Source organism: Alternaria arbusti (genome assembly GCF_024043155.1).
Source record: "Alternaria arbusti strain BMP 1465 chromosome Unknown scaffold_4, whole genome shotgun sequence".
Classification (NCBI taxonomy): domain Eukaryota; kingdom Fungi; phylum Ascomycota; class Dothideomycetes; order Pleosporales; family Pleosporaceae; genus Alternaria; species Alternaria arbusti.
Window position 1 is genome coordinate 2,216,524 of NW_026249944.1, and position 268,555 is coordinate 2,485,078.

At 52.9% G+C, this 268,555-nt stretch overlaps 89 protein-coding genes and 4 non-coding genes across 93 annotated transcripts; 53 read left to right on the forward strand and 40 right to left on the reverse strand.

Annotated features, from left to right (window-relative positions):
- Positions 1-224: 224 nt before the first annotated feature.
- Positions 225-3,581, reverse strand: J4E86_004381 (uncharacterized protein; the record flags this gene model as incomplete). The annotated part of the gene is made up of 3 exons (XM_051444923.1): positions 225-468; positions 529-3,062; positions 3,120-3,581. 3 exons carry the CDS (start codon positions 3,579-3,581, stop codon positions 225-227), a joined length of 3,240 nt encoding a protein of 1,079 aa, XP_051304548.1.
- Positions 3,582-4,398: 817 nt separating this feature from the next.
- Positions 4,399-10,022, reverse strand: J4E86_004382 (uncharacterized protein; the record flags this gene model as incomplete). The annotated part of the gene is made up of 3 exons (XM_051444924.1): positions 4,399-4,480; positions 4,530-9,695; positions 9,742-10,022. 3 exons carry the CDS (start codon positions 10,020-10,022, stop codon positions 4,399-4,401), a joined length of 5,529 nt encoding a protein of 1,842 aa, XP_051304549.1.
- A 1,792-nt stretch (positions 10,023-11,814) lies between these two features.
- Positions 11,815-17,226, forward strand: J4E86_004383 (uncharacterized protein; the record flags this gene model as incomplete). Its single annotated transcript, XM_051444925.1, has 3 exons — positions 11,815-12,113; positions 12,163-15,801; positions 15,849-17,226. The coding sequence occupies 3 exons, from the start codon at positions 11,815-11,817 to the stop codon at positions 17,224-17,226; spliced, it is 5,316 nt and encodes a 1,771-aa protein (XP_051304550.1).
- Positions 17,227-17,699: 473 nt separating this feature from the next.
- Positions 17,700-18,964, forward strand: END3 (endocytosis defective- protein; the record flags this gene model as incomplete). The annotated part of the gene is made up of 2 exons (XM_051444926.1): positions 17,700-17,939; positions 17,996-18,964. The coding sequence occupies 2 exons, from the start codon at positions 17,700-17,702 to the stop codon at positions 18,962-18,964; spliced, it is 1,209 nt and encodes a 402-aa protein (XP_051304551.1).
- Positions 18,965-19,165: 201 nt separating this feature from the next.
- J4E86_004385 (uncharacterized protein) lies at positions 19,166-20,389 on the reverse strand (the record flags this gene model as incomplete). Its single annotated transcript, XM_051444927.1, has 1 exon — positions 19,166-20,389. One exon carries the CDS (start codon positions 20,387-20,389, stop codon positions 19,166-19,168), a length of 1,224 nt encoding a protein of 407 aa, XP_051304552.1.
- Positions 20,390-20,823: 434 nt separating this feature from the next.
- On the forward strand, positions 20,824-21,600 carry J4E86_004386 (uncharacterized protein; the record flags this gene model as incomplete). Its single annotated transcript, XM_051444928.1, has 1 exon — positions 20,824-21,600. One exon carries the CDS (start codon positions 20,824-20,826, stop codon positions 21,598-21,600), a length of 777 nt encoding a protein of 258 aa, XP_051304553.1.
- A 702-nt stretch (positions 21,601-22,302) lies between these two features.
- On the reverse strand, positions 22,303-24,975 carry J4E86_004387 (uncharacterized protein; the record flags this gene model as incomplete). The annotated part of the gene is made up of 3 exons (XM_051444929.1): positions 22,303-24,607; positions 24,659-24,825; positions 24,874-24,975. 3 exons carry the CDS (start codon positions 24,973-24,975, stop codon positions 22,303-22,305), a joined length of 2,574 nt encoding a protein of 857 aa, XP_051304554.1.
- Positions 24,976-27,734: 2,759 nt separating this feature from the next.
- On the forward strand, positions 27,735-31,442 carry J4E86_004388 (uncharacterized protein; the record flags this gene model as incomplete). Its single annotated transcript, XM_051444930.1, has 3 exons — positions 27,735-27,753; positions 27,801-27,845; positions 27,901-31,442. The coding sequence occupies 3 exons, from the start codon at positions 27,735-27,737 to the stop codon at positions 31,440-31,442; spliced, it is 3,606 nt and encodes a 1,201-aa protein (XP_051304555.1).
- A 957-nt stretch (positions 31,443-32,399) lies between these two features.
- Positions 32,400-33,853, forward strand: J4E86_004389 (uncharacterized protein; the record flags this gene model as incomplete). The annotated part of the gene is made up of 2 exons (XM_051444931.1): positions 32,400-32,574; positions 32,628-33,853. 2 exons carry the CDS (start codon positions 32,400-32,402, stop codon positions 33,851-33,853), a joined length of 1,401 nt encoding a protein of 466 aa, XP_051304556.1.
- A 749-nt stretch (positions 33,854-34,602) lies between these two features.
- J4E86_004390 (uncharacterized protein) lies at positions 34,603-36,948 on the reverse strand (the record flags this gene model as incomplete). The annotated part of the gene is made up of 1 exon (XM_051444932.1): positions 34,603-36,948. One exon carries the CDS (start codon positions 36,946-36,948, stop codon positions 34,603-34,605), a length of 2,346 nt encoding a protein of 781 aa, XP_051304557.1.
- Positions 36,949-37,872: 924 nt separating this feature from the next.
- Positions 37,873-38,703, reverse strand: J4E86_004391 (uncharacterized protein; the record flags this gene model as incomplete). The annotated part of the gene is made up of 2 exons (XM_051444933.1): positions 37,873-38,418; positions 38,470-38,703. The coding sequence occupies 2 exons, from the start codon at positions 38,701-38,703 to the stop codon at positions 37,873-37,875; spliced, it is 780 nt and encodes a 259-aa protein (XP_051304558.1).
- Positions 38,704-39,349: 646 nt separating this feature from the next.
- Positions 39,350-39,863, forward strand: J4E86_004392 (uncharacterized protein; the record flags this gene model as incomplete). Its single annotated transcript, XM_051444934.1, has 2 exons — positions 39,350-39,795; positions 39,845-39,863. The coding sequence occupies 2 exons, from the start codon at positions 39,350-39,352 to the stop codon at positions 39,861-39,863; spliced, it is 465 nt and encodes a 154-aa protein (XP_051304559.1).
- A 7,431-nt stretch (positions 39,864-47,294) lies between these two features.
- On the reverse strand, positions 47,295-48,335 carry J4E86_004393 (uncharacterized protein; the record flags this gene model as incomplete). The annotated part of the gene is made up of 1 exon (XM_051444935.1): positions 47,295-48,335. The coding sequence occupies one exon, from the start codon at positions 48,333-48,335 to the stop codon at positions 47,295-47,297; it is 1,041 nt and encodes a 346-aa protein (XP_051304560.1).
- Positions 48,336-49,313: 978 nt separating this feature from the next.
- On the forward strand, positions 49,314-50,108 carry J4E86_004394 (uncharacterized protein; the record flags this gene model as incomplete). Its single annotated transcript, XM_051444936.1, has 2 exons — positions 49,314-49,374; positions 49,426-50,108. 2 exons carry the CDS (start codon positions 49,314-49,316, stop codon positions 50,106-50,108), a joined length of 744 nt encoding a protein of 247 aa, XP_051304561.1.
- Positions 50,109-51,300: 1,192 nt separating this feature from the next.
- J4E86_004395 (uncharacterized protein) lies at positions 51,301-52,091 on the reverse strand (the record flags this gene model as incomplete). The annotated part of the gene is made up of 2 exons (XM_051444937.1): positions 51,301-51,817; positions 51,868-52,091. 2 exons carry the CDS (start codon positions 52,089-52,091, stop codon positions 51,301-51,303), a joined length of 741 nt encoding a protein of 246 aa, XP_051304562.1.
- A 3,364-nt stretch (positions 52,092-55,455) lies between these two features.
- On the reverse strand, positions 55,456-58,203 carry J4E86_004396 (uncharacterized protein; the record flags this gene model as incomplete). The annotated part of the gene is made up of 3 exons (XM_051444938.1): positions 55,456-56,354; positions 57,057-57,763; positions 57,821-58,203. 3 exons carry the CDS (start codon positions 58,201-58,203, stop codon positions 55,456-55,458), a joined length of 1,989 nt encoding a protein of 662 aa, XP_051304563.1.
- A 1,259-nt stretch (positions 58,204-59,462) lies between these two features.
- J4E86_004397 (uncharacterized protein) lies at positions 59,463-60,332 on the forward strand (the record flags this gene model as incomplete). The annotated part of the gene is made up of 2 exons (XM_051444939.1): positions 59,463-59,878; positions 59,930-60,332. The coding sequence occupies 2 exons, from the start codon at positions 59,463-59,465 to the stop codon at positions 60,330-60,332; spliced, it is 819 nt and encodes a 272-aa protein (XP_051304564.1).
- Positions 60,333-60,905: 573 nt separating this feature from the next.
- Positions 60,906-61,356, forward strand: J4E86_004398 (uncharacterized protein; the record flags this gene model as incomplete). The annotated part of the gene is given in 2 exon segments (XM_051444940.1): positions 60,906-61,253; positions 61,270-61,356. 2 exon segments carry the CDS (start codon positions 60,906-60,908, stop codon positions 61,354-61,356), a joined length of 435 nt encoding a protein of 144 aa, XP_051304565.1.
- Positions 61,357-62,157: 801 nt separating this feature from the next.
- Positions 62,158-64,413, reverse strand: J4E86_004399 (uncharacterized protein; the record flags this gene model as incomplete). Its single annotated transcript, XM_051444941.1, has 2 exons — positions 62,158-64,020; positions 64,069-64,413. The coding sequence occupies 2 exons, from the start codon at positions 64,411-64,413 to the stop codon at positions 62,158-62,160; spliced, it is 2,208 nt and encodes a 735-aa protein (XP_051304566.1).
- A 345-nt stretch (positions 64,414-64,758) lies between these two features.
- On the forward strand, positions 64,759-68,735 carry J4E86_004400 (uncharacterized protein; the record flags this gene model as incomplete). The annotated part of the gene is made up of 6 exons (XM_051444942.1): positions 64,759-64,899; positions 64,947-65,319; positions 65,366-66,168; positions 66,216-66,250; positions 66,700-67,552; positions 67,605-68,735. The coding sequence occupies 6 exons, from the start codon at positions 64,759-64,761 to the stop codon at positions 68,733-68,735; spliced, it is 3,336 nt and encodes a 1,111-aa protein (XP_051304567.1).
- Positions 68,736-69,680: 945 nt separating this feature from the next.
- Positions 69,681-71,272, forward strand: J4E86_004401 (uncharacterized protein; the record flags this gene model as incomplete). Its single annotated transcript, XM_051444943.1, has 2 exons — positions 69,681-70,571; positions 70,625-71,272. 2 exons carry the CDS (start codon positions 69,681-69,683, stop codon positions 71,270-71,272), a joined length of 1,539 nt encoding a protein of 512 aa, XP_051304568.1.
- A 1,150-nt stretch (positions 71,273-72,422) lies between these two features.
- J4E86_004402 (uncharacterized protein) lies at positions 72,423-72,947 on the forward strand (the record flags this gene model as incomplete). Its single annotated transcript, XM_051444944.1, has 1 exon — positions 72,423-72,947. One exon carries the CDS (start codon positions 72,423-72,425, stop codon positions 72,945-72,947), a length of 525 nt encoding a protein of 174 aa, XP_051304569.1.
- A 184-nt stretch (positions 72,948-73,131) lies between these two features.
- J4E86_004403 (uncharacterized protein) lies at positions 73,132-74,046 on the reverse strand (the record flags this gene model as incomplete). The annotated part of the gene is made up of 1 exon (XM_051444945.1): positions 73,132-74,046. The coding sequence occupies one exon, from the start codon at positions 74,044-74,046 to the stop codon at positions 73,132-73,134; it is 915 nt and encodes a 304-aa protein (XP_051304570.1).
- Positions 74,047-78,697: 4,651 nt separating this feature from the next.
- J4E86_004404 (uncharacterized protein) lies at positions 78,698-79,885 on the reverse strand (the record flags this gene model as incomplete). Its single annotated transcript, XM_051444946.1, has 3 exons — positions 78,698-79,350; positions 79,404-79,646; positions 79,696-79,885. 3 exons carry the CDS (start codon positions 79,883-79,885, stop codon positions 78,698-78,700), a joined length of 1,086 nt encoding a protein of 361 aa, XP_051304571.1.
- A 560-nt stretch (positions 79,886-80,445) lies between these two features.
- Positions 80,446-81,871, reverse strand: J4E86_004405 (uncharacterized protein; the record flags this gene model as incomplete). Its single annotated transcript, XM_051444947.1, has 3 exons — positions 80,446-81,294; positions 81,357-81,626; positions 81,788-81,871. 3 exons carry the CDS (start codon positions 81,869-81,871, stop codon positions 80,446-80,448), a joined length of 1,203 nt encoding a protein of 400 aa, XP_051304572.1.
- A 356-nt stretch (positions 81,872-82,227) lies between these two features.
- Positions 82,228-82,536, reverse strand: J4E86_004406 (uncharacterized protein; the record flags this gene model as incomplete). The annotated part of the gene is made up of 2 exons (XM_051444948.1): positions 82,228-82,398; positions 82,447-82,536. The coding sequence occupies 2 exons, from the start codon at positions 82,534-82,536 to the stop codon at positions 82,228-82,230; spliced, it is 261 nt and encodes an 86-aa protein (XP_051304573.1).
- A 448-nt stretch (positions 82,537-82,984) lies between these two features.
- On the forward strand, positions 82,985-83,983 carry J4E86_004407 (uncharacterized protein; the record flags this gene model as incomplete). The annotated part of the gene is made up of 1 exon (XM_051444949.1): positions 82,985-83,983. One exon carries the CDS (start codon positions 82,985-82,987, stop codon positions 83,981-83,983), a length of 999 nt encoding a protein of 332 aa, XP_051304574.1.
- Positions 83,984-84,522: 539 nt separating this feature from the next.
- On the reverse strand, positions 84,523-84,616 carry J4E86_004408. The gene has a single exon. It is a non-coding gene; the product is annotated as a tRNA-Leu (tRNA).
- A 441-nt stretch (positions 84,617-85,057) lies between these two features.
- J4E86_004409 (uncharacterized protein) lies at positions 85,058-85,888 on the reverse strand (the record flags this gene model as incomplete). The annotated part of the gene is made up of 2 exons (XM_051444950.1): positions 85,058-85,770; positions 85,831-85,888. The coding sequence occupies 2 exons, from the start codon at positions 85,886-85,888 to the stop codon at positions 85,058-85,060; spliced, it is 771 nt and encodes a 256-aa protein (XP_051304575.1).
- A 1,598-nt stretch (positions 85,889-87,486) lies between these two features.
- On the reverse strand, positions 87,487-87,975 carry J4E86_004410 (uncharacterized protein; the record flags this gene model as incomplete). The annotated part of the gene is made up of 2 exons (XM_051444951.1): positions 87,487-87,824; positions 87,912-87,975. The coding sequence occupies 2 exons, from the start codon at positions 87,973-87,975 to the stop codon at positions 87,487-87,489; spliced, it is 402 nt and encodes a 133-aa protein (XP_051304576.1).
- A 1,325-nt stretch (positions 87,976-89,300) lies between these two features.
- On the reverse strand, positions 89,301-90,424 carry J4E86_004411 (uncharacterized protein; the record flags this gene model as incomplete). The annotated part of the gene is made up of 3 exons (XM_051444952.1): positions 89,301-89,897; positions 89,943-90,131; positions 90,338-90,424. 3 exons carry the CDS (start codon positions 90,422-90,424, stop codon positions 89,301-89,303), a joined length of 873 nt encoding a protein of 290 aa, XP_051304577.1.
- A 1,584-nt stretch (positions 90,425-92,008) lies between these two features.
- Positions 92,009-93,982, reverse strand: J4E86_004412 (uncharacterized protein; the record flags this gene model as incomplete). Its single annotated transcript, XM_051444953.1, has 3 exons — positions 92,009-93,120; positions 93,167-93,744; positions 93,792-93,982. 3 exons carry the CDS (start codon positions 93,980-93,982, stop codon positions 92,009-92,011), a joined length of 1,881 nt encoding a protein of 626 aa, XP_051304578.1.
- A 485-nt stretch (positions 93,983-94,467) lies between these two features.
- J4E86_004413 (uncharacterized protein) lies at positions 94,468-97,819 on the forward strand (the record flags this gene model as incomplete). Its single annotated transcript, XM_051444954.1, is given in 2 exon segments — positions 94,468-94,514; positions 94,531-97,819. 2 exon segments carry the CDS (start codon positions 94,468-94,470, stop codon positions 97,817-97,819), a joined length of 3,336 nt encoding a protein of 1,111 aa, XP_051304579.1.
- Positions 97,820-98,138: 319 nt separating this feature from the next.
- J4E86_004414 (uncharacterized protein) lies at positions 98,139-98,870 on the reverse strand (the record flags this gene model as incomplete). The annotated part of the gene is made up of 1 exon (XM_051444955.1): positions 98,139-98,870. One exon carries the CDS (start codon positions 98,868-98,870, stop codon positions 98,139-98,141), a length of 732 nt encoding a protein of 243 aa, XP_051304580.1.
- Positions 98,871-100,580: 1,710 nt separating this feature from the next.
- J4E86_004415 (uncharacterized protein) lies at positions 100,581-101,482 on the forward strand (the record flags this gene model as incomplete). The annotated part of the gene is made up of 2 exons (XM_051444956.1): positions 100,581-100,675; positions 100,708-101,482. The coding sequence occupies 2 exons, from the start codon at positions 100,581-100,583 to the stop codon at positions 101,480-101,482; spliced, it is 870 nt and encodes a 289-aa protein (XP_051304581.1).
- A 2,970-nt stretch (positions 101,483-104,452) lies between these two features.
- On the reverse strand, positions 104,453-106,773 carry J4E86_004416 (uncharacterized protein; the record flags this gene model as incomplete). Its single annotated transcript, XM_051444957.1, has 2 exons — positions 104,453-104,483; positions 104,546-106,773. The coding sequence occupies 2 exons, from the start codon at positions 106,771-106,773 to the stop codon at positions 104,453-104,455; spliced, it is 2,259 nt and encodes a 752-aa protein (XP_051304582.1).
- A 1,018-nt stretch (positions 106,774-107,791) lies between these two features.
- Positions 107,792-110,716, reverse strand: J4E86_004417 (uncharacterized protein; the record flags this gene model as incomplete). The annotated part of the gene is made up of 2 exons (XM_051444958.1): positions 107,792-109,283; positions 109,332-110,716. 2 exons carry the CDS (start codon positions 110,714-110,716, stop codon positions 107,792-107,794), a joined length of 2,877 nt encoding a protein of 958 aa, XP_051304583.1.
- A 315-nt stretch (positions 110,717-111,031) lies between these two features.
- On the forward strand, positions 111,032-111,628 carry J4E86_004418 (uncharacterized protein; the record flags this gene model as incomplete). The annotated part of the gene is made up of 1 exon (XM_051444959.1): positions 111,032-111,628. One exon carries the CDS (start codon positions 111,032-111,034, stop codon positions 111,626-111,628), a length of 597 nt encoding a protein of 198 aa, XP_051304584.1.
- A 565-nt stretch (positions 111,629-112,193) lies between these two features.
- Positions 112,194-119,290, forward strand: J4E86_004419 (uncharacterized protein; the record flags this gene model as incomplete). The annotated part of the gene is made up of 4 exons (XM_051444960.1): positions 112,194-114,556; positions 114,943-115,061; positions 115,111-119,192; positions 119,243-119,290. The coding sequence occupies 4 exons, from the start codon at positions 112,194-112,196 to the stop codon at positions 119,288-119,290; spliced, it is 6,612 nt and encodes a 2,203-aa protein (XP_051304585.1).
- A 4,009-nt stretch (positions 119,291-123,299) lies between these two features.
- J4E86_004420 (uncharacterized protein) lies at positions 123,300-124,259 on the forward strand (the record flags this gene model as incomplete). Its single annotated transcript, XM_051444961.1, has 3 exons — positions 123,300-123,422; positions 123,486-123,577; positions 124,232-124,259. 3 exons carry the CDS (start codon positions 123,300-123,302, stop codon positions 124,257-124,259), a joined length of 243 nt encoding a protein of 80 aa, XP_051304586.1.
- Positions 124,260-125,674: 1,415 nt separating this feature from the next.
- Positions 125,675-125,902, forward strand: J4E86_004421 (uncharacterized protein; the record flags this gene model as incomplete). Its single annotated transcript, XM_051444962.1, has 2 exons — positions 125,675-125,851; positions 125,897-125,902. 2 exons carry the CDS (start codon positions 125,675-125,677, stop codon positions 125,900-125,902), a joined length of 183 nt encoding a protein of 60 aa, XP_051304587.1.
- Positions 125,903-126,839: 937 nt separating this feature from the next.
- On the forward strand, positions 126,840-127,676 carry J4E86_004422 (uncharacterized protein; the record flags this gene model as incomplete). The annotated part of the gene is made up of 2 exons (XM_051444963.1): positions 126,840-127,496; positions 127,545-127,676. 2 exons carry the CDS (start codon positions 126,840-126,842, stop codon positions 127,674-127,676), a joined length of 789 nt encoding a protein of 262 aa, XP_051304588.1.
- A 769-nt stretch (positions 127,677-128,445) lies between these two features.
- Positions 128,446-129,690, forward strand: J4E86_004423 (uncharacterized protein; the record flags this gene model as incomplete). The annotated part of the gene is made up of 2 exons (XM_051444964.1): positions 128,446-128,561; positions 128,637-129,690. 2 exons carry the CDS (start codon positions 128,446-128,448, stop codon positions 129,688-129,690), a joined length of 1,170 nt encoding a protein of 389 aa, XP_051304589.1.
- A 135-nt stretch (positions 129,691-129,825) lies between these two features.
- J4E86_004424 (uncharacterized protein) lies at positions 129,826-131,070 on the reverse strand (the record flags this gene model as incomplete). Its single annotated transcript, XM_051444965.1, has 2 exons — positions 129,826-130,921; positions 131,048-131,070. 2 exons carry the CDS (start codon positions 131,068-131,070, stop codon positions 129,826-129,828), a joined length of 1,119 nt encoding a protein of 372 aa, XP_051304590.1.
- Positions 131,071-133,856: 2,786 nt separating this feature from the next.
- J4E86_004425 (uncharacterized protein) lies at positions 133,857-135,837 on the forward strand (the record flags this gene model as incomplete). The annotated part of the gene is made up of 3 exons (XM_051444966.1): positions 133,857-135,524; positions 135,586-135,757; positions 135,812-135,837. 3 exons carry the CDS (start codon positions 133,857-133,859, stop codon positions 135,835-135,837), a joined length of 1,866 nt encoding a protein of 621 aa, XP_051304591.1.
- A 4-nt stretch (positions 135,838-135,841) lies between these two features.
- J4E86_004426 (uncharacterized protein) lies at positions 135,842-137,385 on the reverse strand (the record flags this gene model as incomplete). Its single annotated transcript, XM_051444967.1, has 3 exons — positions 135,842-136,828; positions 136,881-137,249; positions 137,299-137,385. The coding sequence occupies 3 exons, from the start codon at positions 137,383-137,385 to the stop codon at positions 135,842-135,844; spliced, it is 1,443 nt and encodes a 480-aa protein (XP_051304592.1).
- A 2,304-nt stretch (positions 137,386-139,689) lies between these two features.
- J4E86_004427 (uncharacterized protein) lies at positions 139,690-140,917 on the forward strand (the record flags this gene model as incomplete). The annotated part of the gene is made up of 2 exons (XM_051444968.1): positions 139,690-139,692; positions 139,898-140,917. The coding sequence occupies 2 exons, from the start codon at positions 139,690-139,692 to the stop codon at positions 140,915-140,917; spliced, it is 1,023 nt and encodes a 340-aa protein (XP_051304593.1).
- A 266-nt stretch (positions 140,918-141,183) lies between these two features.
- J4E86_004428 (uncharacterized protein) lies at positions 141,184-142,549 on the reverse strand (the record flags this gene model as incomplete). Its single annotated transcript, XM_051444969.1, has 2 exons — positions 141,184-142,360; positions 142,419-142,549. The coding sequence occupies 2 exons, from the start codon at positions 142,547-142,549 to the stop codon at positions 141,184-141,186; spliced, it is 1,308 nt and encodes a 435-aa protein (XP_051304594.1).
- Positions 142,550-143,189: 640 nt separating this feature from the next.
- Positions 143,190-145,184, forward strand: J4E86_004429 (uncharacterized protein; the record flags this gene model as incomplete). Its single annotated transcript, XM_051444970.1, has 6 exons — positions 143,190-143,338; positions 143,387-143,486; positions 143,539-143,822; positions 143,878-144,206; positions 144,257-144,517; positions 144,568-145,184. 6 exons carry the CDS (start codon positions 143,190-143,192, stop codon positions 145,182-145,184), a joined length of 1,740 nt encoding a protein of 579 aa, XP_051304595.1.
- A 1,561-nt stretch (positions 145,185-146,745) lies between these two features.
- Positions 146,746-147,418, reverse strand: J4E86_004430 (uncharacterized protein; the record flags this gene model as incomplete). The annotated part of the gene is made up of 2 exons (XM_051444971.1): positions 146,746-146,795; positions 146,848-147,418. The coding sequence occupies 2 exons, from the start codon at positions 147,416-147,418 to the stop codon at positions 146,746-146,748; spliced, it is 621 nt and encodes a 206-aa protein (XP_051304596.1).
- Positions 147,419-147,798: 380 nt separating this feature from the next.
- On the forward strand, positions 147,799-149,580 carry J4E86_004431 (uncharacterized protein; the record flags this gene model as incomplete). Its single annotated transcript, XM_051444972.1, has 1 exon — positions 147,799-149,580. One exon carries the CDS (start codon positions 147,799-147,801, stop codon positions 149,578-149,580), a length of 1,782 nt encoding a protein of 593 aa, XP_051304597.1.
- A 163-nt stretch (positions 149,581-149,743) lies between these two features.
- Positions 149,744-151,100, reverse strand: J4E86_004432 (uncharacterized protein; the record flags this gene model as incomplete). Its single annotated transcript, XM_051444973.1, has 6 exons — positions 149,744-149,784; positions 149,838-149,978; positions 150,027-150,495; positions 150,545-150,725; positions 150,776-150,858; positions 150,912-151,100. The coding sequence occupies 6 exons, from the start codon at positions 151,098-151,100 to the stop codon at positions 149,744-149,746; spliced, it is 1,104 nt and encodes a 367-aa protein (XP_051304598.1).
- Positions 151,101-152,305: 1,205 nt separating this feature from the next.
- J4E86_004433 (uncharacterized protein) lies at positions 152,306-153,942 on the forward strand (the record flags this gene model as incomplete). Its single annotated transcript, XM_051444974.1, has 2 exons — positions 152,306-153,631; positions 153,694-153,942. The coding sequence occupies 2 exons, from the start codon at positions 152,306-152,308 to the stop codon at positions 153,940-153,942; spliced, it is 1,575 nt and encodes a 524-aa protein (XP_051304599.1).
- A 542-nt stretch (positions 153,943-154,484) lies between these two features.
- J4E86_004434 (uncharacterized protein) lies at positions 154,485-155,684 on the forward strand (the record flags this gene model as incomplete). The annotated part of the gene is made up of 1 exon (XM_051444975.1): positions 154,485-155,684. The coding sequence occupies one exon, from the start codon at positions 154,485-154,487 to the stop codon at positions 155,682-155,684; it is 1,200 nt and encodes a 399-aa protein (XP_051304600.1).
- Positions 155,685-155,838: 154 nt separating this feature from the next.
- On the forward strand, positions 155,839-155,921 carry J4E86_004435. Its single transcript has one exon. It is a non-coding gene; the product is annotated as a tRNA-Thr (tRNA).
- A 2,452-nt stretch (positions 155,922-158,373) lies between these two features.
- Positions 158,374-160,113, forward strand: J4E86_004436 (uncharacterized protein; the record flags this gene model as incomplete). The annotated part of the gene is made up of 4 exons (XM_051444976.1): positions 158,374-158,517; positions 158,639-158,675; positions 158,885-159,618; positions 159,670-160,113. The coding sequence occupies 4 exons, from the start codon at positions 158,374-158,376 to the stop codon at positions 160,111-160,113; spliced, it is 1,359 nt and encodes a 452-aa protein (XP_051304601.1).
- Positions 160,114-160,266: 153 nt separating this feature from the next.
- Positions 160,267-161,145, reverse strand: J4E86_004437 (uncharacterized protein; the record flags this gene model as incomplete). Its single annotated transcript, XM_051444977.1, has 1 exon — positions 160,267-161,145. The coding sequence occupies one exon, from the start codon at positions 161,143-161,145 to the stop codon at positions 160,267-160,269; it is 879 nt and encodes a 292-aa protein (XP_051304602.1).
- A 1,380-nt stretch (positions 161,146-162,525) lies between these two features.
- On the reverse strand, positions 162,526-163,209 carry J4E86_004438 (uncharacterized protein; the record flags this gene model as incomplete). The annotated part of the gene is made up of 1 exon (XM_051444978.1): positions 162,526-163,209. One exon carries the CDS (start codon positions 163,207-163,209, stop codon positions 162,526-162,528), a length of 684 nt encoding a protein of 227 aa, XP_051304603.1.
- A 1,042-nt stretch (positions 163,210-164,251) lies between these two features.
- Positions 164,252-165,559, reverse strand: J4E86_004439 (uncharacterized protein; the record flags this gene model as incomplete). Its single annotated transcript, XM_051444979.1, has 2 exons — positions 164,252-164,930; positions 164,988-165,559. 2 exons carry the CDS (start codon positions 165,557-165,559, stop codon positions 164,252-164,254), a joined length of 1,251 nt encoding a protein of 416 aa, XP_051304604.1.
- A 753-nt stretch (positions 165,560-166,312) lies between these two features.
- J4E86_004440 (uncharacterized protein) lies at positions 166,313-166,840 on the forward strand (the record flags this gene model as incomplete). The annotated part of the gene is made up of 3 exons (XM_051444980.1): positions 166,313-166,321; positions 166,374-166,629; positions 166,692-166,840. The coding sequence occupies 3 exons, from the start codon at positions 166,313-166,315 to the stop codon at positions 166,838-166,840; spliced, it is 414 nt and encodes a 137-aa protein (XP_051304605.1).
- A 1,090-nt stretch (positions 166,841-167,930) lies between these two features.
- J4E86_004441 (uncharacterized protein) lies at positions 167,931-170,099 on the forward strand (the record flags this gene model as incomplete). The annotated part of the gene is made up of 1 exon (XM_051444981.1): positions 167,931-170,099. One exon carries the CDS (start codon positions 167,931-167,933, stop codon positions 170,097-170,099), a length of 2,169 nt encoding a protein of 722 aa, XP_051304606.1.
- A 4,747-nt stretch (positions 170,100-174,846) lies between these two features.
- On the forward strand, positions 174,847-175,786 carry J4E86_004442 (uncharacterized protein; the record flags this gene model as incomplete). Its single annotated transcript, XM_051444982.1, has 3 exons — positions 174,847-175,446; positions 175,492-175,508; positions 175,558-175,786. 3 exons carry the CDS (start codon positions 174,847-174,849, stop codon positions 175,784-175,786), a joined length of 846 nt encoding a protein of 281 aa, XP_051304607.1.
- Positions 175,787-177,243: 1,457 nt separating this feature from the next.
- J4E86_004443 (uncharacterized protein) lies at positions 177,244-181,879 on the reverse strand (the record flags this gene model as incomplete). The annotated part of the gene is made up of 3 exons (XM_051444983.1): positions 177,244-180,525; positions 180,578-181,656; positions 181,714-181,879. The coding sequence occupies 3 exons, from the start codon at positions 181,877-181,879 to the stop codon at positions 177,244-177,246; spliced, it is 4,527 nt and encodes a 1,508-aa protein (XP_051304608.1).
- Positions 181,880-182,563: 684 nt separating this feature from the next.
- J4E86_004444 (uncharacterized protein) lies at positions 182,564-187,687 on the forward strand (the record flags this gene model as incomplete). The annotated part of the gene is made up of 1 exon (XM_051444984.1): positions 182,564-187,687. One exon carries the CDS (start codon positions 182,564-182,566, stop codon positions 187,685-187,687), a length of 5,124 nt encoding a protein of 1,707 aa, XP_051304609.1.
- A 559-nt stretch (positions 187,688-188,246) lies between these two features.
- Positions 188,247-188,671, forward strand: J4E86_004445 (uncharacterized protein; the record flags this gene model as incomplete). The annotated part of the gene is made up of 2 exons (XM_051444985.1): positions 188,247-188,586; positions 188,643-188,671. The coding sequence occupies 2 exons, from the start codon at positions 188,247-188,249 to the stop codon at positions 188,669-188,671; spliced, it is 369 nt and encodes a 122-aa protein (XP_051304610.1).
- A 451-nt stretch (positions 188,672-189,122) lies between these two features.
- On the forward strand, positions 189,123-189,930 carry J4E86_004446 (uncharacterized protein; the record flags this gene model as incomplete). Its single annotated transcript, XM_051444986.1, has 2 exons — positions 189,123-189,739; positions 189,876-189,930. 2 exons carry the CDS (start codon positions 189,123-189,125, stop codon positions 189,928-189,930), a joined length of 672 nt encoding a protein of 223 aa, XP_051304611.1.
- A 133-nt stretch (positions 189,931-190,063) lies between these two features.
- On the reverse strand, positions 190,064-191,606 carry J4E86_004447 (uncharacterized protein; the record flags this gene model as incomplete). The annotated part of the gene is made up of 2 exons (XM_051444987.1): positions 190,064-191,378; positions 191,443-191,606. The coding sequence occupies 2 exons, from the start codon at positions 191,604-191,606 to the stop codon at positions 190,064-190,066; spliced, it is 1,479 nt and encodes a 492-aa protein (XP_051304612.1).
- Positions 191,607-192,789: 1,183 nt separating this feature from the next.
- On the forward strand, positions 192,790-194,133 carry J4E86_004448 (uncharacterized protein; the record flags this gene model as incomplete). The annotated part of the gene is made up of 2 exons (XM_051444988.1): positions 192,790-192,809; positions 192,864-194,133. 2 exons carry the CDS (start codon positions 192,790-192,792, stop codon positions 194,131-194,133), a joined length of 1,290 nt encoding a protein of 429 aa, XP_051304613.1.
- A 386-nt stretch (positions 194,134-194,519) lies between these two features.
- J4E86_004449 (uncharacterized protein) lies at positions 194,520-195,666 on the forward strand (the record flags this gene model as incomplete). Its single annotated transcript, XM_051444989.1, has 4 exons — positions 194,520-194,662; positions 194,710-194,882; positions 194,932-195,495; positions 195,548-195,666. 4 exons carry the CDS (start codon positions 194,520-194,522, stop codon positions 195,664-195,666), a joined length of 999 nt encoding a protein of 332 aa, XP_051304614.1.
- A 548-nt stretch (positions 195,667-196,214) lies between these two features.
- Positions 196,215-196,834, forward strand: J4E86_004450 (uncharacterized protein; the record flags this gene model as incomplete). The annotated part of the gene is made up of 3 exons (XM_051444990.1): positions 196,215-196,254; positions 196,375-196,727; positions 196,823-196,834. The coding sequence occupies 3 exons, from the start codon at positions 196,215-196,217 to the stop codon at positions 196,832-196,834; spliced, it is 405 nt and encodes a 134-aa protein (XP_051304615.1).
- A 790-nt stretch (positions 196,835-197,624) lies between these two features.
- On the reverse strand, positions 197,625-198,136 carry J4E86_004451 (uncharacterized protein; the record flags this gene model as incomplete). Its single annotated transcript, XM_051444991.1, has 2 exons — positions 197,625-198,008; positions 198,059-198,136. 2 exons carry the CDS (start codon positions 198,134-198,136, stop codon positions 197,625-197,627), a joined length of 462 nt encoding a protein of 153 aa, XP_051304616.1.
- A 1,963-nt stretch (positions 198,137-200,099) lies between these two features.
- Positions 200,100-200,934, forward strand: J4E86_004452 (uncharacterized protein; the record flags this gene model as incomplete). Its single annotated transcript, XM_051444992.1, has 3 exons — positions 200,100-200,154; positions 200,293-200,612; positions 200,905-200,934. The coding sequence occupies 3 exons, from the start codon at positions 200,100-200,102 to the stop codon at positions 200,932-200,934; spliced, it is 405 nt and encodes a 134-aa protein (XP_051304617.1).
- Positions 200,935-201,135: 201 nt separating this feature from the next.
- J4E86_004453 (uncharacterized protein) lies at positions 201,136-201,831 on the forward strand (the record flags this gene model as incomplete). The annotated part of the gene is made up of 1 exon (XM_051444993.1): positions 201,136-201,831. The coding sequence occupies one exon, from the start codon at positions 201,136-201,138 to the stop codon at positions 201,829-201,831; it is 696 nt and encodes a 231-aa protein (XP_051304618.1).
- A 2,891-nt stretch (positions 201,832-204,722) lies between these two features.
- Positions 204,723-206,434, reverse strand: J4E86_004454 (uncharacterized protein; the record flags this gene model as incomplete). The annotated part of the gene is made up of 3 exons (XM_051444994.1): positions 204,723-204,780; positions 204,835-205,100; positions 205,163-206,434. 3 exons carry the CDS (start codon positions 206,432-206,434, stop codon positions 204,723-204,725), a joined length of 1,596 nt encoding a protein of 531 aa, XP_051304619.1.
- A 981-nt stretch (positions 206,435-207,415) lies between these two features.
- On the forward strand, positions 207,416-210,400 carry J4E86_004455 (uncharacterized protein; the record flags this gene model as incomplete). The annotated part of the gene is made up of 2 exons (XM_051444995.1): positions 207,416-208,123; positions 208,478-210,400. 2 exons carry the CDS (start codon positions 207,416-207,418, stop codon positions 210,398-210,400), a joined length of 2,631 nt encoding a protein of 876 aa, XP_051304620.1.
- Positions 210,401-211,661: 1,261 nt separating this feature from the next.
- On the reverse strand, positions 211,662-212,332 carry J4E86_004456 (uncharacterized protein; the record flags this gene model as incomplete). Its single annotated transcript, XM_051444996.1, has 2 exons — positions 211,662-212,061; positions 212,163-212,332. The coding sequence occupies 2 exons, from the start codon at positions 212,330-212,332 to the stop codon at positions 211,662-211,664; spliced, it is 570 nt and encodes a 189-aa protein (XP_051304621.1).
- A 398-nt stretch (positions 212,333-212,730) lies between these two features.
- J4E86_004457 (uncharacterized protein) lies at positions 212,731-214,747 on the forward strand (the record flags this gene model as incomplete). The annotated part of the gene is made up of 4 exons (XM_051444997.1): positions 212,731-212,747; positions 212,803-212,838; positions 212,891-213,122; positions 213,314-214,747. 4 exons carry the CDS (start codon positions 212,731-212,733, stop codon positions 214,745-214,747), a joined length of 1,719 nt encoding a protein of 572 aa, XP_051304622.1.
- A 754-nt stretch (positions 214,748-215,501) lies between these two features.
- On the forward strand, positions 215,502-216,710 carry J4E86_004458 (uncharacterized protein; the record flags this gene model as incomplete). The annotated part of the gene is made up of 1 exon (XM_051444998.1): positions 215,502-216,710. The coding sequence occupies one exon, from the start codon at positions 215,502-215,504 to the stop codon at positions 216,708-216,710; it is 1,209 nt and encodes a 402-aa protein (XP_051304623.1).
- A 4,400-nt stretch (positions 216,711-221,110) lies between these two features.
- On the forward strand, positions 221,111-222,991 carry J4E86_004459 (uncharacterized protein; the record flags this gene model as incomplete). Its single annotated transcript, XM_051444999.1, has 5 exons — positions 221,111-221,234; positions 221,299-221,802; positions 221,852-222,040; positions 222,108-222,425; positions 222,471-222,991. 5 exons carry the CDS (start codon positions 221,111-221,113, stop codon positions 222,989-222,991), a joined length of 1,656 nt encoding a protein of 551 aa, XP_051304624.1.
- Positions 222,992-227,176: 4,185 nt separating this feature from the next.
- J4E86_004460 lies at positions 227,177-227,275 on the forward strand. The gene has a single exon. It is a non-coding gene; the product is annotated as a tRNA-Asp (tRNA).
- Positions 227,276-227,766: 491 nt separating this feature from the next.
- On the forward strand, positions 227,767-229,453 carry J4E86_004461 (uncharacterized protein; the record flags this gene model as incomplete). Its single annotated transcript, XM_051445000.1, has 2 exons — positions 227,767-228,122; positions 228,187-229,453. The coding sequence occupies 2 exons, from the start codon at positions 227,767-227,769 to the stop codon at positions 229,451-229,453; spliced, it is 1,623 nt and encodes a 540-aa protein (XP_051304625.1).
- A 1,367-nt stretch (positions 229,454-230,820) lies between these two features.
- Positions 230,821-231,459, forward strand: J4E86_004462 (uncharacterized protein; the record flags this gene model as incomplete). The annotated part of the gene is made up of 1 exon (XM_051445001.1): positions 230,821-231,459. One exon carries the CDS (start codon positions 230,821-230,823, stop codon positions 231,457-231,459), a length of 639 nt encoding a protein of 212 aa, XP_051304626.1.
- Positions 231,460-234,351: 2,892 nt separating this feature from the next.
- J4E86_004463 (uncharacterized protein) lies at positions 234,352-235,831 on the reverse strand (the record flags this gene model as incomplete). The annotated part of the gene is made up of 2 exons (XM_051445002.1): positions 234,352-235,465; positions 235,605-235,831. The coding sequence occupies 2 exons, from the start codon at positions 235,829-235,831 to the stop codon at positions 234,352-234,354; spliced, it is 1,341 nt and encodes a 446-aa protein (XP_051304627.1).
- A 6,332-nt stretch (positions 235,832-242,163) lies between these two features.
- On the forward strand, positions 242,164-243,196 carry J4E86_004464 (uncharacterized protein; the record flags this gene model as incomplete). The annotated part of the gene is made up of 2 exons (XM_051445003.1): positions 242,164-242,195; positions 242,311-243,196. The coding sequence occupies 2 exons, from the start codon at positions 242,164-242,166 to the stop codon at positions 243,194-243,196; spliced, it is 918 nt and encodes a 305-aa protein (XP_051304628.1).
- A 1,054-nt stretch (positions 243,197-244,250) lies between these two features.
- On the forward strand, positions 244,251-244,664 carry J4E86_004465 (uncharacterized protein; the record flags this gene model as incomplete). The annotated part of the gene is made up of 2 exons (XM_051445004.1): positions 244,251-244,417; positions 244,520-244,664. The coding sequence occupies 2 exons, from the start codon at positions 244,251-244,253 to the stop codon at positions 244,662-244,664; spliced, it is 312 nt and encodes a 103-aa protein (XP_051304629.1).
- Positions 244,665-245,890: 1,226 nt separating this feature from the next.
- Positions 245,891-247,035, reverse strand: RRP36 (rRNA biogenesis protein rrp36; the record flags this gene model as incomplete). Its single annotated transcript, XM_051445005.1, has 3 exons — positions 245,891-246,033; positions 246,089-246,803; positions 246,856-247,035. The coding sequence occupies 3 exons, from the start codon at positions 247,033-247,035 to the stop codon at positions 245,891-245,893; spliced, it is 1,038 nt and encodes a 345-aa protein (XP_051304630.1).
- A 438-nt stretch (positions 247,036-247,473) lies between these two features.
- On the forward strand, positions 247,474-249,225 carry J4E86_004467 (uncharacterized protein; the record flags this gene model as incomplete). The annotated part of the gene is made up of 1 exon (XM_051445006.1): positions 247,474-249,225. The coding sequence occupies one exon, from the start codon at positions 247,474-247,476 to the stop codon at positions 249,223-249,225; it is 1,752 nt and encodes a 583-aa protein (XP_051304631.1).
- Positions 249,226-249,597: 372 nt separating this feature from the next.
- J4E86_004468 lies at positions 249,598-249,671 on the reverse strand. Its single transcript has one exon. It is a non-coding gene; the product is annotated as a tRNA-Ile (tRNA).
- Positions 249,672-250,326: 655 nt separating this feature from the next.
- J4E86_004469 (uncharacterized protein) lies at positions 250,327-252,617 on the reverse strand (the record flags this gene model as incomplete). Its single annotated transcript, XM_051445007.1, has 2 exons — positions 250,327-251,925; positions 251,973-252,617. The coding sequence occupies 2 exons, from the start codon at positions 252,615-252,617 to the stop codon at positions 250,327-250,329; spliced, it is 2,244 nt and encodes a 747-aa protein (XP_051304632.1).
- Positions 252,618-254,287: 1,670 nt separating this feature from the next.
- Positions 254,288-255,184, forward strand: J4E86_004470 (uncharacterized protein; the record flags this gene model as incomplete). The annotated part of the gene is made up of 1 exon (XM_051445008.1): positions 254,288-255,184. The coding sequence occupies one exon, from the start codon at positions 254,288-254,290 to the stop codon at positions 255,182-255,184; it is 897 nt and encodes a 298-aa protein (XP_051304633.1).
- A 1,953-nt stretch (positions 255,185-257,137) lies between these two features.
- Positions 257,138-258,029, forward strand: J4E86_004471 (uncharacterized protein; the record flags this gene model as incomplete). Its single annotated transcript, XM_051445009.1, has 2 exons — positions 257,138-257,593; positions 257,652-258,029. The coding sequence occupies 2 exons, from the start codon at positions 257,138-257,140 to the stop codon at positions 258,027-258,029; spliced, it is 834 nt and encodes a 277-aa protein (XP_051304634.1).
- Positions 258,030-258,986: 957 nt separating this feature from the next.
- J4E86_004472 (uncharacterized protein) lies at positions 258,987-260,662 on the forward strand (the record flags this gene model as incomplete). Its single annotated transcript, XM_051445010.1, has 2 exons — positions 258,987-259,076; positions 259,139-260,662. The coding sequence occupies 2 exons, from the start codon at positions 258,987-258,989 to the stop codon at positions 260,660-260,662; spliced, it is 1,614 nt and encodes a 537-aa protein (XP_051304635.1).
- Positions 260,663-265,299: 4,637 nt separating this feature from the next.
- J4E86_004473 (uncharacterized protein) lies at positions 265,300-268,193 on the reverse strand (the record flags this gene model as incomplete). Its single annotated transcript, XM_051445011.1, has 4 exons — positions 265,300-265,512; positions 265,570-266,235; positions 266,284-268,128; positions 268,182-268,193. The coding sequence occupies 4 exons, from the start codon at positions 268,191-268,193 to the stop codon at positions 265,300-265,302; spliced, it is 2,736 nt and encodes a 911-aa protein (XP_051304636.1).
- Between the last annotated feature and the right edge of the window lie 362 nt (positions 268,194-268,555).

Consider the following 268,555-nt stretch of genomic DNA (forward strand, 5'->3'; position numbering starts at 1 on the left):
AAAGTCCAGTTGCGAAAAGCAGAGTTTAGATGAATATGTTGCACTACAACGCCAAACAAATGCTATTGCCTCGTGCCTGGAAAGGCAAGAAAAAAAGAAACCACAAGACAGTGGTCAAACACACACTAAATAAACTTTAAAATCATACACTACCACCATCTAACCACCACCACCTCTGCACACTATCACATCCCCCTAAGCTCCCTTCCATGCCTGCCCACCTTTTACTGCACATCAAGCACATTCTTCAACTGCACAATCAACTTCCACTCATCCTGACTAACATCGCTCCTAAAGTACTCCTTGAGCGTATCGATACTCTTTCTGCTAATAGCAGAGTACAGGATATCGTCTTCTTCCAAGTGGCGACCGTACATGGGCTGGTTGGAGCCTTCGATCTTGACGGCGACGGAGGGCTGGCCTCGCTTGCAGATTTGCATGGGTTTGTGGTCGCGCTCGATGGACGTGCTGTTGAAAGGATTAGTAAGGTGATGTGGGGAGGGAGGGGAAAGGTATGGGACAACTTACACTCTTCCTAGATGGACGAGTTCTTTGGCACCGGTGGTGGCGTTCTTCTTGACCGCGCAGATGGGCGTCGTCATTCGGAGTGCGCCTTCTGTGACATCCACACCAATGATGATGGGATCCTTCTTGTTGAAGACAGCAACGGGCTTGAGTACGCAGGGGAAGACGGCCAACATCTTTGAGTCTTCCTTCCGCTGCTCCTCGAGCTGCTTCATGTGCGCTGTGAACTTGTCGAACAAGTGGTAGATGATGTCGGCTTCGAAGATCTTGACACCGATTTCCTCTGCGTATGCCTTGGCGTCCTTGTCGACTTTAACGTCAAAACACAGCATGACGGCGTATTCCTTGGCCTTTTCTAACATGATACCTGCTCGAAGAACGTCCTTTCTGAAGACAGGTCCGATAGAGATGGTGGCGACGGGGATCTTCGATACACGCAGGAACTCAAGCAGAGCTTCGAGCGAACCAAGGGTAGACGCTTGTACGGAGACACCACGACCAGTCTTGGAGACCTTGCTGAGCAAATGGGCTAGATCACCCATGACCTCGTCCATGAGATCCTCCTCATCGTCATTCGGACCGACGACAAGCAGACGCGAACCTGCGATGGCTTGGTCGAGACCGTCGGCGGCGATCTTGATACCCATGGCAGCCTTGACTTCCTTGTTGTGCACGTATTGCGACTTGACACGCAACTCCTTCATCTCAGCCGGTGTCAACAGCGCTCGAATGTTCGTCACTATAGGCTCTGGGTTACCGCATAGCACTATCCGGTCACCTTCGTGGAGGACACCGTTGGACAAGATGACATCGATAGTGGTACCGAGACCTTCGATGACCTTGACTTCAAGCACAGTACACTCAACCTCTGAAAGGTACATGAGGTTGTTAGTCAGACGCTCTTGCGTGAGTCTGACGATGAGCTTGATCATGTCTGGAATACCTTCTCCGGTATGCGCTGATGTTGGGCACACGGAGACGAACTTGGACATGCTCTTGTTTCGGTTGAAGATCTCCGAGTTGAAACCTTGTTCTTGGAGTTGGGTGCGAACAAAGGTCCATCGCTCCTCAAACTCGGACTGAACGGAGGCCTTTTGGAGGCTCAAACTATCTTCGAAACCGTTGTTATCGATCTTCTTCCAGCCGAACAGACGATCGATCTTGTTGAGAGCGACGATGAAAGGTGTGCGCCTGTCTCGGAGTAGCTTCATCGATTCGATAGTTTGAGGTTCAAGACCGTGCATAATATCAATGACGAGGATGGCAATGTTGCAAAGTGAGGAACCACGGGACCGGAGGTTGGTGAAAGACTCGTGACCGGGTGTATCGATGACTAGGAGACCGGGGACATTGAAGACGAATTCGTTGTCCTTGTTAACGACAGCAACCTTCTTCTGAAGTGCCTCGACGGGGAAGTAGGTGGCACCAATTTGTTGTGTGATACCTCCGGCCTCGCCTTCTTGCACGTTGGTCTGACGGATCTTGTCGAGCAGCTTCGTTTTACCAGTATCGACGTGACCAAGAATACAGCAAATGGGAGATCGCAGGTTGTCTTTTGACCGCGCGGCAAGAGCCTCCTCGTGAGCCTGCTTCCGTCTTTCGGCGGCGGCAGCTTTACGAGCGGCTTCGGCCCGCTGAGTAGCAGTGCCTTCCTCGTCTTCGGATGAATCGTCTTCGCTGTCGTCTTCGGAATCAGAGTCTGAGCTGGTATCCTTGGACTTGGAGGCGTCGTCTGCTGTAGACTTCTCCGCTGCCGCCTTCTCTTCCTTGGCCTTCTTCTCGCTTGCTTTGCGCTCTTCTTCCTCGTCGGTATCGACATCCCAGCTGTCTTTGACTCCCTCCAACTCGTCAGCTTGGGCTTCCCAGTCGTCGGCAGAGTCACCGTCCTCGCCCTTCTTCGCTTCGGCGTCAAGTTTAGCCTTCTCTGCGGCCTCAGATGCAGCGGCGGCTTGCTCCTCGGCCAGTTTGAGTTCCTCCAGCTTCTTGGCGGCCTCCTCAGCTTCGCGAGCCTCCTTCTCCTGTTGGGTCTCGGCTTGCTTCTTCTTCTTTTTTTTGCGGTCATCGTACACTGGCTTCTTCTTCTTGTCAGCCTCGTCGGCAAGTCCAGCAACCTTTGTGCCACCTTGCTCAAGCAGCTGCTGCAGACGGAGTTCGTTCTTTGCCTTGGCCTCTTTCTGAGCCTTTGTCATGTACTTGCCCTCTTTCTTCAGCTGCTCGATCTTTTCCTTCTCGCGCTGCTTCTTCAGAGCCTTAGCCTCCTCTTTCTTCTTCTGTTCCTCGGCCTCTTGTGCCTCAAGCGCCTCCAGCCTAGCTCTCTCTTCGGCTTCTGCGCGCGCAATCTCTTCCTCCCTCCTCTTGCGCTCTTCCTGTTGTTTTTGAAGGGCAGCTAGCGCAGGGTTGAGCTTCTTCTTCTTGCCACCAGCAGCGGGGGTGGTGTCGGCGGTAGCAGCTGAGGGTGCAGCAGCGGCTTCTGGCTTGGCTTCGGCAGCCTTCGCGGGCTCGGCTTTGGCAGGGCCAGTGGCCTTCTTCTTCGCAGCCTAGCATGCGGTCAGTACACACTCATGCAATGGACATGGCAGATGCTGCGAACATACCAATTCCTTCTTTCGCTGCTTCTCCTTCTCCTTCTTTTCTTTCTCCTTCTCTGCCTTGGTCTTTACACGAGGAGCATCGTCCGTCTTCTCCTCGACAGGCTCCTCTGCTTTCGCAGCAGCGCCACCCTTGCCCTTCTTCTTGCCGTAGTTTCCAGCAAAGACATCATCGTCATCGTCGTCGAAGGTTCCTTCTTGGGGTGCCTTGGCGTCGAAGTCTCCATTCGCGCCGTCAACAGGCGGGTCTTCGCCTTCCACTTCGGTGTTGGCGCCCTTCTTGTTCTTCTTCTTGCCGCGCTTCGCAAGAGCCGCCATTAGGCCGCCACCCGCAGCATCGTCTTCGGCGGCAGCATCCTCAGGCGCGGCATCAGCTGCAGCGGCATCCTGGGGCGCGACAGACTCGCCGAGCTCGGCTTCCCAGTCGTCGTCCTGCGCCTTCTTGTTGTTCTTCTTCTTGGGCGGCATTGTGTGTGCGGTGTATTACTTGGGGTGTGGGGTGCACTCGACGGGTGGCACTTGTGGTTGTGGGAATGCACCGTAGAAATCGCAAGTGCTCAAGCAGGCAGGCGCGCCACACAGTGCAGGCAGGAGCAGGTAAAAGCGGAGCCGAAGGAGAAGGGGTCCCGAGTAAACCAACAAAGGCCTGGACCGCAAAAGAGTGACAGGAAAATGCAAACGCACACGGGCTGCTGCGAAATTCCGTTCGAGTTATCGATTGTTCTGTGTGGCGGCGGGCGGCGAACGGCTAGCTGTGGAGGGGTAGGAGGCGCTCGGACCAATCACTGCCATGGACGCCTGCACTGAATCATCTTCAGACGTTCTTCATGCTCGATTTTGGTAGCATGACGACTCTTGACTCATCTGTTCTTTTAAGCTTTACTCGTGACCGATGAAACATGTGATCAGAAGGACAAGCGCATGAATGGATGAGTCATGGGAAATGTGTGATGTGTATCTGTATGCGATTCTTCATAGCTATTCTCTCATGCTACAACCCAAATCTACACCCATGTTTTCCCTTCCGACGCAAATAACACTCAAATGACGACAAAACACAAAACGTGTTGCTCCATTTAATCCCAATACATTCAACGCCGTACCAGGGTCTGTAACTCCGACCCAATGAGAGAATGCAATGTCGATATTACAATAGTAGCGATAAAAGCCAAGCGCTGAGGCCTGACATGGCTGTATGAGTGACTGGCAACGAAACGGTATCTTTTGGCAACACGTAGAGTCATAAAGCATCAACGAAGCCGTGACAAACTAAAGGCACAACGGCTTAGTAGAGCTGGCCGCTGATGAGCAGTGACTCGACAGCTGAGCCGATGAATTGCTTCTTGAGCGTGAGATCGCATCCGAATCTGTGATGATGTTAGTGTTGGTTGTGCAAACAAATGGGGATTGACATACCTTTGCTCTAGTTCGCCCTTGATCTGTTTCTTCGTGACGTTCATGAGATCAGACTTGGATAGAATGTCCTTGATCTCCATCAAGATGGCATCGTCACTTGGCAGGTTCGACATTTCCATGCTGTCCGCACCGTATCCGCTCTGCGCAAGACTCAATCGTGAGTGGTTGTCGTAGCGTGGGAGACCAAGGTGAGACGCGGAGCGAGATGGTGTCATGCCTCCATACTCTGAGCCAGCGACAGACCCGCCTCCGAAAGGCTTCCTGGTGGCGTACGTGTATCCTGACACCTCGGAGCGGTCATCCCGGATGGTGTGCTGCTCCCACATCTCCGCCTGGTACTCCTCCCACCTCTTCTTGGGGATGCTGGCAGGATCAAACTTGCCTTCATCTGTGACAAGAACCTTCTGACCCTTTTCACCAACAACGACACGAGTGTTACCCCACGAGAAGTCGTCCATGTACCAGAACGAGTACAAAGGCAGGCCGAAGGCGAAGACAGGTGTTGCGAAGATGTAGATAATCATCCAACCAATCATTTCCCACTTGCGTCGGATGATGAAGATGATAGCCTGCAGACCATAGATGGCACCAAGAAGAATAAACGCAGTGACAGGGACGATGTCGGGGGACCACACCAGCGTGTAGATGAGATAGCCGATGTAGACAACAATGACGGGTTGTACAACCGTGGAAAGAAGATCCATGAAGACGATGAAGCGCATACTGAAGCAGCAGAAACCACAAAGCTGCGTGAGCGGAATCAGTTCAATCAAGTTGTGCACAGTGGAGTTGATCCAGCGACGACGTTGAGACATGAAGACGGACCAGCTGTCAGGTGCGACAGTCCAGGCGTGTGCTCGCATCGTGTACTTGGTCTTGTACTTGGGATGGAACTTGAGAAGTAGCGTGGTCAAGAAGCGATCTTCTCCTAGATGCAACAGGTTCTTCGTGTGTAGAGTGTCGACACGAATCTCTTGGTAGGCTTCGACGACCTCCTTGCTAACGAACAGTGGCTTTCCAGACTCGGCAGCGCGAATGCGGTACATGGTGAAACAACCAGGAAGACAAGTGACGGAACCGAACAAGCTCTCGAAAGCCTTGGTCAGGTTGTGGGAGATGAAGTATTCGTAAACTTGCATCATGGTAACGAACGAAGACTTGGCGTTGGTAAGAGCGGTTTCACCACAAATAGCAAGGAGGCGGGTGTCGTGGAGGAAGGCTGCGACGAATCGAGTGGCGGCGTCAGGTGCGACTTCGGTATCGGCATCAATTTGGAGGAGGAACTCGTAGAAGGTAGGGTTGACTCCAATAATGTTCCGAATCTGATGGTGCATTTCGAGCTCAAGCGGTGTCATGGGGAGGTTGTAGTGCACACGGTTCAGGAATCGCATGAGGATGATCTGCGAGTCACGCTTTCCGCGGTTACCAGGCTTGGAGACTTCTGAAGGCTTGCCAATCTTGACGACGACCAAGAAAGGCACAATGTGACCCTGTACCTCATAGAGACCCGAGTAACATTTGCCCATGTTGTGCTGCTTTTGACCTTCACCCAAACTCTCAAAGCTGAGAGGCTCGGGATCGGTAGCCTCGGGAACACCAAGAATGTCGAGAACGATGCGAGGAGTGGGCTTGTCGTTGCCTTGACCGATAATCATACCATCGCAGACAATGACAAGTAGTTTGCGCTTGTCATCATACTTCATCCTGGCGGCGGAATCGATTGCGCGACGGAGAGATTCTTCGTCTTCGGTGTAGGCAGGCACAGTACAGATGATGAACTTGTCGATGTTCTCTGGGTCGGTCTTCCGGCTGAACTGAAGGGCCGCAAGGAACTTGAATCCGATGACACTGACCAAGAGAATGGAGATTGCGAGGAGGAAGTACTTGGCGAACAGACATTTGGCCGAGTTTCTGGTGTCCAGATCACCGACGTAAAACAGGTTGTTCATGCAGGTCTCCATGTTCGCCTTTGTTTGCGCGTTCAACTGGAGGTTCTGCCAGTATTTGGTGATGTCTTTGCCGGCTTGAACTCGGAAGATGTCCACAACGCTTGGGTCCATGAAATCAGTATCAATGTTCTTGTCATCAGGCTCTTCGCCGACCTTGAACTTGACCTCACGACCACCAGGGATGTAATCCGTGAAATCGTATACACGACCATTCATGTAAGCGATCGAGTTGCCTTTGTTTCCAAGTGTCTTCAGGTATTCGGGGCTGTATCCAACACGACCCTTCATGTAGTTGGCCTTGAGGAACATCTGTTGCTCGAACCACCAATCCCCACGACTGTCGTTTGTGAAGGATCGGAAGTCGTGGTATTGCGCGTTGATGTCGGTGGTACTGATGAGGTTGTTCACGGCGGAGTCGGTGTAGTTGGAGTTCTTGTAGTTCAGCTGAACGGCTGGGTTGATTCCCTTTCCTTCCTTGCCCAAGCACAGAGAAGAGACTTGTACGGGGAACAGATTGGTAGCATCCTTTCCAGCATACTTCTCCAGGTTCTTCTGTGGAACGATGCTCGGATAGTGGTGAGGGATGAACTCTCCCAAGTCATAGACGATACCGCGAATGGCAACGTAGGCCTCGTTTCCATCCTTGCCGTTGAAGGATGTCAGTTCGGCAGAAGAGTAGACGTGTTGTTTCGGGCAGATGACCGCGGGGAAGCCTATCATGAGGAAGATGACGAAGGCACAACTCCACCAAATGATCATGTTAATAGCCAACTTCTCTCGCCACGCCATGCGTACGTCTTTGCGTTTGATACGTCCGATGTACCGAATAGCAAAGTCGGGAATGAGCCATGTCAAGAGGTAGACAATGAACACCCATCTCTTTCGACTGCTTGAGGTGGGAATGGTCTCGACCTCTTGTAGCTTGGCTTCAGCAGCCTTCTCGTCGTCGATAGCCTTGGGCTGTTCCAAGCCGTGGAACATGTCGCCATTTGTGATGCCCGATGGCGCCTCTGAGCGAGCATCGATATCCCTCTGGCCAAAGTAGTTACCGCTCTTGTCGTCGTAAAAAGCACCAGGCGAGGGTGAGAGGAGACCAGCGCGCACGTCACCGTACGATCGGTTTGCATCAGGTGTAAGCAGATTGTCGTTGGAATCAGTCGGCCCACGAGCGTAAGGAGCGAGGTTTGAAACGTTGGCGATTTCGAGCCAGCACTTCTCGCTCAGGAAGACACCAGTGGCACCCACACGAACTTCGTTCTCCCGCCACGGCTTGTGATCGAGAACCATCTCAGCCTTCTCCTTGTCGCTTCCAACAATGGCAAGGTCAGTTTGTGCAAGCCCAAGGAACTCGGCGAAAGGCATGAAAATGCTGAAGTCAGCGACCCGAAGACGTTGGCTGATCTCGGCAATGCCCAGAGCCTGAACTTGTTGACGGACGCATTTGCTGTCAAACTGGTTCGCGATCCTTCGGTCATTTGGTTTCAAGCAGAAGACGAAGTAGGCGTTGGCTTTGCGCATTGTCGATTCAATGGTCCTCAATGAGCTGATGAATTGGCCTGCGGCACCAGTCTGCTTCTGAGCTTCACCGGGCTTCTTCGTGCCCGAGATGTTGCTCTCTGCATCACTAATGGCATCCTCGTCGAATACGTTCAATTGACGTCCGAATCGACCAGTCTTGTCGGCCTTCCGCTTCGCCATGCTGGGCTGGCGTGTAGGTTTGGAGCTGACAGTAGCCTGGACGATGGCTGACTTCTCCTTGGGGTGCGTCATCTTCTGAAGAGCCTCTTGTCCAAAGAGCTGTTGAACGAAGGGAGCCTGGGCGGACTTGAGCAGGTGCATCATGTCGCCAGAGATGAGCTCAGCGTTTTCCTCCAGAAGACCCTCTACACTGTAGTCGATGTCACCAGTGAAGTGGCGAATGGTAAAGGTGGGCGAAGTGTTGGGGGTGGGGAAGTTGCTGCCGGGTTGCACGACTGTCAAGCTTCCAGGAACAATGGCCTGGTGCTTGCCGTCGAAACGCTTGCGAATGGCCTCGAGGAACTGCATGTCAGTCTTGCCACGGCGCATCTGGTCGTCTAGGATGCTCAGAAGACCGTTGCCGGGCTTCATAAGGCCGGTCTTGACGGCTGTGTTGTCGTAGAAGGCCATGGGCGGCAGAGATATCTCCTCGGCTTCCAGCTCTTGGATTTGCCGTTGGAAAAAGCTCTCTTGGCAGAACGAGATGAGGGACTCGTTGGCAGTGTTATTGAGGAGCTGGTCCAGTGATGATCCAGTGGCGGCGAAGTTGGCGAAACCTGGGAAGTCGACCATGGAAACAGTGTTTGAGATTTGCTCGGATGGCATTGAGATCCTTGAGTTCATCTGCTCCATGACCCAAGTGACGAGGAGCGAGTACAGAGAACGGGCAAGCTCATCTGCATTGGCTCGGGCACCCTTGGGGTCCAACATGACGGTAACGCGCTCGCGGTATAGAGTCTTGGACTTGTACCGTAAGCTCTGCTCCAGATCGGATATGGCAACGCCCAGGAACTGGGCAATGGGTACTAGGGACTCCTGGTTCTTGACAACCGTAATGGACTCTCCACCTTCGTGAGAGTATCCACCGCTCTCATCAGGCGCAGGAGTTGTGTTTTGGCCCATCTCGAACTCAAGCTGACCAATGTGCATGATGGTAGCCATGATCTCGCAGATGCCTGCAATGCTCTCTTTGCCGAATTCTAGCCTCCGGAGGGCGGCCTTGAAATCGGCAAAGCCCTTGGAGTCATCAATGCCGACCTTGAGCTGTGTGGGGTGTCCGAGATAGCGCCATCTCTTGTTGGAGCCGAGCGAGGTGCGGTTGCCTGCACCCTCTCCACCTACTGCGTCGAGGAACAGGTGCTTCTTCTCGTTGACACTGGTGCCAGCGAGAAGATAGTAGAGAACATGGTAGGTGCGCTCTCCTGTCGGCACGGAAGCGATGCGGCTGCGCTCGAGGCGGTGGGCGAGGAATTGGGCGCCAAGCAGGGTGGCGTTGTTCGCGGTGGTGGTATTATACTGGAGCTCTAATAAGAGACCAGATTTGGAGGCTTGCGGGGTCGTGAGGGACTTGGTTGTGGTGAAGGCATCGAAGACAAAGTTGGCATGTTCAATCTTCTTGGAGAGCGGTGTCTGGGAGAAGGACATGAAGGACCTCAGCATGTGTCCGCGGATGGTCGTCTTTCCGGAGCCAGACTCGCCACTGGAACATGTTAGCGATGTCAGAGAGATGCAGTTGGGGTACTCACAGGAAGACAATGGCTTGGTCCTCGGAGCGGTGTCCCAGGCGCGTGTAGGCCCTGTGCGAGAGGTCCTCGGCGGCCTGATGGGCGCTTCCCTCTTTACCACCATCTACACCGAGACTCGCGTCTGTGCATGTGTTGATGGCGACAATGCCCTGGGAGGAGAGGGCCGCAATGGGGAGGTGTGCGTGGTACCGGCTGGCGAGGGCCGAAGTCAAGCCCGTGTCGTTCTGCTGGTGCTGGGGCAGCGAGGGCAGCGAGGGGTTCTGCAGCGGGTTGGAAGCCATGGTGGGCAGCCGCGTCCCCGTGGGAGCGAGTGAGAGACCGAGGGGTCAGGCAGGCGCGGTCGGCGGTCGGATGGCAACTGCGCGTCGTGGAGACTCTTCAATGTTGTTGGTGTTGCGTCCGCAGGGCTGCTGGCAGGACTGGCGGAACAAGAAAAACACGCGGCGGGAATAATTACAATCAGCGAATGTGGAAAGGGTGTACAAACGAAGGTAAAGGATGCCAAAGCCAAAGCCGTTGAGTTGCGTTGCAAAGGGGCCGGCACGGTATGCTGTCTAACTCTACTCTGGACCAGACGGAGCGCTGGAGAGCATGGGGCTACGATGCTTCTAGCTCAGCTTCGCCCGCCGCCGCACCAGCCGCCTTTTGGCGTGTGTTGACTGGGAGACCCAGCGATCACGAAAAGGGGGCGCAAAAATAGAATAGAATACGCTGAACAGCCCTATTGCCTCGCATCCCCGTTGCGGCTCCACTCGCCTGCTTATTGATGCGACGAAAAGGTCGTGAGAGATGGTGAACATCGCAGCACGTCGGATGGCACCACGACACGGCGTGACCCCGAGAAGCACGTCTGCACGATACTGCCCTCACGTTGCACCTGTTTCTCCAGGCGAAGACGTGCATCTGGGACCCGGAGACGCATGGCAGAGAACCACTACCAGACATGCGTGCTAGCGGTCGCGCGCCCCCCGGGAACGATCATCGCTGCACGCTTCAATGCACTAACCGTCGAAACCGTATCGATTGCGCGGCGACGGAGCATGCCCATGCCGCCAACTGCTCTCGATAATTTTTTTGTCGCTCGACAGCCGTCAGCCGACGTTTCTTTTGCTCGCCCGAAGACGTTGGGCCAGCCGGCGTGGAGGCCCACTGCTCTAGACAGCGGGAGGCTGTGTACGTGACTTCACGATAAAGTAGACCCTTGGGTAGCGCCCGCGATGGAGAAACAAGGATTGATTTTGTCGGTCCCAACGAGGGGCGCGCTTTGACGTCAGGTCGAGATCTGAAATTGTCCCGGCGTGATTCGGTCGTGTTGAAACCATGGAGCCAAAGACAAATGAGAGCTAGATGAAAGGGCGTGAGGTGGATATTGGGATGTGCCTGCAGTGCGCGCCATGTTACAAGCTTCAGACGTCGGGCGCCATCTCCGCAGACACAGATGCGCCGTCGATTTTGCTCTTATCGATTAGATGGCGATGGCCGTCATGGAGTGAGGAATTCTCCGACTATTGCTTGTTCACACCATATGGTGCCAGGAAATATCGACGACATGAGTAAACCGGGCTAAAAATAGGGGCTGGCATCGCATCCACGCCACCCGCTCGTATCACAGGCCCATGGGACGGTGCCGCAGCTGGTAGTGGCCACGAAAACCAAGACTCGCCATCCATGTCCGGCTGGTGTTGATGCATTGAGCTGCCTCGCCCCGGCCTTAGTCACGCTGCTAACCCTGTCTAACCATACGCCGCCATGCCCCATGCAGCTGGCCGGGAATGCGTCTCGCCCTGAGCCAACAAACATCACTGCTGCTCGGTCTGCGTTCCACGAGGCCTCTCTTGCTGTCTGCATTTTGTTCTTCTCCATACAATCGTTTAATCCGTCCACTCGCTTGGCCCTTTGCTCCGTCGCCGTGTAATAGTTGCATCTACACGCGACCCGTACCGCTCTCGCCCAGACACTTACCTCTGGGAAGACAAGACAGCTGCAGTCAACACGCGGTTACCCTCCACCTACCCTCGCTATTGTAACGGTACTCGCATCCACGGAAGGGGCGACCCGCCTCAGCCCGCAACCATGAGTTTCGTCAACAACTCCCGCATGTCCGTCTACTCGACGGCGTCCGCCTCGGCATCGCGCCCAGGCAATTCGCCCTCGCAGACATCCACCACGACGCTGCTTAACACGCTCAATTCCGCCTACAAGAACGGCCGCTCGTACAACCTCGAGGCCAGCACCAGTCTGGTCGTCAACACATGGGTCAATGCCAAGAGCATCATCGACGACCGCATTGGTGGCACCGTCGACCTCGAGCTGGGGCGAAAGGCATGGGAACATGCCCGCCGGAGAGCTGAGGACGGCTGCATAGTCCTTGCGTATGTATCCAACGTCCCTGCATCCACCATCATTCACTGACCCGCGCAGTTCGCTGCACGACTCGAGCCCCTCGCTCTTCTCGCCCTTCGTCTCCAGCCTGCCTCTGTCCCTCCCGGGCAACTTCTACACTGCACTCGAAGCCCTCAAGGCCTTTACACACTGCGTAACTCCGGAGAACCCCTCCACCCCCCGCTACTCGGCCCTGGCTGCCGTCTTCACCATCAACCTTGCTGGCGGTGTCGTCGGAGCTGAGATCAAGTTATCTACCTCCGGCCTGGACGTCCAGCGCGGCTTGCTCCAAGTCCCTGGCAAGAGTGGCACACGCGCTTTCGATGTCTTCTACTACCTCAACTCAAGTTCTGCTTCCAGGCAAGAGAGGGAGTACTTGGACATCCAGTCTCTCGATCACTACGCCCTTCTCCGACGATCCGGAACATACGACCCTCCCAGTTACCTTCCCGATGCTGACGATGCCGCTGCTGCCGAAGACTTCCGCGCCAACCTCAAGGCGATTGGCATCAAGGGCCAAAAGCTGACCAGACTTATCAGTTGTCTGACTGGGCTGTTGAAGCTCGGCAACACACTCGACTACTTCATGGATGAAGAATCTCTCGCTTCCGTGTGCGAAGATGTAGAGAACCTCTTGGACCTGCCTGAAGACACTCTCCGCCAGAAGCTCGGCTCCAACGAGCGCGAGGTCGCCATCGGTGGTATCTACGAAGCCATCGTCGACTTCGTCATCTCCCACGCCAACAACTCAATCAAGGAGGACATCCAACGCGCCAAGGCTGGCTATGCCATGGACGACAGTGAGGGCAGCGGTATGATGACACCCAACGAATCGGAGGATGGAGACATTGTCAACATTACTGTTGTCGAAATCCCCAGCCGTACTCTGGGAAAAGCGATTGCGCTGCGTACTGTCTTCGACGACAGCGAGGGCATCAACGCCGAGATGCGCGATGATGGTGTTCAGGTGCCGCCTGTCAGCAATTCTGTCCTTGAGGGCATGCGCGAGGCCATGCAGAGCTGCGCAGCAGACCTCGGCATCAACGGGGCCGCTCTTCGCGAGAAGGAAGCTGACCTAGAAAAGCGCGAGGCTGTGTTGGAAAAGCTCGCTCTTGAGATACCCGATGAGGACAATTTTGTGAAGAAGGTCCTGAACCCGGTACCCAGCAGCGGCATCGTTCTGGGCAAGTATGGCCGTTTCGACCTGGCCATGACAGTAGCCAGTAGCAGAGTCTGGTTCCAACTGGCAATCCACCCCACCGATGTCATCCCCACCTCGCTGAACCAGGACCTCAATTCCACCTGGCAGGCTGGTGTAGTCTCTCGACAACTTCGCGAGTGGCGACTGCCCGAGTGGGCCAACCGTCGTAACCGCAACCTCGACTTCACTGCCGATTTCGATCACCATGAATTCTACGACCGATACGCTCCGTTGGGCTGCATGGACGGTCAAGAAGGCATCCAAAACTGGACCTTGCAGCGCGGCTGGAGTAACGGCGAAGTCATGGTCGGCAAAGAACGTGTATGGGTCAAGGAGGGCACATGGTGGGAGGCAGAGTCGCAGCTCGACCTGAAGACGCACGAGATGGGTGGTTCTCCGAATATGATGGGTGGCATGATGGGAGCTGGTGGCATGGATAACGGATACTCCACCCCGCTCCCGCCTACAGCAAGCGCATTCTTCCCGCCTCTTCCGGATATGTCTGCGGCCCCTCAGAACCCTTTCCAGAGTTCCACAAGTCTGGCCGTGCCAGGTGCAGCAGATGCAAAATCAATCGCCCCTACTACGCGCACCCTCCCCACAGCGGGACCTGGCGATTACGGCCTAGGAGGCAAGGGCGACGAGAACAAAGGTGTTAGTTACTACGACATGGAGTCTGGTGGCAACGCCGTCGTCACGGAAACCCCGCTCACTGGTACTCGTAGGATGTGGGTTGGCTTCGTTTGGGCCCTCACGTTCTGGATCCCTTCACCGCTCCTCAAGTGGATTGGCCGTATGAAGCGACCTGATGTTCGCATGGCATGGCGAGAGAAGTTCGTCTTGGTCCTACTCATCGTGTTGCTCAACGCCGCCATCGTCTTCTACATTGTCGCTTTCGGTAAACTCTTGTGCCCAAACAAGGACAAGGTCTGGAATCAGAAAGAAGTGTCACAGCATCAAGGCGAGGACGACTACTTTGTCAGCCATCGTGGTGTCGTATACGACTTAACCTCCTTCTGGAAAAAGCAGCACAGTGACTCTAACACCGAGGCTACCCGGGATCGAATGATGGAAATGGCTGGTGCCAACATGGATCCATACGTCGTTCCTCCGCTATACATCGCTTGCCCCAATCTGATCAAAGACACGCCTCAAAACCGGGTGTTGCAGCTCACACTCAACCAATCCACCGCTGAGAATCTCAACGCAATCGCTGTCCATGGATCTGGCTCAAGGACAAACATGCCAGACAGCGCCGCTCTGAAGAGCGAGACCTGGTACCCTGACGTCTTTCTCCCGGCTATGAAGGAATTCAAAAAGGGACCCCTCGTCTGGGAGGAGAAGACGATCAAAGATGAAGGTGAAGATCTGAATCACATGTGGTTCAGGCTTGACAACAGGGTTTACGACTTGACTGACTACTTCGCCACGATCGACTACATGCGGGACCAGGACCAATACAACTTCCTCGATGCTAAGCTGATTGACATGGTAAAGAGCAACGCCGGTTCCAACCTCAAGGAGGACTTCAGCAACAACCTCAACAATAATGCGCAACAATTCAACAAGCAATGTCTTGACAACTTGTTCTACGTTGGCGAAGTCGACTTCCGTAAGACAGCCAAGTGCCAGGTCAACGACTATATCCTACTCGCTGTCACGATCATCCTCTGCTCGGTTATTGTCATCAAGTTCTTGGCTGCACTTCAACTAGGCTCTCGCAAACGCCCGGCAAACCAAGATAAGTTTGTCATCTGTCAGGTGCCAGCCTATACGGAGGGTGAGGATTCGATCCGAAAGAGTTTGGACTCTTTGACTGCCCTCTCATACGACAATAAGCGAAAACTCATCTGTGTCATTTGCGACGGAATGATTGTTGGTGGTGGTAACGATCGTCCTACGCCCAAGATTGTACTCGACATCCTCGGTGTTGACCCCAAGGTCGACCCTCCTGCCCTTCCATTCTGGTCGGTCGGCGAGGGAAGCCAGCAGCTCAACTACGGAAAGGTCTATTCTGGTCTGTACGAATTCGAAGGCAATGTTGTACCATACCTTGTCGTCGTCAAGATGGGTAAGGAGTCGGAACAGCACAAGTCTAAGCCAGGTAACCGAGGAAAGCGCGACTCCCAAATTCTGCTCATGAGCTTCCTCAACCGCGTCCACCACCGCTCGGCCATGAACCCCTTGGAGCTGGAAATGTTTCACCAGGTCAACAACATCATTGGTGTTGACCCGGAACTATACGAGTATTTGCTTATGATCGACGCCGACACCATGGTCAAGCCCGATGCTCTTAACCGTCTCGTAGCAGCGTGTGCCCACGACTCGAAGATTGCCGGTATCTGCGGTGAGACGAGCTTGGAAAACGAAGACAGGTCATGGTGGACTATGATCCAGGTCTACGAGTACTACATTTCGCATCATCTGTCCAAGGCCTTTGAGAGTTTGTTCGGCAGTGTTACCTGTTTGCCCGGATGGTAAGTACCCAACCCTACCTGCATTATATGGTGCTAATTCGTACTAGTTTCACCATGTACCGCCTACGCACAGCCGACAAGGGCAAGCCTCTCATCATCTCGGACAAGATTATCAAGGACTACGCCGACTGTGTTGTTGACACTCTTCACAAGAAGAATCTCCTCTCGCTCGGCGAGGATCGTTACCTGACGACTCTGATGACGAAGCATTTCCCCGCCATGTCGTACAAGTTCATTCCCGATGCGTACGCTCTCACAGCCGCCCCCGACACGTGGAGCATTCTGCTCTCTCAGAGACGTCGATGGATCAACTCAACCATCCACAACTTGGCCGAACTCGTCTTCCTGAAGGATCTCTGTGGTTTCTGTTGTTTCTCGATGCGATTCGTCGTTTTCATCGATCTCTTCGGTACTCTCGTCCTGCCATCCATCTGCGCATACCTGGTATACCTCGTCTACACCGTCTCGACTGGCAAAGGTCAATTCCCCATGTTCTCCATCATCATGTTGGCGGCAGTGTACGGTCTTCAGGCGTTCATCTTCATCATCAAGCGACAATGGCAGCATGTGGGATGGATGATCATCTACCTCCTGGCCTTCCCTATCTACTCACTCGCACTTCCGATGTATTCTTTCTGGTACATGGACGACTTCTCGTGGGGTAACACGCGTGTCGTCATCGGCGAGCAAGGCACGAAGCAGGTTCTCACCACGGATGATGAGGGCTTTGACCCCAAGTCGATTCCTATGATGCGCTGGGACGAGTACGCCGAGCGCAATGAGCTTCCCGGTCGTCGCGGTCTCCCAGGCATGGCCACTGAGAAGGGTGGCTTTAATGCGTACGAAGACGAAGCATACGAGATGAACGACATGCAATCCGTCTACTCGTCTGTCAAGCCTGCCTCGACCGTCATGTCCAACATGCAGCACATTTCGCACATGCCGCCGCAATCGCCTGGGCCATACCAAGGTATGCAAACCCGTCAATCGACATACTCGAACATGTCGCGGTACCAAGACAACCCACACCAAAGTCGCGTCATGTCGATGAGCAACATGAGCGACATGTACAATGGCAACAACACTTCACCGTACGGTCAACGCCAGAGCATGGGTGGCTTCCAGAGCTCAGACAACCTGATGGCCTCGTCCACACCACCGATCCGTGGACGCAGCCCTCTCAGCTATGGCGCCAGCATGTCACGGCCTGGCAGCACAACCAACTTCCAGAGCATGATGAACGGCCCAACCGATGGCCAAATCATCGAGACGGTTCAAGCCTGCCTCAAGGACGCGGACCTGGACAAGGTCACGCGCAAGCAAATCATCGCACTTGCTGAACAAAGACTACAAATGCAGCTCACTGGCGAGAGGAAGATCTTCCTCACGCAAGCCATTGACCACGAGCTTGCCAACATGATGTAAGAAGGAGAAGATTGAGAATTGATTGCATTTAGCGGTGTTGTTTGTACATGTCTGCACGGCAGTAACGCCATTTCGTCTTTCCTTTGGAGACACATGTATCTTTTGCATCTGGCGCAGGACTAAATGGGAAAACTCGGGTGTCTGGAAATCTGGGTTGTACTTACATCGCTCTTTTGAAGTGGTGGTAATACGGAGTTGTTGCATATATCTAGCTGAATTGAAGATCATAACATGAAGCTTGTTCTTTTGCCTTTGCAGTGATGTTGAATGCATTCATGTGAGGCATGGGAGTGGCAGGCGGTGGATGCACGACTAGCGTCAGGTAGCTACGTACCCCAGCCCAGCAGGCGCGGCCAGAGCTCCGCCATCCCGACATTCCCCAACCAGCACCCCCGAATCTCACACGACGTACACGACCCTCCCCTTCTTCGCCTCTCCGAACCGATATAGACAAGCCAATTCCGACCGCAAACATGGCGCCGAACCGCATCGAGCAAGACGAAATCGAAAAGTACTGGGAGATATTCAGTTCGCTCAGCGGCGGCGGCACCCACCTCGACGGCGCGCAAGCCGCACCCGTGCTCAAGAACTCACATTTGCGCGATGACCAGCTGGAGAGAGTGTGGGATCTGGCCGATGTGGACAATGACGGCAAGCTCGACTTTGAGGAGTTCTGTGTCGCCATGCGACTGATCTTTGACCTGATCAACGGGGTACGTCTGTCTGCATGGGCGATGAAGGAGACACAGGACTGACCAACATTCCGTAGATATCCATGGATGTACCAAAAGCGCTGCCCGACTGGCTCGTCCCCGAATCGAAAGCCCACCTCGTCCAAGCCGGCCGCGCCCTCTCCGGCTCGCAACCCGCCTACGAAACCGTCGAAGACGATGACGACACGCCCGGCCTGCGCGACGGCTTCGACTGGTACATGTCGCCCTCTGACAAAGCGAAATACGAAGAAATATACACAGCCAACCGCGACGGCCACGGCAACATAACCTTCGACAGCCTGTCCGGCCTCTTCGACAGCCTAGACAACGTGCCCGACTCAGACGTGCGCTTCGCCTGGAACCTCGTCAACCCCAAAGCGCGAGAAAGCGTCGGCAAAGACGCCTCCCTCGCTTTCCTCCACATCCTCAACCAACGCAGCGAAGGCTTCCGCGTCCCCCGCAGCGTACCCCCGAGCCTGCGCGCCAGTTTCGAAAAAGCGCACATAGACTACGACATTGAATCAAACGCAAACTCGCGCTGGGCCGCGACACGTGACGAAAACACCGCCACAGGCCGCAAAGCCAAATTCGGCGACGCATACCTCACGCGCCTGGGCGTCGGCGACCGCGCAGCCAACTACGGCGCGCGCGGCGGCAAAGGCACAGATTTCGGGGGCCGCACAACAGAAGACTGGGAGGAAGTGCGCTTGAAAAAGCAGTTGCGCGAGCTGGAACAGAAGATTGCGGATGTGGAGAAGGAGGCGGAGAATCGGCGGCATGGGCGCAGTAAGGATAGTAAGCCGGCGCTTGTGAAGCGCGAGTTGGAGCTTCTGCTTGACTATAAGAGGAATGTGCTCAAGGAGTTGGATAATGATGAGGGGGGTGCGGTTAAGGGGTTGGGCGGCATTAGAGAGGAGATTGAGACGGTGAGGGAACAGGTTGAGGGGCTGCAGGGGCATTTGGAGAGTAGGAAGGGGGTGTTGGAGGATTTGAGGAGGCAGATTGATGATGAGAAGGCGGGGTAGGGGTATTTGATTGAGGGTGGGGATGTATATAGATATTGTGGGTATTGTTTAGAGCTGGTTAATCAGCAATGAGATTTTGGAACATGATATTGAAGCTATTCGAATGCTTCAAATTGGCGACATGGTACTCTGTGAGACAACAAACACTCAACCGAAAAATATACTCATGCACCATCTCGTACACAACCTCTCCAACCCCCCCTACCCATACAACAACCCCTCCACCTCCTCCGCAACAGCCAAACTACTAGTCAGTCCCGGAGATTCCATTGCCAACAGATTCACAAACCCCTCGTATCCCTCCTCCTTACATATCACAAAATCCTGGAAATCCTTCCCGCTCGTCGCCGCCAATTTTCCCAATTTAGGTCGTATCCCTACGTAATCTGGTTGAATAGCATTTCTATCCACACCGGGGAGATACGTCTGGATATCATCGATGGCTTGCTTCACGTTTTTGGTGTTGGGGGTGTAGTCAGTGGGTGAGTCTGTCCACTCGACGTCAGGGCCGAAACGAATCCGGCCGGCCATGTCGAGCGTGAGATGGGTTCCTAGACCGCCGTGACCGGGGACTGGGGCGGGGTAGACGAGTGTGGACGGTTTAGGCCGCGAGACGGCGTAGGAGAAGTAGGATCCTTTTGCGTAGAAAGCTTTTCTGTGCCGTTCTTTAGGCAAAATCATGTTTTGGATGTCGACGGCGAAGAGACCCGCGGAGTTTACCAACGTGTCGGCTGTTATGCTGCTTTCCTCGCCATCCGCTCCCGTCGTTGTTATTTCCCACCCACTGCGCCCGGAATCGAGGGGGGTGATGGATGTGACTGTTGATTTGAAGGCGCAGATTCCACCGGTGTTTTCGAAATCGCCTTGCAGGTATTGCATCAAGCTGTGCGAATCTACGATGCCGGTGCTGGGGCTTTCCAAGACGCCGGCTTCGGCTCGGACATCTGGTTCGCGGCGGTGGGCTTCGTCTTTGCTGAGGAAGTGGATGGGTACGTTTATGCTTTTGGCGAAGTCGTGGACCTTTTGTAATGCGTCCATTTGTGCGGCGTCTTGGGCGACGATCCATTTTCCTGTGTTGCGGTGCGGGATGTCGTGTTGTTTGCATAGCGAGTATAACATGTCCTTTCCTTGTAGACAGAGTTTGGTCTTGAGAGATGTGGGTCCGTAGTAGAGGCCTGCGTGTATGACTTCGCTGTTTCGCGAACTTGTTTCTGTGCCGACGTGGCCGTGCTTTTCTATTAGGACAGTGGAGGCGGAGTCGCGTTGTTGGAGTTTGCGGGCTATGGCTAGGCCGATTACGCCGCCGCCTATGACGGCGTGGGTGAAGTCTGCATTGAGGGATGTGCTTGAAGAGAAGTTTCTTGATCTTGAGATGGTTGGTTTGAATTGGAGAGGTGATCGAGAAAGGGCGCGCAATGAAGTCATGGTGTATTTGGGGAAGACCTCGGGAATTAATGATGAAAATCTACACAACGTGCTCCAGCAACGACAACGACCAGGAAAACAACACGAAGCAGGACTAGATCGCGACGGAAAATAAACTCGGGGTTAATGACAGTCTTGACAAGTGATGCTTATCAGCGGCTTGGATGCATTTTGGATGACGTTACGTGAAATGCCGTTCCTGACGCTAAACAGAGTGGGGTCTCTCATTTACTACTTCAATTGGCATTACAAGATACGACGATTGCATACAGCTATTCCAGACGCTGAGTTTGACTACTCCAGGTACAAGAGATATATAATCATCGGGTTTGTGATTTCTCTCTGCATCGGGCATCTCGGGGTACCTCTTTCCTCCACATAGATAACGTCATCGGCACCCCAACCTCCAAACCCCCGACATCGCAACCAGGCCAATGTTCACAACCCTCACGAGACGAGCATTATCACGTCAACCAGCCACCATCATCTCCAAAAAACTGTTCCACAGCACAAGCCCCATCTCTGCCTCACCGCTCGTCGACCGCGTAAACGCCGTCACAAAAATGGCGTCCTCAACCGGCACCCCCAAAGTAACCTCCCTAGTCGACCTCCCCTCCTCAGACGCCAAATGGGTCAAGTTACAAAAAGCCACCTACATCGACGCCAAAGGCAAAGAACGCATCTGGGAAATCGCGTCGAGGAAAACAACCGGCACCGCCGGCGTCGACGCCGTCGCAATGGGAAACATCATCTACCACCCCTCCAAACCCCCCTCCACAATCGTCGTCATCCAATTCAGGCCGCCCGTCAGCGGCTTCACCGTCGAATGGCCCGCCGGCCTCATCGACGCGTCTGAAACCCCAGAGGAAGCCGCTGTCCGTGAACTCTACGAGGAAACAGGCTACAAAGGCAAAGTCATCAGCACGTCGCCGGCTGTAGCGGCGGACCCGGGCATGACGAGTGCGAATCTGTGTTTGTGCATGGTGGAAATTCATCTTAATGAGGGGGATCCGGAGCCGGAACAGCATCTTGATGAGGGGGAGGATATTCAGAGGGTTAATATTCCGATTAGTGAGTTGTATGATAGGTTGGAGGAGTTTGCCAGGGAGGGGTATGTTATTGCGGCGAAGCTGTATCATTGGGCGGCGGGCGCGCAGTATGCGATTGATCATCCGGAATTGTTTGCGAAGAGTCACTCGAAGAAGGAGTGATATCGTGCGTGTGTTGGGATATGTCAGGATGGGGGATCATCGCATGTGAAAGCTGGTTATGAGAAGCCATGAACAACGGATAGCATTAAGATAGAGGCTGAAGTAGCGAAATTGGTCAATTACTGGTATGCTTTCAACTAGTAACGCATGGGTTATGCTGACCTTGCATGCGATATTAGCAATATATTTGGTTTACCAGGCGGTCAAATGTGTAAGCCAATATCAAGCCGAAACCTTCTATTGCAAATTGACAATAACATCACATCGCAAGTAAGATCAAGTGTGGCAGTAAAGACCATTTCATTCAACGTCCCAGACAGCGACGTTACTTCTAGACATTAAGCAAGAAAAAGGGTGATGTTTGTATGATCCATCACATAGCTCCTACAACATATATACCCCAAGGCCATCCGAAGGAGCGAACCGAGTCATGAACGCGTAGTTTTTTATCCAAAAGCCACACACACCCCGCCCGTCATGTAATGATGTAATATATGTACAGTAAGGAAATGAGTTTTTGCGAGAAGAAGGAATCACTCGCGTTGTGTTGCGGTGCTCGCTGAAAACGCCGGGGACATCCAATGCGCACACAAGTAGTTTGATGATAAAAGAAAAGGTTAATGCTGGTATGTCGTTCGATGCAGCCTTCTAGGCGGAAGATGGAAGAAAGATCAAGATGCTAGATCATGCGGAAAGAGGCGTTTACTTGCGGGGCTGCTTGCTGAGGCGCTTCCGCTTCTTGGAGTCGCTTGAGTCGCTGCGTCCGTGGTTTGATGCGGGCATCGTGGGTTGACCTAGCGGCGCAGGTGATACATCGCGCATCAGGCTGCTTTGCTGTGGGGCCTGTAGCTCATAATCCTCACCAGGTGCGGTGTGAACGTATTGCTGAGCAAGAGGGCTGCGTCCCTGGCGCTGGTCTGAGCTGTTGGTCCTGCTGTAGGAAGGCTTAGGCGACTCGAGACCATGGCCCTTCTGCTCGTTAGACAGCGGCGATGTGCGGGCTGGGGCGTGGGCAAGGTCGCTGTTGGTACGCATCTGAGCAGGTCGTTGCGGACCCTTGGACTGGTATACCGAGTCGTCGTCGATGGAGTCAACAGATTCGCTGTACATGCCCTTGCTAGCACCCTGGCCGACCTCGTAGGGTCCTCCTCGTGGCTCTTCGTAGAAGGCTCCTCCGGCAGGCTTTTGTGTTTGCTGGGTCTTGTGGTAGATACGCGCATCCTCGGGATCCATGAAACTCTCGACACGACGGGGCATGTAGATGGAGTTGGCGGCGGAGGTCTCTTGCGAAGCGAAGGAGTCCATGGAAGAACGGGGGTGGAGAGGTACGTGAGGGACGTTGGGGTTGCGGGGCATTGTGTTGGGAAGCGTAAGACCAGAGTCGTTGCCTTGCTGGTACCATCCGTTGGGCAGGCGTTCTGCGGCGGCGAAGCGTCCGTCGATGTTGTCGCCGGGCTGGAGGGGAATAGCGGCTGGGCGGTGCTTCTGCGCCTCGGCAGCAGCCTTAAAAGTCTCGGGAACAACGTTCAGATCGTCACCAGTAGCCTCGGCGGCCTCGATAGCCTCCTGGGGAGTGGTCTTGGTGTCGGCGCTACCAGCATCGGCACGAGGTCCACCCCATGTACGCTGACCGGCAGTGAAGATACCGTAAACCATGTAGACCCAGTTGAAGAAGGGGTTGACGATGAACATGAGGGGGTACAGCATGATCTTGTAGCGACCGAGCTTGGCGCCAAAGTACAACATGAGAAGCCAGTTAAGCCCCAGAGAGATGGCGATGAAACCAACGGGAAGGTTGGCAACCTTTTGCGAGGTAGTGATCAAAGAGATACACAGGATGAAGAAAAGGAGGGCGGTGGTTCGGATGGTGTTCTGCATGAAGCGGACGATGAGGAGGATCGGGTAGCGCTTCCAGAGACGGATATCAGTCAACATGCAAACTTCGTTGGTGATAAAACCCAAGAACCAGCGGCGACGTTGCTTGAGCAGAGATTGGTAGGTTTGCACAGCTTCGGTCTTGCAGAATGCTCCGGTGTTCATCTGGATCTGGTAACGTTCCTTGGCGCCAATCATGAACAAGTGAGTGAGCCAACGGTCCTCACCAAGATGGCACTTGCCGTAGTCGAAGAGGTCGTCGCATTGCTCGGCCTTGTCAGCGAAGTAGTACTTGGCCATCCTGCGGAAAGCGGAGAATCGAAGCATAGTAAGGGCACCGGGCAAGCAAGTGACGGCACCGCAGCCGGATTCGACTGAACGCTCGAAGAGTTGACCGTGAACGTATTCCATGTCCTGAAGAAGGGTGATGAGCGAGTTCTTCTCGGTTGTGGAGGTAATGACACCAGTCTGAGCCAACATGTTCTTCTTGCTGCCGGGCTTGAGTTCCATCTCGTACATGAAGTTCTGAATGCAGGTCTTGTCGAGAATGCAGTCGGAGTCGATGAAGAGGACGAAGAGGTTATCGTTGCGCTTGAGGTACTCGGAGTAGATCTTGTCGATGAGCTTGAAGGTCCTCTTCTGGCAGTGACGCTTACCACCGTGGGGGAAGCGGGAGATGGTAATGCGGCAGCTACGGTAGATGACATCGATGGACTTGGGGTAGGTGTCGAGCGTGAGCGGGACACCGAGTTTCTCAATGGTGTTGAGGTAGAGCTCGTCCTCCTGGTCTCCGTCAAAGGAGAGGAAGATGTGCAGGCAGGAGGGCGGGTATTCGCAGTCGACCAGGGAGTCGCAAGTTCGGAGAAGAATCTCGGGAATCTCCTTGTAGCAGGGCATGATGATGACGACCTTGGGGGCGGATGCCTCGTCGAGGACGGATTTAATCCTGCGGCTGCGGCCAACGGAGTGGGTGACGAGCTGGTAGACACAGAACAACCACGGGACGGTCAAGAGACCGGCAAACGACCAGAAGGCGAACCACTGGAGGAAGCCAACCATCTCCTGGGGGAAGTACTTGGTAACTTGCGACGGGAGGGGGAGGGTTACGACCATGATAGGCAAGAAGATGGCACTGTTTCTGTTAGAGTTGGGTCGCATGTTGGAGCGGAGTTCAAATGCTTACCGGAGAGCGAAGAAGAGGATACCGAAGAAGATGGACAGAATGCGGACACTGATCGTCTCGGCCTTCTGGAAGACCTTGACAATGCAGTACAGGAAAGCAGCGACCCAGAGGAACCACTCAAGCAGGGCAGCCAACATGAGACCACCGATGATGGCAACGTAGGCAATCTACTGCAGTCAGTTTCTGTAGCCAAAGTCGGCAATCGCTGTACTTACATCCTTAGCTGGCCAAGGGTCGTCAATGTCTGGGGTAGAGTGGTCGATTTCGCGGGCAAAGACCGCGCGGGCGGCGAGGCCCATCATGTCTTGCCAAACCATGGCGGAGTATTAAGTATGTATATTCGTTGTTGTCGTTAAGCGGATAGCGAGCGATGCTGTCTGGGTTTCGGACAGCCGTCGACCCTATATGTAAGGCGACCAAATTGGTGACGCAGACGCGGTGAGTTGGAGAAGCACGGCCCGTCGCTGAGGTATGGGAGGGGCCCTGAGTAACAAAGGCTCGTAACCCAACAGTGGCACGGGGCTAGACAATTGACGTAGAGGCGAATTGCTGATCCAGGACTGTCGCAGAGCTGAGAAAACTACTAGGATACAGGTATTGGTGTTTGGCGGTAGTAGTTGTAGTGGTGTAAGCGGATGGTAAGTCTTCGCGGCCCAATAAACGAGTGTAAGGGTGGGAAGGACAAGAAGGGCTTAGACCAAGGTCATTAACAAGATACCGCTCGCAAGGGCAGTCCGGAGTGGTATGGGAGGAGCGCCTTGAGGAGGAAGGAAGTCTCTACGAGGGGATCGAGCTGGTTTACAAGCACGAAAAGCGGGCGCGCTCGGTCCACATGGCCTTCACCCGAAGAGTGCTGGATCCTCTGGGCAGCAGTCGAGATGCACGATCGTCACAGGGGCACTCCAACTAGATTTGGCAAGCTGCCCGCGCTTGGAGCTCGAAAACGAGTTGCGTGCAGGCCTACGCCTGGTCTCAGTGGCCCCGACCCGTGCCAAACCACGCGCCGGCGGCCCTATGCCTGCAGCCTCGCAGTTATTTTGGGCGCCTCCATGCGCCGTCTACCGTTAGCTGTCTGAAGCTTGCAGGCAAAGTGTTCCTCTCTGTTTCGCATCCTCATCACACACAGAGGCACATCCTACCTGTTTGGGGCCGTGTGTTTGGGGCCCTCGAGAGCCGTGGTCTGCACGCTGGGCATGCAGTGGTGTAGTAATTTTGTAGTCATGGTAGCTTGTACCTCATTCCGCCGGTCGTGTCCATCGTCGCATGAGGTGGCATCGTCGCTCTTGGAAATTCGCCTGTAATGCACCGCTGCTGGTCGCCTTCTATTGCCAAGAGATCCTCCAGCTTCGCGTGGATTCCGGGCGTTCAGGGGTCGGCATCGCTCGCTGTTCTAAAGCCATCTCCGACCAATTATGGCACCACGCGCCTCATGCCGTCTCGTAATCCCCAGCGTCGGCCCCAGAGCCTCGCGGTAGAGGCTGTCTGTCACACTGTGCTATGGCTGGTAGCTGTCGTAAAAGAAAGCCATGTCGCCGTATCCCTATTCCCATGCCCTATCCGACGCTACGCCGAGTCGCTGCACCCTCTCCTCCCGCATTTCGTTGAGTCGCGAGCGCTAGGGAAATACCTGATGAAAAATACGAGGGCTGTGGATATGCCAGGCCGACCCGCTGCAAAAAGCACGAAACGGCGACGGCGGCCCCAACATGCATGGAGACTGACAGGAGGAAACCTGTGCCGCTTCCGCTCGTACCGGTAATGATGATTTTTTCCATGTTCCACAGCGTGGTGGACCGCCCGCTCGTCATAACGCATATAGCAACATCGACGTTGCAGCACGGGGACCTGTCTTTGCCCTGATTCCCGAATAGATCTCGCCTACCCACATTGGCAGAGGCTGAGGGCGGCTCGCAATCGATAAAGTCGCGCGCACCGGCGACCCGTAGTTTCGGATCCTGCTTTTCCTGCCCCGAGCGATGACAAGGCGCTGATCGCACTCGCTACGATGCTCATCAATCTTGTTTGCTGCCGGCCCAACGGTGACGGATCGCCAGTGCGCTCAGCCTGCACACACAGCATTGCTGACTGTTTACACCGACTCCAGCGTGCAACGTGTTCGGCCTTCCTTCTGGAATGGCCAGGATCTCGCCCTCGTATAGTATACATCTTACACGTCCGTGTCACTCATGAATCGCTGCTGTTGAGATGAGTGCGCTTGCCGTCAACCGCAATAGCGCCGCGGCACATAGTCTCTATGAATTTGGTCATGGACCCCTGAGCTACAATTGAACTCTACAATATTCGACTCTCTAGTCTATATCACAGCCAGTCAAGGGTGGAAGAATGCGCCATGTGGCGGCCCTCAGGGGTGAATTGTTAGAGTTTGAGGCTAGGTAACCGTTTTCGCTCCCAGCTTCCAGTCCCGCACTGCAAATGCGCCACAGGGCTGAACGTCGGGTAAAGCTCAGAATGAGACGTCTTCGCCTAAGGCCTAAGTGTGTGTGACATTGAATGTGATATGGGATTCGATAATGTGCATGAGAGTTATTCCTGCCGTACTTAGTGTTGGACCTGACTACATTAGGAAGTCTGCTCGCTTGAACGCTGAGTGATGACTGATCCCCATCGTCGAGCTGTTTCAAGCGCCTTTTGGGAAATGTATTGTCACTGTTCCCGTTCGATGTGATACACGATATGTACTCGAGTTTATTCTCGTGTATGAATTAGGTAGTGGTGTTCATTCTCAGCACCCTGGTTTGAGTACCCAGGACTGCTTAGTCATGGCTCTCTCATGTGAACCGCGGGACATTTGGTGACGCACGGATACCTGGATACGTGAGCGAACTCGCTGCAGGTACCGCTCACAAATTCACCCGCAACGTCGACCCAAGGCCCCGCGATCGCGACATTGCTACAGTCGCAAACAGCCTCGCTCTCACCCGAGCTTGTCTCCGAGCCCGAACCAATGCAAGCCGCGCCTGCGCCTGATATATTTCCCACCTTCCATGTGCGCGTATAACCGATCCGTGCTATCTACCGCCGCCCCTCCACCACTGCGGCAATCGCCTCCTCCACCATGGACCGGCCTCGGAAGCGTACGTGCTCGCCATGTAGTTGACAGAGTTATACTAATTGTGTACAGGCGAATTGCGCGAACTGAACATCCGCGCCTGGGATGGCGAACAAGGTACTTGGTCTTAGAATAGTTGCACCTGCAGCCCGCGTGCTGACGACATGTCCAGACGTCTTCGCCGTGCAAGGCTCCCTCGACTCGTCTATGAAAAAGAACACGGCCTTTATCAAGCGCCTGCGAACCGCCGTAAACGCCGCCGCCCAAGCGCAGTTCCTCCAGGAAATCCGCGCCCTATCTCTCCACAAATACCTTTCCGAGATTATCTCAGCCTGCTACGAGGGCCTGTGCAGGCTCAAGACGCCCGGCGAGATTGCTGCCGGTGTGGAAATTGTCAGCGCTCTCCATCAACGCTTCGGCCCGACCGAGTTCACGGGATACATTGCCTGGTATATTGGGAGGGGCTTAGCAACGCCGGACAAGTCACACCTCAAGACACTGGCCCCCGAAGTGCGCGAGCGCGAGGAGAAGGAGCGCCTGGCACGTCAGCGCGTACTGCTGCGAGTCGCTACCGAACTCTGGCTTGTGGGTGTTCTGCGCAGCCTGGATGACGTAGCTCGACCTGAAGAGGCGAGCAAGACCAAGGACAATGGCAAGCTCGTCGAGGGCGCCGCAAAGGCAAAGTCCCGCGCGGAGAGCGCCGACGCCGAGCCCTTTCCTCTCGAGGTGCTGAAGGACATGCTGGGACACGACCGCGAACATGTCAACTTGCCCCTCGTCGTCATCTTCGTCAAAGCCTTCGCCTGGGATATTCTGGGGTCCAAGCCTCCTTCGGCAGAGGGCCGTAAAACAGTCAATGAGGACGGCACTACAACAGCAGAGAAGAATGGAGACACTTCCGGCGCTGAAGACGAGGACCACGACCCACCCATCATCTCCCCCGACTTGCAACAGCGGTTCAGGAACATTCTCACCCGCTACTTTGAAGACGTCAAGACGCACCTCCTCCGCGACCAGAAACACATCCTCAGTCAGGGTCGGAAGAACGCCGAAGCATACGTCAAGTCGGGCGAGGTCTTCGAGGACCGTCAGAACAACTACGAGAAGCAGATGAAGTCCCAAGAGCGCTTGGTGACAAATGCACAGGTGCTGGCCGACGCATTGGGTGTGGAAATGCCAGACTTGAAAGAGAAGGACAACTCCGCAAACACGGGTGATGGTGCTATTGGCCTCATCAAGGCGGGCGAATATCTGCGTGGCCAAAGCGACGGCGCTGGCATCTGGGAAGACGAGGATGAGCGCCGTTTCTACGAGAACCTGATCGACCTGAAGGACCGCGTCCCGGGTATTCTGCTAGAGGAAGTCAAGAAGAAGAAGGCAGATGGTGATGACCAGGTGGGGAAGAAAATCGAGGCAAAGACCGAGACCATCGAGAAGGAGACACCGGACACTGCCAATGACGCAAAACCGACCGATGGAGAAGACCAATCGACTGCTATCGCGAACAAGTCCGTCGGAGCACAGGTCGATGCCCTATTGGCGCGTCTGCCGGAACTCGCAACCAAGGACGCCGTCGATCAGACTGCCATGGATTTCTGCTTCCTGAACTCCAAGGCCTCGCGCAACCGTCTGATTAAAGCTGTGCAGGAGATTCCCAAGGGCCGATCCGATCTACTCCCCCTGTACTCTAGACTCATCGCAACCCTCGGCAAGTACATGCCAGATGTGGCCCAGGGACTGGTATCCTACCTGGACGAGGAGTTCAGAAGCTTGCAGCGTCGAAAGTCCAAAGACTTTCTCGGACAGGTGCGAACGCAGAATGTACGCTACCTTGCAGAGTTGACCAAGTTCGGTGTCGTCCCTGAGCACGTCATCTTCCACTGTCTCAAAGTCAGCCTAGACGACTTCTCACGGATGAACATTGAGATCATCTGCAACCTCTTGGAAAACTGCGGACGCTATCTGCTTCGCAATCCCGAAACGTCTCCTCGTATGCATTCCTTCCTCGAAACTCTTCAGCGAAAGAAGGGCGCTCAGGTGATTGGCCAACAAGAGCGCATGTTGATCGAGAACGCTGTCTACTATGTGAACCCACCAGAACGCGCTGCAATCGAACAGAAAGAGCGGACGCCTATCGAGCTCTTCCTACGCAAGATCATGTACCAGGACCTGACTCGTCGCACGCTGGACAAAACCATCAAGCAGGTACGCAAGATGCACTGGGAGGAAGAGGAAGTAGTAAATCTTCTCCACAAGGTCTTTGCAAAACCGGGGAAGATCAAGTACAGCAACATCCACTTGCTAGCCGTCATGCTCGGAACAATCCACCGATTTCACCAAGACTTCGCCATCTCCGTCATTGACGACCTTCTCGAGTCCATCACATTCGGGCTAGAGTTGAACGACTTCAAGTTCAACCAACGCCGGATCTCTGAAGTCAAGTATCTCGGTGAACTTTACATCTACCGATTGGTTGACTCGCCTCTTGTTTTCGACACTCTATACAAGCTCCTGAACTACGGGTGGGAGGGTGGCTATGCACGACCTGGGGGATACAATCCGCTGGATCAACCGGACGACTACTTCCGCATTCGTCTCGTCTGCAACCTTCTCGAAACCTGCGGCATGTACTACGACAAAGGTGCAGCGAAGAAGAAGCTTGACTTCTTCCTCACGTATCTGCAGTACTATGTCTGCATCAAGGAGGCATTGCCGATGGACGTGGAGTTTATCGTGCAAGACGCATTCAATCTCGTCAGACCGCAGTGGAAAATCATCACCAACCCAGAGGAAGCTTCACGTGCCTTTGCCGAAGCCGTCAAACAGAACTACCAAACATCTTCAGCCGACAAGCCTGTTGAGCCCGACGAAGACGACCTCTCTGCATCAGACGACGAGATGGATGGCCCCGAAGACGAGGACGTCGTCCTACCCGATGGAGAAGGAGACAAGTCATCTGGTGAAGAAGACGATGAATCTGACGATGAGGAGCCTGTGAAGCAGACATCTTCAGACGAAGAGGAAGAACAGATTGTGGTAACACGGCAAGAAGACGAACGCGATCCAGAAGCCGATGCTGAGTTCGATCGCGAGCTTGCTAAGCTCATGTCAGAGAGTGCAGAATCGCGTAAGCATGACCGAAAGCCTGTGTTCGACGTGCCGCTACCCATGCGCCGTGCTCGAGAGGCTCCGGTCAATGCTGAAGACGTCGGAAACGAAGTGCCCATTCCGGAGGCTCCAGTTCCTTCGCAGACGATGAAATTCTCCCTGCTCAGCAAGCGTGGCAACAGAACGCAGACCCGATCTATTGACCTCCCTTCAGATTCGACCTTTGCTGTCGCCATGCGTAACAAACAGCAAGCAGACACAGAAGAACGACAGCGAATCAAGAGCCTCGTCCTGAACTACAACGAAGCTCGCGACGATGCTGACGACACGACTGGTGATGCGCCTTTTCATTACACCCTTCAACCTAATACCAACAGAATACGTATTGACTCCCCTCAAGGTCTGGATAAGACTCCGAATCCGTATGCGCAGCCGCGCCTCGACAAAGCTGGTGCAAACCGTAGCAATCAGCGTGCAAGGAAGCTACAGCTGTCAGATGTCAATTGGTATGACTCCCAATCCTCTCTTCGGCAGAGTCGCCCTGGGACTGGTGCAACGTCTGCTTCAATGCCTAAACCGCTTTCGGTGGTCGGATCAAAGCGTTGAGACGAAGCGCGAGCCCAGGCTTCTCGCAAGCGTTCAAATACTTGCAGTCGACATTGATCTTTGGCGTTACTTTCGAAGCGCTTTTCACCATCACGAGGCTAACCGCGAGGCCCTGTGTGGGCGACTGATTGTTTAGGACATGATTCCTGTCTACGATGCTGCAGCTAGCATCCACTATGAACGCCGCAAAAGCTTCCTATGCTTACCATTGCCATTCCTGCAGAGCATGCCATACGCGGTATGTATCACCTAAGGATAAGCAACCGTTCCGGTGTCGAGACTCCGTGCTCCAAGCGAAGAGAAAGCTTTCGCCAGTGAGAAACATCCTACCTTGCGCAAGAGCGTCCCCGAGGCAGGTGAGTATGCTACGCAGACGTATGGATATTGCGACATGGCGTTTGCGACAAGCAACGCTTGAGCCGGAGGATGAGCGAAGACGGATTTGCGTCTGCCAACGCGTTATTAAATGACATGCGCCGTCTTACGGACGCCATATGAAGGGGAAGGAACGCGATGGCTCTGGGTAGCAGACGTGAGCGTATTACTGGCAGTGTATTGCTTCCCACATCAACGTTCGTATCTAAAATTGAAACTGTCGTTACCTCCGATATGTGCTTGCTCCATTGAGGTTTGCGGTCTGGCATTCCATCCGCACATTCATCTCCGCTTGCCTGCATTGACTGGGCAGTGTGCCGGATTGCCGCGTGCATGCAGCCAGATAGCGAGATAACAGTGAAGAAAGTGACGACGTCCAAGGCCTAGGCACGCGCTACCAGGGCGGCGCGCTCGCGCTAGTGAAGCGCGTACCTTGCAGAAACATGTACGTCACGAGAAAACAGAAAGTCAAAACCGCGCGCATGCCCCAATTAAATCCCCATCCCAGGTCATTCGACCTGAATCATATTCCCGACGCGACAATACCTTAGAACGGCTTTTATAGCAAGACTAATGTCTAATATGCTGTCCCTCGCGCTCGCGTTCGCAGGCTCAGCCTCGGCTCTGACCTTGCCGACCTTCCTCCAAAGCCAGGGTCAAGCTCAATCACCACTCCAGCCTCTGGACCACTCGCAGAACTACCAATTTGATCCCCTGCTGCATCTCCCTGGTATCTCGCCATACTTTGACGCAGTCGGTCCGTACCATCCTCCCCATGTCACGGGAATAGCCCATACTAACTCCATCCAGGCTTTGGTCTCGAGCACAAACCTCCCGTCGGCTGCAATGTCACGGCCGCATCGTACATCATCCGCCACGGCGCCATCTACTCCAACGACGACGAATATGAGGAATACATCAAGCCTTTCCTGTGGAAGCTCGAGACACACCGTCAAGGATGGACCGGCCCACTATCCTTCATGGAAAAGTGGCAGTCCCCAATCTTGGAAGATAGACTGGAGGAATTGACACCTTCCGGCGCCGTCGATGCACAAGCAGTAGGCAAGCACCTCCTACAACGCTACCACCACCTCGTCCCAAACACAACCCGCATCCTCGCGGACAAAAAGAGCAGAACCTACGACACGGCCGCCAACTTCGTCAAAGCCTTCCCCCAAGCCTCCGACATCGAGATAGTCCGGATAACAGAAAACACAAACGGCAGCATGGAATCCCTCATCCCCCACAAATCCTGCAAGAACTTCTCCAAGAAACCCGGGTCCAAGCAACAAAAGAAAGTCATCGACCTCTACGGCGCTTCCGTCGCACACCGCCTCTCCCCCTACACACCTTTCAAACTGACTCCTAGTGATGTTGTTGGCTTCCAGATGCTGTGCGGCTACGAATCCGCCATCAAGGGCGAGCGCAGCCCCATCTGCGCGCTGTTCACAGACTCGGAGTGGATGGCGTATGAGTACGCGTGGGATCTGAAGTACGCGTACATGGTCGGTCCGCTGAACCCGCTGAGTCCTTACCTCGGTTTCCCGTGGCTGCAAGCACAGTCTGAGCTCTTTGCGCATATCGAGAAGCACGATACGCCTGGTGACGGCTGGCCGGATAAACAGCGTTTCTTCCTCGGTTTCACGCATAGAGAAGTCCCGCCTTTTATCGCTACTGCGCTCGGTCTTTTCAACTCGTCTTCCGACGCCGCGGAACAGTTTCCTACTGACCACATCAACTGGACGCGCGCGTGGAAGATGAGCGATCTCATCCCTTTTCTGGGTCATGTTGGTATGGAGAAGATGATTTGTGAGAGGGGTGGTGTGCATGGCGATGAGCCTGGCACGTATGTTAGGTTCATTGCGAATTCGGCGCCGAGACCCATTCCGGATTGCCAGGATGGGCCGGGTGCGAGCTGCGAGTTTAAGTCGTTCAAGAAGCTTATTGGGAAGGGCGCGAAGGCGCATAAGGACTTTCATAAGGTTTGTGATGTAAAGGATTGTCAGGATGCTAGCTGTATGGAGCGAGAGGAGTAGGAGGGTAGTGGTGAGGTGGAGTGTTTTGTAGTTGTATATATACTTAGCGAATGCATTACACAACAGATCGCACCACCTCTCCAACACCAAGATTGAAGCCTCTCGCAGAACACTCTTGCATGTATCGATGGTTAAGCAAGTTTTTGTGTGCAGGCATCATCTCATGCATCCTCTAGCTGGTCAGTGGCACATACCCGACGCACTACATGACAAATTCACACAGAACTGAAACCATGCAAGTTCTCGTCCAAAGTTATGGCTACGCTATGCTACTTATACATATACACCAACAAATGCAAAAATGCCATGATGCCGCTCGAAATCGATATAACCTTCCCCATATGCAAGGAGACGACACATGTAGCTCAAACATGGCCAAGACCCATCCTCCGCTCTCATGCCCTTGCCCGAAATGCTTTCCTTCCTATGTGTGTTTGTGTTGCCTTCACCGAAACGCTTCCCCTCATGTGTGTATCTGTACAATAGCGACATGTTTGTTCCTGAAATGTAATGTACAGCTCGAGTGCCATGTTCCGTAAACGATCGTAGTCGGTCGTATAGCTGCAATGTACGTAGAGGAAGAGGCTCGAAGCGATCTTTTAGGAACGTTCGCGCTCGTGGTAACTCGTCAATCGTAAACGTGATTGTAATCGTACTCGCTGTCGTGAGAGGGCGTCTCGGGTCAACAATCGCTGTTGAGCTTGTGCTTCGGCCAGTCATAACCGGTTTGATCCCATAACTGCTTTGCGTTAGTTGGGTGCTTGTATGATAAGCAAGGCAGGGGCATGTACTGTATAGTTAGGGTTCTGGTAAGCTTTCGGATGCTTCTTGATGTATTCTGTAGTCTCGAAGCCCGGGGGATCGCACGTAACCATCTCCTCGCCTTTCTTCTGATACCACCGCACGTAGTCGAATCGCATGGTGGCAGGAAAGACTAGGTTCTTCCAGTCGATCCAGGTCCAGGAGTTACTGATGCCAAGGTTGAGAATGAGTGACAGGGGTTCTTCTGCGATTTGTCGAGCTTGAATGTTGCCGTTGGGTCCTACAGCACGGCCGTCCATGATGAACATGGTCTGGTCACCAACCTTCCAGGAGATGTATGCGTCCTTGCCTTCTCCGGGAGCATATTCGAAAGAGTACCGCTGATACTGCTTGTTGTCGAACCAGTCCCTGTTTAGTATTGTGCTGGCAGAGATGGCCTCTTGGAAGGCACCGCCGGCGTAGGTGTTGAGCCCACTGTAACGAAGGTCTGGGAACGCCGTGAAGTTGTAATTCGGATGGTACCAGATGTCGAAGGGGGCAACCTGGAAGCTCTGTGTTGCTATTGGCAGACCTGCTGGACCTGGGTATCCTGATGTGGCACCCACCTCGATGACGTCAATTTCTGGTGCTCCCCTTCCTTTACCTGGCGATGGGTGGTCTTCACCCGGGCAGGTGCATGAGTTGAGTCGTTGTCCAGGTAGGTGAGATAAGCCGTCAGGACTAGACTGATTAGGCGTGATACCAGCATCGCAAGCTTGGTAGGTGTAGGGCCACAGCCCGTCGGTTGTACTGAGATAGCCTGGGCGACCGAGATTGCCCATTGTCCAGGCGCCAGGCCAGAGTCCCTGTACACCGGCTGGTCCTGGTAGCGACACTGAAACTTCGAAGATACCGCCCTTGAAGCACAGCTGGTTCCAACTGTTCAGCATACCGGATCGGAACTTGAGACCATGGTTGAAGAATTCTTCCAGGCGCAGCTGAAGCGTGCCATCTTTGGTAGTGACAGCATCTGGATCATACCATTCAACGTCCTGAGTCGCGCCATACCAGACGTTGGGTGCAAAGAAGTAAGGGTCGTCTCCTTCATAGAACGTGCGGCCATTGTCATTAAACTCATCGCTGAAGACGAGCACATACTCATCGCCAAACTCTCCGGCCCTTGTCTTGACAGAGTCAGGTGTGTCGGGGTCGATCAAGCCTGTCCGTATGTTCTCCAGGAGTGGATACCTTTTGTTGTTGACTATAGCCCAGATTTGAGGCCTCCAGGGATTGGGAAACATGCTCAGTGGCATACCGTAGGCTGAGTTATAGTCGATGACGCCTACCGCAGAGAGTACTGGAAGGCCGATGAAAATGAATAAGAGTCCTGATATCATGAAGGCTAGGCCAATAGTGGAAACGATGCTGTCTCTTGTAAAGTGATCGCGTATCCTCGGTTTGAACTTGATGTCATCGTCGTCGCGAGGCATGTGCATTTCATCGTCCGCTTCCTCTAAGTCGCAAACCAGTGGCCAGGACAGTATCCCTTTCTCCTCGTAAGGCGCCGTTAATCTGTCGTCGATGAAAGACACATTCTTCTTGTCATCGTACAGCTCAATCACGCTATCGTTGAGACCCGTTACAGACGCATTGGGGGTAAGGAACGGGTTGATTGGTGGAATGCCAGGCGGCGGAGTGGTTGTGCGCGAGCGGGCGGCCAGTCTGGCATAGGACTGCCGTTCTGACAAGGAGGTCCTCCGACTGCGGCTATGGCTACTGGCGGAATCTGAGAAAGGGTTGAAGTAGCGAGTATAGTCGGTTCCCAAGTCTTGTAATGTGAGAGGGGTGCCCGGAGAGCGGGCTCCATGACCTGTCAAGTCTGTTGTACTCCTCGCTTTTGGTGTCCTCAAGTGAGGCCGGGGCGGAATGCGCAAGTGAAGACGGCCTGTCGTGGTGCGCGGCCGATGCTTGGTCGACTGGGTATCATCGCTCGACTGCGGCTCGTGCCCGTCTGAGCTTCCATCGCTCGCTGATCTGGAGTTTGCGAGCGGCGAAGGGACGATGGGCGCAAAGGGCAACGGCGAGGATTCGCGCTCTGCCGTTGGCGGGATGCCGAAGTCGAAGCCATGGTCAGAAGCTGGGCTCTGACTGCCGCTCGGCTGGCCAATCAGCGGCTCTTCGGCTGCCCCTGCTGGCTCGGATGCTCCTTCTGTGCTGGTGTCGCGGGGAGACGCAGCTTCCCTCTCGACAGTTGAGCTCGACGACGACGATCGCCTGAGCTGCTCATCTCGCTTTTGAGGTGATTCCGAGTACTCGGACGACGTGGACGAGGCGACTCTTCGTATGGACGCCATGGCGATTAGCGACCGATTGGCGTTCGCGCCGGCGTTTTGCCCCACAGCGCGCGCTATGTCGTGCAGCTCACGCCAATTGTGATGCTGCGTGTAGTAGCTTTGTCGACAGAATGCTCAGATATATTTTGAGTTTGAAAAGAGACAGTGGGGAGTAGCGGGAGACGAGGGTCTGCGAACGTGTTGTGCCTGACGTCGCGAGGCAAGGTGCTGGTCGGAGAGCTTTGACGCGGTGGGACGTGGGAGGGTCGGGGTGGATATGGCACCTGTATGTGAGCAACACAGAAAGCGGGGAGGCTCGCAGAAGACAAGAGCTGCGTATGCGAGTGAATAAACTTCCAAAAGGCGCGTAGTAGCGACAGTGAGTAGCGATGTTGGCCTGGCAAGCGCGGTGATTGTTTGAGCGGGAGAACTGGTCTGATAGTAGCATTGATGGTGAAGGCGAGTTGCCCACGACTCGGCCAATCACAGCTTCCCATTAGGGTTCACCAAACAACAGGAGCGGTTCCGAAGACGGGCAGGAGCGGTTGCCTGCACCTGCGCCTGTGCTGCGTCGCGCTTCGGACTCTCCTCATGCTTTCACCACAGCCGAACGGTTACTGGCACAACACGACTCGACAGGTACCCTCACCACTGTGGCCAGAGTCGTCTCCCATCTTCATGATGTATGTGAGGTCGTCGCCTCGCAGGCCGCACCTTCTTCCGATTGCTCGAACCGTGGAAAGCACCATGGGCTCAACGACGCACGCGCTTACCTCATGATGGCCCTGATCCACTGTCTCCCATGCAGACAGCATCGGCGAGGCCAATGAATGTTACACAACAACAGCGTGCTGGAACATGTAGCACGAGGATACCGTTACGTGTCAATTCCCATGAGTCGCGAGTATGTCAAGTCCATATCTAGCACGACACTTCCCTAACCTCTCACAAAGGCGCTCTTTCTATCGTGAACAATATCGGCACGTCCGTTCCAACCCTCACATCGTTGGCTTTGACGTGGTTGCTCGTACTGAGCTGACCGCCGTTCATCTGCGTAGGCCACTCCTTGACATCCCATTCCAGACCTTCGGTAGAGATGATCGCCGGTCCGTATATGGGAAGAAACCCTACATTCTCAGTAAAGACACCATCTTCCTGTAGCCCTCTCAGCAGAGTCTCCCTACTCCGAAGTATGAAGCTCAGGCTGCACTCGGAGAACAGCCATAGGCGAAGGTCGGCATGTCGATTCTCTTCTCTGTATATCTCGTTCAGGAGCCCAAGGCCCTGATCAACCCTCCCACCGAGGGTACCAAGGACTATCACATCCCGAACCATTGAGGAAGTAAGACGCGACGAGATTTTCTTCATGCATTTCCCAAAGTCTGTGCTGTATTGGTCACCATCGCGTAGCACAGGAACACCTCGTGCTTCGTAGTAGTCACGCACATCATCGCGTAACGAGTCCAAGTCTCCATGAATCATGTCGGGTAGCTATGCCTGTCAGCGACCTGTGTTGACGCTATATATCACATACTTACTCACGTATTGTTCGCGTTGCGCTATCAAGTCACCTTTCAGCATGTCGTAAAGTCTATTCGCCCCGCCATCGGCACATATGCGGTACCCAGTGTGCTTCCAAAGGCGTGAAAAGGCAGTGAAATGGGCTATTGGTTGATTCAAAATGAGGAGATCGGGAGGATTTGGTGTCTTCTCCGGATGGGCGCTTTCCGCAAGAAACTTCGCAGGGTACAGTTCGCTGTCTTCACGTTGCGCCATATTTCTAACTTTCTCTAGGGTATCCAAAAATGAGTGTGGTGATATAGATAATGATGCAGTCAATGCGACTGTCGAAAATGGTTCAGATCGAGAATTCCGGATGACGTGCGCGATGAAGCGGCAAGTGCGATGCAGATATGGCGAACGCACTAAGCCATAGAAGGACTAGCTCATGCCTCCCGCGTCTCTTTCTCCACGGATCACTGATACGCAGATATGCATGCCTACCACGGTTTCAACCTTTATTTATAACACTTCGCATGTACAGTTCCTTCCTCATGATGTATGAGGTTCCCCTCCCGGCTCCTCGATGCTTGCTCTCGGGTTTATTCTCATGCAGGGCGGAGTGGGTCGGTTGAAGGTTTTCGTTGCCAAGTTAATCTACGTATCCTGGGATGCCGCGCCGGCTGCATTGCCAAAGGAGTAGGTCTGTATGCAGGTTCTGTGATGCCAAGTGGCGGCCTGATGAGGCTAGCGCTCGTTTGCTATACCTAGGTATACATCACCCTGGTCAGACCTCGGGAATCCCGCAAGCTTTCTGGTCGCACGTATACCCACTATCGTACGTGCTTCAGTCTCACATCGCCAACCCGTCTTTCGCGCTTGCACTTGCAAATTACCTGACGCTACGACCTTCACCGCCACCATGCCACCATCGGTCCAGAAGTTTCTAGACAGTCTTAAGCGACATCCCGTGACCGTGCCCTTCGTCGACGTTCCGAATGACATGGTTTATTGGGGCTTCACTATCTACCGGACATACTACGGCCCTGGATCGGATCAGCGGTGGAGCGAATTGCTCCAGCGAATGACTACTGAGACTAAGCTCGACCTCGAGAGCCAAGACGGGGCTGAAGACGACACGACTAGCACTGCAAAAGCTTGGTCTCTATTCAAACTCGACGCTCGATCAGACTCTACAGTGTTAGATGGCTTGACGCTGGAGCAGGTTCGACAGCTGTGCGTGGAGGGAGTTGGAGGCCGGCCGATGAACGCAGACGACAACCCGTTTCGAGTCTTCTTCTTGGCTGACGCTGAGGCGCTAGTGGGCTCCGATTTTGATAGTGCTCTGATCAAGGTCGTGGCAGCAGAGTACGATGCCGCTGCTTGTGTACCTGTGAACTCGAGATATGGTCCGCAGCGTTATTTTGGATGGATGAGGATGCCAGTGCGGTGTGTACTGGCTCTATGGTTCACGCTAGAGCATAAATTTCTTCAAGAAATTGTCGAGTCCACTGCCGGTGGCCCGGGCGCATTATGGGACTGCCCGCTGTGATGAGGCGGAAGAATACAGGGCTACACATTCATAGGGAGGAATCAGTTCGGAAACAGTTCAAAATCGACTGTATGCTAGTATTTCACGATGTTATATTCTGCAATACAATGACTATGTCAAGATTCTGTCTTGGTGTTGGCATTCCTACTTGGTACGTTGAGAAGGACAAACGTGACGATATTCACATTCCCGCAGCAGTCATGCGACCGCCTAGAACATCAGCCCAGTCTCAATATTCAAAGTCGGCAATGCTGCCTGCAAGCTGCTCAGAGCGTCAAGTATCTGCTGAGCCTCTGCACCCGTTCTGACTCCCCAATGATTCCGCAACTTGGTGATAGTAACCATGCACCAGTTCTCGGTATGGCTGACGAGCTTCTCGAAGAAATCTATAATCCACTCCGACCAATAATCACCAATCGTTGTCAGATCGTTCGGATTGTTTGCGTTGTGAATTTGCTGGGAGTGTCGCCATTGAGCGCCCGCGTTGTTGACAACTTGCGTCAGGCGGTAGTTGACATTCGGGTCACCCCCGTAGTTGAGATAGCGGATCGTCGCTATTGCTGCCTTGATTCTCCTCAAGATTTTCTGGGCGCCGACCACGCCGTCATCTAATTCAGTCTTCACATTGGTATCACTCATGGCATTGTTGAGCTGCATCAGCTGTTGACACACGAATAAGTCAGCTTTCGTGCAGGAAGATCGACAACAACTCGCCATCAAGACAGTAAGGCTGACTCCACTTACTTTGGTTTTCACATGATGGATCTCTTCGGACAGCAACACAAAATACGCCCGATTCTCTTTGCTTCCAATACATTCCATGACGCGAGCGTACGTATGCTGAAAATAGGGGTCCGTGGAAGAGCCAGCGTCTCCTGGTAGGGGCGGTGCACCTAGTAGGACGGGTGCTGTCGATTGATACGTGATAGCGACTACGGCCCACGAAGATTTATGGATGGTTTGATGAGGCTTCCAAACAGAAGACCTTAGCACGACGCACGCATTTCAAGCTTCGTCGTTTCAATATAATTACACTCGAGGTCGATGGCCAAAGCGAAGCAGGTCTCAAACACAAGCTCTGCTTACGCACAACGGCCCCACGTTAGTAAACCTCGGCCTATGTTTCGGACCTGCGTTAAATTGTCGTTCGTGATGGTTGTTACTATCAACACATCTATATCCGTAACTATACTTCATGGTCGTATTCTGGCCTTGATAGATTGTCGGATGTCGATCGTTCCGTATCTATCTATCTTTACGCATAGCAACGCTGACGATGCCTTGCTAAAGATGGAGCAAGGGAGAGGCACTGGCCACCAAAGCCGCGGATGCGAAGGGGTCGCTGTGCGATTCTGGGAATGCTATGTTTCAAGGAAGGGTCTATACCTAAGTACAAGTCAGTCGGACATGCGCTTGAGCTCGTGACCTCGAGCAGGCACCACGCAAATTGACTTCATGAGCCTTTACGAGCTCTCACGACGATGTAAATTTCAATCAGATACGATCGCGGGTCTAGCAATTGAGAGTGTGTATGGATAAGTTGTTTCTCGATGGCTCTTGCCTGCCTGGCGAGGGAGGCTTTCAAGATTAAGGCCATAGATGGCGGCGGACCGTGCGCCGCTCGGAAATGACGTCTGGCGCAATGCCCACCAACCTCTCGGCCACCGCCATCATCTGTGGGATGAAGCACCCACGTCCCGTATAACACATACATCGTCGCCGATATCGCACTTCCACCCAAGAGCGTAGCTTGCGGAAGCTTTCGACACTAAGCATCGTCAGCCCGCCATGGCCCCGCTCTTCCACCTGGGCAGCTGCGGAACAGGGGTCCCACTGTCTAACTTCACCACCAGACGCCACTCCCCAGAGTCCGTCCACATCATCACCATGAATCTACAACAATAGCCTTGTGCCAGGGACTACAGCGCCTCATCACCGGTGACCCGGACCCGGTCTGGAACCACCCTCTGGGTGCAGACCCCATCAAGACCCCGTGGTATCTGGATGATCATGTCATCAACGAAATCCTTGATACTCTACCGAAAGCATTCAATGGTATACAGAAACTTCTTCTGCTGACACCTAGAGCTCGTCTCTGCAAACCAAATCTACTTGGAACCTTAAGACGTCAAGTCGCACTTGCATGTCGCTCGAACTGAGGTACGCAACCAGCCAAGCAATGGCACTGGTGAGGCTTCAGCCACACCACGATTCGTGTGCGACCTGTCATCATGGACATACCGAATTCCACCAGCGCGGGTCCTGTCAGCGCGCATGACACCCCTTGTCATCATCCACGCGCTCAGGCGCATTCTACCATGAACGTGCATTCAGCATACGGGCATGGTGGCGTACCATGCTAACTATCCTCAGCAGCGGCATTTCGTCAGCTCATACACGATGCCTTGACTTGGCTTCCAGCCCTGCGAAGGCGCCTCATCGGTGCTAGAACAATACCTTGCTATGTAGGGCCCTACACGGAAGACATGTATCTCGGCCCTAAACTTAGCATCATGCAAGCTTGATGCCGTATATGATCAGCCGTTGGACGGAACTATCGGTTCTGGTCAAGCTCAAGTCTGCTCGGAATAGACGAGTATATCACAGCTCAATCCCTAACACTTCGAGCAAGCACTCGCTTTTGTCCAGAGAGGCTCGACATTATCTGATGCAACGGTCATTGCCTGACTGCAGTCGACTCTCAAGACACGGTGGTTCTACAGCCAGCTTGGAACAACACGCATTGATTCGTATCACTTGTTAAGCCAAACATACGATCGCAATGGATGAGACGACCATTCATACTCCACGAGACCTGTCGGATCACTTTACTACGCAAGCAGTTCAGCACAACCCATATGCTAGAATGCCATCGAAAAGAGCAATCGCGTGCGTGACATGCGCTAAGGCAAAGACGAAGTGTAACAAAGCTGTATGTACCAAGGCACATCTTGTATAGTCCAAGTTCCTGCGCTGACACTACATAGCTACCTTCATGCTCTCGGTGTATCACCAAGGGTATCGTATGCGAACCAAGATCCACTCGCCGTACTTCAGATAGCAACCACCGATCAAGCGTCAAGAAACCATCTAGACCACCGAAAAGGCAATTCTCGGCCAGTGTGATATCACGCCTCGATTCACATATTCCCTCGACGAGCTTGCATTCTCAAGAATTTCGAGGCTCATACGCCGCAACATACATCGATACCGAAGCCACCGCGAAAGCCAGCCGTCAAAACCCAGGGCTTTCTGGCTATCCAATGCTCACTCCGCTTTCACCAAGAGATTCGCAAACCCTCAACGGCAGTTACGCTTATATAGATACTTCTGAACAGGATCCGGATTTCTTCACTCAGTCTGTGAGTGCAAACAGCTACCTTAACCTGGGCACTATGTCACCGCAAACACCAAGCCCGACACATCCTTATCAGCCCGTATCCGTGGTGCACGAGGCTGATCTCTGCTTGTATCCACGATTATGGTCCGATGAAGTATCGATGCCTATCGAATGTGGGTTTGACTTCAATGTCAATGATGTTCTACCACAAACTTGGGCTGCGCCACACGTCACAACCGAAATTTCAATCGCGCAGACACCCTGGGGTTTGTCTGATTTCTTAGACGCATCCCAACAAACCCTAGTTGAGCCAGTATCACACGCTGCCGGAATCGCTTCCCCATTCCAGTACCAGTTCAGAGATAGATCGAGTCCATATCATCCTGACTGGACCTTCTACGAACATGTTGTCCCCGACCTGAACGTTGCCACTTCGGCAACGTCCGTTCATGACTTCAATTTTGCAACAAGTCGTCCGCCAATCTGTGAAGCTTCTTTGATATCGTAGCGGTACTGGCGGTTCTCGGCTGAGCCCGCTTGGCGACGCGCATCTAAGGTACATTGGCACCTGTTATATTTAGACTACGCAATACACGGCGCTCCTGTTCACAGCGTTCGACATTTTCAACCAAACTTCTCCCTTTGTGCTATGCGGCTCTCAAAGATCTTTGCACTCCAAACAGTGGATGACTCCCGAAGCCTACGAACAAGGTTTCCATACTAAAGTCCGCCTCTCCCACGTCTGACCAACGTCTCCATTGATAATACGGCTATGCGATGCAGCGACGGTACATCAGAACTCTGTTCGAAAACTCCGCATTCGTCAAAAGGCGTGCTGCTGCAGTCTCCTCGGGGTTCCTGCATATGCACTGCTCCAAGCAAGATAGCCAACCCGCCGCGCTCCGACGTGTAGTCGCCTACTCCTGCCGTTTGAGCGGCTCAAACGGCTAAAGTCATCCTTCGCATGGTATTGGTTCTTACACCTTCGCTCACCACCGCCTCAGTGAGCCAAAGCAAACTTGTGCCTTATAGCAAGCCTACTATGACAACGCTACTGCCCACTATTCCCACGTGAAATCATACTGCCTCCGCCACCCTGGTCTTATCAGAACCAAGGCATGTCTAGTATGATCTTCAACCTTGCAGCCGAGGTCACACGAGCGTTGATCATATGACAACGACCGAGTGTTGTAGTCATGGTGTTCGTTTTCGTCGGAGTTCACAGCCTTCTTGCCACCCTGCATTCGTGGCGAGAACACCCCACTGTCATCCTTCCATTGCTTACTCGCATAACCTACCGATAGGTGGCAGTTCCTTCAGAACCCTCAAGGCAAGGTACCACAGCGCGCATGCGTCTTCGAGCATACACACCTCATGGCCATCATGCATTGTGCCTGAACCTGGCGTTCGATTCGCACGTGTGAAGAAGGTCAGCGTGAGGGTGAACCCGGTACATGATGCTGCGTTGCATTCAGAAAGATACTGTATGAGTGAGTGGGCCCTGCATCCATTGGACGACGCAGGGGACAGGTCTGGAGCAGCGATTCAGGATTTCGCGCGCTTTCAGCAGTGGCTTATCGGCTACTTCGAACACCTACACTGCGAACCTTGCTCTCGGAGCGAATGGGTCGTATGGTAATTCTCTAAATATCGTAACATCTATGAAGAGCTGCGAGCTGGTGGATTGGATGCGCATCTCCTACAGCTGATTTCTTTCCTAATCTCAGAACAGTGTCGGCCCGCTGCGGAAACATGGTCTCTACACATCGACGGACCGTCCCATCACTTGCGCGTGACGGCACGCCCTTTGCGAGAAAACAGCGACCATGGCGCCACAGCGCTTGTCAGACGCATGCACGGCTCACCCATGGAGGGCGCATATGGTTAGCTCGGCAGATCCTGCGGCCGAAGCCCACCTCTAGCGGGCTGTACCGATGCGAATGTAGCGGCCTGCGGCATCGTATCTAGGTCTTCTTCGAACGTCAATTCTACGAGTCCCACACCACCAGATTGACCTACAGTCAGCCTCTTGAATGATTCAAGAAAAAGGCGCCGCGCCCACCTGGTAGCTTGCTGCTTATCGATAGCGTCAAGTCCAATCGTAGGTACCGTGATCCTTCATCGTTCGTGTCATCATCGTGTGGGATCAGGCGTGTTGCCTGGATGCAGGAACGATGATCACTCGAAGGCTTGGCAAAATGGGACTCAGGTTTCCCATGGTGTCTTCCTGATCCAAAACCTGGCGTATAGCATATGCTACCGGAGTACTGGGTTCTGCAACCACCAGCCCGGTAGTGGTTGGTCGTATTCGAGGCCTTCCGGGACACACACCCGTTCCTCCGATGACCATGTACCGCAGAATCTACGGCGCAAGCACTACCGGAGCGCATGAAGGTTAGATTACACGCGGAATACCCTTGCTTTTTATCGATTTACAGGTCTCGGATGACCAACACCACCTACATCCGTCCTGTGGCGTGCTTCCCTGGTCATGATTATCCCGACAATGTCTACAGTTTCTTACTGTTCCGATGCTTGTTTGTCTATTTTATTGGCTGATGCTATACCCAAATGCACTCCTGCCGTTGCCTAGTCTCGCAGGCCTTCTCGGTTACGACACGGACACTGAGTTCGCAGCTGGGAAACCTCCAGTCGAAGTGCATGGCCATTCTTTGTCCATATCAGCTTTCAGCGTGTCACTCTATCGAAAGCCAAGTTATCGTCTCCACCATTTCGTCAGGCAATAGAGCCTCGCATCCATCCATCCAGAGCCAGTGAACCAGCCACATGGGAGACTAGGATGATATGCCCAGGCCGAGAATCCACCGCCATGGAACGGACCCCACTTGCAGCGAGTATGATGAGGGTGGGTGTATCATGTGAGACATGAGTCTGGTAAGAGTTCAGTCTATCCCTAAGCGCAATCGGGCCGAACCATGGAATACGGAAACGGATATCCAGACTGGACAGTGTGGACGCTCTTCCCGTGCACGCCTCGTGCTTCATCGCGATCGAGCCACGATAATAGAAAAGGTACCGAGCCTATCAAATGGCACGCGAAATGTACTCTTCGATCGAGTGACCCGTGAATGATGCTCTAATGGCGGATATCGACAACTTCCAGCAGCGGAACAAGGGCCTGGATGACATGACCGCGTTGACCGGTAAGGCTGACCTTACCAAAGACTCCTTCTGCGAACATGGCAAGGGTAAAGCTTCACCCGAGTAGTGAGGATGGATCGCAGACGAAGGTTGGTCAGCTCCCTCCCGGCCGTCTTTCCCTGCTGGGACACACATCGCAAGGTGCCACTTGTCTTCTCAACACCAACCCGTCTTGAAGATCTCAATCCTTCCCGTGTCGTCCCGACCCTTCCTTCCCGCCGCAAGCGCTCCCCACGTACAGTATTTCCACTCAGCACTAGCTCGAACAAGGTGACCGGCGTACTTCCACTATTGAAAAGCAACGTTGGTGTGAACGGATGCCACCCGGTCCACCATGGACGCGTATCCCACCTGGCATGCTGACGCCGTGGGCTTGGTTCTGGGACCTACTCCACACTCCTTCGCTTCGAAAAGCGAATACGGTATTCAGCCGGTCGAGGAGGTTCTGAGGGACGGTTAAGATACCACGTTGTTATCACCACCCGGCTCTGAGAGTGGTGGCGACATGGATTTCCGCCATGGCCTGAAAGCGACGCGTGGATGTGCCAGCCGATCTTGGAACGAAGAAAGGTGTTTGAGGGTCTGGGTGCAATCGGCAATGCATAGCGGCCCCTAGTGTTCAACCCAGCCGTCGGCGTGCGCGCAAAGCCTTCCTCCTCGGAAGATGGCGGAGTAGTGCTCCTTCTGATCGAGCTACGGGAACGTAGTCAGGTGACTGGGACGTCTTCGGTGATCAGCATATCAGTAACCAGCATGGCTATTAGCCACGACGGCCTTCGCGTGCGAATCAGAGTAGCTTTGCGTCGTCTCTTCTCATCCTCGGTTACTTACCGCACACGTGGCACGTATACGCTCCACGTGTGGTTGAAGAACATGTTCCTCGTCTCCTAACACAGGAAACAAGGTGTTGAGATTATCGACCTCTCGCCTCAAAGCGTCGTCATTCATATCTCGCAGCGGAGTGACGTACAAACACTCGGCTCGCCGAGCCAGAATGACCTGAGCATGATTCTCCTGGCCTGAAGTCAGCATCTGCCGGTTCTGAATATTGCCTAGAACCCCAATCTCCTCCTGACAGCACCCCCTCCGACCCAAGAGACGAATCAAACATACCTCAAGAACCATCTCACAAACCTCCACATAAGCCTCCGCCTCCCAAAAGCTAAACCCAACAACAACATCCACGCCCCTCCCCTTCTCCCCACCACCCCACTCCTCAAATCTCAGTCTTCCATGCTCAAGATCCGATCGCACCTTCCACCTTTTCGACACCTGCAGCGGTGTAAAGTTCTGCAACATGTTATACAGCAGGGAAAGCGAAAGGAACGGCTGCGCCCCATCGTGCACGATGCAAATTTTCCGTAGTCGCTTGATATCTCTTTCCCACATGATGCGCCAGAGGATCTGCACGATTAGTTCGCGGCCGGGTCCGCCGATGCCTTTTTCTGTGTGCTCGGGTCGGTACCGGATGTAGAGTTCTTCGAGGTTGGTGAGGCCGGCGCGGGCGAAGTTGAAGGGTTTTACGCGGCGGCGGTTTATGTCTGGGGTGTAGAGTGAGGTGAGATCTGATGGTAGTCTAATTTGAAGTTTTGTGATGCGGGATACGGATGTTGAGGGTAGTAGACTGGTTTTTCGTATGAGGTCTTCTGCTGATGACCATGGAAGGGTGAAGATCGTTGCGGTCCAGGCGAGGGTGTGGTATTCTTCATGTAACTGGCGGCATGTTGAAGATAGTGATAATGGAGAATGTTGTAGCGGAGGTGGTGCGGTGCCGGGGTCGCGGGTGAGGATGTAATCAATAATTTGGTTCTTCAATTCACCCGGTAGGAGGAGGAGCGGGGATTGCTGTGCCATTGTCATTGGAGTAAGACATCAGGATCGTTATATATGTGCAAATACGCGTAGAAGAAATGCGCGCTAATGCTTTCTGTGATGGCGAATATGATGAGTTTGTTGTTCATCGTCGCCGCTGCGGAACGCGTGTCATGCTTTGTGGGGCTGGTTCCGAAGCTTAGTCAGGGGTCCAAGTTTGACCTTGATGCTGTCATCGTTCCTGCGCATGCAGATGCTCATCGCACTCGAGTTGTGACGACGATTCCTTTGACATGCAAGCGCCAATCTGTTTGTTAGGTCCAGTGTTTCGAAGGCTACTAATGCATATGCTTGACGCGAGGGGAAGGATGCGACACGCTCTTGAGCGTCATCTTCACGCGTACGCGACGCGTCCCTTCTAGACTGCTTTCCCCGCCTGCAGCGTCTGACTGCAACCTCGACAAAATTTACAAAGCAAAGTATCAAGTCATCGTACCGCTACGAAGGAACTCACTCGCAGTACAAACAAGCTTTGCGCGCAACGGCATGGCTGCCGCCAACGCTTTCACCTAAACCCAGGTACCCAGAACAGCACGTCCGATCTCATTCTACCCGGCACGCTGCACCTTGTTACCCGGACTGAAACATGTCCAGTACGAATTGTACTACCCATATCCACTATATGAGTACTCTAGAGATGCCGCCTACCCCGCTTGGGCTTGGGTCGACATAGCCCATCCGGCAATCTGGAGTTCATCTAAAAACTACCACATCGGGACCAGGTACTATCGGCAGCAACCGAACCGATGCCATTGGCACTAGACAGCTGCACCATCAGCAAGAAGGATTTGCGCATGTAGTAGCATGGTCATGAGGACTCTCATCTCGAGCGCTGTGCTTCCAGCAGAGCCCTCGTCAAGGCAGGATCGGTGATGGTCGGGCTCAGACTGAGCGGTGGTATAAGACAGGCTGAGATGGCTAAGTTTCAGCAAAATTATTAGTTGGAAAGCAGCAGCAGTCATGAAGTCCGTCGTCCTTCCATGGCTAGCAACGGCCTTTGCGCAGCAGGCTAGCGCCCATTGTTTGTACTTTCATCTCTGTCTTCCGGACTAGTTGTTAACGATCCTTTTAGATGTATTCAACCGCCTCATAGTGAACAACACCATCTCTCGAGAGTTCCAATACGTCCGCGACGTCTCTGGCAACGCCGGTACCTACAATGACCTCTGGCTCAAGACCTTTCCCATCTACGGGCCCGAAAACGCGAACGTCACATGCGGCCGCGGCTCCTTCCCCGTACACAACGCCGATACTATACAGACAGCGACCATTGTTGCTGGGAGCGATGTTGGACTCATGGTGTCTGGACCCTACTACGAAGGTGATGTCCAAGGATACATCTTCCACGAAGGGCCTGGGCAAGTGTTTCTTTCTAAACTGCCGGATGGAACAAAGAGTCTGATGGAATACGACGGGAAGGGAGATTTCTTCAAGATCGCATACGCAGGGCCGACGGACAAGACTACGTGGTCGACTATGGATACACTCGCTATCAACTTCACTATTCCTGCTGCCACGCCCTCGGGCCAATACCTTCTGCGCATCGAGCACTTCATGCCGTCCATGACTCTTGGACAAAGTCAATGGTTTGTAAACTGTGCGCATTTGGACATTGTCGGGGGTGGCAATGGGAGTCCCGGGCCAATGGTCAGGTTCCCGAATGCGTATGCTGAGGATGACCCAAGTATCTGGTTTCCTACGCCGAACGATCTGAGTTTGTATAAAGAGCCGACGCCCGCAGTGTGGAAGGGCTGATGGCGTTCTTATTTTGATAAGAGAGATACATTGGTGCATGTGGAAACATGTAGAGTCGCATTCTTTTATGAGCTATTTCTATCCTGTATCCGACTACAATGTCCCATGTTCTCTCCGTAACTACGCCCTGTTTACATCCATCTTTCCCTTCATGAGCCTGAACCCCCAAACTCCGTCAACCACAATGATCGTGAAGAACGAGAAAACCAGACTTCCACCAAATACCAAGCTGTGGTATGTCCAAGCATCTCCAGCATTCAGGTCAACCACTTGACACGCAATCGCCCATGGTAAGACGTAGAGAATGTTCGATGCGAGAGACTGGTAGAGATACCATGTTGGGCGCGTCGATACCAGAATCGCAGCTAGTTGTGTCGACACACCATACATGATGTAGCACCAGTCAATGGTGCGCCACATGCGCGCCGCTATATACGAGACCTCTTCGGATCCTGAGAGGTACCGTGCGAAAGGCTTAGCACCGGCGAAGGACATGATGAGACAGAGTGGGATCTCCACCATCAAGACTATGATGACAGAGTAGAGTGCCCAGCGTACCACGCCCCACAATTGTCGGCGTGTAATTTGGAGCTTCGCAGCCGGTGAAATTCCCACGATAGTGGAGCGCAATGCTCCCCATGAGTGCCCCACGAAAGTCAGTGTGGTCGCCTCGAGTGCCATGACGGGTACCATTATCAGCCCCCATCGGATGGTTGAGAAGACACCCCAAGCAGTTGCGTAGTCGCTACCTAGTCCGACGATGCCATGGACTAACCACAGGTATAGTGCGTTTCGGATGGCAGATTCTGAGAAGAAGATCGCACCCGGCTTCGCGAGTGTGACGAGAGCTGGTACGGAAGGGGCTATACCGCGGCTGGATGTGTCGCCATGGACCGGCGACTTGGGACTAACACTCGTTGTGTAGACAAAGTATGCCAGCCCCGCAAAGGCAGAAGTCAGGTTACAAGCAAGTGAAATACCAGCCTGCATGTTCACTGTGGGTGTGATGCTGCCGCCGTGAAACGTCGAAGCTCTTGTGTTGACGATACTTCTCTTTTTCGAGAGGACCTGATTGTATGGGTGCATATGGATTTCGGAAGTTGTGAGTCGCTCGTTGCGATGGGTCATCAAGTGTACCATGGGATGGAGGTGACGGTTCCAGGGTACGACTTCGCGCACACAGCGATGTGAGTCAGTGAAACGTCGAGATGATGATCAAGTCGAGAACGATATTGACAGCGAACTTAACGGAACTGATAACAAGTGGGACATCAGGCTTATCCAGCGCGCGAGTTGACGTTGAAATCGCATACTCTACTGCCGAACTGAATGCAGAGAACGCAGAGATGCGAATATACGTGACGCTCACATCTCTAACCTCGACTGGAACAAAACCTTGCGCGAAAGTAGAGGCGCCTGCGACGAATCCGATACTCATGATAAGCCCGAGGAGTGATTGGAAGAGGATAAGAGTGTGAGTGAGCTGCAAGCGCTCACGGAAACCACGACTGGACTTGTCGCCGATGACGAGGTAGGAAGCACGCGGTAGACCTTCGTTCAAGACTTCTGCGACAACGCCGATGTATGTGTACGTGTCTGTAGTGACTACCATGGATGAATCGATGTTCGCAACCCATAGCTTCGACAAGGTGCTATAGAGAGCTGGCAAGATGAAGGCGCAGGTGTTAAACAAAAGCGCTCCAATGTATCTGTATACAGTCAGTACGTCTTTCATAATATCTGTGCAGTGCGTCCATACGTATCGCGATGTAGTGAAGGCTTTAGATCGACAACCGCCTGCTTCTCCCACGATAAGCGCTCGCGATCTTGTGCTCCATCGAACGCTTCGTAGCGCTCATCTACCACAGAGCCGGTAGGCGAGCTGGTAGCGACTATGTTGCCGTTCTTGGATGGAATCATCTGGTATCGATGTCGGGGACGTGATTGCTGTCGATACTGCAAAGCGTGAGTGAGAGTGGGCATGTTATCTTATAACCGTGTGGGGTAAAGCCAAACCAAGCAAGCGTGATGATAAACAACCAAGCCGCACGCACATGCACGACGCCGTGCACTGCATGTTCAATGAGTACAGTCAATGGGTGGTGGGGTATGAAGGTGAAGGAAAAGGCTATGCGGGACGGATAGTGGGGGACAACAGGGCTTTGCCGCGGACCGTGATCCTTACCGACGTACAGGATGGTCCGCGGAAGTACAAGCCGCAATGTGATGGAGTGTTTGATTGGACGGGTAGAAGGCAGGTTGCAATAAATGCTGTGCGAAGTAAGTGCATTGGCTCGCTTCGAGAGAGATATCACTGTTAACCCTGCTCATACCTGAGAATGTATGCGTTCGCGACTGACAGTGAAATGATATTGAAGATGGGCGGAACTCGCACTTGTACACTTTGTATCGGGTCAAGATTTTCATTTGTCTCAGCAGAGTACGAAATACTCGCTGAGCAGTGTTTCTTTCGGATACGAGAAGTCCGTGCTGGTTTCCGCGTCAGCTGCTGCAAGGTATTGGTCGACATCGTCCAACACTTCGTGACCATAGTAGCTGCCGTCCATCCAGCCATCCACATGACATTCCCCGACTAACTTCCATTGTCCATCAATGTCACCATATGCCTTTCGCAGCACGAATGGCACGTCGCCTCCGTCAAAGATAACCACTAGGTCATCAACCTTGGCGTTTCTTGACGCCTTGCCAATATACCCTTTAACGGTGGTGAATAGATGAGAATATGAAGGATCATCGATATAATCCCGCGGTACATGGCGAAAATCCTTTGGAATATCTGATGGCGCATGATGCCTGTGCAACGTAATCATCCGCCAAAATCGGTCTCGAATTCTGTCAGGAATCATCTCTTTTCTCATCTGGTTTCGGCCAATGATTTGCTCAGCACATAACTGAGTGTATCGATAGACATCCAGTAGGTTTCTTGCCTCAATTTGGGCTGGCTTCTTAGTATCGAAAGTGTAGAACCGGTTTGTTGGACTTGCAAAACGTTCATCAGAGGATGACACAACCTCAGCGGAAAGGAGGAAATCTTCTAAGCTCCAAGTTGTGCCACGCATAATTCTTGTCAGGTCTTCCGTCTCGAAGCCTGACGCACGTAGTAGCTTCCAACAACCACTGATCCGATCTACAATTACACCTCGGATCTGAATAGATGCAGGTCTAATTGCTTCAGCAACGGCCGCTCGACTTGCGCCAGCACCCTTCGGAGTTGAGTGACCTCCTGTAGGTCTAGAGCTCTGACCTGGTCGATAGAGAAACGATGGGTATAGGTCGCCGTTTCCCAGGAACTCTGCGTCACGCAGTATGTCTATATTTCCATTTGCGATTTCCAGCCATGTAAATTCCAGAAAAACGTTTGTAACGGTGAGGCTGTAGTCGGGGACGACCATGGTTGGATGTTTGGCCAGCCCAATGAGAGCATATATCAAATCTCGCTCGTCCGTACATTTAGGGGGGTGCTGGTGGAAAATTCGACAACAGTCGTACAGTGATATACGTCCTGAGCTAGGATGTGACTGGTCGCGCCACATGGTACGAAATCCGATGAGATTCTCTGCTAGGACGTAGTTCTCGAGGGCGCCCAGAAATGATCCTGAATGCTCCCGTGGAGGACCTTTGAGTAGACCCATGCTCAACCGCAAGTATTCATCTCTGCGCTTTGCCATGGCACTCTCCAATGTTTTGTAATTGATATGTTGGTCACCGGCCCAGATCTGTACATCTCGAGCAAGGACGAACTCCTGTATGATCCATAATCTAGTAAACCATTGCGTTCCAACAATCCTGAGAACAGCTACCATAACATTATCGAGAAGGCCGTTAGGCTCGACCTTAGCAATAGTTATATCGCTATCTGATGCTCTCGGAGGTCTTTCCAATGACTTGAAAGATTCGCTGAAGTCTACATTACCCAGCCAAACGACGACCATGCTGGCCGTCTCGTAGATGGAGCCCATGTTGCCGACTTGGTGGCTTTTTTCATCGTTGTCCGACTGGTTGATGCAGATGGCGTCTGCCCAGATGATCCTGTTCCGGTCCGCGTAGCGTAGCGCCTTAAGCGCAAGATATAAGTTCCTGGTGATGCGCAACCAGCTATTGCTTTCCACCTCGCATAGATAGCATGCGGGAACAGAGCTGCCCCAAACATATGAGATAGCCTCAAATTCAATATCGGCATGCGTTCGAGGTATCGCGAATATTCGACACAACAAGGCTGAGTCAGGCGTACCTGGTAGAAGTTCGAGAACGCGAATCGAATCAGGCGTCTGCAGCGGTACGTGAATATAACGCTTGACATAAGGGTAGATCAGAGTGAGTCCATCCCCTGGATTCGATATGTCCATGACGTGAGGGTTATCGGAAGACATCATCCGCGGTTTCGACCAAAGACACGCCGAAGGATATTTCGATTGCGACGTACTGTGTTCCTAAAGAATACCGGCAGGGTTTTGGGCGTGCGGGTCTCGGTCTGCTCATCTGTAGATCGGAAGGGACAAACACGTCAGGCTAGGGTGAGTTGATGACGAAGAGTACGAAAGGCTGAAGGCTGAGGCCGCTTCCTACATACCTCCGTGTACTAGGCCTTGCGCAGCCACGCGGGAGGGTCGCGCATACACATATCACAGCTCGCCATACCGCACTTCTATGATCCCTGTTGGCGAGGCAACGCAAAGCGTGATACGCTACGGAAACAGACCTTACGTCCATGTATTTGGGCATCGCAGTCAGGTGCATAAGGTGGGCGATTTGTGTGTGTTGAGCGACGACGCGACGCAACCGAGATGCGGCAGCCCAAAGGTGTCAGACACCAACCTCGGCACACCCCGCAGACTACCTAGGTATGCCTAAAGCTGACATCGTGCCCCTGCCCAACGTTGGGAATTACCTACCTAGGTACGCCCTTCCAGAACTATATCACAGTGCCGTCAGAAAAGTCTTTACATGAAATGGTGTTGACTAGACAGTGCGAAAGCAACACAAGATGAATACTGTGCGATCTGAGTGCAGAACACCCGTGGACAGCTCGCTTCGGAAGAGATCTTACTATCGGCTTTCCATACCCCCTAAAACATTCGATGCCGATATAGTAGGTGCCCTGGGTACCTAGGTAAGACCTCGGACTATTATTACATCCCCAGCTCGGCGTCACCAGGCCGTGTTGTCACCAAGTCTAATGTATCCAAAATGTGATATCGGGGTTGTCGTTCGTCCGTTTACGCGTAGCCTGGCCGTCCATGTAGCCATCGACATAGCTGTTGCACATGTCAGCAGACTGTCAACTGCAAAATGGAAACAAGGTGCTCAATCCATGACAGCACGAGACCTACCATTCTCCAATCAAAGTGAACCCATCATCAGGCCGCAGCACATAGGGAACCTCGCCACCATGGAAGATTGCAATGACATCTCCTACCGCTGTGTGCGCTGGCACGTTCGCCAACAATTTTGAATCTGTCTTTGCAAAGCATCTTCTGGCCCTAGATCCCCGAGATTCGAGCTCAGACAGTAGCCGCGATGCGTTCGGAAGCTCTGTGAACCAGTCCCGCGATTGTTTGGTCATGCGTTGAAACGCGCAGAGTTGGTTTTCTCGACAGCGGTCCTCTAGCGCGACGCGGACTAGTGACTCTCGTTCGAACTCTATTATCCTGCTGTTGCGCATGATGTCGGGGATCTTGGCTACGTGAGCTATGTTGCCAATGAGCCATCCTTCAACGCAGAGTGCTTCTCCGTTCACCACGTATCTCCGAATCGCCGCGCTGGCCCCATACAGCTTAGGCTGCTTTGTAATAGCATCACCAGGTGCTAGTGGATGGTCCTCGATATCAGTCCACGTAGGCACCCATGAAGGCATCATGAGCCCGGACTCTATTCGTCCGTTGCTGACCATGGAGAGGACATGATAGCCTTGAGAACGCTCTAACAAGTCATATGCCAAGTATGTCATTGTAGCATGAAATGGTGCAATATAGTCGATTTCTAAGCCACGTGTTTCTTCCATGCTCAGGAGGGGTAGTATGGAATATAGTGTGTCCGAAGGTATACTGCAAACGTGATTGCGAAACGTGTACAGAAGCTCTTCCAGTTTGGGTAAGGGTTTATTGAGTCGCAAGGACTCCCGTAGCTCCTGTATGAATGAGAAGTAGCTGATCGCAGAAAGCGTTTCGTGGCCGGGACGGGTTTCATTGAGATTACGCGCGTGCTCTCGGACAAGGTGCATCAGATCTGTCCAAGTCAATCTAGCCTGCGCCCACTGAATACGAATATCTTGCGCCAATATAAGCTCTTGTTGAATCCAGCGGCGGTGCCAGTATGCTTGGGAATATAGATTTTCCAGACATTTCGTTGGGTGTTTGTCGTTGCGGCATGTTTCCGGTAGCCAGACTTGTGTGTTACTGGCGTATCGTACGACATCTCCCATCTGCGCCACCTGAATGTTTCGCTCAACATCGCTGCTCTGATCGATACATATGGCATCCACCCAGAGTAATATGGGATTCTCCTTGTTTCTCAGCCCAGGTAATGCATTCGATAGGTTCAACATTGTCCGAAAAGCTTGACGATTTACTTGAATTAGTCTCTCAGCCCCTGATCTTCCCCAGACATATGATAGATAGTCGTAGCTTGCTCGATTTTCGAGATAGTCCACTATTAGCGAACATCGAACATGATCTCCAGGGTTCGCTGCTGGGTGTAAAATGAGCAATCTTATGCAACCGGGATCGAGGGGATAATATAAGCGCATCCGGTATTTCCGGGAAGTTTGAATGCAGGGCTCTGCGCCATTGTAGCCCGGGTACAGACACTCTTGATCCTTAGAGATTCTTGACAATGCATCGAACAACCTCTCATAGCGGTGGTGGTCAAGACAGCTGTGTGCAATGCTTGCCACGCATTCTCGCAAAGTACCGGAGTCATCATATATACTCAGGTTGGAGAACTCGACGGAGTTACGAATCTTCGACGCTAGTGCTGCGGTCGTGGCTTGCTTCCCGTATGGAGTATCATTCGATGACTGGAGATAAGCGGCCACATGTGATGGCCAGGCTCGATCTGCGTATTCTTTCATGGTAGTGTGGATTGCACTGCTTAGTGAGTGCTCTGAGGTTTCCACGAGGTAGATGAGACATGCTTGAGACATGTATTCACTGGCAGAATGTCGCTCGAAGAAGTGTGTGTCGATTCGGTAATGAGCAGTATCCAGACGCTGCAGGTATTCACTGACAGAGAAGTGTGCTAGCGCAATGGTGTGGGTGCGGGGTTCAATGACCATCTCTTCGTCTTCCGAGAGAATTGGCTGGATACGCACTAGACCACTCAGATATTCCATAACATCGAGATAGGGAAGGTGTTGCCGTGTTTCAACGTCGAACAGCTCTCCTGAAGGCGGATATATGGCACAAGCTTCGACCAGGTCCTCAACCCAGAATGACCTAGCTGCGAACATGATCCAACGCAGTGCTCTGAAAACGACTTCCTGCATGCGATCCCTTGGTATTTGGTCGAGGATCTGGTCGTAGAAAGGATAAAGGCCCGTCGGGAGTCCGTTGAGGAGATGTTCTAATTCAGAAGGCATGAAGCTCCTTCGTCTAGACTTGACAAGCTCGTCGACGTAAAGACTGGCTAGTCGGAACCTAGGTTCGACGTAAGTTGTTTACATGTTAACGAAGGAATGCTCAGCTTTAACTCACATGCCTGCGGCCTTATCAACAACTCGATCGGCCAGCTTCTCTCTATCGGCTTTGATCAATCTTGTGCCCTTTTCGAGTCGCACACCTACTGCAGTCCTAATATCCTCATCAACCCTAGAGCGAGGTATAACCGTTCTATGCCAGCCTGATCGCGAGTGACAGAGCGGCTGCAACCGATTATCGTGGCGCGTGAAAAGCGCTACTCGCACGCGCAATCCACAACCAGTTTTGATTGCAGCCGTCAATCTGTTAAGGAGCTCCATGTTCGTGATCTGCGACTCAAGCGGGATCTCATCCAGGGCATCGATAGCCAGAACTACAGATGTCGTTGAGTCGGTTGAGCCAGCTGCGTTGGTTTCTCCCAGAGAAACCAGTACATTCATGATGAGATCATTGATCTCCGCAATTTCCGATGGCGACACATGGGCTTTTCGCGCTTTTACTATGGCTTCAGGGATCGGCTCAGCTGAACACAAGTACGCCAGGATGGTGTACGTCAGGAACGTAACGTTATGCGTGTAGTCGTTGTTGTAGGAAAATATCAATGGAACTACTATCTGTCTGCTGTCGTCATGTCGTCGAGCCCTGGTCAAATGTTGTATGACCAAAGCACACAGGATGCTTTTGCCACATCCAACTAGAGAGATGTCAGTGAAAGCCTTCTTGAGGTATGATCTACAGGGTGCCTTCATAACATCTAGATCGGTGGATTGTGACCACCACAGCGTTTCAGATGAAGTGAGTCCAACAGGAAACGCGACAAAAGGATCCGGTACGACGACATAAACCAGGACTAACACTGACCTTCACCAGTCAACCAGAGACTGTCTTTAGAAGACGCTAACCATATTGGAATAACTTCATCGAGAAGCCATGATCCGCAGCCTGGTACGCCAACGAAGCTGTTCAGAATTTTCGGTTGGCTTCTTCCTTCGGTCCACTCCATGAACAACCACGGTGCGAACCATCTCTGGATGGCTTCGCGTTCGCCACCTACTGCCGGTCAATTTCCACAGCTATGGCAGGAGTGATGGGTTGTCTTGCCAGAATCGCCAAGATTGAGCTGGATATTAGACCCGATCTGCGTGATGCCGTGCTCCTTCGTCACGACATTTCCGACTTCCTGTTGGAATGCCATTATGTTGAAGAAGAATCAGTGCTATTCAATACGAAGATGTTTCCATCGCAAACCGTTTGACCATTGTCCTCGGACAAACATAAGTTCAAAAGTCAGCGCAGCGCTGTGTTCAGCCTGTCTGTCAGCCGCTTGAGCTAACCAAGGTGACGTGTTCAGATTCATCCAGAAGCAGCCACAGCTGCGGCTTCGCCTCAGCTCTCATGGTTCTCTGACTGTTGGTGCGTTAGCGTACGCCCACATGCAGCCACATGCGGGGCTGTGTGCATCGCAGCGACAACTAATGATCCAATAGGCCCAAGGGACTGTTCACCGGACACCACTCCTCACCATTGTGCGAGGCAGACATTCAGCTCATCTCTGTTGCCACGGCGTTACGGAGAGCTTCAATTGCGCCGCACTGATCTGCGTACGGGAGGGCGGTACATGACTTGGTATAAGATATGCGCCGCCCTCTGGCGGAGCAGTTTCAACTTCTCAAATACAAACCGTACAGTCCCTCAGAGTATGTCTGTTATCGGAGAAGCAGCCGCCATCATTGGCATCACTGATGTTGCTATTAAGAGCATCAAAGGCCTCTACGACTTTCTCCGAGCAATCGACGATGCCCCCGAAGAAATTGCACTTATTCGCGTCGATGTAAAAGACTTACATGCCAAACTTTCAAGCTTAGAGTTCTTATCCAAAGCCGACGCTAGAACGGTCGATGAAGTCAAAGAGACCGGCATTGCGAAGGTGATCAACGACTGTGGGACGCAATGCGACGAGTTCGAGAAGCTGGTGGTGAAGTGGATCAAACACGATGACAAGAGCTGGCGAGATAAAATCCGAGTAGCCTTGAACCAGTCTAGGATACAAAAGTACAAAGGGGTGTTATGGTCAGCGGCAAGAGACCTCGACTCGGCGGTAGGCATTTTGACGCTGTAAGTTCCTATCGCATCCAAAACCATGATGGAAGCTGATATCTCTGGTAGAAAAATCAATGTGTCGAACCGATCGCCGGAACAGCAGGCTGCCTCGATAAACCAGCTGAAGGAAGCAATGGTATCGTGGGCAGTGGAGGCCGATGCAAGGCGCAATGACGTGCCGCCGCGTTTGGTTGCAATCGCCGAATCCGACGAAGACGAGGCAGAGTACGTACAACAAGAGTTAAAAGCGGGCGATACTGCTCTGGAGAAATTCATACAACGCTGCAAGGCTACGACGGCTCATCTTCAAGCGGTCAAGTTAGAACAGCAGATCGGGGATATTCATACCGGAGAAGAAGCCTATGCTCAGGTAGGGATGCCAAAGGAATCGGTGGAAAAGGTGAGCCGGCAGCACATCGGGAGTGTTACGACGGAGAAGAAAGGCAAATCTCAGATTGCGATCTGGTAGACCAGGTCTCGATGTTCGTAGTTGAGATGGGAATGGAGGAAGGCGCAAGAAACGACCTCGGGACGGCTGGGGACAAGTTCTCGGATGCGCGCTGCGCGTGTCTCCCCGCACTAGGCCCAATCAACGACGCGCGCCTTCCACGTGGGCATCTCATCGTATACATGTCCCTGAATCAGCAAGGCATTCTTTCCCAATCAATGCGAATGGACTCTCGAGCCGGGTGTGAAGCAATGCGGTCTGCGAAACAATCTTTGCAGTCCTTAGCAACCTACGCGGACACTGTCGTCATGTCGTGAGCATCCCCTGACCCAACGCGGTTGCCTGCGAATACTGATACCCACCGCCACAGCACCAGGAAACAATTGTGGTATGATCAATACAAAATGACCTGAGAACTCAAGAAGCGCTCTCCTCAGACCGAAACATTGAGTTTCTTCCAACTTTGACACAGCTTGTTCAAACTTCGAGGGCGAGCCGTCAGGTTGATCAAGCAAGCAAATCTTGGAAACGCTTGATTCTTACCAGGACAGCACTACTGTCCAAAACCCGCTCACATCGCTTCAAAGTTTCAAGATGTTGAACGTCCCATCACTGTATCGAAGACGACCAGACCCACCATCCACTGCTCCAGCAACTCACGACACGAATTCTACAAACTCGATCCCCTCCCCGGACCCCAACCTCAACCTCAACCACAAAACCCACACCCTCCCCTCCGGCACAACCTTCCACATCTGGACGCCCACCTCCCCCTCCGTCGCAACAATCGTCCTCCAACACGGCTACGCAGAATACTCCCTCCGCTACCTAACCTCCCACTCCACGCTAATCACCCACCTCCTCGCCGCTTCCTACACAATCTACGCGCTCGACCTCCACGGCCACGGCACCTCCCCCGGCCACCCCCGCGCCGTCGTCCACGTAGGAAAAGCCGTAGCCGACCACCTCGCACTACGGCGTTATGCTGTTGAACAAGGAGGGGGAAGACCGGTCGTGTTATTTGGGCATTCACTCGGTGGATTGATTACGGCGGGGAGTGTGATAGAGAATCCAGAGGGAGTTAATGGAGTAGTCCTAACCAGTCCCGCCCTCCCCGGCCCCTTCCCCCCCTTCGCTCGCCTAGCCATCGGCGTCTTAGCACGCACCATACCCACAGTCTCCATCCCAGGCCGCTCCGTCCCCATCTCCAGCCTCACACGCCGCCAATCAGAAATCGAGAAATATCTGTCCGATCCCCTGTATTCCAAGAAACCGATATGTTTTTTAACGGCTGCGACAGCCGTGGATGTCGCAGACAGTGTTAGAGCGAAGCTGGCAGAGTGGAGAGTGGCGACGTTGGTGGTGCATGGGGACGAGGATGCGTATTGTGATTGGAGGGGGAGTGAGAGGTTTGTGGATGGGATAGGGAGTTTGCGGAAGGATTTTGAGGTGGTTGAGGGCGGGAGGCATGAGTTGTTGAATGATGAGTGTGGGGAGGAGGTTTTGGAGAGGGTTTTGGGGTGGATTGGGGGACGGGTGGCACCTAGAGATGGATAGGTGTTGACTGTGTAAGAGTGTGTGATTGATATGCTATAAACGCCGCCCAATGCAATATCATCGCAAGCCATAGCAATGCATAGCAATGCAGGCCGAACCAGTGATAATACAAGATGTTGATATCCGTGTCTTATTCTACATGATTGTGGATGAGCGCGGAATTAAAGTGGTATCGTCCTTGAGCTCAGAAGTGGGGTTATCTTACGAGAAAATGTGCAAGTTGAAATCAGAGCCATCGCCCAAGCTGCTTGCGCTGATGATCTCCTTCTTGAGAGAATACTGAACATAACTAGGCAGTGCTTCCACTGCTGAACACCTTGCCGAAAGCATCTCCCTCTTCCATACTCAGCCCCTCGTCTAAGATGTCGTGCGCCATATTCACAACCTCATCTTCGATCCCTGCTTCTAGCACTAAGCCCTCGCTGAAGGCCAACCGCGTCAGTGCAACGAGATAGGCATGATGGCCACCTAGCGTGTTGACCAGCTTACTCTTGATGTCGAAATCGGCATTGGTTGTAGCGACGTGGTATATGAGCTTCATAGTGGCGTTGATGGAATCAACCTTCCGGTCTTGAGTTGGTGCGATGGGATGTCGATAAAGACTCGTCACGCAGTGATCGAGGTACTTGATCAGTCGGCCGATGCAGAGGCCGTTCTGGGCTAGACGACTAGAGCCGTATTCTGGGATAGAGAACTGCGTCAGGACCGAGATGACGAGCAGGCGAAGGTCCCAGAGATCTGCTTCGGAGATAGCTGTATCTGAAGCTTCATCGGAAGACGCCAAAGGATCTGGGACGGGCTTGGGCAGCTCGGTGAAGAGGTTGGTGAGACGATGGACCAGGGCGTCTTCGTTACTTGCTTGGTTGTCTTGGGCGGAGTCTGCGAATGTTATGGGCCCTATTGAGGTGGAAAGTGCAGAGGTGCCAAGTATGCGCAACATGAGCGTGATTTGGGCATGTGGCTGCTCTTTGACGAGGAGCATGATGGCGAAGCTCGAAGGAATCGCTTGCCATAGACGAGCTATTGCTGTGGAATCTACTGAGGACACGCAGCTGCTCGCGATCAGGTACAGCAACTCAAGACAGTCTTCAACATCGATGTGAGATGCAATCTCTCGCTGCTTCGGGGAGTAGAGATCGGCAACGGCCTTCTCACCTCCTTTGGCTGCTTTCGAAATGGGGTCCGCCACGAGATCAACAAAAGCTATGATGAGCGGCACTACGCGCTCGGTGATCTTGACAGCGGTCTCGATCGGCTCGCATGCGAGGATGAAGTGCAGCGCATCGAGTATCAGAGATGTCGGAGCATAGTACTTCTCTGACTGACATCGCTTCCACAGGTCGAGGAAGATGTGACATATCTGTAGTGCTAGCTCGTGCACATCGGACGTATTGATCTTGGCCAGAGCATCATACACGATCGAAGATAGTTTCTTGGATGGCTTGGACGGAAAGGCATGCGACGTAAGTGCTTCGAGGACGCGATCGGTGCCATTTGATGATGGATGTGACAGCAGGCGGTGCAGGAGGGTGAATCGGCGGTCGTCGCGTCGAAAGTGCTCGAGCAGTGCGGCGTCTATGACAGGACCCACGGCTGGTGCTGGCTCTGTCTCTCTGGGCCGAGTTCGCGGTTCGCTCAGCTGCAGCGCAGGCAGTGGTATGGGGCTCTGGTCGATAGCCTGCCGCTTCCGCTTGCCGGCTTGCTTTGGCGTCGCCGTCTTCTGCCTCTCGCGGTACTTTGACGGTGATGCCATGACAACGTCGTCGTCGTCAAAGCCATCGCCCAGTGGACCTCTCGTCTTCTGCCCCCTTTTAGGTGTGCCAGCTGGGCTGATTGCCTGCGCACCTGACTTTGGTCGTGAGGGCATAATTCTGCCAGGCCGTCGCGCCATGACAGACTCTCGCGCCTCGTGCTGATTGAACATGTTGTCCGTCTGCACCGACTCCTTCTCGCGCCGCAGCTTCTCCATCTCGGCACGCAGCTTGGCCAGTTCGGTGCTGTGCGACTGCTGCTGGTCCGCCAGCTGGCGCTCGTGTTTGCGATTTTCGGCATCGTAGCGCCTTCGAAGGGTATCGGCCTCGCCCGCCTTGGTCTGCAGCTTCCCCTTCAGCTCCTCGGCTTCTCGCTTCTCGCGCGCCTTGTCTTGCTCTAACTGCGATGATCAGCGGGGCGTCTACAGACTGAGGTGGACGTGTCGCACCTTCTTGATGCGTTGAAGCAGCGCATTGGGGTCAGCCTGAGACCTGCGTGGCTGCTCTTCCACTTCCATCTGGTCGTAGTGGCAGTGTTCGATAATGTCGTTGATGTTGTCATCGATGTGACTGTCATAGCCTTCCTCGTCCAGCGCATACAGAGGCGGCGGACTATGCGCATCGTCCAGATTGACTACCTCGTCGCCATCGTCGGGGCCGTAGTCCGACTCTGGCTCAGTGTCGGGCTGGTGCTGTGTCGCGCGGATGGCGCTCGCCTCGAGATGCTGCAGAGCGTCGGCGGGGAGGTCGTCGAGGTCATCGTCGGAGAAGTCGTCGAAGTCGTCGTCAGCCATTGTCGGTCCATCTGCCAGCGGGCCTGCGCGTGAGCATGTCCCAAAGCGGTCGCGATGCGGGGCGCATGGACGCGTTGTTGGCGTGTTGGCGGCTGGCGTGTTTGGGTGCTAGGGAAATTCACATGCAGGCTGCAGGGTCGCTAAGCTAAGCGGCGGTGCCATGACGCAAGCTGCCCGTGGTTACTTGTCCGTCAATTTCACTACTTGGCCCAGTCGAGCCTGCCGCCAACACCACCTCCTTCACCCACCCCGCCCTCATCCATCGCGCCTTCCCCTCCGGCCTCGCCCCGGCTGCCCCTATACCGCTGCAGGATACCAGGCGCAACCGCCCTCTCCTCCTTCACCATGGCGCGCCCGAGAAAGGACGTCAAGTTCAACCACCAGGTCCGCAGCGCCAGCAACGGCAGGGCGCGGAGACCCTCGCAGAGCATGTCCGAGTACAGCGACCCGGGCAGTCCGACTATCAAAGAAGAGACGGCCCCTCCCGTACGTTGGCAGCCCTCTGCCCACGTCTCCCCAGCTGACAGCGCCAGGCCACCGAACAGCCCCCCCAGACCGAGTACGAGAAGAAGAAGGCCAACTTCATAACGCGCACAACATGGACCCTCGTCATGATTGCCGGCTTCTTCTGGGCCCTCGGCGCGGGTCATCTCTTCATAATCATCATCGTCACGGCAGTCCAGGTCATATCCTTTAAGGAGGTCATCGCAATCGCAAATGTGCCCAGCAAGGCCCGCAGCCTGCGCTTCACCAAGTCGCTGAATTGGTACTTCCTCGGCACCGCCATGTACTTCCTTTATGGCGAGAGTGTCATATACTACTTCAAGCACGTCCTGATGGTCGACCGTCTGCTGCTACCCCTGGCTACCCACCACCGGTTCATCTCTTTCATGCTTTACATTATTGGTATTTCCACAAACCCCATGGTTCGTAGCTGTGCTAACTCCTCCAGGCTTCGTCTTCTTCGTCTTCTCGCTCCAGAAGGGCCACTACAAGTTCCAGTTCACCCAGTTTGCTTGGACGCATATGGCCCTCTTCCTCATCGTTGGACAGGCGCACTTTGTCATCAACAACATCTTCGAGGGATTTATCTGGTTCATTCTCCCCGTCTCCATGGTCATTACCAACGACATCTTCGCTTACCTTTGCGGTATTACGTTTGGACGGACACCCCTCATTCAGATCTCGCCCAAGAAGACATGGGAGGGCTTCCTCGGCGCCTGGTTCTTCACTGTTATCTGGGGTATGCTCGTTGTCCACTTCCTCGGCGACTACAAGTACTTCATCTGCCCTGTCAACGATCTGGGCGCAAACATCTGGTCCGGCCTCGAATGCAGGCCAAACCCGGTCTTCATCGCGCGCGACTACACCGTTCCATTCCTTCCAGAGGGTCTCCCCATTCCGCGAACTTTCAACATCATGCCAGTACAGTTCCACGTCATCATGCTCGGAACCTTTGCGTCTCTTATCGCGCCCTTCGGCGGCTTCTTCGCTTCTGGTCTGAAGCGCACCTTCAAGATCAAGGACTTTGGCGACTCTATTCCCGGTCACGGCGGCATGACTGACCGCATGGACTGCCAGTTCATCATGGGCTCCATTGCTTTCTTCTACTACTCAAGCTTCATCGCCGTGCACCACACCACAGTCGGTGGGGTGATTGAAGCAGCCATCACCGGACTCACCTACGAGGAGCAAATGGAGGTTGTCAAGATCATGAGCAAGCACTTGGTAAACCAGGAAGTGATATCACCAAAGGTATGTCGTACATTTCTTTTGTCGTGAGCACAGACTAACTTCTACAGGTACTAGAACTTCTTTCAGAGCAAGTGGTGAGGAGGTGAGCACGTGTTAGTGCGGATTACGACGGACTTTAGGTATTTAGGGATGGGAAGAAACGCAACGCCTGACGCTGTTTCGATATAATACGGTACGGAAGGGCATGGGCTTTGCATCAGACGTGTTGGTATTTGGGCGCATATACCCTTTTTGCGGCTTGACACGGGATAGGAAAAGCATCTGGAAAGTGCATATGTGAATATAATTACAAACTAAGCTCTTACCCATGTTTCGCTCATGGTGATGCACAAGTCGCAAGTAGACATGTCGAACCGAGGCGCGCGCACGGACGCATCATGTTACGCTGCGCGCATTGAAACTTTGGCAAGGCACATCACCCACGCCAATGCCACCCCGCCCTTTCGTGAACGACGGCCTGTGGCGATGCCTGTGTCCGGGGTTTCCGTCGAATACTGGAACGACACCGTGCGTTGCAAGAGGAGGAGCTAGACTGCTACAGCGCAATGCATCGCGAAAAGAGGCCATAGCCCACTGCGCCCGCCAACTGCGTACCTACCACGGCTCCAGCGCACCCTCCGCAGCAAACGACACCTTCTTCTCGCAGCCTGGGGCCGCTCTGAACGGCTTCCGGTCCTTTGCAGAAAAGCCTCGCACTCTCCCGTCGCACACATCACGAGATAGACCTCCGCTCGCCCAGCTCCCGACCTACATCCTATACGAACATGTGCGGGCCGAGGGCGCCAAGGGAAACTTCGACGAAGTCATGAACATCTGCAGGGTGTTGATCAAAGACAGAGGGGAGCTGCCGAACCGGGAGATGTACACGGCCGTATTACACAGCTTTGTCGACTCTGTCAATGGCACGGCGGGGAAGGTCCGCAAGGTGTTGGAAGAGATGGGCTTCTGGGACGAGACCGATGGATCTCTGACAGGAAAGCCAAGAATCTTGCTGGATGCGCGGGGCTGTGAATGCGTGCTTGAGGTGCTCGCAGTGCACCCAGATTACCTCCTCCGCACCGACATCCTCGAATACATGAAGTCGCGATGGTTCATGCCATCCGACCGTGCGCGCAACTTCATCATCGCCGGGATGCTGCGCGAGCGACATTTCGAACACGCACTCGAGTTGCTGGAGGAGATGGTCAGGAACAAAGCACGGGTGGAGAGCTGGTTGTTTGACAAGGCTATATGGATGTTGCTGGAGTTTGGCGAAGTCGAGGAAGCATTCTACGTGCTGAGTCTCAAGGAGGGCGTGCACAGCAAGAGTAGCGGAACCGGTACCGTCCAGCTCAGTATCGCTCTCTGGGGAGCGTTGCTAGATGCCGCGGCGCACAAGCAGCTTGTAAGTGGAGCTTGTGTTGTACGCATTATGGGAAACTGCTGACACCATAAAGTACGCAGAGACGAGCCTTGTATGGATCGCGCAAGTTCAGCCGGGCTATCTGAAGCCTGGCACCGGCGCCTGCCTGCACGTACTCACTCTCGCCGCACGACACGGAGACATCCAGCTCGCTACCGATGTGTTTCGCGTCCTGACCGAACGAGGTACAACGTTTACCTCGCAACACTATGAACTGCTCATATCCACATACCTCAACGCCAACGACCTCCAAGCAGCTCTGTCTGTCATCCTCATCATGGTTGATTCGAACCTGAAGGTCAACGCTGGGACCTGTGATCCTCTCTATTGGTATCTGTCCGCTAAAAATCACGACGATGACAGCAGACCGATGCAAGCCTTCAGACATCTGCAAGACTTTGAGACTTCTGGTCGTAAAGTCCCGGCCGCTGCTGTCAACGCATGCATCAAAGCCAGTATCGCAAACAAGCGCCTGGAAGAAGGCATCGAGATTTACAAAGCCTTGCACACGGTATCTCATGCTGGCCCAAACACAGAGACGTTCAACATCCTGTTTCAAGGCTGCCATAGGTCCGCCCGCAAGGAGCTTGCCATGTTCTTTGCGAACGAGATGGTCAAGCTGGGTCTCAAACCTGACCGCATTACGTACGATCGTCTGATCCTGGTGTGCCTAGAATCGGGTGACCTGGAAGATGCTCTGCTCTACTATGAGGAGATGCGGTCAACGGGCGCGACAACTGGCAAAAAGGGCCCATTGAAGCCAAGAAGGAAAACGTGGGAGACGTTGATCCATAGGTGTGTCTTGAAGGGCGACGAGAGGGCTGTTGCGCTGTTGAAGGATTACAAAGCTAGTGTGGAGGAACCGCGAATCGCAGTGGAGCGAGCTGTCATCGATCGCTTCGAGTATGGCATCATACCGACCCATCTAGCGGAGATCGGACGAGCGACACCCGAACAGACAGCCGACGCTGTCAAAGACCGACATGGCAAGCCGGAGGCTGGTCAAACCCCAGACGCTGACTCGGAACTGTCGGAGGGACGAAGTGGGGCGGGGCCTGAAGGAACAAGCTCGAGTGCGAACACCGAGACGGGGACACAGAGAGCCGAAACTGTTGACGGGCTTTCACAGCTTATGAGAGTTAGCAAAAGCACCAAGCAGTACTAGAGTTTGAGCGTTTATGCAAAGCCATCAGCAGGTCAGACATCGACTGAGGTCTGGCCAAGCAATAACAAGCTACGATCGTCTCGCGCGAAGTCTTATCTCGCCGCATGCGCAGGTACATACTTTCAAACTTACCGGCGGTTTCTTACTGTCTTCTAGCCGACCCCACGGGTGTGGAGCAATCAGGCAGATTCCCTGGTTAACCGCCTGTCGTTTCATCATCAAATCTGGGCCGACGCACTACCCACGCACCTTGAGCAAATTGCGTCTCTCGCCCGAGCAGCGTGCCATCTTCCGAAGTTACGGAGCGCGCACGGCGATGGTGGAGATAGAACAACTACCGAGGCCGTAATGCGAACCAATCGCGCCGCACGCGTATCAAGGTTTTTAAGCACCTAACGTCTTCTTGGAAAAGCTTAAATCCTGCCGCAGAGCCTCAGTACAAATTCGGCCCACATGAAGCCTCAACCGTCATGATAGCGCTGCGACAAGGGCGTAAGGATTTTTCCTCCCCAGCCGCTCGCTTTGAGGCGAGCGACGCCGAACTATGGCCGCGGACGCAGACGCGCCCTGCTTTGTGGTCATGCTGCGAGTCAATTCCCGCAAGCACGGACTGCAGACCGGTCAACAAAGTCGAGGCCGTTTGTGGAGGGTTACCTGCTAGTGTTGCGGTGTATGGGGTCGGTGCTAAATCGAGGCATCCGGTGCAGCTCGCTGGCTGGCTATACCTGTATCTCCGGGTCAGGGTGTTTACCCCCCAAAGGCGGAGCACTAAAGCCGCTCAATAATGCACTGACTGGAGTTTGTCTCCATGGTAGTGTGCCCACATTGCAGGATATTGTGGGGTGCGCTTCTGGAGTACAAGTACTGAGCTGCTGTCCATCCCGTCTCCTTCTGTAGTCCCCTCCTCTCCCCCTCTGAATCTTCCTCCCTTCGTCAATCTTCACCATGGGACTCACCGGAAAGACTTTGCAGACGGCACAGCTGCTGCTCGTCGTTCTGCCAGCTTTTGTGCTGTTTGGATACAACCAGTCTGGTGTGGGTGGACTGTTGTCTCTCCGTGACTGGAACGACCACTTCCCGGAGATCAACACCATCGACACTACCGGCGCGGAGAAGAGCAGCAACTCGACCAAGCAAGGTGCCGTCGTCGCTACCTTCACCATTGGCGCTCTCTTCGGTGCTCTGTCTTGCTCCTGGATCGGCGACATCCTCGGACGACGAAAGCTCATCTTCGGTGCCGCATTCCTGACTCTCGTCGGCGAGATCCTGCAATGCACTAGCTTCCAGCTCGCGCAATTCGTCGTCGGTCGCTTCATCCTAGGATGGGGAGTCGGAGCTCTCAGCGCTACCGTCCCAGTCTGGCAATCCGAATGCTCATCGTCTGCCAACCGTGGTAAGCACGTTGTGCTCGACGGTTGCTTTATCTCCCTCGGCTACCTCCTCGAAGCATGGATCAACCTTGGATTCTTCGAACAGGATAACCTGCCTCTGCAATGGCGTATCCCGCTCGCCATTCCCACCGTCATCTCTCTTGTTCCTATGGCCGCCGTATTCAGTATCCCTGAATCACCTCGCTGGCTGGTGAACAAGGGACGCGTGGAGGAGGCTCGTCTCAGTCTATCCAGCTTCAAGGGCCTGGATCTACACGACCCCGAGATCACTGCTGAGATCAGCGGCATCGAACTCGCGCTTGAGGAAACTGGCCGCAGCGCAGCCAAGATGAGCGACATCTTCACCATGGGCAAGGACAAGCTTTTCTACCGCTTCTCCCTCTGCATCTTCCTCCAATTCCTGCAGCAGATGTGCGGCAGCAACCTCATCTCCACCTACTCAACCGTAAGTCCACTTCCCCCCTGGCTATGCAACCCAGTTCTAACGCAGACCAACAGATCATCTTCCAACAAGGTCTCGGCCTCGACAGCGAAACCTCGCGCATCCTCTCCGGCGGCGCGCTAACCTGGAAGTTCCTCTCCTGCTTCGTCGCCTTCTTCACCATCGACCGCTTCGGACGCCGCAAGCTCTTCATGTTCAGCGGCGCGGGCATGGCATCCTGCATGTTGGCCCTCGCCGTCGCATCCAGCTTCCCCAAGACAAACCAATCGGCCCAGATCGCCAGCGCGCTCTTTGTCTTCCTCTTCAACTTCTTCATCCCGATTGGGTTCCTCGGAGCGAACTTTTTGTACTGCACGGAAGTTGCGCCGACGAGGCTGCGCGTGCCTATGGCAGGTATTTCTACTGCCAACCACTGGCTCTGGAACTTCGTCGTCAACATGGTCACGCCTGTTGCTATTGAGACTATCGGCTGGCAATACTACCTCGTCTTCCTTATCATTTCCGCTATCATTCTGCCCGTCGTTTACTTCGGATACCCTGAGACCATGGGCCGCAGTCTGGAGGAGCTGGAGATGATGTTCACGGAGGGTACGAGCATTCCGGCTATTGTGAGGGAGAGCCGCAAGCCGTTCACTAGTCCTCTTCCTGAGCATATGCTCGAGAAGGGCGGGAAGGATGTTGATGAAGAGGAGTATGTGCACTAGGTTTGCAGGTGGAAAAGTAGCCATGCCTGTATGGCAGAGCTGAAATATGTATGTCATCGCAGAATACTAGCGATGCTATGAGTATATGAAATGAATTACGAATGATCCCAAACTGTCATCTGATAATGTATAAGTATCATGTGGAACTACAGGCGTTCCCCAGGCCGAACACCGGAGCTATAGCACTCATTCCGTACACCGAGATACACCTCTCTAGGATCAAGACCAGGCCTCATGCCGAGTCAGCGGCGCATTCCCCCATTTCATGGTCGAAGGAAAGGAGGAGCACGCCGGAAGGACAGTCCCAGCAGACCTCCGTTACCAAACATACTAGAATTCACAGTGATGAACAGCTTCCCAGCACTGAGCAGGCTCGACCGGTGAAGCCAGCAAAGGATAAGAGTAAAGAGAGCTAGAACGACTGATCTTTCGGTCCTTGTTGTCTGATCATCGCCGCGATAACCCCGGGTTTTGAGATCGACATCTTAAATCTATCTTTATATTCCGGGGATGATTGAATGGCAAGTACACGTTGGACTAAATCGCCTCAGCCTTCTCGGACACAGGATAAGCATAACACTACACGATACAAGCAACCAAAGCCACAATCGCTCCGGAAAGCTTTCCTACAATGACATCATTCGATCTGCAAAAAGGGTCCTAACGCTAACCCCTTCTCGGCCACCCCGCCTTTGCGCACTCGCCACCGAGGCACTGCGATAGGTTGAGTCGTAGGATGGTTTACCTGTTTGGTGATTCTGCTGCATGTCTCGGTCATTTATCCAGGTTATGCGACTGGGTTGGAGTCCTAATCGTATGGTGTCAAGCTCGTGCCGAGCTGGAAGCTAGCCATTACCAGCCTTGGCGGGAGGCTATGTAGGTAGCAACCTCGTATTCGGTTGCTCAGCCATGTGAGGTGGTTTAGTTGGAGGCAGTGAGGAAGATCGTGGGAATAAGTTCATTCTACTATTGATGACCGGATATATAACCAAGCGAGGACGCTATTGCTTGGTGGTGGTGTTATAGCTGTCAGACACGTCTTATCTGCATCCATAAGCAGCAAACTCTCCAAGAACATACACAATACGCAATACACGACACCACGACTACTCCACTTCAACCAACACCAACAACGACAACGACAACAAACATGACAGAAACAACCCCCAAAACAAACGACTACTACGCCCCACCCTACTCCACCCCCGACACACCCCCAACCTACCCCTCCACCACAGACACAGCCTCCCCACCAACCTACACAACCGTTGCCCGCGCCCTAACCACCCTCTCCACCGGCGACCCCAACGAAACAATCCCCGTCCCCATGATCACGCGCACCCTAGCCTTTTCCCTCCACAACTACAACCCGTTCTCCCGCAAACAAGGCGAAGTACGTCAATCAATTATAATCCGGCAAATGAAGCGCTCCTACTACAATGCACATTACGTCAAAGACGCCGAGGGGAACTTTGTGGGAACAGGAAACCCGGCGCCGGATCTGGGATTGGTTTTCGTGCCCGGGAAGAGCAGTAGTGAGGATATGCTTAAGCAGGCGAATGAGGTTGCGCTGGAGGTGCAGAGACGGAGGGGGAGGGGGATTGGGAAATACGGGATGCCGCAGGATGATCCGAGTAGTGCTATGATGGGGATTGCGCCGCCTGGGGGTATGTGAAAGGGGATATGGTTGTTCTGAGTTTGGGTAGTTGGATGGGAATGGGAATGGGCAAATTGGGTGGAGTTTGGAGTTTGTCATTTGATACTGTGTCGATATAACGACTTCGTCAACACATGTTAGAATTTCAGGAGAATTAAAAACAGCATAGACTATCCTCATCCCTTCTCATTGTCTTCCACATCTAATAGTAGCCTTTGTCATCCCACGGACTCCTCCTCTTAGCCCACTCCTCAATCGGCGTCAGCTTGACTCCCAGCTCTTCCACCACAGGCTTCATATCAACATTGAACGGTTCATCTTCTGCCTCGTTGTAATACGTATACGCCTTGAACATCTGACTAACAATCGTGTCCGTATCCAAACCACGCCCCTGCATCGCCTTGCCAATCTTATCGCAAAAGTCTGTAACAGTCTGGTTCTCATAACTCAGCTGCTTGTCCCAGGCTCTCGATAGCTTCTCGGTTAGTTGGGAAAGAACAACGGTTTCAGCACCGCCGATAAGGATGTCGCGACCAGCAAGCTCAGGATGCTCCATAGCGGCCATCATGATCTGCGCAACATCGTGGTGACAGATCCACGACACGCGCAGGTCGGGCTTGTGGCAGTAAACGACGGTGTTGCGGTCGCGGATCGGAGGTAAAGCCCAGCCTTCGAGGAGATTGTCGAGATAAACCACGGGCTCAATGCTGATGGTCGGTACAGACTCCCTCAACAGCCTCCTCATCTCCCTTCTGTCCTCTTGAGCTACGATGTCTTGAGATTCTTTCGGTACCGGCATACTCGTGTTGAACAGAATCAACGGAACGTTGGCCTTCTTTGCGGCTTCCCCGATGTACTTGGCTGCCGCAATGATGGGCTCGGATTGGTTGAACGAGGTACTCGGGAGGTTGAGAAAGACCCTGTCCGCGCCTTGGAGTACTCTTGCGATGGCATCATGGTCGGTAAAGTCTGCGGCAAATGTCTCCACGTCCTTTCCGTCTACCAAAACGGGATTCGGGTTGCGGCTCACGGCGACGACAGAGTGGCCTGCTCGGGCGAGGGCGTGGACTTGATGACGCCCCTGGACGCCCGATGCACCAAAGACGATGACGCGCATTTTGGCGGTTTTATGTTGCACTTTTTGGATTCGTAGGTTCTGGACGTATGTCGAAGCTGGTATATTTGTAGTACCTAGGTACGCGCCTGCGCCAGGGTCGTTTCAACTACCATGTTTGGCGGTAGTTGGGTGGGTTGCAAGTGCGGAGATTCGTGGGTCGCTCGGCCGCTGGCGAACCGGGAGCGTATCCGGGAAAGTTTACCCGCAACGGTCGCTTAGATGTCTGGAGGTATGACGCCTGTTGAACCCCAGATTGTCTTGAGCCCTGATGCGAAGTTTGGCTGTAGATTTCGCTGGACGATCCCGATATCGGATCGGAGAGTCATCCTGTGAGTTCGGAGGTCCGACGACTTGTAGCCTACAATCTGGGTGTTTTATCCCGATGTTAGTTTAACTCGATTTGCGAGAACGACGACGGGACCGTCTCTCGAGAAATATGACAGGATAGGATACATTTTCTTAGATGTTTATGGTAGCTGGGCGTCGATGGAGGAATTCAAGCAAGCTACGTATACAGCACGACACAGTCTCTATGAGCTTCCATCCTGAGGTCATTCACTACAACTCGGGGAGATAGATATGACGAAGTCCGATTCGAAGCATGGGGTTTTTAGCGTGAGTGTAAGAGTACCAAAGACTGGACAGAATATCAGTACCCTGCCGTTGGTCTAGACTGGCACGGCTGGATCTAGGCGTACTTCGGAAGCGGGATCCGCTTCTCGGATGGGGCATCGGAACGATGGATCTGGGCGACGGGAATAATGGATAAGACGGGAACAATGAATGGCTCAAAATATGTTATCCGGTTGAACGGACACATTGATGCAAAGCGTAAAGTAGATCATGCAGGTGGTATGTTGACAGCGGGAAGTTGGATACAGGATTACTTTTTACGCCGAGCGGCAAACCGGCAAGTCTACATGGATGTGACTAGAATTATACAGATACATGGACTATAAAGAGAGACTGAGAACCACTTGCATGTGTGGCTGATATGAGAGCAGGTTGAGAAAGCGGTGCGACATACTGCTTGCAGAGGCTCATGATACCTGTGCTTATCGTGAAGCGATACTGGCGATGTATGCAGTTTCAACAAAAAATCAACCAAGGTCGAAGTATACACTGCTGGCACTGTCTCAAGTTGTGTAGTGTCGGCGATGCGTCCAGACTAAGAGCGGCTTCCTTTCGGCTGGTAGTGTGCCGCATTATTAATGCCGCTTCTGGTATCAGGGTCAACCCTGAGAGGGCTACGATACTCTCTATTACGCCGTGGTGAATGCTTCAGAAGACTCTACCCGACGTCCACTGGAGTTATCTCGCAGGTTCGGCATACATGGATCCGCCGGCATCTTCGGCTGCAGCCTCACGATGGTCGCTCTCGATAACCACTATTTACTCCGCAGATTGTTGGTGCTGCGGGACGCGATGCGGAGGAAGGGCTAGCTTGGTGTACCCGTGGACCCGTTGGGAACTCGAATCGCTTCTTTATCGATTCGAGATGACGGGCCGCCACTACAAAAAGTAAATTCAGCGACTTTTGGGAGAAACCGCTCCTTCAAGGACAGCATAGTTGCGTGTATCGGATAGACCAGGAACTCATCACTGGTGCTTCTAGCTATCGAGCCGTCCCGGAAGAGTGGATTACTCACCAGCCTTGCCCGTTTCTTGGCTTTAGGGCTGGCATGGTGTCGGAGGCGGCGGAGACAGACTGCAGAAATGCGAGTTGATATTCTGCATATGCGACGCGATCTTCTCTTCTACTGGCATGATGCTTGCAATCAACCCCCAACAGCCTATGAGAAGTGTCATCGGATATCGGAACAGATCGTCGATCGGTCCACCCTTGAGAATGACGTCGAATATGCATCGCAACGAAGAGTCCAGCTCCATACTCTTAGATCAGAGCATTCGCCGAGAGCTAAAATGCCGATATGGCACGCAGCTGATCCCGCGGAGAAGCTTCTTGTTCAGGACGGAATCTTTACTTGGGTCTGAGTCGGCGCCAATGCTCATAGTGGTAGGGCCTTGAGGTGCAAAAGAAACGAGCTTGCGATTGAGCAGATCTGGGACGGAAGAACGATTGAACGAGTGGGTTCACGATGTACAAATACATAGGAAATGGAGTCTCAGAGCACCTGCTACCCACTATTTCTGGAGCCGAGTTTGAGGCAAAATACCAGAAAGAGGGTTGCGGGTGACGAAGGCCAGCGGTAGCGCGATTCCAAGGTTGGCGACTGGCGTTAGCGACGGCACGTCGTGCAACGTCGAAGGGCTAGGAGACAACTAGCGCAGAAGGCCCACACGTACCTGATCGAGGGATACCACTACTGCTGGTTAAGAACGAGCCCCCATGAACAGCTCTGGAGGTTCACCGACGTCATGCCGATGGCTCGGCTTCCCCCGCCGCATCACGAGCGTGCCGTTCCCTCCGTCTCACCTCGTCGCGACTGCCCTCATCCGACAGACCAGCATTATTAGCTACCAGAGCGCGTTGACAGCTGCTGCGCAGGTTGCGGCAATGCGCATTTCCCTGCAGCAGCATGCAATGTGCTTGGCTCGTAGGTGGTCGCGGTACATGTCGCCGCGTAGCAGCTCATTCAATCATGTCGCGTGGATCCTCCCCGGGCATGTTTTCCGCACCGTCATGGCCTCTTCGACAATCTACAGCACCGTGCAATTGCGTACCCGTACCACGCGTTCGTTCAGCGCGCCGACCAGGATTTTCTCGCTTGGAGGATAAGTTGGCCATGGTCCTGCTTTCCACGGTTGCGAATGGCGCCTACCATGGATCGACGTTTAAATCTTCACTTCCCATGACAAACAAACTACCTGCATCATCACACTCTCAACACGTCCAGCTTCACCACTTCTAGTCTATTCAGATATCTCCGTTATTCACCAAATCATTGTGTCGTCTCCAAAAGGGTCCATTGCACACAATCGGCACGAAATCTGGCAAAGCGTGGTAGCGAGTTACTTCAAACCACATATCCTCACAGGCAAATACCGTTAACAATGAGCTTAGTTCTCATACCTTCTAATCAACATCATTCTTACATGTCGGACGACAATTCTCCAATGATACCGGGGCAGCCAGGGTACCCAGTGTACCAACCGAATCAAGGGCAGCCAGAAGAAACACCAGCGCCCGGTAGCTATGGATCTTTTACGCACATATCGCCCACAAGTACATCATTCCCACAACACGCACGATACCAGTATATGGGCAATTTTCCGCCGCCCATGTCTCAATCCACGAACTCGCAGGCGTTTGTTTCGGGCGCAAGCGTTAACTTAAACGTAGCACCGACTGCGAACACCTTTTTCGGCGCCCAGGGCGGCTCAGCATTTACTCCTTCCAATCAGTCAGCAAACTCGATCTCTACTCCAACTATCTCCCCATCGCAAACTCAATTCGATTCCACCGATGCGTCCCAATTCTACGAAGGCGACAACGACGACGATGCCAAAGGAAGACACGACAGTTTATACCCTAAGGACGAAGAAGCATCCCCAAATACCACAGCAACACCGTCAACAAAGAGGCGTAGATCCGAGTACGCCGAACCAGGCTCAGCGCGAGCTATCTATCTCGAAAAGAACCGCAAAGCCGCCAGCAAGTGTCGAAGCAAACAGAAAATGGAGCAGGAAGCGCTAGTTGAGAGAGCGCGGGATTCGGAGCGCAGTAACCGCATACTGAAGGCGGAAGTACACATGCTACAGACTGAATTACGAGAGCTGAAGGAGTACGCCGGTCGACATGCCAATTGTCGGGACCCACGGATAGCCATCTATTTACAGAGATTGGCTGACCGTTTGGCTTCGCAAATGGGCCATCCACAACCACAGTTGTGAACATAGAGTCGCGCAAAAGTTTTCCGTTCAGCGACAGAACCTTTTTCTCGCTCCTCGTGAAGTTGGTCTTCTATCGGCGCGAAGGCGGACACACCTCGGAGGTCCACCGTGCTCCTCCAAAAATGCATCACCACGAATCGCATTCCAGCTCTCGGAACTTTTCTGGATCCTGTATTGTAATTGCGAGGGTAGAAATTTCGCTTTCCAGCCGGCTATCAGTAATCACAAAGTTCGGTGGTCGGCCATCACCACCGTCCTGAGTAGAAGGGCTGGGATGTGTTAAAAAAACAAGAGAAGGAACTGGAGTCGTGGCTTTCTACAGGCCCCATTCCAGAATGAAGTCAGGGTACAATTACAGTCATAGCGGAAGCATACCCTTTCTCTGGAGTGCGAGGAGGAAACAAATACCAACATGAAGGGGTGGAATCTTTCATCGGCTGCATTGCATTAAGCATGTAGATGAAATTACGGATGTTACTTTCATGTCTCTGAGGTGACCTGTTCCTACGCACTGATGCTATCTAATCGAACGTAACTTCCTAGTGAAGTCGGAAATTCTGATTCCCAAACTGAAATGACGTCATTGCCATGCACATGACACTTGCTACCGATGCATCTCGCTCAAGCTTCCTCTTTGGAAAATCTCGGTATTCCGCGCCCCTTTCCGTAGGGGACGTACTGGCGCACAGCTTGTCGCCTACTTCTTGCGGGAACGTCATCAGTTCCTATGCTCTAGTCGCTAGATTCAGATAAAGTCCTCCTCTTGGTGTCATAATCGATAGATTCACCCCTGCTCTCAACGCCCAGAGGCATGCCTGCTACTAGAACGTCTCGATCCAGTCCTGCCATGGCTCCTCGAATCCCTCCTGCCACCAGTCCTCACACCATTCTTAGCCTCCCGATGTCCCATCATATGCTCTTCGTCCGCGTTCGTCGACAGATCGCGAGAATGTTGAAGTTCCATAGGCGAAGCGCTTCGCAGTCTCTTCTGGTGTGCGTCCGTGACCTGACTTGGATGGGTCCAGTTGAAAGCAACCATGACAAAGAACATCAGCAGTGCATCGAAGATGTACAGGTACACTTCGTGACTGAGGAGATATCCTGCGTTTCCTCCGAGGTATTCCACGACACGGAAGATGCTTCGAACCATGATGAGCGCGCTTGCGAAATATAAGTTGAATAGGTGGCGCTTCCAGGGTAGTTCGTCAAGATTGGCTCGGGATACGGTGGTCCAGGTTTGTACGATCTCATGAGATTGTCGAGACTTGAAGCACGAGAAGGGGCTGTAGCGCCTCTTTAGCGGAAGGTCTCTGGAGACACGGTAGTGGAAGACCGCGGAGACGACGATGAAAAAGCCAAAAAAGAGCAGTTGGACGAATAGACCACCGATGATGATCTTTTCACCGGTATGCAGGGCGTCTAGCGTGCCCATTGCTTGGATGCCACCGCCTATACTAATATTTAGCCATAGTCCCGGAAGCTGCGTCAAAGTGGTAACGTACCTGCGGCTTGCAACATAAAGCTGAACACATCTCCTGCTACGAACGTCTTCGTAAGCCACTTGTGGCTAATTAGCGAGTAGCGCTCTCCGTCGACTAAGAGGATTATCCGACCCAGTATGATGTAGATGGAGGCTGCGAATAGTGCCGGGGCAAGTAAGATGAGCAGCGACTGCATAATGAAGGGACCGAGTGCCCAGACATCGTCGTGTGAGAGGTAGCGTCCGATGTAACCTATGACCTCGACTGCATCATGTCAGCAACATCATCGCGAAGACTGGCTATGCAATCTTACATAGACCTCCAATCACTAGTGGTGCGAAGTACCACGTCTTTCTTCTGATGAATTGGAAGATGTGCAAAAAGGTGGTAAGACCGAATGCGACGACGAAGATGATTGCCGCTATCCGGTTTGGGATGTATCGGTATAGAACGTAGGCGGTTGGGTCGTCAAGCGCTGGGCGGTATGGTTCCGTGTCGGACATGTTGAGTCGAGTTGAAGACGAACGCAGGTAATGCGTCCTTGAATGCAGGTGTGATCATTCTCGAAGTGGGCTTCTCGAACATTTTAACAACAATTTCGTATCGCTCCTCGGTCAAGCCCGTCAAGCTAAGGATGCGTTCGCGTCCTGGCTGTACGGAATACGTGATGCGAAATACGCTGCCAAGAGCGCTTGCCGAGCCGAGACGTTTTTTTGCGGGCCCCGTATCGGCCGTATGGCTTCTGCCGCACTAGTGGGTTGATTTGGGGGTTAAATCGTGCGGCACCCCGTCCAATACGGCGTATCAACAACTGCAGTGCCTCGTTGAGATTGTGCGAATTGCACAGCCTCTCGCGAGCTTCGCAAGCTCCGCCATTTATTTGGTCCCAGATTGTTGATCAATGCGAAAAGACTTCGCCAAAACAACCCACGACTTTAGGATGCGCCAAGAGGTGGTTTGCCAAAGCACAAGGACACCCGGTCAGGTTCACTCCCCGCGATAGGAGATAACGAGTTATTGGCTGCGACAACAAAATGGATACAACTCGGTGTAACTCAGATCCTCACGAGGCTGTCGGAGTGGTCGTTGCGCTCCCGGCTTGAGCATGAATGATCTGTTGCGGCCAGTCGAGCCATTTTAGAAGATCTGGTGTCGCTGCTAGCAAATGTTCGCAGGCAGCAAGAAGCCATTGGGGCCACTTTACCACCCACCATACCGGGCGACATTGGGCCAGCATTGCTGCAAAATGGGTTGTAATGATGCATGTCACAGGGTTGTGAGCTGCGAGGAGATCGAAGAAATGGGTCTCCAACCTCGCAGGCCAAAGAAAGAGAAGGGAGTACTCGTCGCGATCGGGTGATATGTGCCGGAACCGGAGCCAGGTCGCGTTGAGTGCGTCGATAGCTGTAGCGCAGGCCTCCTTGTCCTGACTGTCTAGTAGGAGTTCCGTAAGTTCCTTCAGTCGAAGAATCTCTTGAGGATTCTCCTCCCTTGCGAGCGTGTCCAACGCATCTAGCGCTTCAGGAGACGCCATATCTGTCATATGAGCAAACACCGAGCTGTCTTTGATTTGGTCCCAGTGAGGTATCACCACAACCTTGATGCCTTGCAATAACATGAAGCAGTGGTGGAGAGCGCGAATGGGATCCTCGGGGCGTTCAAGCTGCGCCGAACCGAAGTTGTACGTCAAGATTATCGAAGACAGCATGAACATCGGAATTGCCAGCTCAACGTTCGGCGTCTCCAGATTCTTTCGGTAAGTGTCCAAGGCTCGGCTGATGTGGGAATCTGCCTGGAGCAAAAGGCTCTGCCGCTCGTTGGGCGGAAGCAAGGATGCTTGATGGACTGCCGAAAGGGCGAGAAAACCACGAAGAAGGAAAGGATAGTCGAAGCCTAGTTCAATGAACTCATTCTGCAGAGCGAAACAGTCAGTTCAACAATTCCACATAGTCTATCGGAGTGGACGAGCCTTACCTGCCAGACGACACTTCTAGTTGCAGGATTTGGATGCAGAGACTTGGCGCACGCTTTTGTCCAATGATGCAGCAAACGGAGGTCTGCGAGCGGAAGCTCGGAACTTGCGGGACTTGTTTCGGGACTTTCAGCATGATGTGTATCCACAAACGGAGAAGAAACGCCTGGACTGTGTTGTGGGGAGCCCGAGTAGCTATCCGGTATTGCAGGGAAATGGCAATGGATATCCAGGCGAACACAGTTCCCACAGCGCGGGCGCGCTTCATTGCACTGTACGACATGGTAAGCGACGACACGGATCACTGCAGAAGAGCCATAGCTTCGGATCCTCATAGCACTTGAGCACTATCCGCCGGATAGGTACAGAAAATCGCACAGCACGCGGTGATTGGCTGGTGAAGACGGAAGCTGGATCGAAGGTGAACACCTACTTTAGTATGTCTCTGCTTGCATTGGAAGCATCCTTTTCGCGACTTGGTGTGCGTCTTGCGCTTTGCGACGCGCTGTTCCGGCATAGTGGCGACAGCGAGATGGGTATATGAGTGCAATTGAGATGTACGATGCAGGTGATTTGGGCTGGGCGGCGGAAGATCTTCGGTTATGTAAGCCGCTAGCGAGCGACTGGCGTGGGCATTTCCCCGCGAATGTCCGTTTGGCCCCTTGCTTTCATTTCAGCTTGCTGAGGCACAGCACCAAACACCTGCTTTATGCCTTCCATCACCGAATCAAGACGCGAGAGAATCAGAATGAGAAGAAAATGACGTTGTCAAATATCGGTTGTAGACTCCAATACGCCGGACTCCGAGAGACAAACCCCATCCCTGTTCGTGGAGCGTCACATTTCGCGCCGGCTTAGCTACAAGACACAACATCAGTTCCAGTTCCTGAACTCCGCCTGCGCGTCGGCGTTGCGCCACCCGGTGTTCTCCCTGCTTGCTTCCTCCAGGGCAGTTGGCTTCCTTGTTGATTGAGCGCCTGCTGGCGACGACTTCCTTGGTTGGTTAAGACGCTTATCCAGGGCCGCCTGCTGGTTTGCGCGCATCTTTGAGCTTGTCAGCATTGCGTGTATGGTCGAACACTAAGACCATACCTCAGCTTGGAGCTGTGCGCGCTCTTCCTCGCTAAGCTGCGGCTCTGGAGGTCGCTGCGATGCTGATGGCTGAGACTGTTCTTGACCCATGATCAGGTTGGAGGACACGTGATGTAAGGATGGTAAGATGGGCTTCTTTGAAGTCGATGTAGACTCTAAACGAGACTGTATTGTCTGTTGTTATATGCTGATTGCATAGCAAGCTTAGGCCACCTACTGTACGGCACGGTCGTCCCGTTAGGCAACAACACCAATGGCACAGCCACACCCTGACACTCATTTCCACAGCCTTGTGGTCGACGTACAATTTGCCTGAAACACATCTGTTTAGGCTGTGCAACTGGTGGGGAAGTTGCCGTTGTAGGTATTACAACGCAAAGTCATGTATGGATACAGCGTTTCTCAACCATGGTACTGGTTTGAGTCAAACGTGCTCTATATTTGAATATTTCACCGCATCTATTCCGATGCTAAACTACACCATAATATACAGTTGCGATCAGACCGATACCAACACTAATTCTGGAATACCTTTATTATGTCAAACACCAACAACCCCTACCGCTGCATCGGCAAGGGGTTTTGCGGCAGCGTCTGGGCTGCTGAAGATGGCACGAATCTTGCCATTAAACGCGAAGATGGAGGACCCGGACGATCTGTCACTAACGACTACAATATGCATCTGCAAATCATTCAGAGCGCAAACGAGCATCGACCTTCAATGCCTCTGGCCATACCACAGTGTCAGTCGTTAATATACTCGAACAATATGTGGTGGGTTGAGAATCTCCACCGCTTCCCTGCCGGCTTCACCGAGTGCAGAGCGCTTATATCAGAACGCATTCCTAAGATACCTCGATCTATCAGCGACAAGATCGTAGACCTGTTCTGCGCAGGCAACACGTCACTCTCGGCCTTTGTGAAAGGGAACGAAGATGACGACTGTTGTCTTATCCGTCCCTATTTGGGGCGACGAAGAGAGCGCGAAGCAACAAACACGTCGCGCTTCCAGCGCTTCAGCCTGCGAAATGTTCCTTTACACATCAACCAGATGGAAGACCTCGGCCTCGATTACGTCGCATATGCGCGAACTATGGCAGACGCACTTGCCATGATGCACTGGGGCGCCAAAGTTGATGCCAATGACGTCGAGTTCGTACTTGCACCTCCGCGAGCCTCATCAACACGAACATCATTCCCATCACACTATCTCGGCAAGCACGTCATATGGATTCTAGACTTTGACTGTGTGAGGCACATGTCCATGGACGAAGCTGGGCTGAAGCAGGCGTGCGCTGCGTTTATGAGGAATGACCCTTTCTACCCACGACCGGACGGCACTGAGACTGCTGACGGAGCGTTATGGTGGTTCTTTAGGCAGAGGTTTCTAGAGACTAGTGCGGAAATATTAGGAGATGGGAGCCCGCATGCAGGCCTACCACGGAGGCTGATGGAACTGATTGAGGAGGAAGGCTGTAGGCGACGGAAGAAGAAAGAGGAGCTACAGGGGCGGGATTCAGATACGGAGCAGGACTAGAACGAATTGGGATGTGTTCGCCAGGAGCATCTACCCAACAATGTTCTTCCTCGAATAATTGAGATATTTCACGCGAAGCTGTTAGGTAGCTTCAATAAAACATCGGGTGCTATCTCTTCTTTAGGATGTCAACAACGTGTCGGCATGCGTACCTTGTTCTACGCCACCTATGCATGCATGAACCAGTATTCGGCCTACATTCCTTCCTAAATGGCATACCATCATAATATTCTTCGTGAAGCATACAACAATCGTGGATGTGTTTGAACATTATTTGCTCTTCGAGAGCTATCTCTGTCAATCGTCGAAATCGCAGGTTGATGCTCCAGTGGCTTTCCACCAAAAGAGGTAGTTCGATCAGAGGATAAAGGAATGCAAAAAAGCAAAGCGTTGGTTTCAACACAAGCGGGATCTGCGGGTATACCCCACCATCACTCTAGTTGCGGTTCGATAACATTTTACCACCACCACCGCCAAAAAGATACTTCACCCCCATTTTCGAACGCAAAAAAATGGCAAAAAGAGCAAAATAAGCAGCTTGACACGAGTGGGGTTCGAACCCACGCACATTTCTGTAGTAGAGATCCAAGCAGGGCTTAAATCTACCGCCTTAGACCACTCGGCCATCGTGTCTGATGGAGAAACTGGACAAATTTTGGAGATACAACGTTTGTATAACAAGGATCACAAGCGATAAGCCATTCTGTAAGCATGAGCAGAAGGATTTGGTGATGTTTGTTATCTTTGTCGTGGTGCGGGGTAGTAGAGGGGCAGGTCAACTTTGGTACAACATCGACTTTATAGTGTTGAAGCGGCATTGATGCTATCATGGTAACAACGGAAGAACAGTGAATCAAACAAGACCCGGAATATTAGTTCACATTTAGTGACTTTGCAAAAACACTCATCAAAGATACCAGGCCAAACGAGTGCATTAGTGAGAGCCGAGCCTAAGCCATCCCGTATCATGTACAAATCCATAACCAGCCCTAAACTATATGTACACCCAGCCATTATATCCCATCCAAAACCCCAAAGCCAAACAACTCAATCCCCTACCCCTTCATCTCGCACCTACGCAACCCATCGCTTACCAAGAGTCTGCGCCGCCTGAGCATCATCAGGGTTGTTCTGAGCCAGCGCCGAAAGGATAGACGCAACATCATCCTGACGCTTCTCGATATCGCGACGGGCAGCAGCAGCAGCCTCAGGGTCGACCTCGGCGAGCGCGTCAAGGCAGTGGGCTGCATCGTCCTGGCGCTTCTCGACGTCGCGGCTCTCGATGTCGCGACGGGCAGCCGCAGCGGCCTGAGGGTCGACAGCCTCGAGATCATCGAGGCAGTGGGACACGTCCTGGCGCTTAGTAACGGACTTGGGGGTGGAGCTCATAGCGGGAGCAGCGGCGGCGGCGTCATCGGGGTTGTTTTGCGCGAGGGCTGCAAGGATGGAGGCGACGTCGTCCTGACGCTTCTCCATGTCGCGGATGTCGATGCTGCGGCTCTTAATGTCGCGGCGGGCTGCTGCTGCGGCCGCGGGGTCGACCTGCGCGAGGTTGTCGAGGCAGTGGGATACGTCGTCCTGACGCTTGGTGGTGGATGTAGAGGACATGGCCTGCTTGGCTGCGGCGGCATCGTCGGGGTTGTTGGCCTCGAGTGCGGCGAGGATGGAGCTCACGTCGTCCTGACGGCGGAGCTTAACCTTCATGGCTGAGGCGGCGGCATCGGCATCTTCGGGGTTGTTCGTGCGGAGAGCCTCGAGGATGGAGGCAACGTCGTCTTGGGGGCTGGCTGGGATGTGTTAGATAGATGTCCAATGAAGCATACTTCTTTATTCTTATCAAAACCTACCGGTAGCGAAGACGGCGCTGGAGAAAGCAGCAACGGCGACAAAGGCTGTGTAACGCATGTTTGCTGATTGGGGGGATTTGGAAGTATTGGTAGTGAGTAGATTGAAACTGAATAGAAGTGACCGGCACAGATATTACAAGATGATAGTACTGATAGGATGTTATTTGCTCAATTCAACTCAAGAAGACATCGAGCTCTAAATACCACAGTCCGGAGAGGTGATACCCGCACAGCCAAACATCTAAGCTTCGCCGCGTCAGATATCGAAGCTTATCACGAAACCCACCTTGCCTAGTTTCACGGTCTTGGTACGAGCCGAGTATGAAGATGCACCATTGCAGTGTTCGAATGCATTGCATGTTCCGCAGTCGGCAAGGAAGAGTGTGGTTGTTTGGTTTCCGATGTCCGGTCCTGGGAGGAGGGTTGGAGCGTTCACGTATCGTGTTTCGGAAACAGCCTCACCATCTACCCAGACGCAGATCTGAAACAACGCAGCCTCGGTATCTCTATACGACTTGCGCAGCAGCTCTTGCTTCTTCTGTGACCGTAGCAAGTATCACGTCGAACTGGGACCAAACGCGGAGGCGATGGAGACGTGCGCCGCGCGGACTTTGCCATGCGACGCTGCATGCTGATCTACTCACGGCTAGCCACAGCATCCTTCTACCCAGACGATTGCTAGATGCTGCCCTTTATAGTCTCATAGTCTCAATCATTCCTTCTCATTCGAGATAGTGTATTACGCGCGTGTTTCGATCGGGGGAGGGTCGTAGCGACGTGCGAAGTTCGCGGGGGCTCTGATCGCTTTCAACTCGGGGAGCTCCAAGTCGTGTCAACTGTGCATTCGATTCTATCAATTGACAGTCAGCTTGGTACTTCGAACTAATGTTGCTAAGCCCGTACCTGGTATCCGTTGCTTCCTTCGTGCCGCAGGTTGTCGAACAACAACAATGGGAATACGGTTACCATCCACCCACACGATATGCGCTCCTAGATATCCAGGTACACGACGCAACAGGCCTTGAGTGAGTTCCAGAGTCAAAGCATCTCTGTCTGTTCGTTCTCCAGCTTGCGCTCACGGTAGCGGGTCGTACCGAGGCAGCCTCGAAATCGCGGGGTTCTGGGGTAAACCATTCCAATGTCACACTGTCAACCTGCGGCAGGTCAGATGAACTATTTAGTAGTCAACGAGTGTGAAGTCGAACATCAGCGTCAGGGTGGGGTGGGAGCCTTGAACACCTACAAGCCTGAGAGCGAGCTCGAGCGAAAGCTTGGCATGACCAAGTCTCAATATCGGACAGCTCGAACAGCAGTAGCTCATCACGGAACGTGGCACGGGTATTGACAAGCGTCGGCATTGGTTTGGAGGGTCCATTCGAGTCCATTGAGTTCAACGTCAGTCATCCGCACATGTCATTACCATAGCTACAGCTTCCGCACATATACCCGGGTAAGGAAAGCGAGCCGTGGTGGTAGCTTGCTCTTCAGATTGCTCGTCTAAAGTACATGTTTTACACAATCTGACCGGCCACTAGAGTAGGAAAAGAGGTAGTAGTCGTCCCTATGCACACACCCATCCGCAAGAAAAGTTTTCCACCTTGCGGCACCCCCATACCGTTGACCCCAAATGTCCGGCAGTCCATGCAATGCACACATCTATGCGACGTAGAGGAGCAAGAAGGACATCATGAGCGCGAAAAGACCAGTGGCCTCAGCGAAGGCGAAACCGAGAACGGCGTACTGGAAGAGCTGACCCCTGAGGGAAGGGTTGCGGGCAACACCCTGGATGAGACCACCGAAAACCGTTCCGATACCGACACCGGCACCGGCAAGACCGATGGTAGCGAGACCGGCACCCTGGATCTTGGCGGCAGCGACCATGGCGGCAGCGGTGGACTCGGCGACGATGCCACGCTTCTGAATGACGTTGCGGGCGGCGTTGTTGCGGAAGGCGCTGCGGGCAGCGACGAGGGTGTTCTGCTGGGGAGCGCGGGCTGCAAGATGATGGTCAATGGCTGCTTGATGAGCTTGCAGAGCTCAAACCCAATGGCTTAAGCTGCTGCGGCAGGCGCGAGACATACCAGCGTTGGAGAAGCCACGGGCGGCCACGCGGGCGGCGCCGAAGGAGCGAGCGATGGCAACCATGGTGATGGTATTGACGGTCGGAGTGGAGATGAGTTGGAGATGAATTGGTCCTTCAATGGATGGGGAGTGGTGGGAGGAGGATGGAGGAGGTGGATGCAAAAACTCGCTGAAGGGTTGATTAGCCGCCAAGAGTCCGTGCGGGAGCTCACATCGGGTTAGCGCTCCCCGTTTACTCCCGACAACCTTTACCTCGTCGACTGTCGTGAAGTCTATGAGAGTGGTAATGACTTCTCCTAGCTGCTTATAGTCCTTCTAGGTCAGGCGAAGATGTCGGAGGATTCTTGAGAGCCCGCCGTCTTTACAGAGTTTGCAATCGCTCTGCAACCGCTCCACAAACATTCCCCTCAACCGACACAACCGATCTCAAGAGGTACCACGACATTGTTACACTTATGCATATTGCAACCCAATATTCTTCCGAATGCAAACACGAAGCTTAATCCAACCATGCAACAACCTTAGTGGAGATAGTTCTCTATTGTGTATAGGCTCTAACACGTTGTTTATATCAGTTCTGAACCTCATCTGTGGGGTACAGATAAGATGCGTAAAGACTGTAAGGACTGTAAAACACCTGCTAGCGACAATTCTTCTGATCAGTTCCAAGAGTCCAGAAAAGCTAGTAAAGCAAAGCCAAAGCCAAAGCAGTCAAGTATGATGTTCGCGAGGCTTCACAACGTGTCACCACATAAGTGATGGGTTGGAACCAGATGATCCATTTTGCATGATACACTTATAACGCAGCTATGATGTGTACACTGATAAGAATATGCTTTATCTTGTATGTATGTTCGCATAATGAAACATGATGCTATGTAGACGACAAGCAATATAATTTGTGGTATCCAGTGTTAGTCGTTCGGTCACAACTATCAGGACTCATCACGGATGTCACTGCACCCAGACTCACACGATACACACAACAAGAACAATCGTAGTGCTCACATCGAATTCAACGACGAAAGCTATTCCCATATAAGACTTTTGGTAAACATGACCCTTCCCACCTCATCCCATCCATGCCAACCATGCCATCCATCTACCCGTCCATCCATGTCGGCCGTAACAGCCCACCGCATCTCCTCGCATCAGCACTTGGTATCGGACTCAAAAAAGAAAGATTACAATACAGTCACAGCCCCGAAGGACCATGATAAGAAGTGGTATCGGACATTAGATGGTCGTAAAGACCGAGCGCAGAGCAGACGTCGACGCCCAACTCTCGTCGCAGGGAGATCACAGCAGGTGCGACTCGATCACTCCCCGCATGCGTGAAACAGTCATTAGTTGATAAAAGGAAACGCCTTATCAGGAAACAGTTGTGCTTATTCGACCATTGCGCTAATGGGCGTGCCAGCGCGGCTCTCATCCACGAATTCGCTCATCTTCATCTTCTTGTGTCGCGGGCTCTCGGCCTCGATCTCGTCCAACCGCCTCTTCAGGTCCGCTTCTCGCTGCTTGGTCTCCTCGAGCTCTTGCCTCAGGGTTGATTCCGTCTGTCGTGCTGACTGCTCGCTCTGTTCGAGTTCGCTAACACGGTTGCGGAAGAGATCGTTGATGAGCTCCATCTCCGAGACGCGTGTCTTGAGCGCAGTGTTCTGAGCGGCAAGAGTCTCGTACGGGAGAGGGGCTTCGAGGTGAGAGCCGTTGATCGAAGAGTTGGCGGGGGACGGAGCACGAATGCCAAAGCCTGGTAGCGAGGGCGAGTGGAAGTCGCCGCCATGCAGGGCCTGCTCGAACAAGTGTGATGGTGCGATGTTGGAGGGGTGGTTGAAGTTCGGGGTACCGGTGCGGGAGATGGGCGATTGCGAGCGGTCGGACAGTCCAGAAGAGATCTTGCCAGATGCGCGGCGGTGCTGGGCTAGGGCTAGCTGGCCATCAGCATCGGGGTGCGCGGCAGGAAGACCACCTTGGTCGCTTGTCTGTCATGTGTTAGTTGTGAAGGAGTTGTAGATTGACTTGCATACCCGCTTGCGTCCACCTGGTCCGCCAGTCTTGACGCGGTTCCGGCTCTTAATGACATCTGTCTTGAGACTGATGGGTCGCGGGCGTCCGTGTAGCTTCAAGAAGAGACCACAGGCATTGCAGAGAACAGCGCCAGATTCGTCGCGGCGCCAAAGAGGGGTGGTGGAGGTTGCGCAGTTTTGGCAGGACGGCTGCAGATTGTCAGCAGGAGCACTTCAGTGTTGCCAAAATCCATCAGGCTCGTCTCTGGACGACATCGCGAAAGAATGCGATGCGTCGAGGTCGCCTCGAGCGCGAGGCCAGAAGAAGTAGATAATGGCTACCTATCGATAAGGGGATAAGAGACAAATCGGCGTCTGGCTTGGAGCCATGACGCCAACATCGCAATCGTACGTACCGGAGAGCCAGCCTGACCACCAGCGGTTGCGGGCGCAGAGGTTGCATAAGTCATGCTGAGGCCATTAACGGGTTTACTGTTCTCCATGGTTAGCGAGGGCTGGAAAAGAAGTCGCGAAAACGCCAAGCTTTCAGTGATAAGCAGCAGGTGCGAGCGGAACGGCCGGCGGTTTGTGCCGCCGACGCAACTGCCAGTCTGGAGCCATTCACCACGCTCTCATAGTCCACGAGGAGTGAATACAACAACGCGGAGGTCTTTACGAATATTCCGTTTGAGAACCCTTCACGCATCTGTGCTTGTACACACTTGTCCCACACCACCGCAAAGAGAGCTTGGGTAATTCTGAAAACGTACCTGGGGGGTGAAGGCATTCTCTTCTCGGGCGTATCTCTCCTCATATTATCATTATTATCATTACTGTTCATATTCGCAGCGGGGCAATTCGACGCAGCCGACGCTAGCGTAGCTAGTGACGGCAGCTGAATCGAGGCATTGCTGCCATGCCTTTGTTGGGTGTAGGAAGCCACGGTCGAGCTTGAGGACGGTCGTGATCTATCGTGGCCGATCGACGGCAGCTTGTCGTCGAAGTTGGCGGTGGTAGACGTCTTGAAGGCGGGCAGGTCGAAAACCTGCAGGATCGAGGGTCTGCGGAACGAATCGTCGACCTGGGGCCGAGGGAGGATGGAGGTAGCCAGTGCGGAAGCCGTGGTGGGTAATTAGGTCGAGAAACGCGTGGCGCTCCTCGAGTAGCTGGTGATGTATCGGGTGGGAATGCCTTGGATGTCGAATGCGCACGTTTTGATGATGTACACCAAACAGGACGCGAGCAAGCGGATGGAGCTTCAAAAGAGTGTGTGTATTAAGTAAGGGAGCGACTGTAAAGACTGAAGGACAGAAAAGCAACAGCTACAAAGCAGTGTTGAAAGAGTGTGTCTGTCTGTTGAGAGGAATGAGCACGAGATTGAGCTACCAGGTACGCGATCCGTTCTCTGCGCTTTGGTGATAGGGGTCCCTCCGTATCGATAATACCCACCTTATTTAAAATTAGGATCTAACCACCTGCATGACCTCAGAACGCTGCCCGCAAGTGTCCCTCCAGTCTCTTTTGAGCCGGGCCGTTTTCCTGCAGTCGTACAAGCTTCAGCATGGTAATCTGAACCATACGATGACCTACTCAGCGATTCAGCCCTTAGTCACAAGCAAGGCATAGCACAATTCACACGCATTCAGCCTCCACAACGGCTCCCCATTATTGCCACGCCCGGTCCTACAGGACCCATGAACAAAGGGTCGTTGAAACGAAACAACCGTCCCGTCAGGCGCGTGATGGTTCACGCTGACCGGCGCTTATGGTATTGCCCCTGAGGCTCAATTACACTAGTCCCACAGCGGTCATGCACGTCTGTGCGCGTACCTTTGACTAGACCAATCACGTCTATCTTGTCTCCGGCTTGTGGCTGTCACGTAGATAGGGAGGTTCAAATTGGATAGACAGCCGTAGCGCGAACTATCGCACAGTCTGGAGAAGGGCATTTCCAGGGTCTCGTATCGGCTACACCAAGGATATACCAGTACGGTTTTGTTGAAAGATCACTTGATCGTAGAGATAGCGTTTGGGCAACAACGGTGACCCCATGGAATGTATCCCTGCCACCTGCACGGTGATTATGACTATCTACCAAAGGAGAACCAACCTTTCTTGGCTTGCGGCTTCTCCTCCTTCTTCTCCTCAACCGGCGCCTCTTCTGGCTCTGGCTCTGGCACCTGCGCTTGCGGCGTGCGCCCGGGATACTCTACGTAGTTCCATGCCACATCGAGGAAGAGAGGCTTGACTGGTACCGGCTTGATCTTTGGAGGCCATGTGACTAGGTTCTTCAGATCAACCGAGCCCGACGATGGGTACTCGTTCAGTCGCTCAACAACGGGCGCTGCGTTTGCCAGTCCGGCCTTGGACGCGGTATCAGAGTTTGCGAATAGTTGGGACAGCGCCACTACACCCCGGTAGTGCGAGTTCAGGTTTTCGAGATTCTCCTTGAGCGTCTTTGTCTGCTCCCCGGAGACTTCCATCTTAGGTGCGTTGGATGTTGAGGACGCCTGGGATTGTGGAGCAGATGCTGCTTGGTTTGCCAGTGTTAACGCCCTGTTGCAAAGCGCTAGAGCTTGCTTTGGCGTTGATAGGAATGCGTACGAGTGTGACAGATTCAAGCACTTCAGCGCCTGGAAGTATGCACGCTGTCCGTCGAGTTCGGAAATGAATCCGGTATCGCGAGCAGCACCACGGAGGTCCTTGACCGAGTCAATACTTTGCAGGATTGCATCGTACAAAGCGATGCGCTCCCGTAAGCGCGCCAGCTTACGGCCAGTGGGCTCTTCCCGTTCGACCCATTCCTTGCCGTCTTTGCGCGGTCGGCGCGGCTTTTGCGGAGGATTCGCGGGGAACGTGAGACCGTCGTCTTTGCCGATAAGCACTCGGTTGCGCCCGACTCGCCACGAAATGAGATCGTAGTTGACCGCTAGATTCGTGACACGAAGATCCTGCATGCGCGCATCGCCCTCATCGACACCTTCCTTCTCAAGCTCCTCAATCGCCCTTCGTGTTGCGTCGACCGCGTCTTGGCTCGCAATGAGGATGTCGTCGTAGGCGTTGGCACGGTCTTTGGGCGATGAGGTGGAAGTCGTAGATTGATCAAGGGCCGCGGAGGCGGTATCGACAGATGCTAGAGCCTGGCCAATCGCAGCGTCTACTACGTTTGCTGTTCGGCCGCGCCACGTAATCTGGGTGTCTGTTGACTATTAGCGATACCCTCTCGTTCGATCTGTGCTGCTTACGGGACGAAGCTGCTTCCTCTTCCTTCAGGGCTGCTGGGTCGAGCTTCTCTACGGCCTTGACCAGCTCTGCGTCGTCCTTTGGGAAGTACTTGGTCGCAACAGTCGGGACACCCACTGTACGTGGGATGCGACTCTGATAGGCAGCATAGCGGATGCTGGGGTCGGTAGTGCCTGCCAACACATCTTTGAACAGGTCCTTCCTCGTAGCCTTCAGCAGAGCGCTGTAGATGACTCGCGCCGCTGAGTACTTGGTGAGACACGGGGCCCAGCGCTGGGGCGTCGCGTTCTTGCTCTTGATGCCCTCGGCTTGCTTCTCAAACTCATGCGCTCCAGCCAGAGTGTAGGCATACGCCTTTGCTTCGAGCACATCCGTCTCTGATGCTCCGCTTGCGCTCGTGTTGGAGATGAGTTCGATAACCTGGTTCGCGTATTGTGTAGCCTTGTGTAAGCGCGAGAGGATGTGTTTACGCGTAGAGCCGGTGATGTTCTTGTCGGCGTTCTCGTCGGAGTGAGAGGCTTTCATAGCCATGGCCTGCGCCCATGCCCTTTCCGAGTTGAGCAGGAGCAGGTGAAGAGCCCTATCACAGTCAGCTTCCAGGATGCGTCTCCTACACGTGACTCGTACTCATTGTTGTTCTTGATATCCTCCGCCGTGACCGGGGCCTTTACAGCATATTTCGCGTTCTTGGGTGTTGCCCGACCGAGTTTCTTGTTCACAATGCGGAGACGTCGCGACAACTGCTCATGGTAGGTATTGTAATCACCGATGAGGAACGCCGACTCCCGGTAGTCGGTCACGAACTTGGTGATATCCATGGCCGGGCAGCTGGTGTTGAGTGCAACTGTGGGGATGCGGCTGATATGGAGGGGCATCAATTGGCGAGCTATCCATGGCCCTGCCAAGCGAATCGGAATCTCAGGTCATTGTCGCGCCGTAAACTTTTCGAGACATCATAGACATCGGGCCCGCCACTGCCACGCGCGCTACTCGTTCTTTCCCTTGTGTCTTTTGCTTTAGTCTCCTTCTTCTGAGTCAGCACTCTGTACATTGGTTTTCCCCTCCACCGCTTTTCCTGTACAGTAGTCCTCATCGCATAGCTGGAGGCATGCACGAGTGTGGGCAAACCCCAATACCCAGTCCTCTTGCCATCATATCTAATAGTGGCAGTTTATAGAATTCTTCAAAGCCTCTGGTAATCTGCGCCGGCCCCATCTGCGCTTCCTACATTCCAGGTGATGCTCGAGCGTGCTTCGACATGCCTCGAATCCGGCGGACGCCAGCTCTTCCGCGCTCCGAAGCCATGTCTACGCAGTCGGCGCACGTTGCACCCAACCCCTCGGCACCACGGTGCAAGCAATCTCAGTCTCTCGTCTTGGCAGGCCGCATCCCCGACTATCGAAGAAACAGGTGGTGATGGTGGCAATGGAGCGGCGAACAAGGCCAATACAGACCAGAAAACCCACGAGGGTCCAATGCTCGACTTTCTGTACCCGGAAAAGACCCTGGCGCTTCTTGGAAGACTATCCGTAAACCCGCTCAGTTCAATGGAACAGAGGCGACGACAGCCGTATGCGATTCGAGCCCGCCATTTTTCGACAATACAGGCGCAACCTGTGCAGGATGAAACACAAATGGATGTGGATAGGGTAGAACAGGCCAAAAAGGATGCGGTAGAGCTATTACAAGGGTCGGATGCAGTCACAGAATTGCAGACGTTACTAGATTCTCCGCCACCTGAGAAGCAAGAGTTGGCTTGGCAGTTGTATACTAGCATCCCCGAAGATCGCTTGGCGGAAGTAGAGACACTGCGAGTACAGCTCCTGGACTATCTTGTCAAGGACGGTGAGCCTACAGTACCGGAGCGAGTCATTCAGGTGTTTGACGGGCTTCGCCCAGCCGCGCGCCGGCTATCATCACACCGAGCAGCTATCAAAGCCTACGTTGCATTAGGGATGATAGGGCCGGCAGTTCGACTTTATGACAAGCTCGCCAGGCCCATTGCATCAGGAGGTCCCAGTCAGGTTATACTGCATAGTGGCATAGATGCAATCCTTCGACGAGCCGTTCTCGACGAGCAGTGGGATCTCGCGTTTCGTGTCTTCAGAGAGTTCCATCGGAAAGCGCATTCCATTCGTGGTACTCCCACATACCACGCGATTCGCACCGGCAATACACTCCCAGAATTGTGGGGTCAGGCTGCAACATTACCAGAACTTCTGGAACATTTCAAGTCTTTCTTGCGTTACGTCAGGGAGTTTCAACACGAACTCACATCTACGCCATCTCGAGAGCGTGATCTGGCCTGCTTTGTCATGTCCTTCGTACCTCACGTAATGGATCGCGTCTTGCTTACAGAAAAATTCGACGATGATTTTGTTTGGGATTACTTCATCGGGCTCTTTGATAGTCTCCACTCTCTAAATCTCCCCACTTCAACTTGCTACGAGCACGCGATTCGAAAGATGTTGGACCTTCCAAAATACCGAGAATACACCAACCAGCGAAAGATTCCGCTCGAGCTATATAGAAGATACCGGCAACTTTATCTCTATGGGGACGAAAGCACTTCCGAAGGGCCACCATCACGGGTCTTGATCAGGTCCATGATCTATCAGCATTCTTCGAAAGGCGGCCTGGGACGTGTTCAGGATCATCTACACGATTTACGCACCTGGTACCCAACTAAGCCGCTACGGTCTGGTCTTCTCAAGTACCTGATTCGTACGTATGCCAGGGTTGGTAATGTGGAGAAGGTGGACGAATACGTCAATGAGCTTCGATTACATCACCCAGACGAAGTGACAATCAGCGTACTCTCATCACTTCCGTATGTGTATGCACGACGCGCGGATGTCGATGGCACCATCACCCAGTTCAAACGCATACACGAAGAGTTTCAGATGACCCCGGATACTGCTTGTTGGAATATTTTACTGCTTGCCTACGTCCGTTCCGAGGACCTCGATGGTGCTCTGGAATGCTTCAACAATTGCTTGGACTATGGCGTTGCACCAGATGTGAAAACTTTCGGGCCTCTGCTCGACTTCTGTGCCCATAGAGGTGATGTTGAGGCTTTCGAGACACTCTTCTCCAAAGCCAAGCAGATGGGGATACAACTTGACACGGATGTTCGTGCAAGAGCGGGCTATGTCGAAGCCTTTCTAAATGCGGGGGATCCAGAAGGCGCCGAAGCGATCGCATATGGCATGCTCAACAGTTATAAGGCAGGGACACTTCACGGATACCCTCTCTCACATACATGGAACTTGTTGATCCAACAGCGCGCAATGGACCGCGACCTAGCGGGTAGCAGGCAGCAATACAAACTAATGGTCGAGAACAACATCCCGCTGGATAGCTGGACTTACGGCAGTCTGATGCGAGCATTAGTCGAAGTAAAGCAGACCAACGCTGCTTACAAACTGCTGAGAGTCACAATGCCGGAACAAGGATACCGGGTCCATGCACTTCACTACGCCATAGTGATGACCGGTTTCTTGAGGGAGGGGCAGTATCAACTAGCTGTGGAAGCTCACGAAAGGATGAAGGCGCGCCAGGTTCCTCAAACCGAGAGCTCCCGCCAAGCTTCACTACAAGCGCTTGGTATGGCTGATTCCCGGCAGCTAAAGAGGAGAGGAGCCAAACATCCAAACTACAAGTTGCTTCGAGTCGAAGAGGCTCTTGAAGAGATGCTCGTCTCCAGTACAGCGCAGGAGATTGCGCACCGACAACCAGTACATGAACGATTTGACGATGTGGACAGCTTCGATGACCTTCGAGCGTCCTACTATGGCCTGATGATCTCGCTCTATAGCGCCAGATCGGCGTATAAACTCTGCAAGAAGCTTTTCCAAAAGGTCGAAGCGATGGCAGCAGAGTCCGGCACCTACGCTATACCACTGACCCTCGTCACGTCGATGATGGAGGCGCATCTGAAGGCAAACAACCACGCCGAAGTCGCAAACTTCTGGGACCTCGCGCGCACTTCCGCCGCAAAACTCACCAAGACCTTCCACCAAGCCGTGAACCAGAGCGCCCCTGTCCCAGACGACACCTCCATCACCGACCCTCTGATCCTCCAACGCTTCCAAGAAGCGCACATCTCCGACAACCGCCGCCAAATCCTCGCCAAGCCCGCCCGCATCTACATCCGCAGTCTCCTCGCGCAGTCCGACGCCGACAACCCCAACGCCGCGCAAGACGCCCAACGCACCATCCGCGACCTCCTCGTCAACGGCTTCACAGTCGACAACCTCACCTGGAACGAACTCATCCAGCAGCTCATCCACCGCAACCACATCATCGACGCCTTTTCCATCTGCGAAGAATACCTCATGCCCCGCTTCCCGGGTTGGCGCGAACTCATCCCCAACTTCATCCGCAACGACCGCAAAGGTTTCCAGTGGATGGAGCTGCGTCCGAATGATCTCAACAAAGCTAGTGTGCTGCCGCGGTACAAGACTATTATCTTGTTGGCGAAGGCTTTTGGCCAGGTTAAGAGCGATGAGAGGAATGGGGTTGGGTATGATGAGGAGGCTGGGGCTTGGTTGGCGGAGGTGCTTGAGAGTAAGGCGCCGTTGACTATGCGGGCTATTGATTCTATGCCGAGGACTTTTGATAAGTTGCAGCAGAGGCATTTTGGGGTTTTGTAGATGGTGGAGGGCGGTGTATGTGTAGATTATGTAGTATAGTATGATTGGAACGTATTGCATGTATTAAGAGTTTGGTTTGTTTACCGGTACTATGACGATGTATGCGTTTCACGTTTTGCTTGGGTCGCGTTGATGATTACAAGGTTGATGGTGGCGGTCGTACTGCGCGATACACGAAGTGCGTTCTTGGGAAATGAGATGTCATTAAGATACTACGAAAGACTACCGATACATGTTATTGAAGGAAAGAGATCATTGCTGGTAGTAAAGACCGTGTTTACAGAAACCAAAGCCACACAACGCCTGACGAGAACAGTCTTCATTCTTCCATTCCTTCCTCCATGGCGAGAAACTCTTCCCAAGCTTCGGTTGGTACGTCGTCCATATCGTCGTCGAATGGATCGAAGTGCGCTTCGTGGTCAGGTTGCAAACTGGTCTTTTGCGAGTTGTCGATGTGTGTGGTTGTTGGTACGGCTGATGGTGCGTTGGCGTCGTAGTCGATGGCGCCGTGGGAGAGGAGGAGGTCGACGATCTCGTTGTGCTTGTGAGCTTTTGCATGTCTCAACGCTGTCCAATAATTCCATTTCTTTGCGTTTACGTCGATGTCTTTGTGCTGCAGAAGTAGCTTCACAGCTTCCAGTTTGTTGGTTGCAACAGCAGTCACCAGAGGAGTTGTACCATACGCTTCGTCGTGTTTGTTCACGTCGATGTCTGGGTAAGCTAGCAGAGACGCGATCATTTCGCAATCATTCTTGCTAGCAGCGACCTGAAGGATAGTCTTACGCCTTCCTGGAAGAATTTTGTTCGGACCTCCGAAGTCCGGATGCTTTAGAAGTCGGTGAAGCAAATCTTCTTTGGTGAATGTGAGACTTGTTGATGAAACATCAGATGAGATGCGGTGACCATCTCTCATTGAGTCCGAGTATGCGAGTAGCAAGGAAGCCGTTTCCCAATGCCCCTCAGAGACTGCGTAGTGTAGAGGTTTTGCTGCACTGATAGCTTGGCAGTCAATATCAGCACTTCCATGGCGTATCAACTGCTCTACGACCATTGTTTGTCCTTTTGATGATGCATAGTGCAGAGGTGTCTCACCGTAATTGTCTCGGCAATTGACATCAGCACTTGGTAGGCTGAGCAACTGTTCTACGACTATTGTGTGTCCTTTTGATGATGCATAATGCAGGGGTGTTGCCGCTACCCTGTCTTGGGAATTGAGGATCACACTCGAGTGATGAATTAACTGCTCTACCACCATTGTATGGCCATTGGATGATGCATAGTGCAGAGGCGACGCTTCGTGATTGTCTCGGCAATTAACATCAACAGTTGGATGATGGATGAGCTGCTCTACAATAGCCTTATGCCCTTTCATGGCAGCCAGATGCAGTGCTCGCTTGCCGCGGGAGGTTTCCAAGGTCTTGTCGACGCGGCTGGAAGCGAGAAAGACTTGCATAACTTTTTCCCGTCCCAATAACGCTACCCAGTGTATTGGGGCATAGCTATTTCCTTGCCGATGATTGCAATCAATGCTAAGGTCATCAATCAACTTCGCCGTAAGTGCTTCGTGTCCTGTATGTATCGCAAATTCGAGTTTTTTCGGGGCAGATTGGTCTGTAAAATCGCACCCCAAACGGGCGAGGTACGCATCAACGATGCCAATATGACCCGCTTGTGAAAGGTAGTGCTTCAGTTTGAGTCCGGGAGCACGAAGTTCTTCTTGCGTCATGAACCCCAGTAAAGACTCGAACGTCTCGGTGCTATCACTTAAGATAGCTTCATGTAGGGGCAATCGATCGCTTCCATTCCTTGTATCCACTCTTGCGCCAACGTCAAGCAGATAATTGACCACCTCTACCTGGCCGGCTCTAGCAGCGCAATGCAAGACAGTGGATCCGTCATCGGCCTTCGTATCAACTGTCATGCCTGCGTCCAGGAAGACGCGCAGCCGGTTCAAGTCGCCCAAAGTGGCTACTTGCATGAAGTTTGATACACTGCATGGCTTTGCAGTACTGATGGTATTGGACTGTTGATCTTGCAAGTGTGTTTTGTCGTTATATTCATCGCGGCAGCTATGGCTTAGGGTAGGGTGATTCTTCTTTTGATGCCTCCTGAGATTGTCCTTTCGATTTGAAGTGAACACACAGCGCTCAACATGGCAACGGTGCTGTTCATTACCCGCACGGTGTTGAGATTTGATGTGACGTTCGAGGTCCAGACGAGAAGCAAAGCCTCTTGTACAGGTCCGGCATTTGTAAGGCTTTGTGTGTGTTTTCAGATGCTTACTCCTATGTGTTAGTCAGGCCTTGTTACATAGTGGGCTAGTCTATTAGCTTACTTCAGCTTTCCTTGTGTATCAATTCGCTTGGAACAAAGATCGCACGCGAACTTCTCGAATGTCATTTTGGCGTCTTTCGCATGCCATCAGTAGGCGTCCGGTTTATATTTGTATTTGATTTGAGGCTGCAGGCGCCAAGCCGGTTTCCTGTCTGGCGTTCCAGATGGGACTGGCAACTTGGGCGCATTGACCTCAAAGGGCACGTAGGCTGTGTGCCGCTCAATTCGCAGTCGGTCTCATACCTAGCCTTACAAATAGCCGCACTCCCCGATCCCGCCTCTCAGTCGAAGACAGATTTCCGCCGTCAGCCTGCTCTTTGCTACACCAGCAACCTAGATACCTTCTACCCACTCAGCGATACTACCCACTACCCACCATCCTCAGGACAACGCTGATCTCCATACTACCAGCCTCGGCATTACCACAATGTCGCAGCAATTCCCTCCAACGACGTCCGAACGGGACTCCAACAACACTCCAGCGTTTGGAGCATACCACAACGACGACGATCAGGACTTTGTGTGAGTCACCTTTTTTTTTTAACATCATGCAGGTCTGCCTCCCAGCGCTTGATCACTCAAGACCAGAACCAATACAACAATGACGGGTGCGCCACGTTCTTCGTGCCCTTCCATCAGCCAGTCGCCGGTCACAGCTACGCCTCCTTTCCCCAGCAAGTTGCACGGGCCAATGAAATTCTTCCACATGCGCAGGCAGAGCAGCACGCTGGACCTCACTACCCCTGTCAAGACAATTCCTGGGACCCTGCCGCCTTCGATGCCTACCACACTGGAGGATTGCAGCATCACGGGACTCGCACTCATGGTTCAGCTGCCTTCCCAACCACACTGAACACACTCATCGATTACAACTCGAACAACCCAAAACAGGCACCTGGTGGAGGATTGCACCCCGAAACTGGCTTCTACAACACCTCGTTGAACCGTCTAGATATTGGAAATAACTTGGGACTTGCCCCACAGCTGCTTTGGCCAGACCCCTTGAGCAACACTTACGGCTATGATCAGCCAATCATGCCTACCACGGACTGGACCCAGCCTATTTCGGCCTTCCAGCCCAATCCAGCGCCAGCAGTTTTGACTGTTCCAGTCCCACCCACCACCGACGCAGCCAGCATTCGCTGCCCCGAAGGCTGCCCTGAGACCTTCGGTCGCAACGAAGAAATGCGGCGCCACATGAAGAAGCATGGAACGCCTCGCTTCAAGTGCCCCATCTACGATTGCCCCATGACATTCTACCGCAAGGACAAGCTACAGGACCACGCCAAGAAGGGCCACGGTAGCCGCGCATCCCTGAACATCCGTTAGTTCGCTACGTCTCACAGCATTCAGTAGGGCATGCATTGCTGTGTCGCAACGAGAGAGAAGACCACGAGGGTAAGATGGAGGTGTGCTACGGGCTTTCTTGGGCTTCGTCTTCGAGTCGCTATAGTTGTTCCGGTCTTTACAGCCTCTTCATTTTTTATTCCACACACACTCGTTACAGTTCGCTTTTACTATCCTTTTTGCTTTCTAGTTAGGTCGCTCCTTGTTAGTGAAATACAAGTCTTTCCTTTGCCTTGCCTGCCCATTCCCATCTCCATCGTGACAACCTTCCCCACCTCATTGCTCCCACAGAGCCTCACTTCGCCCCCAAAGTGCCCAGACTCCGGTGAGCCGTGGCGTTGACACGTCAATAAGCCACATCTATTAAGGGCACACTCGTCCAATCGCGAACAGAAAGGCTGCAGGTGCGATGGTCCTTCATGCGCAGTCTATCACACTTGTTGTTGTGCGTCGAAGGGCACGCGCGTCCAATGACAGGTTGGCGCGAAGTGGGGTCGACGCAGAGCTGGCGGGGCGAGGGGCACAGTGGCGTCGCTAGCGCGGTTGGGAGGGCGTGTGGCTGTTGGATTGTATATCTCCTCAGAGTTGCGTGTTGAATGTGCGTAGGATGCGCGCTGTGACTTCCGGTTCAAGAATAGAGACCGAGTGTGTATGAGAAGTGCACGAAGCGGAACGGCTTTCTCATCTACTCCATGAAAGCTGCACATCTTGGCCATCGATGAGAACAAGCAAGCTGGCCCATCGATTGACCTTTGCGACTACTCTAGTTTGGGTACTAGATTAAGTCGACTGAAGAATGGTTTACACAAAAGAGGTGGCTTGCTGGTCAATACCTCCGGGCTTTGCTCATCCATTGATCAGTATGTTCCGAGAAAACCCCACTTCACCCTGTCGGGTAGCTCCAGCTTGAGAATGACATACTACTCGTTGTAATACAATGCGTCATACAGTCGGATAACGACCGCCATAGTATAGTCAGTACAGGCAAATAGTCCTAACTTCAATGAGATCCTTCGGTCAATATCTCAAGAATGCAATCTCTGGTGGATGATACTGTTCGTCGAACAAAACCAGCATCCACGCTGTGATATTCGGCGCGTACGTCCGGACCTTGTTACTCTCTTCGAGTCCAGCCCATGTCTTTTCCAGAAGTCCCAAGCGCCCATCGCGTGTGATGTTGATATTTCCCAACAACAAAGCGAGCATGCATGCGCTGAGGCCGTAATTACCACTATCCAGCATGCACGAGGCGAGTCGGTTCCGAAATCGACATATATGTCCGAAAATTGCTATGCGGTCCGCCACCATTTGGTTATCGCAATCCTGCATGGTTCTAAATATGACAAGATAGCCCTAGGCACGGCATGAGGTGTAGTCTCGGGAAGTGGCAAAATTCTCGTAGAATCGATGGCTCCCTAGAAAAGTCCATTTCTCATCTTTGTTGATACTGGAAACATGGAGCATGTCGGCCATGTGTCTGCCACACAAGTCGTTGAAGTATGTTGCATCGAAACAGAGATCTGCACCTATCATATGGAGGTGCACGTCGTCTGATATCTTGGAAGACACCTCAATAGGGACCAGGAGAAATAACGCCGAGGCACATCTTTTCTCCTGGAATGTCCATGTTCGGCGGAACCAAGCATCTTGTGCAATGGACGTAAGCAGTTCAGTGGCCGCCTTAACTCGCTCACTTACTGGAGGCCATTCAGAGGACTCTCTGTTCGTCACATCCTTGTTGTATCTACAGTCGTAATAGAGGTATGTAATCAGCCGTTCTAAAGACAGATGATCCGTTATCGGTTGAGACAGTGGCGCCACCGTCCACTTGCTCTCTTCGTATACCCGATGCATGATCTTCAGATGTGCCTGGATGTCTGCCATTCTTGATCAATCCAAACAAATGCACACTTGCGAGATCTGGCAAACAGCATTGCGCGATGAAACACCAATGCCGGACAGCCGATAGGCATAGGTCCGCCTGCTTTCGACCAGTCCGATATATGATAGTGCGGTAGCGGTAACAGGCCTTCCATAAACTGTGTATGCTTCCAGCAGTAGGAGACAGTAATGTACGCCATGCCATCGGCATGTTCCTCTGGTGTCGTGAGCCGGTAGTCGTTGTAGCTATCGTCTGCAAGCCATCTCTCGACGGACACAGGCGTGATGAAACGAAGTCTGAGTGGCGTATTCTCCGGGACTCTATAGAGTGCCAGATCGAGAATCTTCTCAATCTCTTCGTGAAGAGCCTCTGGGGTACTGTATATCTCGTTCAAAGATAGATGGTCGTCGCGCTGCATGTTCGCGAACAAGAAACACAGATTGACAAATTGTTATTATCTGGGGAATTCGCGATCTTAAGGCCTAAAACGCTCCCTAGGCTCTTGAGCACATGTGGGTGCTGGTGATGAGAAGTGAGTTGCGGATGTGTAGTGGTTTGTTTGGGTGCCATGGACGACTCCAAAGGATATAAGCTCCAGGTATCGCGCTCGTCATGAGCCGGTATCTGTTGTTGGTGTTGTGTCAATCCAAAGCAGGTAGCGACACCAGGAAAGAACCTTGGAAGTGCTGTGCCACACTGCTCACGTGCAAAGTGGGGTGAAACCGCAACAAACCATACCAAACGCGGGAACCTCCCACCTCCATCACGCAGGCGCACCACAGCCCATCATGAAATGTGAATATTTTCATTACTTAATACTGGTAACCCAAAAAAAGCCAGCCAAACCAAAGCCGCAAACGAATGCATACCCAAATCTAACAAAACGCCCATTGCCCATTGCAAATGCCAAAAAGACTCGACCAAAACCCACCGCCCCGTCTATCGAGCGTATTTCATCGGATAGCATTAGACTCGTATATCAGGATATCGCGAAACCACCATTTTGAACGCCATAACAAACATGCACACACGTCGCATTTCCCATTGCCCGTTTCGCATCATCGCTATCATTAGTACAATGATCGTCGCTTCAGCTTATTCCTGCGTCACATTAGCACACATTCACCATCAAATCATCTCGCACTATGAAGTGAAGAACTTACGTAGCACCCCAACTCAACCGACTCTTCGACTTCGCTGCCTCAGGCCCCATCGCCGACCTCGGCCTCTCCTTCTCTTGTTCCTTCTCCTTCTGCGCCGCACCCGCTTCCGGTCCCGTCGCATTCGCAGTAACAGCATAGTAGCGCGGTGTAGTCGGTGTGTTGCGTCGCGGGTTCGGAGGACGCACGTTGGTGGGAAGAGGCGATGTCAACGGTGTATCGGCAGCTTGGGAGCCGACGGGTTTGGATGGGATGGCAGATGCGGCGGTGGAAGGACGGATGGACATGTTCTTGTCCTTGGGGGCGAGGACGCGACGCAGTTTGGATTCTTCGCGCTTGGGAAGGGCTTCTGGAGCTGGTGTTGCGGAATCGGTGGATGGCTGCTCGGGCTCTTGGGTCTTGCGGACGATCTTTTGCATCATGACCTTGAGACCGAGACTCCTCCTGCGATTGGTCTTGAGCTCTCTCAACTCAGCGGGTGGGACGTCGTGCGACATCAGGCTCCAGCGGTTGGGTGTCTCCTTAGGCGAGCTCTTGCTGCGGAGATGGCGTTGGGGAGTCTCTTGGATGCTGCCTTCACGTTCCGGGACTACGGGCATAGGTGGAATTGGTATCGTTTCCACGGGTGGCGCCTCGTCTGATGTCTTCGTCAGCGGTGGACTCGGTTCATGGATGAGTGTCGCACCACTTGAGCGAGCAGAGAAACGGTCAGGTCGGTCCATGGAGATGACACGCTGCCGGGTGCGCTGGGATCCGAGGCGCTCGTGATCGAGCATGAGCTGATACTTGGTGGCTTTGAGTTCGTCGATGGATTGCTGCAAGCGTTCAATCTCGTCTTGGTCCTGTGTGTGGAAGGTGGCAGCGGCGTCAAGTTCTCCTTGGATGTCCTTGACGTAGTGATCCTTCTCCGCAATGGTATTCCTCAGCAACTCCATCTCTTCGTCCTTGCTGGCAAGTGCTTCCCGTAGCTCGGACACCTGACCCTCCATGCGCTGGAAATGAACACGATGCACTACGCTTGGGCGCGCGGTCTCCATGTCCTCGTTGACTTCCATCTCTTGGCTGAGCTGCACCTTGATAGCCTCAGCCTCTTGGAGCGCAGTAAACAAGCGGGCATTAGCCTCGACCAGTCGCTTCTCGAGAGCGGCCACCTCGGCGTATAGGCGAAGGTTGTCTTGCTGGGTGGTGTTGAACATAGCCTCGAGCTCCTCCTTGTCGTGCTCATCCTCATCAATCGTTGGCAATCGTCCGACCACGGAGTTTGCTCGACTTCTGGGCTGTGGCTCAAGTTCCGCCAGCTTAACGGCGGACTCCTCCAACTGCTCTCGAGTCTGAGTGTGTTTTTCTCGCTCTTCCTTGAGGGCCTTTTGTATCTTCTTGGCAACATCCCATGATCTTTGCAGCTCGGCTTGCTGATTGACAACCTCCTCCTTGGTCTGGGCACTGGCAGCGAGTTGTTCTCGCAGCTTTGCAATAATCACATCCTTGTCTTCCTCAACTTCCGGAGAACTTCTGCCCTTCTTGATCCGTAGCATTCGGACTTCAAGGGCATGGTCCCCATCGTCCCCGTCTTCCGAAAACCGCGGGCTCGACTGTCGTTCCATAGAGATCAACCGCTCCCTCATTAGCTTCAGCTGCGCATCTTTGACTTCCATTATCGTCTTGTGTTGCCTGGCCATCTCTTCAAGCTGGCTATCGCGGTCCTGTATGCTCTTGTCTTTCTGCTCGTTGCCCTTTCGAAGTGCAAACAGCTCGATGTCTTTCCGGTATACAATCGCTTGATGGTCCCGGCCCAAGTTTTGTTTGATGGCTTTCAACTGATCACGGAGGCCAGAGTATTCCGCAAAGGTATCATTGAGCGCTTCGCGTGCATTTTGAAGTTCCTCCTTCGTGATTCGAAGTTGGACTTCACGGGCCTTGTGTGCTGTTTTAGATTCCGTGAGCGAGCGTTGCAGTCGCACGATCTCGCTATCTTTAGGGTCAACGGCGATCGTTTTTGTGTCGGATGCCCCTGATTGAGAAGTCGAGATTGGCTCAATGGGCTCGAAATCTTCATCCTCGACGGCGGATGTCTTGGGAATGGGCACGGTAGCCGCATTGGCCAGATCACAAGGCGTTTGGGCCCGGGGGGTTTCGGATGACGAGGGCGAGCGGGGTTGAAGATCTGATTCGCTATCACAATCGGTAGCGCCCGCCGCTAAGACTCGCTGAAACACGTCAAACGCGACCATGACGAAAACAAGTATCAATAAATCGCCTGCTTCGAGTTTGTGGTTTGCGCAGCTGGCGAGTGCGACGAGGTGCAATGCGTTTGCAATTGACGTCTGATGTCTGTTCGCCCAAGTGTCGGGCCGTTGGCGCGCAACTAGGAGAAAAGTGCCCGGTAAGGCTGTGACGATGACCGTGGAAAGGGGCGAGTCAAAAGCAAAGTCCAATACCCTGCGCCGCGTGTCGATCAGGTTGTGCAATCCCGACGTAAGTCCGAAAACTTCAGTGTCGCGCGTCCTGCTGAGAAGACGGTAGACGCCACTTACGACTGGAGTGTCGCCTGTAGCGGGATTAGTAAACCAACGAGGTGTGCAGGGCGTCCATGCGAAGACGAGCCGCTTGGTAACATACCTGGTCTGGATCCTGGCCCTGCGAGCTCAGATGGGTGACTGGCGGTACAGACAGCTGGAGTAGCTATCGAACCAAGAGTAGTCGTCAACGTCGATGACAAAGTCGATGGCTCTATAGATGATGATATAGTCTCTCCCGCAGCTAAAAGAAACCTTCGGGTCAAAGCAGGGGTAAATCCTGCGTCGGTAGGTAGCGGATAACGTTGTGAAGTGTCTTGGGCTCCGTCAAACGCTCTCAGCATTCTGGTACGAGCCAAGCTGTCGAACGGTTCGTGGTGAGACGTGGAATCGAGAGGCTGGAATTAGGCGAGTCGAAGAGTGAAGCGAGGGGTGGTGGCCTTGGGCGTCGTGATAATAGAGTTCATTAAGTTGACGTCAAGATGCTATACGTTGGGTGTACAAGATGCAATGGCCGTGAACATGATACCGCCAAACTCCAAAAAGAACAGTAACAAATGGATCGTGAACAAGTTGGGGCATTGATGAGATAAAGGGGAAGCTCGCATAAATGAGCAATTGAAGTGAGGGGTTGCATGTGAGCTGTGACGCCGTGCTCGACTGCTTGCGTGATGGATATCGCAGCAAAAGTAACGGAGACATGCAGGGATCCCCGCAACTAAAGCCCGCTGCCCTAGATTTCGAACTGCTTGAAGCCCTCGACCAAGCCATCGCTAATCTTGGAGGGAATTGCCCACACAGGCAGATAGTGCTGCACCTCGTCGAAAGCAGGGATGTCGCCTGTGTTGGCGTCCGACCACATGCACACGACCCTTCCAGAAAGTTTCGATTGTTCTTTGGCGTTCCAAGTCACGCTAACGTTCCAGGGCTGCCCAAATTCGCGATGCCACAGTCGCACTTCCCGGGCGCCGTCCCCACCGACGGGTTTGAAGCGAGGATCTGAAACGGCGCCGTCGACGCTCAACGCTGTAATGGGCGAGTCGAACAGCACGCGACATGCTCGGGTGTTGTGCCCAACAACGCGTATCGTCGCCTTGTTCGAGTGATTGCCTTTATGAATCGAGTAATCGAGCCAGCTGGCAATGTATGTGTTGTTGTCAAATGGCGCGGCTTGCGCTGTCTTTGGGACGACTTTAGCGTCAAGACCCTGCCACTGGCACTGCTTTAGTTCCTTACGCGTCGCAACCTCGGGCGTCGTGCAATCAAGCTGCTGGCCTTGCGCACTGGGTAACTCGCCAACAATGCGTTGCACATAGCCGTCCAAGCCGGTCAGGGACATGACGTTATGACCAGTCTCGCAATTAACCCGCTGGACGAAGTACACCTTTAAGCGATGATCCCTGCTGAAAGGGAACGCAACAAGGTTGTAGATGACGGTTGCGACGCATATCAGGAATAAAAAGGTGGGGATGTGATATGTGAAGCGGTGAATAAACGGGCCGGTGGGTGCGAGCAACAACACAGTAAGCGCTGCGAAGGCGAGGTAAATAAACAGAGGCGAGTTACCATCGGATGGCGTCTGGTATAGGGCCGACGTGAGGAGTAAAGCGACCTGTCCGACAAGGATGATCACGATTGGCGCTAAGAGTAGCAGTTGAACGACCCAGATCCAGCTCGGTAATTTGCCGCTCCACTCTTGTTCTCCAGGATACACGTTGCCGAGATCTATTCGCCGGGGCCCTTGAGCATGATCCTCGCCGCTCTCGCTGATGGAGTCTCGCCTGTTGCCGCCGTATCTTGCGAATCCACGTCGATCGCCGCGTAAAAGTGAGGTGGTCTCGGTGGCGTCATCGTCTCCCACGGGGCGATCATCGGACCGTGCAGCGGTGGTGCTGCCTGTAAGGGGCCTGCTTGCGGACTCTGAGTTGCGCCGGGATTCGTCTTCCTGCTCGAAATGACGGGCATACGCAGATTTGGTTGGAGCGAGGAAGAGTTCGAGGTAGGAGAGGAGGATTGCCGCGAACACAGCTGCGAAGTAGAACATCGCAGAATAACCAGCGGCAACCTGGTAGTCGTTCACGAAGACCGTGATGATTGTGAGAAGCACGAAGGAGCCGATGAAAAGCCAGATCAAAGCGTACATGCGCTGGAGTGCTGATGGCCGCATAGCATCGGCCCCTCGCGCAAGGAACCAAGCGATGAATATCCAGGCTGAGAGCATCATGCTGTTGATATCGTTAGCAGTGGACAGAGTAGCAGCATGAGCGACCTACCTCCAGACGGCGAATGGGCTGCTGTAAACAATGAAGGGATTGAACCGGACTATGAGATAAGCCAATGCGACCACAACAGCACTTGCAGTGACAAAGATGATGGGGAAGCGGAAGAAGCCGCGCCAGCCGTATAAAGGTACCGGATTGTCATCGTCAGACGAATAGATGTAGGCTTTGCGCGCCAATAGGTAGTTCTTGTCAGCCTTGGAGAGCCCAAACGTCAAACCGATCAATGTAAGAGGTGCCACAACCAGCAAAGTGACGCACAAAGCGAAAAGGGTATGTAGCTTAAAAACGACGAACACCTTGCCGAAGAGGTCAAACCATACGCCGTCGCTGCCAGTTCCGGTATTGATTCTACCGTTATCGAGGCTTTCTGAGCCACTGAATTCGTCACTGGTGATGGAAGCCAATCCAGATGTTGAGGCCAGAGCTGCTGAAAGCATGTGCCAGAGCGAGTTCATCGAAGTTTCACGTGTGGAGTCTTCCACAGTGTGGTATCTGGCCCTGGGCTCCATGAACGCGATGTCCAGGCCGCGTAGCCCAAGTTCGCCGTGGAAGACTTTGTAATCAGTTTCGCTTCGAATGTAACCCTTTTTGAAGCCATCTCCGCTCACGACTGTTCCGAAAGGATATTTAGCCTTTTTGTAGTAGCGGGTGATTTCGGTATCGGTGCTTCTGAACAAGGTAGCTCTGCCGCCAGCTCCAGCTCCCTCGAGGTTTACGAACGTATGGGCGACCTGAGAAATCGGATTCCGCATGAAAGCTTTGGCGCCGTTGAGATAATCCTCTTCGCCGTTGTTGAGCAACAGTACCACGGTTCTTTTGGGCCAGTTCTTGGATTCTGTGAAGTAGGATAAAAGTTGCAGTATCGTCACAACACCCACGCCATCGTCAGTTGCACCGTACCCGCTGCTCACTGAGTCGTAATGGGCGTTCACAAGTACGCCGCCGTTATCCGGACTGCGCTCAGTCCCATTGAAGGGTTCGTCATCATCAGAACCGCGGATTGCAACAATGATATTAGTGCCTTCAAAATAGATAGATGTGCTGCCAGATGAAAATGTGGCGTTTGCGGTCAGGTCATCGAAGAGCTCGACTTGGCCCTTATCCAGGTCTTTTGAAGTAACGATGGCCTTGATGCGCGCAAGCAGATATTTGCGTACATCGTCGTTCGCGTGGCTGTTGTATGGGTGGAACCGGCGGGTAATGTGCTGGAGGTCGCCCCAAGCTTCTGTGAGGTTGACGCCGGTTGGCGGATTGGATGGATAATTCGGTACCGTCAGGTGGGTAACGAGCAGGGCAGCAAAGAGGCCCACGTAGACGATGGTAGTAAAGAAGATGACTGGCCCAGGCGTGAAGGAGAAGGGGTTGAGGCGGGCCATGACAGCTCTCGTGGCGCCACGTAGCTTTCAAAAGCTTTCAGTGGGAAGAGATGACGCAAGATGCAGTAGAGTCGGTGGTTGTAGCTATGCTTGGTGATGGCGGGCGGGGCGTCCTCGTGCATTGCATGTGATGTGCATATGTCATGGGCCATAGCTCCCAAGCTTAGCCGCATGCGTATCTAGTCGCGTCAAGAACCCCAAGCTTTCTGTCATCACTCACAATCACGACGGAGTCGAATTGCATCAGCATCGCGTTCATACGCCCGCAGTGTATATTGGTATTTGCCTTAGCGACCAATTGTCCTCGTGCTGATCATGGGCCTCGAGGCGCGCTTGCCACCAATCCAGCCGGATGTGGACGCGTCAGACAATGAGGCATCAAACAGAGTAGAAGATGTCGCGGAACTGCCAGTACTCACAACTTCACCGACAGCCCATTCGGGATGCTGTTTAGCTCTCAGCGAAACCCTCATTGCCTACCTCGCCTCGCTCCTTCCTCAGCCTCCCGCGCTTGCTCTATCCGTCGGAAGCGGCTTCGGCCTCCTCGAAAGCTATCTCATCACCAAACCCTACGCGTACCATGTCATTGGTGTTGAAGTAGAGCCGAGCTCGAACAGATACTTGCCCTCTTCGAACCATCGCGTCGTTCACGGCACGCGTTTTCTTGAGCCGCTCGCAGAGGAGGCTACGACATGGCTTTTCGTATACCCGCGACGCGTTGGGCTAGTACGCGAATACCTTGCACAGTATGGCCAGGACAGCGTGGACAGAGTGATATGGGCAGGCCCCAAATCGGATTGGGATGACTACAAGGCATGCTTTGCCGGATGGACTGTGGAAGAGCAGAGCGCCGAGCAGATCGGTGGAAGGGCATGGGAACTGATCGCCGTCGCACACAGGCCCACGTCATGAAGCGATATGTCTGTTATGGCGGACGTGTCCATCCTCGACGCTCACTTCACGTGTTTCCCCTGATCTCATCGTCTCCGACCATGCGCAGGCTTCATGCCTAGTGAGAGCATGATAATTCCTGCCAGTGACCAGAGCCTCATTCTGGCTCGATACTCTGACATCGATGACTGGATCGCCATTTGGCGCGCTGAGCCAAATCTGAGTGTAAGTTACGCTCATGTCGCAATGCTGCATTGGTCTCTGAAGTGCACGCTCTTGGTTTCATTGTCTCGCCTCTCACAACAACGCCGAAGTTTTCTCTTTCGGCGGACAAAGGCAATGTGAACTTCATATTGATGCTAGGGTGGCGGCCTTTCACTCGAAACTCTGTTTGTCTTATACGACCTGGAGAGGACGCTTTGTCTCATCAGCTACATGTCTGATGTCTTCTCAGGTTTGAGACACTCCATACATCGCCCATCTCAACAAGGCACGCCCTCATGATATTACACCATATGTGTTCACACCCTCGAGAATACGATAACGACACACACATTTTCTAGACCCATCAGCACAATCGCCTACCATGGACGCCCTTCCTGGCGCTGTAATGCAGGCCTTTGCGCACCTGTGGAACCAACACCCCGAAGTAGCAGCTGGTATCTACGCTGCAGGTGCCGTCGCTGCTGCTGTGCCGCATTACATACCAACCTTTGAGCAGGCTAAGGTTTGGTATCAGAAACCCAGGCCTCTTACGACATCTGTCGCCAAACCCTTCCACACCATCGAAGACGCAGCCGGAATCGTGAAATCAATAGTTACCAAAGTTCCCCGGCCTACCCTTATCACCGTCACTAGTTCTGTCTCACCGGCCTGCAACACACCCTCCACTGTCGAACAGCAAGCCAAAGTTGAAGTTTTGGACACTCCCTTGTCTTCCGAATCAAACCGGGACATTTTCAAATCTGACACGGAAAGCTCTGCTCGTTCAAAAGCGAGTAGCTCATCGCAACTCTCCTGGGAGCGTAGTACTCCGCGAGATACAGTGCCGGGGATAACTAGCAAGAGTTCAGAGCGTTCACTGGCAAAGACTACGAGTATTTCTTCTGAGAAGAGCAATCCTGTTCACGAGGTACCATCAGTATTGGGCACGAAATCTTCCAATGTTACAAATACAGGCTTCAAAGCCCGGATGAGTAGGGTTCTACACGGCTCGCGATCCTCCGCGGCATCGAAAGAATCGACCATCAGCGATACACCCAGAGTCGTCACCTCGACCGGGTCTTCCACCGTTGGCAAGGTGCTTTCTCGGACCACGTCTCCAGTTGTGGTTGAACAGTTACCGGTTGCCTCACAGTCGTTCGATGAGATCATAGACTATTCGTTTGAAACCATTACCATTCCGCAGAGATCAAAGACAGTTTCCAGTGCTCCTCTATCTAGCACTGCGGGCATCGACTCTGGCCTCAAAGAACATAAGTCGGCCTTTACACATTATAGGCAACATGCGGCTAGCAAAAGCACCCGGAGCAGTATCTCGAAGATGACAGAACACAAGCCAGCCTTTACACATTACAGACAAAAGGCGGCTAGGAAATCACTCCAAGATTCGTCGTCATCTAAGACACTTCCCAGCGCACCTGTGTCCAGCAGCAAGGACAGCACCGTTACGCCGAGAGAACACAAGCCGGCCTTTACACCTTACAGAAAAAAGCCGGCTAGCAAACCACTTCGAGATTCGCCGTCACTCGCCAAATCCCAACTCTTACGCTGGAATGACTTTCGACGAGCGATTGATGATAAATACGTTACGCAGCAAGCAAATCAAAAGCCGACCAAGTCGTCCTACTACAGTAGCCCGATCACTATGGTGGATATCATGGTGGGATATGTGCCATCCATTCTCTTCGCCGTATGTGACCATCTGTATAAGGATGACCCAGACATTCAGGAAATGGTAGCATTTATGGTGCGCAATGCATACATGTTTGTCGTTGGATATCTCGCCTACGCGGAATTTCGCTTGCCAACATTGCCATACTCCAAACCTGTAGCATACGCACGCAGCATCGGCACCGTATCCTACAACGTGTGGCAGAAAGCAGTAGCCAGCTTCCTGGGAAAGCAGCAAGCCGATCACTTCATCATAGACCGGGCGTTATACGCCACCCTCGTCGGTATCGCGATTTATTTCCTCCTTTTCGCCGGACGAAGGACCCGCGAAGTTGTTCACCACAAAGAAGATGAAAGCGATTTAAGCGAGGATGAAGACATGTCTGAGACCCAGGATCTGTCCGCCAGCGCGCCTGCTGTCATCCCGCACCGGAAAGAGACATTAATTCGTTGTTGCATCGCCTTCACTGTTATGATAACTGTCATTTGGCTCAGTGTCTACGTCCAGGACTTGGCTGTTATCTTGGCCAGTGTGCCAGCGGTACACGTTCTTTCAATCTATGACGAAGAGGCGCGCAACACCATCTTCACCATATTGAACCTCGTGGTCGGCGGCTCATACCGATCGGTCATCGCCGCGCGAACCTGGATACGATACTACGCTGCGGTTGCAGTAGTAGTATACGTCCTCATCCATATAGACCAGCCATCTTTGTGCGCTGATAGACTTATCAGAGGCGGCGTTGCCCCACCCTTCAGTCATTTTGCTGTCGTGCTCAAGCTTGTGGGCCTCTCCTATGTCGACTCCCTCGTGCACGGCATCATCGAAGTCTCTCGAATTTGCATAGCGAAACTCCGGGTTGTGAAGGCTTGGGTTCGGTACAAGTTTATGCTCATCGTCAGAGGTCGCGCTATCTTCCTGTGGCACCCAAAGACTGTCGGCGAATGTCTCCGCTGGGTGCTCGCGACAATATTACTCGGTCCCCGGACAGTATATGGGTTGCTACCAGTATGGGTTGGCCCAGTCGTTGGGTTGTTCGCGCTCTGGGCATTAACGTATGCATTCATACCATTGTTCCAGTCTCTTTTCACGGCGATCTGGCACACCATACAGCCTTGGATTGAAAGGACGTCCGATGCAGCTGCTCATCCAATGAAGGAGTTTACTACTAGCACTGCGTCGATTCCAGCCCCAGTTAAGGGGTCGACTTCATGGACTGCTGTAACCACGACAGCTTTACGGAATTGGGTCACGCCTTCTCGCAAACTCACTACAACTTCGCGGGAACGCGCAACGAGCTCTTATGTGTACACTGCTACCCCAACGAAAAGGGTTACGAGCTCTCGTATACCCACTACCCTCTCGCCGGCATGGGCTACCAAGTCCGTTAGGAATGCTACCTCCAGTTTCATCACAAACACCCAGAAAACGACTTTTTCAGCATTCGGAAGGATCTCGATGAACCTGAGCTTATTCTACAGGGCACAGATCCAGCCGGTCGTATCTGCCGTGGGTACACGCTGCCTCAGCAATTGGTGCCAAGGCCTAGCTTACCACTGGGTATGGCGCGCGACGATCATCATCGCGCTCACCAGTGTATGTACTGTAGGCTGGATCATGGCCGCTCAAGCATATCCCGCACATAAGGTCCGGTCCTCATTTACATTCGCAACTAGTTTCATGATGATGTACGTCCTAGGCACGAATGGGGTTCTGGCATGCACCCAGGACTATGGCATTATCTTTGCGACTGTCCTTGTCATACTTCTACTTCTAGCCCACTGGCGGCCGGCTCCGATCGTGGCCCGAGATTCTCCCAATGAACTGCTCCCTAATCGGCCGGATGAAGTTATGGTTCCTGGCTCTGCGCCACCAAGCCCTCCCGCAGCACAAATCCCCGCCCCTACCAGTGGCGTCGAAGATCCAGAGCAAGTAGACCCCCAAAGTGGAGAGCCTGATACTCCCAATCAGCCACCAGACGCACAGCCGGCGCAGGCACCTCAGCCACCCAGCAATAGTCAGGCAGTTGATCTTCAGGATGAGGACCTATCAGGGCTGCCAGACGAAGTAGACGCGTTGCCCACTCAACAACAGGCTTCGCCTGTACAGACTCCCGTGGGAACGCCAGCACGGGAGCAATCGATTGAGACTCCGGATCAGGCTGAGGCTCATACTGAGACGCCCACCGCAGATGCATGGACACAGACAAACGCATCTCTTCCTTGGCTACAGCGCTGTATGACTTGGCTCTTCGACAGTGAGGCGGCGCGCACAGCAAGAGAAAATGCTATTGAGGCAGCTAGGGCTGCTGCTGAGCAGGAGCATAAGGACTTCCTAGAGCAATCTGGTCTGGCAAGCGGTGCAGAACACGAGGAGCCACAATCGTCAAACGACGCCAGCGAAAGTCCAGCTGCTGATTCTTCGATGATATCTCAGCCTACAGAGACTGAGCAACAGCACCGGGCTACTGTTGAAGCTGAGAAACCTGAGGAGGCAATGGCAGCTATCCCATCAGAGACGACAACTGAAGCTATTCCAGACCCTGCGGCTCAGCTGCCAGTGACATCGGTGGGTGCTGATACATCGGCATCTTTGCGTACCCTCACTCCAGCCGCCACGTTCAAACATACTCCTCTGTTCGAGCCTACTCCTCTGACAACGACCACTCCCTCTACCATCGCTACTCCTGCGATACCAGCCATTTCCTCCAATTCTCTGGTTGTACCTACTCCCGTCATTACGCCTACCGATGTACCAAAGTCTGCCACATACACTACTGAGCCTTCGTCATCGCTTGACATCACGTTCGATCTTCCTACCATCGTAGTCAACGCACCAGAACCTGAGACGCAAGATGGATACACGCCCATGACATTTGTTCCCATTGAGATGATGGAACTCGCTACACCCGCCAAGCACACGCCTCCCAAGGACCCTGCTTCAGAATCTGTCAATGCACCAGATCACCAAGCTCTAGCCGCTGGTCTAGTGCAAGGTCAGGGAGAGGACGATGGGCAAGACGATGGGCAAGATGGTGTGCAAGAAAGCGACGAAGAGGAAGACGAGGTCGAAGGCGAAGAAGAGTTCGATTTCGGTGGGAGTCCCACGATAGGCACATCAGCTCCGCTACAGCCAGCGAGTCCTATAGATGCCGAGATTGCTGCAGCACTTGAGAGGCAACGCGAGGAGGTGCGAAGAGAGGCTGAGCAGAAGAAGGTCTTGACTCCTATGGAGGTTGCTTCTGGTGGAGCACCAGCGCCTGGTGACGGTGATGACGACGAAAATGGCAACCATGATGGAGAAGGTGACGACTCTTCACACAATACGCCGATATCTGGTGCCCCGAAGCATGCCACTCCTGAACCCGGCAATGAACCTTCTTCGCCAACGGATATGCCAATGAGAGGCACGAACGACGACCCTCCAGCAGCTACGCCCACGACCAGTGTCAATGAAACTGTCCCCGACTTACTCTCGCAACCAGCTCCCGGCACGGCAAATAGTCGTCCTTGGGCCCCTTTCAGCTCGCTTCCTTCCAGCAGGACTGAGCCGCCTATGTTCACAGAAGAGGAACTTAAGACGCAATTCGCCCTTCCTGCCATCTACAATCGGCCTGCCGCTCGGCCCACAGACCCTGCGCATCCAGACTCCGCAGAACAGTGGCGTAACAGGCTGCTGGGAGGCCCTAGTACGTTGACCATTATGAGGCGAGAACGTGAAGCTGCGGCTCGAAGGGCTGGTGGGGATGGTGGAGATGCGCCGCCTGGCCCTGGTGGTTCTTCTGGTGGAAACGGCGGCGGCGGTAGTGGGGGTGGAGGTGGCAGTGATGATCCCCCCTCTCCTTTCGATCCATCGCGCGGTAGTGGAGGCGCGAACCCTCCATCGCCGTCGGGTTCAGCTGGCTCAGGACCTATGGAGGGGATCGACGAGGCTTCTTCGAGCGACGAGGGGCAGAACGGTGAGAGCGATCCCCATAGTCATAACAATGATGACAGTCAGACTTTGAACAACCAAGCTGACACCAACGATCAGATGGATAATGGCGACGACGGTAATGAGGGTGGTGGCGACAATAATGGCGATTCATCCGCACAGCCTGGAGCTTCCAACGATGCTGGCATTCCCATGACTACTACGCCCGCGGCCTTTGATACTACTGCCACGCCTGACGACGATGGAGATGTCGATATGTCCGATCTATTCAATGTCGATATGTCCGATACCGATTTGGACGATATCAATATGGACAACATCAATCTGGATAACATCAACTTGGACGGCATCGATTTCGACAAGATCGCCAACTCTGGCTTCAACAATGAGCAAACGCCAACCACCACCACCGATGGCATGAGGAGACAGCTGGTGCCTCTCGAGGGACTAGAACAAAACAGCGAAATGCCAACAAGTCTGTATCTGTCTCCCGAGGACGAGCAATACGGTGAAATGGCAGAACAAAACATATTCGCTGATATTGACGCGTATGAGGCGCAGAATGGGCCTATCGAGAATCCACCTCCCATGTTTGAGCCTCAGCAGTATCCGACAGACGGGGAAAGCTTCGATCATCTTCTCGGAAACGGCGGCGATGATTGTCCTTTACCGAACCAGCAGCCATCGGTCATTGTTCCTGGGCCTCTTAAGGATGCGCCAGATGCGTTTGACCCATTCTCGAACGCGAACTGGAGTGCCGAATTTGGGGATGCTACGCAAACTGAACAGGGTGACGATGTGTCAGATCAAGAGATCGTTCGTGCCGCCGTTGCAAAGGCATTTGGAGAAGATCAGGGGCCGGCACGAGATGGTCTAACTCCACCACCATCAACACACGGAGACGACATTGATCTCGAAGACTACGGAGTTGCTGAAGACAATGAGGAACTCATCGCTGGGCTTTCGAATGTCGATCTTAGCGTTGACCAGACCGACAACCATGACAAAGCACGAGTCTCGCCAGATTCAGGAACTCAACGAGTATGGGACAGTGACTTCAACAAAGCTCCGGACAACGCTGAACATGAATACAAACACCCAGTTGAGTTCACGACTATCAGACCGAGAACACGCTTAGTACAACTTCGGGAGGACCACAGGATCGTAGAGAATCCCGAACATGCGGAAAATCGATCAGCCGGCATGGAGTCGCTAGACGAACTCACCGGGCGCCAAGGTCAAGTCTTCCGGGAAGTTCCCATGGACACGTACGAAATGCGAGGAGAAAGTCACGACGACTACAAAGATGCACAAGAGCTGATGGCATGGTTTGACCCAGATGCTGGAGGTGCTGAACCTCGAGGTGATCCCTTGCCAGCTGGTTCTGACGATGGTAGCGCGTTGTCGGACGAAATCGATGACGATGAACTGGACAAGCTTGCCAAAGAAGTGGAAAAGGATCAGTTGGATGAACTGAATAAAGCGTCCAAGAGAACACGAGACCTTTCTGATGACTCAGATTTAGAAGCATCGGAAAAGATTCCAGATGATCCAGCAACTCCCCAGAAGGAGAGTTCAGGTGCACGAGCTGGTACTCCGAAGAAGGGCCGCTTCAGAGGTCCAGTCTCATTTGATACTGAGGAAGAAGCTCGTTTTGAGAAGAACGATGTGGAAAAGATCAAAGACCTTCCAATATGGCAGAAGCTGAAGGAGGCCAAAAACACATCGACGAGTCCACCGCCGGCGCAACCATCTCCAGTCGCTAATCCTGGTCTTCCGCCTCGCCCGACTACACAAAGTACACTTAGCGCGCCGTCGATGTCAAGCTCGAATTTTATTTCCCCATTTTCGTATGACAGACCGCCGCCGCCTTCACCTCTAGCAGGTGGTTTCGCACCGGGAGGTTACGCACGCTCGTATAACCCAGTCACTTTGCACGAGAGGAAGAGCACGTCTCCTTATGCAGGTATACCGACTCTCGGCAGCCTTAGTACACCACGCGGTCAAAGTGGTAATGCAACACCGTCTCCTCGGAGTTCAAGCTACCCAGCCATGAAGCTGCCCGACGCTGCACTATCGAACGCAAGAAGCTTGCTCAAGCCGGCATCCGCCCGCCATCGTGCACAACCTACAGCAGGTACAGCGACTACAGATTCCCCGGTCGCCTCGCCCGCGTCCAGGCCCATGCAGTCTTCGGCGGGCATGAAATCAAGCAATTTACCGACTACTCCGCCAGCTTACGACCCGACACAGCCTGCGGCGGGATACACCCCGAAATCAGCGTCAGACTTCCGGGCCCAGTTACTACCCTTGTCTGGATTGAGTGTACCACAGAAGCCATTACCACAGCTCAGTGCGATAACACATCCGGGTAGGCCCGCAGCGCAAGATGAAGATGCGGCTGGAGACCAGACCTCGCAAACTCCTGGAGGCGATGACAAAAACGATTACGATAGCGATGTTGACAGCATTTACGGTCACGACAAAGAGAAACCTCAGCAATCCTATCAGCGACAACAATCGGGCAATGCTGCGCAAACGAGTGCCCCAGCTCCTGGAACTCCCACTGTAACTGTGATAACGAGCCTGTCGTTGACGACGAAGACGCCAATATGGGCGGTTGTAGCCCGCCTATAGCCAAGGATAGCCCGTCGTCGTGAAATCTCCATGGGGTGCGCAATTGATGTGGCGTTCAAGCCACAGAACAGAAGTGCAGTCCTCAACGCCATATCTGCGTCGTACCCGGTGACCAAATGGACCCACTCTAGCGACCCACGCCTATTCCAGCACCAAACTGAAGAGCGTCGGCCAGGTTTCTACACCTCCGTCTTTACATCATGGGTTTTCGGACCAACTATTGGTTAGGGCAATTAGCGATGTATTGAGCGGGTATACCATGAAGTCTAGTTTTAGGTGCAACCGCTGGTGGAGTCTCAGGGTATAGACTGGAGAGGGTGTCTGGTACGTGTTTGATAAGACGCGCCAGCCAACACACGTTGATTCAGAGCCTGTGGAGTTTCCCAAACGTTGTTTGATGTTGTTGAGGATCAGAAAATTGTGTTTCGGACGGCAAAAGAGTGAACAGCGAGAGTCATTACGGAAGAGAGGTGTGAGACCATATTCTTAGTAACTCGAGACCAGTCAAACGTGCTGTCTTTCTCAGCTTATCAATTTCTGTTCGCATAGCTATCATCTTCCAAACCCCTGCGCTACTGTAAAGGCGGCTATGTTTGCGTCTTATCTGCCTGTGCTGGTAATGTGTTGGCTGGTTGTAAAATCATGGCTCAGCCCCACAGTTCCACCATGCCATCCCTGACATTCGTCGGAACTTCTCAACCGACCGCGGCTTTGCGCATCACATGCCGATATTCATATTTTTGCCAATGTTGCTATACCGTTGTTCTGCTCCAAAAACTCATGTGGTACTGGGGGAATTTGCTGTTGAGACGGAGAGACCCGCCTCATCTACCACCTTCCACCACGGCGCCCTCTACGAATCGACTACGTACGACCGGGTCTTTGATGCTTGCGGTATCTCCTCTGCGGAGGACCTTGGTATATGGCATGTCATGTGTTGCAGATATTGGAAATGGCCCGCTGCTCGCTCTGCGTTATCGCAGCACGGGTGGATGACCTGGATGCTGGTTAAAGGATGGTATTGCACACCAATGTGAACTAACTGGCAAAAATGTATATGGCTCTCACCGCAGATCCGTCTATATCTGAAGAGAACAACCCAACATCCACACCACAAGTCACCAAGATGAAGTTCACATTCGCCCTCATCGCTCTCTTCACCACCGCAACCCTCGCCGCCCCTCCCCTGTACGACGTCCCTACCTCAAGCGGTGCCATGCCCAGAGGCTCCCTAAAAGGTCTTCCACCACCCAGCACTTGCTTCTGGTGCGGTGTCAGATATATGGAATGCATGGACGTACGTCCCTTCTCCTCCCCCCATTAACTTTTCCACACGCTTGTAGATCGCTAACCCAACCCCCGACAGAAATACGTAGACAGCTACAACTACTACTTGGACAGGCCAACCAATATCACTCAGTTCTACGAGAGTCAGTGGAAATGCGTGGATTTGATGGAGAATCATTATGGTCCGTGTGTTCGGCGTCAGTGTAAGGTGACTTTTGGGAAATTCGGGGAGCCGCATTGGCATCATCATGCGTAGGGGCGTAGGATGGCTGGTATGAGAACGAAAGGCTATCGGGTATCTATTTGCGAATTGCTCTGGATGTTTTAGGGGGCACTGCAGATGTGGAACGATTGGGTTTGGCAGGATGCACAATAACCCAAAGGGATCATCTCTCCCGCGATTAGATCTCGATGATTAGACGCATTGTTGTCATCATCCATCAACAAAGATATCCCCACTAGATTGCAATCTACAATGGTACTAAACGCTGATCCACTTCGTTGTCACAAGAGCAGCGTCCCTGTGATACAAATGGGGTCCTCGAACGCGAAACTCTGGCACCAAGTTAACCAGCAAACGAGGTGAACAACGACCAGCATAGTGTTGAGAAGAGACTCCTAGTTTCGCTCCACACCGATGATGTATTCTCCACGGCGAGTTCTTGTTGAGCACCAATGACGCTAACACTACGTGTGAGTGCCAATAGGGAGACTTCAGCATGTTCGCCTAGAGACACAGCATATAAAATGCGCGCATACTCACAAATCTAATTTTCGTCTCCCCTTCCTTCAACCCAACACCAACACTACCACCCGGCCCATCTTCAAACCCCCCACAAGGCCGATCTACCACATCTGTGTCAACATGAAGATCACCACCCTCATCATCGCAGCACTCAGCACCGCCGCTCTCGCCTCAGAAAGCCAATTCGAATTCTCGCACTCGTGTAACACCTGCTTTCAGATGTGGAATGAATGCATGGCCGTAAGTCCTCCAGTTCCAACACAAACTTACCCAGTTGCTGACATGTCTTATAGGACAAATGCCCTTCGTTCGAACTCAACGAGGAGTGCTCGTTCCAGTGCCAAACTTGGCTGTGCAATTCAGGCACAATTGGCGAATGGTGTGAAATCTGGTGTGGCAACTACTACTTCTTGAACTGTCATGGATGGAGTGAGAAACCCAAGTTCCCACCACCCGACCTGCGCATTCATGGGCCATGATCGTCCAACCATTACGGGAGATTGAGACCATGTCGACGGGGGGGAGCGGATACCGGAATGGGGCGAAGTACTTTGGAAATGCTTTGCGCTGACAGTCTCATGGTATATGGAAGTGCTAGACTGGTTGCGACGACGATGCGCATTCATGGCTGGTCAAGCAGAATACATGAGACTTTGGATACGTTGCACGGAGCAAATGACATTCCTGAATTAGGAGATGTTTCATTATTGCTCTCTCCATCGGCTTGTAGGGTAATAATACTGCTTTTCTCCAATCAAGAAGCTCTTGCTATCCATGGACGAAACCGCCACTATCCGGGAACTCAGAGATTCCGTTACTAACAACGCATTTGCCAATACCTATGACCTATCTCAGGTGAGAGAGATTGGCAGGGCACAGACCTTTAACTCTCGGCTTCGCAGCAACTCCAGCAGCTGCGAAGTAGCTGCCGCTCCCTCACCGCGCGTTATCTAGGTATCTCTCACTCACCGCGGGTCGCCGCTCCCTCACCGCGAGTTACGCAGCTGCCCATCTACCATACCTAGAGCTCCGCTTCTCCCTGCTCTCCCCACGGGTATATAATCCCGCCCATCCTCCCTCTCTCCTCTTCTCTCCTCCACCAACGATCAAACACTCAAAACACTCAACGTCTACCTCACCACAAAACAAACTCCATCAACCACAACAACTCCATCAACATCTACCCACTCGCAAGCATGAAGCTCTCCATCCTCATTCTGGCAGCTGCCTCCGCCCTCGTCCTCGCCGGCCCCGAGAAGAAGGAAGACTCCGTTCTGTGCAAGAAGTGCTACATCTACAGCCTTGAACACTGCGAGAAGGTAAGTTGTCGCAGCCCCGAGCCCGTATTCTTTGGTGCTCAGCCCAGAAACTAACTTCAATAGGACGTCTGCAAGGACAAACTTGACGACCGCGGGCACAAATTCTTTGGATGGTATAAGTGCATGAGCGACTGTGACCGCAACGACACCTGCAAGTACGTACCTGCAGGCGAGACAGTTGCTTGCGGCGATGAGTGCACCCATCATGCTTCTTGCTCCCTTCCCGAACCCAATTAGGATATCTATCTCGGGTATCACGGCAGTGGATGAACATCAGTGAGGCATGCAAGGCAACGGGTAGCATGGAGGCTGGGATGAGAATTTGTCTTGGCTGAATGCCTGTCATCATTGCGAATATGGGAAACTGATCATGGACGGGACTTGGTGGCATGATACATCCTTGGTAAATTTACCTAAAGATGAATGTCAACTACACACTTACACATACTGAACTTTTGCATGTGAATGTGAATGTATCTGAGCAAAAGTGACGCGTCTATAACGTCCTCTCCTCGCCTGAAACCACCTTTCTGACGTCTGTCCACTGTGAGGACCTCGGCAGGGTTCAGATAAGCGCAACTAATCCATAGCTTTCTTCCCTTAATCCAACCTCCCGCTTGTCTGCGTTCGACGCTGGTGGCCATGCCTTCCGATACACTCAAAGCTATGTCGCCGATAGTCGAAAGTGAAGGCATTCATTGTTACCGTGGTCAGCTGACGTGACCCACATGCAACTGGAAGTCCAGACCCGATGCTAATGGAACGCATCGAGAGTGAGGAAACGAGGAACAGCTGACTTCGAGTTGTAGAATGCCCACGAGCTCGGGTGGGTCGTAATGAGGCGAGTGAATGACAAAAGGTACAAACAGACCCGGCAATGAGTGTGTTGTGGTGTTTTCTCTTGTAATAATAAAATCGCCACCGACTCTCATGTTGTTTTTAATGATGTATTCAGCCGTCCAGTAGTAAGCTGCATAGTGAACTTCTGAGTTGTTGCGTTCATCTACATGTTACGTCATTCTTGCATGTAGCCGTCCTTACGTGTAATTTCTTTTCCCTTACATGTAGTAATCCTTACATGTAGTTATGCATTCTTGAGTTCAACCTTGCATGTTGTTGGAATATGCGGTTGCAATATGCGCTCATGCTTAACACAAGCATTAACGCCCTTGACATAAACGTGCTTCAACCGCGTGAAATGGCTCGCCCATGCGCCAATTCCACAACACCTCTCCCCACTCTAGTCCGTATCAACATCTACATTCTTTCATTACCATGTCGGTACATCGCTACCTAGAACATCACCCAAGATGCATATAAACCCACGATGCGCTGCCCCAAGAACATCCCTCTCTCCATCCGCCATCGACACAATCTCCTCAACCACACACCCAATTACACACCAAACCAAACCACACCCACTCCACCAAACATGAAGTACACCACCCCCCTCCTCCTCTTCATCGCGGCCCTCACCACCGCCAACCCCGTCACCTCCCCCTCCGCCAACGCCATCACCTCGGCCAACCCGCTCGTCGCCCGTGACCCCATCTGCGACAAGTGCAACAAGGAGTTCGAGGACTGCCAGAAGGTAATACCCCCCTTTTCCCATCTCTTCCAGTGTGACTTGAACTAATCATTGTGTGTGTGGAACTAGACTTGGGTCTGTTGGATCAACCCGAGGATGTGTATCATTACTTGCCACAACGACGTTTGTCGTAATGACGCTGCGTGCAGGGAGCACTGTGGGTGGAAGTGCCCTTAGACTGGGGTTTGTGGGTGCGAGAGGGCATTGGAGATTGGAGAGACGGTGGGATTGAGGGATTGAGGGAGGAATGAGACTAAGGCTGGTTGGCAAGGATGGAGTCTGAGGGAGCGGGTTGAGGTGGAGAGCGATGCTTATATGTTGTTGTTGGAATATGTACGCATCCTTACTTTCTACAATTACCAATGCCCCTGACATAAAGTCGCGCGAAAGCGCTCACCAACCGTGTACCAATCTCACACCCTTACCCCACTGATCGTATCAAGCCTCCCATTCTTTCACTACCAACATTCGTATGCCGCCACGCAGATCAGTACCCCAGGTGATCCATGGAGGTGATTCAACCCCTCCGGCTACCTAACCTGACCCTCCAGCCCTGCGTATATATAACCCCCCAATCCGCTGCTCCAAGAAAGCCCCCTTCTCCCCATCCACCCTCAACTCAATCCCCTCAACCCCACACCACCCCCCACCCACCTCACCAACAATGCATTTCACAACCCCCCTCCTCCTCGCCCTCGCGGCCCTCACAACAGCCACCCCCCTCACCAACCCCGACGCCAGCCCCATCGCCGTCCCCATCGCCTCTCCCCAAGAGACCGGCCCGCCCGTCCAAGTTCCCACCTGCGACCAGTGCAAAGACAACTTCGAGCACTGCCTTCGTGTAAGTTCGATTCCCCATCCCCAATCCCCACAATTCCCCGAGAAGCATTGAACTAACTCGGGTGATTGATGATTAGTCTTGGCCCTGCTGGTTCAACCCAGCTACCTGCGATACGACTTGCCGCGCTGATACTTGCAAGGCGAGCAACTACTTCTGCCGGGACAACTGTGGGTGGAAGTGTCCTTAGGCTGGGGTTTGAGTATGCGAGTCTTCGATTCCACTGGGAAGAGGCTACTCTTGAGGTGGAATTGGGACTGTGGTTGTGAGGCAAAGGTTTAGTCTGAGATGGTGGTCCGTGATGGGCGACGCATGGCGATGGTGTAATCTTTGTGATATGGGTATGGTTCAGATCTTGGTCTTGATAAAAGGATAGCTGCTACAGCTGGTAGATCAGTATCGAGGAATAACACCAAGTCTTGTCAGTGAAATGAAACCATTAAGTGATAGTCTGTGCCAAGCCCTATAACGAAATCCTACCATAAACATCGGTCGGCTTATACCTGTCGCACTGCCCAGAGCCAAACATACTCGTAAAATCACTCATGAATATCGAGCTCGAACCCAGAGGACGTCGAAGCAAAAACAGTCTCAGTCGTCGCATGTACCCAACGCAGATCACCCTAGCCAAGCCCAAGCCTCAAGACCGAATACGAAGATTGACCTGCAGCGCCAAGAAAGCTAGGCTTCTCGCGGCCCGCAGATGATCACCAGCTAAACCGCATACCCCCATGGGTGTTGTCTCCGTCCGCCTTGGAATCTCTTGAAAGCTGTACACGCCCGTCTTGGCTGCTAATATGAATTGGCGGGTTGCGCTCCTCGTGGGCGGGTGATGTAGTGTCCAAGACTTGTCTAGTTGTATAAGTAGAGTTTTTGGTGCATTTGACCCGCTGGTGATGTCAATTGGGAGGGTGGAGGAGTGGTATTTAGGGTGCTTGTTTCCCATGTTGTGATGCATTCGTGTCCCATCTCTTGTACATTCATCGTCATTATGAGGCTCACTTTCGCAACTCTCTCCACGCTCCTGACGACCGCTACGACAGCATCGCCTCTTGCTCTCGAACCGCGTCAACAATGCAGTACATCCTGGAGCTACCCGTATACCGGCAGCGTAGCTCCCAGCAACTACAAGGCCTTTAACCTCGGTAGCTGCACTGCACAACTCACCTTCAACAAAGACCGATACGTAGGAGTGCAATGGGCATTCGAAGCCACGTACGCGGACGGCAGTCGTGCCGAACTCAAGCCCTTCCGCGACTTCGACAGCTTTGGCGTCAGCGATACCTTCTACCCCTACCTTGGCAACAACTTCCTCACTAAGTACCCTGGAAACTCTGCGTTCACGGCTGTGCATGAGTTCAGCAATGTTTGCAAGAACGGACAGGCGCCTGTCTCATGGCGGTTCTACACCACTTCAGGAACGTCGAATGGATGCTACACAACGGGGCAGATACGCGCTGTCGGTGGTCTTTCGCGTCCAGCCAAGGTTGCAGGCGTATCTCTGCGAAGGAGCAATGATGCCGGAGACTTCCAGGTCAGCTGGTCGCCGGTATCCAGCGCGACTGCGTATTCCGTCATTGTGGAGTACCCGACTGGTACGGATGAAGTTGGCAACCCCTACACGAACGTGAGGGGTGCACGCGTACAGGTGAGTCCGTCAATCGTCTTCGAAGGGCGATACTAATAGTCATGCCAGGGAACCTCGACTCAGATTGCGACTACGACGCGTAGACAGGATGTAGCGAGGAAGGCGATTGTTCACGCTGTCAACTCCCAGGGCGTGTGGTCGTTCACGAGCGATGTGCAGCCAGTGGTAGCAAACTGGTAGACGCTGTTGTGGGATATATTGTCAGATATGAGATGATTTTAGATACGAGCCACAGGGAGTCAGCGAGTCTTGCGTCGCAAATGTATCTCGTCTCGTCCAGGAATCGCGTGCGGAAAACATTGCCCGATCAGTCGACAAGATCCCTGCTTCAGCCACGAACAATTGTAAGGCTGTTATCGCGTTCAATATAAGTCGTGAAAACAAGACGATAGAATTTTACAGTACATCAGCAAGAGTACAAAGTGCGGTGAATCCAATCAAAGTGTGTTGACACGTGAAACGGCGGCCGACGGCACTGCCACATGGCAAGCGCGCCCGCTCCGGAAGAGCCGAGGCCAAAGCGCCAGGGTCGCGCGACAACGAATGCCATCTCCACACGGCTCCGCATTGTCATCGCATCATGCACGCCGTCCGCCATCCATTGCGCCGTTCTACTTTACCTAGTCTTTTGCTCCTGCCTGGCTGAATACCTTGTGCCTGCTCTTGAGGCACTCTCACGCACCGCCACACCAATCAATGCGCCGCTCCCCGTTTATGGGGGCGCGATATCCACGCTCGTAATGTCGGACTCGGTTGGTAGGTTTATCTGGGGTGGAATGGGATAGAAGGAGCTTTTGCTAATAGAGGTGAATATAGATCGAGTCTTTAGCCATGCGCTCAACACCGTCAACAAGATACGGACGGGGTCGCAGAAACCGCCGTCTGCGACCAGGTTACGCTTGTATGGGCTGTATAAGCAGGCCATGGGTACGTTGCCTCGAGGGAAATGATGCGGAGGGGGACTGTGCTACGACCAGAGCTGACCAAAACAGAGGGCGATGTCGACGGTATAATGGAATGTCCACGAGGGAATGATGACCAGTCGCAACGAGCACGGGAGAAATGGTATGTCACTTGGCGCATAGCACCATCCAAGTCCCCATCATGGAACGCATACATGACAGGACCTAACATCCCCAGGGACGCTTGGAAACAGCAGAACGGCCTCTCCCGCACCGAAGCCAAACGCCGCTACATCACCACCCTCATCGACACCATGCACAAGTACGCCTCGCCCTCACCCGACTCCCGAGAACTAGTCGCCGAGCTAGAATTCGTCTGGGACCAAGTCAAATCCAACGTGCCGTCCTCCTCCTCCTCCTCGCCGCTACGTACCTCCGACCACATAACCCCCGGCTACTCCCAGCACGAACTCGGCCAGAGCGGCCGCGCAGCCATGAACAGCAGCAACGACATGGACGGCCCTCGAGACGAACCTGAACGCCGCGCCGTGCCCCTCCGCGTAAAATCACCAATGTCGCAATCCGAAGAAGAGCTCGAGGAAGAAGAAGCGGAAATCGAGCGTGAAGGCGAGGTCTTCGTCGACGCCCCAGACAGCCAATATAACCCCACATCCTACCCCGACGACGACGACAACGCCCCCGACCTCGAAGACGCAGGCGTACAAACCGATTTACAGCAGTTGATCCGCGCAGAACCAATACCTATACAGACGCCCACTCCCGCGCCACGGAATCGCGGCATGGGTGTGTTGGGCAAACCGATTCAGATGCCTATACCCGGTTTCGGCAGCACACCTGCCCCCGCTGTTGGAAACGGTGCCGCAGCAGCAGCGAAAGACAGCTCCCCGAAAGAATCAGTCGCAGACCAGAAATGGCGGAAACGCGTTGAGCAATCGCTCATGAAGATGACGGCGGAAGTCGCGGCACTACGCGAACAATTAGAAGCAAGAAGGCTGTTTGCACATTCAGTGCACTATCAGCTCTTTCGGGGCGTGTGGAGATGGGTGTGGGCGTGCTTCAAGCATGTTGCTGTTGATGTGTTTATATTGGGTATAGTGCTGTTGTGGATGCGGCGGAAGAAGGATAAGAGGCTGGAAGGGGCGATACGGGTGCTGCTGGGGGATGCGGTGGCGCAGATGCAGAGGGGTGGGGGGATGGTGTTTGGAAGGGTTAGGTTACCGCTTTTAGGAGGGGGGAAGAAAGGGGGGACGGGGACGGGGACGGGGACGTGAATTTAAGATGTTATGATATCAGGTGTTGTGCTGACTGTGGATTCGTTGCGTGTGGTTGATGGAATTTACTGCTGACGGTTCAGATACAGGGCCAACACTCTGCGACCTTGCAAAACAAGAATCGCTCTATCGTGTTTAATCCATCTCGCCGATCCCGCCTTTCTCCGTTCCACCCTCCCATTTCTCAATCATCTCAGGGAAACACTGCTTCAGTAGCACCTCCCCATACCCCTCAAACACCGCCTCAACCTCCTTCAAAACCTCCACAACACCCCCCTCCCCCTTCATCACACCAACAGATCCCAGTTTCACGCCATCGACCTGTGGCACGCGCGGCGCAGCAACGATAGCAAGGTTACTAATCGTACCAAGGAACATGATAAGCAGCATAACAATCGCTGCGTCATCTGAAAGCTGGGTGTAGAGCAAGGCTTGGCTCAAGAAAGCGCCGGCGATGAGGATGATGGGTGCCACACAGGGGTTTGAGGCGTTGGTGGATGTGTCGTGATGTGTGGTCGTGCTTTCGGTCTTGGTGAATGCAGTTGAGGAGGGCTGGATGATGTAGATGTGGCTGGGTGGGGAGTCGGTGTCGCGCATGAGTGCGTACGCGCCTTTCTGACTGTGCCGGGTAAAGGAAGCGTTTTTCTGAGCAGTCCAGACGGGTAGGCTGGCGGTAGCTTCGATAAGCAAGATTGATATGCTGAGTAGGAGGAGGGGTGAGAGATCGGCGTAGTACAACCAGAATGCGCCAGCAAGACAGAATTGGAGGATTGCGGTGATTAAGCTACCACTCTGCAGTAGGTTTCTGGGGGAAGTGGAAGCGGAGAAGGGTATGCCAGTGGGCTGGAGGACCTCAACGACGACCTCGCTATCCTGGTCAAACTTGCCATCGACGCTGGGCGGAACAGAGCGAAACTCCAGATCGCGGAGTAGCCTTGCAACAGCAAACTCCCTGTTCGACCGTTTCTTCCCCGTCTTCATGTCCAAAACCTGCACATCGCACTCCGGTTCCCGCATCAAATCACCACTGCCAGACGTGACTGACGACAAGAGTGACAAGCTATAAGCCAGCCACCCGGAACCGAAACACGGAGACTCCGTCTTCGAAATTGAAGTCGTGACAGTAAACGCTTTTTGAATGAGTTCAGGGCCGAGAAGCGTGAGCACGATGGCCAGGGGTGGTATACGTCCGGAGTCGCCGTCGCGATGCGCGGATCCAGGGCCAGTGGGACTGAGTTAGTAGTTTGCGACGTAGTCACCGATGTAAGCGATGAGAAGTGGGAACGACATCTTGATGTTGGAGGCGCGGGGGTTGGTACTGGGGAGGGCTCTGGTGGATGAGGAAGTGGCGGTGCACTTTTCGAGATCGATATTCGACATGATTTTCTTCGCGGCTTTAGGACTCTGCGGATGGCTTTGTGCCAAGTGTAATCCTAGAACGGTAGGTGAGGAGAGACCGATGGTTGGTGCGGAAAGTTGGGTTGTGCGCTCGCTCGGGGGTTATCTGTAGTTCGGAGAGCGACGGTGAATTGGTGAGAGTGAAGGCGTTCACCCAAGGTCACCCGCGACGCTGTGAATATCTCTCCAGAACGATTCAATCTGTCACTGGTGGTCTTTGAGTAAGAAGAGCTTTTTCGTCTTGTTGTGAGATCAACAAGATGACCAGGACATCGCGCGATCCAATCGGGGCAGGTGCGAGGTAGGAGCAAATGACAACGGACGCACGTGCGTTAGTGACTGCCGGGCGCGATTGGACGAGGCTCACTGTGACGCAGCGGATGATTGCAGCAAATGTTTCTGAACGATTCCAGTGTCGCACTGTCACATGTCGGTGCAAGTGTGATTGCGTTCTAGCGGCGCGGCCCTATGGATATGCTTCAGTCGCGCAAGTCAAGTGGTCGCTCGCACCAATGGCAGACCCGTGAATGTATCCATCAACACCATTTCGAAGTCTTCGTAGGCCAGCATGTCTGACATCTCTGTGGTGAGCTTCGAAAGCTAAAGGCCCCTATTGTGTGACCACCCAAACTTCGCAATCCCACCACCCCAACACGACCAAAGGTCAACATTGCCGTCAGAACCGCTTTCAATGAATTTGAGTGAGCGGATTTTGGCCTGGTGCGTGCTGCCTGGATCAATCTCCTTAACAGATTTACCCGTCCAGATGTTGCTAATCCGGATCACTGTACCTTCCGTTGTGTCTTGGGCTGCCGCTAAGAGTCCGAGTCTTGGATGTACATCGATGTCCAGTTCCAGCTCGTCTCTGTTCAGGTGGGCAAAAGTCATGACTGGCTGCGACCAGTTCTTGAAAGCTTTGTGGTTGAGCTTGCGGCGTTTGTGACTATCGCGATGAGTCGGATACAAGGTCTTGAAGTACTCTTCATTGTAGTGATGGTTGTCATAATTGAACGTCTTTCGCGATGAGTTCCGAGATAAGCGAGGTGAGCGAATGTCGTATAGAAAAAGTGTGTCGTTAAGCCCAGAGCATATCAACCTAGTCTCGTCATCGGCACGCTTGAGCTTTGAGATGGGCGCGGGATGTGTCAAGACGTGACTTGAGCCGCTTGATCTTGTGTCGTATAGTCGGATGGTTCCATCTCGACAGCCGAGCGCGACAGTAGTATACGATATCCACTCCAAGGCCAAAAGATCCGATTCAAGTGACTTTACTACAGCTTGAGAGTCCCACGTACCTCCCTGTGAGCGAGTGAATAGTAGCATCGAACTTGAGGCTGCAACTGCGAGGTGCTCGGTCCAGGTCGCTGCAACACTATTTGCAAGACCCGGTGATGCCGTGAACGTAGTTGGTCTGGCAGCAGCACCCCAGATAGCTGAACAGTCTTTCGGTGTAAATTTTTGCCCTACGTACTGTGTCACTAAGGGTCAGCGTGAGAGTCTCGGACGATGCAAAAGTCTTGTGAAGTGATTGAAATGATGTGGGAGTGAGTAGAAAAGCTCGTTCGTTCTGAGTTGTGCTACATGGCTGCTGAGTAACTCAAATCATTCGGTCTGTCGAATGTGAAATGGAACATGGCCGTTCATCATCGAGCAGATTACGTGCGTGGGGTTACAAGTTTGCGGAAGACTTACAGGATCATCGCGTCCCGGGTCGCTGAGCCATACCTCTGGCGGTCGATCCGACCCATATGTCGTTACCGCAAGCGCGCCGGTTGCTGGTAGAAAGGACAACGAAGAGACAGTAGACGTCGTTCGCGTTACCTCGTCTCGTGGATAATGCCGATAAATACTCTCTAGGGCAGATGGAGCGGATACAAAGTCCTGCTCTGCTATTGAGGTGTAGAGATCTCCGCGATATGCAGGCTGCATGTGCACACTGTTCTCACCTTGAACCGTGTATATCGTATGATGTACTGGATCCTTGGCAAAGAGTCGGAGTCCACAGGGCGGTAGCACCTTTTCGGGACGTTGTTCAATACCGGCTGCGCATGCGTCAGGCCAAAGACCATGTATATAGCGTGACCGTCTTCTAAGGCCTATTTCTCTATCGATGTTTGTCTGAGCAAAGCTGTTCGGGTTGCGCCTGATGACTCGCTCCTTTTTAAGCTTATTGGAACGCGCGAGTGCGACATTCTGGATGCGCGCTTTTCTTTCTGTCTTCTTGATGTTTGCTGAAGAGTATTTGAGATTTGATCCCTGAGCTGCGGTTTGGTTTTGGATCCTGAAGTATTTCTTCTTCTCTGCGTCCCAGAAGTAGCCGGGTATTGGCTGGCCGTTCATCCTGCGACCCTGATAGTGTGGAGGGCAGCGTTGGTCTCAAATATCAAGGAGGGAAGGTATGCGTTGCGTGAAGAAGGATGTGCTGATTGGCGGAGATGTCGACGCGTCCGCGATTTAGTTCAGAAGAGAAACGCGCGAGTCAGGCACCGCGACGTTCTGATGTTTTCACGACTGCCTTATCGATAAGCCCGCTCGTCCGAGGCATGACGCCACCGCCCCATAACGTTCGCATCACTGTGATCAGCATCGAATGCGCCTACATGCGCCGCCATCTTCCCCTCATTGCCCCTCCCTCCTACACCACCTGATACCCTTAGCAGCTCATGCTTCGAATCTCCACTGCGCTGCAGCCTACCAGGAAAGCGATATCGTCGACAAAATACATCTGCAAGAACCCCTTCCACACTTTTTTGCGCCTCAATCAAGTCATGGCGCACCTCGATATCCCACAGACGGCGAGCAACTCGTCCAATGAACTGCAAACGCTGCAGTCGCTTCCTAAATCCAACGTCTTCACGTCCAACCTTCCCGCCGATGACGCCTTCCCCAGACCGAAAGACTCCCACGATGCGCCACGGCAAATGCTCGGACCGCGCATGGTCAAGGGAGCACTATACACATATGTTCGGCCTGACTCGCAGGGAGAGCCAGAGCTGTTAGCTGTCAGTCAGCGAGCGATGCAGGACATTGGTCTTAAGGAAGAGGAGGCCAAGACGGATGAATTCAAGGAAGTCGTCGCTGGAAAGAAGATCCTGACATGGGACGAGTCGAACCCGGAAGCTGGAATATACCCTTGGGCACAATGCTATGGAGGCTATCAGTTCGGACAATGGGCAGGCCAACTTGGTGATGGACGCGCTATCTCTTTGTTTGAGTCTACCAACCCAGCGACCGGCACTCGATATGAGATCCAGTTGAAGGGCGCTGGACGGACACCATACTCCCGCTTCGCCGATGGCCGCGCCGTACTGCGATCTTCTATCCGAGAGTTCGTCGTATCGGAATATCTCAATGCCATTGGCATCCCCAGTACAAGAGCGCTAGCGCTCACCCTGAACAACGGAAGCAAGGTCATGCGCGAACGCACAGAGCCCGGCGCAATAGTCACGCGATTCGCGCAGAGCTGGATTCGCTTTGGCACATTCGACCTTCAACGCATCCGCGGAGACCGCAAGACCCTCCGCACAATCGCAGACTACACAGCCGAGCACGTCTACGGCGGCTGGGACAAGCTCCCCTCCAAGCTCCCCGCCGGCGAAGCCAAAGAAGTCCACTCCCAGACCCACACCGGCATCCCCAAAGAAACCGTCGAAGGCGAGAACGAAGGCGAAGAAAACCGCTACGTCCGCCTCTACCGCGCCATCCTCCGCCGCAACGCCGAAACCGTCGCGAAATGGCAAGCCTACGGCTTCATGAACGGCGTGCTAAACACAGACAACACGTCCATCCTCGGTCTATCCATCGACTTCGGTCCCTTCGCCTTCCTCGATACCTTCGACCCCACCTACACGCCCAACCACGACGACCACATGCTGCGCTACAGCTACCGCAACCAACCCACAATCATCTGGTGGAACCTCGTCCGTCTCGGTGAAGCCCTCGGCGAGCTCATGGGCGCGGGCAGCAAAGTCGACGAAGCCCAGTTCGTCGAAAAGGGTGTAACAGAAGAAGAAGCAGACGGCATAGTCAAATGCGGTGAATCAGCCATCGACCGCGCAGGCGAGGAGTACAAAGCCGTTTTCCTCGCTGAGTACCGCCGTCTCATGACGCTTCGTCTCGGACTGAAGACGCAGAAGGAGAGTGATTTCGAGGATCTGATGTCTGAGTTGCTGGATACCCTGCAGATGTATGAACTGGATTTCCATCATGCGTTTAGGCGGTTGGGCAATGTGAAGTTGAGTGAAGTGGAGACGGAGGATCAGAGGAAAGATGTTGCGGGCAGGTTCTTCCGTAACAACGACGCGCCGAGGCAGGAGAGCGATGGGCGGGAGCGGATTGGGAAGTGGTTGGAGAAATGGTCGCAGAGGGTGAAGGAGGATTGGGGGGAGGGGATGGATGAGGAGAGGAAGGTTGCTATGGATGCTGTTAATCCTAACGTAAGTTTTCCCTTTATCAGTTGTTCGGTCTATGAGAGATGAGATGCTAACGATACAACAGTTCATCCCCCGCTCCTGGATCCTAGACGAACTCATCGAGCGCGTGGAAAAGAAACACGAACGCGAGATCCTACCTCAAATCATGAAACTTGCGCTTAATCCCTTCCAGGAAAGCTGGGAGTGGAACGCAGAGGAGGAAGAGAGGTTCTGTGGTGATGTGCCGAAGTATAAGGGTATGTTGCAGTGTAGCTGTAGTTCTTAGATGTCCTCTACATACACTTGGCCAGGTGTTGGAGTGTACAAAATGGATTGAAGGCCTAGTCTACACCACCAACAAGATATTCGCCTACTTCCAGATTCACGCTTCTGCCCAGCGCGCGTGCATATTCCCAACCAAAGTTTACGCGCCATCGTCCTCCGCCTTCTAATGCGTCGTTGCTTCCTGCTCCTCCGGCTCTGACGAGTAATCGCAAGCTCGTCAGTGTGGCTATCTGTGTGTATAAATCCGCTACCTGTGGTACCGTTCCTTCAAGCAACGCTCTGAAGATCGCCAGCAACCTGTCCAGAGTGAACGGGCTGGGCGTCAACAGATGCCGACTGATCTTCCGGTGCTTAGCTCCCGTGCGCTTGCCCGTGACGCTGAAAGACGCAGCACTGGGTGCGCGTCGCTTGTTCTTCCGCTTGTCGGTGTGCTTCATGAAGTATGTGACGTCGGTACGCGAGGGGTTGTAGGACGCTAGGTACGCGGCGAGGAGGATGTGGGTCGTGAAGTATGGAAGGGTGTGCGCCGTCATGTTCGCTGGCTTCTTCTTGCTTGGCGTCGCTGGCGTGGCGCCTGCTGGTGCTGCTTCTTTCACCGGTTCGGCCATGTCTGAGATGATGCGATCCAAAACTGAGTCTTCTAGCTGGAACAGATGCCTTCTGTTTACCATCAAGCGCGAGAAGTCGCGCGTGCCGAATTGTCCAGATACCACGGGCTCGACGAACGGACGCCAGAGGCGCATTGCGCAGCTTTTGAAACTTATCAGGTCTCGTCCAGTGTGTTTCGCGAGAGAATCGTAGACGGCTTGGATGAAGCGGCCCCAGAGCCACTGGTCGTCTTCGGCTGCGAGGTCGGGTGTGTAGTCTGGGAATTGCTCGAGGGAGGGCGGTTCAAGGAAGATCTTTGGTGGGTTGATGCCGAGAATTGTGAGGAGCTCGCTGCGCGTGTAGGATGGGAAGTGCAGGAAGGAGGCTGATGACGAGTGGAGGACGGAGGGCGTGAGGGGGAGGGTTGTTGTGAGGATGAGGGAGAGGGTTGGTATCTGTTCGCACTGTTAGCATCTGGCATCTGAATTTGCATATAGTATGGCATACCATCTCTCCCAGTCTTCCCAAGGCCGCGATTAACGTTCCACCCCCTTCCCTCAACTTATCCACCGCATCGAGTACTAACACAAACTTGCCCCGGCCCGCCAACAGCTTCTCCATGTTGACACATAGCGCGCTTAGATTCTCCGTACGCGCGTACGGTCTCCTATCAATCTTCTCGTCGTTAAACTCATCCAGCGCATCCAGACTAGCTGCGACGATGCGCTCCAGGAGATGCCGCGCGGTTATGCATTCGCGAACGTTGATGATCGTGTGCTGTATACGAGAGAGATGAAAGAAGGAGCGCAATATGGAGGATTTGCCAGTCGCGGTAAGGCCATGGATGTTCAGAAAGGGTGGAGATGGGAGATGCGCCTAGGTTGCTGTTAGTACAATGACGCTGAAGTCTGGCATGGGTACGGACGCTGTAGAGGGCTGCCAGGTGGTGTATCTGTTGGTCACGGCATTGGAACTCCGCAGTGAGCTGCGCGATGATCTCGTCGGGCAACATTATCGCGATGTCGTTTTGGATGTTTGTAACCGCTGGCGGATTGAGGGTTGAGGAAGTCGCGCTAGCTTGACGCCGAACGCGAGTGCACGTGCATCGTCCGCGACTTCCAACTCCTTGCTTTCACCCACATCCTCCGTCGTCACATCGCATACAAGGTAATGGACTCGACGCTCGCTTCCGCAAAGATGGTCCGATCCATCTGCACGTAGATTGATCAACGAATGACAGCGCCGCCTCTACGTCACCCCGCGTATCGCCATGGGGAACGGCAAGTCCGCTGCCTGCAGCAGCAATGTGGCACAGCCCCGCCTCACATGCTCACTTGATCCGAGATGCGATGAACCCCGCACCTCGTCTTCCTCCTCGCACTGATCGCAGTACACTGAACATCATTCAAAGCTCACATGGAGACAGCTGCAAGCATCATAGCAGTGGTCCAGCTGTGCGAGACGGTGATCAAGTATATCATTGCTGTTTCTGGAGCCAAACACGAGAAACAGCGCCTTCGTACACAGATACGAGACTGCAGCAGCTTGTTAAACAAGTTGCAAGATGAAACGGATGACCCTGAGAATGCCGAGGAATGGGACAAAATCTTGAATCTACTTTCGACTCCTCTTGCGCACCTTCAAGATGCACTGCGTCTAGCAGCCGCTGCGTTATCCCCGCGAGATGGGTTGCGTGAGAATTTGCGGTGGCCATTCAAAGAGAAGGATGTCGAAAAAATGATTGAGGCAATAGAGTCTGGAATGTCGATGGTGACTCTTGCTCTCAATTACACCACAACATCGTTACTCGTCAAGATTAGCGCTTGCTCAAAGCGCAATCAAAAGCATCTCGTCGACCTGAAGAGTACTTTGGATTCACGCATCCGGGAAACCCACCTGACATTGCGGAGCATCAACGGCGAGCTGGAATCAATCCAATCTACACAACAGGACGTTCGAGGAAGAGTTGAGGAGCTGCATGGGCGTCAAGATACCGAGGAAGCTTTGAGAAAACGTCAGCGCATCCTTGACTGGCTCACACCCATCGATCACGCTTCGGAGCAGCATGACGCCATCAGTCAGCGGCAAAAAGGTACCGGTGAATGGCTGCTGCGTTCACAGACCTACCAAGACTGGCTCAGTACCGACAGTCGTACCTTGTTCTGCCCTGGTATTCCAGGTGCTGGCAAAACGGTCTTCGCCTCAATCATCAACGCTGATCTATGGGAGCGTTATCACCATGACCCTACAGTTGGCTTGGCTCATCTTTTCTGCAACTACAGACGTCACAACGAGCAGACATTAGAAGCCCTACTATCAGGTCTACTCAAACAGCTCGTTGAACGTCAGGTTCCTTTGCCAGGGTGCGTAAATGATCTGTACGAGGAACAACAACAGAATGGAGCGCCAGGTCGAATCGAAGCTACCATGGGGACGCTGAAGTCAGTCATGGAATCATACTCACGAGTGTTCATCGTAATAGATGCGCTTGATGAATGTTCTACGTCTCATGGCTGCCGTACAAGGCTGCTGTCAAATATCCAGAGCTTACAAAAGCAATGTCACATCAACATACTTGCCACGTCTCGATTCATCCCAGAGATCACCGAGAAGTTCAAATCAGCCTGTCAGCTGGAGATTCAAGCAGACAGCAACGACGTGCGAAGATATCTCTCTGACAATATATCTCGCCTACCAAGTTTTGTGCAAGATAATGTCGGCTTGCGGGAAGAAATTGTGTCAAAGATCGTTGAGGCGGTGCGCGGAATGTGTGTCGCTTCCTCCTAGGGTTGTAAATCTACTAATGAGACGTCAGGTTTCTCTTAGCCAAGCTGCACCTTGATTCTCTGATCGGGAAAAGATCCGCGAAAAAGGTGAAATTCGCATTGAACGAACTTGCTACCGGATCCGATGCTTACGATTCTGCATACGATGCTGCCATGAGAAGAATTGAGAGCCAAGTCGCTGACCAAGTTGAGCTTGCTAAGCAAGCACTGGCGTTTCTCACCTGCGCCCGAAGACCGCTCTCTACAGGTGAGCTACGAGAAGCTCTAGGCGTAGAGGTTGGCGAGCCAGAGCTTGATCTAGATAACTATCCAGATATCAAGGATATTCTAGCTGCATGCGTTGGGTTAATCACCGTGGATGAGGACAGTGGCATCATTCGACTTGTCCACTATACAACACAAGAATACCTTGAGCGCACACTGGATCGATGGTTCCCGGACGCGCAAGCCATGATAACGAATGTCTGTACTTCTTATCTGTCTCTAGATTGGTGGGCCTACCCCTACAATTGTCGTCCACAGGTCCCCAAATGGTACGAATACTCGGCACGTCATTGGAGCCATCATGCTCGCCTAGCGCCGTCGTGCGTGACGCAAGTGGTCAACTTTCTCACGCGGCAAGGCAATCTCATCCATAGTTCCTTCTATACAAAGGGACGGACAGAGCTCACCACACGAGATCATCTCGTGAATCGACAAGCTCGATTCACTGGGCTTCATGCAGCAGTTGGGTTCCAGCTAGAAGCCGCTACTGCGGCGCTGCTCCAGCTAGGTTTCGATGTACATGCGAAAGATACGTTAGGTCGGACTGCTCTTCAACTTGCTGCAAAAGACGGGTACGAGGCTATCGTGAACCTCTTACTCAAGTATGACTTCTCTCTGGATATGAAATCTGATGATTTCGACGACTCCAGACGTAGGCATTCTAATGTCTACCCAGGGTCAACCGCGCTACACTTCGCGGCGAGGCAAGGTCATATCAGCATTGTCAAGACTCTCCTCAATCATGGTGCCACGGTGGACTCGCGGGATGCCAAAAATGCGACACCTCTACATCACGCTATCATTAATGGCAAGACCGAAATTGTTAAGGTGTTACTCGAGGCCAAGGCTGATATATCATCTACTGTCTGGTCAACATCCTACCAACCGCTTCGCACGACTGATGCCGCAAATTTCCTGGAACGCAAGTCACAGAAGTCGCTGCTTAGCACCGCCATCGTAAGTAACTCTGTCGATATAGTCAAGCTCTTCATTGATGCTGGTGCGGATGTCAATGAACATGCAGACGACAATTGCCCCCCGTTGTTTTACACACTCGCAACTCGGCGGGGCGTTGAGATGATGGGAATGCTGCTCGGAGCTGGTGCTGATCCCAACATTATGTGGCGCTACGACCGCAAATCTCTACTCATGTGGTGCACGCACGACTGGCATCCTGGTACTATTGACAGAGCTAAACTCCTGCTTGATGCGGGTGCCGACATCAATCACTCGACGGGTTTCAGTTCCCCATCGCGATCCGCGTTGGGGGGCGCCCAACGGTCTGGCATGCCGACTGTTGTACAGTATCTTGTGGAGCGCGGTGCCGACCTGAAGCTCGGTTTTGCTCTCCATGAACTGTGGTATGTGAACGAAAAGGCGTCAGACAAAAACTACATGTCTAACGAGGAGTACGGAAACATCATGTCAAAGGAACAAAGTGCCAGCGTTCTTGGTAATGACAGCGAACTATCTGCTACTGAAGCAGTCGGTTAAGAATCTTCGAGAATGGCTCTACAAGCCGTTAGTAGTTCATGATATGAGGAGAAGATCACCAAACCCAAGTGCGGTCGACGAGTGAGATCATATGCGAACGTTTCATTTCATTTGCTATCGTACAGATGCTTCCTTCGTAACCCCGTATTCACGTTACTCATGTTGGTATAATCATCCCCTATAATCCCATTACCATCGACAGTGTTAATCCAATACGCCGTGTCTATGCTTTGTATCCAATGCAGGTCAAGCGTGATGGCACGCGTTTATGCATGCAGTGTCTCCTTGAAGCCACTGTCGGCATCCGCAGTCTTGCCCTCCTCGTTGAACTCCCAGGCCAGGAACTTCCAGTTGAGCTCGCTCGGTCGCCAGAAGAGGCCTTTCTTCAGTCCGCTGCCTGCTGAGGAAGAGTCGCCCGGTCCGTCTGCTGTTATGCCGCCGGTGTGAGGCATGCGCTTGCCGAAGATGCAGCGCCGGAAGCGCGAGTGTAGGATGGCCATGGAGCACATGACGCAGGGCTCGTTGGTGAGGTAGATGTCGAGATCTACGCACAAGTAGCCGCTGGATGAGAGGTTGTTCTTTTCGTAGTATAGCTTCTCGAGACCGGTGAGGGGGTTGTCGCAGAAGAGGGAGCGGTCGAGAAGTGCAGGGTCAGTGCCGGCAGCACGTAGCCGCTTCTTCGCAACCATAGCAATGGCGCGGTGGACAGCGTGAGCCATGACGTTGCCAGTGCCGGTGGGCGGTTCAGCGGTGCCGGTGAAGGACCTCCAGCGGCAGTCGCCTGCAACCGCGACAATCTCGGGCTGGTTCCTGGTGCGGTCAACCACGACGACGCCGATCTTCTCACCCAGACACTGATCCGATATCTGCTGGCCGGCGGCTCGGGCGAGAGCCAGCCAGTTTCCTGCCTCGGGTTGTAGTTCCTCCTGGTTGCGTTGTACGAGGCTCGGATGGGGACCGTAGGGGTTGGTGTTCTTGTACGAGATGGGCCAGTACTTGTCGCTCCAGTCGTCGGCCTGCTGCTGGGATATGGGCGCCAGGGCCGGCACGGTTACGTAGAGGATCCGAGGAAGCGCAGTCTTGGGGCCGTCGAAAGGCGGGCAGGTCCGTATGAGAGCCGCGAGGTTGGCGTGGGGCATATGGCGCGTGGGACACAGCAGGAAGTAGCGGACTAGATCAAAATCTTTAGCATCAGCCTCTCCATGAGCAGCCTCACTGCCAGCATCGACTGAGGACGGGGACGCGGAAGGGGAAGCGGGGGTCGCCGGTGTTAGTGGGGAAGATGGTAGTTCTGAGGCAGGAGCATCTTCGTTACCCCTGGGGAGCCTTGCAGGCGGATAGAACTGTTTCTGCAGGTGCGGCGGCAGGTACTTGAACTGCACCACACGGCGCAGGTGAGAGATCTCCGACGTCTTGAAGTCGGGTAACGCTGCTTGCACGGCACTGCGAGCGGGCGACGTTAGCAGAGATCAAGCTGGAGCCCCAGGAGTGAAGGCCTCACTCCTTGATAACGTTGGCAAACTTGGCCGGCACCTCGACGACATAGACGGTGTGCGTCTCCAGGCTGGCGCGCACCTCGTCCTTGGTGCGGAGGGGGACCAGATGGCCTGCGAGAGGCGGTGGGCTGCTCATAGCATCGCCTGGCGGGGGAGTCAGTGGTGAGGGCAGCTAAAAGGCTACTATGCGTCGTATAGGCGTTGGCTAAGAGGCTGGCGGTGGGATGTTGGTCGGTGGGAGCGTGAAGCCTGCGCAAAGACAACAAAAGTCTCAGGGTCCAGCGGGGCGAGCCTGCTTAACTCCGGTTGACCCTTCCTCTTTCATCACCATCACCTCCTCGCTCCTCACCAGCCCTCATCATACAGCAGCAACATGTCGCGATCAATCTTCACCCATGAAGTGAGAAGGAAAGAGTAGAAGGTGTCTCGGGGTAAGGCGCGCAGCTCCCGACTCGTGGGCGCGCCTCCCCGCATCACGTTGCAGCGAAGGAGCGCCAATCTTCACCCAATATGGGGCCCCGCATCATCTCCTCCCGATGATTCGGTAAACATCATCCAAACGCGTCGTGAGAGGACCTCAACCCCAGCATCCAAATCTGCCGATATGCATGGCGTTGTAGCTCAAGCCCGCTACTGCTCATCCCGTTGTCAGAATGCCCCGGCCAAGAGCCCACGGCATGGTGCCCCACTGCAGTATATGTCTAGTGATATGGGATGCAGACCTCGCCCACCTTGTCTTCTTTCTCGACCTAACTTGGCAGCCGGTGTAGACAGCCATGGACAGCAAGACGGGAGCTACTCATATCGAAACCGCCCACGGTCGCGACGCCCACATCGTGCCCATCGACCAGGAAGCCAATGAGGACGTCCATCATGTCAAGCTCTCATGGAGGTCGTGGATGGTCGTCTTTTGCTGTTGCTTCGCGTGAGTGGCGCGCAGTCTTTTGCGTGGCCTTGCTAACTTACAATGTAGCGTCATGTCTCAAGTCTTCGTTGTAGTGGCTGCGGGATCAGTACTGTCGTTCATCATCCGCGAGCTTGGAGAACCTGCCATTGCAAGCTGGATCATCCAGGTACAGCAGGCCTAAAAAAAGACTTTAGCACCGAGTTTTTAACATTCTATAGGGCCCGCTACTCATGCAATCAGTCCTTTCTCCTCCCGTCGGTCGCCTGTCTGATGTCTTGGATCGCAAGCTCTTCGCCACCATACCTCCACTGATCGCATGCATTGGTTCCATCATCTGTGCCAAGGCTACGAGTATGTCGATGTTGATCGGAGGCGGTATTCTCATCGGCACGACGCTTGCGACCATCTCCATCGTTCAGTCTATCCCATCCGAGATTCTGCCTTTGAAGTATCGACCTTTGGCGAACGGACTTGCAGGCGTTGCCGGCGTGTTGGGCGGGACGTAAGTAGACACCTCGCGTAAGTCGATGCATTTTACAGGTACTGACTATGCACAGCGTCGGTAGTCTCGCAGCCGGTGCGGTCACCAACCTAAGTGCTTCCGGCTGGCGCTACATCTTCTGGATCCAAGTCGGCCTACACGGCATCACATCGCTTGGTCTATTCGCATTCTACTGGCCAAAGAAACGCACCGACTATCCGCGGATGAGCTTCAAAGAGTGGATGTGGGCTTGCGATCCTATCGGCTCCCTCCTTCTTGTTGCTGCTGCCACTTTGATGCTTTTGGCGCTCAACTGGGCAGGTGGCGCGTACCCGTGGAGCAATCCGCACGTATGCGCCAACCTTGTTGTCGGCATTGTTCTCTTCATTGCCTTCTGTCTCTATGGTAACGATTATCCCCTCGAAAGTTCCGACTCAGAAGCTGACATGGTACAGAATGGAAGGGCCGATCTGATGGCATTGTCGCGCATGTCTTCTTCTCCACTGGACCCAATTTCTGGCTTTCAACTTTCGCCTTTGCTATCGAGGGATGGATCTATTATTCTGCCATCAACGCCGTTACACCACAGCTCATTCTCAACGTCGGTTTCGAAGATAACGCATGGGATATTGCCATTCGGCAGCTGTCCTACAAGATCGCATCTATCTTCACATCTCTTGCCGTGACATGGTACGCGACAAAATTCAAAGACATGAGTAAGCAACATGGCATTCTTCTTCACACCTTCCACTCACACCATAAACAGAAACACCGCTGGCCGCCACCTTCGCCATAATGTTCATCGCATCAATCTGCTTCGCATTCATCCGCCCCGGCTGGGCCACCGAGCAAATCATCTTCACAGCCTTGACAGGTATCGGTTGCGCAGGCCCGCTCACACTCCTAGTCGCATGTATCCAATTCACAGCCCCCCACGCCTTCCTCTCTACAGCCACCGGCCTCGCCTTCTCCGCCCGAGCCATTGGCGGCGCTTTCGGCACTGCCGTCATCTACGCCATTGTAAACTCGCGCGTCGCTTCTCACCTCGCCGGCGACGTCAGCTCTGCCGCCATCGCTGCCGGGCTCCCTGAGTCCTCTGTCCCTGCGCTTCTGAAAGGCATGAAAGGTAGCTCGGCATCTAAGTTTAGAGGTGCCGGTGTACCTGGCGCGAACGAAACTATCATAACTGCTGCGTGGGACGCGAGCCATTGGTCCTACGCGCGTGCTTACAGACTGGGTTATTGGAGTGTCGTGCCGTTCGTTGCGCTTGCGACCATCGCCGTGATCTCGATGAAGGGTATCAAACATCTCATGACGGAGCATGTCGAAGCGACTGTTGAGCGGGAGAGTGACGATGAAGGGAAGGGCTTGGGTAAAGCTTAGATAGATAGATAACTGTCATATGTATACTCTGGCAGGTGGGGTAGCTCTCCTCATAGGGATCAGGTAATAACAATAGCCCCACGTACGATGGTGATGCGGTTGTTGTGGCCTGATTTCTATGAGGAGGGCTACCTTGCCGCGTGAGCCGTGCTGCGTCGCGAGGCATAGCAAAAACCCCTCTAGCTAGCTAAGGATACGTTGTATTGGCTCTTGTGCTGAGGTAACTTTTATATTAGTAGAGGGCTTAAACTTAGGCAACGCTTTGGTAATACCCAGTTGCTCTTACACGCTCATTTTGACACACATCCCGGTAGCAAAGTCACAGTTTCCACCTCCTCCTCCTCACAGCCTCCATACTACAACCCACGCACCCTCGCACCCATTCCCATTTCCGCTCAACGCATTTTCCCATCCACCTTCACGCTCCCTTCCCTCCCCACGCTCTCCAGTATCTCCATAAATCGACTCCTCCTCTCTTTCTTCTCTGCCCTTCTCAATCCAAACCCTTGTGTACCTTGCAGTTCGAAAAGCCGGTCCCATTGCTCTAGCCAATCTACGCCTCGTGGTGGTGCGGGCTTGCGTTTTATCAGCGGAGCGAAATGGGGGAGGGAGGGGGAGGAGGGGGATATGTGGTAGGGGCGTTGGAGGAAGGGTGGTGGGGAGGGTGGTGGGGAGGGTGATGGGGAGGGTGATGGCGATGGTGATGGTGAAGGTGAAGGGCTCGGTGCTGGAGTGGGTGACCTGTGATGGTATAGCGATGAGGATAGTGAGGGACGGGTTGATGGAGTAGATGACCTGGGCGTATATGGAGCAAGTGGCGTGGTAGTATAGGATGTGTCAGGCCTTGGGGTTTGAGGCCGCGGCCTAGGTGTTGTGCGGTGTGATTTTGGAAAGGGCGCAAAGGTTAAATTGCGTGTTGGGTGCGTGGATGGTAGCGGGGTGCCGGGGCGGAGGGAGGGGGGTATGAGATCTAATGGTGAAGAAGGGCGAGAAGCTGATGGGGTGGGTGGAGATGGACGTGAACAAGACCGCGGTTGAGGTGATGGGCGTCTTGATGTCTTGACTGAACGCTGGGAGTCGGTATCGTCTGTGGGATTAGTGGTTCTGACATGAGGAGAAGGTGTGCGCTCGAGACATTCTTCGTGGAGTTCTCGTGCTGAGACTTGTTCTGGTGCTGGCGGAAGACGACCTAAACATTCGAGGACTAGATCTTTGGTGCTGGGCGCTTGCGATATCTCTGGTGTGGGTGGTAGGGGTTTGTCAACATCTATGTCTGGAGTTGACGATCTCGTTGAAGGCCGGGGACTCCGCAGATTTCGAGATCGTATGGTAGATCCTTGATGCTGAATATTTCGATCGGTCATGGTATGTAAGGATAAGATTCTGAGTTGCGGTGCGAGCTTGTTGGCCTGAGGTTGACGCTTTTCCGTAGATGAACGGTGCTTGGTGGCGGGAATCCTCGATGACTTGTCTATTGTCGAAGGTATTCTTGTTTTACCCAGATACTGCGCTGCCATAGCATTGAGTTCCGGATCATCATCGATACTCCACTTCTTCCCTCCTAGGTCGTTACCTCTTTCCACCTCTTCAGACTCACACGCCCTTCCATGCCTATAACACACTCCGTCATCATGTATATGATATTCGCACCCCTTCACGTCACTACTCCCCGTCACAATGTCCTCCACAGAATTTCGTAGCATACCTAGCATCCTCCTGTCATACGCGAACATCCTATCGGTAGTGAACTTCCGCAGTAGTGTCGATGCGTGTTTCTCCAAATACAACATCTCCAGAATCTTTTGGTCGAACGTTTGCGCGGGGTCAAGAATAGAAGCTAGCTTGTCGATGATGTAGTCTTGGAAGTTCGGTTGCGAGAATGCAGAGCCAACTATGTGTGCGTATATGAGGTCGATACAGGAGTCCAGCCGGAGGGATCTTTGATCAGAGAACTTGACAATGCCGGTTGTGAGCCACTCGATGTAGATCTTGAAGCCTGCCGGATCTATATCTCCAAGTTGAATCGGCAGCAGAGGTCGGTCATCGCGTACTTGCTGTGGAAGGTAGATGCGAAGGTACGGTGAGCGTTCGGCTATAGCGTAGTCAACTTCGATGTGTTCTGTGGGGCAGTGCTCCGAGAGGGTTGTACGACCTGCGAGTACGAACGTGATCGACTTCAAAGATGGCCTAGCCAAAGACATGGTGGCCTCGCGCTGCGAGAGCGTTGTATACATGCGAAGCGATATGATATCGCGAAGATAATAGGGACATAATGAGCGGGCTTCGTACTTGGCGTCTTTTTCGTAATTTTACAACTAATTGTAATGGAAGGATGCTCACGAGTGAGGCGTGCTCATACTTCGCTTCTGAATCACTTCCAGTCATGACCAGGCGGGCGGTGACATCAGCGGTCAACGTGAGCGTTCGTTTGCTGGTAGTAACGTCACGAACCTGCCGATGACAAACAGCCGCGCGCTTCACACGAAGGCTGCTCAATACGACCAAACCCTGTCCTTCGATACTGACAACTTACAAAGCCTTGCTTCCTGGTTGGACACTGATCACCACACCACTGCGCACCCTTGGAAGATTGTGACTGGCTTCACTCTTCGACATGGGAAACCCCTTTACCGACAAGATGTCCTCCTCAGAAAAGCGCGATATCCAAAGGAGGCTCGAGCGCGGCAGCATGCCTCCGCGTATACCAACAGGCTTTCCAGGAGTCAATCCAGAAAACTACCTACACCACGGAACACCACGATCGTCGCAATCCCGTAGCAGTGTCCCGGATAGTCCAAGAAGCCAGGAACCTAGGAACGTCGACCGCATTTTCGATGGAAGTGACCATATCAGCGATACGGGTCGCAAGTTTCGCCGACGGCCAAGCATCGAGGCACGCACAAGAAAGAGCGATTATCATACGCTGCTTGAAGGCGGGAGCCTGTGGAGTGACGATGAAGTCATCGATGATGTTGACACGGACGTGCAAGAACTCGTACAGTCAGAACTTGTGAAGGAAGAGTCATCCAACACACAACAGCGACGGTTGGCACCGCCAATACCAGATGTGGCTGTGGATGCACCGAGACAGTCGATGATCAGTGTACTATATGGCCGTCAGAACCCGGATTCCTGGTACTTGACACGGCGCTTAGCCCGGTTGTCTGCTGTCAACGTTGATACCGAATTCGACACGAGCACTCTGCTCAGACGCCGTAACATTGACGCTGATGCAGCGGAACTGCACCAACTATGGCGGCGCACCGGTGTTATTCCAACCCGTTATCGCGACGTCAACTTCGACCCCGACGGTATCAATCCGCAGCACACATGGATCGCGTGTTGGCCTTTGGTCAACGCAGCGATACAAGGCTACGTGATAGATGATGTCGAATTCGTTGACCGCGTCATGGACCTGCTCGAAGAGAAGATACTGAAGGGCGTACGACCGGATATCGATACCATCTCGCACGTATTTGGCGAGAAAAGACACAACATGCCGAAAGCTCTATGTCGCTTTCTAGTCGACCGATGGGTTGACAACGCGACAGATGGATTCGGCGACGTCGACCCATCGGACTTACCGCAGCCTTTCCTCTGTTCCGCGCTTGAGACAGCTATGCGACGCCTCTCATGCGACAAAAGGTCGCCACCGCTGCTGAAATGTCAGTATCATACGCATGCGAAATCCGAGGAGTGCTACAAGCAGATAATTGCACCTGAGGAAACAAAAAGACAACAACGCTACAAGTATCGTCGCGACAAGGCAACTCGAGAAGCTGAGCAGGTCGCTGCAGATTCTATCGAATGCGGCATTGTGGTAGTTGATTGGGAGGGGCGAAGACTTGAGCAACACAGGAGGCTGCGCGACGGAAGTGATGCTTCTTTGCCTGCTTTCGATGACCGGATTGAACCCTCAAGAGAAGTGCAAGAAGTGGAACACTCAGATGGGCTTGATGTGCAGGAGGATATCGATGCAAAGAATCGCCTCAACGCGAAATCCTCCTCGTCGTCAATGTTCGGCACGGCGCAAGCTGACGGCCCCGTCGACGAGGTGAAGTTTGCGCCACCAACACGCTCACCACCGCCGATGCCGCCATCGCCAAGCGCACGCGTCAGACGCGACGACAGCGCTGTTGAAAGCGACCAGACCTACGGGGCACTTTTGAGGAATCAGCATATCCAGTTCTCGTTGTTTGACGTCGCGATGCAGGCTGTGAAGATCGAAGGGGATAGTGAGTCAACCGCGTTGAGCGCACCTGCCATGCCGCGAGACTCAGACGCGAACGCACGGACCGTCTCAGGGGAGAGTCCACGCCGAAGAGAGCGCAGAACATGCCCTGGATCATTTCCGGAGTCGAGATCTGGTAGTTTGGATAAGGCTGATGCCGCGTAGCTGGCATGTTTGGATTCTGCGTGCCTGGTCTAGTCTTGGTTACCTAGGTAGAGAGCGCGTGTTGGTCACACAAGACAGAATGTGTGAAATTGGCTGTTAGATTGCTAGCTGTTTACAACAATGTATATGGTTTGAACGCGGTCTTTAGACACTTTCGAATTGCTCAGAAGATGGCAGTACCGTTGACGTGTGAGCTTACTCCGCCTATGATGCTGTTAGCGGTTGCAAGAGCTTAACAATCCGGGTATTCAACGTACCTTGGCAGTTAGCAGGCGCAGAGGTGAAGAAGAAGAACCATCTGTTCTTCTCACGGCACGTTTGCGCAAGCTTTTCGAGATCCAGCATCTCGCCGAGCGGCATGCCCCAAAGAGCGAGGATGTACTCGTGGAGGTGGTAGCCTGCCGATATTAGTCTCTATAGCGTGATGGCTTCTTCTAGCAACGTACTCTCATGTGTCGGCCACGCCTCAAATGCAGGCGCATCACCAGCGACAGACGCAAAGTAGCTATCATGCAGCCAATCCAAAATCTTCTCCTCCTGACTCACACCAGCATACCGCTGACCATCCTCACCATCCTTACCACTACCGTGTCGAAGAGCAGCCTTGCTTCGATCTTCATCACTCTTGCTGTCGTACGCCTCCTTCCATCCGCTGCGGATGAACAGCATATCTCCAGGCTTGATGTCACCGCCTTGAGCCGCAGGGCGAATATCGATTCCCTGGTCTTGGCCGCACTGATAAAGGTCCTGCCATGAGATGGGGTAGTAGTCGTAGGGGTCGTAGTTGATGCCCTTCTTGTGCGCGTAGCCCCGGTAATCTAGAAGGATACCGCGACCTGCGATGCCGTGCTCAGCCCAGTGGTGGATGGAACACTTGTGGTTTGCGTTTGGACCTGTGACATCGCTTCCTTTGGTCTATACTGGATGTCAGCTGAGGTTCGTTGTGATGGGTTTCGATACGTACGCCATTGTAGAACGAACCACTGGGAATATGAGCGAAATGTCGGAAGCCATCCCATTGCGTGCCAGACTGGGTGTTCATATGATACACATCGTCGTAGGCAATGCCTTCAGCCAGGGTCTTAATCTCATGCTGAAAAACCTCACGACCAAACGCGGGAACATTCGGCACGTTGAGAGGCAGGCTACCTCGCAGTCAGCAACGACACATTAGAAGGATCGTGAAAACACGGACTTGACAGGTACGATTTCACCCGTTCGTATCTCTCTCGCAGCCGCTGCAACACGTGTAGGTGTTAGGAGATTGAGACGGCCGATCTACATGTGATGAGTTTCGGCCCGCAAGTAGATTAGAGTTCGGTCGAACTCACGTAGTCGTTATCACCCCAAACCCACGCAGCCTCCTGTGGGGCACCGGGGATCTGAGGTAGTTCTTTCCTTGTCGGAAATTTGGTACTATCTGGATCCCACGGTATGGTCGTTGCTGTTTTGTTCATAGTGAGAAAATCTTTGATCTGCGTCAAGCGCTGACTGGCAGTGGAGGTCTTCGGGTCGGCCATGGTCGTGAGGAAGCGGCAATCGGGCTTTGTCGGTTTTTGATATGGTAGTTGCGGGTTTTGCAACGTGTGAATAGTTCGTCTTCAAGGTCTCCCTAGATAATCAACGACAGCTCTCTCGCTGCTATGACGTTTACCCCGCATTTCTTGGAGCTGGTGGAGCCGCTCGGGCACCGAGGCATTTGTGGGGTCGCAACTCTTCCGCCCTGACTACCGGCGAACGACTCGATCATCCAACCTCACGATGTTTCATCGACAAAATGCTGGCATACTTCTTGCACGGTTTCGTTGCTCTCAAATATGTTTGCGCGCGTAGAATTGAGATGGCTGTGGCGCTAGCACGCGTAGGTTGTTGGTGGAATTATCGGGGTGGATGACGTAAGGCGGCTAATCACCACTCTAGCCGTAGCGTTTCCAGAATCCCAAGATTGCCACCTGGGTCACTCTTGGCCAAAAGCTTGTCGTATGGTCAAGAAAGTCTTGTTACTGCGGGAAGTCTTATATCTAACATCAGAAGTACTTGAGCGTAGGTGCGATCAGTGATGCCAGTAAAAAGACGCAGTGTCTATTGGATGATCCCCAGATAGACTCGTAGAGTCAAACAGCGTCAGGGTACGCACTAAGCTCTGACCGTCGCGTCGTATACCACGCTTCCGGGATCATGGCTAGATCGGCATGCTATAGGTCTCGTTGCTGTACAGTACGGCGGAGCGGTACGTACTACAGCCATAAGCTTCGCCTTTCAATCAAACACCGCTCGGGTAAACCTGTCGATACCCAAACACCGTGAGCTTTGTTCACTTCGTCAGCGCAATCAACAAGCTTCTCGGTCTGTTGGTGTCCGAGCCGTCGATTCAGGCGAAGGGTCGTCCTCCGTGCGGACGATTGGCGCATCACGAGTGCCTCTCTTATATCGATTTAGCCGGTTGCTATCATGACACCGTCTTATGGCCGGGCCATTGGTCACCACAGCTCGCATCAGCACAGTCCGCGAAGAGGCGCGGAAGCAACAGTGCATCCTTCTAGTGCGCGCAAAGTTGTTGGAGGGATAATTCTAGTCCGTTGCGCCGTTGGACCGGCTCCCGTTGGCGTGGTTCGCGTCGCGTTAATGAAGGCATATAAACTCCGACCCCAGAGTTGTACCCCAGATTGTAGCTCATCCCCAGATCTCTTCTCTACCCCATCTTTCTACCCACTGTTTTTGCGACATGGCTTCCGCGGACGAGAAGCCGAGCGCTATCGGCATGGAGCACGTGTCCGACACCTCAATCGACCACGCCGTGGCGTATGAGGAGGGCAAGGAGGCTGGCCTAAGCGAGGCTCACATCTGCACCGAGGCAGACAGCAAACGCATCCTGCGCAAGACAGACATCTGGATGTTGTCGCTCCTATGCATGGTGTATTTTCTACAATCTGCCGACAAGGGAATCATCGGATTGACAGCCGTCTATGGTCTGAAAGAGGACGCCCATCTCGTTGGTAACGACTACTCAAACATCGGCAACATCGGATACTATGCACAACTCGGTGTGCAGCCTTTGGCCGCCTGGATCCTCGTCAAGCTTCGATACCGCCACGTTCTTCCCGTCATCATCACATGCTGGGGTATTTCAGTTGCCGGTGGCCTCGGTGGTTCTAGGAGTTACGCCGGGCTGCTGGCATCGCGATTCTTCCTCGGTGCCTTTGAGGCTATGGTCGTTCCCCTGTTCTCGATGATCACCATTGCCTTCTACAGGCGTTCCGAGCAGCCATTCCGCGTGGCTTGCTGGTATAGCTGCTATGGTCTTAGCACCGTACTCAGTTCACCCATCGTTTACGGCTTCGCTCAGATAAACTCGTCCTCCTTGTACCGCTACCAAATGGTGTACCTCTTTTTCGGACTCTTGACCATCGTAATTGGTCTTATCACCTACTGGTGGGCCCACGATAGCCCTGGCGAGGCTCGATTCCTGACACCGGAGGATCGCTTGAAGGCTGTTGACCGAGTGAAGGCGAATCAACAGGGTATCGTCTCGCACAAGTTCAACTGGTCGCATGTCGCCGAGGCCTTGAGTGAACCCAAATACTGGCTGTACATGATCATGGTCATCGCTGTCAATGCTGGTGCGTCGGTCTCTTCGGTCTTCGGCTCCATCATCCTGAAGAACCTGGCTGGATTCAGCTCAGACGAAGCTGTCTTGCTGAACATGCCTTTCGGAGCGCTTCAGGTCGTTTCCATTCTTGGTGCATCGTGGCTCGCATACCGTTTCAAGCGCAAGTCGCCATTCTTCCTCGGCTTGGTTACCATCGTCATTGTTGGTGTTGCTCTTTTGGTTGCGCTTCCGAAGACTCCGGATAACAAGGGTGGTCTGCTCGCAGGTTATTATCTGATTGCCTTCGTGTACGCCATTAACCCTCTGCTCATCTCTTGGATGGGCTCCAACTGCGCCGGACAAACCAAGAAGGCCATCTACTACACCTCTTTCAACGCCGGAAACTCCGTAGGCAACATCATTACCCCGTACATCTTCGATTCGAAGTTCCAACCGCAATACGTAAGCATCTTATCCCTGTCGTATGCTCAGCCAAGAGTTCATCGCTAACATTTCGTTTCTAGGTCAACGCCCTCAAGGGCATCTTGATAATCTGGTGCATCCTCTGGGGTGTCGTTGTCGCTCAAGTCGTCCTCATCACCTGGATGCAGAAGAAGAAGTGCGATCAGCGTGAGGCGGCGGGTCTTCCTAGGAACCCCATCGATTACTCGATGAGCGGCCATTTCCATGAGGCAGGTGCTGAGGTCCATGGAGAGAATGGTCTACAAGACATGACAGACAAGGAGAACATCTACTTCCAGTACTTGTTGTAGATGCGACTAGAGATTTGTCAACCCTTGGTCGTTTTTCCGTTGTAGATACCAATGCATGAGTTTGGTCAACACAAATGGCCCATTTTGAGTGTATCTGGCGTCTCGTCAACTCGGTAAATTTCGTCGTTCATGTCCAGCGGTATCGTGTCAGATTCCCGAAGTTATTGTACAGTGGTGTGGATGTTCTAAAAGTGCAATGAACGGAAGTGCGAAGGGTCGACTTTGATAAGGCGTGGGGTATGCCCAGGTGCATGAGCGGAGAGCTCGTGTCATGATGCTCGCTTATGTCAGCCACTCATGACTAGCATGACGCGTCGCGTCATTCAACCCCTCGGCGTACTTTTGCAACAACAGCATGCCTTGGTGGTCACCAACGCCAACCCCTTGACTATGCACCTAGACTACACACTTGCCACCTTCATCTCTTCGCTGCTCGGATGATCACGCGGTCACAGCTCATTTTCGCCTGCTTCCTCGTCCCTTGCATCTCGATCCTCCTACTGCCGCTTCTATACGCCCGTCTACGGCAACCAGCAGATTCGATGCCTGCACGAGTATCACCAGACGAAATAGCGTCTGCCCTCCTTTCCGAGAAGGGACTAGAACTCCAATCTCTACAAACCATCCAGTCGTTATGGGCAGGCTACGGCGAGATATGTCGCGTGTTCGCTAATCCGATAGGCTCGCCAGATTCGACCAAATCCTACGTACTCAAGCTTGTAAACCCCCCACCGACGAAGGCCAGCGACGAAGGCCATACCAGAAAGATCCTGAGCTATCAGATTGAACAGTACTTTTATAGCCACCTCGCTCCTCAAATGCCAGCAACTTTACCGCTCGCCGAATGCGTCGCTAGCATCAACAAACACAACACGGATGGCACCTCGATGACTGCGATGTTATTGAGCGACCTGAAGCAACAATATCCTGTGGCTGGAGAGAAACGCGACGTGTTGACAGCGACCCAAGCTTATGCCGCGCTGGACTGGCTTTCCGGCTTTCATGGCTTCTGGTGGACCCGCGTCAAGTCTCTAGACTCTGCGTCTCTGGTCCTACCACCGCTCGAGGAAGTACAACGTTATGGACAAGCCTCGTCGAACAAATCGGTGTGGCTCAATGGCGGATATACCTATCTTGCGACGCGTCGCAAGGAATACAATACTTTGGCGAAGGATTACGATGCCGAGTGGAACGAGCCACTCACGGACTGGGTCGATGGCGAAGACCTCTCCATCTCTGAGATAGCGGCAGCGTTCCTCTCACCGAAGGCATCCGGTCGGTCACCCATCGAAGCATACCAAACTCTGATCCATGGTGATGTCAAGTCTGAAAACATGTTCACCAGCAAGTCCGGTGAACAAGTCGCGTTCTACGACTTCCAATACACTGGTCTTGGCCTGGGCGTCTGCGATCTTGCCAAGTTCTTCACATGCTCCGTTCCGCTAAGCATGCTCGTTGCCGACTCGCATATCCCGCGGGAGCTACGCATGCAAGAAGGCGAAAAGCAGCTGTTGCAGCGATACTGGGAACGGCTGAGAGAGACTGGCAAACAAGAGTACAACTGGTCGATCTTCGTGCGACATTGGGAGACGGGGCTCGTAGACTGGCTCCGCTTTCAGGCGAGCTGGGGCTTCTGGGGAAACACCGAGTGGTTGGAGGCGAGGGTGCGCAGTATACTGAAGGATCAAGAATGGAGGGATTCATTGATCAGTAATGTGGACAAGGCGAGTATCCGCAAGTAGGTGAATCCTGCGCAGAAGGCTCATTCCGTTCGCCGTCCCAACAGCGTTTGTACCTTTAATCGCTGCAAACGTCGGTCGCGTTGACGCTGAACCCTTCTTCACGCCCTCAACAAGTCATCATATGGTCTATAAATCTACGTTCGGTAATAACTCGGCTGGAATGGCCAAGTGGTAAGGCGTCGCACTCGTATGTCGTACGATATGCGAAGATCCTGAGTTCAATCCTCAGTTTCAGCTGTTAATTCCTTTTTGTCTTACCTTTTTTGCCGCCAGATTCACTTACGCGCCAAGTTGACCAAAATTGGCGCAACTGGAGCTCCCTTCTGAAGTCCTTCGGCAGTGCATATCGCTGATGCAGATGAGGCAGATGAGGCAGATGAGGCAAATGATTGGTTGGGTATCGCGGACCCCGGCTTGCATGATGTGGCTTGGAGCACCCCGCAGTCGAAAGTCAGCACACGTCGCGAAGCCAAGGAGAGATGCCTACAGCCTGATCAATTTTTATGACCTGTTACTTTCTACGAATACTCTGGTCTTATACCACCCCGATGTCTCAACGCGTTTCGAACTCAGACAACCCCAGCCAACTTCGCTCTTCGTCGTCCGGTACATCAAACACCCCTGACCAGCCACCCTGCGAATACATCGATGGCGTAAGGCTGGATTGGTCTGGCCGCGGCACATCTCACGTGGATTACGACAAGTCCGAGGTACTTCCTCTGACAGAAGGCGACTTTCTCGGTCATGGCATGAACGGCGGGGTATACAAGACGAGCTGCAACGGTGTCGAGCTTGCCTGGAAGCGCAAGTACTGCCGTCGGAAGATAGGCGAAAGAGAGATGCGCGAAATCGAGATCATCAAGAAACTTTCGGATCGTCACATTATACGGCTGATAGGTACCTACACGCACGGCCCGTTCCTAGGGTTGTTGCTTTGGCCTGTTGCGACCTGCGATCTTGGAACGTTTCTTGAAGATGTGGACTGGCTACAAAGGGACTCGATCGGGAATTTGCCCAAGCTATCAGAAAGGCGAGCCGAACACGATGCCGATCGCGAAGCAAGATTTAGCGCGCTTGGAGTCCCAATTCAAGACCAAATTCATGTTGACAGTCACTCAGCCAGACATTTCCTCGGACACACAATTGGCTGCATAGCAGGCGCAGTGGCCTATCTCCATGCGTCTAACATCAAGCACAAAGACTTGAAGCCATCCAATATCCTGCTTTCCAGGGACGGGCTATGGCTAGCAGACTTTGGCACAGCGACTGATTTCTCTATGCTCACTTCGAGTGTCACCGATGAAGGGGATCGGGGTACATTAAAGTATTTCGCCCCGGAAGTTGCTAGTCTCGCCCCTAGCGGCCGGTCAGCAGATATCTTCTCCCTGGGTTGTATTCTGTTCGAAGTCGTAACTCTGCACATTGGATGTTCCCTTGATCTCAGCCAGCGGCTTCGGCGATCGCACGACAAGTCCTTTCAATCGAATCTTGACCAGATTGTCGGGTGGTACGAGTCGAACATTGCAATAGGACCAACAATCATGCAAGGATATCTCCTGAGCCTCGTGCGATGGATGATGGAAAAAGAGGCAGTTATGCGACCAACCGCTGACGAAGTCGAAGAAGAAGTATTTCTGATTAACTGCTTGGGCGTAGCACTTAATGCAGAGCACGGTCGAAGAAACGATTGGTATTTTTATCGATCTTGTTGCGTTCCAAAAGAACGTTCTGATCGAAGAATGGACCTAGCCCCAGACCCAAAACATATAATCACTATCAAGGTCACACGTGGAACAAGCCCTTTTATTTCAAGTCAGGTACCTGAACGTACTGTCCATCTCGAACACAATGGTGGTGATCTTATTGAAAGCGTTCATATATTCACAGTAAGTGCATCTGTCACTGCTCCATGTGGGAACTATGCTGAGACCTAGGTCCACAGAACAGGACCAGTCGCAGACCCCATATAACATTCAGATCACCGCCTTACGAAGTACGCACCACATACGGGGACTTCCATAGTGCATACATCGTCCTTCGACCAGGCTATGAGTGGACTAGTCCAGTAGCTCAGCCGATGCCAAAGACTCAACAGAAAAGGATGATGCCTGTATTCTGGCGATCGACATCCGGAAATTCGCTACCTGAAGAATCTTTCGGCGCATATCGGTTATGAAAAGACGCGAACTGGCTGAAGTCGAGCTGCCAAGATGTGCCGTTACTAAGTAGGATGTCGAATACCGTTGCAAGAGCGCTACGAACAGTTTGCGGTGCCTGGAAGTCTGTAGCGTATGAGGGCAACACAAGGCTTCCCACTACTTGCGTCTTGTGCAACCCTAACACCAACTGCTATCTGATTAACCAGCAACAAGGATGTTTGCTATTTGTCAGTCTGATACGTTTCTCGGAACGCCAATCAGTCATCTCAATTGCAATCATACATGCAACGGGCTTGTGTAGCCTGCATGACGTATCAGCGTCGTGGTAAGCGCTAGCGGTGTGCATGGTCTTGGCGCCCTTGCATATCCCGCCCTGCTGAATATGCTGACACTATTATTGGCGGGCGTTCCAATAAACTATGTTGTTGTCTCACGTTACCTGCGCAAAGTCTAGCGTGTGTACATATGGCTTGCCGAGGCCCCCTCGCGTGGAAGATGCGACCCCCCGCACATCATCCACCGCACTTACCATGGACCGCCTCTGGGATCTCCTGCGTAGTAGCGCATCGAAAGAGTTCGCTGCGTCTCTGATTGGAATATGGATCTTGTACTGGCTCGCCGTCGGCGTGTACAGGGTGTATTTCCATCCTTTAGCAGACATTCCTGGGCCAAAGGTACGACCTGGAAGACAACGTGTGCTATGAGGGACTTCAGATGACGACTGACGCTGTGTAGTTAGCAGCATTCACGTTTTGGTACGAATTCTACTATGAGATCTACCCGCACAGATTTCAGTACTTGTGGAAGATCAAGCAGCTACATGAAGGATACGGTGAGCCAAGGTTAATGATGCCTGCCTTACGGCTCTGACCGCAGCAACAGGGCCTATTATACGGATCAATCCTCTTCAAGTCCATATCCACGATGCAGATTATTTCGACACGATCTACGCGTCCGGCATGAGTCACAAACGCGATCGTTGTAGTTGGTCGTTTCATAGCGGTGCAAAGTCTTGGGAAGGCGCAATACTGGACACCATAGACCATGACTTGCACAAGCTGCGAAGAACTGCCCTAGCGCCTTTCTTCAGCAAGCGCTCGGTCCAAGCCCTCGAAGAGCTCGTCGTAAACAACACCAAAAAGCTTATAAATCGTTTCGCAGGCGAACTCGAAAAGACAGGCCCCAAAGCCGGTGTTGTGAATCTCAACGACGCATACGCCGCTTTCACCATGGACACCATTTCCGAGTACTGTTTCGGCGAATCGATCAAAGCCCTAGACCACGACGATTACGCTAAAATCTGGCTCAAGGTTATGCACGACGGGATACAGATCGAACCATTCGCGCGCCAATTCCCTACTATCATGAACTTCATGCTCGATCTTCCGCCAAAGATTGTCGAGAAACTGAGCCCGGGAGTAGCCACAGTGAACACTTTTAGTCTCAGGACGCTGGGCAGGATCGAACGCATTATGAACTTTGAGGACGGCGATGGCGATACGAAGAACCTGAGGCGCACGATATTCCATGACATACGGGATGATGTTGGTTGCAAACTTCCGGAGAAAGAGAAACATCCTAAGCGGTTGACGGCGGATGCTAGTGTTATCCTTGGTGCGGGGACAGAGACGACGGCAAGGACACTGGCGGTTACTACATACTACTTGATCAAGAACTCAGAAGTTGGAGAGAAATTGAGACAAGAGCTGAAGACCGTGATGCCCACGGCAGATCATGAAGTCTCGCTACCCCAGTTAGAAGCTCTACCATACCTAGTAAGCGGTCCACTATGGGTAAGAAGCCGAACGATTCTGACAACTTGACAGACCGCAGTAATAAACGAAGGCCTCCGCACCGCCCACGGCGTCTCCTCCCGCCAACCCCGCATCCCCACGGGCGAATCCCTTACATACGGCCCCTACACCCTCCCCCGTGGCACCCCCATCATGCAATCCTCCTACCTCCTCCACACCGACCCTGCCATCTACCCCGACCCCTTTGCCTTCCGCCCGGAGCGGTGGATACAAAACCCCAAACTTACGCGCTACCTCTTTGCTTTTGGGCGCGGCAGTCGCAATTGCCTAGGCATGAATCTGGCTACGTCGGAATTGTATACGGGGCTTGCGATGATTTGGCGGAGGTACAGGATGGAGGTGTTTGATACGGTGGAGGGGAGGGATGTGTTGACGAGTAATGATTGTTTTTTGGGGATGCCGGATTTGGGGAGTGAGGGGATTAAGGTTAGGATTTTGGGGGAGGTGGAGGGGTGATGGGGATGCGTGGAGGGTGTGGTGTGGTGAGTTGTGTACGGCATGGCGCAGAAATAGGGACGTATATCTCAATTCATTTATGTTCTTATGCTGTTCAGTATATCTCTCTAACTCATTATACCCATCTGTACTTTTTCCATTTCTCCAGACCTCTCAGACAACATTAAACCCCTCGCAACCACCATCATACGTACGATAACTCGGCGGCCTTGGAAGTTCCGAAGGTGTCCACTCGGGAAGTTCGTAAGTCGGCAGCTGGTCATCCGCCGTCGACTGCACCGCATTCGGTGGCGCGACGACACTCTTCTGGCGCCTGAAACCCCTCTTCCAACGTCGCTTCACCGCATCCCATCCCTTACCCGGCGCCATGATGATAGCCTTCCACATAGCCTCACGGCCACGTTGAGCAGAAGCCCACATCCTTTTTGGCCCATCATACTCTAGCCAAATTGTTATCTTCACTAACCAGACCAAGAGAACGATAACGAATATGAGAGTCGGAATAGCACCAAGTGTCCCCCAAAGTATCAGGCAGATTTCCAACGTCGGATACGTTGTTCGTACTCTATCTTCCACATAGTCGATAACAGCAGGCGGTATATTGGCGCCGTGGATATAGTATCCAATTCTACCGAGATACACACTCAGTCTCCAGATATCGAGTAGACTATCGTCATAATGACACTCGCCAAGCGCAAAGTAGTCCCGATCGGAAGTGAACGGTCTCAGCGTCTTCGGATTCTTGACGCGCTTCAATTTGACAGGCTCGTCGTTGTATAGCAACCCCGGTAGGACCTCGCTGAAGCAGTGGCCATGCTTACAGTCTTCGGACTTTTGTTTCGAGCGATACGAGGTCGGGTCGTTGAAGATGGCTTTTCGCAGCGTTTTTGGGTAGGAAATATACCAGGGGGTTGTAAAGGAGAAGAGGCCGGGTCGGCCGCGCGGGTCGTAGGCGATTGTGCCGTTGGTGTATGCGATGGTGAAGTAGATGTGGGCATCTCCATCGTCTCCATGACAGTCGGTGTCGTACATGGTATCGATGGTGATGCCTTCGATGTCACTTTCCTTTGATCTGATTTCGCCGGGGATGTGGTGGGGGAATGTGCGTTCGGGTTGGTGCTCGTTGGAGGACCAGATGTTGTGACTGTGACTGTTAGCGATGAGATTTAGAGAGTGTTTAGCATGACAGTGGGTTCACGCACTATGATGCTGATTCATTTGTTGGTGAAGATATAACCGTTGGTGTGCTGAGTTTGGGGTCATGCAGTGTTAATGCAGGGACCAAAGTCGAGATTACGACGGGGCCATGACCAGTTTTGAAAGGAATCTTGTAGGAGGAGGTCGATGTGGAAATCGTTGGAAGTGAGGTTGAGTCGGACGCAGGTCCACGAGTGCCGAGAGCAGTTGCCGTTGGGGAGGAAGTCGCGACGATGCCACCTGCCAGCGTGGAAAGGAGCACAAATTTTGCTACTGGCGACATCATCTTGAAATGCGTTATGTCTGGAAAGTTGATGCGGAGGGTGCGGATGTATGATGAGATGGAGGATGTTGCTTTAGCAGTTGGAGGCATTTATAAAAATAGTACCTAGAGAGCAGCCTAGAGACTGCAGTCTGCAACCAAAGTTTCTCGTAATCCTAACCATGGGTAATTAATCTTTCTCATTTTCGCGCAGGGCGCAGTCGAATTCTACGTGGCTTCGCTACCAAAAGCCCACCTGCTGCCAACCTTGGGAGCCAACTCAATCCACCCACGGCATAGCCTCATCAATACCAAAGATATCTACGCCACACAGAAACAGAAAGAAGGCTACACCGAATATCGTGCAAGCCACCATGAAGACAAGGAACAAAATTATACATACGCCGCCTTTGACTGTGCATGCATATGCGCAAAGAGCCAGGACGGCCACAAGCGTGTGAATTGAGGCTATGACTGCGATCGCGAGGATCATATACCAGAAGATCGTCGAGAGGAGGTTTTTGAATGCATGGCACATTGCGGACTTGGGAGTGGTGGGTGTTGAGGTATGACGTTGCGGAGTGTGTAAAGACTGAGAGTATGGAGATTCTGGGACGATGTCAAGTAATATGCCGCTCGGATAGAGGATTATTATAGCGCCGAGCTTGTAAGCCCTTTCTGTCATTTGAAAATACATGGTTGCTAAACTTTAAGCAAATTGCGCAATCAGCGTGCTCCTGCGCGCCTTGTCCCTATAGTGTAAGACGCTTTGATACACAAACAATTGATACTGGTCATAAACAAAGCGCCACTAGCTTCAAGGCGATGTAGTTGCCGGACAGGACCAGATGTACGCTAATGAGGGGGAAAAGATACTCCAAGCTGTGACTTTGTTAGGCTGTGGAACGGAAGGCGCCTAGTATCCCGTGATGGAGGAGAGACATAGTCGCAGCTTACTTCTCAGATCTCTCCCTGACCTCCTGTACCTTGACTTCCATGTCCTGCTTCTCCTTCTTATCCACCCATCCCTTATGTCCCTCCACCTCTTTCTTCTCATCCAACAACCCCACCTTCTCATCCCCCTTCCCCATCCCCCCATCCCTCCCTTCCTCCTCCCAAGCCAATACCCCCTTCTCCACATCCTTCACATTCCCCATCCCCCCATTCTCCAACAAGCCCAGCATCTTCTTCTCGTCCTTCACCGAGCTATACCACAAACATCCACAGCTCGCACTGAAGCACGCAGCCTGCGACACATTGAGCCACGTCAGACCCTTACTCATGTAGCTCGAGACGAAGATAAATGTCTGGAGAATGATTTGCGCGACGCAGCAATAGCGCATGATGCGGGAGTAGCGCAGCCATCTGTTGATGGCGGCGGTGGTGGGTATGGTGGTGTTGTTGGTGTTGTTGGAGGTGGAGATGGAGGCGGCGTGAGGGTCGATGGTTGCTAGATCAGGCAGTTCTTGGAAGAGACTGTCTATCATGTTGAAGCGTCGGAGCTCGATGCGGTTCGCGGTCGCAGTGAAGATGATGTATGTTACAAGGCCTTGATTTACGCCTTCGAGGCAACTGGTGAGGATAGGGATAATGTTGAGCATCCAGTTGCGGGCGGCGTGGATGGTGTCCCAGGCCATGGGTTTCAGGTTGAGAGGTGGATGGAGCGGGGCGAAGACAGGTTGTTATTATAGACGACGATGATGATGGTGGGTGGCCTGATTGGGGTTAGTAGCCGTTTCTTCCGAGTGCAGGCACACATGACTAGTCTGTGGCGAATGAATCGGAATGGGATCCGGAGAGTATGTTTGTTCCCATTCGCACGCCGATGCCGTCTTCCGAACTTGGCATGTGAAGCTTGTCGTGCTTAGCCCGTACATCCGCAATAGTGCCATCGCCGTAGTACACGGACGTGTGACTATGAAAGGCGTCCTCTTACCTGCCTCAGGACCCGCGTACACCTCCCCACTCAAACTACCCACATCGAGTTTCCCTCCAAAGTACCCAAAACGATAGCATAGCGCATTAACATACTCACCTCAAACCTTCAAATCCAGCTCTTCACCACCAAAACCCTTCATTCCCCTCCTACCAGAGAAGAGCCTCTACAACCACCCCCACGACCACGCCCAAGGCCACAGCCACCGCCACGACCACACCCGACGCCACAACCGCCACGACCAACAACTGTACCGCTTCACCCACACCGAACTTCTCGAGGAGCAGCGTCAGAAGGGACGCCGAGAGCGCTCTCCAGAGGAAGGCTTGTACCACAAGATCGCAGTAGCGAATGAAATAGATAACTTCGACGATGCTGATGAGGAGCATTTTTAATATGATGGCGATGGCGATGTACCAGGAGAAGTAGTATGCTGCTTCGGAGAAGAACGTGGAGAGATGTGATGTCAGTGTGGAAAGGCGTGAGGGAGGTGTTGGGACGATGGGTTTGGGTTCGTGAGACATTGCGTTGTGGTCTGGTGGGTTGGCGGTGGTGGGGAGTTGGTAGATGGTGTGAAGTTGGGCCATGTCAAGATTGCATGTGTGAAAGTGGCTGAAAGTGGCAAAGATTTGAAAGGTGTTGAAGGAATATTGTTGTTAGATTCATTTCTCGTACTCGTACCATGGTTCGCCGATTTAGTTCCAGTCCAACTGCATACCGCATATTCAGCGGCTGGCGGGTATCTAGTATGCCACTTCCCGTTCCGTCTCCTTCTCCTCTCCATTTGTTTTCGATGCGAATGCTGGGTGGTCAGCAAACACGTCGTCGACGTCCTGTGCCGAAGCAGCAGCAGCTTGATCGACGTCAATCGAAGGCTGATTAACGGCTTCAGCTGAAGGATAATCACTGAGTCCATTCAGGTCCTCATCTGCAAGCTGGCGCAAATACCCCTCCATTTCCTCCACATCATACTCTTGCTTCGGCGATGGTGGATCGTTGGGATTCCTGTACTTCGTCCGCAAGGTTTCTGACATGTCAAATGTGTTCCCGGACGCAAGATCGACAGTCCAATTGTCCATAGCTTGGTTTGCGAAATTATCGGCTGCGATGTTGCCTGGATTGACGTCGTGGGCCTTGACCCAGGTGATCTTGGTCTTCGCACCAGCCTTTTCTCGTTCTCGTATCCTTGCCAGGATGGGTTGTATGATTTCCTTGTTCATGACATCCTTGCCATGAGAATTCTTCCAGCCCTTTTTCTCCCAACCTGGGACCCATTGTGTGAGACAGTCGCGAGAATATCTGGAGTCGCTGATGATCTCCATGTCGCGGTCGATGGGAACGTGGTCGATCGCGCGAGATATTGCGACTAATTCGGCTCGGTTGTTGGTCTGGAGATCACCCCTTAGAGGTTCCTTAACGTTCCTGCATTGATGTTAGTGGGCTGTCTCTCGTACAGAACATGCTGGGCACCACACGAACCTGGGATCTTGTGGGCCGAAGTAGACACCACAACCGGCTTTGGCGCCAGCATTGCCATTGCCCCGCGAACCGCCGTCCGTGTATACCACAACGGGGCTTTTGGAGTCTCCGGTCGGCTGTCTCTTCCTTTTGCCAAGTTCCTCCTGCGTCTTCTCTCTGATCCTGCCTGTTAGCTCGTCGAGCTTGATATTCGGGTCGAAACCGTCTACTGCGTCTGGCGGGAGGGGACCGTAACCGGGCTCGATTTTAGCTTCTTGGTGATCTGGAATCAATGCCGGTGGTGCGTTCTCCTTCTTTTGTCGCTTTGGCGCACTCTCTGATATCTCTCTACTCCTGTCCAGATTGCCGGTCGCTGACGGGGAACCAGATGCAGAAAGATCTCCTCGTAGGCTTATGGGTGCACTAGAACGTCCATTGGGGCCGTAGACGTATTCCTCAGCCTCCGTTCGGGTCTTGAAGCCCTGTTGTAGTCCACCACTGTAGCCCTTAACTTGGGCCTCTGTGTTCGGCCAATCTGTATAGATGCCCGGTTTGCGTCCGACCTTTACTCCGTAGTAGTTCCACTTCCCCATTCTTCCCTCTTCGTTGACACGAGTGTCAGGGTAGTCGTCCCAGGGCGGAAATGGGCGTACAAACGTTACGTGCGATCGAGACAATGGGCTTGTAAAGCGGGTTCGGCGGTCGTTCGAGTGCCTACTCGTGTCAATTAGAGACCAAAGTTACAAAGTGATGACAAGTCGCGTTGTCGAGCACTCGCAATAAGAACATACCGTACGCTGGTCCTCACAGAAGGAAATATGACGCGCTGCGTGAAGTTTCGCCAGGCGCCAAGTCGCATGCAGCGCTTTCTCGTTGAAAGGGGATGGCGATTCTACTTGGATTCGGTGTCTTCGCGAGATTATATATCGGATTGAACTTTTCGCAACATTGTTTGTGGTTGCGGGGACGGTTACGGAGGAACAACTTCGGAGGTGCTTGGACCCTGCAGCAACGTCAGTCGCTGGAGCTTCATCTTGGGAAGGCGCGCTAACGCGTTTGTGTAGAACTAACCGCGTTTGACATTTCGCGAGAACGAGACATCTTCACGAAGTCCGACTTTTATTATCGTGCGACTTGAATATACAGGTCGTGGAAGTGAAAACACGTACTGGCGGGTTGCTCGACGCGTTGTCGTTTGAACCTCGGGATACTCCCTACCCCACTACGTCACCCGTCTCCTCTAGCTATCCATCGCGTACCCGATTGTGTCCCGAGGTAGTACCGGAATAGCAACATCACCACTGACTGCCATCTTTCCACACCTTGGTGAACCTGCAACAGTCACCATGTTCGAGGTAGGATCTTTGCATGTTTCGTCAAGAAGTGTCCAGCGCTCACAACGTCCAGGGCCGTCACGCAGCAGACAGATATCGTCTCCATCTACATCGCGCACGCTCAGTCATCTTGACTGGTCCAGAGCTGGTTGAAATCCGCGCAGCACAGCGAACATTCGAAGGCGCATACGTCCGTACAGCAATCGGCCAGTTTTCTTTTGCGCTTGTCGTGCTAAAGATCTTCACCGCCGAGTTCTACTCGATCGGTGCGCTGTTCGCTGTCTATGGTGCTGGCATCTTGTTCATCAGTTTGTTCCGGCGACAACAAGGTCAGTTGGGAACGATCATGCGGATGTATGACGACGAGAATGCGGGTGCTGACAGCGAATAGGAAACAAACAGTTCTTCTCAGAAGTCGGTGAGGATGGCCTGCACAGGAAGAAGTTCCGAACATCCGGCAATGTGGTGTCTGTGTTGACAGCCTTGAGCGTCTCAGCGTACATCTGCCTGCTGGTCCTGACGCTGAAGCTTACGACATAGCCACTGACTCTGCTCCTCGGACGCGACTGCCACCTTTTGCTTTTCGACATGCAATTTCATCACGGGTGACAAGGCTAGCGCGGTATCGCCTCAAGCATGTTGTAGGTGGCTCAGGATCCCCACGATACGGAAGGCGCGTCTGGAAGGCTTCTCGGAATCTGGGGAAATACATGTCGCGTGTGTACTGTATATGCGTGCCAAGGACTTTGGCCAATACAGTACAACAGTGGAGTTGGTGGCTGCACGCTGACGTTGTTGGGTCCACCCACGAACTGGTCGACATCGGACGAGTGCGAGACACCTTGAAAGTAATGGAGCATCACACGACAATGGAACCATGGCTTGATTCAGGGCTACTTTGGTTCTTAACTCGGCCTGTACCTGGGTACAGATCATAGTAAAGGTGTGCTCTCTTCATCGTCGCGAGGCGCATTGGGAGGCGTGGTGGATTGATTGGTTATCGGAGTCGGACTGTGGGGTTTGTCCGCTTCGAGCAGAACACCTGCACCTGCCAAGCGGCCTGTAACATGGCGAGGGATGCAGACAAGTCGCGCCTTATTGCATCGCAGTTTCACCGACCAGGCTGCGAGATATAAACTGCCGATGATGCATTTCTCAACGCGTTTGCGCGCGTTCCTGAAAACTCGTCCTCCGCCAACGGTCTAGTTCAAGCGGCGTACCCGTGGTTCTCTCAACCAAAGGCCGACTCCGAACAGTCATATCGAGCCAGCCCTTGATAAGGTCTACGGCCCGATCAGCCTGCCTCTGCAAATCCACCCGACATTTCAACAGAGACCCTTCTTCCACACAACTTTTTTTGAAACATCTCCTCAACGCAACCCAGTCTCGCACCGGCAGCCGCGACTCGCATCCAGCGCCCTGGGTGCTATCTTAGCGCAGCGGCCAGGCTAGCTTGACATAAGTATTTCGACATCTTGGCATGACGCCGAACATGGAAGCAGTCCCGACGCCGATGGTGACCGAGCTTGTACATCGCAAGCACCCGAATCGCCGTCGATCCTCAGCTTCCTCAAACACCTCGACTACCAACCGCCGCCTCAGCTCCCACTCCATCTACGCCCGATCTGTAATGAGCAAACTCACCATCCCTCTCGACAACGCAAAGCAGCCCAACACAAACACCGACAACGACCTCACTCCGCGCGCCTCATCCGCTGAGCCCAGATTCCCTGCGGTTGCGCCTGCAAAGAACGTGCAAGCTCTCAAGGAGCGCGCACTTCAGAATGGCGAACTAAAGGCTGTACCGAACCCGGTCCAACAACAACACCACAATGGCACTCTGGTCACAAAGGACGGCGTGGGCGCTGCCTTGAGTGACACCCCACTGCCATCCGTTCCGGGAAGCCCGCGGGAGTATGGAGACGCGCCGCCGCAGAGCTCATCCTACTTCACTGACCGTAACAGCGCCATAACCCGCAACAGCTCCGCCGTGTCAACCCCGCGATTACGGCCTACTACGCTCGATATCCCCGGCCTGACCAAGTCCAAGGTCTCCCCCGACGGCAAGATCGCACAGCGGGATGTCGGCTCCAAGCTCGTCATCGTCATGGTCGGACTGCCCGCGCGCGGCAAGTCGTACATCACAAAGAAAATGGCACGCTACTTGAACTGGCTGCAGCACGACACCAAGATTTTCAATGTGGGAGAGAAGCGGAGAGTAGCTGCGAGCCACAGTGGGTTTCGGCTGTCGCAAGCGAACCTCGAGCGGGTCTCTTCGTCCGTCAAGCAGGCCATTGAGGAGCATCAGGACACACTGCCGCAAATCGCTGCGAAAATTCTTATCAATGGCGACCCCGCGCACGATGGGCCCGTAGACCCACAGAACCTGCCGGACCCACGCCGGGGGAGCACGGCCATTGCGGAGGATGACGAAGAGGGTCCGTCACTACCACCACCACGCGTCGAAGTCACATCGCCAGGCCCAAAGGCGCCGACACCGAACAATGAGGCGGTGGAGGAGGAGAATGAGTCCATGGACCAATCGGCGGACTTTTTCGACCCACAAAACCAACGGGCAGCGGCACTGCGAGAGCAATGCGCCATGGAGACTCTGGACGATCTGCTCGACTACATTCTGAAAGGCAGTGGCTCTGTCGGCATTTTCGATGCAACCAACAGCACACTCGCGCGGCGCCAGCAGATCATGGAGCGGATACGGAATCGTGCCGGGCCAGAACTCAACGTTCTGTTCGTCGAGAGCGTATGCCGAGACCAGAATCTGCTCGAATCCAACATGCGCCTCAAGCTGTCGGGTCCAGATTACAAGGACAAGGACAAGGTTGCGGCACTGGCCGACTTCAAGAAACGCGTGGCCATTTACGAGAAGAACTACGTTCCGATCGGCGACTACGAGGAGGACAATAACATGCCTTATGTCAAGATGGTGGATGTTGGCCGGAAGATGATCTCGCATCAGATCAAGGGCTTCCTCGCTGGCCAAGCCGTCTACTACCTCCTCAACTTCAACCTCGCACCGCGCATGATCTGGATAACAAGACACGGCGAGTCAGCGGACAACGTGGCTGGAAAGATTGGCGGTGACTCCGACCTTAGCGAGAACGGACAAAAGTACGCAAAGGCGATGACACGCTTTATCGCAGCTCAGCGCAAGGACTGGGCAGTCCGGCAGGCGGACAAGATGGCCAATACTCACTTCCCACCAGTAGCAGGCGACCACACCCCTCCGAACCCGTACTACAGCCACGAGCTCGAACAACGCAATTTCTGTGTCTGGACATCCATGCTCAAGCGCGGCATCCAAACAGGGCAATACTTTTGCGACGAAGACTTCGAGGTCAAGCAGATGCGCATGCTGGACGAGCTGAACGCAGGTCTCATGGAGGGTCTGACCTACGAAGAGATCCGCACAAAGTACGCAGACGAGTACCTCCAACGGCGACGCGACAAGCTCGCATACCGATACCCCGGCCCCGGCGGCGAAGGCTACCTCGACGTCATCAACCGCATCCGCCCCGTTATCGTAGAGCTCGAGCGCATGACAGACCACTGTCTGCTCATCACACACCGAAGCGTAGCCCGCGTGCTACTGGCATACTTCCAGGGTCTCAAGCGCGAGGACGTGGCCGATCTGGACTGCCCACTGGGCATGCTGTACCAGTTGGAACCCAAGCCCTACGGCGTCGAGTTCAAGGCCTGGCGATACAACTCCGAGACAGATGACTTTGACCATCTGCCGGACTACAAGCTCAGGCGTGCGCCTACGCTGGCAAACCACTAGGAGCGATTGTCGTTTGATTGGGATTAGAAGAAGGTTTTTGCGATATGTGTATATTACTATGGATGGTTTTCTCCCTGCAACAAGGTTTTAGAGATGAGTGCGATGGTGGGTTGGCCATTACTTTTCGGGGGTTCGTGGTTCTCTCCCTAATGCTTGCCCTACGGTAACGGCTCTTTTGACGCGCGGTTGCGATGCTTTCATGAAGTATACATGATGGTTATGGGCATTTACAGGAGTCTCTTTCTTTTCCTTTACATCACTCTTTGCGTAGATGGGGGTATGGGTATATGATAGATTGATGATCGGATGGATTATGCAATGATGATTAGACCTTGGCGTCTTCACTTCACTCAAATTCTGGAGCTATGTGATGCATGTGATTGTGAATCTTTGCGCTAGGGAGTGTATAAAGCCTCTCTTGGGGGCACCCTCCTCTCTTCTTTATACCACATCTTTCTAGGTCATTATCCAAAAACGTCGTACGCAAAGATGATGTTTGCCCTGGCGGCTCTCTTCAAAAGAAAGGGAAAAAGAACTCATGTGCGCGCCCTCCGCCTGTCTTTCCAAGGCTATTTTCTAAAATCCAACCTACAAGTCCCATGAGAAGACTCTCCGCCGAAAACCTGTAAAAAAAAGCCAGGCACACACCCCATGGCACCAGCGACTGTGCTGTTTCAAAACAAGCATCAAAGTTCGCTATGTCTTCTCCGGCCCGGCTGTCGGAAGCGTATAAAACATCTCTTCTGGTCTCTCTGCTTCCTACCAACTACCGCGAATTATTTCCGATCTGTTACAAAAGCACAAAAACGGTGGTGGCATGTGTGCGCCGGCTTTCTCCTTTCAAAACATGAACGTCACAATCAACATGTGCGCTTTGGCCTTCGTCTTTCCACGAAATGAACGTTACCCCCAATGTATGTGCGCTCTCTGCGTCGGCTTCTTACAAAAACGTGACCGGCTACTGTTTTATGTGCAAGTCGAGTGCTGTGGAAAACAAGATACGAGCTTGTGTCTATGGATGAGCCGTGAGACTGGTGCCGCTGGCTCGACACTCAACGTCCTTGAGCGGGACATTGTGCTCAGGACCGGACACGAGAGATGCATAAATACACCTTCTTGCTCTCCTAGCTTCTTGCCTTCTACAACTACCACCTTCCTCCTTCTCATACCAAAAGATAAGCAGGCCGTCTACATGTGGGCTCCTGCTCCTCTTTTCCAAAACAACAATTCTCCAACAGGTATGTGCGCTTGCGCTGCTCTCTTCCCCATTACCAAAACGAAACTCGATCCCATCCTATTCATGGAGGCTATGAGCTTTATCTAAAATAATCGCAAAGAGCCCCATGGAGAGCGCGGCTTTTTGCGCTGCGCATACAACATAGCCACCAAACCAGTCATGGAGAGTGGAGATGCTGGCGATGGCGTATAAAATTCTCCTCTGCGTCTTCCTTTCAGCTTATTTATCGCCACACTTCCTGTGTGCTTTCTACCAAAACCTCCACAACGGCGAAACATGGAAGTGGAAGACTGGAAATTTCGCATTCAAAAAATCTTCCCTCGATTCCCATCTTATGTCGGCCTCTCCGCGATCTCTTCGCATTCCACCAAAACTGTAAAGATGGACCTTTCATGTTCGTTTCTGGCGTTCTTCCTCTCCCGCCCAAAACCTCAACGTCGGTTGTCGATGGCTGCGTGTGCTGTCTTCGTTCTACTTCCACGCTGTCCTTACAACAAATGTTTGCGATTCACCGCCATGAGAGGAGCTGTGCTGTTCGAAAAAAAAATCATGCAACATGTCATGGAGTGGGCTGTGCCGAGTGCTGAGAATTCTGGAAAGAGCATTACATCGTGCACATGGCTGGAGAAAACGAGATAGGGATGAGATATAAAAGCTCCTCTTATTCCCCTCTTCTTCTTGTTTCCCATCCACCACTCCTTCCGGGGTTTTACTAAAACTTACTTATTTCGAATCCATGGCTGTTTTGAGTTTCTTCCTCCTAAAATTGCTGTCAAGCATGGCATGTCTGCGGCTCTCGGTCTGTCGCTGTTACTCCAATATTCAAAAAGTCCATGCATACGCTGCATGCTCCGGAGACCAGATCTGGCGCATATCTATGGAATCTCAAGATACCGTTTCTATCAAAATGCTTAGTCCACAGCGCCATGGTCGAGAGCAGAGGATCCGGGTTTTCGCCAATCCAGCTATAAAACATACCCGATACCGCATTTCTGGCCTTCTTCATGACCACCTTACTTCCCATGCTTTACTCCAAAACAATAGGTCATGGGCCTATGGCTCTTCTCCTGTCCAAAGATCGACGATATCCGACAGAATGATCTGTTCTTCCTTTCCGCCTTTCTAAAACCACATGTGCGAATACCCAATGTCGGAGTGTTCGTGGGAAGAACCAAAAAGGACGGTTGACTGGATGATGAGCAGCGCCTGTCGACAAAACCCGTAGTCGCCAACCCATGTCGGTTGTCGGGACTAGAGAGAGAGAGAGAGGTATAAATTCCTCTCTCGTCGGCTTGAGGACTTGCTTTGTATATTACACTCTTCCTGCGGTTTACTAAAAGCACTAAGACATGAGTTATGTGCTCTGCTCTTCTTCCCAAAAAAACACACAGCACTATCAGATGCCTGTGCGCTCTTCTTCTCGAGTTTGCAGTCGACAAGTTTCTCTCGCAACTAAGCCCTACTCAAAATTCACGAACTACGCCGCCATGCGGAGTTTGGCTCTCAAAACAGAGTCGAAACGGGAGAATGACCTCGCTGCATCAGATCTGCAAGCACATACACCCAGGCTGGATATAAAAGACCTTCCTACGTTCGTTTCTCCTGGCTTCCTTCATCCACCATCTCCTGTATCATTTACCAAAACCATGAGAACTGGGTTCCATGGGCGTTTGTCTGCTTCTCTGAAAGTTCCCGGGCAGTCACGTATGTCCTTCTTCTTCTTCGCTTGCTGTCAAACACATGAAGTCATTCACTATGAAGACCGAGGGTGCGATTCAAAAGACATCGCGTTGGTCATATGAGCAGTGTGTCTCTGAAGTACCAAGATGCATACAACATGACTTCAGCGGTACGCTGGATTGCACATAAAAGCCTCTGCGCATTCTCTGCTTCTTTTCTTCTACACCAACATACTTCCTATTCTTTTCCAAAAACTATTTGGCAAAACGCTATGACTCGGCTCGTCAGTAGACTGTGCTTACATATCCTTCTGACTTGTCGGCTTGACTCTAAAAACTACACTCTACTCAAATCTCAAAATTCCAGATTATCACGTGCCATGGCAAGTTCTGGTCTTGCGCAACAAACTTTGCGAGGATGCCGGCTATGGTCCGCGCGTTTCGATCTCATGAGAGTCTCATGATGCGATTTTGGAACCGTGCAGCCATTACAGCTATGACTAGCGCGAGAGCTGCGTGCATAAAGCTCCTTCCTCGCTTTTGGCTCTCTTTATCCTATATTCCAAGCTCTTGTTAGCTTTTCCAAAATCGCAACGATAACTCTGAATGGCCTCTCTGGCTCTTTCTCTAAAAACAATTCAACAGCCTGGAATGAGTGCTTTGGCTGCTCGTTCTCTCTTCTTTCAGAACCATCAGCCGCACTATCATGAGCGAGAAAAGTCATACTTCACCAAAACATCTACCAAGAACCGATTTCCAAAAACAAAACTCACAATGACATGACTTGCGGCTGGCGTCAACGAGAAACTGTAGAGACCGAGAGCCATGGTTGTCTGCTCCCTCCACGGACTTTGCTCATGAGAATCTGGCTACTCAAACAAGACGAGATAGTGCGCATAACTGGTGCAGCATTGTGGCTTGAAAATGCAAGGCGAAACTTCCATGTGCGCTCCTGCTGCGTCCTCAAACAACGTCGCACAGATATCATGAGCTTGGGCGTCGGATACTGGGGCAGTGATATCGTGTGTCTCCAAAACAATATGTACGCCTTTGGATGTCGCGGCCAGACGTTTCGAAACGCACCAGCGAGCTTGGATATGGCAGAGTTCGCTTGTTGGAGATATAAAAGGCCTGTGAACCTGTCCTTTCTTTCTTGTGATCTTCCACCACCATATTGGGCTCACCAAAAAGCCTAATACGTGCATCTATGGACGGTCAGCTCGCTTCTCTAAAACGCTTTCTGATGCGATTCATGTGTTGCTGTTGCTCGCGCTTTCCCGATTGCTTGAGCTACCCGGTTCCGCACGGGGGCTGTGAGTGGTGGAGAGACTGTAGCAGGACGTTCAGAAGCGGTGCTGCAATGACCCATGGGAGATTCTACCCCGATGGAGGCGTCTTGCGGAGGCGATAATGACGGCGATAATGATGGTCGCTGGATGGGACCATGGGTCCCTGTGCGGCTGACAATCTGCTGATGTACTGGAAAGCGTGGAGTAAGTTCAGGGAACTAGAAGGCCGTAGAAGTTGATACCGGTGACAGTAAAGTTGCGATTTGTTCGTCGACATACACGGGCTGCAAAGCTGAAGCGTGCATGCGAGCTAAGGTAGCCTCGTTGAACGCCACGATGCAGCCGCTCCTTATTTCAGTGGAGGGGTCAGCTGAAAAGTTTTCGTCGCGCAACGCCAGCCTTCATCCTATACATCCTTTTCTGCGTTTCCGTTATCGTGTCGTCAATTCAATTTGCGAAGTCGAAAGTCTGACGGACACGGCCACATCCCAGACCTCTCAAGCTAGCGCTTGATTCGGCACCCTTGCTCTACGCTATTCCCGATGGAGGATAGTCCACTTTCGATCACCGCCAATGTCACCGGTATCCTCACCTTCGCCGTTGCCATCTTGGCATCCATGTATGTCCGCATCGTATCGTTACGCAGTGGAAACCTCGAACTGCAAACTACGCTAGAATCTGTTCAAGACAATGTCCACGACTTGATGAGAATAAACCGTCAAAATCCATCGGACTTCCGGAAAAGCCACCACATACAGGAAGGCGATGGACCCAACATTTGGCGATTGAAACAGCTGGGTTCGGATTTGATCGCGACCGAACTAGTCATCTACATTTACTGTATGCACGCTAAGGCTTTCGACGACAGGGATCAGATCGTAGTCAGCGTGCAAAGTGTGTTGTCCACTTTGAGGGATACTGTCGTTAGCCATACGGCGTTGAGTTATGCACAGGCAGAGATCTCAGGTATTCCAGTACAGAAGCCTTTTATGGGTAGCATATTCCTGCCCATATGCAGGTTTCTCCCCATCCACTGGAAATACCCGAGAAAACTCCTATATGCGTCGCAAAGGATATTGACGGTCGGTTCATCTCCAACTTTGATACGCTGGTATCGTGTGCGAGAGACGGTTTTGGAGAAGGTGCGTCACAGAGGGGTCTTGCAATCACAAATACTGTCTCTTCAGGTCTCAATGGCAAACTCGTAAGTGTAGTCAAGATGCCTTTTGGCTACCTAGCTCACTAGTGCATAGATCGGCTGAGAAGAGTGAAAGGGTACTACAGCAGCTCTCACAGCAACAAAATGAAGTCAAGAACAAGTTGGAAGAGCTCACTCGACTGTTGACGACAGCGAACCAGGCGTCAGCACCACCAGCGAGCGTCAGCGACAGTGGTGATCTAGCAGGTGCGCAGGCAGCGCCGCTGCCTGCCCAACAAGAAGCAGCGCAGTCGTATCACGGCGCTGAGGGTACTGGCGGCTAAGCGAAGAATGCCTGCGCGTGGCGTCTTCTCGAGAAGTTTCCGTTCACGTTCACGTCGACTCTCTTCATTGACGACAACCTAAGCGTCCGGTAGTCTGTTCAAACTATGTCTGGACCACAGATCATATTTGGAAACCTGCAATAGACACATCCGTCTTTCTCTTACTTTTCGCTGAGCTCAGCCTTTGTCTTCCAACCCATTATTTAACGGCGGGATTGAGTCATCGTATATAGCGTCCGTGATCGGGAGTCGTATCTTTCGCTGGACAGGAAAAGGCATGTTGTAATAACATAAAAAGCTCACCCGAAAACTTCTCTTTCAGTGCGAACGACGTTCGATACAATGACTTCTATCGCAAGCCATACATCACGTACGCCTAACGTAGCCTACCATCGGCACCCCATTCCACCAAAGAAATTCCTTTTCCGAGCGCATAATCGCGAAGATCCTGCCACTGTTGCCGATACCTGCTAGCCGTATTGTATTTGAATCCTTCCTCGCCTATCGTCAAGTGCGTGAGGTGGTCATCTAGGGGCTGTCGTATGCACGGCGAGACCAGTGAGAGAACGTGCGGCATTTCACCTGGTACCAAGACAGAATTCTTGACCTTGCAACCCCTTAAGATAATTTCGAGGTCAAGATGCCTGCCATGTTTGGCCAGATACGCGAGGATATCAGAAATATGGCGGTGTACCGAAGTCCGCCCCCATGTATACTCCTCGCGTGGCGGACTATAGAGACCAAACTCGTAGGGCCCATTCGAGCGTAGATCAATACCAGTGACGCGTATTAGCTCCGAGTTCCCTATAATTGAACGATATTGCGGGCTATGGTGAAGCGCGGGGCGGTCTTCGATAGTTATCTTCCTCAAATTGACCAGTCTTTCAAAGATCAGAGTCTGCAACTGCATTTTTGTGACCCGATGAAGCCCAAACGCATCGCGAACATGTGGATGTACCCTCGAGCTGTTGAGGCACTCATGCACGTACTCAAGCAAGTGTTCGGTACCGACGATTAGGTGCTCAACTCTTTTCGCGATGTCTGGAGAACTTGTGGCGTCGCTCAACGCTTGTATGCTGACCATTATGAGCGACACCTTCATTGTCTTGAAGAGGAAGGGGAATCTGTACGACATCTTCGTACATAGGTCTTTGTTGGCCAGGCGGAACGAGCCCACGTCACTGGCTTCAAGATATTCACCGATCCATGAGATAAGCTCGCCGGGCAGATCTGTCAGATTAGGCATCATGGAGTGTTTTGTGACGGCTCGCAATTACGAGCAAAGATCTTACACATCTATATGATGTATCGTTTGCTGTCAACTGTCACCTGCTTGTGAATCTTTTAGGGTTATTTTCAGAAAGAGATAGGCAAACAAATTGATCACAAAGGCGAATCACACATGCAACAAGCATCATAAGATCTATCTCATCCATCTAGTCTAGACTCCACCCACCTCATCTCTTCGCAACGATGGTACACGGCTCCGTCATGTGCCAAGTTCGTAGCTTGGGCTCGCCCAGAACATTGCCACCCTGAAGTAGCATTTGATCGTCGTTCTTCTTATCGTCATCATCTCCACCACTCATCTTGATGAACTCCGCTTCGTCGACCGTTGCACCAACTTCGTATGTACCACCACATAGCGCAACGATGCCAAGCTCAGACTCCACTGTCTCTCCAGGCTGTATAAGCGGCAACTTGCGCTGCAGCACACCAGTCCACGAAAAGCGCTTATCTAGATCCAAAGCAACGTTGTGGGGAAGACCGGCGACATGAGGCTGTAGTCTGAGTATAGGGGAGATGGGGCGTGGACTTCGATTGCGGACGAACGTCTTCATGGTAAGGAATTCGTCTATCGGTACCTCGAACTTTGCGCAACCGACTTGTCGCACAACTTCTTCGCCATCCGTTACAGGGTAGTCCGAAGTGATAGTGGTTTGGATGGCGAGGTCGTCAAGCTTGATAGCCTCGACCATGCGCGGCGTGAAGCGGATGCTACGCAATTCCAGCTCGCCATGACGTCCATTGCCGTCTTCCGTCCACGTTCCGCGCACGATCTTGAGTAGCTCTTCGCGGTACCAGAAAGCTTCTCGACTCGCACGTTCGGTCTCGGGAGAGATCTTGCTCGTGCTGACGACGAACTGGCGTTGGTTGGCGGGATTGAGCGATGGTACAGCCGCATGTGGGGCTTTCAAGTAGACCTTTGGGAGGATCATGACGACTCTGCTGACATGCCCCGGTTGTATGACTTCGTTCACACTATGCGCTTCGTTCCAGGAGTCGTTGGTGTAATTGCCATCATCCACGGGCTTTCGGGCTTGGAGCAAAATCGAGAGCGGGTTTGGCCAGGAGTTCCTAAGATCTAAGAGGAGCATGCAGTACTCTTCATCGCTATCATCACTCCGCTTTTGACTGATGAAAGACCGAAGATGACCGTCGGCTTTGCCAGACGACCGTGATTGCGAGGCTTCGTCATCGGATTGAGTGCGCGAGCCTGAGGATGCATCGCTAGACCAGGCAATATCTCCGGATAATGGTACTATGTCCGGACGTTGGAGCTGCACACTCGCATTGACGGTGATCGAGATGGGCGCAGAGACCTGACGGGTGAAGAAGTGCTCCTCTACTTCCGATCTTCGCTTTCCAAGGTTGGCATAGTCGATCTGTATAGTCGCATCTGTTAGTCTTGTGCGACCGATAACCTCGATGGTGAACTGCGCTTCAGCGCCAGGCTTGATGCTCGGTGATTCCTCGGCCTCATCCTTGCACCAGCGCAGGGACGGATGATGGGCGAGCTGGACTTCCAACTCATGCAATTCGGCTGCAGGCAAGTCTTTGTTGGAAGTCGCCGCTTGTATCGCAGTGGTCGCCGTATCCTGGAAAGAGATGTGGACGAAGTCGACAGTTGTTTCAGTCGAAGTATTCTTCACTGTAACAGTAAATCGTTTCCTTTCGCCTTCAAGCACCATAACGGCTGATTGCGGCAACGAAACATTGGTGATTATAATGACGGGCTGGTCGGGGATTACCGAAAACGTCAAAGACTCTGGCTTTGGCTGAGAGGTCGCTCTACTGTCGATGGATGGTGCGATTGCCGAGGAGGGCCGGGATGTTGGTGCCCCTAAACATGCCTTGAGGCCCATGCGCTTCATTTTAGCTTCTCTCTTCGGCTTCCATGGCTCTGGGAATATGGGGAACAGCCGCTCTCTGCAGCCGATAAGCTTGACGTAGCATCCAATGATCTTCAACAACCCTGATGTCCGCGCAGTCCCTGTGATCTGGAACTTCTGAGTCCTGTAAGGGCCCAGTAAGAAGTGTTCCTCCAGCGCGACAAACTCAACACCTTCAGCAGCTATCTTCAACGACTCTACGCCAAGCTCAAACTCATATGGATTCTGCATGGCTATGACGAAGCGATAGTGCTCATTCGCGACCAGGACTGTATTTGCAGCATTTGTTTGCGGCTTCTTCAGCCAGGCATTGTGAAGAAAAGGGCCGTCTTTTCCTTGGCTGTCCGACTTCAACTCGATCCCCTGTCTTTGAGTTAATCGGAGAGGTTCCATTTCCTCGAGAATGAACAACCCGCGCACGAGGAAGTCATCCCAGTATTCTGTTTCTACATGTTGTAGTCCAAGCTTCTTAGCGGCAGTGACGGTTCTCGAGATATTGGAGTACAGTCGGATCTGCTCATCTCGGGGAAGAGAGACGAACACGTCGGTGCTATTGGGTCTCGGTGCTGTTCCGGGACCCGCCACCCGAAGCAAGAGAGCAGTGAAATGGAGGACGCCATTAAAGTCTGGTAATGCTTCGCAGAAACTCAGACACGTTCGTAATATCTCTAGCTTGAGACTCAAACTTCCGAAAGTGCGCAAAGACGATATTGCCAGTATGGTGTCAACGACGCGTTGACTAGCAATACTATCCGATGCACTTTCCGCGTTCTCATCTCTCTGACTGGGCATCCCGATATTGGGCATGTTCCCTTTCGAATTCGGTATCCCGTATATCCGGCCTAGCAAGCCTAGGAATTCCTCAATCCCATTTTCGACTTCGCCTTCGCCTAGATTGAGAGCACCACTCCCGGAGCTACCGCCGCTTGCAATGTTGAGAGCCGCAAGGCCAGCAGCTGGATGTACTCCCATCTCTGCTGCACCAACCTTGCGGGCCTGTATCAAGCCAGGAACCAAAGATGTGATAAACTCCTTCATGACGATAGCTTTCTTGCGTTGTAGCCCCAAAGACGATAAGATCGAGGCAACACCAGCAAGTACTACGACGCGGTCTGTGGGGTTCATGCCCGAGCTCTCCGCTGGTCCAGGTAATGCACGAAATAGCATAGACGCTATATCATTACGCGTAGGGTGTACACTAAGCCTCGGGACCGAGAGGCGTGGCTTTTGCTTGTATGGCGTATTCTGCACAAGCTGGCGCAATGCATCATCATCTAGAAAGCCTCCGGACAAGTTGATGGCGGCCAGCAACTTGGAGAAGCGTATTACACATTCTGAAAACGCGAGCGGCGGCAAAGATTCGCCAGCGAAATTGGCCGCACGGGTGTATAGGTTCAGTATCATGTTGACCATATCTGGAAGCATGGAGTTCAGAGCGTCCAGTGAATTATCGTGTTTGTGAGGTTTGGCGGGAGTCGAAACATCAGAGACACTACTCGAAGGTGTATGAGTGGGTGACTTGTTGCCTCCAGACTTATCGGATGTCGGATAGCAGATTGGGGGTATCTTGATGGTCAGTAAGATGATCAGGCTGACATCATATAAGAGTTGGACTAACCTGGAAATCCATGCCTGACCATGCAAAGAGAAGCATACAGACCATAATGTGTTCGAGAGCTTTAGCATGCCACAAATGGTCACTTAGAGCACGTGCTCTTGTCGCGGCTTCTGTAAGCTCTCGTACAGCCTCGACCCACTGGCCTGCGCACATGTACAAGGTACCGATCACGATCCCAATACGACCGCGTCCCTTGTTTCGAGCTCTTTCACCGACCCCACCGGAACCAAAACCTGTAATCGACACGCGGTCCGCTGCGTTCTTGGTTGCGGAGCTCGGCCTGGCGGGATTGCTGTTTGTTTGGTGAAGCGTATTGGCAGCATTGATACCGGAAATTTCGTCGAAGGTTGTCGGTGGTGTGCGTGTACCTTGTGCGCTCAATGAAGCGGTCCTAGGGTCTTCGGTAGACAGGGGTCCTCCGGAACTCGATGGCAAGACAGGCATTGACGCGCGGTGACCGTCCTTCAGCGCATTTCCTACTGGTGACTCCGGTCTACTCCCACTTGGTGTTTGCGAGTTGCGACGCGAGAATTGCGAAGTAGAGTCAGATGCGGCCCAGCTTGGCGTGAGCTCCGCTGTGCCATTCTGAGAAGCGGGTGAAACTAAAGTAGGAAGTGCCTGTATGGACTTTGCCAGAGTGGTCATCTCCGCTAGCAAGGTTGCAGTCAGATCGCACATGAAGGTCTTCATCGTCGTGGTCTTTAGCTGTGATCTTGGTGGGATCAAGAGTGTCTCTTGTGGTAGGCGCGGATGTCGTGATGGAGTTGCTGAATCAAACAGCATGATGCTGTGGAGATACGCCCGAGGAAACTGTTCCCTGAGATCGTCGATACCGAACTGAATAGCATTGGCTTCATCATCGCCGGCTGGGGGTTCTTCAAATGTCGTGCTTGGGGTTCCGTCAGTCCCACGTGATGGCTGCAGCCAGGCATATTCGGACGCGTCTCCAATTCCGATGACCAGTAGAGGCTCTCTGAACTGTTCGAAAGGTGACAGTGATAGATGAGATGCTGATGGCATAGAAGTCGATAAGTCATAAAGTAAAGTTCCGTCAGGCCATGCTAAAGGAGAGAACATATCTATCGTTGCCAAGATCAGCAAACATCAGCGCTGATTTGGCACATGAGGGCTCATACTCCGGTCAGGTCGCGGATCAGGGCTGATATCGCCCAGTCGAACCAGCGACTCTTGCTGCAAGAGGTCGACAAAGGCTATGAAGCGCGAACGCTTGATGCGACCCACGGGGAGAAGCAAGGCCCTAATGCGCGCAGGCGCGATCGGGGACAGAGGGTCGACTGCCATCGCAACATCTGGAAGCTGAAGACCTAGTGGCCAAAAACAGTATGCTTGATCAAGAAGATGACGCTGTGCTGGCGGGTGCTTGCATGATGCGTCGAATATTCGGACGGTGAAACGGTTGGCGATCCTCAAAGCTTCGGCCTCGTGGCGGTGGCCCGAACAAAGAAGACTAAGCCGCTTTCGGTGTTGGCCCCTGCGTCAGCGCCTGCAACAACAAGTGCCACACGAAACACGACATCTCACCCACACCCCTTCGCCTCCCACCAGGCTGCACTGTCCTCTTTGATATGTTTCCTACGTCTTGCATAGCGTGAGCATATCCGGAGTTTGTCTTTTGTTGCGTAACGTTATTCTGCGTCTGGCTGGTCCTCCTGTCTTCGCCACCGCCGCCCACGGTTCTTACAGGCCGCCTGGTCCAACGAGCACATTCTCATTACAAGCACATCCGCATTCCGGACGTATTTCACTCGGCACCGTTAGCGGGGTAGATTAAGAAGACCTCTTTACGTTTGGAAGACTCATAATCCTATTTGATACAGCCCCGGGCTGTTGATACCATCAACTCCGAGGTCCTAGCAAACACATCGCCACTGTAGCTTCAGATCTCCAAAAGCATTGTGCTGCACACCTGCGGAAGGTACCTTCAAAATGGCAGCGATAGATTTTGCGCGGCTGCGCAACCAAACGATGGCCGATGGCTTCGACAGCGAGGTCACGGTCAACACCCGGGCTTTGATAGACAAAGTTCTAGCGCGTTACTCAAGCGAGCATACAACCTTGCGAGAATTGATACAAAATGCTGCAGATGCGAAAGCAGATCAAGTCATCATCAAATTCGAGACGGACCCATCTCTTACTGTTCCTACACCTCAAGGCGCCGAAGACCCCATTCTACTGAAGCACATCATTCAAAATCACACCCTCAAGCGACTCGTCGTTAGCAACAATGGTCAGCCATTCACGCCCGCGGATTGGAGTCGTTTGAAAAGCATCGCGGACGGTAATCCGGACGAAACAAAGATTGGGGCTTTCGGTGTCGGATTCTACAGCGTGTTCGCCGACTGCGATGAGCCCTTTGTCGTTTCAGGAGACAGGACTATGGCGTTCTATTGGAAGGGTAATATGCTTTCAACCAAAGCCGCCCCAGTACCGGCTGAACATGAATCGAGAGACACAATTTTCATGCTCGAATACCGGCAAGCAAAAGTCGAATCTGCGTCTTACAACCCATCAAAGCTTCCGAATCTGCCCACGTTGTGTCAGTTTCTGGCCACGAGTCTCACATTTGTTGGTCTGCAAAGTATCGAGCTTCACGTGGACGACTACGTCGTTGCGTCGTTCACCAAGAAGATATCACCCCCAGAAATGGTCCGTGTGCCGAACGGACTGAAGACTGAGACCGAAGGCGGCTTGATGCGGGTGACTGATGTCACGCAACAACACTCTCAAATCGATGCGGCCTGGATGAACGTCATTGCTACTGCTCAGATACCCCCAAAGAAAGCTGCCGACCTCGTACAACAAGAAGTTCGCAACGCAGGTACTTCATTACGGAGTTTCTTCTCAAAATTCGCATCTGCGCCTCCTCCGCCGCCCACGAAGAACATCAAACCCGCGGCTGAGAAGACCAATACTATTGAAGCGATAGCAGGCGATTCGACTGGCACCATCTTCTTGCAAGTATGCACTGTGGTGGCAGCCACTAAAGTCTCACGAAACTTCGCTGCGGAGATTGAGCGCGCAACTAAGAAGTCACCTCCGAAGACGACCAAAATCGCTCTTTTGACTTGTCCATACCAAGATCCGTCAGCCACGCTGGCTACGGGCTCTGGCAGTTCAGCTGCGCTTGCCGACAAGATCTTTGCAGAAGTCCTTCCGACAAAATCTGGTCGAATCTTTATCGGATTTCCGACTGCCCAGACGACTGGCTACCTCGCGCACATCTCTGCGCCATCTCTTATCCCGACGGTTGAGCGCGAGAATGTCGACATGAACGCTCGCTACATCTCCACCTGGAATACTGAGCTCCTGCGTGTTGCAGGACTGGCCTGTCGCATCACCTACGCAGCAGAATTGGCAGCTTTGCAGACCCAATTCGGCAAGGAACCCATCGAGACCTTGATCACGAAGACTGCTTACGTGTTCAAACAATACACGGCCAAATCATCGCACCCTTCTACATCCCTTGGAGATAAGATCGACGAGGCGTTCTGGAATTGTTCGAAGGAACGATCCATCGACATCCTTTCGACCAAGGGCGTCATGTCCAGTAAGCGTGTGCGTATGCCTGCAGAAACTCTAAGTTTCCTGGGAGAAGTACCCATGGTCCCACAAGAACTCGCGAATGCAGCAGTCGACTTCATGCTCAATTTACACAATCGCGGTTTCATCACAGAGCTCACAATGCAGGATATTCGTCAAGGGTTAGAGTCACGAGCACTCAGCGAGGATGAACTCTCCGAATTTCTCAAGTGGTGTGGATCTAAGCTGGAAAGCGGCGAAATCGATGTGCCCGGCTCTCGTAGCTTGTTCGAAAATACAGTCGCTAATATCGACATTGAGCCAGAAAAGAACTCTGGCAGGATACTGGCATTGGGCGATATTAGCACGTTTGTTAACCCAGCGCGTATCGGTGCACATCTACCTCTTCCGCCAGACACTATTCCTTTCTCCTTCACTAGAGGCATGTCGATCAAACAACTGCAACTCTTCGGCTGGGTGGAATTGTCAATGGTTCGCTGGCTTCGACACATGACAACACGCCCGCAGCTAGACGAGTTTACTAAGGATGAGAACCTTGCTCTCTCTGTGCTAACACTGACATCCAAGTGCTGGGAACAGCTTGATGGAAATTCCAAGGAGACTGTTGTCAAGATTTTGACCCCACACACGATCTTGCCGACGAAGATGGGCATGCGGCGACCGGCGGAGTCGTACTTCCCTACTGTTAAGCTGTTTGATGATCTGCCAACTGTGACGCCGTTTGCGGGTTCGAAGGAGAAGTTCCTATTGGCGCTCGGTGTTCGGAAGACCATCGATCTTCCTATGGTGTTTGATCGAATGCGAAGTCGCGACGCGCAGCAGTCGGAGAAATCCGAAAAGCCGACCTGGAATCACGTTGACCTTATTCGCTACTTCGCGTCGGTTATCAACGAGATACCTGCGAAGGATCTTAGTCGACTACAGCAGACAGCGTTCTTGCCAGGAGATGGTACGCTAGTAAAACCTGGCGAGCAGTTCAAGGCTTCAGACCTTTATGCCCCCGACCCGGCCATTGTAGCTCTAGGCCTGACTCAGATCAAGCTGCCTTTCGAATTCAAGCCCACTACACGAGAGGGCGTATTGCTGCTGCGTCTCGGACTACGACAGTGCCCAGATTCCATCACCGTTGCAAACATACTCCATCGCGCCGGTCAAGCCAAGGATCTCCAGCTGTACATGCGTGCGATGGACTACCTGTTAACGAACTACTACAAGAACAATTACGCTGTGGAGCACCAGAAATTCGCTGCTCTCACCCTCCCGATTTTGCCGACAGAACAGGCTCCGTTCCCGGCGTTGGTTGGTCCGTTCCAGTGCTACATCAATGAGCACGCAGCATGTCTAGGATTTCCCATCCTAAGAAGCGATCTTCGGAGTCATGCCGAGAAGCTGGGGGTTCAGCGTGATCCGAGCATAGGCCCATGTGTTCAATACCTGATGAAGACTCCACCCAAGACTAAGCTTGATGCAGAAATGCAGTTTGCCTATCTTGCTTCGCGCGGATCCGAGTTGGATCAATACAAAGGACTCATACAGAACCTCGCGACTTCCAACATCGTACCAATCTTTCGGAAGTACTACCTCGACCCCGCTTGCAGCGGATTCGAAGATAGATCCAAGAATCAAACTGGCAAGACCGAGATGCGCATCCATCACTACGATCCACCCGAGCATGTTTTCGTGGGTCGTGATCAGGAGTACCGTGGCATCCTCGATTACGTTCACTATGGCGCGGAAGCTACAGTCTTTCTTCTCAAGGTTGGCGCAAAGCATGAGCCGACTACTCATGATCTGGCGTACCTCCTCGCAAAGAACCCTGCTCGGTTCCTCAACACCATTGGGCAAGAGAAATATCTCGATTTGCTGAGAAAGCTGGCCGAACATGCTCCGAATCTGTGGAAAGATAAGGATTTGGTCAAATCACTTATAGCATCGAGGTTGCTTCTTGGCTACCGCGATATCAAAGAGGATAGCAAGAACGTCGCCGATGCAGGCGAAGACGACATTGATGATCTTGATGAGGACAACGTCCATCGCGAGTGGTCGCTCAATAAAGCTGGCGAGATCGTGATTATCGATAACGTCAACTATATGACCCGGTTCCGCGACTTCATCATCGCAGCCCCACAGGAAGAGCTTCTCGAGGAGTTCTACGCTCGTTTCGGTGTCCAGAAAGTCTCGGAGCTGGTCAAGACTGACCAACGCATCGGCACAGTAGCGCGCGACCAGACACCTGCTCAAGATCTTCGACGAGACATCCTGGAGCGTGTACGTCTCTTCCTTCACGAGTATGAACGCGATGCTTCTTCAAAGGCTATCAGACATGACGCCAAGTGGCTGGGTTCTAATCTGACGGTGCAATGTGTGTCGGATATCTCCATCCGTTATTCACTAGCGGAACGCAATGTCGCAACATCCTCACGTAAATCGGCTGTCATCATCAAGGTGCGTGGTACGGGATACGTGCTTAGCATCACGCCGAAATACGATCTCTACGAGGTGTCAAGCGAACTGGTAAGGTTACTTGTATCGCGGCCGAAGCGCAACGACGCCATCGCGCTAGAGCGCATCTTGACTGAGCCTCTACGCCGACTCCAGCAAAAGGGTATCAACGTCGAGCGCATCCTGCGAAAGAAAGAGCATGAAGCGCGTATCGCCAAGCAAGCCGAGCAAGAGCGCGAAGAAGAGGAACAGCAGCGAGTTGCCGAACAAGCCAAGTCTGGTCACGTCAAGTCTGAAGAAAGAGAGAACATTCCACCTGAGACCCCCGAGAAAGGCAAGCATATGCCTGGTGCATTTGGCAGTCCAGAGGGTGGCATGGAGATCGCCAATCACGACCGTCAACCAGAGGAGCAGGGTCTCATCAACAACTGGGCGAAGAAGCTCGGTTTCAAGAACGCGCCTAGCGCACCTTCCTCCTCCTCCAAGGGTACAGACGGCCCTCAGATCAGTCGCGACATCCAAGCTACGAAATCGAACATTCAGAATGCTATCAAGGAATGTCGGCCAACTGGTATGGAGAACATCAACACCAAACATCACCAGGACCCGACGGAACTCGACCGTGGAGGTTACTGTACCGGCGAACAATGGGAGAACCTGCACAAAGCGTTTTCGGTGCCTTTCTCTGGCCGTCACGTCGACATCTACTACGGCCGCGACGAGACGGCGCCGCTCACCGACCTGCAATCTCACCTCCAAAAATTCCTACCGCTCATCTTTGGCCTCACATCAATCTTCAGCGTCAACCCTGCGGCGGTAAATATCTTCCTCGACAAGAAGTCTAACACGGTGGCGTTCAACATGAATGGCAGTCTGTTCTTCAACCTCGCTTGGTTTATCGCCCTCCATAGCGACGGATGCCAGACTAAGGAAGGGAAGCTCACAGCTCTGGACAGTTGGTTCTGCACATACTGTCACGAGCTTGCGCATAATCTTGTCGCCGACCACAATGCGCGACATAGCTGGTACCAGCAGCAGATCATCATAGAGTATAGTCAGCAGTATCGGGCTGCATTGGAGAACTTCACACAGGGTTTCTTGATATAGACGGGGCATATTTATTACACGGATATACAGGTAGAGTTGCGCACTTCGGAGTCTGAGTAGTATTGCATTATTATTATCTCGAACACGGTCGGACAGTCTCCTACTCTCCAATTATTTACTCAGACCTTGATCTACTTAATACCCATTGTCTTGTCATCGTACGCGGTGAGATGAGTGTGCTCACGGTAACTTGGGCATATTATTAGGTCGCAGGTGTTTCGTGCTCGATTACTCACTAATCTCTCAGCAAACGGTTCACCCCGAACTCCGGCGTCCCCGCTCCATCGCATCTGCGTAGACCACTCACGTCTCTTACCGCAATATCACCGCAAAAGTGATCCTCACAAATGGAGGTGAGTACCGACCTGGCAATGTCTCCATCGGACCATCGTGTCTGTATTGCAATAGAGGTGTATATAAACCTCTTTTACTGCTCCTCTCCTTCTAACCTCCACTCTCTACCCACTTCTCTTCCCTTTCCCCAACATCATCAACTTCAGGTAGCCCACAAAGTCCCTACACATCTCACTGCCTCGATGCTAACTCGAAAACAGCCAAAATGAGGTTCACCACTCTCTGCCTCACCGCCCTAGGCTTCATCGGCTTCGCCATGAGCCAAGGCAGCGAGACAACCTTGACAACAAGGCCATGCAACAACCCCAAGTACTGCACTACAGTACGCACTCCACCAGCCCGCTCCAACGCCTACACCTCCAAGGAGACCGCCGACTCCACTGAGCTCACCCGCACCATCACCGCGCACCGCCGCCAGCTCACCGTAGTCGAATCCCACACCCGAGCCAGCGTCCACACCTCCAAGTCCATCAAGACGCACAAGCCGCCTAAGCCCTCTAAGACCAAGACCTCCGGTGACTCCGAAATCCCTAAGCCCTCTGAAGGTTTCTCGGACTCCGTTCGCCCCACCCGCGTCTCTGTCACCGCTCAGCGGCGCCAGGCCTTGCCAACTACTGCGACGTGCACTGAGATCACCTCTTGGGACTCTAAGACCTATGCGACTGCTATTTCTACGCATATTCAATGCGGACCGGATAAGTCTAAGCCTACTTGCTCTACCTCGTATGAGTGTGGATGTCATTCTTCCGCCTTTACGCGGGACGATAATCCTGATGTACACTTTTGCTGGCCCATGGCGACTAGCACTATCTTCCCTCCGGACTATGGTGGTGGACGGTCTCAGCGGTGGGTCGCAAGGCAGGCGAGGGCCACTCATGCGCCTAGACTCGCGTCTGAAGATCTCGGAGGTCGATCTCAGCGTCTTGTTGCCAGGCAGGCGGTGCCAACATCGACTTGCTCTCCAGGCCATGTTGGAAGCGACTGCAGCATTGTCGTCTCACCGCCTAAACCTACGAAGTCTTGTCCTCCGGGTTGGGTTGGACCTGACTGCCCTTTCGCAAGTCATGTCCCTAGCACCCCGATGGCTACGGCTACCAGAGATATTTACGCTCGTCAAGAGGCTGTAGCGAGTGGGAACCCAGTTTACGTTGTCACCGTCACCCATGTCAAGCGTGTCACCGCCCGTCAAGAAGCTGGACCGACTGATCTAGTCGAGGTCATGACGAACACGGACACTAAAGAAGCTGGACCAATTGACCCCGTCTACGTGGTCACGGTCACCGATTCTATCGCTACCACCGCCGAACCGACTGATCCAGTCTACGTCGTCACAGTCACTGACACCCTCGCTACCACCGCCCATCAAGAAGCTGAACCAACAAACCCAGTCTACGTCGTCACAGTCACCGACACCGACGCTGCCAACCCACTTCAAGAGGTTGAACCGACTGACCCAGTCTACGTCGTTACCGTCACCGCCACCAACGCCGTCAACGCACGCCGAGTTCCTGACAAAATTTCTGCTTCCATTGAGCCTCAGATGACGGCAGCCGATTACGGATGCCCACCAGGTACTTGTGGATCAGCTTGTCGTTCCGGTCATTACTGCAACAAACTGTTTGGTCGTGTCGCTGCTGTGGAGGATGGTGTTTCGAAGGAGCCGTTGGCTTCCGAGGAACCTGTGCCTACGAGGGGGGGGTTAGATGGGGATGGTATGGAGGGGGAAGGTATGAGAATCTTGAGACTTTGATCGAAAGGAGTGGTATGGTGGTATGCGGAAAGAGTGTGAAGATGGTGGACTGAGGTCTTTGCTAGTCTAGCTACTCACCTCTAGCACGGGACTACAAGACACTTTACTCACCTTTATCACTGGCAACGAAAACACGTGATAAACCTGCAACGAAATGCAATTCTCGGCGATACTATCCAACGCTATGCTAACTTTCAACAAAAGGGTATAATGCTTTTCTCCAACTCAAAAACCGCTGCTCGATCTCTTTCAATTCCTCGCCAACAACCAGATCATGCCTTCTCATCCTCCAATTCCTTGGCTTCACGCCTCCTCCGCCACACCGGCCCCATCTTGATCTCCAGCAACATAAGCGGCATCAACAAACAACATATGCCACCCCAAAACGTATACGTCCAGCCTTCACCCCATGCACTCTCCATACGGTCGATGATAGACACTAGAATAGCAGCCAGCGAGCAGCGCACCAAATTCGTACACGCCGTTGCGCCTGAGCTGCGAGATTGCAGAATATCGATGTTGAGTGTCATGGTAGTGTTGAGGATACCGATAGACGTCCAGCCTAGCATAACGCCAAGAATGAGCGGAACAGCGATGTGAGCCTTGGCCTGTATCGTCCAACCCCAGGCAATGACGCAGACGATGAAGAGGGAGAGGTAGAAGGGCATTATGCGTAACCGGGCGTGTTCGATGGTGAAGTTATCACCACACCGCTCTTTGATACGTCTGTACTCCCAATCCAGCATCTTGCCCGTCATCGTAGACCCCAGAATCATACCCGCGCCGACGGGAAGGTAGCAAAGCCCCAGCACCGTCTCCGACAGCTCCGGGTATATCTTTGCAAAAGCCGAAGAAATGGTGGCGGTGATTGTGTAATTGACCGCGTAGACCAGCCCGGTAAAAGTCAAGAGGACAATGACATCAGGGTACGTAAAGAGCACAAACGGATTAACAGAGTGCTTAGCCTTAGCGCGCGAATCCGGGTCGAAAGCTTCTTTCGTTGCTTTTTGGCCCACGATAGGGAGGATAGCGCGTTGAAGGCGGGGCACAGGGATACTGCCATTACCCGCGATGCTCCTCAGGGTCTCGGGCAGGAAAAGCGCGATACACAGCAGGCAAACAGCCACCATGATGACGATGGACCAGAAGATAGATCGCCAACCTAGACCCTGCGAAAGTGCGCCTCCGATTGCAGGTGCGATACACGGAGCGAGCATAGGACCGAGGTTGAACATGCCAAAGTAGCCGCCTCTTTCGCGGCTCGTGGATATATCGCCTATGACGCCTGCGCCAAGGGCGATGGTGCTGGCGCTACCTCCGGACTGGAAGCAGCGCAGGAAGAGGAGCAGCCAGAAGTGGCTGGTTGGACAGAGGGCTAGGCCGATGGACGAGGCGACGAGGATGCCCAGACATACCAGGTAGACGAGGCGGCGGCCGTAGCGGTCACTGATGGGGCCCCATAGCATAGGGCTGATTCCTTGGAAGACTAGGTACACGGTGACGGTTTGGTTGATGGCTTCGGAGGTTTGGTTGAAGGCGCGGGCGAGGGTTGGGATGGCTGGGAAGTAGATGTTTGCGGGGAGGGGGCTGGATGCATGTTAGCTACTGTTGTTGTACATGTCTCGAGATGAGATGAAAGGAAAGAATGTACCTATAGAACCCCGCCAACGCGACCATAGCTACTATGAGCCATTTCTCTTTGCTGGTGTATATGCTATATGGGACTTCGACTTCACCTTCAACCGGCAGCTCAGGTGCAACAGCAGCCTCGTCGACCGGTATGGGTTCACGCTTGTTCTCTTCGTCGGCAGCCATAACCAGATTCCAAATGTCAGCGCAGCAGAAGGAGATGAGCGAAGAGGGACAGCCTCATGCAAGGCGACGCCGCAGCGCTCAACGCCCATGATAACTAACATCACTCTCCCCGAGGACGCTACACGCCCTCGTCGGAGTATCAAGCACCGCACGCAGTGTGGTTGGACGAGTGTCGCCCATCTCGGTCAAGACCGTGGGGAAGGTCCGGCAGACCGGCGAGAAGTCGGCAAGCGCGTCTATAATCAGGCCATTGCGCAGCGAGCAAGCATGCAGCCGACAAGACCTCATGCACACCACGGCATACGCATCGCACATCCACATCCACCTCCGTCATGGTCGGAGTAGCATCCTGAAGCTACGGCTGCAGACAGTCAAGGCGCGGTTATTAGACGGCTATCATGCGGTTGTCGGCTTAGCAGCGCGCGAGGTGGGCCAGATCGTCATGGACCCTTTGTTGTGGGATGCGTGCATTCGTGCATTGAAACGATTTTGCAGCGCTCGGTGCCGACGGGTGCGCGTCTAGCCTTGCCGGGCACAGGATGCGCGAACCAGAAATGTCGTGTTTGCAAAAAATCTCTGTTCGCGATAGTCGCAAGCCCGCCACTATGGGGTAAGCAAAGAGTCATAACGACGTTGTACAGGGTGGAGCAAATGATTCAGGTATATAGTCGCGCCGGGCCTTATCGCATCACACGACTGAGCAGTTTCACACTATTACTTCGCATTGCAAGCCGTAGACGGACATAGCGAGTGGGTCGTCAACGGCGTCTGTACCATCATCTCGGGTCCCTTACGCACGACTGACAAACTTTACACGCGCAATATCTCGGGGTGGAGCGGCGAAAACGGTGCTGCGAGCCAAGAGACCACGGGTCCGGGAAAAGAGATGGCAGACGCCCCGAATGGAGGTGTAGGCAGTAGCAGGGTGGGGAGTACTCCTAGGGCTCCTTCGCGGGAACAGGAAGACATCAAGCGGCCCAATCTCTCGGTTGGGGAAGTCGCGGGAGTGGAGCAGCAACATGGCGATGTCACGGTGGGCAAGCACGAAAGAGTTGGAGGGTGGAGAGGGGTGCTGAGTTTTCTGGAAAAGAAAGGTGATGTTGAGCTCAGAGGGTGTACGCCTGTGCCGTATGAGGATAGGACAGAGACGCAGTATTCAAAGATCTTCACGCTTTGGTTTTGCATGAGTTGTAATCCGTTGCCGTAAGTGGTCACTTGGGGAGTGGTGGCCTTGCATGATGGCTAACGGGTATGCAGTGTGACTTTTGGCATGGTGGGCACAATGTCTTTTGCTCTTAGTCTGAGGGACGCGGCGCTGGTTATTCTTTTCTTTACCCTCGTGTCGACGGTGCCGGTGGCGTACATGTGTACGTGGGGGCCGAAGACGGGTATGCGACAGCTGGTCCAGGCGAGGTTTTCCTTCGGGAAATACTTTGTTTCTCTGTTGATATTGCTCAACCTTGCAACGCTGACGGGGTTCTGCGTTGTCGACAGCGTCATTGGTGGTATGGCACTGTCGGCGGTGCAGGAGGGAGCGACCATCAACGCCACGGTGGGTATCGTCATCATCGCCATATTGTCGCTGGTCATCTCCTTCTGCGGCTTCGGAGTATTGCATCACTACGAGCGCTGGGCATGGATTCCAGCATTGGCCGCACTCATCATTGCGGCAGGATGCGGGGGTCAGAGTCTCAGCCAGCAAGTCGCAGCGCCTGCTGCTACAGCGTCACAGGTCCTCTCGTTTGGCGGTCTCGTGGCGAGCTTCATGCTTCCATGGGCTGCACTTGCGAGCGACTTCTCGACGTACATGCATCCCAAGGCTCCTCCCTTCCGGATCGCACTCTACACCTACACCGGTCTTGCGCTGCCTACGGTCCTGCTGATGACGCTCGGTGCAGCGATGGGAGGTGCGACGCCAAACATTGCCTCATGGCAGGCTGGGTACGACGTCAACGCAGCGAGTGGTGTCCTTGCAGCCATGCTTCAGCCAGCTGGCGGGTTCGGTCGCTTCGTCACAGTCGTGCTTGCCTTCAGCATGTTGGGTAACCTGTCGGCAACGATGTACAGCGTAACACTAAACCTGCAGATGCTCCTTCCCTGGCTCTTCCGCATCCCGCGCATCTTCTTCAGCATCGTCATTACTGGCATCGTAATTGGCGTTGCCGTCGAGGCATCCAGTAGCTTCTTCCTCAACCTCGAGAACTTCATCGGTGTCATCGGGTACTGGAGTGCGGCCTTCATTGGCATCGCCATCACCGAACACGTGCTGTTCCGACGCAGCAGCTTCATGGCCTATACCGAGGATGAAGAGGCGTGGGACGAGCCGAGCAAGCTGCCACCCGGTCTCGCGGCAATTGGCGCGTTCCTGCTCTCCTTTGGCCTCATCATCCCGTGTATGGGACAGATTTGGTGGACAGGACCCATCGCGGAGACTACGGGCGACATCGGGTTGGAGGTAGCAGTTGTGCTGGCAGCGGTGCTCTATGTACCGTTTCGGGTAGCAGAGAGGAGGATATACGAGAGGTAGTTGCAGAATAATCCAGTAGCAACGACCAATCAAGACTGATGATTACATGTTTGTTGTGCAGTGCATGAGGCGAGGAGATTGCACATGTTGGTAGTTTGGAGAGGATTACCGCATGCGACTAGATCGGGGGAAGTTGTTGCCTCGGTTGTACGTCTTACCCCGGAAATGCTTGGTGACGTTCACAAGCCAGCCGGAGCCGCAGCTCAAATGCGGAGACGAAGACCATCCGACGAGACTTGAAGCTGCTTCCCTTTTGATACCCTCTCCTTCACTGTTTATCCTAACCTTCCAAATCCCATCGGCTTGCCGGCTGCTTCTTCCTCCCGTCGCGACAACCGCCCGCTTCCCCTCTTCAACTCCCGAGCGACCAGACTCTGCACTCGACCATGTCTCAAACACAGGAAAAGGCGCAGGAGAAGCTCATTGAGTCGACTTCCTCGGTGCCCCAGAGCACGGCGGCTCAGCAGAGCGACAATGTTGCGCATGCGCTGGCTGGCGCTGGTGGAGGACTGCTGTCCATGGCCCTGACGTATGCGCCATCGCGACGATGAGATGCGGGCTGCTAACAATCCCCAGCTACCCACTCATCACCCTCTCTACCCGCGCCCAGGTCGAATCTAAGCGCGCGCAGTCTTCGACGCTCAATGCCGCGCGCCGCATTATCAAGCGCGAGGGTGTCGCCGGCCTCTACGCCGGTCTCGACTCTGCCCTCTTCGGCATCAGCGTCACAAACTTCGTATACTACTACTGTACGACAATACACGTCTAAGCGATACATCAGAGTACTGACGGCATCAGGGTACGAATGGACCCGCTCCTTCTTCGAGAAGGCTGCGCTCAAAGCCGGTCGCGCCTCCTCCAAGCTCACCACGGTCGAGTCGATGATGGCAGGCGCCCTTGCCGGCAGCGCAACCGTCCTCATGACCAACCCCATCTGGGTCGTCAACACGCGCATGACGACGCGCAAATCCGAAGCCTCCGACGAGTCGCTCCCGGGCGCGCCTACCCCCGCACAGAAAGCGCCATCGACGCTTGGCACGCTCTTCGCCCTCGTGCGCGACGAGGGTCCCGCGCGCCTGTTCGCTGGTGTCATGCCGGCGTTGGTCTTGGTCATCAACCCCATTCTGCAATACACCGTCTTCGAGCAGCTGAAGCAGATGCTGGAGAAGCGGAGGAGGGTCACGCCCAAGGATGCCTTCTACCTTGGTGCTTTGGGCAAGCTGTTGGCCACCAGCATCACCTACCCGTACATTACTGTCAAGAGCAGGATGCACGTTGCGGGCAGGGACGGGCCCAGGGAAGACATGTTGACCACCTTCAGGCGCATCATCAGGGAGGAGGGATACACTGGCCTGTATGGAGGTATGGGGAATATCGTTCCAAGTAAAAGAGAACATGTGCTAACCGGTCATAGGTATCGGACCCAAGGTTACCCAGAGTGTCATCACCGCCGCCTTCCTCTTCGCTTTCAAGGACGCTCTCTACGCCTACACGATCCAGGCACGCAAGAAGCTTGCCATGCGCAAGGTCTAGGGCGTACCTCGAACCGATACATTTGGAAAGTGGTTGCGGTCGCAGTCGCAGCTGTATATCGGGTCGAGTCGCGACCCGTAAAAGGAAGTCGACACTACCGAGGACGGTGGAGGATTACATTGAGCTATAAACACTTGCTGGAGCATTGTTATCACGGTACGTGGAGGGACCACGAGGCTTCAAAATGTATATACCCAGAATTCTACGCATCATTTTGATCGATTTGAGAGGGAAGCGTATATCAACAGTTTGATGAGCGATGATATGGAAGGACAAGGCGGATAGCATCCCGTCTCTCCGCTTTTCGCGTCATCAGGCCCTCTGGCATGCAACCGCCCGCTGCGGGGTACTCTAATCGAGAGGTTGTCAACGCCCTACCATTGCATCTCAAATATGTACCTGCAGCATGAATGTGCCCTAGGGCGCAAAAGACATGTAGGATCGGGCTGTGTATATAGTGATCTAAGTAGAAATACAACTAGGGTGCCTACCGATTCAACTTCGTCCCTTGCTTGCATCTCGACATCGATATAAACACATTCGTCACGATGAGCTCGGAGCCGTTCACGCTGAGGTGGGGTATCTTGGGTAAGCACAATTGTGTCCAAATATAGATGAGAGAAGGCTAATTGACTATAGCAACGGGAGGCATAGCAACAAGTATAACACCCTCATCTTCCTCAACCCACCCATCCTAACACCCCCCAGCATTCACAAAAGACCTCCTCATCCCCCCCCAAACCCGCTCCGTAACCTCCATCCGCCACGTCGTCACCGCAGCCGCCTCCTCCACATCCTTATCCCGCGCCACCTCGTTCCTCACCTCCGTCGGCGCATCCCCCACAGCACGCGCCTACGGCTCCTACACCGAACTCGTCTCAGACCCAGACATCGACATCATCTACATCGCCACGCCCCATTCCCACCACTACCACCACGCCCGCCTCTGTCTCAACGCCGGAAAACATCTGTTGATTGAGAAACCTATTACTGTGAACGCGGCGCAATGCCAGGAGTTGAGGAAATTGGCGAGGGAGAAGGGCAGGTTTATGATGGAAGCGGTGTGGACGCGTTTCTTCCCCTTGTCACGGGAAGTCTGCTCCATTGTTAAAGAAGGGAAGTTGGGCGATATAAAGCGCGTCTTCGCTGATTTCAGTTTCTGGAATGATGTGGAAAAGGAGTTTGGCACTGAGCATAGAATGGTGAATCCGGATCTCGCGGGCGGCGCGTTGTTGGATTTGGGGATTTATAGCCTAACGTGGGTGGTTATGGCGTTGTATCACTGTCAACCAGCCGACAAGCGCCAAGAACCGGTTGTATCGTCGGCAGTGAGTAAGTATGAGACGGGCGTTGATGAGACGACGACTGTGCTGTTGTGTTTTCCGGGGACGGGGGCGCAGGGCGTGGCGGGTACGAGTATTATTGTTGCTACGACGCCGAATGCGGAATTTCCAAATCCTGGGGGTGACGCGGTGAGGATACAAGGTACTTTGGGCGATTTGACCGTCGACTACGCGCCGAGACCAAGGACGTATACATTGACGCCCGCTGCTAATGAGAAACGAGGGAAACTGGCGGACTTTGAGTATCAGGTTGTTGATAAGTTCAAGGAAATTCCTGGGGGAGGACATGGAATGTTCTGGGAGGCGGATGAGTGTGCGAGATGCATCCGGGATGGGAAGCTGGAGAGCGAGATTTGTGGGTTGGAGGAGACGGAGGTGGTTATGCGGGTTATGGATCAGGTTAGGAGGCAGGGGGGTGTTGTGTATCCGGCTGTGATTGAGAGTACGGAGTCGCCGCTTGATGGGTTTGGAGTGTGAGAGGTGGAGCTGGTTTGGGTCAAAAGTGTTTATTGAGAGATTGAAGACTTGTGATTGGGGCGCGATGATGCTGTATGTTTCCTGGCTGCGAACTTCTCGCGCCCTGGTTTACCCACTCTAGTATTTGTCTTCTCAGTCTCAATTAAACAACGACACCAAATCAGGAAAGTCCTGTAGAACGTTCCTCAGAGGATGCGCAACCACTCCATTCATGCCCGTGACTTCCGTGAGCCGACCTCGAGCGTAGTGATAATCGGGCCATTGGTGGCCATTAGCGTCAATGCCCAAGTCCTTCCCAGCATCTCGAACATCTTTTGAGCTAGGCCTGATGGCGAGAACTCGTAGATTCGATCCTCGGTTTGCCATGAAGCGGAAGATCTTATTGGCAAAGTTTTGCATGAGTATCTGGCAGAAGTAGACTTGTGTCTTTCCAGGTACCGTTGCGCCGTCTTCGTTAAGATTGACCATGGGGAGATTGAGGATACGGAACGCGTGGAGTGTAGGGTTTATGGAGATTGCAGCCTGGCATTTTGTTAGTGAACAAGAACCGTATGATGCGGCACCACATTTACCAGCATATCCGCGAATTCTCCTTCTGGGTAGAAGCCAGTCCCGAGCTGTGTGATAGACCCCAGATCCACAGCTGGCATGTTGACCGCCAAGTATTTTAGATGAATGCAAGCCCTCAATATAGCCGTCATCTCCATGACAGAAAAATAACGGCTTTGCGATCCCCCGGTACCTATCGAGAGACACTGAAGCTTCTGACAATGTGCCAAAATGCAGTCTTTGGCAACGAAGCCATGTCCAGAGAGCTCCAGCTGAAGCTCTATGAGTTTAGAGCAAACCTTGAGCAGTGCTTCTATGGCTTTGACTGAATTCTGTGGATCTTTGATCTGGTCGGGAAGAATGATATAGAGCCATGTCAGTTCGCCAATGCCGCGAGCATAGTATGAGGACAGTGACTCCATGAAGGGTACGATGTCGTCGCACCCTTGCAACTGTAGACAAGACAGCTTGTGGAGATCAAGACTGTTCGAGATTGCTGGTTCTCCTCTTTTCGCAAGCTTTAGGTTGAAAAGTCGTAGGCTTGTAAGGTTTGAGAAGAGTGGAAGCTCCTTTGCATGACGAAGTATCCTGCAAAAAGAGATCACATCAGTCTTTGTCGAGGCAAGTGAAAAGAGGAGGAGATCCCGTATCTTTGAATGGTTTTTAGAGAGGGAGTGTATGCCCTCGAAGATGCGCTCTTCTGGTACGCTGTTTGGGTCGATGTAAAGCAACATTTCCGTTACATGGGATAACGAGGAAGTCGACCATGCATAGTGTTCTTCGGAGGCGGAATCAGGCAGCCCCGGCAGCCCGGAGATGGTGAAGGGAGTAGAGACCTCCAGTGTCTCAATCTTCTGTTGAGACTGCAAGAGGAGTTGTACCGTGGGTGTACTGAGATGGACGTAGCACGTGAGAGCCCGAAGTCGATCCTGTGGAATCGCTAATATCAATGACTTCAGGCGATCTTCTATCTCAGATGATGCGTCGAAGTAAGGTACTCCTGAATCAAGTACTTTAATCTCTCGAATGTGCTTTGTAATTCCTGAGCGAGGATGTACTAGCGTTGCCAGAGAACTCGGAGAAGCGGTGCTTAACTTAATCTCAAGAACTTCCCACATTTTGGATACCATCACGTCTCTGCAAGCGCGGCTGACAAGACAGATGGTACTCTGGTCAGACTTCGATCGAATCTGCTTGGGCTGTTAGTGCTCTCCATACATGTAAAAGCTGCTACCACTCACGAAAGCGAACACGTTACCCACCATTTCGGGCGGCAATTTGGCAAAAGTTGCACGCGCCATGTTGAGTGTGTGTGGAGATTTGAGAGCCATTCGAGCGGTTGCGCAATTGTAAATAAGAGAAGGAGCAAATTGACTAGAGATTGAGTGGAGCTGAGGGCGCGTGGCTCGTGCGGTGCTTGCCTATGCACCGCCAAGACTTGTGGGCGCGATCAGGGTCTATCACTGCAGACGTGCACAAGCAGGAGCGCATTTCTACTCAGCCGTATTCTATCCCTACCTTGCACTGTAGCCTGGAGGTATGGGTCGGGCTCTAGACACACCAATGACGAGATATGGTGCAGTGTCCGTCCTAGCGTTCCTAGGTAACGTCCGACTTGAAAGCGACGACTTCCTTCATTGATACCCTACCTAGTAGATGTTAGTGTGCGCAACTTCCCTGTGAATTGACACGAGAGATCTGTCTCAAGATCAACAGCGATACTGAAAGCTCTAAGATCTCAAGCGACGAACATGATCAGGTCATGAGTGGCGGGCTGCGTGGCTTGGAGGATGGTCAAGAGGGCAGTGAGGAGAGCGCATGCTTCCCGGCGCACCCAAGCAGTACTGGAGATTCTCTGATGATGTAAGCGAGTTCAATCCAGCTTTGCATAATGTTTCTTGTTTTGCCTGCTCGTGCCTTCTCTAACATATTGTCAAGACATTCTTCGCGAGCAGCGGCCCCGTCGCACCTTCCAGCCGCATATCTCACCTTTTATGGAACCTCAACATTCTCTCAAGACTCACTCTCTACTTTACCATATCCACTCCTGCTCACGTCAGTAGCATGGCGCCGAAACGACAACAGGCGACACGGCTACCTGCCCTGGAGTTCATCAAGCGTATGCGATTTGGACTTCCCCCATACGACGACGACTACGAAGACAGAGATGCCTACACTCTAATTATAGGCTGTGAACCAGGAGACAACTTTAACTTCTACGAAGAGAAAGAACCAGAAGTTGTATGAAGCGATGAAGTCTTGACTGTCAAGAACATCGAGGCCGGCGAAAGCGAAGAAGGCAAAGAGGGCGAGAACGGGAAAGAGGAAGAGGGTGCATGTCCAACAGAAGACAGCGAGGCCGAAGAATATGACAGTGAGGCCGGAGGGCGATACTTTGAGGGCCTCCAGTCCAACTCAGAACCCGGAGACTTTGCGGACATGAGAATGAGTCTCATCTACGAGTGCAGTCATCAGGCTGACACCGCCTTCCGTGTCAGGATGTTCGATGCATTGTGGTGTCGCTGGGGTGAGGATCTGGTTCAAGAGCGCCGAGTATTCGACGAATCTGTACCGAACGTGCACTTGCACAGTCTTCGTCGCATCTGTTACGTAAAGATACGCGTACATATATATTGCGCTTTGGATGAATGGAAGTTCGTCGGGCGCATCGTTTTCTTGAAGATTGCTCACAAACAGGCACGTGACAGGGTATGGCGGCGTCGGCGTCGGCGCGTGATGACGTTTGAAGGCCCTGTTTAACCGTCAGCATAGGTAATCCACCCTGCCCACACCCCACCATGTCGGAATAGTGTTCTTTTCCACTTCCTCCTACTGCCTTATACCAGAAAACAATTAAATCAGTTTGCAGACTACGTTGAGCAAGAAACTTGCAAAATAGGTGGCCTACCCTCCACGTAGGCTCCAGGGTGTTGAGTTTCTTCTTTAGTTCCAACGTTGACGTGCTACCATGCCGTTTGATCAAGTCGAGTTCATCACACTTCTGACAGACTACTACGAATTTTGCAATCGAGTGTTCTGGGATGACTCAGTCGTAGTCTCTGCGCCCAAAAACGGCTGGCCATCAATCACACAATCCACCATGGCCAACCTGAACAGAACGGATGCAGTCATCGACTTGCTTCGCCACATGCCTTTTGTAGACTTTGTTGAGCCAGACAAAGCCTACGGCAAGCACGTCATCATGAAGAATACACGAATTCAGGATTACCGCAGCGAGGCGATGCAGAAAAGGATCCGCGACGGCGATCTCGAATACTACGTTGAACCTATAGGCGATCCGTTACCGCCGTCATGCATCTCTTTCGGTAACAGCAACGGGCGTAATGGCTACAATCTCGTCGTTGACACGGCTGATGGATACGTCTACTGGGGGGAGCCTTGCGGCCTGCCCGACCAGCCAGCGCCAGAGCTCAATGCCGTGGTGCAAGAACGCTACGCCGAAAACGAAACCGAGCGTTGGCGGCAGGGCTTCAACGTATATCGCCCACGCGAGTTTTTTGCGCTCTGCAAACAACGATTCCGCGAGCTGCGCTGGATCGGTCTCCAGACGGATATCATCGAGGCGGTACCGATGTACTGGGAGCTTGATGACGCGGACGACGAGTTCAAGTCGCTCGTGCGCAAGATGAGAAGAGCTGGGTGGCCGGGAGACGGGCAAGGACGGGACTGGGACCGAGAGGCTTTTCAAGCGGCGCTCAATGTGTATAGCGATGAAGAGGACGAAGATGCCGTACAGGCGGCGACAGAAGCGCTAGACGATACTCACGTTCACTAGATATCTCGCGTTGAAATGGAGGGGTGGTAGGACTGTGCAAGCCAAGATTGTCTACACACTTCATCCGGAGACCCAGCTGTGCTCAACACAACACAGGGCGACATCGGGAGTTGTGACGGACCCCAACGAACGCGAAGTCTTCGATTACCTTACAGAACGAGCCACCACCGCTGATTCGCCTTTGGCATTCAACATTTTCGCCGAAAAAGACGACTGGAACCCCTGCATGATGCGACGCAACTGCGGCTGTACAGCTGGCTCATCATATGGTAGATAACGTTCCGGCTTATCAGAAGAAAGAGTATAGCTCGTTGGAACGTGTTTGTGTGGTTCCGAGATCTGCCTTGCGATGCGACATGCACGGTTGACGAAGCTCACTACGCCTTGATCGGTCTTCTGTCGCACCTGCATGTTCTTGCCAGCACATTCCTGATATGCAGAATCCCTTTTGAAATGCAACGAATTCGGGCGGTAGATCAGAGAGGTTTCTATGCGTCATGGCTGGACGTGGAGTTCGTCGGGAGCAGATGCAGAAGCAGTTGAGGTAGTAGCAGCCTCGATGAGAAGTAAGAAAGGTGTGTCGCGAGAAAAGTGGGGAAAACGCACAGCTCTTGCATACTGCCAAGACTTGTAGGCGTGAACAAGGTCCTCTACTAGGCCTACAATAGAACGCATACTAGGTTTTGTTACTCCGATGTGTTACACGCTGAAGCATACTTTACCCTCTTGATTTGCATACTACGAGATACAATACAGCTTATAAGCTCATGATAGACATTAGCTAGAGAAGCGCCTGAGGATGAAGTCGCCAGTGTAGTTCCTCGATATCTTCTCCATCTTAACGCGCGCTGCACCTACTAGATTGCTGCCCGAACTATCTCGAACATTTCCGCGCGTGTGGATATACCAAGGGCAGAAATAACGATCTGCCATCGGCATACCTTCTTCAAAATCCCGAGTGTCAAAGGATTTGACTAGGAGGAGTCTCGGGACTGTACCACACTGCGAGATGTGACTGAAGATCTGATCGCCGAAGTGTTTCATGGCAGCCTCGCACGACGCACCGAAGCTGCGATTCTCCATCAAAGGTGTCTCTTCAAATGTTTCCAGATCATAATCAAATGTGATATCAGGCTCGCTAAGTATTTCTATGGTATGAAGATTGGGATTTGCGGCACATTGTGCCTACGATGCCAATCAATAAAGATACCAATACAAAAAGGACATTGCTTACTAGTATATCTTTGAAAGCAACACAATCCTGCTCACTTGCGTTGAATTGTAATCCGTCCCCGAGCTGTGTGATATATCCGAGATCGATAGGTGGCAGATTGATGGCCAGTCCTCTGAGCTTTGTGCACGCCCTCAAAATTATCCCTAATTCGTCTCCCGAGTAGTAGTGCGACTGAGAATCCATGATACTGTTTCGAGATTTTCCGATGACGACGTTACGAAGCGTCTCAGCGTGAGGCAGGATACAACTTTTGTCGACAAGTTTGCCGTTGGAGAGTTGTAGTTCGAGATTCTCAAGTCTAGCGCAGCAGACTTTGAGGAAGTTTTCAATGGATTTTGTGGTCTCGACCTGCACTTCGTCTTCAACACCGTTATCTAGGCGGATGCACAACTCCCTTAAATTACCAGGTGTCTCAATGTACGATTTTGAGAGACTCTCGAAAAACGGCGACATCGAGCTGCAGAGCAAAAGATCCAACCTCTCTAACCTTGCAACGTCGAAGGTGTGGGAGAAATGAGATGAAGCATACGGTACCAAGTCTATTTCTTCCATCTTGATAGACGTCAGATTGGAGAATAGGCGATTCTCCGGCGATAGCGAGAGCAGTCCTTGTAATGAGATCGGAGGTTCACAGTCGGCTGACAAGTTCAGCCTTTCGAGACTAGGGTAGAGGTCGATAAAGCTCTGCAGATTCCGGTGGTTGTTCTCGACCTCTTCTTCCTCCTGTTCCTCTTCGCGCTATAGAAGAAGACTAATCTCCTTCAGTTCAGGCGTCAGCGATGCAACCCACGCGCGGTATTCCCGGGAAGCATAATGATAGTCACTCGTCGAGCCAAGGCAGGTAAATGGAGTCGTTGCATAGATTCTCTCTAGCTTGGTCTGCGATCGCCACAATTGCAAGAAAACCTCATGCTGCATGTCGCCATAGGCCTGGAAAATGCGGAGTTTATCGCGTGGAAGTGCCAAGATCAACGACTCGAGACGGTTATCCGAATCCTCATCCGTAAAGTCCGCAAAGCATAGATTCCGTACATGTGGGAGGATCCCAGAGTTTGCTGCCAGTAGCGTCGTCAAAGAGCGGCCAGGGGAAGAGCCTTGGTGATCACCCAAGCTGAATTCAAGCTCTTCCCACAAGATAGGGGCCATAAGCTCCCGCCATGAGCGGCTGACGAGACATACATTGCCTTGATCATTCTTTTGCCGGATCTAGCAGATGTGTCAGCGCTTTCTGGCTTGCAGAGCGGCAATGCCCGGAACTTACGAAAGCGAAAACATTGACAACCAATTACTACGAGATGATGAGATGGAAGAGCAAAGTAGAATTGAGGTCGAAAGCGTGTCGTCGGGTGGACCAGGTACCTAGGTAGTGAGGTCAAAGCGCCAAGGCTCTAGCACGATGCAAGGCAAGAGCGACATCATTGAATGCACAACTTATAGAGTTTAATGTGAGTAGCATCGCGAAATCAGGATGGCTGTGTTGGATCATGCGTATATGTGCGTCGAATGCTGTTACGTGAAGCGGCGGCAACTTGGTGTCGCTGAACATCCAAAGGTTTGCTCGCTCCTTCCGCAATACCCTCAGCTACCTACATACTCAGCTCCCATATTAAACGCGTGTTCATCGTCCCCAATATCCACCGTTCACCATATTAATCCATCAGATACTCGACCCCGCCATACGCATCACGAGTGACTCTTTATCATCCTGCGGATATCTGTCCAGGGGCACCGCCATCACCTCCCTCTTTCCTCTCGCATCACAAACATACCCTTTATTAAACAGATATGCAGGCCATAGACACTCATCGAAAATCTGGTACGTAATACTAGGCCGAGTGTCGAAAAAGATGGGGGCGGTACCGCATTTCGCCATGAAGCGCATTATCTCCGTTGCGAAATTCTGGTACAAGACGCGGGCTAATCGGTGTTCGGTAGCGTTGAGCGAGTTGGGATTGTGCGTTATTTCGATCTCTCCGAAAGTTGGAAGGTTCAATATGCGGAGGGTGTGAAGTGGGGCGTGTTGGGCGAGTACGATCTGGATGGGTTGTTGTTAGCTGGTGGTCTAGTCGTGGGGAGTAAGTAGGTTTTAGGACTTACGAGCACTGCTTCGAACTCAGTGTCTATATATGTGAGACAGTTTTGTGGTCTTCCCAACTTGAAGTCGTGAACTAGATCGATAAGGGATCCTAGGCTCACTGCTGGGAGGTTTATGGCGATATTTGCGAGCTTTGGGGAGGCATCTAAGATCGCTTTGACGTCTTTCACTGCATATGAACGCCCTACTGTGTCCTCACCCGTACCCAGTTGCAGTGAAGTCAGCTTATTAGACCGGGCGATGATAGCGTCGTTCTTTATCAAGGCGTGGCACGATACGTCCACGATGAGTTTCTCAAGCTTCGGACCAGTCTCGAGGAAGTGTTGGACAGCCTGAATGTCGTTGTCGGGATGGGGTGAATTAGAAGGCAAGAAGATCTCCAGGTCGGAAAGATGGGAAAGATAACTGCCGTCACTGTTGGCGCGTTGTACCAGGAGGCCGCCCAAGAAGGTGGCCATGTCATTGCAGCCAATTAGTGACAACGTGCGAAGGTTCGCAAAGTTGATGTTACTGAAAATCGCCTTGTGACTCATTCCAAAGTCGATAAGCTTCAGACGGAGGTTGGTGAGACTTGTTAGGATGGGCTGCTTTATGTCATGCTGTAGGATGTGATGCATATCCAGCCGGTCGAGTGGACGATTGTCAAAGAGCGTGCCCACTATGGATAGGGTCTGCAGCTTGGGAACGTATCTGAGAAGTTTGCGGTAGTACTCAAAAGAGTTTTTCGCCATCTTCGGATGGCAATGAACATATACAGCTAGTCCAGTGAGGTCTTTCAGTGGAGGCTCCATCAAAGGACCACCTGTGTGGAGAGGAAGTGGCCCCTTGCCCGTGAAGGCCTCGTCGGACCTGATGCGGAAGTTCAATTCTTCGAGCTTCCGCTGGGATTTGAGAAGCATGTGGATAGTATGACGGCTCGGTCTCAACGTGCTGGCCATGAAGTGCGTGATTCGGTCGCGAGGAAGGGACGTTAACAGTAGACGTAATTTGTGCTCGATTTGGTCCATTTCAAACGAATCGCTCGCGACTCGTCGGGGTGTTGCTATGATAATCCGTCGGATATGAGGGAGTATTATGCTCTGTGAATTGACAAGTGCTTTCATGGACTGAAATTTGCTAAGCAGCAGATCAGTGTTCAACGTGTACCACATCAGCGGCGCAAGATTAACGCGCCATTTGTGGCAAACGAGAGAAACGGCTTGCATATCCTCTTTTCTCCGGATCTCATCGAAGATCATGCTGAGCAGCTCTGTTGGAAGGGCGGAGATACTCATCTTGGCGGAAGCTGCATGGAGTTGAGTCGAGACTATCTCGTGTGGGTGGAAGTTGATAGTGAGACTGAAGGGACTTGATAAGCGTGGCCAGCGGTGTCGACGCGCAGTGAATAGGAGTCGCCGCTAAGACAGTCATAGTACTGGTTTCACAGACGTGCTTGCTGCATTCAATTCACTGAGTCGAAGAAACCTGACTGCATCACTCGACCCAAGAGGTATGCGCCACATTCGACGACGACGCAGGCTTGCCTCTTGTTCGCAACATGATACCGTCTTAAACTCCATGCGGCGCGACACGAGTACTCGCCCCAGAAAGGTCGTAGTCGGTGTAGTGGCAATATTCCAAGAGCGAGGTTCGGCCGGCGTACGTCAGTTACAATGGTAGGTACGACCAAAAGGGCTTGGGATGGTTGCCACTCGATAGGCATTGTCGCATATTCAGTGTAGAGCGTAAATAGGCAGCCAGTCAGGGTGCAGAGCAGCGGTGGTAGGGGTTCGGATGGTGCAGCGACATGGGTGTGGTGAGCAGTGGTGCGTCGGCTGATCCAAAAATAGACGGACGATGCTGGGGTACCGCTCAGCTGGCATAACTGACCAAAATGCCCCGAAGCAGGCAGGCACGACCCGCCATAGCACCTGAACGACCGCAAATTACCACCCGCTGGACCCTCGACGACGCGACTCCATAGCGCGCTGCCACGGCAAACGACGTAATCGCCCTCTCGCGACTGCCCTGACAGAGCGACGGCGCTGGGCGCATCGCATCCTATCGTTGGACCTCTTCGCGCTGCACTCGCCGGCTCCGCTGCGACAGTAGGCGCTGCTGAGGACTCCCCTTGGGGCCAGAAGAAGTAAACCTCGGGACTGACTCTATATCCATGGCCTGCTATTGGCATTAGCGCGGCCGCGAATCATCTCGACGCCCTCATGGCATGCTGACGGGCCGAGGAAGCAGCAGAGCGCGTTACACTGTGGAGAACCATGCAGGTCGACTTTGGCGACGAGGGAGAGACGGAGCACAGCCTGCACCTGACAGCCAACGCCCACCAGCACTACGAACACGCGGGGCCTGGCAGCGGGCCGGCCTACTCGCCCTTCCGGCATCCAGGCGGCGGTGGTGTAGCAGCAATTGATCCGGCACTGGGGCAGAGCACAGGTGCCAGCCGCAATGTGCACACGCCCATGGCGGCGGTCCCCCATCAGGCCCAGTCCAGTCACCTACTTCAGCCAGACAATGCCCATAACCTCGCCCACGGCTTCTACGCCGACATGCGCAGCTCGCAGACTCCCCCGGCGTCTGCGCATGCCTCGCCGCGCTTCGCGGCCATATCGCCCACCAGCCAGCCGCGCCAGGCATCTGCCCACTACGAGCCCGCCGACCGCGACACGCCCTCGCGCAATGTAGCCGACGACACCATCGACGACGCCTACGCGACCTTTATCCTCTACTGCAACCCCAACTTCCCCACCACCATCGACACCAGCGAACTAGTCAAGCTGTTCCGGACGCCGCCCAAGAGCGACGGCAACGCATTCAACACATGGACCCTCTTCGAGCTGATACGCAAGCTGGACGCCAAAGAAATCAAGACATGGACACAACTGGCGCTGGATCTGGGCGTCAAGCCGCCGAACACAGACGAGGGACAGAGCACGCAGAAGGTGCAGCAGTACTCAGTCAGACTAAAGGTAAGAGCCCTTCAATTCACTCGCACTCTTATATCCGGCAATCGCCGAGTCATTTTCTACACATTTTCCGAGTTCTGGCCCAGTGGGCTCCAACAACGTCTTATGCATGTCATCCGGGTCGTGCGGCGCAGTCGACTTCAGCCTCAAACGCCTCATTGTGATCCGAACCACCTACTTGGTATCCGGCGCAGTGTGCGAACCGAGCCACTCACTATGTGAGATATCTGAGATGTACTGTTCCTCACGACTTGGTCAAAGATGGGGCCTCTGCAGGTCAGAGGGGCAGCGCATTCCGACCTGGCCCCCAATCACTTGTCGTTTCATACATCATTCCGGCTTTGCTAACCATCACAGCGATGGATGCGCGCCATGCACATCGACGCCTTTTTCGAGTATCTGCTGGGCAAGCAGCACCCCTACTTCCTGCAAATACCTCCTCCTCACAACCCCTTTCCGGCTGACGGGCGGGATGGCGTACCTCTGGAGGAAGATCTGGCTATCCGCGCTCTCGATCCCAAGTTCAAACCGAAGCGCGGGCGGCGGAAAGCTGATGACGGAGAGGACGACATCGACTTTGACGAAGGCACACCGGCTCGTAAGCGCCCGCAGTTGGATACGTCAATACCGTTTGGCAACGTGCTGCAGCCCCAATCAGCGTACCCCACTAGCGCCCATCCTCACAACATGCACGGAGGCTTCCTCACACCTCAAGAAGCGTGGACTGCAGTCTCAACCGTCACACCCTCTTCGGCTTTAACAGCAGCTTCAGCACCAAGTCGTTTAGGCCAAAGCTTGACACCATATACCGATTCGCCAATGTCTGGACAACACATACGATGGCGACTGAATCCTCATGACACGCCTCAAACCCCTCATCCACTTTCCGCGGTAACACCACAATCCGCATACCCCTTCTTCGATGAGCCCCAGTCTGCTGTCACGCCTTCCAGTGCGAGATCACGGTCTCGCCGGCGTCACGGCCCTGCTGTATCGTCGGCATGGTCGACCAACAACACCTCGTCTACCGGCAAGCTTCGTGGCCGGCCGCCGAGCAATCGATCATTTCGAGATGGACCGTACAATACGTTTCCAGCCAATCCGAAAACCAAAGAAGGACCACCCATCGACCGTACCCCAGGCAATCTGACACCGATAGTTGAGCGGGCGCACTCTGACCCTCCAGCACCCGAGAACTCCTTCCGCTTTCCGCCAACGCCAGCGTCTGCCATATCGCCTTCCAAGATGGAGGGCCAGCTCATGGGTGGTGCGCCACAGAAACAGCGACTGAGTCTCCAGGTCCCTCCAAATGTCGGCAACCCAGTAGTGCGATTAGTCACACCAACGGTACTCGTCAACGGAGAACAAAATGACTCCCCAGGCACAGGCCTAGGGCCTTCCCCAATAAGCGCCGCTTCAACGCAGGTGTCGCCCGCACATGGCTACGAGCAACAAAGCATGTACCAAAAACAAGACAACAGGCCAACACATCAGACCTACCACGGCGCGCTTACCCCCTCTGAAACACCCGCCCAACACCGACCACCACCCCCAATCCGCTCGCAGACTTCACCAGACCTCTCAACTTCCTCCCCGTCTCTCCCATCAATCCCTCTCGAAACACTCAACCGCGCCCTAGCCGCCGAGCTCATCCGTGCCCCGCTTACCGGCCGTCGGAAGCGCTTAAGAGGCAACGAAGCAAAGACCCTGGCTACAGCGATCCTCCAACCACTCTACTCAAAGCCAACGTCCGGACTACCTTCTTCCCCCGCGAAAGTCATGTCCGACCAAAGCCTCGGCATAGCAATCAGCAGTTGTCTGGGTCTCACAAGCGCAGTCGGCATTGGCATCGGCGGCCCTACCGGCGGCGTCCGTCGCGTCGAATGCATACGCTTCCGCATTGGAGGTGATGGCTATGAAAGCCCCATCGACGACGACGAAGACGATGGCGATACCACCGGAGATAACCTACGGTCGCATCCTGGCAACTCAGGTAGTCGTATTAAGGAAACCTTTGACGTCTTCTTCGCTGTGAACTTTGGCGGGTTGACCGGAGAATGGGTTGCCAAAGGCCTGGAAATACGAAGTGAGAACAGCGAAGACGGAAGTGGAGAACGAAGAGGAGATGGCGATGCGGCATTAGATCGGGAGGGTGCGGGGGGAAGTCAGATGACGCCCGCGGCCTGGAAAGCCAAGTTCCTAGACATGCAACGACGGTTATGGGAAAGGGAAGAGGAGGTCAAGACCCTCAAAGATCGCATTCTTGAGGCTGTATTGTAAGAGGAGGAACAGTTTCGTTTCGTTTCAAGCGGATAGGTAAAATCTTCGGGTGGGTTGTTGTTGATGTTCTCATTTAACGTTTGTGTATATTGGGCGTATATGGAATGGTTAGGTTGGGAAAGGTTGGGAGGTTGGATCTGCTATATACCCCAGTTTGCTGTTTGGTATTCTTACTCTTGGGATTGGGATTGGGGATGGGAATGGGATTTGGCTGGGGATGATGTGTATGTACGGGGGAGAGGGGAAGGGAGAGCGGCATGGGTGGGTGCAAAGGAAAATCTTGGATGTAGGTAGCATAGCGTGTAGGTTGTTTTCTGGACTAAATGCATAGTATCGCTGTATTTGATCACATAATCCCATGGCGCGCACCTAAATCGTATCTGCATGTGTATCGTTTCTAGATTCTCGGTAGCTACACATAGACACGCCCTCAATAACCATTCCGTCTGTACCCCTTCCGTTCGTGTCTTTTGTTGTTAGCAAATCTGCTCTACAAAGCTTCGTAGAGTAGATTTCCTAACAACAAAAGACACGGCCGGAAGGGGTACACATGAAAGGTCATCCATTTCCTTAGCTGCGACGAAGCCACACCTCCAATTTGATACAAGATGTTGGAGATGTACAAGGTAGTGGCAACATTGTCGCTGTTGTTGGCATTTACAGCGTACCTACACCCCAGGACCATTCCATGTATGCCTCTTCCGCACGCACCACGTTGAATTACGATTCGAAATTACACACCGCTTGCTGGGCCATCAGATGGTAACAGTGAAGGAGGTATTGTATGTATATGACATACAACACCTGCTTCACCGTTACCATGTAATAACCAAGCAAGCGTTACGGACATACATAGAACGTCTCCATCTCCGTTTGACAACGACGGCGCCATACTTTCTATTTAGTACTTAATGTTGAACATGTACAGTTCAGGGCAAGGGGAAACATTCTTTGCTGTCATCGGTAGCTACAGCGCTAAATGCATCCTAGAACCATTCCATGTATGCCTTCTCCTGCACGAAACCTATATCGGATTGGCGATTCGGATGTACAAACAGCTTGCTTGGTTAGCCGATGATAATTCACCCGAAAGCCTGATGAGAGATTCTTCATCAGGTTTCCGTGAGGATTATCATCGGATAACCAAGCAAACGGTACGGGCATACATGGAACGTCTCCATCTCCCTTTGACAACGACGGCGCCATACCGTCTGCTTGTTACTCGACATTGGAATCTAGATTTGATACGAGGGCGGGGCCATCACGCCCCCTCCTTCTCCCACGGCTTCTTCCTCTTCGGTTTACTAGCTTCTGTGCCCTGTCCTTCCAGTACCGTCGGCGGGATCTCTTTGATACCCGGCACGGGCTTTCCGCTTGTGATCAGCTCGACGATGTGGGCGAAGGAGGTGGGGTAGGGTGCAGGTGGTTCGGCTGTGGTTGTGGGCGGGGGCATGATGCCGCTTGGCGAGCTGCTTGGAGGGAGGTCGCTGGTTATGGGGAGGCTGGTTGTGGATGCGTTGGGTGTGGTGCCCGCTGGAAGCATCTCGTCTACGACGGAGGAGGCGAGGACGTTGTGCGGGGTTGGTGGTGTGGGTGGGGGGCGGTTGCGGGCGCTGCGGTAGGCTTTGTAGGCGTTGAAGTCGATGTTTTTGTTGTATTTTCTGTGGGGTGTTAGTACAGATCGTTCTTGAAACATATAAACCTCTCGCGTCCTAATTGGGCTGGAATAGATGCAGTGGTAGAAGTCTCGAACCGAACGTACCTCGCATAGTAGAAACACCGCGCCCGTAATGCTAGCTCGGTCGTCTGTTCTGGCGTGCTGTTGCTGCCGATGATGGCCTGCAGACCGGCCTGGAACTCGATGTCATCGTCCCAGTTGTAGCGATCCAGGGCCTCGTAGATGTCGTTAAGCCCGTCGTCGGTAACGCTCATAGCGGGGAATTGGGCAACCTGAGGCCCTAGGAGAACGTGAAGATTGGAAGGGTGATACAATTCACGACCTCAAGGGTCTAAAGTCGACAAGTTCATGGGTGACAAAGCATGGGTGCAGTTGCAACCCGACGAAGACTGCAACGGTGGTACGTGTGGGGTAAAGGTAGCCCGAGGTGCCAGGTGGATGAGCGAGGCTCCAAGCTTCCAGACTACGCCTCGCTAAACGTGCGCCAAGTTTCTGCAGCTTCAGCCCACGACCACGGAGCTCTCCAACCTTCTCTCACCCCTCACTCCTCAACAACCACTTGCACCCTTCCCAACCACTTTCCCGCCTTCTTTTCTTGTTCATTGAGCTTCAATTCCTTCGATACCCGTTTTGATACCCACGTTACACAGCCATGTCCGAGTTCATCGGGTTAGTCGCAGCTCTCCAATTCGAGCTGGAGCTCCAGCTGACGTCGGACGCGTAGATCTCGCATTTCTCTCATCTCCAAGAGTGACATCCGGTGAGTCCTCCATCGCGCGAATGCATTGCGCGACGCGACTAACAGCCCCCAGCTATGTCGGTACTCTCGTCGAGATCAACTCAGAAGCCTCCACAGTCTCATTAGACAATGTGCGCTCTTTCGGCACAGAGGGCCGCAAGGGCGGCAAAGACGAATACCCACCGTCAGACGTCGTGTACGAGCAAATTGTTTTCCGAGGCAGCGATGTGAAGGATCTGCGCATCGAAGAGCCTGTCAAGGAGAAGGCTCAGCCTGCCATGCCGCAGGACCCAGCCATCATCGGAGTAAGTCTACACAACCACCCTTTCTTTTCTTTTTCGATGATGTAAAATTTTCGGATGTAAATCATTTAAACCACCGAGAGCGCAAAACCGTGTGGATATTTTCCGTTGCCTTCCTTCTGAGATCCCTATACCCAACCTGCTTCTTCTACATACTTCACGAAGCCAAAGCTGACGCGACGCATGCGCCACAGGTACAACAACCCCAGTCGCGGCAAGAGGGCAGTCCACAAGATCTTGCCGGTCGTCAACAACCACCGCCGAACTTTCCTCAACCAGGTCAATTCCCGCCTAGTGGATACCCTCCGTTCGGTGGCCCTGGCGGCCCTGGTGCATATGGAAACAGATTCGGTCCTCCAGGTGGTTTCCCTGGTGGTCCTGGTGGCCCAGGTCCTTTCCCTGGAGGTCCACCAGGCGCGTTTGGCATGCCGCCGCCTCCATTCGGAGCGCCTCCTGGCTGGTTCCCTCCTGGCCACGGTTTCCAGCAGCCACCTGGTCCCTTCTCGCCTAACATGCCCATTGGCCCTCCCGGCCTGAACCAGAACCAACCTCCACAAGGCCCACGGGGTCCTCAGGGCCCTCAAGTAGGCAAGGATGAGAAGCCGGGTCAGGTTCAGCAACCGAAGGTAGCAGAGGCCGACCGTGCATCATCCAAGCCACAACCCAAGAACGGCGCGAAGGCATCACCAGCTGCAGCAGGCAAGCAGGCTCCCCCGCCACCAGTCGACTCGAAGCCAGATGTATCGGCTGCGTTGGCACCACCCCACCCGCAGAACGGCCAACCACCTGCGAAGGGTGCGCCTAGCGGACCCAAGGGTGGTCGAATCATTCCCGCTGTACCGATCCCAAGCCCAAGGGCGACGAAGGCGGCGCCTCAAGCACAGCAAGGTGCCGGCCCCTCTGCCGCTCCTGCACAAATGCCCACCGCTGCCCAGCAACAAAACGCTACTCAATTAGCAACCGCTGCTGTCGCTGAGGCCATGGCCAAGCTCAACCTACAAAACAAGGGTCAGGCACCGGGTCAACCGCAAGGTCAACCGCCTGTCTCGGACCCGATGAACAACTTGGCACAGCAGGTGCAAGGCATGCGCGAACAGCAAAGCCGCCAGCACCAGCCTCGTCAACGAGGAACAGGAGAGTTCCGTGGTCGCGGTGGAAGAGGAGGACGAGGTGGTGCTCATCCTCAGCACCCCAAGATGGAAGTGCCCACAACCGACTTCGACTTTGAGTCATCCAACGCAAAGTTCAACAAGCAGGACTTGGTCAAGGAAGCCATCGCGTCTGGATCGCCGATGGGCGATGCCCCAGCAGTCCCCGCTGGCGAGGCTTCCACGGAGAAAGAAGAAGTCGTCATCCCTGGTGGATCCATGTACGACAAGAGCTCCTTCTTCGACAACATTTCGAGCGAGCTGAAAGACAGAGAAGAGGCGGCCACCCGCGGTCAAGAGTTCAGGAGCCAGGAGCGCCAGAAGAACATGGAGACCTTTGGCCAGGGCAGCGTCGACGGCTACCGGGGCGGTCGAGGACGTGGCCGTGGTCGCGGACGCGGTCGAGGCTTTGGCTACCGTGGCCGTGGCGCACCTAGAGGTCGCGGCGGCGCTGAGTTTGGTGCCCAGCCTGCCGCTTAGTGGGCGGGAGGACCTGCCAATCTAAACTCATACCTCAGCCTCGAAGGCGTTGCGCTTTATTAGCATTTCCTTCCGTCCATCTCTGCAGTCTTGTGCATAGCTTTCAGCACGGCGAGCATCTTTTGTGTCTTTTTATCCCCCCAAAGCCCTATGGGCACGACTCTTTTGCGTTTTTCTGGGGCGGCATCTTATCTGAACTTGCTCCGCTTTGTATTTGTAGATCTCCATCGTGGCGATGTGAAGCGGGAGTAAAAAGCTGGGAATACTTGGGGTGTGGTATACAGGACAGGGCCTGAAGGCATACGTGCTATGACATGCAATGAAGATTATCAAAACCGTTGCTCTACGGTGTCGTTGATACTGAAGTTTCCCGTCGCTGCCCTGCCTACCATGAGAAAGCGCCTGTATTTTAGTCTACATCCGCTGGTCCCATGATGACCCACAATGAGCGCCTAGCCACTTACAGCATGCGCAATTCACAGTGAGGGTGAGCGCTCTGGTGCCAATCACAGACAACCCGGAAGTCTTTGTAGTGGTACTGTAGGCCCAATTGAGATCGTAAACCAGGGTCCGGCCATTCACTCGAGTGTGAGTGGCGCCTTCCGCTTCTATCACTAGCCTACTTGAGTAGTAACTGCCTTCCAAGGTTCGTGGAGCCTCCGGCATACCATCTTCGCAACTTCCGCAAAGGCTTTGTCGTAAGACACCGCCGTTGGTACTTCAGTAAAGCAGCACATTGAAAAATCTCCGAGCCATGGACGCCGACATGACATCCCCAGCTCCTGCAGCCATCCCCGACACCATTCTCCGCGATCACTTCACTTCAAAGCCTCGACGCGATGACAATTACACTTACGCGACATCAATCCACATCAAGTCCAAAGCCCAAGCCACAGCATTTGCGCGCACAAGCTACACCCAGCCTCCCAAGCGCACCCTCGCCATCTGGATCAACAGCACCGTCAGCGGTGACCTGCGCAACGAACCCTGCGCCATAGCAGTCGGCTACAACTCACCTACAACTGCTGACTGGACCGCCCAAGTCACCATCGCACACTACACCAGCGCAAACGAAGCCATCCTATTATCCATCGGCGAAGCGCTCCGCGTAGCCACGTCTCCCAAGATAACTGAGCACGTCGACCGCGTGCTCATCTTCTCAGATGTGCAACGCGTCCTCAAGAGTATGAGACAGGGCCATCCGTTCGGGTTGGTGAGGGATAGATGGCTTGTAGACGATATACCCCATCTTACCAAGCAACTAGCCGAGAAGAGCGTGGAAGTGGAGTTTCACTGGTTGCCTCCTCTCTCCAGGATAGAGCCTCACCAACGCATGCGTCACGCCTCGCAGCGGTTCAAGAAGCTTGCTTTAGCTGAGTACCCGCCGGAGTTACTCGATCGGAGCGTTAGTTTCCCGCCGGTGAGACTGGGCGGGGAACTCGTCACGGGAGGTGCGGGAGAAGACTTCGTGGGTAGATGGCTGTCTGCTGCGTTCAAGGATGTGAAGGTACTGCCGCGAAGAGAGCTAAGTCGTGACCTGAGGGTCCAAGCTAGGCAGGCTATTAACCAGAGGAGGAAGGAGAGGAAGGAGAAGGCCAGGGCGAGGAGGATCAAGGATAAGGCAGAGAGAGAGACCAGGAAGATAGAGAAAGAGATGAGGAAGTTGGGGCGTAAGAACGGAATGGAAGTAGAGGAGCAGGAAATGTTGGGTTCGGCGTGTGACAGTGAAATGAAAGTGGAGGAGCAGGAAGTTATGGACTTGGCATATGATAGTGAGATGAAGGTTGAGGAGCAGGAGATGCTTGGTTTGGCGTATGGCAGTGAGATGAAAGCGGAGGAGCGGGAAGTGCTGGGCTTGGTAGATGAGAGCGTGGCGACCACATACGAGCATTTGGACAACTTTGAAGAGCAGGAGAGGCAGTGTATGCTCGTGGAGGGGCTTGGAAATCTGGATTTGGTTTGATGGTACAGTGGTTTGAGGAGCTTCTTTCTCCATGTATGCAGTCAATTCAGCTTAGCTATCAAGTTCATGCCAATCTTCCATCGCTTCCGTAGAGCAGTTCCTCCGCTAGCATCGATAGTGCTTTGACAGCATTCCGAGCTTTCTTCACATCTTTCATCTCCGTGACCGTGTGTCAACGACGTCTCTCCTTGGCCACTCATCTGTTGCCCCGAAAGCCAGGCGGCATGTCGAATACTCGTGTCGGAACGGCCACAACATGCTTATCTCCGCCCATAGTTTGCGCACATCCGTATGTGTAGAAGTATCGCGGCCATCTATGGTGGTTTTCGTCGTAGCCAGGACGTTCGGCTCTTATGAACTCAGGTGACACAGACAAGGTTCTGATTTTCGACCCATGCTTGTCCAGATAGCGGAAGACCTCTGTAGCGAATGCCTGCATCATAACTTGCGCGGTATAGACGTATCCTTCGGGAAGCACGATACGTCCCGGAACGTTCGGGTCGAGTGCTGTTCCACCGTCAATACTTGGGGTGGTGAACGTTCGCAGTGCTTTGAGACATGGATGGTTGGCAATACAATCCTAATGGCTCTGTCAGCGATGTGTCTCCATTGAGGAGCAGTTTCCATACCAGTAGAGATGTCAATTCGCCAGAACCAAATTCTTCCCCGGTTTGTTCGGGTAACCTGAATTTGACAGCTAGATGCTGGACAGTACCCAGACTGACCGGACAAAGATGGATCCCTAGTTCTTCAAGCCTTGGCATCTGTTTCAGCAGTCTACCAAGCTCGGAGCTGGTGTAGTAGGGTGGAAGCTGTGATCCGGAAGAAGCAGTCAGACCAAGACGCCGTAAGGACCTCCCGAGTCCTGCCATACACGAAATATTGATTGCACGCCCTTTCCCCACATCCAACCATAACACCTCCAGCGAAGTCGTGGAGGCAACCACAGCCTCTATTGCTTGTATGTCCATGTCTGAAGGAGTCGGCCCCGGTACTACTGATATCTCCAAACCTCTTAACGCCGTGGCTCGAGGAACTACTGTAACAAGAGCTGAAAGAAAGGCTCCGATGGACCGGCATTGGCTGATACAGAGCACCCGAAGATTGGAGAAGTTGATGTACGAAAAGAGTTGTGCGGGATATGCTTGGAGATTTAGCCATAGTAATTGAAGCATCTCCAACTGCAAAGTTGGAATAGCTGCTCCAACTGCGTACGGCCCTCCAAACGGATCCAGCAGAGGAGGAACAGGACTTTCACCTATGAGACACAATGACCATAGCCTGGGTGTATTCTTAAGGAGGAAGGCACTGGTCTTGTACGCGTTATGATCATCAACGGGTATAGGAATTCGCAACGTCCGGATGTTAGTCAATGTAGGGGCGACCCAGGAGCCATGTGAGGCAAGGCTCAAATTAAGCGAGGAGCTTTCGCTTGATTTGATTTTCCGAGTTCGAAGCATTTGTAGCGATTGCTGACATTGTAGAATGCTTAGAATGGTAGACATGCTGATCGTGGGTTGGATTGTGACTCCCAAAAGACAATTCCTTGGAAGAGCACCGATGATGAGGCTGACCGCGGTGCCAAAGTCGGAGATCGGGTCGAAGTCCACGACATCGCCTGTCGTCGTGTAGATGACGATATAGCGCACGTGGGGAAGTACTCCGTTACCTGCGCTCAGCAATGAAGCTATGTCTCCTGGCACAGTGGCACATTCGAGAAAGAGGGTTTCCCAGAGAATGGGCCTAAAAGGTGGACGCACGAAGTCAGCATATCTTTCATATATTTATCTTACAGCCGTAAATTTACCTCATTATATCCCTCCATTCGCGGCTTGCAAGGCAAACCGCCTTTCTGTGAGGGTTTTGATGGATGTTGGCAAAGATAGCCGCCTTCATCTCAGTCGGGAGGTCCGAAAACGTGGCGGTGATACCGAGGCCGGCCATCGCGAGCGGTAAAAAACGCCGGGTATAGATGAATGGGTGGAGTGTGAGTTAGTTCAGGTGAGCTTGTTTTCTCCAGTTGGGTCGGGGTGAGTGGATCGTTCATAGAGACGCTAGTCCTGATTAGGCCGTGCCCTGACAATGGCGGTCTTCAGAGAGACTGCCGCTTCCACTTACCATGTATCGCGTTGCTGCATACACTGTGTTATAATCTGATAAACGTATGCTACTCAAGACAATGTGGCCTTCTGAATCGACCGTTCCATTTAGGTTTAAGTATCGCTTCGAAGCCTTCATCAGGTACTAATCGTGCTGCATTCTTAAGAAGCGGGAAAACTATAGTGCGATTCCATCTCTTGGTTGCCATTCACTTCATTCTATGGTACTGCGAGGACGCTGAGCGAAACGAGCCAATCACGACTCCAGCAACACACACGAGATATTCTCACGGATGAGAGAAATCGCAAGTATAATACATTGCGTTCATTAATTCCTACTGATGCATTACAGCAAATATCAGGTGCTTAGGAATTACACCTACATTGAGATCACCTATATAGAGTCACTAGACCGCGTTTTGTTGCCCTGCTCTGCATCAACATTCCACCGTAATACATTGCGTTCAAGGGAAACACCAAAATGAAGCTTTTCGCCGGCTGGATGCAGCTCTCAGCTTGCTTCCCATTCTACCGCAACCAGAACGTGGTCTCTGCCATTCTACAGGTGGAAGGAGATTGGCGACATTATCGTATGCGACATGAATAGGCTCGTAGTAAACGTAGATGTTGATCGGTGTTTGGTTCTTGGGTGAATTCCCCGGCTACTCATGAGTGACGACTAGTCCGCCCAGCCGACGATGCTGGAGGAGGGGATGGGAGGCGCGACTTTCGCTCTGTACTGACCTTTGTCGTAGATGAATACAAATACGTACTGGCCTTTGTAGTTACCCGACGGAGCGTGATTGCAGATGGTGTACTTGTTCATGTTTGACCCTCTCCATCCAGTCCTTTCGTCCTAACTCGTTGATCAAAAGGAGGAATGAATAGAGTGCGCCTTTGACTTAGACTGCGATCTAGTCCTTCAGGCAGGTGATTAAGATGGTACTTTGTTATACGGTATGATTGCGATAGCTTTCATGTTGTTCGCTAGAATGCTGCGGGTCTGGTGGGTCACCGCAATACCGTGGTCGTCGGCGGGGCTGATGATTCAGATCAAGAGGAGGCTGTCCAAAGAGAGACTACACAGAGGTTCTTGGAGATGCGATAATTCTCTCTTTTGTAGACTATCTCCTCGCGTAAGAGTTAAATAAAGTGCGGGAGGTGTGGTTGGCTCGTCTTCTCTGGGCCACCTCTGGGACATCGCGGATGTGCAGAACGACATCTGGAGGAGGTTAAAGAGACTTAGGATAAGAGTGAGAAGATCAAGAGCGACCCAACTTGAGACCCTTGCTCGATGGCAAAGTAGTTCCGTCAAGCTGCCAGTCCAATTTCGCCCAGGCTAATGAGCACGACGTCTGGAGGGGGAAAGAGTGTTGCCGCTATGGCTGAGCTCACGGTTGTCCTCAGAGCTGAGGCAGGAGGCTTTAGCACCGGCGATTTCTCCTTTACGAGGTCCTTGTTAGGTACAGCCGGCGAGCGATGAGGATACGTCCCACTAGGGGTAGAAGGCACTTGATACGGATGAATATCGAATACGAAGGAACGGTGCGTGGCAGTTTCCAGATAATGTAATGGGTAGAGAAGCTTGGTGGAAGTGGGGAAGTGGGTAGAAGTGGGAAAGTGATCTGCTATTACCTTGAGGTGTTGTTCGATACATCAGCCCGCCAGGGCAAGCGCCGTCCTCGCCCCTTCGCTCAACAAGATATCCACCCACGCCTTCCCCACTTCTCAACGTTGATCTCTACCGACTCAACATGAGCCTCGTATCTGCGCTACCTCGGGTCCATCGAACTGCTCGGTAGAGACGGCACAGCCTTATCGCATGGGCAGTCTGCGGGTCGCTTCGGCGACGAGCTTGGCCATAGAGTGCGCCTTTGACACAGACTGCGGTCTGGTTCTGGATCGGACTGGTCATTTATCGCAAGGGCGATACGTACGCTGACAACGTGTCGCGTGCTAACACCATGATTGTGTTTCGATCGCTTCCCAGCCTCAATTCCGTTCCACGGTACTGCAACAACCAACGCGCGACGAACCATTCACGTTCCCTGCAATCCATACATTTCTGACGAGATTGGTCGGTATTTCCAAATGATCACCGTCATGCGAGCAAGTAAGTTTGGGCTTTGGCTTCAGCTGATTTGCAGAAATCTCAACCAGAAACCCCATCCATCCCTCGCTTACGCTAGTATTTATATGCTGATTCGGAAATATTATAAGACGACTCACTTTCAACAGTACAACTCTAAACAGTTCACTCCGAATCTTCTCCAAACATTTCCACCAGCTTTCCATTCGAAAATGAAGTGGTCTATTATTCCATTCCTGGCTTTCTTGGCCACCTACATTCATGCCGCGCCAGTCGGCACCGAAGCGGCTGCTCCCAATCCAGTAGCCGAGCGCTATTTCGAGGACCAATGCGACAGTACGTACTCCTCCCTTCATCATACCATCATAGATCCGCGCAAACGCTGACTTGGGCTTCACAGGTTTCCAGCGCGCAGCTATTGAAACGGCACAAGTTCAGTGCGTGGAACTAGCATCGCACGCTGCCAGAGCCGCATATGAAGACCCCAGGTTCCCGGCCTACTTCCACTCGGATTCGACAGGCATCAGGGTGAAGGTTGCTTCCCGTTTCCACGCAATAGCAAAGGAATGCGCCAAGCCACGCCTGAGTTACCACTGTTTTGACCGTCACAACCAGTGTGGGACCGAGAACGTGGCATTCTATACGGGTGAGGGCGTGGTATTCTATACGGGTGGGGGCGGCTATGTGACGATCTGCCCACCCTTCTGGGGCATGCCGCTAGTGAACCTGGCAGGTTACGGCGGGGACCGGGGCACCGTACTTCTACACGAGTTAACGCACAGTCCAGAGGTTTATAAGCCTGGCACGAAAGACTTGGCGTATGGCTTCTATAACTCGACGGAGCGATTAAAGACGACCGAGGCGGCGCTGAGCAATGCAGATTCTTTCGTGGTGTTCGCACAGGGTAAGCTCATATGCCCACACCGTATAGACTATGCTAACTATGCGGCTAGACGTTCTTTATGACTCCTACTCATCAAATGGGCGGGCGATTGGCGTTCAGCTCACTGCCGCGGGTAACTCCGCCGTCAAGGTCGTAGTGACGAACAACGGCGATATGGCTTTGAACCTTCTCAGGAGAACCACTCTCTTCGATGAGAAGCTACCCATCGAGCGCATCTCGATGTTCGCTAGCAACAGTTGTAAGTTCTACTTAGACCTACCGAATCCAACGCGACTGAAGACAAACTATTACTGACCTACATTCAGCTATCAAGGTTCCTTTCGAAGGCATCAGCAGGGTTCACCTTGATACCGACAACCTATCCGCAGACGACTTCCTTGTTCTTGGAGCTGGAGACAAGAAAGAGTTGACGATTGAAGCTGCCTCTCTACACGATCTCAGCAACGGCGGAAGCTTCGATGTGTTCGCAAACGGCATGCTGCAATACGCCAACACCAACTCGACCGAGCTTGTTGGCCATCTCCAATACAGCTCCAACAAGCTCAGCATCACTGTCAACGGTACCAAAGCGGCTACTCACAAGCCAGTAGCCGAACGTGCAGCCGATCCCTACTTTTGCCAACGTACGTACCCCTTTCCATCACAGACTCGCACAAACGCTGACGCAGGCTTCATAGCTTTCATGAATGATAAAATCGCCGAGGCACAAAAGAACTGCCAAAAGCTAGCATTGGGAGCTGCAGCTGCAGCTCGAGCCGGCCACCGCCATCTCGAAACCTTCTTCCACTCGTCAACATCAGCTACGAAAGCTGAGGTTTCCGCCCGATACACCGCAATAGCACAGGAATGCGCTAAACCTAGTGCAAGCTTGAATCTCTACTGTCATGACCGTCTCGGCCATTGTGACGGTAACCTCGCATACTACGGCCCGCATGGTCTCGGCATCACGTTCTGCGCTGGTTACTGGGACAAGCCGGCAGTAGCGGAAGGGCAATGTTCAGCCAAGGATCAGGGCAATTTACTTCTGCACGAGATGACGCATTCTTCAGAGGTGTATAGCCCTCCTACCAAGGACTGGGCTTATGACTACTGGCCTTCCGTTAAGCTGTCTTCCAGGAAGGCACTGAACAACGCAGATTCGTTCAAGCTGTTTGCAAACCGTAAGCTGATGTCCTTATACGACCGATGAACTATACTAACTATGCCGGTAGACGTTCGTTGGGGCTGCTAATCTCGGAGAACGCCAATGGTTTTGAGACTTCATATGCGCAGCCGAGTCTTAAACACTGGCGCTGGGGAAGATGTAGACGCCCGCGTTATGCAAGATAAGGATGTCTGTCTCGCCAGGACATATCGTTTTCGCCAAAACAGACTACGAGGAGACGCCTGGTACTTCTCTCAGTGGGTTGAAGGCGTTTACAACTTTGGTTTCCATTATCAATACACTAGACACAAGCCTTCCACCTATAGGTACCTAATCATATTATTGTCTTGAACGCGCAGGATCTTAGTTACTTAGGCATCGCACCCTCGTACTTCTTGCCCTCCTTGCTTTGCCAGATCAACAGCCGCGTGCCACCTTCTTATCTATCTCTCGACCGTTGCGAGCATGCGAGAAGCCTTGCCCTGGCTATAAACTACAAACAATGAACATGAGTGTCTAAGACGAAGGTCACTTCCCCAACATGTCCAGCCTGCAAGCGATGCATCCATAAAGAACCTCAGGCGTAACGCATAGTCAAATCATTCCTACAACTGTGATATCTCAAACACTATCTGCCAATCCAATCCACTCTTCGTAGTCTCAGACAGACTGCTTCGAAGCCCAATTATTTCACATAAGATCGACTAAACAACGGCCCTTCGGGCAGAGCGCAAGCCGGCAGAGGAACAGCCGCAACTCTCCCCGCGCCCATTGCATCGATAGTACGACCGCGAGTATAGAAATAACGAGGCCATAGATGGCCGTTGGTATCTTTTCTTGGTCGGGCTATAGGCATGTACTCGGCGGAAAACCCGAACAATGTTATAACCGAGCCAAGCTTGTCGAGGAAACGGACGATGGCTGTAGCAAGCGACTGCATGGTCATAGCTGCGCTGGGCACGAGTTCATCTGTTATGCTAACTCGGTTCTGGAAAGTAGGGTTTGGCGAAAGGCCGTAGTCGATATTCGGTAGCGAAATCATGCGCAAATTTCGGAGTGTTGGATGGCGTCCAATGCAAGCCTGTCGCTTAGTTATTAAAGTGATTGATACCGATCCTGGGCTTCAAGAACCTACCAAGAATGCTTCCAAGGCATTAGGCACATTATAAGAGCTCGGTATTGTGAGCGTGAAATCTGTGCCAAGAGATTGTGCGCTGCCCATTTCGATTGGAGATATGTATACAGCCAGTTGCTCTAGATGCGGAGCGGATGATAATATAAGAGACAGATCTTGTGCGGAATAGTATGTCGAACCTTCCGGATTAAGGCTCAGACCGAGCTTTCGTAACGTGCTACCATGTCGAACGATATATGAAGTATTCACCGTTCTGGCCTGTCCTGTGCCTATCCAGAGGCGTTGAAGACTCGAACAGGACATTAGCACATCTTCAATCAGCCGAACGTCTTCATCTGGGGTAATCTCGAAGCCTCGCAATCCGATCTCTAATCCGATCAGATTACAATTTTGAGAAAACTGAGCCGCAAGCGCTGCAAGAAATGGCCCTACGTGACCACAAGCATCGATTGAGAGCGATCGAAGTCCATAGAAATTGACGTATGCGAGTATAGTTTCGGGTCGAAGCAGCTTCAAATCGACTCGTAATTGCAAGTGTGTTAGCTGCAGTGGCTGCACTACAACACCGTCTGCAAATGGACCACCAAAAGCGTCACATCCCTTCGAACTACCGAGAGAAGCTTCATCGTATCTCCTAGTTAGCCCTAGAGGTTCTTCGGGCATGATGCTGAGTTGACGAAGCTTCGGAGAGTTTCTTAGCAAGTATGCGCAGTTTTCGTGAGCGCAATCCACCGTGCCAACGTGGACCTGTAGCCTCCTCAATTCGCGCAGCGCAGCGGAAACCCAGGATGCATGCGTAGAAACTTGAAGATCGATCGATGGGTTCCGGTCTGATAATCTCGTAGGTATCTCGAGACGATCAAGTGTCCTCTGATGGCGAAGTAGGTTGAGCAAAAGCCCGGGATCAAAGTTCATATACGTGCAGAAAGAAAGTAGAGTGTCTCTCGGTAATGCAGTTATGATGAGTTGGATTGCAGACTCGAACTCCTGAGAGTGACATCGGAGCGAATCTCGTGGGCCGTGGTAAACTAAAATTCGACGGACGTGGTGAAGTATACGGTTGTCCGGATCTAAAAGGGCCATTGTCTTCGCGGTTGACATCGTCGTGGGTGTCAGGTCGAGCGAAAACCACAGTTGGGGCGCCATGATCTTTCTGCACTCGCGGCTCACAAGACAAACAGCTGCCTGTTCCTCTTTCAATCTGATGTAAGAGAAGATGCTCATCTTCAGTTCGTTGGGAAGACTCGCGAAGTTGGGTGCGCAGGCCATATTCGGTAGCAGTTGAGGATTCTCAACGTAGTTCGTCGCTGGTAGTGCTCAGGTGGGTGGGTAAAGTTGCAGGCAGGAGTTCGTGGTATTCGTAGGCAGAAGCAATCGGGGACCGTGCACCCAGCGTTCACTTCCAAGTTTACTAGTAGTGAAAAGCTTTTGCAGAGCTGCGACGTCCAGCAGCACACAAACTCACGGACCTGTGTCGCGTGTTGCTACATAAACACTATGATTTGTTAATAATTGTGTACTTTCTAACATAATGTATAGGTCTGCGCTGGTGTCTGATTTTGGGGTAACGTTGCCTACTAGGAAAGTTGTACGTCGACTGAGAAATGTAGGAAGAGGCCAGCATTGCTAGGTAATTGTAACCGCTTTATACAGCTCATAGGAGGTTTGGTGTCATCGCAGCAAGCTGACAAACCTTTGAACGTACAATCAAGAGGAACATAGACTGAACGACACGTATGTCGCACGTTCTAGACCGTGTCTACACCCTTGACATACTTGCATGTGTTCTCAGTACGATGCCGACGTTTCGTGACCAAGTGCATTCGATGAAGCATCAGGCAAGCCATCGACGCAACACCAGGCCGTGCTCTGAAAGCCTTACGCTTGCTCCTCTATTCTTCCTTGTATGTAATGCGGATCGTGAGGCGCAAGTGATGCACTTGGTTTAGGGTCATCGAACTGCGAAGGACGAGTAGAGGGGCCGAGGCTTCCGAGGTTGTACTGCGATGCGACATTAATTTTCACCAAAACTAGCAGCAATGATACGCCGCCCACAAGCTATGTTGCTACAAGTCTTCTCCGACCTTCTTGTACGATGCATGTCTTCATCGAGGCGTTCTGCGCGTGGGTACTCAGTCCATTCCAGGATTAAGACGAGTGGTGTCGTGATGATGCCCAGGTGTCGTGATGAGCGATAAGGATCCTGGTGGTTGTGTTGCGCGTAGAAAATGGTGCATATTGTCCACGAAGCGTGTACACCATGATGTGCAGTAATGCGCGTGTAGGCTGCGTGTAGGTGTGAAGTACCTTGGAAGGTTGAGCAAGGGCGTGGCTAGATGTGAGGGATCGCTGGGCGCGCGAGCAGCCCAGGATGCTAAGTGCCAGATTACATAAGACGGGAAGATCGTCATCTCGCAACCTCACTCCTCCCACCAAAGGTTCTTCGTGAGCGCTGCTTACAAGTACTTCAATTCTTCTGGTCTCTTCACATTAAGATAAAGCGAACACTTTTCGATACACTAAGAGCCTGAGTAGGTATCGCCAGGCACGATCAGTCTATGATCTGGGAATCTCCGGACCTTCTAAGCTCATGCTGAATAAGTCTGCAGACGTTCGTGCGTAATCATCGTACCGATTATGCCCAAAGTCATGCACTCAGTAGTCGGATTACCACATGTGCGACGAGAACCAAGAGTGGAACCTGGGTCTACGGTAGATCGCGTAGTCTGATGCGTTCCCTATTAAGCATGTAATGTTCAGGCTAAGATCAGGGTGTAGCATCATCATCTTCCAAGATACTGCCTAGCTACCGACGATTTGCTGCGCAGCCTTCTCAGATAAGCAAGCGTCCAAATCGACATATCGTTGCATTGGATGTGAGCAATCGCTCCTGCGATTCCAGGAAGAGTTGGATAGCCCCACCAGTAATCTGTTCCGCCACAATCTCGACCCCACAGTCCAAAAATTCTCATCGCAGTCTTTCGTTAGCCACCACCATCCAACTGCTCTGTCGATGTGGAAGCGTCCTACCTCGATCGCGTCGCATGACGGCAATATCTTTGGCTTAAAGGTATGTTTCTTCATCGAAACAACAATCTTCAATAGTATAGTGGTCAGTATTTCCGCTTGTCATCTGGGCCTTCTGGCTTTTGACAATTACGCGGGAGACCTGGGTTCAATTCCCAGTTGGAGAGCTTCCAGGCAACTTTCTTTTTGCCATTTTCTTTTCGCCCATTCTTTACCACTCCGAGCTCGCGGTGAAGACACAGCTACGGGCAGCAGCCATTTATTTTTGCAAATCTACACGTGATAGACACCTAAAAGACTATGGCTAGGCGGCCACTCCCCCGGCACCGTGCTTACGCTTGGAGCGCGCTCCTGGGCGTCAAGCCCTTTCACATTGGGATAGTGAAAACCACAACACCGCTCTCACGGTGATATCGCATTACCGAGCCTTGGCATTACACTTGGTCTCTCAACCGCCCTCACTGTTTCTCACGATTGCGTTCTTTCGATAGCCCAAAACATCGCGGACACCTCGCGGTCCACCCAGGTTAACGGCGCCCACCGACACCTTGACCAAGGCATAATCTAAACACCCTGGAGCCTACATCGACGCTGGAGACTCAGATCTACTTTTCCAATCGCAGTGTAGTCTGCAGACCTGGTTAGGCTCATACGAGACATGGCGACAGATCACATTGGCCGACTGCCCGCGGAGCTGAAATGCGCAGTCGTGCGCTATCTGTTCCTCAAGGATCGGCAAGCAGTCTCGCTCATAAACAGGGATTGGGCCGTCGTCGCGATGCCCATCATGTGGGAAACTTTTACCACGGACCTACTCGTCAAGACTGGCCCGGGCTCACGAAATGTGCGCGGTTTAGCATCCCCCTCCTCGAACATCGTCAAGCACGTCCGCAAGATCAACCTCCTCGACCGACCAAACGCGTTCAAAGAAGCAGACCAACTGCCACAATTACTCGCTGCTATCTCTCGCGGACAACTATGTGGCTTCAAGAGCGGAAGTGGGGTACCTATCAGGTAAGTTCTGACTGTACGAAGTGCATGTGAGACATATACTGACTTCGTACCTCTACCTCTGCAGTACGCTCGAGCTCCTACTGCAGATACACCCGAAACTCGAACATTTTATCATCCCTGGTACCCAGATGTCGCAGATATTACAATCGCCCTGGACTGGTTCATCCTTATCAAGCCTCACCCATATGGAAGTCTCTATAAATACGCTCACCCCACGAGAGTTTCGGAAGCTATGGGTGCGATGTCCTAAGCTGACGCATATCCATATGATGCAGAGTGAACCTGTCACGTCGACGTCAATCAGCTTGCAAGAAGGCCATTTCGGGGTCGATACGACATCTGCAGTCCCACAAGGTGGATCAGACACGACGCAGTCGGACAAGGTCAACCTTCAACTAAGCAGCCTTCATATCGGTGCTCTCATCCTCCCTGCGACTTTTGGCACCATGTTCCAGCGGATAGACATTATTGCCCTCACCGAGCTCGTCCTTGTTGATACCGGACGCGTCGCTGAGCTGCTGGAAGCTATGTGCTCTGAATTCCAGAAGCGAGAACCCTCTCTAAGGAAGCTGCGGCTTCTCAGAACGCATGAGGTCTCGTCGAATGACATCCTGCTACAGCTACGGTTGTTCTTACTCTCTTTCCATGGACTGCGCCAGCTACACTTCCAGTGCGGTAATTGCGTCAAGATCGATGTCGATGGCATCATCAACCACGGGGAGACACTCACGGACCTACTCATTGTCAACGGAGGTACCCACCGGCAAGACGCCACCAGATGTATGAGCGCAGAAGATATGCGGAAGATCGCTATCGCATGTCCAAGCCTAGAGCAACTATGCCTCAACCTATACGAGATCGACCCAGATACTCCAGAAGGAGACTTCCTCAGCCAGAAAACATCCGTACTTTCAGCATCAACCGAGTTCGAGAGGGCTTTGAGCGCTATTGCCAGCAAGAAAAGCCTGCGGCTACTACGCTTGACAAACCCGCTTAACTACCGCAAAGCTTACCACCGCCAAGGAGAGTTCATGCGCTTCTTCCGCCGATCTCTTGAGAGCGGAGAGCAGCGCTACGCGTTCCAAGCCCGAGCGGACAGCATCGTACGATATATGGGTGACCGTGGCTCGAACATCAGACTTCTCGCATTCTCCCCCATGGAGTCGCTGACGAAGGCTGCCACAGCGGACAAGAACGGCCATGTCTGGCCCCGCTATTTCTACTCCTGCGAGCGGATGAAGGGAAATCGAGGTACGGAGGTCTCAATCACGAGGGCGGTGAGGGACTGGAAGGCAGAGATGCCGGAGGCTACTATACTAAACGAGGGATGAGTTCGATCATCCTGGAGCCTACATTGGCCTTGGGTCGACTATTTTGCATGTTTTCATCTCAGTGCAAGGTGCAGATCTGTTCAGGATTTTCCGGGTATGAGGCGATGCAGCGACGAGCTTGCGCATACGCATGCAGTGTACAGTAGTCGTGAGAGACGATCCAAGTCAAACACCTTCGCAATGTCAAATGCGCTAGAATGCATCACGATAGCTATCAGAAACATTGCGCGTCAGTGTATTCCATTCGCCTCTTCTGATCTGTGGCTGCAGGTGGCGTTGCCTGTTGCCTGATGCCTGGAGTGAAACTGGTCTAGCGTAATGCATAAAGGCAAGTACAACTGCGTAATCCCCAGATGAACATCCCGCCTGCCTGTCCATATTCCCCCACCACCCCGCCACTCGCATTATGGCAAACCTCCTTGCACTACCAGCAGAGATATTGCGCACGGTTTTGATACACGCCGTCAATGTCAGAGGTCTCAAGCGAGGGTTACGATTGAGGCTGGTGAACAGTATGCAACAGCAATTAACGCGCAGCCGTAATGCCGCCTGCTAATTCTTCGGCAGAGGAGTTCTCTCAACAAGTGAAGGATGCGCTCCAAGAATCCGAGCTACTGGACGACGTACATGGATATCGCTTTGGCTTCTCCCACTCGCCCGAGTTTGTCGCCTTTTGGCAGACATTCCTCACCAACAAGATCATAGGGAAGAAATGGGCCCATGTGGAGATATGCGAACGCATATATCGCGCAGCCGAGCGTCTTCGCCGGATTAGCCATCCCCAGGAAACTAACAAGAAAACACTGCACACGATCTTGCGACAATATATCCATGCCTTCTGTTGCAATCCAGTGCGCATATTGTCGAGAGCACGTTCTAAAGACCGAATTCAGTGTCGAATGTACGATCAAGCATGCCTTCTGGAGATGGCCATACTCAACGACTGTCCAGAAGGAGTAAATTCTCTACTCAATGACCCCATCTTGGACGAGATCATATCGCACTGTCTCACTCCCTGGTCGAATCCGTGCGGAACGCGTGAAAATGGACGATTTACAATAGACTGTAAACAGGACCTTGCCTCTCTTGCCGCTGAGAACGGGAACACGGCGCTACTCGAAAAGGTTTTCCTGCATCCGAGTTTCAAACAACAGTCAATATATCATCGACATGAAGCCGTTGAGGCTGCATTGAGAGGGGGCCATTTAGACGTAGTGAGGTTCATCATGGAGCCGCGTTGGGACTTGCCCGGAAAGGGGCCATATCGCACTCACAGTTTGAATGAGCATATACTGGTGTCCGGGGTCTTCAAGAGTCCATCGGCCGATTTCGTCACTCAGCTCCTTGGCCTGATAGCCTCTCGTCCGATGAAAACCCATGGTATCAAAGCCGTATATCCTGGACACGACACACTCTTATGTCTCGTCGCACGGAAGAGCCCGCAAAGAGTCGATATAGCAGAGCGACTTGTCGAGCAAGGAGCTTTACTTAAACAGAAGGCGCATGTCAAGAGACGAGGAGCTGAAGCCTCCTACACTGGTTCTGACAGTCTGCTTGAACAAGCCATCAAAGGTGGCAACGAGGAAATCCTTCGCCTGCTTCTGAACCGTGGTGCGGATGCCAGGGTCCTTGACAACGATGGTTTGGAAGTAGCTGTAAAACGAGGGCGTCTGGATATAGTGCGCATGTTGGTAGAGAACGGTATGCGTGTCACACCGCGGCTCCCATCGAGTGGTCGCAAGGAGCACTGGAGGTGGACAGAAGACAGGCTGATGGCGCACGCCGTGCTTACGGAGAACGAGGCACTGTGCCGATACCTGGTCGAACGTGGAGCTATCGTCAATGAACATGCCTTGTGGGCGGCTGCCGATGCATCGCTGGTATCAATGGTTCGATTTCTGGTCGACGTTGGGGCCGAGATCAATGAGCAGATGATCGAACGCGCGAAACGTTATAGTCATCCGAACGTTGCTGCCATACTGCAAGCCCATCACAACAGCACCTAAAGTCATCAACCTCCTTCCAGAAGCGCCTTCTTCCGCTTCCACCTCCACCCACATCTCGCACGCCCGTGCCTCCGGCAAATCAACCGACCAAGCGAGAAACCGAAAAACGCACGCCCACCCCAGGAAACTTCCGCGTGCCAAAGGACCTACATCGGGCGCCGAACCCTGCTGGCGATTCAAAATTCAATAGCCCATCAACAAGACCGTCAAGACGCGTCGCGCGCACAGAAGTCCCTGCACAGCTTGTCAACTCAAAAGATTTCTCAACACGGAACTTTGGCGAAGAAAGCTATCGAACAATATTTGATTTGCGCAGGGCGGTGAGAAGAGAGAAGAGGTCATCAAGCGCGCAATGCCCATGCCGATGCGCATATGTAATCGTCAGATCTGACATGTTAGCACCGACCGTGTCCGAGTTGAGGGACTGGGAAACCGCTGCTGAGATACGTGCTGTCAGCGAGATTCGAGAAGACAGACGGACGTGGGGACATCCTGGTTTGTCTGATGAGCCGCATGGTCCTGGTAAGAAAGTGGTGATTGAGGTCACGAGGCCCGATGTAGATTTGACAATACGACGTATCCCTCCTTCTGTGGCGCTCGACCCTTGAACGCGCCTTTTCACCTAGCCAACGTACGTGACGGTGACGTTTTCCATCGCGCATCACGCGCTAGATGGCGGGATAGACGTTTACTACCGCGGTGGTCTGTTACGGCTGTTGTTTTGACGAAGGCTAACGGACCATACACGCGGGTATCTCCAATCCAACAACATTTCCCGCCTTTCCTTCCCATCTCCCATAGCACATCACCCACTCACCCTCCCATCACCCTTCTCATCTCCCACCCCCTCCCACCCCATCCCATGCAATACCTTCATAATCATCCCCCATCTCCTTAGCATTGAGCCCGTTCCGCTTTACGCCCACCTCCGAAGCTAAGAGGCGGCTGTTTCATGATTATCCCTGACCAGCACACACACGCACTAGCAGAAAGAACAGACCCATGATGGTCCCTGCGTCAAATTGATCAATTGAAACTGACTCACGTACTAACGACGTTTGTTTCGAAACTAGCTAGGGTGCTGCGACAGGCTGTAGCGAGTGAAGAGTGGGGAATTCGAGTGATGGGTGCTAGGTGCTGGGATAAATTGGTAGCTTGGTAAGCTTGGTACTTGGATGTCAATGGATGATGATGCGGTGATGGAGGGAGAGGAGAGAGGAGAGGGGAGAGGTATCCTTGGGTTGATCATAGAAAAATTGCGATACGATGGTGGATGGTTGTCGTGCGTGAGTATTCGCCCGAGATGTTGTTGTCAAGGACGGTGCGTAACTGGACTATTGCTTTCAAGATCATCACCGCAATGCGTCGTTCTCGCATGAGATGGATGTTCTGTCCATGCTGCCTGTCCTCCACATCCCGAATCACCCTCATCACCAAGACACTCAAGATCACCAACTTTACATCTATCACATCTACATATCACACCTGCCAACCCCCCGAAGTCCCTCCGTCTCCTACCCTGTTCCACCTGTCTATCATGGATTGATGCGATTTGCCCGCCAAACGCGGTCGGTCATGGTAGTCTCGTGACAACTGCCAACCCGCTGTATGCTCATCAATCTGTTACATAGACCCGGCGTAGGGCTGCATATTCCGATCTCAAGTAGATCTACGATTTTCGCGCTCGTACAGGCATGTTGATACAAGAAATAGTGGGGAGAGACAGAGATCAACAACATCCGCGGAGGAGACAAGGTCTACGATGACGAAATGATAAACATGATGGACAGGAGAAGTCGTGGGTATGGTGAATATCGCAATCACTTTATTTTGAGATGCGCACGTCATTGCTATTGTCGCGTGTGTTGAGTGGAGAACAGGGGGCATGATTAGCATTGCATACATACGTGTAGTCTCACGTGTGCGGTGTGAGGTTGAATCCGGTGGTCTTGGTATACCGGGGGGCTAGACTGTCTCGGTGCCTTTTCTGCGCATTCGTTGTCTGAGGTACATGTATGAAGCACACCGACTTGCAAGACTAGGAAATACGATGTGTTGTCGTCCAATGGAATTTCCGCAGTCTAGTTAAGTGGAACTAAGGTATTGTCGCGTGTCACCAATCAACGCATGCAACCACGTAGTCACGGCACCGAAACCATCATAGTTTGTAAAATCGGTGCAAAAATTGAACATTCTTATTGTGGCAGCTAGGGTAAAGTGCGTCACTGTGCGTGAGCGCTACTCCGATTTAACTGTTGTCCTGCCTCTCTGTCCGCCGATCCACTAGACATTTGCGCGTGCTTAACAGAATTAACACACAATTCTCAACAAATCGAAAAAGGTATTTCCTCCACATTCGGGATATGCCAAAACAAGAACCAAAAAAAGATCCACCGCCTCAAAAAGGAGTCTCGGTTTCAGTGGCGAAGTAGAAAGAGAGAGAGAAAAAAGGAAAGGAAGAAAAGTGAGAATGGTCATGAGACATGGTGTGTTTCAAGACGGCCTCAGCCACGTATAGCAAAACAGTTGCTTTGCCGAAAATGCCCATCATCCTTGAACTCATATGAACATAATCTCTCCAGAATAGACTCAAACTCGAGGTTTGAGAAAATGGTAAAAGGAAACAACATATGGAAATGGCGGTGCGTGCGTGTGTCTGGGTATAACCCTGCGGGTCTGAAATTAGACCGCTGGCGCTTTTTACAAAGACGTATTGAAATCAAACATTGCGAATACGAAGGGGTAATAAGTTGCGGCGTTGAAAGCGAACCTGCATGGCTGAAGAATAATAGTGGTAAAGCGAGAGTGATGTTGCGCCGTAAAGATGAGAATAAGTTGCAAGTTTGTCGCTGAAATAGTAATTATCGAGATCAAAGCCGAGGCCGGGTATCATCATGAGTGAAATAGATCCCAAGCTCTTGCGCACAGTCCAATGAATTCTTCCTTCTTCTTGAGTTGAGTTTCTGGTGAGTCCCGTCCGGCTCCGAAGGGGCCGAGACGAGGTTGTTGGCGACCCAGCGGCGGGGTACCGTTGTCTTGTTCGTATTCGTCGCGGCCGCGTCTCCGTGAACTGCCACTGCGGTGCAGATCAGGCCGCGATGGGTAGGCTGATTGTCCGGTCTTGGGCATTGGTGACGGGGGTGTTGGGGGCTGGTGGCCGCCGTAGTGGACTAGACGGGGCAGGAGATCTTCGCGGCCCCCGGATAGTTGTTGAACAGCCTCCTCTGCGGACTTGTACTCGCGGGGCCTTGAGGTTGGGGGCGGCTGTGTAAATTGTGGGGGCGGAAAGCTCGGTGAGGGCATTGGGGGCTGCACGTTGGAATGCGATGAGTGTCCGGGGCTGCCATGGTGGTAGGGGTTGCGCGCTGTTCCGAGGGGCTCAGGAAAGACGTCTGAGATGGGCGGTAACCGGTTGCTGGTCTGCTGTGCGGGGACGTGGTGGATGTGTGATGATTGCGACAGGTTGGATGGGCCATTGGCCAGCTGTCGCGAGGGAGGTGCGTTGCCGCGAAGACCCGTGAAGGTTTGGTTTATCGGCGCCGACTGGATTACACGGTCGCTCGAGAAAGTCTCATGCGAGGGAGGCGCGATGGAGAGACCCGGTGGTGGCCCCTTCCGGCGGGAGGTGGAAGGAGTCTTGATTGTGCGTCCAAAGGCACCAATCTCGGTGTTCCTGGTGTCTTCCATCTGGGGTGGTCCGCCCTTGCCGCCCTTCTGACGCGCTTCGATGATCTGCCTTTGACGCTCTCTTACATCCAAGCTCCTTTGCAGCTGCTCGCGCATGCCGGGGTCCTGGGTGTGGAAGCCGGGCGAGAGGCAGGCCATGCCGACATCGTGCAGGTTGGCGCTGCCCTGGCCCGAGGGCCGAGCGGTGAGGGCACCGGAGGAGTGCACGATGTTGTGGTTGGCTAGGTTGAGGCGCTGGGGGCGGTGCCGGGTGGTGGCAGGCATGTCTGGCGACGTGGGCTCCTTCTTGACGACGATCTTGGGGGCTGGGCCGCGAGACCTGCGAGAGGAGGGACGGTTAGACATGAGGGACATGATGTCTCTGTGGGGAGGGGACATGGAGGTGGAGGTGGGAGAGGAGGCCGAAGGAGGACGGCATGACGAGGAAGAAGATCTTGAGGAAAGACTAAACGACGTACGAAAAAGGTGAGGGCTTGGTCTCGGCTCTGTGGTGTGCACCTGGACTGGAGGAGGTAGGTGAAGCATCCTGAGGTGGCAGCTGAGAGCGAGACTTGGGCGTCACTTGGTGGGGAGAGAGAGTCGAGGGCGCGATGGGAGCATATGTCCTCGAGGAGCCGACGCCGTCAGTGGGCGCCGGTGCCGCATGCTGGGCAGGGGCCGGGGGATTGGCGACAACGGTGGTCATGGTCGCGTGTGGGCGTCCGTGGGTTGCGGTGGGAGGGGCAGATAGATTGTAGGAGGGTGAGGTGGCAGGGTCTTGTAGGAAGTCCGCTACACGAAGCGTCGAGGGCTGCGGGCAGCCTGGGCGGGTTAGAGGCTGGTGCAACACTAAGCGGGCGCAGCCGGGGGGATGGGCGGGCGCGCGTTATGCACTGGGGCGGAGAGGCAGAAATAATTCGACGTAGGAGCAGCGCGCGCAGTCGACAAGAGAAGCAACAGCACAGCGCGCTCTTTTGGGGCGCGGGTGTGGAGGGGATAAAAATGGCCCGCACAGACTCGTGTTTGCACAGGGAGCCTTGGGTACAGCGGCTGGCATGCAGTAGACGACGTGCCTCCAGACGCCAGCCGGGGGGCGGTTGGCGTGGGCCGCCCTATCGCGAGCCTCGATGCCAGGCCCTCCATGCGCTGCAGCAGTTGGGGACGCCTAGGGCGAGCAGATGGTCGCGTCGTCTGCGGGAGCTCGCTGCACCAGACACACGCCACCCACCAACCCACTGTTTCGCATCCGCGGCCTGCCATCCATGGCGCCCACTGTTAAAATCTGCGCTGCTAACCTGCGACCGTCGTTTCTGCGCCAATATTTCCTCCATTCACCTCAATCATCTCGTGCGCACTATTATGCGCAGGCTTCGAGGCTGACTACTCCACCGCGCCGTCCCAGCTGCCCGTAACCCTCACCCACCACGACTGGCCAACACCAAATATTGGCAATGGGCCTGTAACGCGCTGCATGGCGCCCCCAGCCAATCGCACCCCCGCCAGCGCATGCCTGCCGACCGGCCCTGGACGAGCCTTCGACTTGTTTCACGCCGGCGCATCAGCGGTTTGACCACGCTCAAAGCAGCTGCCATCGACACGGACTGGAAAAGGATTAATTGGCCAGGAACATCGTTCATGGCCTCGCGTTTCAGCGAGGCCAACTCTCCAATAGCGCTAGCCGATGTTTGTTTCTCACAATCTCGCCCCCTCGCCGTGTCGGGGCTGCCCTTAGTCATTCACCCACAACCAGGGTCTGGCGTCGGCATCTCTCACACGTGGCCGGCAACGTTCGCCCGGTCCTGGGATTGAGCGCTCCTTGCCTGTCACACGTCCTCTGCATCCTGGCCTCTCCTGGCTCCAAATGCGCCTTCCTCACCACGGCCTGTCGCTCCTTCCTTCTTGACTCATCTCTCACAAAGAGCCCACTCACCAGAGCCGCAACTCTGAAACATACACTCTCCGTTGCCACAGCTCCCACGCCCACCACCGGAGTCACATCCTACAAAGTATTCTCCGACCGTTGCGCAGAAACTGCCTCAATGCCGTGTCTATCTAGACCCTCGATTCTGCCGCTATCCTCCAGCCATGCTTCGGCTAGCACTGTCCGTCGCGTTTCGTCGCCGACCACCACATTCCCGTGAAATGCCAATCATTTCTTTGTTCTCCATCACGGCAAGACCCTGATATATCGCCAAGTGCATTACACATGCTCATCTCATCAGTGACACTCTTTCCTCTCGCTACTGTCCGCTCCGCTCAGCCGCCGGTCTTTCTGAATTCTTCCACATCCCCAGTCGATAGGTCGATCAGGTACCGACTCGACACCCCTCCAGGATAATTTCCAGCAGTCCATCCGCATCCGGTAATCACACCATCGCTTCTCCAATATGGAACCAGTGGGGCTTAACACCTGCTGCATCCAACCGAGCGACCGGGATAGGGCTGTCTGTCGCACTCCGTCCAATCAAGCAAAGGATCGCCCAAGGCTCTATTTTGGGCAGTGATCGTATTACCTCTAGCCATGCTGCACTCTAGCACGCGTGCCATTACCCTGCCCTTGGGAATGAGCAATTACTGCCATCTGTTGGGACAAGTCTCACATAAACGCTCTTGGCACCCTGTCCAGAGGTACTTGATTCACGCTCGGGAATGAAGCCGACGCTTTATTCTTGTGGCGCAGAGCAGTGAACAGGTCGAGTGAAGTGACAGTACCTTCGGCAAATGACATGCTTGACGGCCCGCACACAACGTGTACAGCCTGCAAACTGCATGCGGCACAGAAACCTTGCCAACGCACCTGCGCCCCTTGCTATTTCTCTCATCACAATGCCCGACTACGCTGCCCCAGATGCAGCCCGCACGACAATACCCGTGTGCGACCTTCTTCGCTGGGTAATTGCGTCACGCAGATCTGCCGTCCCACGTTTCCACTTCACGTTCACGCACCCGCTTCAAGCCGAATGCACCCGTTGCGGCGAGCATCTGTCGTTGTACCAATACTTGGTCGGCTTCCGTAGTCGTACCGAGGTGGACAGCGCCATGCAGTTGGACGGATTGGGATCGAACCGGAGGAACATCGCCGTGTGGGTGGCTTGTCAGATGGATGTTTGATCTGCGGCGTAGATCATGTTCTGTCGTGCGCCTTGAACAAAAGCAACGTCGACGAGGCTTGCCACTGAGTCACCGCCAGTGACTCACTATCACAATGGCGATCAGGGTCTTTGGCGTTCGCCAGAGTCTATTCCCAACTGGCTGTTTCATCGGAGGCAGATCGCGCGAGAACTTAGATCACCCTTTTGATGCCTACGCGCGCACGAACGACAAGACTTCGGAGATTTTGCTTCGAACGGTTATTGTGCGACGGTAACATGTCACTACGCTGTCTGCAGTGCTACTACCACCCAGCATTGTAGGTATCCTCCGAATGGACGTGTCGATGATACACAGCAGATCGGCTGCAGGATCGCCCTCGTCATAGTGTTGGCTCTACGTACGCACTCCGCTCACAACATGGACGCTCCGGTGGAACGAGCATCGCGGGCGAGAAGACTACACGAACGCAACTCCCAAAGCGGCACCGAATGGCCGACCCGAAGACCTTGGACTCACCCAACGAACCGTTCAGGAGAAGGCGGGACACGGCACTCGGGAGATCACCGCGCAAGCGACCGCTCAACAGGTGCCGTAGCGGTGTTGTCGTCATTGTTCACTTGGGGGCTGACTGTCCAGTTAGCGTATGCGTAGTTCACTCCGCTTCGTATCACTGCGTATATCCATCTCGACACCGTGCGACGGACGCTAGTCCATCCCCTTCGGAGTTGCGCGTCTTCAAGACGGCTGTGGTAATGCTACGACATGCTTCGAAGAGGATACTCGTTTCGCGTGTTAAAAGCGTCACTGTGTCGCGTCGTAATTTCCAACACGATGCCGAGTGTATCAAGATCCTCTCTGTGTGACTTAAAATTAGACCGGTTCAGCAGTGTAGGGATGGTGGACATCCGAGCACAGAGAAATGAAGGTATCCGCGAAATTCCCCATAGTGACGAGTCTAAGGTAAAGACACTTCGGAACATAAGCTATCACCCTCAGTCGTAGATTTCTCGCACCCTGTCAGTGTATGATTACTACTCACTGCCCTAACAGAAGAGAATGAACACCAAATTTCGGACATTACTCCGCTGTCTAGTTCGAAAAGCTAACAAGGAGGACTTCACGATATTAAGGGCTGATACCATGGAATTCTGTAACAGAGCATTACACTCCAAGCGCACTGTGTAGCCTCTTCAGGTATCAAGTACCTACTACTAATAAACTAAGGACCGGGTCAGAACGTTAGTGAATAAGGTGAAGCGGGTAGACCAAGTGTACACATCATTTTCGACCGAGAGGAACCTGCTCTTTACTTTAAGTTATCTTGGTCGACGATAACAACGAAAGAAGACTAAGATGCACTTGATGTACGAAGAGGAAACGCCTCGTCGTTGAGATCTGCACTACATGGTTCGGCGAGGGACAAGAGGTCTTTTGATGCAGTGCAGGATACCACTCTATTCGCTAGCAACTAGCCTTTTCATTGTTCTGGCCTCCTGGACCTTCTTGTCAGCATTCATTCCAGATTTGCAAATACGAATAAACTCCTTGTGTCCATTCTGTTCGGCACCTATGACCGCGTAAAGCGGAGGTTGCAAGATAGTAACAATATAGATTGTGATATCAGCTTCAATCCATGTGCTCCTCAACCAACTTTCCCCGCGACATCCCGACAGCGCACATTCTCTCACCTCGTCAATAGCTTATTCAACCTCCTCAAGCAACAGGCCCACGACCCATGGCTCGGATCCGACACCAGCAATCGACGGCTCTCGACAAACTGCCTCATGTGGTGATTGCGCCACCTAACGGAGATATCCTTCGGATCCGAAGCCAGAGCTCGGACAAACTACGCAGAAGGTGACCGCCCTTGATGTCTGCTCAAAGCTACGTTGCACGGCTTTCAAATTACTGGAGGAGGAAGAGGGAATTGTGGCACCGGTGTGGAATGGGGGTGTCGCATGTTGTGTTGTATTGGTAGGTTAAGATCGGTCATGATGTCTCCTTGTGAAAATTAGACGATTCCGGGTCGAGATCTAGAAAGTCCTTTCGTAGCAATATTAAATATTGTTAAACGTGACGATAAAGGACGGAGACAGCGGAAGGGCTGTTATTCCATGGATTTGATTCGTGTAGAAGCTATGCTACTCTGCGTCTATTCAAGCCCGCTCTGACCTCAAAATCTGAGTTGTGGAAGCTATACAAAGCTCTAGAAACGGTAAAGTTAAAAAACTTATAGTACGAAGGCTGAATTTGTCACACCTTGATACTCGCTAGGCACTGCGCATGCTACAACGAGGACGACGGTGACTGTGTTAATCTGCTAGTAAATTCACATTGATTCACCCTTATCTTGCTACTCTGTAAGTTTAAGTATAAAAGGTGGTAATAACAAACGGGGCTGGTACGCTCGAAGCAGTGATGTGGTAAGGGATGGCGGGTGTGCCCAGGTGGTCTCGCAAGTCTCTTACTTCGGCTTTGACGGCCAGGCATAAGGCTTGATTGTCCGTAAATGAGGGTTTCTTTCTTTTCCCTTTTCTTCACGATACGAGCAATGTTGAGGTTTCGAAGAACGAGGCTGGTGTTGTGCGCATTGTGCGGAAGTAACGGGGGGGTTGGTGCACACTACCTTTTGCGCATCGCGAGTACGATGTCAGTAGATTGTTTTTTGAACACTCCAAGCTCTAAAGAGAGTAACAGCACGCGATGTCAAGTGCGACCCGCATTAGCACAATGCGGGGTGCTGGCATGTTCCTGGCTGTTGATAGGTAGGCATCGGCGACCAGGCTGCGACGGGGCGGCTCGAGCAGTGCTCAGCCAAGGAAGGAAATCAAGAGGTTGGGATCTAGGCGATGAGTTGGCATTCGCGGTGTGGTTTGAAGTTGAAACTAATTGAGTAGTTTTGTGAGACTTCGCGACTACGATGTCGAAATTGATGGGGGACTGCCTGCCAGGGTGCAGGAAAAGCACCCCATGAGTGCGCAGAGACCGGCGCAGCGGTGAGGCTGGAGTATCACAAGTTCTTGCAAAAGAAAAAAGCACCATAGTTGCCCTGCGTCGAGCACATCGTTTCGTGATTGGAGCGCATTCCGTCCTCGTCTGGATGCGGACGGGCAATCTGAAGGAGATGACCAGCGCAGGATCGCGCAAAACCCCAAATCTCCAGTGACTGGCTGAGAAGCCATCGAAGACAAGAAATAGCCCGTCCCAAAGAACAGACAGAACTACTGTTCACCAATCTATTGCCTACCTGGGCCAGAACACGCCTGGCAGCCCGCATCTCCACAAGTCAAACGTCACACTTACCCAATCCCCGTACCCCTACGCATGCCATCCCTCTAAATCACGCACACCCAGCCCCCCCTTTCCCAACACAGCGCGTATCGCACACATGCATCATCCAAAAGCGAAATGACATGCAACGCCAATGCCGTCCCAAAACCTGCATTGGCAGTGGATGGATGAAAATGCGCATTAAGTTGTTCTCGATCTCGTCGATGCCTGGCTAGCGGGTAAAACTAAGCGGGGATGCAAATGTGCGACGGGGCGGGAGAAAACAAGAACAGGGGTACGGGTCAAGGAAGCGTGCCGCCTGGCGCAGCAGACGTGCATCATACCCGTCTCTTTTTGGACGACTGGTCGCGACGGAAAAAGAAGCTACGTCATACGGGGCTGGGACAAGGCCACCTCGCGCAGGTTTGGGAATGGGTCTTAAAGTTGGCACTGCCACATCTTCTTTGTCCTGCATTACTTCTACCCTTTTGCCATCTACGCTGCATCTAATACCATCTACCACTTTACTAATTCCTACGGTATTTCGACGTTGGGACGTTGAAACTTTATTCGCTTGAGGCTCTCGCGCATCGTCACCCGACGGGAACACGGATAATCGATCGTCAACGGTCGCTGATCATCTCATCACATCACCGAGATAGAACCGCAGAAGTCATGTCTGGCGTACAGGAAAAACAGCTCCATGAGTACGTTATTTCGGCATCTAATACGCCGCGACGCGCATCGTCGCGTTCGCGATGAGATGGGATTGCGCGTCTGCATTACCAAGCCTTGCGTAACGAACTAACACACCAACCACAGGCTCCTCTCCCGCTCCATGGTCGACATCTACGTCGGCTCCGAGAACACGCACTGGATCCTGCACGAGAAACTGCTGTGCTACCACTCGCCCTTCTTCCGCAAGATCTTCTACTCCAAAGCCAACTCAGCGTCGCGCACGCAATCCTTCGGGCTCCCGGACGAAGAAGATGCGCCCTTCAAGACCTTCGTCGGCTGGCTCTACAGCTCCTCCCTGCCCGTCCCGCGCGAGGAAGCCGACCTAGGCGTCTGCTTCGACCTGTACCTGATGGCCGAGAAGTTCGAGATACCCGGCCTCGTCGCCGACGTCCTGCAGGTCGTCCGCGAATGGTACAAGTACAGCGACAGCTACCCCGGTCTGCGTCGCGTGCAGTACATCTACGCAAACACCGAGGAGGGCAGTCCCATGCGCCACATGCTCGTCCACGCTGTCGCGCGCATGATGGTTATCGAGAAGGGTATCCCTGCGCACTGGGACAAGGCACTGCGTAAGAACGGACAGCTTGCCGTCGACATCATCAAGGCGATCCAGGACTGGCGTCTTGAAGAGGAGGTTGTGCCTGATGCGCGCGAGGAGCCGGCTGAGGCTGAGGACCTTGTCGATGTGGAGCAGGAGACTGCGAAGTTGGATGAGGAGGCTGAGCAGGAGATCGATGATGATGTCAGGGCTGAGCGCGCGGAGGAGGCAGATGACTCTGAGGATACCGTCGTCGAGAGCCCGACTAATGAGAGCAAACGCCCGCAGCCTAAGTCGAAGCAGAGTGGCAAGGACGTTGGACAGGACTTGAAGAGCAAGGATAATGGTCTTGTCAAGGACTTTAAGAAGTTCAGCCTCAAGGAGATGCCGAATGAGATGACCAATGCCGACTACGGTACTCTTCGCGCGTAGGCTGGGCCGTCTTGTCTTTCGCCACTTACCTTCACATTTGGATTCAATTTGCATGATTTCTGCTCTGTAGGGGGGGAATATATATCCGGCGTTTGGGATCTGGGGTTTTCGGGACATTTCCATCTTTCTCTTCTTTCTTGGTAACTTTCACTTCGAAAAAGAGAGAATAATGTCTTAGTAGCCTTTAGGGATTAGGGTTTTCTGTAGTTGAAAGTTTGCAATTGTAACATCATTACCTTCATCATCTTCGAATGCCTATCCACTGTACACATAAGTCCACTGTTGACACCAGAAATTGATATTAAACTAAATCTACGGTGAAGTTTACACATAGAAAATATAACGGGAACTATACATCCCTCATCCCATAATAGTCTCGCCAGATGGTCTTCTAACAAATAACGCTCTCGGCGCATTCCCGTTGGAACATGTAGTTACCGCATTCACACAAATACCACCACCACCTCTGCAGCACGTATTTACAACACACAGCTGATTGGTCGCACAGTCTTCATTGACCTTGCACTGGGGACTGTTGCAGGAAGTAGATCCCGGCACACACAGACCGCCACCTCCAGCGACGGAACCGCAGATGCATCCCGAACCGCAGTAGACATACTTGGTGCAGGAAGAGGGGGCACAATTTGGGTTCGTGCACAGCCCACGAGCGCAACCGCCACTTGCGCAGACATTACCACACGCGCCGCAGTTGTTAGGATCGGTTTGGAAGTCTGGTCCTGCTGTAGTGGTGGCCGTTGCAACAACCGTCATAGTCGGGGTCAAAGTTTCCGTCGCAGCAATCTCCTGTGTCGCTGTCGTGGTCACAGTGATGACAGTTTCGGTGAAGGCGGTAGAAGTCGAGATGCTACTTTCGGTGGCGGTGCTGCTGACGACTACAGTAACGGTATGGGTTGCGAGAGAGAGGCATTCGCAGGCTTTAGTGACTTGCGCGCATTCGTATTGCTGAAGGCTTTCTGGGGCGGTTGGGCAGAGTGTTGGGGGTGGGAGGATGGGTGTGGGTGTAGATGATGGTTCGATGGAGCTGGAAGGTACGATGGCAGAGGACTCTGGTGTGCTGGAAGGTGCGATGGAAGAAGACTCTGTGGTGCTGGAAGGTGCCGTGGAAGAAGCCTCGACAGAGCTGAGGGTAATTGTAGAAGATGTCTCCATAGCGATTGAAGTCGCTGCGACCGATGACTCCACGATGCTTGAGAGAGTTGAGTAAGCCGGCTCTATCGCGCTCGAGTACGTGTACGACGCCTGCAATGCAGTTGAGTAGGCCAAATGCGATGCTTGCACTGTTCTCAGCGTTTGCGACGATAGTGCCTCTACCGCACTGGAGGGCTTCACGACCGGCAAGCTCGCTGTGCTCGAGCATTTCGTCGATGTAGATGAAGGAGTCGCAGTAGTTGAAGGCTTCTTGCTTTTAGTGCATGATGTGCTGGTGGAACTGAGCGTCGGCACATAATCGCGTTTGACGGGTGCTTCGGCTGTCACAGTTACCATCGTTGCTGTCGCTGGGCATAGCTGTACTTCGGTAGTCCTAGGCATGTTAGGGTGTGTAGATGCGGCATCCACGTGAGGTGACTTACGTGGTGATGGTTACTAAGACTGCATCGGCTGTCAAGGTGGTAGTGCCAGTGACTGTAGTCTCGTCGGTGTTTGTGAAAGTTTCCGTGAGTGCAGCTGTCTCAAGGGTGTCTGTAGTTGAAATGACAGTTGATGTGCTTATTGCGCTAGAAGTGACGGTGACGGTCGGGATGGCCAGGAGCGACGAACAGAATTCCGCAGCTGTCGGCACCGCTCGCAGCTCATCGACAAGAGGCGAAATGAGTTGACACCCCGAATCTTTGACGTCAGTGAGTCCGGGAATCTCTTCTTGAGCTGAGCTGGCAATTGCCAAAGAGAGAAGGAGGGAGGTGATGGATGTGCGCATCTTGATGAAGTTTTCCGATTCTGGGCCGACTGTGGACGTTTGTTCCTGCCACTGGAGAAGAAGATGACTTGAGTGAATTTTAAACTAGAAGACCGCGACAGCATATATACAACTCCAAGAGGTTTACCCACAGAGCCATCTTCGTGGCGCTCGAGATGGCTGAGCTGAAGCAGGGCCAGACGAGGTCATTCGGGCATTCCGACGGCGACTTTGCTTCCATTGCTGCCACTTGCAAGTCTCCATTGACCACAGAAGCGAAATGGCTTTCGATCTAAACCCGCGAAAGTGTAAGCTCCCTACTGGATTGCCAAGTTGTGGATAGAAACTTGACTCGAATAGGTCTATTCGCAATGGAAACGCTGCAATGCTTGATCAGATAACCCAAAAAACTCTAGCACATCTACAAAAGACACGCAGGGACTTCGTGGCGTATCGAATGGACAATGCGTCACGATGGAATGGGTTGGTGTGAGGCTTGAGGTGTACCTGACTAGTGCAGATCTGGGGAAAGCTTCATCTAGGCCGCCCTAGATCTCCATCCCCTGTCTGTGCTTGACTGCGGACAACGCGATGGTTGACGCCGCATCTTACGATAATCGGATCGTGCACTCATCAATTACTCGTGACATGATGGAAAGTCACTGTCCAAGAGAATGAATATAAAGAAGACGATAGCAGAGTTGTCAGATCGTTGAAGAAGGGGTATCTTTGATTGCAGGCGACGAAGGTTGAAAGTATTCGAAAATTGCCCGTACAGGCTATTGAGCAGTACGGCGCTCGTCGGGCATGTTCTTCCGTTCTTTCGCCGTGACCTTCTTGCGACGGCGTTCGATGACCTTTTCGCGCTGCTTCGATTTCATGTTCTGGAAGCGGTCGACCAATGCAATCTTCTTTTGCTCGGCTGGAACATAATGTCAGTACATGCATGTTGAGACGAGGGAACTGAGTGGACCTACACTTCTTCAAGAAGAAAGGCTGCTTGCCCTCCTTGACAAGCTCCTTCTCCCTCTTCTTGTGCTCCCGTGTCACCTCCTGTAGCTTGTCCTTGTTCTCGCGGGCCTTTTGTTGCGACTCCATAGAGAGTAGCTTCTTCTTCAGCTGCTCCTGCTCGACCGGGTTCTTCGTCTTCTTTATAGTCTGGCGCAGTTCGGAAATCTCAGACTTTCGGTAGTCGTTGAGGAAATCGTAACGCTTTTTGACCACAAACTCATCCGGCTGGGGTCCTGAGGCATTGTCGAACCGGGGGTCACGGAAGACTGGCTTCTTCACATCGACTACATTCCGCTTACGTGACACCGCACGCTTGCTCGACTGGACAGCGGGTGCGTGTTTGCTCGAGCGCGCTTTTGGAGCTGCGTCGGAGTCGGAGTCTCCATCCTCGTCGGCTTCCTGAGTGTCTCGTTTGCTCTCACTTTTGCTCTTGCTCTTCTTGTCCGTCTTGGCTTTCTTGCTGGGCTGTGCACCGTTCGCAAGCTTTTCAGCCTTGATCTGCCGTAACCGCTCCCTCAACGCTTCCAGCTTGTCCTCTTGCGATTTAGATGTGTCGTCGCCTCGTTTTCGCTTTCGGTCTGCGGGTTGTTGTTTTGAAATGGCGTCTTGTGCTTTGGCTAGTGCTCCAAAAGAGACTTTGCTCATTTGCGCTTTTACTTGGTCATCGTCGGAGGCGTCTGACTTGGTGATGTTAGCGGCATGCGCTGGCAGAGTAGAAGTCTTGGAGGCTTACCATATCCTCGTCTCCTGATTCTCTATCCTCCTCGCCATCTGAACTAATCACGTTACCGCCCTCATCTGCCTCGATTACAGACGCAGAAGAGGATCGGTCGGTGACCTCGTAGTAGCTCTCGGCGTCTGAGCTGTCTTCGGCTGCGCGCAGAGTGCGATCCAACTTGCTTGCGAGCACCATCGTAAAGCCTAGATTTGAGGATGTCGCCGTGAAAGCGCTTGTTGAGGGTGTATTGGTATCGGGTTCCTGTCGCGTTCTTCTTCGCCGCGGTCTACCAACATTTTTGTGGACCCCACCTGCCGGGGGTTTGATTCGCCGACAGGGCCGACAGACAGGCAACTGCGCCCAAATTTCGAGTGCGCCTTCCACCGTTGGGCTTCATGCTGCGTGCTCTCCGTCTTCACCTCACCAGGCTTTTCACCGCTCACCTCTCCCGTCCCGCCGAGCGTCTGTCGCTATCGCACGTGCTCCATGGCCGCAGTCGCATCAGCTCGGTACAGCATCCCCCACTGCGCTCCAGTCGCAACTTCCTCCACTAACACCGACAACTTCAAGACCAAGACAGGTCGAGACAGCACTCCTCACGGGCGCCCGCTCTTTGCCTCCGCAAGCGCCAGCATGAACGAGTCATGGAATCCGAATGCGATGCCCTTCCGCCCGGGCGGCTTTGACCGTCGCGAGCAGAGCTTTGGCGCCTTCGAGAACCAGCTTCCACCACCACCCCCTCCTCAGTTCCAGGGACCACCACCAGGACCATACGGGCCGCCGAATGGCTTCTTCAACCAGAACTTTGCGCCGCCTCCGCCGCCGCCCCAGCAGCCCCCGCACATGTTCAGCAACCAGCACCATGACTTCGCAATTCACCAGCAAGCCATGGCATACCACCACTGGATGGTGCAGAACGGCCACCCGCATCACCCACCGCCGCCGCCTCCTTTCCCGCTAGGTCCAGAGGCCTTTGCGGGGCGCCCACCTTCACACATGCCGCCTCATGGCCAGCCGCCGTTTGGTGGGCCGCCATTTGGCCAGCAACCATACGGACATCAGGCGCATCACGGTGGGCCCCCGCCTATGCCTCACCAGCAAAACCAGATGTACCCGAACCGCCCGCCCTACCATATGATGCAACAGCAGGCCAATTTCCCGCATGGAGCGAGGAACGAGGACATACAGTATGCTTTCGATGCCTTGTTGAAGGGTTTAAAGTCAAAGAGCCGCACCGCTAATACTCAGAACAGGGCACCAACTCCTCCAGGCAAGAAGTCAAAGTCTGGGCTTACTGCCAACGGGCAAGCTAAGCAGAAAGAGTATGGTACCCTCCACCGCATTGCTTCGTTTGAAGCCAAGTGCTCTCGAATTAACAAACCTCACAGTACTCCCAAAGCACCCAAGGCACCCAAAGCGGCCGGCGAAAAGAAGGGACGCTATGGTGATGAAAAGATCATGCTCCCTGCGCCGCAGCCTACGCAAGAGTATCTGGACCAGGCCGCTGCGGAGCCTACCACCAACGAGACACCGGGCCAAATGCTGGTAATTTTGGATCTCAACGGCACGGTGCTCTTCCGCCCCAATAAAAACGCCAAGACTATGATCGAGCGCCCATACCTGAAGCCTTTCCTGCGCTACCTCTTTGAGAACTTCAAGGTCATGGTGTGGTCGAGCGCGAGGCCAGACAACGTCAAGTCTCTAGTCAGCCAAGCATTGGACAACGATCTACGGTCGAAGCTCGTTGCTCAATGGGCCCGCGACAGTTTTGGACTCTCGCCGACAAACTATCAGCAGAACGTACAGGTATACAAGAACCTGAAGCTTGTGTGGAGTCGAAGTCAGATCCAGTCTTTCCATCCAGATTATGAGGCCGGCAGTCGCTTCGGCCAGCACAACACAGTGCTGATTGACGACTCTTCGCTCAAGGCGAGTGCGCAGCCGCACAACCTCCTAGAGATCCCCGAGTTCTGCGCTACGCCAGAGCAAATGCAAGGGGATGTGCTCCGAGAGGTAGCAGGTTACTTGGAGGCATTGAGAAGGCAAGCAGATGTATCGCAATTCATCAAGAAGGTTCCGTTCACTGCCGGCGGAGGCTGGACGTTCGACTGGCCTGACGCGGATGCTGGCGGTGGCGAGATGACCAGCAAGGTGTCTGCGGGTAATGCTCCTACTCCGAGTAAGAAGAAGAACAAGAAGAAGCAGGCCAACGCCGCAGCAGCTGCAGCAAGTAGAACTAACACTCCTTTGTCACAGACAATTGATACCCTCGCAGCCGTGTCGCTAGCCGCACCTGCGCAACAGCAACATCAGCAACAGCAGCAGCAGCAAGCGCAGTTGATGCAACAACAACAGCAAATGCAGCCCCAACAGCAGCAGGCGTAAAAGCAATTTCATTTCGACAGATAGAGAGGGAAGGAAGTACACATGTACAACTTTTTACGCGAAGGCGCGGTTTGCCGACTGGGTGCAGGTGATTGCATAGGTAGCTTGGATTTAGCGGATGTCTTCTCTATGTACTAAAAGTATGCGATATGACGGCCGATCATAATGTACAGCTTCGAGCTGGAAACTTCTATACCAACATGACTAAATGTATTCACATTGTCCTCTCGCGTCGGGTAGTGACTTCCCTACCATCTCACACCAGCAAAAAGACAGAACAACTTGCCAAATTCTCGCGACTCTTGCTACTAGACTTTGAATACTCTTTTGGACATAGTTTTCTCGCAAAAAGGCAAAAAGAACAGCTGTGAATGGTCACTACGAGGGTCGAACTCGCGACCTTGGCGTTATTAGCACCACGCTCTAACCAACTGAGCTAAGCGACCGGTTTTTCTTGTTGTTCGATGAAGAAACAGCAAACAAGATATATTATATTCACAGTATATCTGCGGGAAAAGGCGAGCTCATGTTGAGCACTCACTCCTCCTCGGACTGGTGAGCGAGATATCATGGTAAGGGTCCTTCCTTCCAATGTGGATTGAAGCCAGAGGTGCGGGGCAAGGCGGGGCACTCGTCCTGGATATGGCAGAGGGAAGTCACCACCCGACGCGAGGGGAGATCTGAGCATGACTTGTCCAGGGATTAATGGGGACAGGCTAGGAGGCTACGTTGCCTTGGGATATGGTATAATTTTGGGGGTTGGATTTATCTATGCTGCACGCCTGTTTGGGGTTTTATTGTACAGGTGATATTACAAACAAGGCAGAAGTCTACATTACCTTGGATAGGTGCAAAGCTCTGGTTCTCACACTGATGTAGGCTACACGCCTGCGTACTGATTTACTTGTGCGAGGTAGAGTGACACATGCGCGAAGCAACAACATGAACGGTTACTAGTGACTCCCGACTGCATTTCAGACAATACTGTCATAGTAGCTCCCTGTGTGCTCTTCGAGACAATTCGCGGTTGCCTGCATACGTTCATTGTTCATGTATACCGTACTATCATCCCGACATGATATGATGCCTCCTAGGCCGTTCCTACACCTTAGGTACCGCATCCCCCACACTCCCCATATCCATACTCAGCGCATCTCTACACGCGCCACCCTCACATACCATGACACCCTCACTCGCCTTATCCATGCTCTTGACAAGCGCGTTCCGCTGACTTAGCCACTCACCCATACCCTTACCCACTCTGCTAACGGTACCCAGACCAGCCGGTCGCTCCCGATACCTCTGCAGCCACTCATCCACCCTTTGACCTTCACCCGTGATAACGCTATGCCTGATACCGAGTTTACCAACAACGACCGCATCCATCATACTCGGGAAAAGGAAGGGGTGTTGCATAATCTCCGCCTCGAAAGCAGACGCCGTATCCCGTGCTTTTCTGGTATACTCCTCGTCTTCTAGCAGCGCACCCAGACGGTCCAGGTTCTGCGCTGACACGCCATTTGTGCCTGGTTCGGCGTTATCCATGCCATCTTTCAGCCGCATGATGAGGTCCTGTTGGTTTTCAGGCGTGGAGAAGAATCCGAGGTGTTGTTTGTCCCAAAACATCTTTAGTTGTGTTTGTTGGAGGTCGTCGGCCCATTGGAGGTAGCTGTCGTTGAAGGTGGCTTCGTAGAGGGAGATTAGGCCGGAGATCAGGTAGGCGTAGTCGTCGGCGAAACCGGGGGCGTCGCCGCGGCCTTCGCGGTAGACGCGGATGAGGGTTTTGGTGGAGGGGTTGTAGAGCTCTTTTTGCAGGAAGGCGGCTGCTTTTTCGGCGGCGGCTAGGTACTGTTTTGAGCGTGTGGGATCTTGTGATGATAGGGCGGCGGATGTTCGTGCGAGGGCGCCGATGGCGAGACCGTTCCAGGATACTACGATCTTGTCGTCTAGCCCTGGCCGTGGGCGCTCCTTGTTGCGGTGCTCGAGCAGTTTTTGCCGGCCCTCGGTTAGTATTTTGCTGACCTCATCCTCTGACAGGCCAAACTGTTTTGATAGGTCTGCTGGTGTTGCGGTGATGGCTAGTACGTTCTGGTTGATCAGCTCATCATGCGCATCGTGTTCGGGCTCGACATTGCCCTCATCCTTGACATTGTAGTATCTCGCAAGAATCTCTGCGTCTCTGTCGCCTAGTATATCCTGGAACTCCTTCAGTGTCCATACGTAGAAGGCACCCTCTCGCTTCTCCTTGTCGTTTGGCCGGTATAACGAGTCGGCATCCTCTGACGAGAAGAAGCCTCCACTCTCAGCGTGCATCGGCGGGCTGGTAAGATACGTCGCGATGTCGTGGACCGCGGACAGGTGTTCAGGACTCTTGGTCATGAGATATGCGTCCAGGTATACGGGTAGGAGTTGCGTCTGATCGTACAACATCTTCTCGAAATGCGGTAGGCTCCAATCCTTCGTGACAGAGTATCGCGCAAAGCCGTTTCCGATTTGATCGTGTATGCCCCCCTTGTTCATCGCGTCTAAAGTTGCCAGTACCATGTCTTTCGCATGTGTGCAGTCCTTTGCCCCGAGCACTTCTCTGACCGCATTTGGATATTCGGATAGCTTAAGGAGGAATTGGAGGTTCGAAGGTGTTGGGAACTTGGGTGCGCTGCCAAAGCCTGCGTGCTTTGCATCGTATCGCTTTTTGAAGTGCTGTGACCAGTTAGTGACTGGGTTCATACCAAACGCTGCTAATTCACCTCAAATGCTTCATCCAGAAGGTCTAGGTCAAGACCTTCATGAGCTGCGCCATCTTTCCTGCTGATGTTTCCGTCCTCCGCAAAGTCTCGCAGTTGCGCTGTAATTTCCTTCGCCGATTCCAGACACCTCTGTCGCTGATCCCTCCACACATCGCGAATCTTCTTGAGTATGCCAACAAAGCCAATGTGCTCTCCCATCGCCATTGTGGACCCTGGACCGGGCCAGTACGTTCCTCCGAATATCGGTTCCAGATCTGGTGTGATGAAAGCGTTCAGCGGCCATCCTCCCGAGCCTGTTGTTGCCTGAACATAGTTCATGTATATGCGATCAACATCCGGACGCTCTTCGCGATCGATCTTTATGGGTATGAAGTTCTCGTTCAGCAGCTTCGCGACCTCTTCATTCTCGAATGACTCGCGCTCCATGACGTGACACCAATGACAAGCAGCATAGCCTATGCTGATGAAGATCAGCCTGTTCGACTTCTTCGCCAGCTCAATCGCCTCTGGTCCCCACATCTGCCATGCGACCGGGTTGTTCATGTGGCCCCGAACATAGGGGCTTCGGCTCTCATTGAGGCGGTTCTTGAGCTTCAAGTCGTCGCCTGCGGTGGCGGATCCAGCGGAAGAACTATGCGCGTCCATTCTCAGGATAGATGTACGGAAGTCGCGCTGTTGCGCTCGCGATGTAGATGGTGGGGTCGCAGTAGCTGGAGCTGGTATACGGCGGGCTGGCGCGGTCGCGATGGGGGGTGCGGGCAGATCGACAGGAGCCTCGAAAATTGAATCTCACGGCAGGCATACAGCAAAAAAAGCGTTCTGGTGAAATCTGGTGGCGCGCGGCTCCGAGGCTACTGGACGTTATCAATCATGCGAAGTAGCTCCGCGCCCCTGCCGAATTGCCCCGCATCCCGCCAACGACGTAATCTCTAGAACCCTGAGTGGCTGGGGATCGGCGCGGAGATTCGGTTCTCTGCATCCCTTCTGACCTGCATCGATTTCGCAGAGTGGTACACGGATACCTCGCGCCAATGTAAGCCTCAATGTCATGACGTGCGTTGTACGCCATTTCTAGAAGCTTCCATCTGCTCGGCTTTGGTAGCGGAACTCTTTGCGGAAAGCTTATCAACGACGCGCGATAGACAAAGAGTATCTGTCATAGACAACTTCGTAGCCTGATATGGCCTCATCTGGAGAGATAACAAGGGGACAGCAACGTCGGCTCACGCATGTTATGTCTGTTCTGGGACGCGATGTCGCACAGGATTGTGACTTGATTGCAAAGAACAAAGAGAGAAAGAGTTAAGATGATGTCTTTGGGGTTCGCCCGTGGTACAAATGCTGAATCTGCGCCTGAAGCAAGTGGGCTGTTGTGTTCAAGAAGATCTTATCACGACCGAGGTGGGTCGATCCTTCCTGCGTAACGAACTCGAGAGTGGTTTGTAGTGCCCAGCCGTGAAATTACCTGGTGAGAAGTAGTTGCGACCCGTAACGCGGTCTAAGATGCCGCAGCTGCCTTGGTGCTGGTTACAAACATGAGTAGTCTGTGTAAGAAGGAAGTAGTCAAGTACGAAAGGTAAATCAGGATTGACTGGAGCCTCTATCGATCGCCTAACTCGATTTGAGATGAGCGAAGGTGCAACGGACACACGCGTCTCGACTTCGGCGCTCCAGCTGCAACTTCTCACTGAGACGCTATTGACAGTTATGCCATCCGAAAGCAGAGGTGACTCTTATTACTGCCAAGGAATAACCTTCACCACTACTATGCACAGTCACCCACTTGTGACCACCTGAGCAATGGCCAGCAGGATCCGACTGCCATCAATGGCATCGCCTCTGTTACAGATACCCTCGTCTTCTCGCGATGAGCGTGATAGTGGCTTCCCAAATGCGCTCGGGTTGTCTCTCACCTTGTGGTAGTCGCTCCTGCCTCACCGTAGCTACTCTCGCCTAATCCGGTACTGATAAACAATCAACAGCTTCCTTTCTCCCTCCCCTCCACCACGACTTGACTCAACCACCTCACACTCCTTCATCTGTCGCTCCCTCGATTTCCTCCTTGCGCAGCTTGTCTGACAGGATATACTCTCTTTACATTTCGTGCAACTACACTCACTTCTTCATCCCAGTCGCGCCAGTCGCACTTCAGCACCTCACAGCTTCCCGGAAACTAGCAACTAGGTGGGCACAGTACTCTTCATTCTGGACTATGTCTAACATAGCAAGCAGTCTTTCTATCCTCTCCTTACGGTGATCTGGTTTCGACACTACTCAAGACTACTACGTACCCGAGCGCTTCCATTCACTCCAAGATGCATCACTTCATTCTTGTCGCTTCAGCTCTGGCCGCTAGTATCCTCGCTCGTCCGCACGTCCATGCAAGGCAGCCAGGAGTCGTCTATGAGACCAAGATGATCATACAGACGGTCGTTGTCACGGTTACTCGAGGCTACACTCCGCCGTCATCCACTTCTTTGGCGCTATCCGCTACCGCTAGCCCCGAGAACACTTCATCCCCAGAGCCGACGCCCCAGCCTGCCCCTCAGCCTGCCCCTCAGCCCGAGCCCTCGACTTCCAAGGTTCCTGATAATCCCGTTATGTCACAAGCACCTATGCCCAGCTACAGTCCCGCGCCCAAGCCTGCCGATCCAGTTCAAAAGCATCCATCGGGCGAAGACCAGGCCTACCTCTCTTCTGGACCCGACTACCAAGCTGCTATACTGTTCCATCACAACGCCGTTCGTGCGAATCACGATGCAGCTCCACTGAGCTGGGATTCCGCCTGCGAGGCGAATGCGCGTATTGCTGCTAGCAGGTGCGACTTCGAGCACTTCACCCCACAGGGCGCCGGCCAAGGTCAAAACTTGTTTGTTGTCTCTGGCGACGCATTCAACGTTACGGCGGGCATATCGGAGACCTGGTACCATGGCGAGCTTCCCCATATGGCACCTTGGTTTGGCAAGAGTGACCTACCTCATGAGGTCTTCGAGAAGGTCGGTCATCTTACACAGATGGTGTGGAAGGACACCACCAAAGTCGGATGCGTCTCTCTTGACTGTGGTGGCGCCATGACTGTCAACGGCATAGGTTCTGCCATGAACAAGTACACAGTCTGTAATTACGCTCCGTCGGGTAACTACAAAGGCCGGTATGGAGAGCAAGTCGCCCCTCCTATCCCGTCTGCCAACTTTATCGGCTGGGCAGACTAGTCGTCACTTCAGCTGATACGTCCTGTCTTTTCAATCTTCCCGATGATATGGGCTATCAGCGCTTATGGTTGTACGGATATCGCTCGGCAGATCGGGAGCATGATACGCATGAGGCAGGCCTTCCCTCGTTGTTTCCTTTCTGGCATGGTTACTAGTCTTCACCTAGCGTTCACTACTTCCATCAGCCAAGTGCCAAAAGTCTCAGCGAATGCATATCGCCGTACATTACGATGTGCGACCAGTCTCAAAGTGATTCCAGATGCAGCTTATCTCGATGCATTGTCCATGTCCGTGCCTCAAAGTGCTCGTGATGCGTGGAGTTGAAGGTCGCTTGCTTGTGACACACTTGTATTTGTCCGTCGCTTCAGCTTCACACAAAATCGGTGCAAAGATCTCGCAGTAGTGACAGAAGTGGCAGCGGCGAAGTTGCGAGAGAGCGGACCCTTTCGACAGGCGCCGATGACGTCATGGGCGAACCTCGGCTGCTAGCGACGCGTCTCCTGCCCATGACGCGTCGCGCTTTCCCCACCTCCTTCGTTCACTCAATAATACCGGCCATCGCCTACAGCGCTGGCGGAAGTCATTACATCGTTTCTATCTCTACCGTACAGATTTGTGCTATCGCTGGAAGATAGTGATGTCCGCGCCTGCTGCCAGCGCGTGAAGTCTGGCCACAGCTTCTAGCCGATCTTTCTCTTCGCGATGCGAAATTGGCACTGGGTCACATCTACACTTCTCGACGCTGATTAAAGAGCATAGCGGAGCAAGATGCAAGAGATGTTTCTAGCTCACCGCTGGAATTCCGAGTTGCGGTGATGACCAGGCCAAGACCTTCGATAGAGGGTGCTCGAGACCTTCCTTTAGCGCGACTTTCATCAACTGTCAAGACTCGGCGCTTTCACTGGAGCAGGAAGTGAATGCGTTCAGCGCCAGGCCCGTGCTCGCCCGTTTCTCGGGTAAAGCAGCGGACCTGCGCATATACAACTACTGTTTGGTACTACCTTGACTTCTCTACCGCCAGAGCACTGACTCTTATCTCTACTCACATACTAGGGCTACCTTCAACCATCTGTTTCCTTGCAAACCGCACGACCGACAAGTGCATCAAGCCCCTACGATGACGGCGCCTGCCATGCTCGATTATGCTCAGGTCCTGCCGACTGAGCTTAAACACATGATTTGCGAACTTGTAAGCAACCATAAACGCTTCCTGCCTTCGTGCGATATGATATGCAGTTGCTAATGTAATTGTAGCTTCCGCAAGATGATCAAAAAAATGTCCGCTTTGTCAACAAAGCATGGAGCTCTGCAGCTGGAACAGCACTTTGGAAAACCTTCAGTACTGATCTCAGTGAGGGTCCCACGCGTATGATAGATACGCTACTCCGTTCCAAAGATGTCTTGGCTATGATCAAGAAACTACATCTTCGTGGAGACGACATTCAGAGCTGCCATACATTGCTAGACTTGGGACGTGCATATCTTCTTGTACAGCTTCTATGCGCGTTACCTCGCAACAATCTCCGAGCATTCACGAGCAACTTTCTGCTTGACCGACGCACAGTTGGTCTCATTCTGAAATCTCAGACAAAGCTTTCAGAAATTATCTTTCCCCACCAGGTTTTGGATGACTATTACCTGGAAGGTAATGTAGACAAGCTGACAGACCTGACCCTGGAGCTGCATAAAGCAGTGACAAAAGTTCGTACGAACTGTTTGGCATTTACCACTGCTCTACGAAGCCTCGCAATCGGATCTACTGCTAGAGATGCACACAACGGAAAGATGATCTCGGTCTTTAGCATGCCAAAACTTCAACGCCCCTTAAGCCTACGTAACTTAGAGATTTGTTCTACTACCATCCGGAACAAAGAAGGCAGCTTCGGTGGCATGACCGATCTTAGTAAACTACAATCTCTGCTGCTGAGCAATTGTCCAGGAATAGCAGTCACGATGGAGTACCTCGCGAAAGAGTTTCTCGAGTGCGAGATCTCTGCACTTAAATCACTTATCGTCCGCCAGACTTCTACCACCAACGCAGAAAAGCCATTCCATACCGAACTCCAGACTCTCCTCGAGGCCGTTCCAGCACTCGAGACTCTCTGTGTTACCGCGATCAAAGCCAAGCTACTGCCTATTGATACCATCTGCCGACATGGAAGATCCCTGCGTTACCTGCACGTTGATCACTTCCCCAATCTCCATGAGTACATAAGTCGTCCTCTGAACAAAGTCGAGCGTTATACGCCTCAAGAGCTTGAGAAGCTTGTATCAAGCTGTCCAAACATTGAGGGACTCAGTCTGAATCTTGTTGGGTGGGACTTTGGAGATTTTGACATAGATGAGATCTTCGCTTTAGGCGAGACGACATGGAATGATGAGGGAATTATGACAATCGATAGCTTGTTAGTAGGTACCCCACTACGATGCCAACGTTAGCTTTAAATGTCAGACTGACCACTTACAGCTACCTATCAGCCGACTCCGCAACCTCCGTAACCTCCGCCTCACCCATCCCCTGATCCACCCAGAAGACGGTCACAATGATAATTTCATTGTACTCAAATACCAATCCCGATGCCAGCAAGTAGCCAATGCTGTTATGGAATTTCTTGTGAACAACAAGTCACCCATCGAGCTTCTTGCCTTTGGCCCAGGTTACTGGCCACATACTATCTTCCCATCAGATTCATACAGAGATCTCAATGGGCACAAAATCCCTCATTTTTACTACCGTCGCGGTATAGCGACTGTATCAATGCGCGGAGGAAAGCAGATCTCGCGCGCTCTTGCTGTTCCTGTACGAGAAGAAAGCGAGCATGAGGAGATGCTTTTCTGGAAGTAAGCGACGGGAGACAAGGTGACCAGGTGATATTCGCGGTGTGTTATGGTGGCAAAGCCATGAGATGGAAGACGATACATCCTTTGGCCTAAGGCACTCGATACATATCAGGAAGCACGAGTCTCTTTGTCGCGCCCCTAGTGTTCGGGAGATTATGGGCGCATCATGTCTGCTTCTAGAGTGTAGCGGATACCGCGTGATGCCGTATAGCTAGGAGAATAGCACCAAAACATTTCAATACCACAGCTTCCATGTCCAGTCCTTCCAGAGTCAACTCCTGCGTAATGCGCGAAGTATCGTGATGAGTTTTGGGCGCACAGCTCGCAATGACATCACGCGTCATGCTTTTCCAAATGCGGATAGCGTGGCGCACAGGTGCTTGCTGAAGTCAATCTCCGAGCCCCCGAGCCGCCTGTTCGTCCACAATCATCTCGCACCATAGAGTCTCCGCCAGCTCTCATCAGATCGCGCAGATCTATGGACGCGTCTCACCTCATCTATATGGCGTCTCCCAATCTACAATCGTCGCGTGATTCCTCTATCTTGCAACGCGTCTCGTTCAGCTGTCCGTACCTGCTAAACTAACATACCTGGAACGCTCTCAGGAGATGGGCCGTGGTGCTTCCAATGAGGCTCATTGAGGAATAGTATGACCAGATATTGGTCGCTTGATGCAGTGCTGTGAGCACTTCCGTCATGATGTCTTTTGGACGCGCTTTACCTCGGGCCCGACTGGAACTACATGAAGCGGTGACTGCAACGCCTTCACTAACTTGGGAATGCAACCTACAACTGATTATTCATGTCGTCAGTGAATGGTAACTTACTCACGTTGCTCACGCCGCAGCCCTTTGTGGCTGACTTCAATTTCACTCATTCCAGGCTCCTGCCGGTGCAGGGACCAACGCGCGCATCTATCGAATAAGAACCTCACCCGCACCGGCGAATTCATCAACCAAAATGCCGCAAGCATCGGGCGAACTCGACATGGCCCTAGTACCTAGTGTCCAAGGTTACATTGGAAAGCTACCACAGGAGCTGCGGCTCCAGGTGTGCGAGCTGGTAAACTATCAGCAAGATCAAATACGGGTATAGTGCTAATGCAGACGCAGATGCCAGACCAAGCGCTCAAGAACCTTGGGCTGGCCAACAAACGATGGCGAAAGTCTAGTTCGACTGTGCTCTGGAAGACTTTCAGCTCCCATCTCCAGGAACGAGGTCGCAATTTCGACGCGCTACTCTTATCTCCACCTAACGGATTTCTCGACAACGTCAAGAATCTTAAGATTACTATGTCTTCCGGGTTTTCCGAGAGGGTGCTGCAGCTGATCGCTGTCCTGGCCCAAAACACACTACGCAGCGTGGAGCTATCGATCGTGGACCCCAGGACATTGGGCCTTTTGATTCGTTCTCAAAATTTTATTGAAGAGCTTGCGTATCAGCAGCCTGCAAAGCAGCTTGGCTGTGGCTGTCCGGACTCTCGTTATCTTGTAGGCAACTTGCAAAAGCTTCGGAAATTGACCATTACACCCGCCGACGACGACGACTTTAGTGCGTGGCTTCTCAACATACCAGCTTTGGAGACCCTTAATATTGCATGCTACAACAGCGGTTCCAATCGATCCAATCCCGAACTACGACAGCTGGCTTCTCTTAAAAGGTGGCAATGTCCTAGTACTTTCATACCTCTGAAGCTTCGACACCTTCGCCTGTCGTACGTCAACCTATTCGATGGCCCTTACCATCTGGGGAAGATCACTCATCTCCAGTCTCTTGCAGATCTTGAGATACGCTACTGTATCAATGTCTCGTCCTTTTTAGAGCATTTGAGCATTGAATACTCCGCACTGGACAGCTTCGTTTTGAAGTCGCTGTGTCTGATACAATCCTTCCAAGAACCAAACTTAGTCAAGTCCTTAGATCAGTTTATCGGGTGCTTTTCAGGCCTGGAGAGGCTGTTTGTCGCGATTCGAAACCCCCAGCATGTCAATGTGGAGAAGATATGTCAACACGGACAAACTCTACGACTTCTCCACTTGGATCCGTTGTATCGTCCACATAGCCTTCCGCTATCCGAAGCTGGGGGTCACTGCTACACGGCTAGCGAGCTCGAGACACTTCTGGTCGGATGTCCAAGGATAGAGGAGCTCGGTATTCATATCGCTGCTATCGACATCAGGTCTATGACCAGTGGCGTACCATTCCTGTTTCCTCGGAATGAAGACCTTGCAAAGGCATTGGACGTGATAGCCCGATTTCCTCTGCTTCGCAGCTTACGCCTTACCCATTTGCTAGCACTGGACGAAAATATTGAATTCTTTAATCCAGTTGAACACGCGGTGCAATACAGTCAGTTGGCGACCGAGGTCCTACGATACCTAGTAGCGCGAAGTTCGCACGTCGAGATTTACGCTACCAGTCCTACAGTCCCCCCGGATTACCTTGATGCACAGGACTTCCATGGTCATCAGTGGCCTCACTACTACTACGTACGCGGATCAATGACCTTACCGTTCCGCGGCCAGCACCGTACCGAAGTCGTGGCGGTAGCAGTCAGGGAAGAGGATATCGCAGGCTACGTTCGGCGTCCATCAATCTTATATAGGAAGGAACCGACCGATGAAGTAATATGGTAGTAGCTGGTCGTGCGACGATCATATGTTCGCAGTACTGTGCGCTATTGCATACATCTACGAATAAGATATGCCGGGTTTGCCAGACCAATGCCCTGCAGCGGAAACAAGTGCGCGCCTAGGACACCACTAGCCACCGAAGTTTGGGACGTAAATAATGGGATGAAGAACTAGAAATGAGGGAGAACGAGGAACGAATGGGTAGCAGACGTGAATGAGTATGTATGTACCCTTCGGCAGCTAAATATCTGTTCTTCCCCACATCGCTTTGCACCCCAACATCAGTACCGATTCGACAGTCACAGCAATAAGAGCAGCTTCATGTAAGAAACCGGAGAGCCTCGTACCCACCGGGCGGCATGATTTCACGTCTCAGGGCCCCTGGAGAACAGGACAGGCGAGCACATGAGGATCGCTTTGTCCATGTATACATATGGATTGTTGGATTTATAAAATAGCTTGGAAACATGTGACGGCCATCGAACAAAAGCTGTCGTCTTTTAAAACCTTGCGACATGAGAGGCGAGCAAGAGCATGGAAGAGTTGTCAAGGATTTTTGATGCGCGCCCATACACTCCTCAGAAGCCTTTTTTGGTGTTGTAAACTAGCTGGTGAGTTTGAAGGAGGAAGAGAACACCGGCGATAGTAAGAGGTATTTATGAGCGACTGAAGTTTCATAATCATAACAAAGTGTGAGTGTGTTGTGGGAGCCATTGGTTTTGATGTGTGGTGCTTTGCACTTCGCGGGAAGACAGGCAGGCAAAGACATCAACGAAGGTGCATGCATTTTGGAGCGAGCTTCATGACGCTCTTGGACAGCGGTTTTGAGGTAATCTCGACGAAAAGGACGAGTGCGTGAAGTAAGAGACTTGAAGCAATAAACGGGCGGTATTTATGTCTATCCATAGCGTTGTGATATGGTAGGTATGTGCGGAAGACCAGGAACGGCCATAGAGAATCTTGAATGAAGTTTAAGATGCACCACGCGAGCGAAAGAAAGAAGAGAGAACATGTCGGGCTTTGTGCCGTTTTTTGGCACACACTCATGTTTCTCTCGTCTTCACATTTTTGGTATTGCACACCGAGGTATAGAGTATGAGAGGGAAGACAGAAGTTCATGAAAAGAACATATTTATATCCAGCGGCGGCACCATGTGGCACGTCGAGACACCTCTATCTTTCCGACCATCTGGTCTGACGCTCGTCTTTTAAAAGCGCGTAGAATGTTCTCTAGACGCAAGATCGTGCCGACCATGATGCTTTTCAGTAATAGCTTTGGATTTAGAAGAGAGCGACAGGCGAGAACATGAGATCGTCGTCCTTCTACTTTGGCGCACACTCATTTGTAAAGTTGTCTTCGTTTTTGGTATACCCGGAGAAGTAGTCGGTGGAGAATGAAAGACAAGAATCCTCCGAGGGGCAGAGGTATTTATATGCAAGTTTCGCGCCGTGGCATGCGAAGAAGAGCGCGGGATCTCGCCAGCCATAAGGCATTTTGATGAAGCTTTGGATTTGGAAGAGAGGCAGGCGAAAACATGTGGTACTCGAATTACTTTTTTTGAGCTCACAATCATGCCCTTTCATAAACCTGAATTTGGTCTTTTGTAGGCACATAGTTTGGAGAAGGAAGAGAAGGTCATCCAGACAGATGCCATCAGATTTGTAAACTTCCGCGATACAGAAGTAAAGTAGCAAGATCGACAGAGCCAGTGCTGGTCATAGCATCCTCGAATATGTCATTTGAGATAGGCCTGGCGAGCGGAAGGGCAGCCGAGACCATGCCGCAATGTCTCATAGTTTTTGTACTCGCACTCATCACGATCAGGACGTGTAAGTTTTGGTTTCGCAAACTGGTGGCTTGAGGTTGATAGATGAGAGCTTTGGGAAGGAAAGATCCAGCAACTTTTATACCGCAGCCGAGGCGAGTGGTGTAATAGGCGGAGTGGAATGATCGTGCTGGGCATGATGATGATAGCGGCTTTTTTGGACTCGGAAAGAGAGAGACAGCCGGAGAACATAGGCTGGTGACCTTGATTTTTGGGTCCGCACTCATGAGTGCGACATGTTGAGATTTTGGTACTGCGTAATCGTAGATTGGAGATAAGAGGAAGAAGTCTCTGGAGGGACGAGTTTGGTGGTACTTATGCTGCAACAGACTAGGAGCAAGCAATTCATGCGGCTTTAGGGTGTGCGATAGTGCTGGCACATGAATGGAAATGATGTAGTTTTTAGACTGCGGGAAGAGAAGCGGAGGAGAACACAGCATAAGTTGGCCGAGATTGTTTTTCGAAGCCGCACACATGGAGTGACCGGGGTGACAATTTAGTAGTACACACCAGAAGAAAGTTAATAGAAGAAGAGAAGAAAAGCGGCGAGGGAGAAGTATTTATACACAACGTCGTGTATGAGCGCGCAGTCATACCATGGTGACATTGGGATTTTTGGTGGACGAGATACGAGAAGGGCAGCGAGGATAACGACATAGGTTCTTTGCCTTTGTGTTTTGAATCGTGTAGAAATATTGAAGTTGCGCAAGTCCTCCTGCACAGATCATGGGTAGTCCTTGAGTATGTTTTTCGCACACACAATATTGAAAATGAAGACTTTAGATTTTGTAGACGACAAACAGGAACTCCAACACTTATGAATCGCTATCAAACAATGTTGCACAAACATGACATTTCCCTTGGTGAGTTTTGGTAAAAAGAATGCGGAGAATGTTGTTTAGAAATCAGAGGCTGGAACCGCACATATGACTGATGATGTACGTTTTAAGACCGCACCAGCCGTCTTGCTGATCATAGATCTGCAGAATTATAATCTGGGTATCCAGCGAGGCCAAGATTCTCGACTCGTTCATATTGTGCTTAGTTTGGTGCTTTGGACATGATAGCAGCGACAGTCTTTTTCTGGAGACATAAAGTAGACCGACAATGGTTTTAGAATGTAGGATAAGGGAGGAAGACGAGCGAGCCATGCAAAAGATCCGGGTCTGTTTTTCGAGCTCTCCACATGTGCAGGCTGGACTTCCATTTTGATATTCTGGAAGAATAGTGTAAAGATAATGCGAGGAAAGCAGACGAGCCACGACATGGTCTTATACCGTCCAGGATGCCGCTAATACCCGTTTGAGGGGCGAGGGGGCGGGAGAAGGACATTTGCAGACACTGTTCCATTTTCTGTAGAAGGCGCAGCAGCAAACCCAAAGACATGAAGTGGTTCCTATTCGCTTTTGAAGTCTCCAGACATCACGGTGTTATTACTCCTTTTTAGTGCAGCATCAAAATGTTCTCGATGGCTTTGTAGAAGGCGCAGAAGCGGACAGACAGACATCCTGCTGAGAGGTGGCCTTTTCAAGTCTCCAGACATCCGAACTCTGCTATTTGCTTTCTAGTCCAACATGGACTGGCACCATAGGAGTTTTTGTAAAAGGCGGAGAGGCGAACCGAGAACCATGCGTACGGGTACTACGACTTTTTGGGAAAATTCAGACATGCGAAGTTCATCGGGAAGATTTAGAGTATCGCAGAGGAGGAAGACGTAGAAAGGAGTCTGCGTCCGCGAGACTGGTTTTCTAGCCACTGCGACGCGGAGAGCAGCGAACTCATGAAAACAGCCTCTTAAGCCTTTGTTTTTGCGTTCGCCACAACCCTCTCAACCGCTCTCATGGAATGCAACCGATCATCTTTCGAAGCAGATCATAGTGAAGAGTTGGAACTTATTTTGGATTTTCCAGGAGAGCGACAGGAGAACATGGAAGTTTGCCTCGCGCTTTTTGAAACACACCATAGGCGACCATCCTTGCGATTTTGGTAATATCGGAAAAGAAAAGATAGCTTGATGATCAGCCGAAGAAGCAAGTCAAGAGATCTCTATATACCCATCAAGCTAGAATGACTAGTGAGCACACCTGCATGACCTCGGGAGCTGCGGCAACTAAACGTTTGGCCCCCCAGGAAACTGCGGGCCAGCCGTAGTCTCCACTCATACCCGCCTGTCATTCGGATCCGCGGGTAGATCACCAACATCGTTCACCTCGTGGCAAATTTGGACAAGAAATCATACGAAGTTATGAATGTGTAGTATATAGTACAACACCACACCCATCTTCGCCAAGCGACCCATTCATCTACGAGATCGGTAACCTCTTTCCCATGGTATTCCAACCAGAAACCAGAGATGTCTCTGCCTGTACGCCCGTTCCGAGAAAAAAAAAAAACAGATCCCGTCAAGCACCCATTATTTCATGAGGTAATACAGTAGTGGTAACCATACCCCATCGATGCCATGCCCTTTGCCTAAGCAGATATTTCCCAAGAGGATAAGAATGAGCAGTAGAAGCAAGCAAACAATGACAACAACCGAATTAAGACTCCAAGCTCTTTTTGGGGGGTAAAGTGTGTGAAAGCGATACGTTGATTTTCGTGGCCGTTCAATGATGGAACGTGACGGTAATCGTAGTGATATGTAACAATGAAGGGCAAAAGTAATAAGTATGGTATATGGACAGTAGAATGCAGGTTTGCCGCCGACCCTGGCAGTCAAGTATGGATGTGTAGAACGGAATGTGTGGCGAGTGACGGGTATCGTTCACGGATTACGAGGCCTATGTGGGCGGTATCTCTGGAGGGCGGGATGCTCTATAGGACGGTGTCCTCGATGCTGACACCGCCAGTGGCGTTGGCGGCGCTGTACTTGCCATTCGCAAGCGCGCTATGTACGGGTTCGTCGACGGTGGAGTTGTTCGTGCTTGGGTGGGAGCTGCTCTGCGGCGACTGCGCAGTGCTGCTGAGAGCGGGTGTGGGCATAGTAGGAGAATCGATGCGATCGTAGCGGAACATCTTCTTCTCGACCTGGGCATCTGTTAGTCGACTGTGTTGAAGGAAAGGCTAGGTCACGCGACAACTTACCGAGACACATTGCTTGCCGGGAATAACCTTCTTGGCCTTTTCAAGCTCAGGCTTGAGTGCTTGAACGAACTTCTCGTAGTCATCGCGGTTGAGCGTGTCCAGCATCTTCTGGATGACATAGTTGCCGTAGCCATCCCTGAGAAGGTTCATGACGTTGGACTCGCCTCGCTCGTTCTTGGCAAGGATGACCGATACAAGCTCACGACGTTGCGCATCGTCGCTGCACTTGAGGCACTGCTCGACGACGTTGCTGGCGAACTTGTGCTTCGAGAACAGGAGGAACTGCGCCTTGATCAAAGCCACGATCTTAGCCCTGTCTTCAGGCAAGCCGTGCTCGATGACATGCTGAGTGACGTAGTTGCCGTATTGGTCGGTGATGAGCTTGGGTCCCTCTGCGTGTAGCTCGTTCAGGATGAATCTCCGTTGTGGCTCCGGTACCTTCTCAAGTAGTCGCTGAACGACACGGCATCCGTACGAGTTGACCGAGAGTACGCCGACGTTGCCTCTGAAAGCCTCGACCACCTTCTGGATGTACTGCATCGGTACCCGGTCGATGACCTTCTGGATGACGTGGTTGCCGTTCTGGTCCTTCACAGTCTTGAGAACGTCCTTCTCGAGTTCCTTGACCATCTCGGCTTGCTGCTCGGTAAGTGCGTGCTCAAGCGCCTGGCGTGGTTAGTATCTATGCTCAAGTCTTGGGAAAGAGAAACCTACCTTTTGAACTACTCTGCAAGCGTACATCTGGTTGGCAAGCGCCAGTACGTGACCCTTCATCTTTGCAACAAGAATCTTCTTTTGGACCTGGTCTCCATGCTCAAAGAACTTCTGAATGACGTAGTTGCCAAAAACGTCCTGCATGAGCTGCAGCGCGTTCTCCTCAAGCTCTCTGAAGACGCTCTCTTTGACTTCGCTGTTGGCTGATTCGAGCTTCTGCTGGATGAAGCGGGAGCCATGCTGATCTCCAGCAAACTCCACCACATGGCCTTTGATGTCGGTAAGCTCCCATCGCTTGCTCTGCTTTTGCTCTCTCTTGAAGTTGGACAGTTCAATGCTCATTGCCCCGAGACCATCACCGACCTGTTGCTCCCGAGGACCCCTGGGTGGCTGTTGCTGAACAGGCTGCATGGGCTGCATCGAAGGCACGTTCATGTGCTGTGGTATAGCGGAAAGGGGCAGGCCGTTGGGGAGACCATACTGGTACTGGTATGGGTTTTGCAGCTGGGCTGCGGGAAAGAGGTGCTGATACTGTTGCTGGTGAAGTTGGCTGGGAGAGATGAAGTTACGCCGTTCCTGTTGCGCCATCTGGAATCCAGCGAGTTTGTTCTGGAGCTGCGTGACGCTGCTGGGATGCGCCAACATTTGCTCGCTAGTATACGGGTTGAGACGGTCGTAGACAGGTGGTGTGCTCATCTGAGAGTAGAACGGACTCTGACGAACGCCAGTACCGTTTGGCACACTCCGACTGTTGTCAAGCTGAGAGGAACGTAGCTGCGAATTGAGCTGGTGGTTGGGATAACCATCTGGGGTGTATGTGCCTGCATTGCTGAAGTTGCCGTCGTCCGCTCTGGAGAGCGCACCGCTCATGTCCTGCCCGGGTGTTGCTGCTGGCGTGAATGCGTTGATGCTAAACGACCTATTCGGTCCCATGCGCGCGTCTTGCTCTTGCTCGTGGCTCAGCCTTCCGAACGTGCCAAACGACTCGCTTTGTATCGATCCGCTTCGTTCTTGGAAGCCGCGGCCACTGGCCATGGAGAAAGACGATGCTTGACGGGGAAGCTGCGAGAGCCTAGAAAAGGCATCTGCTGCCTGGCCGAAGGGTGCGGGTTCGGCACCATGGCGGGACGGAGGCAGACTTCCGTTTTGTGAGCCAGCTCCACTGGAGGACGCAAAGTACTCTGAGTTTGCTACGCTCCGGCGGTCCTCGCTTGGGGAGTGGACTGAGCCTGTGTCTGGCCACGATGTGACGCCGGTATCAGGGCGCTGGGATGTGGCATCTGTCTGGCCGAATCCAAAATTGGTGAAACCAGTGTTGAGTGAGTCGATCTGGTGCGATGTGAAGGTGGAGGTGGTGGGGTCAAATGGCTTCACCGGCCTCGCGTGTGAGCCTTGGCCTGCCAGCGAGCCCCTCGCAGAGGGAAAGAAGGAAGAGGGTGAGTTGTCGCTGTACTGCTGGACGGGCGCTTGAGCGACAGATCGCTTCCGGGCTGGTGATACGCCGGAGCTCCTGGCGTGCGGTATGCTGCCGGATCGATGTTCACCCCAAGCAGGTCGGGCGGTGGGTCTCCATTCGGTCTCTGAGTTAGCGAGGAGGGAACCTGAGCCGGTCTTGCCCTCGACCAAGTCTGCGGAGGCACCGTTCTCTGGGCGCGGGTCAGCGTTGCACTTGTCATAATTGAATAGTGGCATACCTCGGGGACGCGAGTTGTCTCTGCCAGCGGAGCCAAGCCCAAACGAGCCAATGGAGTTGTTCCAGATAGTCTTTCCCCACGGGGATGCGTGCGAGCGCTCGGCGTCTGTGCCGTTGAGCGAGATGCCGTTGGAGTAGTCGCGCGGTCGAGTCTGGAGCAAGTGTCAGTACGCCATGCTGCATGCATAGGGAAGTGGCTACCCACATTGGCGGACATGACTGCCATGTTACGGCTGGAATCACCGGGCGTGCTGTTCATTTACAGGCGAGAGTGACGTTATTAGGCAGCGGAGAATATAGTGCAGTCCGGTGGAGGATGCGCGGGGTGGCTTATGCGTGCGCGAGTGCGAGGGTCGGACTAGGCTCAGGCGTCAGCGCAGACAGGGCAGGTGCGGGGGCAGAGAATACGGACGCTCTTTCCAGCCGGTATAGTGAGGGACTATGAATATATTGTGCGGCGGCGTGGTGCACACGGATGCGGCGGCGAACAAAGAGAGGTGGTCGCGGACGTCCGAGGGAGGGAGGCCGTGGTGCGGATGATGTATGCGGCGAGGTATGCAGGTCCGGGTGGGTGATGGG